This window comes from Choloepus didactylus, chromosome 8 (genome assembly GCF_015220235.1).
Source record: "Choloepus didactylus isolate mChoDid1 chromosome 8, mChoDid1.pri, whole genome shotgun sequence".
NCBI classification, from domain to species: domain Eukaryota; kingdom Metazoa; phylum Chordata; class Mammalia; order Pilosa; family Megalonychidae; genus Choloepus; species Choloepus didactylus.
The window spans coordinates 40,153,479-40,441,836 of record NC_051314.1 but is presented as its reverse complement, the minus strand read 5'-3'; the positions used below and the strand labels follow the sequence as shown (position 1 = coordinate 40,441,836).

Sequence of the window (288,358 nt, the reverse complement as noted above, 5' to 3'; positions counted from 1 at the left end):
AACTCTCTGTATATGACAGAACTGAGCCACTAGGTCCAAAGCAAGGCTGTAAGTTAAGTTTTCGTTGTTTGCTAGACTGAAGTTCCCCAAGGACTTATCTGCCTTATACAAAGTTATTTCCAGCATCCAGCATTTAATAGATATTCACTTAGTGTTTGTCGGATTGAATTAAACATTAGAAGATGGCTTTAATTTGGTACAATCATTTTAGGACCCTTAGTTCCACACTGTGTTAGCAGTTCTGGCAGACGAAGATATCTGGCAGAGAAAAAGAGGGTCGTAGTTGAAATATTTTAATAGTTAGAACATTGTATTCCATATCAGAAAAGGAAGGCATCATCTGGGATCCTACTGATGTAAGTCAGAAGAATTGGTCTTGACTCCAGCCTGGGTACTAGCCTTCCCGACTCACAGAGGAGGGGCTGAGGGCATAGCTCAGGCAGCTGGAGATCAATGAACCCTCTGTACTACATGGAGCAGGACGTGGTATCTTTTGAAAACATCAAGAGCGACCTGAGAACTTGCTTTAGCTTAGCTTGATTAGTTTTCAAGTTACCTCGGGAAAAGCAATGGTTATTGTAAGAATACACATGGATTTAAGCTGGAAGCAGACAACTCAGGAACTGAGGCAGCACCAGTGTGGACCAGCACTGTCTCAGCATATTTGCTGCTCAGCTATTTGTTTCATTTTCCTCTCTTCACCCACCATCTTCCTCAGTTAATATATCTGCTCCTGCTTCCACTACTGACAGGCAAATCTCTTCATATTTTTGAGTTCCAATGGGTTACGGAAACTTACTGGGCCGTAGTACTGTATCACAGCCTAAAAGCCAATGGATTGACTGCCCATGGTTCATAAACGCCTATAGGTGGGATCTCAGGGTACAAACATGGTCACAAAATGTCAGGGACTAGGGTTAGGGCAGTTCCCATTCACAGCAGGGTTTGAGGGAGCAGGAGCAGATGTTTTAAGTACAAGTTCCTCTGGGAGTTTGGGGCTGGTACTGATATTGCTTTGGTGACTCTCTTCTTCTTCATTTATATTTCACAGCAAGTGAAGGGGTCAGGAAAGGGCAGTGGCTCTCTGCAGGCTAGAAGGAAAAAGTTGCACAGAATGACCATAGCACATAGTGTGTGTTGTGGCCGGGCATGCTGAGGTTCCACACAGAGACAGAATGTTGACCTCCTGGTGTCTGAGGTGCCTTATGCTGTGCTATAGGTTGAATTATGTCCCCCCCAAAAGTTATGTGTGAGTCCTAACCCCCAGTCCCATGAATGTGACCCTATTCAGGAATAGGGCCTTCGAAGGTATGATCAGTTAAGACAAAACCAAACTGGCTCGGGGTGGGCCTTTAATCCAATATGATTGATGCCGTTCTAAGAAGGACAGAAGAGAAAGACACAGGGACATGGAAGGTGGGGGGCAGAATTTCATGTGGCAACACAGGCAGAGACTGAATTATTGCAGCTGCAAGCCAAAGGGCGCCAAGGATTGCCAGCCACCACCAGCAGCTAGAAGGAGACAAGGCAGGTTTCAGAGGGAGCATGGCCCTGCAGACACTCTGATTTCGGACATTTAGCCTCCCAAAGTAAGAGATGATACATTTCTATTGTTAAAACCGTAGGAAACTGACACATGCTGCTTGTGTTCTTTTGGGGACATGCATTGTGTGGTAGATAAAGGCACATATTTAAGGACTTCTTGGGTTCCAGTTCCTGCATGGCCACTTGCTCTGTGATCTTGAATAAATAACTTAGCCTCTCTGAGCTTCAGTTTTCTTAGTTATCAATTGGGGATAATATTCATCTCTTCGATGGTTTAAAACTACAGTTCGATCGTGTTACTCTTCTACCTAAAATTCTGCATGACCTCCTGTGGCTCAGAATAAAATCCTAAGTACTTGCAATGGCTGACAAAGCTCTGAACAACTTCTGTCTTTCATTTCCTGGCCCTTGCCACTGTCAGGCTTTGCTGTAGCACACTGGCCTCCTGGTTATTCTTTGAACACTGCAGACATGCTCCTGCCTCAGCATATTTGAAGTAGCTTAAGTTCTGCCTAGAAAAATTTTCCCCCAGATAGCTTCCAGATTCACTCCCTGATCACGTTCAAGTCTGTGCTAAAATGCCACTGTCTCAGGGAAGTCTGCCCTGCTATTCAGTTACAAATTATAATTACCCACCTCTTCCCTCATTCTGGATTCTCTTGCCCCACTCTACTTTTCCATAACACTCATCCCTTTCTACCACAGTACGTGATTAATTATTGATCTTGTTTATTTTCTTTAGCCCACAGTAGAATGCAAGCCCAGAGAGCAGAGATTTTGCCTGCTTTCCTCTTTGATGTGTCTCCAGGATCTTGCGCAGAGACTGGCATGGAGTAGATGCCCAGGAAATCATTTAGAATGAATGATTGAATGAATGAATGAATGTCAGTGCCCTTCCAGCTTCATTCCCTTCTTTTGCAACCTCAACTCTTGACAATTACCTGAATCACCTTCTCACCCTTCATTCATTCGTTTGTTCAACAATTATTTATGTGTCTATATTATACCAGACACTGGAGACAGAGCAATGAACAAAGCAGTCACTGCTTTCTTTCCTGCCAGCAAGGCAGGCAGTAAACACATAAATAGATAAAAATATACCATGATGCTAGATGCTATACATGTATGTGCTGATGAAAATATCCAGCAGGTTAAGACAGAGAGTGCTGCTTTAGGTAGGGAGCCCAGGAAGGCATCTCCTTAGAAGTGACATCTGAGCAGAAGCCTGAATGAAGTGAGGGGCTGAGCCATGTGGCTTTGGAGAAAGGGTGCATCTGGCAAGAGAAGAGCAAAGGCAAAGGCTCAGCAGCAGTGGCATGACTGGCACGTGGCAGCCATCACCCTGCAAAACAAAGGGTGGTACCACCAGCCATGGTCACACCTGGACCTGATCAGTAGAACTCTGTTGGGGGAACTCCCACCACCAGGCAGACCACGCACTGTAGATTTATTGTTTTACCTGATGGATACGTTCACAGCTCTTCTCCTCTTATTTTGACCTCCCTCTTCCATTTGCCTTGGCAATTATTCCAAACATTCAGTCTGTTCTCAAAGCAAAAATGTTTACAACAATAGCAACAGCTGACATTTATTCACACTTTCCATGGCCCAGGCAACATGCTAACCTTTTTTTCTCCCCACATTTATCTCATTTAACCCTCACCACAAATGTATAGGTTAGATACTGTTATTTTATGGATGAGAAAACGAAAGCTTAGAGAGGTTAAGCAACTTGATCAAGATCCCTCTGCTTATGACTGGTGGAGCTGAGGAGCAAACCAGAACCAGGGCTGTCCCCCTCCAATCCAAACTCTAGCCTGAGCCCCATTGGCAAACTCCCTCACCTCAGCTTCTACTTCACTTTTTCAGAAAACTGAGCACCCAGAAGTGGTCCAGCATGAAAGACCTCAGATCATTGACATGGTTACTGGCCAAATTTCACCAAATCCAAGAGACTGTTGATTATAAAAAACACTATTATTTCATGTAATGCTAAGGAAAAAAAATGCCAACCATTAAATTATAAAATAATAGTAAGACCATCCCTGAATAAGAGATGTTTCAAGGTGAAAATAAACTGTGTCCAAGAATTGATGATTTTAAGATACATTATGTATGCACCCATCAAAACCTCTTTCTTTGCTGTATCAAAAGGTGAGGTGTCCTTCCTCAAGACTAAAACTCTGCTCCTGTGTGTTTTTTTTAAAATTCAGTTTTATTGAGATATATTCACATATCATAAATCATCCATGGTGTACAATCAACTGTTCACTGTACCATCATATAGTTGTGCATTCATCACCCCAGTCTATTTTTTGAACACTTTCCTTATACCAGAAAAAGTAAAAATAAGAATAAAAATAAAAGTAAATCACCCCACCCCATTTTTCATTTAGTTTTTGTCTCCATTTTTCTACTCATCCATCCATACACCGGATAAAGGGAGTGTGATCCACAAGGTTTTCACAATCACACTGTCACCCCTTATAAGCTACATTGCTATACAATCGTCTTCAAGGGTTAAGGCTATTGGATTGCAGTTTGATAGTTTCAGGTTTTTACTTCTAGATATTCCAATACATTAAAACCTTAAAATGGTTTTAGAGCATAAACCATTTAGAGCATATAGAGCATAAGAATGTCCACCCAAGTGACCTTTCAACTCCATTTGGAATCTCTCAGCCACTGAGATGCTATTTTGTTTCATTTCGCTTTCCCCTTTTGGTCAAGAAGTTGTTCTCAATCCCACAATGTCAGGTCCAGATTCATCCCCGGGAGTTATATTCCACATTGCCAGGGAGATTTACACCCCTGAGAGTCAGATCCCCTGTAGGGGGAAGGACAGTAAGTTCACCTGCCAAGTTTGCTCCTGTATTTTTTATTCTTTCTCTTTCTTGTCCTTCTTCTATTGATTATTTCCTTTCTCTCCCGTGTTTTCAACTCTACCAGCCTCAGATTAAAAGTATTTTCAGATCACTCCATCCTGAAAATCATTTGCTTGACCCTATGTCATCCTCTATTATTTCATTTTTCTCTTTTCCTTCTTATTTCGTCTTCCTTCTTATCTTGCATTCATGTTAGGACCTATAAAGCCTATCACAAAGACATTAGATATTTTGGCCCTAATTATAAAGCCTAATATCTGTTTGTGTATTTTTGTTGTAGGCCTATATTGTTGTGGTTGTTCCCAGCCCAATAAACTTTCCATTGGGGGAACCCATCTTTCCCCACACCATCCCATAGAAAAACCGTTGAGAGTATATTGTTTGGAAGGACTGACCCCCCTAATTCCTTCTTCCAGGAGTGGTCACACAATCCAGGCCTGGCCAGAATACTACAAGGATCAGACTCCTGTCCTAAACTTTTCTCTTGGAGCTCTCAGGAAACATGTACTCCTTCTGCTGAGATTCTTCTTGCAATGCTGGTGGACATATTGTCCACCATGTGGAAAGACTCTGTCTAAGATTTGGAGAAAGTTACATAGCCCTCATGTCATTACTTGATGTCCTGGATCTAAAGATGCCTTAAACCAGGTTACTCCTGGACTTTCCAGATACATGAGCTAATGTATTCCCTTTTTGCTCATGCTACTTGATTTGTTTTTCTGTCACTTGCAATCAGGAGTCCTAATTTAGCCTTACAATTTTCAAAAAGATTTCACATTCAGTATTTTACTTGATCCTATGTTTCTTGGGGGCAGGTTTGTTTGTCTTGCTCATGACTACCTTTCTGGGACTCAGTGCAATGCTCTGTCCATAACAGGGGCTCAAAGAGATATCTGTTGAATGAGTGGGAAGCATGTATGTTATTATCCCCATTTTATAAAGCAGGATGCTGAGATCAGAGAGTTATTTAGGTGGCAGAATTGGGTTAGAGTGGATGGGGTTAAGAGTCTATGGCAAAAGCCTAAATTATGGGGAAGGCAGTATAAACAGGATGGACTTGAATTATAATATGGGTGTCCATTTTAGTCTTTCTTCTGGAATTCTGTAACAGCTCTTAATCATCTCTCCCATTCATTTTTTTTTTTTTTTTTTTAATCATCATTTTATTGAGATATATTCACATACCACGCAGTCATACAAAACAAATTGTACTTTCGATTGTTTACAGTACCATTACATAGTTGTACATTCATCACCTAAATCAATCCCTGACACCTTCATTAGCACACACACAAAAATAACAAGAATAATAATTAGAGTGAAAAAGAGCAATTGAAGTAAAAAAGAACACTAGGTACCTTTGTCTGTTTGTTTGCTTCCCCTACTTTTCTACACATCGATCCATAAACTAGACAAAGTGGAGTTTGGTCCTTATGGCATTCCCAATCCCACTGTCACCCCTCATAAGCTACATTTTTATACAACTGTCTTCGAGATTCATGGGTTCTGGGTTGTAGTTTAATAGTTTCAGGTATCCACCACCAGCTACCCCAATTCTTTAGAACCTAAAAAAGGTTGTCTAAAGTGTGCGTAAGAGTGCCCACCAGAGTGATCTCTCGGCTCGTTTTGGAATCTCTCTGCCACTGAAGCTTATTTCATTTCCTTTCACATCCCCCTTTTGGTCAAGAAGATGTTCTCCATCCCACGATGCCGGGTCTACATTCCTCCCCGGGAGTCATATTCCACGTTGCCAGGGAGATTCACTTCCCTGGGTGTCTGATCCCACGTAGGGGGGAGGGCAGTGATTTCACCTTTCAAGTTGGCTTAGCCAGAGAGAGAGGGCCACATCTGAGCAACAAAGAGGCATTCAGGAGGAGACTCTTAGGCACAAATACAGGGAGGCCTAGCCTCTCCTTTGCAGCAACCGTCTTCCCAAGGGTAAAACTTATGGTAGAGGGCTCAACCCATCAAACCACCAGTCCCCTATGTCTGTGGTCATGTTAGCAACCATGGAGGTGGGGTAGGCGAATACCCCTGCATTCTCCACAGGCTCCTCAAGGGGGCACTACATCGTTTTTTTTTTTGTTTGTTTTTTTTTTTATCCTTGTTTGTCTTTTTTCTTTTTTTTTTTTTTTTTTAAATTTCCCTTCTTTTTTCAAATCAACTGTATGAAAAAAAAAGTTAGAAAGAAAACAAACATACAATAAAAGAACATTTCAAAGAGACCATAGCAAGGGAGTAAGAAAAAGACAACTAACCTAAGATAACTGCTTAACTTCCAACATGTTCCTACTTTACCCCAAGAAAGTTACATACTATAGCAACATTTCAGTGAACTTGTTCCTACTACATCCATCAGAAATTAACAGACCATAGTCATTTCTGGGCATCCCCAGAACGTTAAATAGCTTATCTGTTCTTCTTGGATTATTGTTCCCCCTTCCTTAATTGCTCTCTACTGCTAGTTCCCCTACATTCTACATTATAAACCATTTGTTTTACATTTTTCAAAGTTCACATTAGTGGTAGCATATAATATTTCTCTTTTTGTGCCTGGCTTATTTCGCTCAGCATTATGTCTTCAAGGTTCATCCATGTTGTCATATGTTTCACCAGATCGTTCCTTCTTACTGCCGCGTAGTATTCCATCGTGTGTATATACCACATTTTATTTATCCACTCATCTGTTGATGGACATTTGGGTTGTTTCCATCTCTTGGCAATTGTGAATAATGCTGCTATGAACATTGGCGTGCAGATATCTGTTCGTGTCACTGCTTTCCGATCTTCCGGGTATATCCCGAGAAGTGCAATCGCTGGATCGAATGGTAGCTCTATATCTAGTTTTCTAAGGAACTGCCAGACTGACTTCCAGAGTGGCTGAACCATTACGCAGTCCCACCAACAATGAATAAGAGTTCCAATTTCTCCACATCCCCTCCAGCATTTGTAGTTTCCTGTTTGTTTAATGGCAGCCATTCTAACCGGTGTTAGATGGTATCTCATTGTGGTCTTAATTTGCATCTCTCTGATAGCTAGTGAAGCTGAACATTTTTTCATGTGTTTCTTGGCCATTTGTATTTCCTCTTCAGAGAACTGTCTTTTCATATCTTTTGCCCATTTTATAATTGGGCTGTCTGTGCTATTGTCATTGAGTTGTAGGATTTCTTTGTATATGCAAGATATCAGTCTTTTGTCAGATACATGGTTTCCAAAAATTTTTTCCCATTGAGTTGGCTGCCTCTTTACCTTTTTGAGAAATTCCTTTGAGGTGCAGAAACTTCTAAGCTTGAGGAGTTCCCATTTATCTATTTTCTCTTTTGTTGCTTGTGCTTTGGGTGTAAAGTCTAGGAAGTGGCCTCCTAATACAAGGTCTTGAAGATGTTTTCCTACATTATCTTCTAGGAGTTTAATGGTACTTTCTTTTATATTGAGATCTTTGGTCCATTTTGAGTTAATTTTTGTGTAGGGGGTGAGGTAGGGGTCCTCTTTCATTCTTTTGGATATGGATATCCAACTCTCCCAGCCCCATTTGTTGAAAAGACCATTATGGCTCAGTTCGGTGACTTTGGGGGCCTTATCAAAGATCAGTCGGCCATAGATCTGAGGGTCTATCTCTGAATTCTCAATTCGATTCCATTGATCTATATGTCTATCTTTGTGCCAGTACCATGCTGTTTTGGCAACTGTGGCTTTATAATAAGCTTCAAAGTCAGGGAGTGTAAGTCCTCCCACTTCGTTTTTCTTTTTTAAAGTGTCTTTAGCAATTCGAGGCATCTTCCCTTTCCAAATAAATTTGATAACTAGCTTTTCCAAGTCTGCAAAGTAGGTTGTTGGAATTTTGATTGGGATTGCATTGAATCTGTAGATGAGTTTGGGTAGAATTGACATCTTAATGACATTTAGCCTTCCTATTCATGAACATGGAATATTTTTCCATCTTTTAAGGTCCCCTTCTATTTCTTTTAGTAGAGTTATGTAGTTTTCTTTGTATAGGTCTTTTACATCTTTGGTTAAGTTTATTCCTAGGTACTTGATTTTTTTAGTTGCTATTGAAAATGGTATCTTTTTCTTGAGTGTCTCTTCAGTTTGTTCATTTCTAGCATATAGAAACATTACTGACTTATGTGCATTAATCTTGTATCCCGCTACTTTGCTAAATTTGTTTATTAGCTCTAGTAGGTGTATCGTTGATTTCTCAGGGTTTTCTAGATATAAGATCATATCATCTGCAAACAATGACAGTTTTACTTCTTCTTTTCCAATTTGGATGCCTTTTATTTCTTTGTCTTGCCGGATTGCCCTGGCTAGCACTTCCAGCACAATGTTGAATAACAGTGGTGACAGCGGGCATCCTTGTCTTGTTCCTGATCTTAGAGGGAAGGCTTTCAGTCTCTCACCATTGAGTACTATGCTGGCTGTGGGTTTTTCATATATGCTCTTTATCATGTTGAGGAAGTTTCCTTCAATTCCTACCTTTTGAAGTGTTTTTATCAAAAACGGATGTTGGATTTTGTCAAATGCTTTTTCAGCATCTATTGAGATGATCAATTGATTTTTCCCTTTCGAGTTTTTAATGTGTTGTAATACATTGATTGTTTTTCTTATGTTGAACCATCCTTGCATGCCTGGAATGAACCCCACTTGGTCATGGTGTATGATTTTTTTAATGTGTCTTTGGATTCGATTTGCAAGTATTTTGTTGAGGATTTTTGCATCTATATTCATTAGGGAGATTGGCCGGTAGTTTTCCTTTTTTGTAGCATCTTTGCCTGGTTTTGGTATTAGATTGATGTTAGCTTCATAAAATGAATTAGGTAGTGTTCCATTTTTTTCAATGTTTTGAAAGAGTTTGAGTAAGATTGGTGTCAGTTCTTTCTGGAAAGTTTGGTAGAATTCCCCTGTGAAGCCATCTGGCCCTGGGCATTTATTTGTGGGAAGATTTTTGATGACTGATTGGATCTCTTTGCTTGTGATGGGTTGGTTGAGGTCTTCTATTTCTTCTCTGGTCAGTCTAGGTTGTTCATATGTTTCCAGGAAATTGTCCATTTCTTCTACATTATCCAGTTTGTTGCCATACAGTTGTTCATAATATCCTCTTATAATTTTTTTAATTTCTTCAGGATCTGCAGTTATGTCACCTTTTTCATTCATTATTTTGTTTATATGGGTCTTCTCTCTTTTTGATTTTGTCAGTCTAGCTAGGGGCTTGTCAATCTTGTTGATCTTCTCAAAGAACCAACTTTTGGTGATATTTATCCTTTCTATTGTTTTTTTGTTCTCTATTTCATTTATTTCTGCTTTAATCCTTATTATTTCTTTTCTTGTACTTGGTTTAGGATTGGTTTGCTGTTCATTTTCTAGCTTCTTCAGTTGATCCATTAGTTCTTTGATTTTGGCTCTTTCTTCCTTTTTAATATATGCGTTTAGTGCTATAAATTTCCCCCTTAGCACTGCTTTTGCTGCATCCCATAGGTTTTGGTATGTTGTGTTCTCATTTTCATTCGTCTCTATATATTTAGCAATTTCTCTTGCTATTTCTTCTTTAACCCACTGATTGTTTAGGAGTGTGTTGTTTAACCTCCAGGTATTTGTGAATTTTCTAAGTCTCTGATGGTTATTGACTTCTAATTGTATTCCATTGTGGTCAGAGAATGTGCTTTGAATAATTTCAATCTTTTTAAATTTATTGAGGCTTGTTTTATGTCCCAGCATATGATCTATTCTGGAGAAAGTTCCGTGAGCACTAGAAAAGTATGTGTATCCTGTTGATTTGGGATGTAATGTCCTGTAGATGTCTGTTAAATCTAATTCATTTATCAGATTGTTTAGGTTTTCAATTTCCTTATTGGTCTTCTGTCTGGTTGATCTATCTATAGGAGAGAGTGATGTGTTGAAGTCTCCCACAATTATTGTGGAAACATCAATTGCTTCCTTTAGTTTTGCCAATGTTTCTCTCATGTATTTTGTGGCACCTTGATTGGGTGCATAGACGTTTACGATTGTTATTTCTTCTTGCTGAATTGCCCCTTTTATTAGTATGTAGTGGCCTTCTTTGTCTCTCAAAACATCCCTGCATTTAAAGTCTATTTTATCTGAGATTAATATTGCTACACCTGCTTTCTTTTGGCTGTAGCTTGCATGAAATATTTTTTTCCATCCTTTCACTTTCAGTTTCTTTGTGTCCCTGTGTCTAAGATGGGTCTCTTGTATGCAACATATTGATGGTTCATTTTTTTTGATCCATTCTGCGAATCTATATCTTTTAATTGGGGAGTTTAATCCATTTACATTCAACGTTAAAACCGTGAAGGCATTTCTTGAATCGGCCATCTTATCCTTTGGATTATGTTTGCCATATTTTTCCCTCTCTCTATTAATATCCTTTATTGTACCCATACCGAATCTCTTTAGTACTGAACCTTTCTCCAAGTCTCTCTGTCCTGTCTTTGTTTCTCTGTCTGTAGGGCTCCCTTTAGTATCTCCAGTAGGGCAGGTCTCTTGTTAGCAAATTCTCTCAGCATTTCTTTGTCTGTGAAAAATTTAAGCTCTCCCTCAAATTTGAAGGAGAGCTTTGCTGGATAAAGTATTCTTGGCTGGAAATTCCTCTCACTCAGAATTTTAAATATATCGTGCCACTGCCTTCTCGCCTCCATGGTGGCTGCTGAGTAGTCACTACTTAGTCTTATGCTGTTTCCTTTGTATGTGGTGAATTGCTTTTCTCTTGCTGCTTTCAGAACTTGCTCCTTCTCTTCTATGTTTGACAGTGTGATCAGTATATGTCTCGGAGTGGGTTTTTTTGGATTTATTCTATTTGGAGTTCGCTGAGCATTTATGATTTGTGTATTTATGTTGTTTAGAAGATTTGGGAAGTTTTCCCCAACAATTTCTTTGAATACTCTTCCTAGACCTTTACCCTTTTCTTCCCCTTCTGGGACACCAATGAGTCTTATATTCGGACGTTTCATATTATCTATCATATCCCTGAGGTCCATTTCGAGTTTTTCAATTTTTTTCCCCATTCTTTCTTTTATGTTTTCATTTTCCATTCTGTCATCTTCCAGGTCACTGATTCGTTGTTCAACTTCCTCTAGTCTTGTACTATGAGTGTCCAGAATCTTTTTAATTTGGTCAACAGTTTCTTTAATTTCCATAAGATCATCCATTTTTTTATTTAGTCTTGCAATGTCTTCTTTATGCTCTTCTAGGGTCTTCTTGATTTCCTTCATATCCCGTACTAGGGTCTCATTGTTCATCTTTAGTTCTTTGAGTAGCTGCTCTAGGTGTGTCTCTTCTGGTCTTTTGATTTGGGTGCTTGGGCTTGGGTTATCCATATCGTCTGGTTTTTTCATATGCTTTATAATTTTCTGTTGTTTTGGCCTCGTGGCATTTGCTGACCTTGATAGGGTTCTTTTAGGGTTTGTAGACCAGTTGAAGTCCTTATCTCTAATTTATCAGATCTACAGCTTCATGGAGTACACTTTCTCTAACTAACCAGCAGGTGGCGTCCACGAGCCACCTGTTCTCCACAAGCCAGATCTCCCCTGCTTAGCCTTTTTGGTGAGTGGGGGAGTGAGTCTTGTGGGGCCCAATTGGTGTCCCAAGCTTGCGTGTGTAGTTGGTGTTGCCTGCCCTGTATGTGGGGCGTGTTTCTGGGCAGTCGGGGAGGGGGGGTGGCCCTAACAATCAAATCTCCCTGATGATCCTAGAGTTTTAAAGCTACTGCAATAGTCTAATCCTTCAGTTCAGTCCTGCCACAGTTTGTCTCTGCCACTGACCCACAAGTCTTTGGTATTGGCGTATGGCTCCTGAGACTTGCAAGTGGGCCCCTCTTCCAGGCTGTGCACCCCGGGTCCTCTGTTGAGGGATGACTGTGCTATGTCGCAGGTGAGTGCCGTCCCCCCAGGGCGGTTCTGGGCTGCTGGGCTGTGTTGGGAGGCTCCCAGTCTGCTCAAATGATGGCTGAATGGGGCTCTGTTAATTCACACTGCTCCCCCTTCCCAGCTCTGGGACATTCAGCTGAGGTTGCAGGGAAGGCTAATGTCCACGCCCAGTTTTGTGGTGTGTGCCTGTTATTTGAAGCACTTCCGTCACACTGGGTTGTCTGGGGCAGCTCTGGGCTATGGGGCTGGCGATGGGCAGGAGTGTTTCCTGTTCACCAGGATGGTGGCTGTGAGCGGACACCCCCCTTTTCTTGGGAAGTTGTGTTGTTTAGTGAATTTTCTCAGCCACTGGATTATTGCCTTTTGTCTCAGAGCTCTCTTAGTTCTGCTCTTGACTTGATGTGCCCAAATTTCAATTCTTTGAAGCTTTCTGTATTGAGCTTCTTAGAGTAATTGTTTTAGAAAAAGCAAAAAGGATTTAAAAAAAAAAAAAAAAAAAAAAAACGGCCCTCCTCAGAGATCTAATGGGTTATTGAAATGCTAATAGACAAAGCATCCAGGGCCATTAAGGAAAAGTGCCCAGGGCAGAGAGATCAGCCTTGCTTCGGGATTTGCATATGCGCCTCAAGGCCTGATCTCCGCCCTTCCCCTTTCTGTGTTCACCAGAACTCCAAAAATCCTCTGCTTTTATTTTGGAGTTTTTCGTGTTGTTTTTTTTCTATGCCTGTCTCCTCTCTGCTGGGCTGGCTGCTCTCAGAGTCTCTGGTGTCTGGCCTCAGTCTATCTATGGTTGGAGTTTGAATCAGTAGAATGAGTTTCCGGTAAGAGCAGCCACTGCAATTCTCCCTTCTCCTTCCTGGAGCTGACAGCCCCTCCTCCCCCGGGACTGAGCCTGGCAGGGAGGGGCGCGGGTCCCCTGGCCGCAAAAACTTACAGATTTCGCTGATCTCAGCAGTTCCACGTTTTCATGAGTGTTGTATGAAGTATGCCCAAAGACAGATTGCTCTGTGGTGTCCAGTCCACGCAGTTCCTGGCTTTTTACCTACTTTCCTGGAGGAGTAACTAAAACATACAGCTCACCAGTCTGCCATCTTGCCCCGCCTCTCCCATTCATTTTTGCTGCTCTATGATCCACTCTCCAGTCAACAGCTAGGGAGATCTTGTTAAGATGTCAAACCTGATCTTATCACCCTTCTGCTTCAAACCTTCCAATGGTTTCTTTTCTTTCAGGGATAAAGCCCTAAATCCTTTATACATTTTATGTGGTGCTCCTTATCTGGCTGCCCCTAGCCTATCTCTTAGCTTCATTCCCTCCTACTTTCCTCAATATTCCTTCTTCTCCAGCCTTCTTTCCATTCTAGAAAACTATAGTTCCCTCTTGACTACCTCAAAGGCTTTTGTAAAGAACGCTCTTTTGCTCCAGGTTTTCACCTAGTTAGTTCTTCCTCAACATCGTTTCCTCTGGAGCCCTCCTTGAGTCTTCTTCACTCTCATTCTGTGTCTGGTCTCTTGCTTTCCACTCTTGTCCCTGTGCTTTTATTTCATAGCACTTTGTAAAGATTACTGATTCTCCAAAAGACCACCAGAATAAGCTGTTGATGGAGTAAAATTTACAAGGGTCTCAGAAGGGAGAAGTCAGGAGCCGATATTTATATGGTTTTGGGGTCTGAACTCAAATGGTTTAAGGGCCTCTGATTGGGACTGTGTAAAGGTTTTTATTTAACAATTTAGGATTGGTGAACCGAGTGAGGTGAGAGTCTTGAAGCAAATCTTGATAAGTAAACAGCTATTTGATGAGCGAGCAGTTTGCCCAGTTAAGTGATGATCTATAGTCCTGAGAAATTGGATGTTTGAGCAGCTAAAGTTCAGATAAATAGATTTTTAGGAAGTTCCTAAAGCAAACAATAAAGATACTTACTAGGATATAGCCTTAGCTCTCTGGGCAAGAATTCCTGGAACAAATAGTGAATTCACGTTGATGTAGGTGGCCTTAGTTCTTTGCCTTGAGTTAAGCCATGTGGAAATAGGCAGTCTTAGTTCTCATGATGTACCTGTGTTTATGTCTCTCCTCCCCCAATAGCATGTGTGGCAGTTTAACTATACATTTGATTAATGCCCATCTCTGCCACTAAACTGTGTGTTACATGACAGAAGAATCCATGTCTGTTTTGCCCTGCATCAGCCACAGAACCTGGTACCTGAAGGTATTGAATGATATTTGAACAATAGTCTGGGTGGAAGAATGGGGGAGATTTCTGAGATTACTTTGCCCTCAGTCTTGTGCTACAGTTGTTCCAGTATATCCGGCAAGGGTACTGGAAGAATGCATTTAGAAGGGGAAGATAAGTTCCATTTTGGGAAACTGAGTTTCATTTCCAATAAGAAACTCAAATCTGGAACTCAGAAGCATAGAAGCTAGGGAACTAGGTTCAAGTTTTGTGAATTTTCTTTATTCAGAATGGCTTAACATATTACAGCAATGTGGGGCTAGGGGATGGCTATTATTGCTACAATTCTAATTCTATCAGAGAAAAATTCTTCTCAAAATCCATCCAGATTTAGAGTCTTCCTTGTCTGGCTAGGGCAAGACTTATTAAAATGCAGTAGGTGGGAAAGATGATAATGCATACACACATACATACCACCTCCTATGTTCCAGGCACCATTCTAAGAGCTTTACCTCCATTAACTCATTAAACCTCATAATAACCCTATGAGGTAAGTGCTATAATCACCCCCATTGACAGATAAGTGACATATAGAATTGAGCAAAAACTGCTTGCAACTACATGAACTAAGACTGGCTACATTAACAGAAGTTTACTATCCTGGGTAATTCTTGCCTAAGGAGATAAAGTTGCAAAAATTGGTTTGTTTCAAGAATTGCCTGTTCGACCAGGCAAACCAGATTGCTTACTCAAGATTTACTTCCAAATCCTTGCCTTGCTGAGTTCACCAATCCTAAATTAGTATACCATAAACTTGACCCAGTCTCAATCAGACTCCCACATTGAAAATCTCATCTTAAATCTGGCCCCCAAACTTTATAAATAACTATCCTTCAACTAAGATTTTGTCCCTTACTGAAGTAGGCAATGAATTTGCCTGTGTTTGACTGATGTGTTACTTTGGTGTTCTTTTCAGGGAGTCAGCAGTTGGCAAAACCAAGAGATTAATATCTTGTGCCAGTAGTTTGCTAAGGTGTTCACTAATGATTGTGCAGAAAAGGAAGTAAGGCCTGAATTTACCATCCAAATGGACACCCATCTCACTTAGGTGAAGAAAGTCAAGTTTCAGGAAAATTAAAGGCAAGATTCTTTGTATCTATTGCAGAGCTCTGTGGAGCTCTGAACTGAACTGAATTGAATATGGTCCTAAACTATAAGAAGCGAGATATTTAAGAGAGAATAGCGAAAACATCATCAAAACTGGTCAGGTGCAAATAAAGGTCAGATGGGGAAGGTCCCCAGGTGCTGTCAGACACTTCTGGTTTGAATTCAGAAATAGACTTAAGTTCTAGCTTCCCCATTTACCAGAGGTTTGACTTTAGGTGATTAACTTCCTGGAACCTTAGTAGCTCACCTGTAAAATGAGAATAATATTAGCACATAAATCATAAAGTTAATATATGAACTGAATGAGACAGCATATGCCGAGACTTTGTCACAGTGTAATTGGTGATATTTATTGTTACCGTTTTAATTACTTGCAGGATTTTTGGGCTTGGAAAAAGGAAATCAGTGGTATATTAGAATGGATTTAGAGAATTCAAAAAGAAGAAACAATGTATTACAAGCTGGGAGTTCAGGATTGTACTTTTCTCTAGTAGTTTGGTGTTTTGGTATATTTCCAGGAAGACTGGTTACCAAGGCCAGAGGGGTAGTTTCTCCAGCTAAACTCTTTCCATTTGGATGTTAAAGCACTGTTTATTTCTCAAAAGAGCTGTCTAACAGGGTTTGGGACTGTAGCAGGAACTTGACCTTAAAAGATCAAGAACTTAGGATTCTGAGAGAGAGAGATGAAATCTGTCAATGAAGCAACACCCAAGCATTTTTGTGGGAATGTGTAGGAGGTAGGAACTGTTCTTTTCTAGATGCTATCACTTGTGATATCAAAGAACATGAGCTCACTGAGCCCCAGGTTGCTCCTTTACAAGCCTGCTTATTCACCAACCAAGCAAGTCCTGCTCAGACGTATGGAGAGGATGTGTTAAGTGAAGCCAGTGCTTGTTGCGTGCCTTACCGTTTTTATGTCTGGCCTCCAAAGATGAATACCCATGGGAGTGAGGCCACTTTTCTCATTATTTCTAGATTTACAGAGCTAATATTTATTTTGTGTTTACCATGAGCCAGTGGACACTATGTTTTGCACGCATTATCTTATTTAATCCTTCTCAAAAACCATCCCAGTATGATTATCCCCTTCATTGAACATTATTTACTTTTGGTTTCTTATTGATTATTCACAACTCTGTGAAAGAGCCCCGGGGTCAAGAAGAATTCAGTGGTGTGTGAGCAGACAGGAGAGATACGATGTTATGGAGTGAATCACACCCTCCACAAAGACATGTTCAAGTTCTAACCCCTGCTCCTGTGGGTGTGAACCCATTTGTAAATAGGATATTTGAATCTGTTACTAGTGAAGGTGAGGACAAACTGACTCAGGGTGAGTCTTAATCCAAAATGACTGGAGCCTTATAAGCAAAGGAAATTTGGACACAGTTGTAGGAGACGGAAGGAGACAAACAGTCATGTGACAGAGTTAGAGACTGAGTTGTGGATTGCAGGCAAGCTACCACCAGCATTCAAAAGATTTCAAAGAAAGAAAGCATGATCCTGCTAACACTTTGATTTTGGACTTCTAGTCTCTCAAACTGTGAGATAATAAATTTCTGTTGTTTAAGCCAATGAGTCTGTGGTACTTTGTTACAGCAGCTCTGGCAAACTATAACATTTTTTTAGTACTAAGGCATGGGATGCTGCTGTAACAGATACTAAAAATGTGGAAGTGGCTTTGGAATTGATTAATGGGTGGGGGTGGAAGAATTTTGAAGGTCTTGATAGAAAAAGCTTAGATTGCCTTGAAGAAACTGTTGGCAGAAATGTGGACATTGAAGGTGATTCTGGTGAGGCCCTAGAACGAAATGATAACTGTGTTTTGGGAACTGGAGGAAAGATGATCCTTGTTATAAAGTGGCAGAGAACTCGGTGAAATTGTGTTCAATATTGGATGGAAGGTGTGATGGTTAGGTTCATGTGTCAACTTGGCCAGATGATGGTGCCCAGGTGTCTGGTCAAGAAAACACTAGCCTAACTGTTTCTGCAAGGACATTTCATGGCTGGTTAATAAACCAAAAGTCTGGTTTATTAAATCATTGGTCAATTGATTATATCTACAATCAACTAAGGGAGTGTCTTCTGCAATGAGAGAATACAATCAGTTGGATTTAATCCAATCACTTGAAAACTTTTAAGGGAGAAGAGAGAACTTTCATTTCTTCTTGAGACAGCCAGCCTCTCCTGCAGAGTTCTTCGAGGACTTTCAAGGGAGTTGCCAGCTTGCGGCCTGCCCTGCAGAACTTGGACTCATGCATCCCCACAGTTACATGAGACATTTTTATAAAATCTCATATTTACAGATATCTCCTGTTGGTTCTGTTTCCCTAGAGAACCCTGACTAATACTGAAGGCAAAACTTGTAAGCAATGAATGTGGATATTTAGCTGAGGAAATTTCTAAGCAAAGTATGGAAGGTACAGCCTAGTTTCTCCTTGATGCTTATAGTGAAATGTAAGAGGAAAGAGATACATTGAGGACTGAATTGTTAATCAAAACAGAACAAGCACTTGATAATTTGGAAAATTCTCTGCCTATCCAGATAGCATGCTCTGAGACCAGGATAAGAAGCAGCTCTAAGACGGCCCTTCCTCAATTCCTAAGAGGTCAGCCCCCAGAGAACAGGGCTCTGTCTGAGGGTGTGGCTGAATCACTATTTGTTAAAAAGAGATTAGACATATGACTCATTGATCCATCTCAGAAGAAATCAGGAATAGAGATGCAATTATCCAGGAAAGATCTGTGGAAGATCATTTTGTCTGATAGCTTGGACCCCCGTGAATTGCACAGAAGACCAACAAGATTTTCAAGAATTTTGAATCAGCAGAAACACTGCCAGCCTGGACTAGAAGAGACAGAAGGGATGGAATGAAGGAATAATTCTAAGGGTGGAGCCATGGGTGTGAACATCTGGGCTGAAGGGAGCTCCTTGGGCAAAGAGAGAGGGGCTACCACCCTGGCATTTGGAGAGGGTGGAACCTCCACCCCGATGTTTGAGGACAAGGTGCTTGGAGAGGGTGGGGCTGCTGCCAGCAGCCTCAGAGGACAAAGTATCAAACCACAGATTACACTCAGGCCTTGAAATCTAATGGAATTTTCCCTCCTGGGTTTTGGACTTCCTTGGGACCCATGACACCTTTTTTCCTTTTAATTTATTCCTTTTGGAATGGGAATGTCTATCCTATGCCTGTCTCACTATTGTATTTTGGCAGCAGATAACTTGTTTTCTAGGTTTCAGAAGTCCACAGACGGAGAGCAATTTTGCCTGAGGATGGACCATTCTCAAAGCTGATTTAGAAGAGATTTTGGACTTAAAGCTATTACTGAAATGGCCTAAGAATTTTGGGATGTCAGAATGGGGTGAATGTCTTTTGGACATGCAAAAAACATGCCTTTTTTAGGGTCCAGAGAGCAGACTGTTATGGAGTGAATCATGTCCCCCAGAAAGACACGTTCAAGTTCTAACCTCCAGTCCTGTTGGTGTGAACTCATTTTCAAATAGGATCTTTGAAGATAGTAGTTGCAGTGAGGCCAAACTGAATCAGGGTGGGCCCTAATAAGCAGAGGAAATTTGGTCCTTTTGCAAAAGGAGCAAAAGGAGAGAGACAGCCATGTGATGGAGGCAGAGATTGAGTTATGGATTTCCAGCAAACCACCACCTGAACACTTCAGAGAAAGCCTGATCCTGCGACAACTTGATTTTGTACTTCTAGTCTCCCAAACTGTGAGATAATAAATTCCTGTAATTTAAGCCAATGAGTCTGTGGTACTTTGTTACAGTAACCCTGGAAAACTAAGGCAATTGGTGTAGTATTTGACTGAATGTACAAGAAAAGAAGCATATAGAGAATCAACAATAACGAGTACAAGTAAGAAGGAGTGACAGGATGGAAAGATGTCAGGTTGAACCAGGAACATCTATTAACTTCTGTTTTAATGGTGGGAACTTAAATAATAACTACATATCCAGTGAGGGTCCTGTTTCTAATGGTTCACCTGGAAAACTGGGCAGTTTTCCAGACTCCAAAAGAATTCTTAGAATAAAAAAGTTGTAAAGTAGACTACTGCCTGCATATTCTCACACTAACCTCCAATTTTACTTTTTTATGACTTGATTAAGTTAACACTGTCTTGAGATGTAATCTATATGGGTTTTTTTTTTAATAATTCAATTTTATTGAGATATATCCACATACCATGCAGTCATACAAAGCGTACAATCAATTGTTCACAGTACCACCATATAGTTGTGCGTTGAGCACCAAAATTAATTTTTGAACATTTTCATTACCACACACACAAAAGTAATAAGAATAAAAATTAAAGTGCAAAAGGACAATTAAAGTAAAAAAGAACACTGGGTGCCTTTTTTTTTTTTTTGCCCCCGTTTTTCTACTCATTCATCCATAAACTGGACAAAGGGGAGTGTGGTCCATATGGCTTTCCCAATCACATTGTCACCCCTTATAAGCTACATTCTTATACAATCATCTTCAAGATTCAAGGGTTCTGGGTTGTAGTTTGATAGTTTCAGGTATTAACAGCTAGCTATTCCAATTTCTTAACACCTAAAAAGGGTTGTCTATATTGTGCGTAAGAGTGCCCACCAGAGTGACCATTCAGCTCCTTTTGGAATCTCTCTGCCACTGAAACTTATTTCATTTCCTTTTACATCTCCCTTTTGGTCAAGAAGATCTTCTCCATCCCACGATGCCTGGTCCAGATTCCTCCCCAGGAGTCATATTCCACGTTGCCGGGGAGATTTACACCCCTGAGTGTCAGATCCCACGTAGTGGGGAGGGAAATAATTTTTATTCCATCTCTTATCTCTTTATAAGAGATAAAAGAGTGATTAATTTGTGTGCTATTTAATACCAACCCTTTCTCAGAAATAGTCAAACTATAAACAAAAGTTCTTCAAAAGTAACTCAAGGGCAACTGCTAAGCACTGCCAGTGTTGTGAGGTACATAAATCCTCTCACAAATGTTCTAACTTGTTGAACTGTGTGTGTTTCCAAATTTCCAACCTAAAGGATCCATTAAACAATCTTAATAGATGGAACACCACCTCAAAAGAAATGAGATTTGGCAAATTTTTCATAAGTCCTTTAACAACAATTTAGCCGACATTCCTGAGTGTCTTCTATGGGCAATGGTCTGTGCAAGTTTCCGTGGGGATACAGAGATGAGTGAACATGAACCTGGACAAAAATTACAAGTAGGAAATGAGTAAGTGCTGCAAATCACACAAAGTTTGAGGAAACCAGAGGAGAAAGAGATTGTTAGATGGAAGTCCTCAGGGATTAAGTGGGATTTGAATTGGTCTTGAATGTATAAGTGGGGTGGGATGGGGTAGGGATTTGGTTTAAGTAGATTGGGAGGTAGCCTAGTTTGACCGAAGTGGGGATTAAGGTTGTCGGGGTCCCGTGGTGGACACAATGCTTTCTAAAGAGAGGCTTTACTGATTGGGTAGAGGAGATATTTTCTTTGCTCTTACAGAATAATGTAAAGAGCATTGGTAGCACATAGGTCCCTCTGCCTTCCGGAAACACTTTCTACCTTTCTCTTCTTGCTTTCCTCCCTAGCAGGCAGCCCTGTTAGGGCTATATCCAGGGTCTTCCTTTCTTCCTTGCCCTCTGATTTGGCCAATGGGACAACCTGCAGGAAATCCAAGAAAAGGAGGTAGGTGAAGTGAGGGGGCTTATTTTCCAGGCTCCCTCTTGCAGAGTCACCTCGGGCTGCTGCAACCCACATGGACAGTTTACAAGTCCTCTCAGCCCTTGGGTTCTGAAAACCACTCCTTCTCCTCTTCCCATTAGGCCTATGGGCAGGAACAGCCCAGTTTGGGTATTGCCCTATTCCTGTTCCTTACACCCTGCCACACCTTTGTAAATGGTCCCTTTATTAAACCTTCTTCAAAAAATCCTACTTTGAGTGTGCTCCCTAATTCCTGCTGAGGTCTCTTTCAGGCCTTAGATAGAGAAGCATTGGGCATCTGTTCACTTCAGTCACAGGAGGGGCACCAAGGATCTATGTTTACTCTACAGGATCCCACACTCCAGGCCAAAGTTTATTGGAAGATTTTTTGGACACATGATCTAAGTTGAGCTGGTCAGGTATGCTTTTTGGAACTCTGAATTGAGAAATTCTGGAAAAACTTGAGAGGAGGTGGACTCAGGCATTGTAGTGTGCCACTTTTACCCACTAAGAAGACTGAGAAGGAGAGGATGTTAGTCTGTAGAGAGAGTCACTATCAAAGTTTTCCGAATTCTGGACGGTTTTTCATTCTTTGGTTCCTGCGCCTCCCGTGGGCTAATATATTCTTATCTTCAGGTCTCAAGGGATAGCTTTGTTTTCTTATGGTAAACACTTTCCATTCACACACATACACACATAGTTTTTTTCTTGTGGATTTAAGGATGCTCAAGTCATTTTCTGATATTTATACTCGAAGAGTCTTATTTAATAGGAGACCCAATACATATAACCCCAGTTACAATTTAGGGATTGCTTACTGGGTGCCAGACTTCACATGCCTTATCTCATTCAACCCTTTCAACTACCCTGCAAAGGAGTTTTCTTGTGACCCAGAACTTTCTTGGCTCAAAAATTCCCTCTAATAACTTCTCTAATTGTACCCCAATTATTTCTAGGTGTCCCCAAAGGGGTACCTCAAAGTTGCTCATAAATGAGTCTGTCAGCCACAGTCACCACACATAGTCTCTTCTGTTCTTCATTGATGACTTCACCTAGAGAAATTACTGCGCAGCCTGACATGACAATGCCTGCACCCCAGGTGCCAGCTCCAGAGGCTCCCAAAGGGTCTGGTCTCCAGGGTGCTAAGACATCTCTGAGATTGGTGAAGGGATGGGGGAATGTCTCCTCTCATACTCTGGTCAACAGAGCCCTTTGACAGCTCTTTATGTGGCCAGAGGTTCTTAATGTCTCCAAAAAGATAAATGAGTGAATGGGAGAGCTTCCCAAATACGCACCATGGCACACTGGCCTATCACTAATGGTTACAGGTGTGTCAGGACATTGATCCCCCTGGCTGTTGGAACAACTTGGTGGGGACTGGGTGCCTACAGCCCAAGCACTGTCACCTGGCCTTGAAGAGTCTTATTTCTTTAATCCCGGTGTGGCATAGAGATAATACCATTTTCTGTAAATACCATGCCATTAAAAAAAAGCTTGGGGTTCTCACCATCCACACCAACCCTCCACCCTGCACCACCCACAGAGGATACACATCCAATCTGGACCAGGTCAACAACAGACATTGTGCCTTTACTTGCATGCCTGCCTGTTTCTGGTTTCTCTTCTTTGTTGGAAAGTAAAGCTTGCATGCAGATGAGTGGAGGCTGACTGTTTCCGTATATTATTAGGAAAGAAGAAAGGTGTTGTCTATACTTTTATTAGCTGGCCCCAAATACCTTGTATTATATATCATCTGTCCTACCAATGAGGAGACAGTTTGAAAGAGTTAGCTCAGTCTGCCCAAGGGCATACACTAAATGACACAGCTGGGATTCCACTTAGGCCTGTCTAGCTCCAGAGCTATGTGCCTGTTTCCTCACTATTGCCCAATCCCTTCTTCTCAATGTTCCATTCATTAGAGTAAAAGCCTCAAACTCCCGTTTGGAAAATAAGCTCTGGGACAGACATGGAGGTGCACCTCTCATAATTCCATTCAGGAGAGAATCTGTCCCAAGGAGTGTGGTTAGCTGGCAGCCTCCAACTGTAACACCTTCAGGATCCAGTGCAGGGTTTGTGGCAAAGACATGCTCTCTCAGGTAGCTTCAGCCAGTAACTGAGCATGACAGGAGTACTAGGGCCTGGCCATTTCTGCTCAACATGGGATTCTTCTACAGACAACCTAGGAACTGGAGCTTCCATTGGGCTGGCCAGGATGGTCCTAGAGCTGAACTGTGGTTTGAGGCTCTTCTTACCCAATCCTCTATCCTTCTTCTTCTCACAGGTGTCAGAACTGCATCATGGTCTAAAGGTTCACCCTGCCAACTTCTGCTTCCTCAACCCTTTATCATTCATAGGCATTGCCCTCAATAAATTTTTTGCCCTCCTAACTCTGTCTTGGTGTCTGTTCCCTGGTATGTATTCCCTAACACATGCTTCTTGAGAGAAGGAGCTGTGCTACATAATGTTTTTATCCTCTACAGTACCTAGTCCAATACTTTGTACATATTAAGCTCCTTGATTTTATTTGAATGGACAAGCAGTTTTTTATGATGGCAAATTAACAGTTTCAATGTCTGCCTCTACCAGTTCTGGGGAAGATCTGGGCCCAAAGGTCCAGAATGATGCAGAGCCAGGATGGCTTTTAAAGCACCACAATCACCGACAGATTTGTTTAAATGACACTTCCTGGGATCCATGCTCAAAGATTCCAGTCCAGAAGGTAGGGGTTAGGATCAGGACATTCCATTACTAGTGATCACCCCTAGGAGATTCTGAGCCAATGATCCTCAGACCACACTTGAAAAGCACAGATTTTGAAAATGACTACACAGCTATAAAGTTCTCTCCTTTCTCCACCCCTTTCTTAGTCACTGGCTTGAGGTGTCCTTATGGATTTGGGAGAATCTTGGTGTATCCCAGCACCATACTTTATCTATCTCCTGGATATGTTCCAGTCTGGCTTTTAAAATGAATAGGGCTCCAAGAGTAGACTGTAAAGCCTACCTTGAACTTGGCAGAGACATAAATTGGTGGTACTACCAGCTGACCTCTGGACGTGGGTTGAAAGTATGGAAGGTAAACAGCCTCATTTCCAATGTGAATTGCTGCCATGTGAGTCACTGTGGATACAATGGTTTGGATGAGTCTAACACTTTCCTTTGTTATTCCAGCAGATTGTCTCTGTTCAACTCTTATTCCTCCTTCAAGAGTTATTTCAAACCTTGCTTTCTGACTTCTCCAAGTGTACACCATCCAAGATCCCATTACTCCTTGTTCTTACTTCTGTAGGGGTACATTATATTTACATTGCTTGCTTTATTTATCTTCTTCACCCATTAGCCTGCAAATTCTTTGGAAGTGAAGACCATCTGTTTTCATCTCTTTGTCCCTTTGCCTACCACATTGCCTAGAACATAGTAGGAGCTCAACTGATGGGATGGATGGATAAATGGAAAGATGGATGGAAAGAAAGTAGGATGGGAGGATGGAAGTAGGTGAACTAAAGATGACCAGGCACTTTCCTGGGACAGCTTCATTTACATTAATTCCCACACCCTTATCCAATGTCACATAAACTTAAAAGTAAATTATTATGTCTCAGAAATATATATTCATTTGTTTTGTGGTTTCAACTGAATTAAAATCTACTTTAAATGAATCTAAAGTATTTATGAAAACATTAAAAAAATACCTCAGTGAAAAATTTTGTTGTAGTCAAGCTGAATATTTAGATTGTAGGAAGCAGTGTGATGTAGTAGATTTTTGAATCAGTTACCCTAAGGTTAAAATCCCACTTTGTTACTGACTGATTGTGCAGGTTCAGCTTCCTCATCTGTAAAATGGGATCAAATAATATTAATATCACAACATTTATATAAGCCCTAGCCAAGTGCTTGGCACATTGTAAGGGCTCAACAAATATTAATTTGTTGGGGGAAAAAAGCTCGATAGAATTGTTGTATTTGGAGACCAAAACCATGCTGTCATTTTTAAAAATTTCCAAATGCAGAGACATTGATTAGATACTCGGTAAATACATGTTAGATGAATGAGAAAATTGTTTCATTGCTTTTGGCTTATCCAAATTCTAATTTTAGTTCCTTCAGTGTTAGGAAGTAAATTAAGAAGCATAGCAACATGACTCAAAAGATTAGGTCCTTTCTATCCAGAAATCTTGATTTAAATCTTGAGTGGTTGACTTTTGAGAAGAGTGCAAATGTTGGCATTATCTCCTTTATTAGCAATTTGTAAAGAACTGGGATCTCACACAGCTGCGTGCAGCTCAAAGATGTACCAAGCAAAGAATAAATTTCCTGCCCACGCAAACCCAGGCAAAAAATCACAAGCTGTCTTATGTTATGTTACTCTGACAGCCCAAGCAAGATTTCTTACTTTTCTTATAAAGAAATTTCACAAAATTAAATCAATTTTCCACTATGTGGAATTCCTACCTTATGGGATGGTTAAAGTATGTATTTTTAGTAAAGGCTAAAGACTCAAAGTTACAGAATTTGATAGCTCTCACCCTAGCAGGCTATCCAACAAAGAAAATGTCCTGTTTTAAAGCTCACGGTGACTAGAGATCTGATCTGGACTGGCCCCTCTCACGCGCCTCTTCAAGATGCGTTCTTATAGACACCAGTACTTTATACTCAACATTGTAACTGAGACCCAAGTCAAAGTGAGTCAAGCCTTTTCAAAACGCTGCTGGAGACTACCTCTCATTTAAAATGGAAAGCAATGGGAAAAGGGAGCCCATCAGTACAGAACACCAACAGAGGGCTGCAGAAATGTAGTATTCTCAGTAAGGCTGAATTCTAAGCAAAGACTGAGGAAACTCATCTAGTGGGTGTTAATTATGTGAGAGGCACTTAACATCATTATTTATGTACACATTTATTTTTTTATACCCTCTTTCCAAAAGGAACACAAAGATGCTTATAAGAAAACATATAGGATAAGTAGAGAAACTACAATAGGAAATAAAGAAGAAATCCGTGGAATGTAGTACCCATAGTGCCCACCATTGGTCTCAGTATACTTGCTAGAAGTGGGCTGCAAACTCAGCTTGAATTTTCCTACCAGCCAATGAAGAGTCACTTTACATGGTTCACAGTGTCCAAAAGATAAAAGCAAACTTGTTGCTCTGGAGATGCATAGCAATGCCTGGTACTGAGACCCAAGGGAGATATATTTATTTTTGCCATGAGTTTGTGAGGGGTGAGGACTTTTGGTTTATATTATGGGGGTCTTATATCTCAACTCAGGTGTGCTTGGATTAGGCCCTGCTAATCCAGCCTCAGAACTCATCCTTGAGGCCTCCATATACACAAAAAACACAAATAGCAAAATGGGAATCAAATCACTACTTAATTAATAGATGCTCAACATTCAATATTCCCCAAGCCAAGGCTTTCTGGTAAAAGCCAACCTTGGCCTGAAGCTAAGCCTTGAAGCAGAAGCAGGGTCTCTGTCTCCTCTTGGAAATGTACATGTAGGCATGCCTATAAAAGGGGGTCAGGTCCCCAAAAGTTTCTGAGTCTGCTTGCTTGCCAGATTACATGAATTAGGAGGTAAAGAACAGTGCACAGATAATCTGGGAAGTCGAGTGATGTTGGCTGTGGAACAAACCACCCCAAATTTAGTGGCATAAAACAATAATGACCTCTTATTATTATTATCCCTCTTAGTTCTGAGGGCTGACTGGGCTCAGCCAGGCAGTTCTCACTCAATCTCTTCCACAGTTACAGTCAGAAAGTGGCTCAGGATGGAATCTTCTCAAAGGATTCCTCATACACATCTGGTGGTTGATGCTGGCTGTCAGCTGGGGCCCCAGCTGGGACTGTCAGCTGGAGATCCTACACTGGGCCTCTCCATGTGGGCCGGGCTTCCTCATAGCATGCATCTGGGTTCCAAGAGCAAGTAGGGAGAAAGAGAAACAGAGAGCTGGAGGGTTGGGGCGGGGGAAGAAATGTGGACAAGGAGAGAGAGAAGAGAGGGAGGGAAGGAGGGAGACAGGTGGAAGCTGCATCACCTTTTTTTTTCATTTTGTAATAATTGTAGATTTACAGAAAAGTACAGAAAGTATGGGGAATTTCCTTATACCCTTCACACAGGTTCAGTTTCCCTTAATCTTACCATCTTTCATTACTGTAGTATAATTGTCAAACTAAGAAACCAACATTGGCACATTACTATTAATTAAATTCCAGACTTTATTTTGACTTCACTAGTTTTTCCATTGATGCCCTTTCTCTGCTCCATGATCCAATCCAGGATACTACATTGCATTTATTTTCATGTCTCCTTAGTCTCCTCCAGCCTGTGACAGTTTCTCAGCCTTGTTTTTCATGACCTTGACAGTTTTGAGGCGTTCTAGTCAGAATATTTTGTAAACTGTCCCTCGAATTGGATTTATCTGATGTTTTTCTTATGTTTAGACTGGGGTAAGGGGTTTTTGGAAAGAACAGTACAGGGAAGTGCCGTTCTCATCACACCACGTCAGGAGTAAATATATTCATGTAATTCCACTGATGACATTAACCTTTATCACTCTTTTAAGGTAGTGCTTGCTATGTTTCTCCACTGTAAAGCTGTTTTCCCTTTCCATACTCTACTCTTTGGAAGCAAGTCACTAAGTCTAACCCATACTGAAAAGGGGAGGTGGGGCTAAGTTTCTCCTGCTGGAGAAGAAAATATATCATGCATTATTCGGAAATCTTCTATATGGAAGATTTGTTTCTTCCTCTCCATTTTTTTATTTTTATTTTTTTACATCTATGTGGACTCATCTATGTTTATTTTACACTTTGGGTTATAATCCAGTATGACATTATTTATTTTGTTGCTCAAATTGTTCCAGATTTGGACATTGCAGGCCCCCATCTTTTCATTTTGTTGAGCAGTTCCTTAGTTTCTGGCACTACAAGATACTTCAGGCTCACTTGTATTTCCTCTGCCCCAGCCCTAAAACCCGCTGCTTCTACAATGAGCCCTTGTTGCTTTTGTTGCAGAATGATAGTTCATCACTTTTTAATGACCTAGCCTCACATCACATGGAGTCTCTCTGCTGGTTAGGAGAGTCACAAAGATTCACCCAGGTTTAAGGAAAAGAGACACAGGCTCCCCATATTCACGGGGGAGAGGAAATGTGACGTTGTAAGAAGAGTCTTGAGTAGGAGCTATTGCTGGGGCCATATTTGGAAAAGACAAGTTGCTATAGGTGGTCAAGTATTGCAATGAGAAGATGAAATCTGAGCAAAGATTAAAGGAGATGAGGAAGTCAGCTATGCTGACATCTGTGGGAAGAGTTCCCCAGACAGAGGTTAACAGTTAATGCCGTTATGGTGACATGATACCTGGTATATTTAAGCAACAGCAAGGGGGCCTCTGTAGCTAATGGAGAGGGAGTGATAAGGAAAGTCATAGAAGATGAGGGTGGAGAGGTAAGGGGAAGAGGATGGATTAAATAGGCCCAGAGGACATTGTGAGGATTCGGGTGAGCAGGCATTGCAGTGTACGGACAGAATCTGACTTCTACTGTAAAAGGATCATTATGGCCACTCTGTTGAGAGTTAATGTCAGGGAGTGTTTAGTTTCCTAGGGCTGCTGTAACAAAGTACCACAAACTGGATGGCTTAAAACAACAGAAATATATTCTTTCACTGTTCTGGAGACTAGAAGTCCAAAGTCAAGGTGTCAGCAGATCCGTGCTATCTCTGAAGGCTCCTTGCCTCTTCCAAGCTTTGGGCAGTTCCTGACCATCCTTGGTGCTCCCTGGCTTGTGACAACATAATTCCAGTGTCTGCCTCTGTCTTCACAGGGCCATCTGTGTCTCTTTGTTTCCAAGTCCAAATTTCTCTCTTCTAATAAGGATACCAGTCATTTGGATTAAAGGTCCACCCTCCTCCAGAATGACTATGTCTTAACTTAATTACATCTAATTAAGTTAAGACCCTCTTTCTAAATAAGGTCACATCTGAGGTTATGGGTGGACAAGAATTTTGGGAGGACACTATGCAACCCAGTACAGGGGGCAAGGAAAGGATGAAGGAAACTAGTTAGGATGCTATCTACACAAGAGGTAATGGTGGCTTTTACCAGGGTGATAGTAGGGGAAGTAGAACAGAAGTAGTTGGATTCCAGACACATCATGAAACTAGAGCTAATGAATTTCTTGCCGAATTGGATATAGAGTATGAAAGAAAGAGGAAAATCAAGGATGACTTCAAAGTTTTTGCCTGAGAAACTGGAAGGATGAAGGTGCCATCTAGTGAGATAGGGAAGACTATGAATGGGAGAGAAGATTGAGAGCTTATCTTTGGAAATGCTGATTTTCAGACACCTATTAAACATTCAAATGGAGAGATCAAGTATGTCTTGAATATACAAGTCTTGAGTTCAGGAAAGGAGTCTGGGCTGGAAGTAAAATACATTTGGATGTCATTGGCATATAGATTTGGACTTAAGGTCTTAATGAGATCACCAAAGATGTGAGTAAAGATAGAGAAGAAGATCAAAGGACTGATCCCTAGGGATGTTAAGAAGGAATTGGCAAAGGAGACTGAGGGGGAGTAACCAATAAATCAGTAAAATAAAAACCAAGAGAGTGTAGTGTTTTGGAGGCAAGTGATCAAAGTATGTCAAGGAGGAAGTTGACAAAACTGTCAAATAATGCAAGTAAGTCCAGTGAGATGAGGTCTGAGAATCTAATCATTAGGTTCAGCAATATGGAGGTGATTGATGATCTTGACAACGGAAGTTTACATGAAGACATTGGAGTGGCTTTAAGAAAACCTGAGGAGAGGAATTGGATACATTATAGACATATCTCTGAGGAATTTTGCTGCAAGGGGGAGTGAAAAAAATGGGAGTAATCGATGAAAGGAAATGGGTTCAAAAGATTTATATGCCCATGAGAATAAGTTAGCAAAAAGTAACAGGCTGAGTTGGGCAATATGGCGGCATAGAGAGGAGTGGAAGCTAAGTAGTCCCCCTGGAACAACTACAAAAAACCAGAAACAACTAGTAAATAATCCAGAATAACTGCAGGGGGACAAACAAGACCATCCACTCATCGTACACCAACCTGAATTGGGAGGAAAGCCTGAGAACACAGCATAAAATCTGTAAGTAAAACCTGCGGATCCAAGTCGTGAGACCGCCTCCCCCACAGCCCGAGCTGCAAAGCCTCATGGTGCCAGAGAGAAGCTCTCTCCCAGCTAGCGAATATAGCTCAGCTGAGCTCCAACTGGGGTTTTAAGTAGCGAGTGTGAACTGCTCACTACAGGTACGCATCCCCAAAAAACAGACAGAGGCTTTGGGTGACCACTGACCTTGGAGAGCCAGAGGGTTGCCTTGGACTGGGTCTGAAGGGGACTATCTGTTTCTTTTTTGGCTCAGTGGAGAAAGCCCCAGTCATTTTCAGTTTCCAGGGCTGTGACTCTGGGAAGGGTGGAGACAGCACAAGCAGAGAGAGAGAGACCATTGAAATGCTAATGACCTCCACCTGGGGGGTCTGTCTTCTCTAGGAGGAAAGGGGTGGGGCCCTTTCCATTCAGAACCAGACCCCAGAGCCTGGGGGAACACAGCCATACCTCCTCACACCAGTCAAGAATTATAGGCTAACAGGCATCACCTGCTGGGCAGAAAAGCACAGTGACCTGAGGCATCACAAGGTGGAGCAATTTTCTAAGACACACCCTCAGGGAAACCAGATACTGAATATTTCTTCCCTCTGGGACCTGAGCCTGTTCTGGTCTGGGAAAACCTGATTTGGATAACCAAGGAAACCATGCCTAGACAACAGAAAATTACAACCTACACTAAGAAAAACAAAGTTATGGCCCAGTCAAAGGAACAAATGTACACTTCAACTGAGATACAGGAATTTAAACAACTAATGCTAAATCAATTCAAAAAGTTTAGAGAAGACATTGCAAAAGAGATAGAGGCTGTAAAGAAAACACTGGGCATACATAAGGCAGAAATTGAAAGTTCAAAAAAACGACTAGCAGAATCTATGGAAATGAAAGGCACAACACAAGAGATGAAAGACACAATGGAAACATACAACAGCAGATCTCAAGAGGCAGAAGAAAACACTCAGGAACTGGAGAACAAAACACCTGAAAGCCTACACGCAAAGGAGCAGATGGAGAAAAGAATGAAAAAATATGAGCAACGTCTCTGGGAACTCAAGGATGAAACAAAGTACAATAATGTATGTATCATTGGTGTCCCAGACGGAGAAGAGAAGGGAAAAGGGGAAGAAGCAATAATAGAGGAAATAATTAATGACAATTTCCCATCTCTTATGAAAGACATAAAATTACAGATCCAAGAAGCGCAGCATACTCCAAACAGAAGAGATCTGAATAGGCCTACGCCAAGATACTTAATAATCAGATTATCAAATGTCAAAGACAAAGAGAGAATCCTGAAAGCAGCAAGAGAAAAGTGATCCATTACATACAAAGGAAGCTTAATAAGACTATGTGTGGATCTCTCAGCAGAAACCATGGAGGCAAGAAGGAAGTGGTGTGATATATTTAAGATACTGAAAAGAGAAAAACTGTCAACCAAGAATCCTATATCCAGCAAAGCTGTCCTTCAAATATGAGGGAGAGCTCAAAATATTTTCTGACAAACAGACAATGAGAGACTTTGTGAACAAGACACCCCCCCTACAGGAAATACTAAAGGGAGCACTACAGAGTGATAGGAGACAGGAGTGCATGGTTTGGAACACAATTTTGGGAGATGGTAGCACAACAATGTAAGTACACTGAACAAAGATAACTATGAGTACAGTTGAGAGAGGAAGGTGGGGAGCATGTGAGACACCAGAAGAAAGGAGGAAAGATAAAGACTGGGACTGTGTAACTTGGTGAAATCTAGAGTATTCAACAATTGTGATAAAATGTACAAATATGTTCTTTTATGAGGGAGAACAAGCAAATGTCAACCTTGCAAGGTGTTAAAAATGGGGAGGCATTGGGGGAGGGATGCAATCAGCATAAACTAGAGACTGTAACTAATAGAATCATTGTATTATGCTTCCTTTAATGTAACAAGGTGATATATCAAGGTAAATGCAGATAAGGGGGGGATAGGGGAGGCATGTTAGACACTTGACATTGGTGGTATTGTCTGATTCTTTATTCTAAGTTGATTTAAGGTTATTTTTCCTTTTGCTGCTTCCTAGCTGTCATTTTTTTTCCTCTTTCTTTTGCCTCTCTACCTTCTTTGACTCTCCCTCCTACCTTGTGGAAGAAATGTAGATGCCCTTATATAGATAGTGGTGAAGGTGGTGAGCACATAAATGTATGACCATGCAGAGAACCATCGATTATTTACTTGGGATGGAATGTATGGTGAGTGAACAAAACCATATTAAAAAAAAAAATGGGTTGATGACAAAACCTCGAGGGCAATATACTGAGTGAAATAAGCCAGACACATAAGGACAATTATTGCAGGGTCTCACTGATAGGAACTAATTATAATATATAAACCCATAGACATGAAATATAAGGTACCAAGATACAGGATGAGGCTTAAGAATGGGGAGTGGTTGCTTAGTAAGAGCAGAATGTTCAATTAGGATGAACTTAAATGTTTGGAAATGAACAGGGGTGTTGGTAGCAAGATGTGAGAATAACTAAGTGCTGAACGGTGTGTGAATGAGGTGGAAAGGGGAAGCTCAGAGTCATATATGTCACCAGAAGGAAAGTTGGAGGTCAAAAGATGGGAATGTATAAAACTGAATCCTACGGTGGGCAATGTCCATGATCAACTGTACAAATACTAGAAATCGCTTCCATGAACCAGAACAGATGTATGACAATACAATTAGAAGTTAATAATAGAGGGGCATATAGGGAAGAAATATATACCTATTGCAAACTATATACTACAGTTAGTAGTATTTCAACATTTTTTCATAAACAGTAACAAATGTACTACACCAATACTACGAGTCAACAATTGAGGGGGGTTGGTTAGGGATAGGGGAGGATTAGAGTTTCCTTTTCTTTTTTTCTTTTTTTCATCTTTCACTTTATTTCTTGTCTGGAGTAATGAAAAGTTTCTAAAAATTGAACAAAAATTAAGTGTGGTGATGGATGCACAGCTGTATGAGGGTACCCAGGGGCAAGTGAGTGTACACTTTGGATCTTTGGATAATTGTTTGGTATCTGAACAATCTCAATAAAAATGAAAAATAAAATAAAAAAAAAGTAACAGGCTGATGATTCAGAAGAGAGGGAGTGAACTGGTGAAGCAATGTTCTTGCATAGGTGAGGGGGCCTGGGATTTGGTGCACATGGTGCTTTAGATAGGAGCACAACATAATTCTTCTGATTCCTAGCAGGAAGACAGGGCATGTGGGTGCAGATGCCAGCAAGTTAATGTGGTGGTAGGAGTGAGTTGAAGTTCTCTTCTGATGTATTCAAGTTTTTCTGTGAAGTAGGAAGCAAGGTCATTAGCTGAGAGTGAGAATGTGGGAGGAGGTGTGGAAGGTTTGAGGAAAGAGGAAAAGGAATAAAATAGGCACCTTAAAGAATGAATGAGTGAATGGGTTAGGGACCTACAGTATGAATTCATGCCAGCATCATGGGGCCACCTGAGACTTGTTTGCATAAATTCAAAGTGAGATCAGTCAGCATCGTGTGTGTTTTTCTTCAACCATCTTCAATGGCAGGTGCTGAGTAGGCAGAAAGGTGGATCAACCAGAGTACAATGAAATGAAAGATGGGTAATGGAGATGAGGATGTAAACAAGCCAGTTGTTATAATAACTGACTATAGAATTTATGCTGAATAAGAGGGGTTAGTGAGGACACATAAAAGGGGCAAAGAATGGTGAAAAGCTTGTAGGATCATTAGGCAGAATGTTTTGATGGATGGCTTTGGTTTTTTTGTTGTTGGTGTTTGTGGTTAGGGGCTATGGTTGGAATGAGGTGAACTTCCCTGCTGGCTCAGCTGGCTCAAAGTGATGGAGAGCATGGGCTGTTTTACCAGCTTTCTTGGAATGTGGGACCAAAAGGAGAAGGGGGAGAGGTGGGGCTTGAAAGCTGTCAGTGGTCAAACATAAAAAATGGAGTCAGACTTTTTATTACAAATATATACCACAAATCTATTAGCCAACAGGTATAGTACAATGTTTAAAATATTAAGCTTTGGAGTCAGGTTGCAGTTTAGATCCTAACTTTTTAGCTGTGTGACCTTAACTATTTGATCTTAGGCAAATTATTTAGTTTCTCTGCTGCGTCTCAGTTTTCTCATGTGGAAAAGGGCAACAAAAGTAGTTAACTCCTGGGTTGTTGTGAGGCTAATATGTTGGTACACAGCTTAGCATAGCTTTGAATTTTAGCAAGCCACACACAAATTTCTGAAATCTCTGTGATTGATGTTTCCCTTTCAAGTATGTGTCATCTTCATAGCTGTGTTGCCAGTGGCTCCTAATATGGTATTTTCCAAATAATTTCTCTCTCCTAATTTTGAAAGCATTGTATGCTCACTGTACAAAAGCTAACTTTTAACTTTATATTCTTTTCTGTTTAAAGTCCTCTGATAGTTAATAGTTAGAAAACAAAACTTAACACTAGAAAAACCAGGGAAGGAATCTTGGGTGGATTAGTTTGTAAAGTAAAGGGTTCTTTTATATTAGGTATTATTATTAATTTATCTTTGAAGTTTAATTTTTCAGACAGTTGGACTCTCTTAAATTGTAGAATATGTTTAGTTCATTTAGAGAAGTGAAGGAATGACTTTCTGCTATTCCTCACTTAAGTGTTTATTGGCATCTCCTATCTGTTCAACATTCATTGGTTCATTCGTCAAATATTACCAGGCAATGACTATATTTGAAACACTGTACAGGACAATGGGATTATGCATTGTGAATAAGCAGATAGAGATTCTACTGTCCATGGGGTTTGGTAGTCTAGTGGGGGAAATGGACAATCAAACAATCCCCACTTCAACAGTCAGGGCCCTTGATTGCAAGAGACAGAAACCAACTCTGGTTACCAGAAGAGAAAAGGCAGATTTTGAATTATGTTGCATAGCCCACAGATACCACAGGAAACCTGGAGACTGATCATGCTTAGAAAAATAGACCATTATTAAGGGAGCCTGGGCCCCTACATCAGGTCAGAGCCTGGTCAGAGCATTCCTGCTGTCCCTGCTGAGCACTGTCACAGATTTTGCTGCTGCCGCTGCTGCCACCATCATTGCCATAATGAGCCCTAACTGCCTTTGCTTCTTGATGGCACTTGCTCTGTACTCAGCATCCAGCAGGGGCGTCCAGTTGGCTGAGCTTATGTCTTATGCACACAGTCTTGCTGTTGGAGTTGAGGAGATCAGGTGTCTGGCCTTTTGGTTTCTGCGATGGGAAGGAGGAAATGCTGGGCAAGCAACTAAATAAACACAACACCTGTAACAGTCTCAAAGAAAAAATTATCATGGTTAAGTGCTTTGAAAGGTTGCAATGATAAGGCACTACTAAGGCCAGAGAAATTCAGCACTTACGCAGTAAGGGCAAACAATAGCTTTGGCACCCTCAGCCTTCTCTAGGGCTTGAACTGTTGGTGTCCCCACCTCTTGGGAAGGTATCTTGGTCTAGAACAGTATTTCCCACACCTCAGTCATCCCCATGCCTCCGTATCCGTGCACCATCTAGACTCACCTTTACAGCCACTCCCTTTTTAACTTCAATACATCTACATTATGCATCAGGACTGTAAATTGACAGCCAGTAGCATTTGCCATAAATAGAAAATAACAGTAAGAATAAATACAAGGGGAGGAAACAAAGCTACGAAGACCTAGCTAGATAATTTGCCAAAGGTTCTGAGGCTGCAGCTACTTTCAGCAAGTGTTACGTATTAAAAACATGATGGCAACGATTAGAAATGCTATCCTTGACTTTATAAGAAAAATTAAAAGAGGCTAGAAAAGGAACAAATTTTCAAACTTTGTATTTCAGTATCTTAAAAATGCTCTCTGGGATCTATTTAAAATGAACTTGTTATACCACTAGTGGTACATGTTCCATGCTTTAGAAAGAGATAGGCTTAAAAATTGGCAAGATATGAGTTTGAATTTCAGCTCCCCCACTTATTAGTGCTGTGATTTTAGGCGTATTATACAACCTCTCTGAATCTCAGTATATCCTTCTGTAAAATGGGTGCAATAATATCAATCTTCCTGGTATGTTACTTGGACCAGTGCTTCCCAAACTATGTCATGCGTATGACATACCTGCAGATCTTGTAAAAATGTAGATTCCAATAAAGTAGGTCTTGGGTGAGGCCCAAGATTTCCATTTCTAATAAAATCTTAAGTAATGCTGATGTCACCGTTTTGTGGACCACACTTTAAGCAGCCAGATTATGGATTTGTGCTGTCGATATGGTAGTCACCAGCCACATGTGGCTATTGAGCTCTAGAAATGTGGCTAGTGCACCTAAGACATGGAATTTTTACTTTTATTTAACTTCAAAATTTTAAAAACTGGTAGCTCAACTACTGGAAAACTTTTTAGTATACTTGGAGCAACTTGTGAATTTATCTTTTCAACTGTTAATTTGAAATCTAAATATGAAACATAGATTTCCAATGAAATTTTAACATCTGAATTGAGATATGCTCTAAGTGTGAAATACACACTGGATTTTGAAAACAGTTACTGAACATAAAATATTTTGTGAATAAATTTTCTATTAATTTCATGTTGAAATTATATTTTGGGTACCTTGGGTTAAATAAAACATCTTATTAAAGTTAATTTCATCTGTTTCTTTTTACTTTTTTAAATGTGTGTCTTAGACTGCTATGATAAATACCAAAACAGGCTGGAAGAAATAACAAGAATTTATGGTATCACTGCTTCAGAGGCTAGAAAGGCGCTTCTGCCTGGGGTCAGCAGCATTCCGGTACTGGCTTGCTGGCAATTTGTGGGGTTTGTTGGCTTGCACCTCTGCCTCATGTTACCTGACAATGTCCTCTCCTTTCTCTACTGGGTTCCTGCTGACTTCCAGATTCTTAATCCTCCCTGTGGCTTTCTCTATGTCTGAATTTCTTGTTCATAAAGGATCCTCATTCAGCTGGGCCACACCTTAACTAAAATAACTTCGTCAAGAGATCCTACTTACAATGTCTCACACCCAGAGGAATGCAGATTTAGATTAAGAACATGTCTAAGTTGGAGTACATAATTCAATCTACCGCAATATGGCTTCTAGAAAATTTGTAGTTACATACGTGGTTCACATTATATTCCTGTTGGGCAGTGCAGGTGCTGATTAGTAAGCACAGAGCTGGGCTCTGTTGACTCCCTTCCACCTGGCTAAATTTGGTGGGTGATCTCTGGCTAGAAAGAGGAAGTGAGGTGGTGGAAAGAGACAAGGTTTCTTCTTTCCCTGCATGAGGCTGTGGCAAAAGCCAACACTTTAGCAAGTTCTTCAGCTCAAAGGCTACTTCCTCCATGTTGGGTTATTTCCACTGCATTCCAAAGCAGGCTCTGCTTTTTGGAGAGGTAAAAAAAGAAACGTGGCCAAGTGCATTCATTGCTCAAAGCTGGCTCTCATGAAAAGACGCTCGCATCAAGAGTTAAGGGTCACGGCAAAGGGCCCACTTGACCTGACCTCTTCCGTGACGTTAAGGGCAATTTGCATGCGCTCCTGCAAATGCACCCCATTTTCTCCTGGTTGACTCAGCAATTCCAAAGGAGGTTAAAAGTGTAATGAAGACATCTGCAAATTTGACAATAACCAAGAAATTAGCCAAAAGAAGTTTGTAGAAAAAAATTTACTTTTCTTATATCATACATTACATTATGGAAACTTCACTCTCCCCACTCCTGTAAATAAAATTTTTTTTTATTCAACTCTGGCAAATATTTACATGTATAATCAGACCTGGCAACAAGTCCAAAGCAAACTATTAAGACTGGCAAAATTTGCTTCTGTATCAGAGGCTTTGAGACTCTGAGTTTCAATGAACATTTCTAAATAGAAACTGACACCGTCGGTTGGAAAGTGTGGGGGTGACTCAAATGTTTCTGGAGAATGTTTGACTACAAAGTAAACAGCCTGAATAGAAAATATTAAATCAGATGCTGCCTTCATGTTCCATAAACCTGAGTACACAGTAAAATGTATTGTACAGTTAAAAGGCTTGGATAAAATAAATCATGAAACAATTTGGGTTTAAGTGATGATCCAAACTTCATGTAATGGTTGTGTTGGCATAAGACAGGATTTTTTTCTAATTATGTTTGCTCTTGACATGAAGTTGTGCAGTTAGCAGTAAAGGCATGATTTTAGAGACATTTCTCTCTAGGCCTTCTTGTCCTTTCTGTCTCCACATCAAACCATGGGAAAATATTTACTAGATATATTATTCACCTCAGAGTAGAATGCCCTTTTGGTAACCAAAATGTTATTTTTTGCACAAAACAGCACAGTAAATATTTATTTTTCCAATTCAGGATTTATTTCACTTTAGATGTAAGCAAAAGGAAATTGAGCTTAGCAAATTCATAGCATCAAGAGTGTAAGGGGAAAGATTTAAATACTAGAAGACAACATTCTGGAAGTACACATTTATAAGCCAGTGTTTCTGTCACTTCTCAAAAATCCTATTATCCAACACAGCTAATCATGTCTGGATGCTTTTACGTATTTAAAAGCAACACAGCCCCACATCTCAAAGAATCTAGTTAATCAAGACAAGCTGTTTCCCATCAGCCTATTTTAGAGACATATTTACTATATTTTACATATCTAAAATACAGTAAGTCTTAAAGGGTAGCGAAGCCGAAACTACTGCATACCTCATGAGCTTGCAGCACATCAAAAAAACATCTATCTACCCTGTTTCTTTGGACTAGCTGTTTTCTGTGTCTGGACTGTCTTTTCTCTCCTGGTTGGTAAAACCCCGTCCATCTCTTGATTCTTGCCCAGGGGATTTCTCTACCAAGCCTCCTTTAACCTTGGATTCCCCTCTTTGTTGAAGTAAATCACTCCTATACCATGTTCGGTATTCTTTTAACACTTATGGTGTTACTAAAATTGTTCATATATCGATCTCAGACGATGGGGATTGAGTCTTATCTTGGAACCCTCTCTGCCTAGAACAATCCCTGTACAGGATAGATGCTCAAGAAAAGTTTGTGGAATGGAATTAAAAGCATCATTTAGAGTTATCAGTGTAACAAGACTTTTTGCTGTAACACTGCTTTGCTTGGTCTGCTCTGCCGTTGCCCCTTAGCTTGGGTCTTCCAAGCATGTTCTTGCTCCCTAGGACTACGGCCATTTGAAGCTCTTGCCATAAGCTTACTTTCACCTCCCTCTGGAGGACTGATGGAGAAATGGCTTCTGTTTATGCCCTCCTATCAACTTAGGAAGGCCCCACCAAGGAGTGGGTTGGACTACAGTGTTACTGCTTTCAGGAGGGAGGTGGCCTTTACCACGCAGTTGTGGGACCATTAATCACATAGCTATTTTCACTTTCTTCTTTTTCTTTCTCAGGGAAAGCTCACATACCAAGATTTTCTACTCTCTTCCCCTCAGCTGACATGTTGCTAAGACTGATGGGCCATGACTTCCACCTTCAAATATACTGATTTTTTTTTTCTTTGAGGTGCCCTCTCATTCCTCTCCACAATTTGGATTGCATTGTGCCATTCCTAAATCCATCAAACTTGTTTGTATACATCTGAAACCCCCAATTGTGGACAGTTCAGAAGGTTTGGCTAGACATCAGTAGTAGTGTTAGGATATAGAACAAAAGCCTCTAATATACATACCAAAATTTTAAGTCAGGGTGATGGGGTTAAGGCAGTTTTGCTTGCCATTTGCTTATTTAAGAATCACCATGATTATTCTTATAATCTGAAATAATAACCAAAAGCTATTTAGGAATGTTTCATAATAAAAGTAATGCAAAATCTTCCATACAAAATGGTTTCCAATCCAATGACAAAAAGTAATGTCCCCAAAGGGAAAGTGTAGAAACCTAAAATGTTTTCCTAATCAAACTACTAACCATATTTCTTTTTAGTTGTGTCTTCAAACAAACTTAGTCACATGATGGATCTCAAAAGAGCTTTATATTTTTACACATACTAATAATATCTCACTTATTTAGTATAGAGCCAACTGTGAATTACCCATGTCATCTACTTTCCAACTCTTTTGGGCTATTTCCTTTTCCGAAAAGTGGAGAGGGGCAGAAAAAGAACACAAACATAAAATGACTTAATTCAGTCATTTGTTATTTGCAGTAAGTAATGTTTTGGAGAACAAGGTTGAAATTAATGGTTAAAAGAAATCACATATATAGGTGGATCTATTATTCGTACTAACAGGATCTTCCAGTTCCATAGGTAAGCTAAGAGCCACTGCCAACTCTTTTCCTGATCTACTAAACCAAATTTAAAACGTGTAACTCCAGAACTCCTCCAGATGCATGTTCAAGGTCATATGGCCTTTGATGAATAAGTTCTATCCAGGTTCTCCATTCTCGAAAAAAAGGAACGGCTATGGGTTCCACATAAATACCTGTGGGGACAGATGGGTAACACATGTGACTGAAACAGAGTGAGAAGTGAAGTGAATCCTTAGGAGCAATCTTTCATTTATTCTATATTTGATAGTAATAAGAAATATTTCACTTTTCTCTTAGTTCTGCCATGAAAGAAACAATAATAAATGGTCACTGACACTGACAGTGAGTGTGGAGACAACAGGGAGTGGCAGAGACTGTGGCAAACTAGAGAGGGCAGGAAATGCACCAAGTTATTTTTTCCATATGGAAATAAGAGCTAATGCCAAACATTTTGACATTTTTAGTGAAAACCAATTTTCAATGCAGGCAATCAATTGAAAACATTTTAAGAAACATCTTGTGGATCATTACCTTTCTGGCCAAATGAGACACATGTACAGATCAAACAGGGCTCACATGCTAGCAGTTTATAATACCTGGTCTATTTTGTCTCCTTCATTATAATGGGGTCAGCACACATGAAATAATTTGCTAACTAGAAGAGAAGGGAAAGGGATAATACCACTTCAGTGAAAGTTCTTACTATTATAACCATATGGGTATTTACCGAGTTCCTTCTATACGTTGTACTAAGACTTTCTGACTTTTCAGCTCTTTGATCACAATAACTCTGAGAAGTAGGTATATACACTGTTTTCCCCATTTAGCAGATGGATGAAGTAAGGCCCATGGAGACCAAATAACATGTCCTAAGGCACACAGCTAATTTTTTGCAAAGATGAGCCTAAAATACTGACATGGAAATATTAACAGTATTATGCTAAATGAAAAAGACAGACTATAAAAAGTATGTATGATTTTTAAACATTTTTTTACATTTTAATGTTTGCAAATTATTTCATCATGAAGATATGCCATAACACACTTAACAAGTCTCTTTCAGTAAACACTTGAGTTGTTAAAATCATGTAGGAATATTAAAAAAAAAAAAAAAAAAAAAAGCCGCCGGGCTACTTTGAACTGTAAGCAGGGATTCAGATCAGTCACAAGAATTTTTAAGGTATTTAAGCAAACATCTCTAAATCCATGGTCAAGTCTTTTGGCTGTTAGCCTGAAAAAGAAGGTATGTTCCCCCCAGGCTTGGAGAATTGCACAAGGGACTGCAGCAGCCTTCTCTACTAGCAACTTTTGGAAGCTTTATTGAGACTGAATGAACTAAGCCCTGAAATCTACCCCAATTAGCAGAATATACTTAGGAGTCCCCTTGTCACCTACACAGATGACAAAAAGTGGCTCAGTGTGTCTTTTCTCAATCTTCCACTTGTCATAACAGCACGTATACAAATCCCAAATTCCACAATTTCAAAATAACAGCTGTGAAGGCCGCAGACACATTGGAGGAAAGAGCTCACAATGACAACTCAACTTGAGAACAACTATAATTTTTATCATTCAAGCTAGGACACTGTTGAGAGTAAAAGAGGTGGGGGGGGGCACTCCTAATGACCACACTAGGATAACAAGTTGGTACACTGAGACTTTCCCTTGAAACTGGGGCATATGGTCACCCTATTATGAGGAACTGCTGTAGAAACTGGAGATGCTGAGCAATGAAAAAAGAAGACAGGAGTTTGGGGGATGAAGACATGCAAGCTGCCTTTAGGTATCTGAAAAATTCCAAGAAGAACTGGTTTGATATGATCCTAATTCTCTCACTTTGGAATAACTAGACAAAACCAAAGAGGCACTGAATGAGCTGCTCTGATGTAATGAAATGGTCATGCATTTGGTTGTGGAACAGTTTGGGACAAATTCAAGATATTAATTAGCTGTGTAATCATAAACATGTTTCTTAACTTTATTATGAAAGGGGAACAGAGTTGTTAAGACTTACTGAAGTAAAATGTGAAAAGCCAGTGACCCAGAAAAGGAGCTCAATAAATGTTGGGATGTGCACTATAATTATTGTTGGAAATATTTAAGTACAGTCAGGCGACCCATTAAGTAATGTTGTAGGATCATTTAGAAGTTAGTCAACTGAATGGATGGTTGCAGCCAACCTTTTCTGACTTATCAGCCACTTTCCCCCAGGAATACAGAAAACTCAATTAGTACTTTTAATCAGAGTATGGAGATAAGTAGATTGATTTTAGGTTAAAAAAACACTTATTTTAGAGAATTATACTATTAAATATTATATATATTTTAATGCATTATACATTCATCATTAAATTTGACATTTCCCTATAAAGTGATGTTTACTTTCAACTATAGAAGTATAATATGCTAGAAATAAATTCTAAAGACATACTGCTTGATTTTGAAACCCATATATAAATATAGACTAACATCAAAAATAAGAGAGCTTTCATGACCTGTTATTTGAAATCCTTTCATTTTGTTTTCAGAAAATCAACCAGTTTATTTTAAAATTTCAGATAATTTGTTTTTCAAATAATGAGATAGAGGTTTAAGACTGCTGTTGGTAAGAATGTTTCTGGGTTAGTTTTTAATTACAGTAAATTATTTAAAAATAAATTTAATTATTACCATCTATAAGCTTTTTAACATTGATTTTTGAAGTACTAGAGACCTGGTTTTCCTTAAAAGCATTTTGACCAAGTAAATGAAATTTGTCTTGATGGGTGAATCTATAAAATTATTATTTTTTAAGCTTTTTATTAACTTCTTGTATCTTAGCATTGTGGTTCTCAAAATTTCCCTCTTTTTAACCCAGTAGTTTCCAAACTTTGGCTGCATATTGCAATCATTTGGGAAGTGTTTGAAAATCCTAATGCTTAGGACACACTCAGACCATTAAATCCGAACACCTGGGGGTTGAGGCCTGGCACCAGCATTTTTTTAAAGTTCCCCAGGTGACTCCAATGTGTAGCCAAGTTTGGGAACCACTGAAAAGGATTTGACCATCAACAAAAAAGCAATTGTAACTGGGTAACAGTCAAAACCATCAGCGCACACAGTGGCATTCCACTAAGCGACACACAGTGAAAAGTAACTGAGGGATGGGGTCACTACCACACTCATCTGCTCTTCACCTTCCAGATGTGCAAGAGGCAAGAAAGCTGGTTCTTTTTAAAAGGGAAAACGATGTTTCTAATGATTAAAAATGCACAGGGAAAAAATGAAAATGGAGCAAACACAATTATTTTTGAGATGAATCTCTTGGGCAATCTTCAAAACGCCTTGGCTATTTATGAACCAGTTGGGACCTAAGGGCCCTTCCAATTGTGAAATTTTTACTTAAATCAAACCAACTGGGGTAAGCAGTTTGTTTTTGTTCCTATCGAGTCAGTAGTGCCACCTTCACTTGCCTTGCCCTTTATAGTTATCAAAATGCTTTCACATTTGCATGTTCATTTGAACAGCCAAAGAAGGAACTGCAATACTTTACCTGATAAGAAAAACGAGGGCTCAAAATATTAAGAGTTGGTACACAGCCGAGTTGGACCAGAACCCCTATGTGCCGACTCCTAGATAAAATCTCTTTTGACACAAGACTGACTTTCTGTACATAACGGAGATCTACTCTTCAAGCCTCAGCACCTTCCTCTGGAAAAGCACTTTTCTCATTCCTCCCTCACATGTCTGTTGTGTTGTTAAGGATGGAGGGCAGTAGGGCTGGTGAGAGCAATAGGGTGGTAGATGAACTGTGAAGAGATACAAAGTAAAAAAAAGGGCACAGCACACCAGGGTTCCATGTTGGGCCTAGATATCCTTAAATCATTACTCCCAACTAAAAGAACTACTGTTTTATGGTAAGGGAATGCTTCTAAAATTATTCTCATCCAAATTTGGAATTTTGGCTCAATTTGTGACATCTCCCTACCTGTCTATGGTGAACCCCAGAACCAGACCAAGACCTGTCTGTCAGATCTCTAGGAGCACTCAAGATAGACTCTCCATTAAACTATATTTGAGCTGCAGATTAAAGTGTGTCTTGCCTAGGTAACACACTCTGTAGCTAAAAAAAACAGCATTTCAACACTAATTGGTAAATTTTCTGGCTAAAGAGCATCTGTCTGGGAAGATGGAGTGTTTTACTTTCAGGATCTACAGTTAATGCAATCACAATCATACTTCATGTTTAGATGAGAATTTAAGACCTATGTCATTGTAAAAGATTTGTATTACTACTGAATAATAATCAGTTATACTAAAGTGTTGTTAAAGAGCAAACAGAGCACCATTCAAAGCTTTTTGGGGTATCTATGTACATATGTATTTTGGGGGGAGGAGAGATGATGTAGGCAAAGTGGTGATATACGAAGATTTTGGATTATGTGTTGAATACACTGGTGATGGGAGAGACTGAGGGTAGGGATACGGAAAGAACCATTAAGAAACATAAGTGTATGGGCCTGAGGTAAAAGAAGGAATAGACTGGGGTAATAACAGAGAAAATAGAGACTGACAAAAAAAAAAAAAAAAAAAAAATAAAATCTGGAAACAAACAATAAAGAGTACTTGAAATTAAGGAAAAATATTTGTGGCAAAACAGGAAATGTAGTCAATAGCATTTTAACAAGTCATCATCTACTTTGAGATTTGATGGCTTTGTGTGTAGGATAATAAAACATTTAATTAGATAGCCCCAAAACTGGTTAAACAGATTGGATTAATGAGCACTAACATTAGCTGACAGTGGTTTCTAAAAGTGACACAAAAGGCTGTTTGCAGATCTGTCTTGCTCACGTATTTTGGATTTGTTGTAAAATATTTGTTTCAATTTCAATAAAAAAATAGGAAAGTTTACTGTATGCGGCAGCATTAAGCTGAAAAAAGTTGAGAATAAACTAGATGACAAAATCAGTAATCAAAGTAACATGAATTGATTAAAACAACAATAGTTTTAATATGGATGGAAAATCCTTTCGTAGGGACTAAGAAACTTTTACAGAGGAGAACAAAGAGAGGCAGATGTCTATTAAAATAGATTTAAAAATCATAGGTTTGGTTGACAGTGAGAGGTAGAATGGAACCAGGTATGTTCTAAAGTCAGACAAGCTATGTCTCAAATCCTGGCTCTGAAGAAAATGTAATGATTTGGAATAAATGCAGTGAGAAATGACCCAGAAAACAATAAAAGACTAATTATTTATTTGATTATTTGAGCATGAGTTAGGAAAACCAGGAAATGACTGTGAATTTTGGTCACCAGCAAGAGGTAAGCATACTATAAAGCTAAGAAAAGGCATGAAGTTGAAGGTGATTCATGTTTATGCACCATGGTGGTGAAAAGTCAAGGAGGCAAAACCATCTGCATCAGTGACAGAGCAGGAGTGAGGCAGCCAACTAGACTGCCTTGGTTAGAATGGCGTCCACAAAGGTTAGAAGGCTTGGGGAAAAAAAAAAAGACTGGGGAAGATGGAGGAGTCTAGAGTGGCAGTTATACTTGGTATGAATAATTAAGTTTAGCAGGTGTGCAGAACTTTTATAAATCAAGAAAAAGGTAGTTTTAGAGGAGATGCTGACTATGATCTTGGAGATTGAACAGCTGAGAAATGGCCATTTTCTACTCAAGACCATGTCGCTGAATGTACCAGAGTAAAAACGAAGGCCATTGTAATCCATGTGGGAAATTCCATACAAGCTCATGTCAATGAGGAAAATACATATGTTCCTGTGAGGTGACCATACAGAAGATGACAAAGGATGGAATAAGTGGTCAGCCTTGTGTCATCCAGACGACAAATGGAAAGCACATTAGGTGAACAAGGGGTTCATGGGACTCTTTAGAAGGGTACTACAAAGAAGCAGAAAATGCTAAGCTGGAATGGAATGAGTGAAAATGGCAAGAACTTCCTGTCTGGTTTCCTAGCTTCCAGTCTAGTCACCTTCATAGAACAACCAAGAATCTTTTCAAAGTTCAGGTTAGTTTGCTCCTCTGCTCAAAATCTTCCCACAGCTTCTCAGCTCACATATCATAAGAGCCAAAGTCCTTGCCAAGTTTATAAACAGATGGGCAGGTAAAGTCTCCCATTTTATCTCTAAGCTTACTTTTCTACTGGTTTACTCCACTCCAGCTACAATGGCCTCTCTGTTTTTCTTCAAACTTGCCAAGCTTGCCAAGCTCCATCTACTGGAACCTCTGCCTGGAAGGCTCTTCTAGATAGTCCAGCAGCTGGCTTCCTCATTTCCTTCAGGTATCTGCTTGGGTATCACCTTATCTGAGAGGGCTTCTCTGACCACACCAGGTAACAATGAGCGTCACCACCTGACAGGTGTGTCTCTCCCAGCCATGAGAACATAAACTCCCTAAGAGGAAGGACCTTGTTTGGTTCTCTCCAGAGCCTTTAGAACAGTGTGAACTACGAGAAATGAGTATTTGTTGAGTGAATGGAAGGTGGCAGATATGGATAAACGACAGGAAAGGAGCATTTGGTTAGGTAATATTTTGGGCAGGAAAAGGGGGACACCAGGTAGTGTTACTAGAAGTTGAAAGAGTCCCAGACTCTAGAAAGTTGGTGAGACTTTACTGTTACAATCTACTCCCTCTTTCACCCCACTTCAGATGTTGAGTCCCACTACTGATCCTAAGTCAGCATCAATGAGAAGGGGAATTATAATGATTTTGGATACTACAGACTTACCCTTCTCAGAGTTTGAACATAACTCAAAGAGCAGCCTCACGGTTAAAAGATTTGGAATACTAGATAAAATAAAAGCATCCTAATTTGAATTTATAATCTCCAATAACATAGGCCTTCATGAGGTCCCAATCTTATTTTTTATATTCATTTTCAAGCTATTCATTAATGTATGCCTTAGACAAAATATTTGTGATTTCAAAGGCAGCTATATAGAAACTTTTTTTTAAACACTTTATCTTCACTAAGATATGTTACCTTGAAGTTTATAAAAATCAGCAAGCATCTCATTTTACAGATATGAAGAGGACCAAGTGCCTATTATATAAGAGTATTATATAAAATAATAATATAAAAATGGTACTAAAACAGTGGTGAAATAATGACTGAAATTTTCTAATTTTAAAAATCGATAATTTAAAATCAAATGTAGAATAGAGTCATTTCCTTGGGCTAAATATTAAAGCTTTAAGAATTTTCACCAAGGCAAGTATTGCTGAAGGAAAAATAATTCTTCATTAAATAAAAACCAAACTGTCTGAACGTAAAAACACCCTATTCTTTAAGTTTCACGAATTTCAAAAACAAAAATGCAGACTACCTCTTAATGTGATTGAATTTATTCTCATTCCAAATTAGGAAATAAAGCAATGACCTGTTAGGTTAAAAGCTTATCTATGAAGCTCAGAAACATACCCATCTTAAAAGCACTGAAACATTAAATTCTCTAATCAAAGTATGCTATTATTCTTCAGATAGAAGGTCTGATTATAAGGAAGGTTTAATCAGTGATTCTTTACCTCAGTCTCTTTAAGTTATCCTCCAGGAAGGCTATGAAAATTCTTAAGATTATCTCTGAAGCATTTGACATCAGTAAAGAAGAGCAACAAAGGGAAGGTTTAAGAGTTAAGCACCGAGTTTTAGGCACTGGGTGCTGATTCAGGTTAAGACCAATGGCTACAAGTTCTCAAGAGGGTCTTGCCTTTGAATCCCAGTTCTACTCCTTAGCCATGTGACCTACAGCAAATCATATAAATTCTCTAAGCCTCAGTTTCTCCATCTGCAAAATAGTAGTGGTAGTAGTTCATTGGGTTATTGACATGATCCATGTAAAGTGCTTAGCATATAGCAAGTACTCCATAAATTTTAATGTATGTTGTGACAATATACATTTAATAGCTAAGGAAAAGTATCAGTGCTTATACCCAATGATCTATAGTGTTTTGGAAAAAATGTGGTCCTTGTAAACATGATTTAAAATTAAGAGAATCTTAGGGATTTCCTGCAATGAGCCCAAATCCAGACTTGTGTGTTAATGATTTGGGAACCTAGTTTTCCTAGGATATAGTGCTGGTTAAGTAAATTGTGCCAGAGACTGATACCATATAAGCACATATGCACATTTTATCACTTTAGTCCCCCACTTTGAAGCCATTAATATTTTATTGCTCAATAATCACACCTTGAACTCAGAGAATACAGATTGAACATCCCCAGACTTGGCATATTCATCTGTAAGCTGAAGATTTTTTTTTTTTCTAATAGGGAAAATTTTAAAGAAATAGTTCTTAAGACAAAAAAACACAGAAGTAAACTCTCAATTGAGAGTCTAAGGGAATAATCAATATTTGAAAAGTAGATTATAAGGATAAAGACAATTTTCTTTTTGACACCCACTGATGAGTGAAATACAGGAACACAACCAGGACCTCCCTTACCACATAAAACATTCTTTTGGGTATTTTTAAGGCTTATTTTTAAAAAAAGGTAACATCTTTTCAAAGATTATTTTTAGTAAGGTGGTATAATTATGTTTTTTTTTCTGGTCTACAAAGGACTGAAACAGTAACTTAAAAAATAAAAACTTGATACGGTATGAGTGTAAGAATCTCAGAGTGGCAGAGATTAAATTAAAGACAGCTGCAATATGACAAGAATTCTCTGAAGATGTGAAGAAAATATATCAACAAACAAAGTCTTAAAGAAAGTAGCTTTTCTTATTTGGTTAACTTTACAAAGGGAACTTAATTCATAATTCAATTCTAATACATAATACAGTTAAAAAACTCAATTTGACAAAATGGAAAATATCTTTAAGGTCATAAATATGGTACGTACATATAATCAATAATTTATTAAATAATTTGCACTAATAGAAAAATATGGTACCATAATCCTTTAACATTTAATCAGTTTTTCAACAAAGTTGCTACTTTATATTATGTTAATTTACTGTAATAAACTATGGGTAATTTTATTAATTTTTATCATAGAGTTCAGATAATTGCTATTGACAAGTTTGGATTAAAGAAAAAATAAGCTCTTACAGTTAATGTGAAATACTCATCTGTTCTAAAACCAAAACATTATACTCCCATGGGCTGCAGAAATTATTATTGTGCTACAAGGGTTGAAAATGGGGATAGGGTAATAGGGAGAATGTGCCAACTTTCATTTTAGAGGCAAGACCATGCATATTAGAACCCTGATTCACTGTAACAAAACCATAACATTTCAAGGACATTATAGAATTTTCATCAATCAAGATTTTAAAAATTTCAAGTAGAAAAAAGTAATTTCAATATATGATGTTTAAATCAATTTCAATATTCAAAAAGTTCAGTCCCCATTCAGAAACAGATAAACAGTATATTTATTAAATGAGTTAAGACAAATAAACTTTACAAATAGACAAATAATAAAAGGCTCAGTGGCTAAAATAGATGGTAAGCATCATTTAAAGGAATCAACACCATCACGGTATTTCAGTTGGCTTACACGTGTAAAAAGAAATTTTCAAAGAGCGATTTCACAGAAATGAAGCCAGTTTTTTTTTTTTCTTATAAACAAATCACCATTTCTTGGTTCAAAACTGACATCTGTTATGAAAATTACCATATCACATATTTGTAAGATGACAAGGAATAACTCATCTTTAAAGTGCAAGTAAGTCTATTTACAACCACAAAAAAAGGCAATGATGAAGAGAAAAGGATTTTTAAAAAATATACAAATATTAAAAACATTTGGGATGCAAAATTAAACAATTTTTGGTTAGAGGATAAAAGAGAAAAGTGATTGAGTTACAGATGCTGATTTCAGCGATACATACTATATAATGGAATCCGAGATCTTTTAACAGCTTGCTTGCATTTTTTATACTTACATAATGCTCTGGAAATTTCTGGTAGAAATTACAGTGTCTCAAAGAGAGAAGTACACACTAAGCATGTCTTGCTACTACTTCATGGACGTCGTAAGACCCGTTTATGGATTAGAGTTGGTGTAAAAAGCCATTGCCTTGAGTTGAAAAATGAATACTGTAAAAGCTCAATACAAACCCCCCAAAGCACATGCACTTCTAAATCTTTTGGTAATTACATTCATATTTAAGCATAACCAAAATAAAAAATAAAACTGGAAACATTTCCCTTTTTCTCTATTCCCTATGCCTTGTAGGCTCTCCAGTTGATAGGGTTAATTTTTAGAGTTGAAAGGGTTCTTCAAGACAATCTAGTCCACCACCCTCATTCAGGGTAAATGATTTTCCCAAGGTCATGCAGCAAGTTAATGGCAAAACCAGAACTAGAAACCAAATCTTGACTCCTAGTCTAGTATGCTTTCCAGCATATCATGCTACCTTTTTTTACAGTATGATTCACTATAAATACCTGATGAATAAATGTACAGTTACAAATGCTGACAGAGCCAATATGTTTCTAACACTTGCAGAGGATTACTGCAAAGAACTGATGGCGAGAAAAAGATTTTCCCCCAGCCTCCAAAAATATCAAGCACCATCAACTAAACGGTTCTTTGCTGGGCCAGCACTCTCAGATGTTGTAGTAGTCCTCGTAAACTTTATGTCAGCCTGAGGATTGAATATCCGGTGAAGCCTGGTCCCTAACAAAAGGCCAGTTCCTAAAGGGTAAAGACATAGGCAAAAAAAGAAGGTAGACGCAAGAAATACAGAGCTAAAGAACCCAATTGGCTTAGAGATGGGCATTCCAGTCTATGGTTAATTTATTAAATCTAAATTTTTAGGACCTTTTCCACCTTTTCATAATCTCATTTTACCTAATCTGTTATTTTGGCCACTTAATAAAAACAAATGTACCAAAGACAGTGATAATCATTAATTTTTTTTTAAACTGTGAGACTATTTTAGACAAAACTAAATTCTATGGTTAACATGTCAAATGGTGTAATCCCAATAATTTTCTTTATCTGACTCTACTAGATTACCACTAAGTAATTAAAGTGGTACTTCATAGGGCTGTTACCATCTTGAAATTTTTTCCAATTGTGGTTAAAGAGACAGACTGATGTACCACATAGGCAGAACTGAGTAAAGAAGCTGAAATTTCTTTTAAAAAAACATTGCTGTGTATTTATTTAATAAAAGGGCATATTTATTTATGTTTACAAACAAGTTTCAAAACAAAAGGAAAACATGTATGCTTCTGCTTATTAACCTTTTTCAAAATGCCAACAGCCCTCATGCTGTATGAAGGTTTCTAAAGTTTTATTAGAAAAATCAACACTTCACTCACAGTTCACCAAGACATCACTGAACTAACATATTTAGACAAAAACAAAAAGGACTAAGGTTCTCTTGTAGCTTGATAGTTTGATTTAATTTGATTTGCCTGAAATAACAAAAGCATTTCAAGCATCTTTCATTGTGTAGTTGATGTCCTGCATTAAACAATCTACTAAATTCTGAACAAAAGGTTATTAGCAAGTTTTCCAAAATTTTTAAAAATTAAACAGTTGTTTCAAAACCATTAAGTAGTAAATGTATTTAAGAAACTAATTAGGACAGATGCCATACCTTCATTAGAACACCACTGCTCATGTTTTTTTGTTTTGTTTTGTTTTTGTTTTTTTTTTATTTAAACAAAGCATTAGTGTTATCTATTTGGCTATTAGTATTAGCAATTTATCTACAATATTTAACAAGGTAAATTGTAGGCAAAAATTTAGTACAGTTTCAATAGAAACACCCCTTTTTTTCCTGAAAATACAGCAGTATTTGAAGGACTAATTTTTCTCTGCATCAGTTATAAGGAAGCTTCCCATCTATGAACAGGAACAAAAAAAGTATCTACAAACCTTGTAAACAGATCTGTATCATTTATAAACATAAATAATCCAAATTATTAACAGCCAACAGCAGAAATTAAAGTTATCAATTCAATGATCCAGGGCTCTTTTGTCTTCCCCAGCTTTACTCCTCCCTCACTCCCATCAAGGATTAAGATATAATTAAAGCTCCACTAATATACTGTTCAGGACCATTCTTACATACTACTGATGATCCACAGGTCACTTATGCTGAGTTACTGTTATCTGTCAGTTCATTTCTCCCACCCCCCAAAAAGCACCCTCAGTCTGGCAGAAAGCTTTGCTTTTTTTTTAAAAAAATAAATCTACATTCGTACAAGTGTGTCTTCTGTTGAAGTCCACAGACAAGTATACGATCTTGTCCGTCACAATATGTGAAAAGACCCAGTTTCACTTTGTTTCTTTACAATGCAGCTAGAGTGTTAACATTCAGCTTACAATCAGAGTGATGTTTCCAAACTATGTAGTGGGCTTCCTGGGGACGAAGAGGTAGCAGACTTGTTCATTTCTATTGTAAGGTGAATTCCGCTGTCAACAGCATTGTTATTTTTGTTGGGAGAGGGTGGAGGACTGGAGTTACGTTTTGTAGGAGCATCATCTTCAGCATCAGTGTCATCAATAAGGGGTATATGAGGCTCTGAATCTTCTATCCTAAACTCAGGATGTGTCATAAAGTTGTGAATCGAGCTTCTTGATTCCGGTTTTTCTAACCCTTCATATAAAGAACTACGAAATGCATTCACCACTCGAATCTGTAAATATCAGAAAACACAGAAAGATGTCAGTACACTATTAAATTAACTTAAAAGTGGTTCATTTATGAGTTTGAATCCACAAACAGCTAGGTATGAGTGAATCATATTTGCATGTAATGCAGTGGAACTTGCAATACACTGTAAAAAAATGAATATTTTAGTAGGACACTACAGAACAACAAAACCACATACTCTAAGAATTAAGAGGTATAGAATTCAAAGTAATAAGAAAATCTCATTGTCACTGGCTAAAAATTTAATAGCCATTTTATAGGATTTTTTCTCTAAGAAAACAAAACAAAACAAAAACTTAACCATACACAAGCTTAGCTGATAAAAAAAATAAAAAATGTAATTTTAAAAACAATTAAAAAAAGTTAAACAAAGTCAGGCACAAAGGGTTACTATTTATCATGCTAGGAATTAGGGTGTCACCAACTATGAAAAAGCCAAGCAAATATAAGCTGAATGCCACAATGAACTGACATCTACCCCACTAGTCCCTTATTTAAAAAATAAAGACAAACCCAAATAAATATCTATAAAATGCCATTAAACAGCTATAAATATTTGAGTATATGCCATTTATCTATAAAATGTTAGTGATTTTCTCTATAATAAACAGATTAAACTTAAATCAATTTACATACCATAGATTACTGGGAAGAATAAACTTAAAAACCGAAACCTGAACCCAAAAAAAAAAAAATCTGGGATTTTTATGTGAGATATTTTCCAAGCAGAAGATATAAAATTTTCTGATATTTTCACCCCTAAACACATAACCCAACACAATTCCTGTTATCTTCCTTCCTGGAAGTTTGCTGTATGGTTGAAAATAAGTTAATGTGCAATCAAACTCAAAAACATTACCGCACACACCAATATTAGGTCTCATTCACCCAGTGAAGACTTAAAAAAATATAAGACAAATCCAAATAACTGAGCACCTACTATATATCAATTCAAACAGTGTTTGCTTTTGCTCTAATAAATCTTGTTTAATAATAAACATCATTTACTCATAATCTTAAGGGATGTAACTGGAATTCAAGAAAAAACATGTAGTCACTGAAATCATCTCACAAGACAATTATTTTTTCAAATGGGCATTTGAAAGCATTTTTTTTTTTTTTTTAAATGTAGAGTTTAGGGCTATATTCCCATTTCTGACTTAAAATTCATCTGTCCTTCAAAGACGTCTTTCCTATTTACCAAGCCCTGTTTGTAGGCTGCTTTTGTCCATGTTTACTTAGCCCACTATACTGAGAGAGAGAAGAGAGTATGGTGTCATCGTTGAGTGAGGATGATAGCATCTAGGGGTGATTTCCAGCTCTGCCATTTACTAGCTGAGGAACCTTGGATAAACTAATTAAGCCTCTCAGGTTTCCTCAACAGCAAAATGAGAAATAACAATGACATCTACCTTATGGGATTGTTAGGAGCTTTAGTTATATAGGCACAGACTTTGAACAGTGTTGGTTCACAAGTACTCTATATGTATCATCAATACCAGGGCATCTCAAACTAAAAATGCATACAAATCACATGGGGATCTTGCTAAAATGCAGATGTTGATTCAGTAGGGTCCGGAAGATCCTGCTTTCTAACTAGCTCCCAGGCGATGCTGACGCTGTTGGTCCACGAACCACACTTCGAGTAGCAAACATCTACTCTACATTATGCTACTTTATATATGCTATTTTATAATATCTTATTTATGTATTAATATGTAAGTTCCTTAATTTGACAGACCAACAGCAGTAAGTATATTTTCTATTTCGTTTATTGCTTTTATTCCTCCTTTACAAAGATGTAAAGTGTTTTACATATGGTATGTAAACAATGTTTGCTAAATATACCATTATAATTATTTGACTGTTTTTATTGTGAAATCCTGTTTGTAAGGATTTTACACATGTGGGCATTCAGCAAGTGTCCTGACTGCCCTAATATTTATTTAGACTCTAAAGTTTAAAAAGTAAAAAATAACCTCCTCAAAAAAGAAAATCTGTTGATGTCAGTGGCCAGCAGGAAAAGAGGAGAATACAAATTGGAGAGAGATTTAAGAAGTAGACCAGGTGGCAAACTTGAGGGTGATGAGTGTTGTTGAAGGTGACTCTTAAGCTGTTGCTTATTTGACTAAGTTGCTGGTAGTGACGCTAACAAAGCTAGAGAAACTGTTGTTTGCTGCTATTGTTTTTGTATTTGTTTTGTTTGTACCAGTCTGGGCCAAAGGAAGTGGTGAAAAAATCAAGAAGGAAAAATGCATTTTCTGTTACATGTTACATATGGAAAGTCCAAGTGAAAATATCTAGAGCTCAAGATACAGATTTGAAAGTATGCAAAGCTCTAAGGGCAGGGTGAAAGAGTGAGTAGGCAAGGATGGTAAATGTGTGCATACACACACACACACATACCTGTGGCTGGTGAAATCAGACTAAAACTTCTTTTTGTCAAAAATTTCCAATACTGGTAAGAATTTTTCCTATCAGAAAGAATTTATATTAAATTATTCTAGAACTTCAGAGCTTGAAAAGATAGTAAAGATATTTTATTCTAACCACTTTATATATAACGAAACTGAGCAACTAAGAATGCGTGACTGATTTGTCAAGGTCACTAATTAGACCAAGAGAGTCTCAGAACCAAGGTTTCTGGACTCCCAGTTTCAGGTTTCTTGGAAATCGATGAAAGAAGAGGACATATGAACATTTACTTTATAGATAACATTGTCAGAATAAAATATTTCATTAGATTAAAGCGAATACTTCCTTCCTCTGATTCCCCTCCTTAAGGTAAAGTACCTTAAAAGCTATCACTGGTGGTCAGAATCAGCACAGAAATGGGACAGTTTAGCGATGCTCCAAAACAATACAATTTTCACAGAACAGTTCTTGTATCATATTCATACAATACAGTCTAGATTAACTAGGTGTCACAAACCAGGTTTATTATTTTACTTTCTACTCAGAAAAACAGAAATAAGAAATCATCTTGATCTTAGGCAGTGAGCTAGGTTACACTCATTCTAATCTTCATTACCTTCTAGATATAATATTCTCATGGTACAGTGGTAACTCTGAGGATAAGAGTAAGTGTGTTAACAATATTTTAGATAGGTAGGAGACCGTATCAATACCACAGGAATTCTGCTTAAGTGAAACATAAGTGGTACCTCCACCCATTCTTGATAATCCAAGCCTTATTTACTCTTTATTTTATCCAGTCTTTTAACTCAATTCCTTTAATAGTTATCAAGAACCACTATGCACAAACCTAGTTATAACTCCTGAAATTATTAGAATTAGGAAAAAGTCAATAATTCCTGTATCAAGAAAAATTTTAAAGTGTAAATTTTTCAATACAAAACAAAAAAACAAAAAAACAAAAAACCCCAGAGGAAAACATAGCACAAAGCATATATGGTAAACAAAAAAAGTAATGATCATAATCCTAAAGCAATTTTAAGAAATTCAGCAAATGGTTATCCAGGTAAGCAATACATTAAATTTAAGAAACAAATCAAAACTAGGTCATGTACCCTGCAAACCACTCATTTTTCCTAAAATACAATCCTAACTTTTAACAGCACAAAATCACAACAATTAATTGCCCAAAATGTGGTATGAAAGGAGAAAGCTCTAACATACCAGATTATTTAATCACTAGATGACACATCTTTACCTACAGGATACAACAGATTACCTATTTCTGAAATTTATATTAATCATTACTTTCACTATGTGCACTAACTAAAAGAACTGTAATGGTAAAGGAAAAGATACTTTGCAACAAGAAAGAAAATTCTAGAATATTTTCCAAAGTTGGGCATTTTACATCTAATTTTCTCAAAGTGAGATCCACCTGTATAATGTATAATGTCTTAATTATCTCGAACGATTGGCAAATGTTTTCTGTAAAGGGCTAGATAAATATTTTAGGCTTTGTGAGCCATACATACGGTCTCTGCCACAACTACTTAACTCTGCCTTTGAAGTGTGAAAAATGCAATAGACAATGAATGAGCTGTATTCTAATAAAACTTAATTTTCAAAAACAAATGGTGGGCCATATTTGGCCTATCAGTCATAGTTTGCTTACCTCTCACCTAGAAGACAAAGCTTTCTTTCAATTTATCCTTTCCAGAAAAGCTTAGCTATTGATGCAGCAAAATGATTTACTAATGGCAAAAACTGATATAAGATATACTTTATAAACAAAGAAAAACCACAGAATGTATTCTCTGGGTATCCTGAATAGTTAAGATCTGACTAATATAGAGGGGGAAAAAAGATAGCTCCAGAGTTGTTTCAAGCATAGTAGCTGACAAAGTTGAAATGGATCATTATTTTTCCATTTAACAAGGACTCCAGCAAAGAAGTCTGATATCCGCTGATATTTCTAAGACTATTCTAAATTAAGGAAGGAAATCAGCAAGGAAATAAAACCTTTTATTAAACATATTACCACTATTCATTAATTCTACATATTGGCTAATGTTCTGTGCCATCTAAGACAATGTTACACCAGCAAAATTGAAAGACAATTACAGTAATGGCAATACTATTTTTGTAACTGGTAGTGTATGTATAATGGTAACTACCTCACATACACGATATACCTCAGTCCCTGAATACTTCTTTATGTTCCAAGAACTCAGAATAAAGAAATAGTAAACATCTCTTTGTACAGTTACAAGAAGTAAACACCTTGATGACGAAACCACTACAAATCTTCCTTTCCAACTTTCTGAAGTTTGCTTCAGGAATGTAGTGCTAGCTAGCCAGGGCAACAGATCTCTGGATGGTATCAGTCCAGCCTAAACCTACCTTTCCATCAGCATCTGCTATCACTCCCCCAGCCACAAAGACCCAGCACCAGAAGTTTTCATACATACCTGGGCACCAGAAAACAGCCTAGGGAGCAGTACACATGTGTGTGTCTTCAAAATAGAGTCTGTGATTAACTTGTAAGACTGAGAACACAATTAGGCTGAGAAATACTGTAAATATAGTATACCTATGGCCATATTGTGACACCCCTCAAAGAATGAGTCAATCATTTAAAATGTTGCTGAAATAAAAATGAACAGAATACATATCATCTATGAGATAACCTTGTCAAAAAAGTTTAACATGAAGTTAATCACGAGGAAATAATCAAAAAAGTTATTTCAAGCACAAGGACATTTTGTGGGCTGAGAAATCTGAATATGAACTATGTATCATATATTATGGTATCAATGCTAAATTTCTTGGATATCATGGTTTTATACACACACATATACGTAGTGTGGTTATACAGGAGACTTCTTATTCTTAGAATGTACATACTAAAGTATTTAGGGGTAAAATGTCATGTCTGCCACTTATTTTCAAATGGTTCAGCAAAAAAAAAAGTATATATTTAGATATAGAGACAGAGATAAGGCAGATAGCACAAAGTGTTAGTAAGTGGTAAACCTAGGTGAAGGGTATTCATGTATTAATCTTTCAACTTGTCTATATGTGGGTTTGAAATTTTTCAAATTAAAAATTTCAAGGCAAGGAGATTTTAAAGATAAAGTCTTAGTTTGGATCCTTTATGTGCTTATGAACAGAACGTACCTTCTCTCCAGCTTCATCAACCCCTCACATTTTTTCATTCTTTTAGTACTAAACTATGTCATTAAAGCCTGGAATGCAGCCCGTTTTCCTCAACTGACAAATTCCATCAAGGGTCATCTCAGGAGTTATTTCCTTCAGGAAATTTTTCCTGACTTTTCAAGTGGGTTAAGGACTAACCCCTGCTACAATATTCTGTGTTTCATAATTCTTAAGATATACAAATTTCCAACTACTTGTTCACTTCCTTCACTAGACTGCAAGTTCTAGAGGGTCTTGCACAGCCATGGCATATTGTAGGCATTCCATAAATGTCTGTGGAACAGAACGGAAGAAACACCAATAGTAGGGGATGAAGGGCCGGGTGGCAAGAAGCCCTAGAGAGGCCGGTATAGTGTAAAATCCACAGATCCAGGGAGGGAGGCAACTATCATGTACTATACCAGGCATAAGGCCGAGCAATTTACCCCTGCCATCTCATTCAGGTAGGTATGTATATGCTTATAAATTCAATACCTTGTCTAATATTACAGGGTCAGTTTGCTTCAAACACTTGTCTACTCTTGTACTATATCATGCTGCCTATACTTATTAGCCTTGTGACCAAAGACAAGTCATTTAAACTCCAAGTCAGTTTTCTGCACCTGTAAAATGGGGATAGTTCTTGTTCTGCAATACTGTTAAAAATATCAAATGAAATAACCGAGCCTTTTGAAAATTACAAAGCCATATGAAAATTACCAAATATAAGGACATATTTTCATTACAAAGGATTTGACTTCCTCTGACTTCCAGAAAGGCTTCTTAAAATTATTTAAGCAAACAATGAACAAACAGGCATTAAATAAATGTTCTTCCTTAAAACAGCACTGCTTTCTCTCTCAATTATCGTTTCTCCAGCTTCCCAAAGTTCCTCAGTCCTTAACTGGCTGGAGATCAAATGTGGAAAAGGTAGGTCTCTGCCTAACACAAGGTTAACCTTAGGTGCTGCAGCAGATTCCTTGGGTGGGATGGGTGTGGGTACGTTTATATCTTTAGTGCCTCCAATAGACTAAGAATCCTCCACGAAATCAGAAGACACTAACTCAGAGGAAGGATGAAATAGGTTTTAATGCTTTTAGGGAGCTTGCCATTTTCTAAAATTACAGACTTGTAACAGTTCAGTAATCAACGGCACAGTTTTATACTTCTTTTGAAAACTTAGATTTCGGAGCATTTCTTAACTGTGATATAATTTTAAATCAAATTGGTTATACAAATGAAAAAACACACAAAAACATGTAACTATTATAGAACTTTGCAGTTTATACAGGGAACCTATCAAAAATAAACAAACAAGCCCAAAGCAAGGCAAGTGAAGTTCAGGCTAAGGTGGCATAAATGGCTATTTGCTTAGACCTTTTCTTCTGGCTACTAACTTACTTTTCCAAACTGAACAAGATAAAAGTCAAAGTTCTAAATTCATTTTTTAGCTTCATAAATGCAATTTCCTAGTTCTGTTAGATCAGTTGCAAATCACATGCTTCTGGGAATCATGCAGTATGAACATGTTTAAAGGCATATACTCAAAAATTTATAGTAGTTTCACAAATTCTAAGCTACAATTTTATTCCCCATATTAACTAGGAGAGTTAGCACAGAGACAAGCTCACCGATTTCATATTTAATCTTTGGTTGCAATTGTTCCACCTGTTATCTAGCCCTCTAAGAAATAAAACAACAACAACGACAACACTTTGAGGTCTCAATCCACTTTACAAAAAGAAAGCTTTATGAAAAGCCTGAACAATGAACTTAAACATTAAGGAGAAAATGAGAAACGTTAGGTGTGTGAAGTAGGAAATGTTAATTTCATGCACTTAGGAACACACACTCACACCCCACAGTAGTAGAAGCAGTAGAAGAGGAAAACACTACATGTGTAGGGGTAGAAATATTTGTTACATCATGATGCTGGCTGGCGATGGAGGGTTGCCGCCTTAGAGCCCCCTGAATGGAACTTCCACTCTGGAAAGCATTCACTACATCCATCTGCAAGGAATCAAGAGATTGTGACAGCTTGCTCAGCAAGAGAAAGAGAGAGAACAAGAGAAAGGACCATTCCATCTATCAACATACAAAAAGTAAAGAAAAAGGCACTTTTTACAGAGCAGATAAATAGGCAAGAGTAGCATTTTGAGATGAAGGGGGAAAAAGCTAGGAAAAAAGGAGCTTAGGGGAGTACAGGCACATTCTTTCATGACCAGTTAAAACTTTCACTCATTCCAGTCAACGGTACTATTTTTCAAGAGTAAGTTTTGTGGGTTCGGGAAGGCTAGAAAGGAAGTTAAGGAGCACATTCAAACCTCCTCCCCAGGTCAAAAAGCCCCTGGTTCCCGTCATCTCTCCTACCTTTCTACCAGGCCCATACCTGCGTTTGGATTCTGTTCAGACCTCTAAACCATAAGATCTGGCCACGCCGCAACTCCCTTTCAGCGTGATCAATCTCTTCAACATCCTCTGCTAATTCCTCCTCAGGTATTTCTTCCTTTTGTGTTCCATGACCAGCTTCTTTAAGGAATTTTAAACGGCTAGTCGGAATTGTTGAAATAAGCTATAACACAGGGGAAAGAACTTAGAAATAAATCATACTGATGCAATTAAACGGATCAACTTTAATACAAATGGTATTAAAAAGCTGCAAGCATATCCAACTCTCTTTACCAATGAAGTATTGTGCTCCTGTTGATCAAGCTGTGTTTTCCAGAACAAAAAATATTCTTCTGTTAGCTACACAAATGATTTAAGTTTGAAGAGCAAAAAGTTTTCCTGAATGGAAATGAACCTGATTAAAGTTTTCATATTTAATTTAGGACACACAAGACAGTAAATTATACAACCATGCTTTGACACATTTACTTTACCTATTATTAATTATATTTATTTCAAATAAAATAAAAAAAAAAAAACCACAGGTGTTCTTATTGGATGAAAAATGAGTTTATATGTCATTAGTGCTATAACAGTTCAATGAGAAAAAACATACCAAAACTCAAAAACTCTTTTTTAGTTAAATTGAAAATAGTTTGTTTATTAAATGTACTTATTATTACAAAATACAACTATTTATAATGGGATCAATACTGATTTGATAATGACACCAAAGAGGAACAGTTGCTCCACAAAACATAAAGGGTACAAAACCCTAATAAGTAAGTGTTAGCTTAGCTTACAAGTAATAATGGCCATTCCCTAAGGAAGTTAGACTTATCAGGGGGAAGAAGTTCAGTAAGACACAAAACTGCTGGGAGAACTTCTAGTTGAAACCTCCTCACTTCACAGAAATGAAACAGGCTCAAAGTCATGTGAAATGACTGGTCCATGGAGTGACAAAATCTTAAGTCTCTCGACTACCAAAGTCAGTGCTCTTTCTGCCATGGCACACTTAAAAGCAACAGAAGACATCAACCAAAGAGGATAAACTGAAGCCTTTTGGGTACTCTGTATTGACAGGGGAATTACCTCTTCCTAAAGTCAGCTAGATATTTTTGGGAAGTTGTGGGGTTGTGATCTGTCTATAAGGAAACATTATGAAATAATTAAAAAATGATAATCAAACTAGAAAGGTAAACCAAGTATGGACCCAACTCAAAAGAAAATCTCTATTAATGAGCTTTTCAAAATGAATAAGAGAAACCTCAGAACCTAGAAACTACTTAAGAAAAACATGAAATAGAACACTCATAAAAACTGAGCTAAGTAAAACCTAGATTTGGTTTGACTGGTATGCAGAATAATAAATTAGCTCATATGAGTTATACACTGTAATACATGTTAACATTATTTACGGAAATGTTAGTATAAATTCTCTATTAGCTAGTTTTACAGTAAAGGTAATGGGTTTAAAACAAACTATGCATATACTATTATCACATCTCTTTAAAAAATGATGACATGCATTTGTGAGTCAGCTGCCTATACTAAAAGTGAGGTATATCTCACTTTTTAGGCATTGTATTATATTTTTATATATAGATGTATACATATACTCTTAAAGCCATTCTATCTAAATAATCTGAAATATCATGCAGCCCATTTATTCCAGATACCATCATTTTTATAGGAAAACATTTTCTAACTGTAGTTCAAGATTTTTCTTACATTATATTTTGAATTAAATTACATAACAATCATGAAAAGTCTTAAATACATTATTTTTATATTTTTGTAATAAAAAATTCTAAAAATATATCCTGCTCTAAAAAGCTAAAAAACTACATAAGAGATTAAAATACTCTTTTATAGGTACAGGCATACTCAAAATAAACACAATAAATACACTGGAACAAATACTACATTTTCAAAAAACATACCCTTTGAATATAATTTCTAGACCCACAACGGCAACTACTTAGAATCAAGTAACAGAACTGATTAAAGAAAATATATACTAGAAATATTGTTTAAAAAAATTCACTTTAGGAACAAATAATGATGAGATTTTTACCTGGCCCCAGAGCAATGTTCCCATTCCTAGGAATATTGACCAAAGCCACTGTTCTATTGAAAGTTCTGAACAACTGAAAGGTTTTCCACCAAACTGCACAATTATTATCTGGAGGAATAATTAAGAGTAAATACATGTAAATCTTTTAAGTTTTAAAATTAATACTTTAAAAACGCCTAAATTGTGCCCTTTAAAACTCAATCTGAGCAACTGCTATTCTGGTGAGGTGTACCATAATATTTACAAAAGAATATAAGAAAACTGACAAAAATAAATTCTCTTTATCCAAAATTTTAAGGGCATATTTCACATTTTAATTATGTTTACTAATTCTTACGATCAAGAGTAACTTTATACTGTTTCCAATCTACACCCCAAGTAACTACATTTTCCTGTATTTTTGAATATAGTGTAATTCTTTAAATAATTTATGACTTTCCACAAAAATAACATACTTTTATGAAAAAAGATCATATGTTATAGAACAGTGGACATGATATTCAATCCTTTTTGTTTTATGCGTTGTTCAATCCTAGGTATTATTTAGATGTGAGGATACATATAATGAACTATAAAAGAAGAAAAGCAACTTGCACAACTCTATGAAGTACTAAGAGGTGGTATTTTGACTTCCTTTTTAAAGAGGGTGAAATCCAATGATTGGCATAAATTAAATTCATAATATAGTACTTATGTTTCCTTCCCTATTTTAAAAGACCTAAAAAAAAAGGATATGGGAATACTGAGTTAAACAATATTCACCCTCTTGTGAGTCTGATAGACCTCTCCTTAATATGGCAGGTAGTAGCTGCCAAACATTGAAAGGAAAAAGAATGATTTTGGTAGTTAATGTTTTTAGACTTAAAAAATATATAAATATGAACTTCATTCTTTGCAACTGTACTTTATTCCAAATCAAGTAAAATGTATTATGACAATTCCACTGTACACTGTACATAGATAGCTTATCAACTGCTATGTTAGTAGCACAACTAGCCAGATAGACAATCTAACTTGGGTTTTAACAGAGTTATCAAAATGGAATCATTTTTTTTGGTAAACTAAATAAATAAGGGGCATGAAAAAGTTCAACATTTATTTGTATGAGTATCTCAATTTTTTTAAAAATTTAAAATTTATCTTTTTTTTTCATATAATGAGGGCTGTGAAAAGAAGGATATGCTAGGGAAATACACCAATGATTACTATGATTGGCAGATTCAGTTTCATAAGAAATACTAATTTTTGATTTTAAAGTTGGAAGAAATAAAATTGTCTAACTAGTTGTCCTTCAAAGGACAAGAGGCCAAATTTTCATATGCTTTAATAAATACTTCAGATCAACATTGTACTACAGAAATGTAGTCTCAACGTCTGTCATTTTATTTATAATTGAATACTAAACTAGGTTAATAAATCAGTAATGCGTACTTTTTACTGAATTTCGTTTAGTTAAGGAGACCGCTGAAGCATTTCCTAAATGTATGCTGAGAGAATAAGGAGTTTTCTCCTAAGTTTAGATTAACTGTAAGATTTCCAGGAGCCTTTGAAGCTGTTAAAAAAAGGTGGGGGGCAGCTGATATTTGAGTGTCTACTTAATACCAGGCACTAACCTCAGAATGTTACATACGTATTGTTTCCTTTAATGCCTAGTAATTCTACGATGTGACCTAATATAGTATCATCATTTCAAAGATGAAGAAATTGTACTTTGTTAAGGTCACACAACTAGTAAGAGACAGTGCCATAATTTGAACCCAGGCCTGATAAGCCCAAAGTTCATACTCATAAGCACTAAATTACACTGCTTTAAGAATCTCTAAGAGGTAGGTAGAACACACAACATTTCTTAAATTCATCTGATGGATTTAAGAGTATAGGACTATGTTACTCAGAAAAAGTTTTGAAAACACTGATTCTACATTAAATGCTGTAAAGTAGTAAAGAAACTGTAAGTATTTACTAAAAGCTAAGGATTATTATGTACTTCATGATCAAAAAAAGGGTAAAAATGAGAATCAGCTGATAAAAAATAGAAATTAGATTTAATACAATCTATAAAGTCAAATCCTCCCAGTAACTCAGCTCTATAATCAAGACTTTGGCTAGACTGTATTAGAAACAAACAAAATGAGTTATGTGTAAACCAAGGGTCACATTTTCCTACCCAGTTGACTTTCTACAACAGTGCTTTTCAAAGTGCTGGTCCATAACAGGATAAGTACACTAGAATGCATGAATGCACTGTTTCTGTCATCAAGAAAGTTTTACCACCACTACTTAAAAACAAACAAACAAACAACCTAGCAATAACAACAAAAAACCCTTGCGTGAAATGAACAACGTGGTGTCACTGATTTACATTCTGGCACAAACTCCTTATCTCACTGGGGGCTGGGAACAAACAGTAGACCAGCAGCTGGTCTGTGGCCACACTTTGAGGAGCACTAGTTTGTAAGGCATTGAAGAATGACTCTTCACGTTATCTGTTTTTGGTAGACCTTGACCTTTGTTGGTAATTACGTTAGCAGATTCACTTGATCCATAGATAGGAAGCTGAATTTTACAATCTTCAATATATTAAAAAAAAGATAAAATGAACCCAATTTCAAAGCAACTAAAAACTAAAATATTAACGTGTCATTAACAAGGATTTTTTATGAAATCGAAATAAAAGAATTCCAGAAAATACATGGCCAAGTAACAATTCCTTCAAAGCCTGCAGAATCTGAAAGCTAAAACAAAATAGGATTTTACAGAAATAATTAAAGTAGGATTTTGGGGGTTTTGATATTCACAGTACAAAATACAGCCTGAATAAACTGCTTAAAATTCTTAGATCTTAATATCTAAAAACACACAATCACTGTCTGATTTCATTATTGAAAAAGCTCACTTTTTAATTCTAAATCTTACTGTGTTCACTGACTTCCTGGTGTGATCACACACAATTTACTTATCTGTTTTGATTCCAGATTCTACTATTAATAATAATTTACCAGAAGAGTACCAGAGAACCAGAGATCAAATAAAGACATAGACCTAATACATAGTTATACAAAATCATTATATGCAAAATGATCCCTAGTTTTGTTCACAGAATGACCTCTATCAAAAAAGGTGAAATTTTTCAATCCTCCTTCCTATTTCATCACATCCCTCATATCCCATTCTTCATTCCTTTTTCGGCCTTGTTCTGACAATATTACAAAATGAAAAACAGATATATACCACACATTATGTAGACATTCAAAATCATACAGATTTTAAAAAATTTATTTCCAAATCTTTATTGTCTTATAATAAACTACTGCAGAAATACAACTGCTATTAATTGCAAGTGATCACTCTAGCTAAACTAGAAAAAGTAAAATATACTTCAAACTGTAAAATATACTTCAAATAACATCAAAATTATTATCTTAATGATGGAGAGTGAACAATTAGAACCACAGTGAGTATGAAGTGCCACAATCACAGAAACAATAGTACAATTAAAGTAATATAAGTTTAATATACTCCTCTCACATGTAGAATTTCACTTGTGTTATGATATAATAAAACTCTTTTTTAAACATCATTAAGGCACTATATAGAAGACCCTCACACAAAGCTGTCAGGAAATTTCTGCAACAAGCTATCTGTTTTTAAAGTTTCCTACATAATAATCACAATTCAAACTATGTTTTCCAGTTACCCACCTGTACCACAAAAGTGCCTAAAACAATTGTGCAGAAGATGGCATTATTAAAGATTCCTTCAAACACATTTCTTTCACCATGAATTTTCCGGGCATTTATTTCGTTGAAAAGTTGCATCAGCACAAAGGTATTAAAAACGATAGTATAATGTTCTGAAGGAGGAGCATGCAAAGGAGCATTTCTTCCACTATCAATATCAAAAAACTTTTCTCCTGAAAAAATGAAAAATTACTATTTTGTAATTATCGTACAAATTAATTTAACATTTCAAGGGAGTATGCAATAATAAAACTCAGGCAGACCCTTTATTTGATCTTGAATGAAACTAAGAGCTGGAAGGGACCAGTGACTATTTAGTACAACTCGCTTGTTTTATAGAAGAGGAAACTGAAGACCCCAGAACTATGGCAATGTACTCAAGATTACATATTTAAGTTAATAGCAAAGCCAGGACCAGAAATCAAGATTCTGTACACTTTCCCCTCATACTGCCTCCCCCAATTTCTAAACACCCACCGATGAAGTGGAGAAATGGGGGCTAAGGAAAGAACAACTTAGGTTCTTTGAAAATTTTGCAATATTGAAACATCTTGGATGACATTAGCTTAGAACAGAAATACCTGAAGCTTTGCTAGGAATGAAGTTCTTACCAGCAAACAAGAGCGTGAAGACTACCACAAGCTGATAGACTGCATGACCCAAAATATTCTTCATCATTGTGCGTGAGATGAGAGGCTTATTTCTACCATAAGGTTTCCGAAGCAAGAGAGACTCAGTGGGTGGTTCAGTTGCCAGAGCCAGGGAAGCAAGTGTATCCATTATGAGGTTTACCCACAGCATCTGCACAGCCTTAAGTGGTGAATCCTAAAAAAGACATGTTTCCTAATAGACATTCACAACTACCCAGGGACTTATAGTTCTTAGGCAGCCTTTAGTATTTTAAAACTTAAGGAACAGAACAGGGTCACATTTTTATTGTAATTAACCTAAAAATATTAAGCTTCAACTTATTTAAATATTTAAGTATTTTAAAAAGGCAGATTATGTCCAATTTTGCTTTAAGATAAATTAGTTTCAATAAACAAATTTTCACCTACTTGAGTGATACAGGCGCCCGTGAAAGCAACAATCACTGCTACTACATTAACAGTAAGCTGGAACTGAAGGAATTTTGAGATGCTGTCATAGACATTTCGTCCCCACATAACTGCTTTAACAATGCTTGTAAAGTTGTCATCTGTGAGAATAATATCAGATGCTTCTTTAGCTACATCAGTTCCAGCAATACCCTATTAAAAAAAATTCTGTGAATTAGACTAAATCTTTAAAATGTTTTAAATATTCAAAAGGATAATATAAAATTAAGACACAAAATTTACCATTATATTTAATAATTACTGGCTAAAATTTACTGTAAAAGAAGGTAACAGTTATTTTAAGATACCCCTCAGAAAGACATTCTATCTTAGTAGAAGTCAAACGTAAAGAATGAGTCATGAAAATAAAGTTCAAATTAGGTTAAAAATGCAGGAGCAAACAAAGGCATTACACAAGTTCCTTCCAAAAGTCCACTAAAAGGGACATTTCAGAAAAGAACAGAAAAGAAAAGAAAAGAAAACTCACAGATAGTGGGAAAAGAGATACTACAAGAAAATGGCAGAGGCTTGGAAAATAGATAACCAAACGGTAACTTAGCAGACCCAAGAAAGCTGCATCCTAAGCCAATGGAAGAAAAAGCAGAGATAACCTTTTGTGCACTATAGATCCCTTATACCACTCAGGATGTAAGCACTAGGTGACTCTGGAAGCAGGGGTGAAGGTGGGAATAAAAATAGGAGGATTTCTTGAAAGTCTACCAAAGACACTGAGGGCATGCTTAGAAGGCCCAAACTAAAAACAACCCAAATGTTTATCTTAACAGTATAATGAAATGGATTAATAAAAATAAAAGAACTACAGCTATATGCAGCAACACAGATTATTAATAACAAAGATGAATCTCACAAACATAATGCTGAACAGAAGCCAGCCTCAAGAAAAAAAAAATATATAGATAGTATGATTCTTTTCCACAGAGTTCAAAAACAGACAAAAGCAGTAATATTTATTGTTAAAAATCAGGATTTCGATTACCTTTTTAGAGAAAGAGAGAAGGTAGTAATTGGAAGTGAGTACGAATGGGGTTTCTAGGGATGAAGGTAATGTTCTATTTCTTGCCCTGCATAGAATAGGTTTGTTGACTTGTGATAATTCATTCGGTGTACACTTATGATTTATGCATGTTTCTGTATGTGTGTTATACAGAAATAACAAAGTTAAATTAGGGTCTCTTCCCAAATTCATGCAACCAGGCAATCTGCCACCCTCTGTGCCCTGGCAGAAGACTGCTTGCTTATTTACTATAAAGGGTATGACAGAGGATGTCTAGACTGCAGGACACCAGGCACTATGTGGAGGGGCACTATACTGAAAATTGAGAGTTAAGAGTAATTCTACTTATTAAATATTGAACTTTTTCCCTCTGTTTGAATCCTGGCAAGGCGATATCTAGGACTGCTCTCTGGGCAGCAGATTTGAAGATTCTTTTCTGGGGAATCTAATCAAGCCAGTAGAAAAGACCTAAAATTAATGCAATTAAAAGTTTCCTAAGGAAATGGACAAGCCAAATCACCTTACCAAGAAGTTTCCTGTTGACAAACACCACCTACAGGCACAGGGCTTACCAAGCTTTTCAGCTTCATACTGATAAATGTATACACAACCAAGAATCACCTGACATTAGAGGAAAGCACTAACCGGAAACAGACTAAACCAAAAGGCAATTGGGGGACATAGACTCTGCAGGGAGACAAAAGTTTACTTTAAAAAAAAAAAACACAAATCCTCAGAAAGGTAAAAGGTACATGAATGAAACAAGAACAGGATGCTAAAACAGGATGGAAAATTTTGAGATCAAAAAGTAACTCTTGGAAGGTAAATATATGACAACAGAAATGAAAAACAACAGAAGTTGAGGAAATATCCCTGAATATAAAAACGGCAAAGGTGGTAAAGAGGGAAAAAAGAGACAAGATAATAAGATCAGTCCAAGAGGCCCAAAACCAAGGAAGAAAGAGGAAGGGGGAGAAATTCCAGAAAGAAGAAACAGTAGAAAATGACTAATTTAAGAAAATTTTGCAAAATCAAAGAACCTGAGTTTTAACAGTAAAATGTTGCTCTAAGACAAACAATTGTAACATTTCAAAGGACTAGAAACAAAGGAAAGACCTACACACATCCAGAAAAGAAAACAGAGGTTTTATTTAGGCTCAAAATTTAAAATGGTATAAACGACAACAGAGAAATGAATTCAGAATTCTGAGTAAAAGGGATTTTTCAATCTAGATTTTTATACAAAATCAGATTACGAGTCAAGAGTGAGGCGAGGACAGAGATTTTCAGTAATTAAAAGTCATGAAAAAGTCCACCTCCCATGAACCCTTTTCTCAGGAAGTAGCTCTAATAGATGAGGGAATAAACCAAAAAAGATGATGACATCAAATCCAGGAAATAAGATCCAAAACAAGAAAGAGAAAACAGAAATCCTCAGATATGGAGATCAACATACAACCAGGCCTAGCAAACAGCCTGTCAGGTTAAAGCATGTCAGGAGATCTGGGAGAGGTATCTCCAAGGTGAAATTGGTGAGGGTACCAGATATCTCTGATGTACTGAAAGGAGAATGTGGGGATGAATTAGTGTTAAATACATAGTAAAACTAAGCAAGTGTGTGTATGGGGGGGGGTTGTGTATGGAGGGGATGGAAGCAAATGAAAAAAGATAATTTACAGAGAATACAAGAAGTTGGGAAGTTGGATAAGGAAAAATTATAGGCCACGTGGCTCAGCTTGGAGCAGTATTACAGTCATAAAGGATTGAATACTGATCTAACCAAAAGTATGACATAATTTTACTGAAAGAATGATGGGACAGGTAGTGAGTATGAACGTATAGTGGGAGTAAAAGAGGGGTGGGTGAGTGCCTGTGTGTGTGTGTTCACGTATGAAAGAGCTAAAGCTTCATTTTCCTTAATAGTAAGACATATTAAAAAAAAAAGTACTACATAATATCATTTAGAGATATGCAATTAATAAAAGAAAAAGAAATTAAAACAGTTGGTTTCCTTTGGGGAACCAAAATATGGGGTTGAAGAAATAGTATGCTATAGGGAACTTTGGCACTGTTGCATACAACTATTTAACTTCTCAAATGTGTATTTATTATTTTGATAAAAACAAAGTTCAAATAAAACTTCTCAAAATATTCAATGAAGAAACCACCTTAATTTATAATTTTAGTCTCTAGCTTCTACTGTGAATATTTTTAATTTGCCACATATTTAACACCTCTAAACCTATCAGGTTTTCCTGCCTCTAATCATTCCCCATCTTTACAGATGCTTATCTCACCACTCCCTTGGTTCAAAATTCTTATAAATTTAAAAGGTAAATTTAGATGTTAATTGGTGTCCAAATAAAAACTAGTTCCACAGTTAAACAGTCTGGGAAACTTTAGATTAAAGAAAAGTTAAATAGCCTTTCTGAGTTTCTCAGAGTTGCCTGCTAATGTGCAGTGTAAGTCTCCATAATTCTTACTACATCAGAACTCTGCTTGGGAAAACCTGATCTGCAGCATAAAAATACAAATTCCTTAGGCCCTTTTATCATGGCTCCCTACAATTCCCCCAGTCTGGTATCCAGTTACTCCAGTACCACTCCTTCTTAGGTTAAACTACTTGTAATTCATTGATGAATGAAAGTGTCCTGCCTGTACTTTCCTATCTGCTCTTCTCCTTCCGTCAGCTCAAATGGCACCTCTTCCAGAAAACCTTTCCCAGGATCTCTAGGCAGGGTCAAGGACTTCTTCCTGGAGGCTCTCAGTATACTGTATTTAGTGCTTTGTTGACTATCACTCAGCTGTGATTTTTTATTTGCATGTCTGCAGAACCTTTAGGAGGCAGAAAATGATTCCTACTCCCTCTACTGTTTCTGGACTGGATTATTAAAAACAATAACCTCTTACTGTTTGGAGAATAAACAAGTGAATCCTTTACTAATTAATCAAATAAAGTTTAAAAATACAGTATTTTAATTATGTTGGGAAAGGTGTTACTACTATATATGTATTTGGTTATAGGACTGTGCCATAGGCATTCAGTCTTTGATGATCAAAATATCTGTACATGTGATTCATTGATTTTTGGTAAGAATAATGTAATGTGATAACAATGTAATCATACTTTAAATTCACTATAGAAGCTTGCTATCTAAGGAATTCTATGGGATATCACTAAACAGGGGAAAACTCCAGAACTCTGTAAGCTAATAATGTACCCAAATTAGATTCCTTTTGTAAATCTTATTTGATTGTTGTAAATTTTATTTTAATACTGAATTTACTAAATATATAATCTTTAAAATGTTATTTCTGTGTGAAAAATAGGAGACATTTACTACTAAGAAGGACTAAAGACAGGGTATCTAATAAAATCCCTAAGATAAATAATTTTGATTTTCAGTTTTAAAATATGAAATGGAAGAAATGAGCAAATACACAACACATTCAAGCTTGAGCAAGAGTGCTTTCAAGTCCAAGTCAAAAAGCACTTATTCTTTATTTTTTAAATAAATTTAGATTCTTGATGAGCTATCATTAAAACATGTGATGGTCTAAGACTTTCTGAGCTTAAAAAAAGACAAAACACAAAAACAAAATAGCCACTGTAGTTTTGTTTGTAGTACCATGTCTACCTGGATTTATTTAAAGCCCTTGATATCCATCCTACACTCAAGTTTTGGGTAGGAAGCTTTTTTATTTTAAAATGTACTCTATATAACTGCCTTACTGGTCAGCTGTCCGGATGAAAGTAGCAACAAGAATCCTAATAAATGCTCAAGAGCAGAAGTGAGTGATCCTGTGTTCTGAAAGTGAATGATCCTGTTTGCCTAAAGCAAAAGGAAGAATGCTTGATTATTCTTATCCCTCATCTGCTCCTCTTCACAAGTCTTCAGAGGTTCATACCCTGCAGCTATCAACCAGCTGTCAACCCAAGTATGGGGTAGTGTGAGGATCTTAGGACTCATGGTTACAGGGAGTAATTTACCCACATAACTTCCTTTTCCCACTCCTCTGTTAACATACTGCCACCATGGTGGTTCTTCTTTTTAAAGTTCTATTTTAGCAGCAAAGTATCAGGGGACAAATTATGCAAATAAACATTAGAACAGATAAACATCCTCTTACCTGAAACCTTTAGGGCCAGATGTGTTTCAGAATTTAACATCTCCCATATTTTAGAAAAATAATGAAGCACATATCTTATATATCATGAAATACTCCCAGAAAGGATTAGCACCCCATAAAAACTTATTTTTATCTCTACAAGACTATGAATACTCACACCAAGTGGGATAAATAATAGCCTCACAATAGTTCAGCAATGAATGAGTATGCTGTCAATTTAGGGAAAAAATTTCAGTTTTTATAGATTTTTGGATTTAGGAATTATGACTGTTGACCTGTATTTTCCAAAAGAAAACAAACCGGAAGTATCAAGATTCATTCCAATGTTGGAAAAACTCCAGAAGAAACTGATTCAAAGATTTAACAACCTAAGTCCAAACATTTAACATTTATGGAGCATCTGTACAGTAAACATTTCATCAGTATCTTTGGCTATGGTATAAGAAAACAGTCATGAAATGCTGAAATTTTCTAACACTTTAACCAAATCTAAATTGAGAACTCGGGAGAAAACAATTAGATATTTTTCCATTTAAAAAGATTACATCCATATATTAAATGATGACATTCAATTGCTTTTGATATATTTTAGATTGAATGGAAGATTCTCAATTATATTTTCAAACATATACAACTGTTCTAAGCCTATCTTCTACTTAGGAGGATTGTTGTGTCATTCAGATGAGATGACAGACATTTAAATATCCCACAGAATACAAGGTACACTTATGATAATTATCTTTTGTTGAAAAGAAAGTCATTTTCTAGCCAGATTTCATTGCATCAAATAAAGGTAGTGTATAAACTAATTAGACTTACAGATTGATTTAGGCTTACTGATCATCTCTCAAATCAATTTTACAGGACAGTGTTTAAAATCAATAGCAATTAAGTTAAAACAACAACAACAACCGCCCCAGCCAATAAATTAAATCTAAATATGTGAATAGGTAAGTTCCTACCATTGCAAATCCAACATCTGCTTTCTTCAGTGCTGGGCCATCATTTGTACCATCACCAGTCACAGCTACAACCTGGCGTTGTTCTGAGACAGTGCTGTCAATTATACCTTAAATAAAAGTAAATATCTGGGCTGTAAGAACATTTTAAATAATAAGATGGTTTGGCAGAATATCCTGACTAGTCAGTTTTACAGATTCAAGGTCAAAAGTAAGTAAACAAACACAGAAATACAAGTCAAAAGTAAGTAAACAAACACAGAAATGCAAAATGCTGAGATGCTGGGCAAGGACCAACTCCAGAAACTAAGTTTACATTAGGAGCAATATCCTGTTTTAATCATTAAAGATTAAATACACTCACCTAAGGTATGAAAAGGAAATGTATTTAGATTTTACTGGAAAAATGATATCCACAACTCAATCTACTACTCAGTATCTTATTATTTTATTTTAGGAAGTAGAACATACTTCTGTATTAAGAAATTGTGAAATAATTGTAAAATCTGCTCACCTTTAACCAGTGTATGTTTGTCAGTAGGAGATGATCTTGCGAGTACTCGGAGTTTTGGCCAAATCTTGTCTATTCGCTCTTGCTCAATCTATAAATTTTTCAAAGTTAAAATGTGCCCAAACTTAGTTTCATAATTCCAAATTAGCTATCTATCATATGTATCAGTGATTCTCAATGTGTGGTCAAATAGTCTAGCAGCATTAGCTCCTGGGAGTTTGTCAGAAATTCAAATTCTTGAGTTTCTACCTAGGCCTTTCTATCTCATCAGAAATTTGGGTGGGTTCCAGCAATGTGTTTTAACAAGATCTCCAGATGATTCTGATACACACTCATGCAGAGTTTGGGTTCCTTAAAATATGTTCCGTATCAACCTTTCTAAACCCATCTCCCAATACTACCTTCTGCATTTTGTACTTCCGGAACTGACCCAGACTTCTTTCATAAAGCATTCCTAGCAAGACATGCTTGCTCCCTTCAGGGCAATTTCTTTGTCAATTGTCCCTTTTATCTCCTTGCATGTTAGTTTTTTGCTCCTTTGGTGTGGACTGCATTTATTCGTATATGGTGCCTAATTCATAGTACATACGCACTATGTATGTATTGAATGAAATTCTTAATATATTAAAAACCTTAACAAAAAAGTTTAAAAACCTTACCTCTCCTTTTTCATTTCGTATTCTTCTGTTGAAATCTTTACCTTCTAGGCATAGGAAATCTTCCCCAGGATGTAAAATACCACATTTTGTAGCAATAGCCCGGGCAGTATTAATGTTATCACCAGTGACCATGCGCACAGTAATTCCAGCCCTCTGGCATTTCTTTATTGCATCGGGTACCTGGTTTACATGGAAAAAAATCATATAACCATAAGAAAATTAGTATTTCCAGAGGAAAACAATTCCCACTAAATTACTACGCATTACCTCAGAGTTCCAGAAATAATTACAATATTAGTTTCATACCTAAATACTCCATATTTCTTGAATTATTCTCAATAATCTCTTCTTAACTCTTCCATTGCTATAGTCCTAGTTGAGGTTTTGTTTTCAGTTGTCATTGTACTTAATGTGTTTACACTACATATTTACCAAAGGCTTTTTAAAAAAGCACTCCCTGTCCTCTCCCAGTAACCATTAGGCTGTTCTTTTCTGGTTGGCTTTCTATCTTTCTGGTTTTATTGCCCAGATCAAACCAGAGTAAAATTTTGGATTCTGGCTGGCTCACTTTCCTTCTTACTTCATCCCCTTTAAGGGTTACTTCACCTACTCCCATTCCTTCAACTACCCTCTATGTGCTAATGACTTCCAAACCTATATCTTTCCCCCACCTCATTAGGAAAGCTAGATTCAAAGTTCCACCTGCAAAGTGGACATCAGAATTTAGATGTCTATAAGAGAGGCCCATGATTTCTAACCTACCTACCTATCTAATACAAACTTAAGGGTCTTCTGTAACTTTCATAACCCTTACTCCATATACCCTAAAGGCCAATGACTCCTGTGGATTCTACCTCAAAGTTTCCCTGCACCGTACGTCCCCATCGTTTTTTGCCTGAGTTATCATATTAACTTTTTATTGGGATCCCTGCCTTACATTTTTTTTTTTATCATCATTTTATTGAGATATATTCACATACCACGCAGTCATACAAAACAAACTGTACTTTCGATTGTTTACAGTACCATTACATAGTTGTACATTCATCACCTAAATCAATCCCTGACACCTTCATTAGCACACACACAAAAATAACAAGAATAATAATTAGAGTGAAAAAGAGCAATTGAAGTAAAAAAGAACACTGGGTACCTTTCTCTGTTTGTTTCCTTCCCCTACTTTTCTTTTTTTTTTTTTTTTTTTTTTAATCATCATTTTATTGAGATATATTCACATACCACGCAGTCATACAAAACAAATTGTACTTTCGATTGTTTACAGTACCATTACATAGTTGTACATTCATCACCTAAATCAATCCCTGACACCTTCATTAGCAGACACACAAAAATAACAAGAATAATAATTAGAGTGAAAAAGAGCAATTGAAGTAAAAAAGAACACTGGGTACCCCTGTCTGTTTGTTTGCTTCCCCTACTTTTCTACACATCCATCCATAAACTAGACAAAGTGGAGTTTGGTCCTTATGGCATTCCCAATCCCACTGTCACCCCTCATAAGCTACATTTTTATACAACTGTCTTCGAGATTCATGGGTTCTGGGTTGTAGTTTAATAGTTTCAGGTATCCACCACCAGCTACCCCAATTCTTTAGAACCTAAAAAAGGTTGTCTAAAGTGTGCGTAAGAGTGCCCACCAGAGTGATCTCTCGGCTGGTTTTGGAATCTCTCTGCCACTGAAGCTTATTTCATTTCCTTTCACATCCCCCTTTTGGTCAAGAAGATGTTCTCCATCCAACGATGCCGGGTCTACATTCCTCCCCGCCTGCCTTACATTTGTCCACCTTTAACACATCTTATATTCTTGATGGTAGAGTTCTTTTTCTAACACAACATACTTTCTTAAAAACATCTGAATATTTCTCAACTCATATTGTATAAACCATAAACCTGTCATAATTTGACCTTAGCTCAGTTTTCTAAGTTTATCTGAAACTACTCTCTATCTGCACACTTGATAGATGAACAGTCTATATATTACTTCTGTGTCTTTGCTTTTACAGTTTCTTCTACCTAGAAAATTCTTTCTGGCTCCTATCTAACCAGAAAACCTGTACTGATTTCCTATTAGCAGTAAATTCAAATGCCCACAGGGCCATGCAGATAACATAAAGGAGAAAATACTGAAAGTGACAAACCCAAAAAGAATGCTTAATGAAAGAGCTACTCAGCTCTAGCTTTATTTTTGCCATGGTAGAATTAAAGCCCAATGTTGACAGAACCTATGAGTTTAAGAGATAGCAGAAATCCAGATTTGTGTGTAATCTCCCAATACTTCACATTACTTACACAAACACACCCCTGTGGGCCACAGATAGCGTGACTGAAGGCTAAAATTTGGTCTGCAGGCTGCCTGTTTGTGACTTCTACTTTAAATCCAGTTTAAACCTAATTTTTTCTCTGAGATTTATTAGCCTATCAAGACAAGACTGTGCCTTCATCTTATACATACTCCATCACAGCTCATTACATCATGTTTTAGTTGTCTGCCTGAGTCCTTAGCACATTAATAAGCTTCTTAGCTTCTTGGAGGCTAGACCTTTATCTTCTTATCTTTGCATCACCAATGCCTAGTACAATGTCTTTCCTTCATTTAACAAGTAAGTGCCTAGTATATAACCAGAGCTTTGTATGTGTTGAACTGCTGAATTAAATATCTTAAGGAAAATGGTCACCCTGAGGTATTTTTCAAGGGAGGCACATTCCAGTCAGGGTAATGTGTATCTTAAAAAATGTGTGCTAGCAACTTAAATATGTATCTGTAAGTTTTAAGATTTAAATTGTACAATTATTTCCCTCCACCCAATCAACTTTCAGCCTTTCAAATCATGGGAGAGGTATATCAGAGCCATTCATTCAGGCTAATATTTACTCAATGCCAGGCACTGTGCTAGGTGCCAGTGACCCAGTGGTGAGCAAAAGGACAGAGTCTGCTTAGATTATCTAAAAAAAAACAAAACAGACAAAAACTCCATTAGATTTTGAAAATATTAGTCTACTTTATAAATTTAATGCATATTCAGCCATTCCTTAAGGATAAGAAAATTAATCTGTGAATATAAGCACTCACTGATTAGGTAGTATCCCAGGATCATTTGGATAGGGAAGCAATGAGTAAGAGGGAGAAACTGGCCTAGGATTATAACTGTGTCAAATAACATTCAAGAAAGGTAAACTAACATTATTGACTCCCTACTAACCACCAAATACTTCCACTTAAAATTCATAAAATACCTACCTCTACTTTTACAGATAAGAGGCCAAGTATTTTGTTCAAGTACCTATGAATATGCAATAAAGCTGCATTTGTTCTACATCTCTAACAACTCAGGATTCTCTATACCAGAAGTGTACAGTCTGGAATCTTCATTTAGAGAAAGACATTTCATATTACATCATCTCATTTTATAAAAGTACTCCTTTCATTTTGTGATACTGAAAAAATAAAGTTCAACTTTTTACATGTTTTGAAAAGAGAACTTGCCATCAGTCTCAATGCCAAGGACACTAAAATAGTAACATGCCTTTCAAAGGACAAAAGTTGTAGTCATCCTGATTTAATATTAGGTTTAGGTAACATTTAAGCCATAAGTCAATGTATAAAACTTTATATGGTTTTTGTTTGACCAAAGCTTGGTACATATCCACTGCATGTTTCATAAGCATTTTAAATTCCAATACCCACTGCTGAACTCATCCTAACCTCTGACAGGCTGCTTCTGCCAATTCTCTTATTACACTGCTAATACCAACTACTATCCACCCAGTCAAACAAGTGAAGAGAGTGGTTCCTCCTATTCTACAAAGCATCTAATTGTGGAGATATCTCAGTTCTAAGCCCTATTCTGTAGCTATCCAATGTCCCCAGGAGATCTCTTATATGCAAATTCTCTAGCCTAGACCACTTACAGCCTTCTAGGCCCAAATGCCCACTTGACATACACTTGGATGTCTCACACACCTCAACAATGTCAAAAACCAAACCTAACATATTTGATCTATTGGTTCTACATCCATTTACTTTGAAATCATCCCTTGCTTTTTATCTTTACTGCCACATCCACAGCCTAAAGCATAATCATCTCTTGCCCATATCGCTGTAAATAATCTTATAGGGTTCCCTGCTTCCACCCTTCCTTCCTTCTAGTCCATTTCTTACACAGTACCTGAAATAGTATTTTAACAACATAAATCATGTCACTTCCCAACTGAATTTCAGAATAAAATTCCAAGTTCTTATGGCCTAGTAAGTCCAAAACAAAATGTTATCTCCCTCTTCTCCACAATCATACCCACAGTACATTGTAGTGGATAGTGTTTCAGATATAGTTCTTTTTTTGTTTCTTTCTTTCTTTTTCTTTTTTCTAGATATAGTTCTTGAAATGTGGCTAGTATGACTGAGAAACTGAATTTTTAAATTAATTTAATTTTAATACACACATGTGACTATTGGCTATCATACTAGACAGTGTGCTGCTCCAGACTTTGCTTTTCTTTTAATTTTTAAAAAATCATTTACTTTTTAAAAGTTTACTGAGTAACTACTATGTGCTGGTCACTACTAGAGGCAGCAGGGATATAGGATTTTTGAGATCTGGTCTTGGACGTCAAAGAAGTCAGTGCCTTGAGTGAGGACAGGCAAACACATGTTTATTTCAACATAGGATGTTAGTAGATCGTTAGATAGATTCAGAGCATGATATAGGAGCCCCGAACCTAGACTAAAAGGATAGATATTATTGTGTCCTCACTGTGTCCCAGGTGCTATGCCACGTGCTTTATATGTATTATCTCATTTGATGTTCAACTCTGTGAGGTATGAGTACTATCACACTCTTGATAAAAAAATTGAGATGTATATAGCTCTAGACCAGAGAGTTGCTGTGTTCAGATCTTATCTCTGTCTAAAATGCATGTGCTTAAAACACTACTATACTATATTAATCACCTGAGGGGCCTGGTAAGGCTTCCAAGAGGTTCATTACCTGATCAGAGTCTTAAAGGATGAGAAGAGTTAACTAGACCAAAAGAGATACCGATGAGCACATTCTGATCAAAGAAGACAAGGCATGAAGACATATACACAAAATAGCTTTTGTTCAAAGACTTTATCAACTAATTGCTTCAACACATAATGGGTAGTTTCAGGCACTATTCTAGTCACTGGAAATACAGCAGTGAACAAAATAATTAGGTTTATATTCTAAAAAGAGAGGACAGACAAACAGATAGAATAATAGATACGTGGCCAGTATGCCAAGTGAAAAAAAATGTTGTGAAGAGTTAAGACTTAGCCCCAACCCTCCTAAATTTTCCATTCTGATGACATGGGGGGTGGAGTGGGGTGGTGGGGTGTTGGTGGGAGGGAGTGGGGAGGTGACATTAAATAAGACATTACAAGTGTGATAATGATGAGGGGAATGCACAGGGATATGAAATAAGTAACTGAGGAAAACCACATTAAGAGTCCCTAAGGAGATGACATTTGAGGTACAATCTGATGGCTAAAACTGTAAAGAGCTGTAACAACAGCACTGCTGGCAAAGGGAATAAGAAAGCAGAGGCCTGAAGGTGAGAATTATTTTGCTATTCCAAAGACGTGAACACACCAACTCTCTGAGGCCCAAGACCAGATCTCAAAAATACTACGTCCCTGCTGCCTCTTATAGAGGCCAGCACACAACAGTCACTCAGTAAACTTTAAAAAAAAAAAATAGATGACAAAAAAAATTAAAAGAAAAGCTAAGTCTGGAGCTGCACACTGTCCAATATGATAGCCAACAGTCACATGTGGCTATTTATATTAAAATTAAATTAACTTAAAAATTCAGTTTTTCAGTCATACTAGCCACACTTCAAGGACAGTATCTGAAAAAACTACCCTGTACAAGGTACTGTGCTGGTTATGATGCTATAAACTCACAGGTTACCCAAGAGAAGTTGTGTAAAAACCCTAGAAAGATAGCATGTGCATCATAAGCACTGTTATTTCACTTTTATCTTTATTTCACAAAGAAAAAACTAACATCATAAACACCAAGAATTTTACTAGAAAACTGATTACAGTTAGTGCCTAGATACTCTACAGTTGAAAGAGTCTGCACATGCAGAACACAGAATATTTCACCACCTCAGGTCTCACAGGATCTTCAATCCCCACAACAGCAATGCACGTAAGTCCGGTGACAATATCATTTTCATTATCCCACTCTGGTTCTGGTTCTCCTGCTGGGAAATCTCTGAATGCAAGACATATGGTCCGCAAGCCTTCTGATGCCATCGGTTCAATCACAGTTTTTACAATATCATCACGGTCCCTTGGTCTGAATACTTTTGCCTCACCATTAGCACTCAAGATTTTGAAGCACCTAAAAGGAAATGTTGAATCCAAATGTCAATAATTAACAATAATATGGTTAATACCACTTAAGTGAACTGGGATGGTAGAAATCATGGGATCTGACATCTGGAATTTAGAGACTTACATGTGTTGCATTTTTATAGACTTAAATTATATCCACTTTTTACCTTCCTCTTTACAAAAATGAGTGTGTTCTACTCTTTATGGTACTCATTTGATAGTTCTCCATTCTATCAGTCACTTTAGATATTCTCTAAACCTTCTCTATTTGGAAATGCAGTGCTTTTTAACCACTCCCCCACCCCCCACAAAAACCCTAACAGCAGAGAATAAACAATACACAGACCATTTTGGTATAGAATTAAGCCATTAATTTTAATTAACACAAAGTTCACAAACATTTTCTTTTAATGTAAAAGGCCCATGTTCAATAAGATCCTTACTTGAGGCATTATTTCATCACCTACTTTGTCTTAACCATTAAAAAAACATGACTTATTGTTAAAACAAACATTCTATCAGAATGTGAGAAGTAATGCCAAAATAGTTTTGTTTTCAGTGAAACTACAACCTTTTCTTTAATTATGTAAATAAGAATTATACTATATATGTCCCTATTTAAAGTTTAATTTTCACACTGCCTCTCTTTACTCCTCCTCCCTTGAAGATGCCCTCTCCTCCCTCTTTTAAGGAAGTGATTCCCAAATCCTCATCTGATTTTGACATTTTTCTAAAGCATTCCATTACTGCTGAAGAGCTCCACCCAGATGTTTCACCAGTACCTTAAACTCAACCCATCCAAGACTGAAAGCCAACCTTCTCATTTCCCATGTAATGGGCATCAACGTTACTACAATCACTTCAATACAACTCTAAAGTTTTACCTGAATACTTACTTTTTCCTCATTAACTATACTCTATTACCTCCTAAACCCTATATATTTCTCCTCTGAACAGTCTTCTGAATGCATCCTTTCTTTTCTATTCCCCTCCACTACTACCTCATCTTATTTCAAGCTAAACCTATTATAATAGACTTTTAACTCATTTCTATCTCTAGAACATCCTTTTTCTTCCAATCCACCTTATTTCCTGATGCAAGAATTATTTTCAGTTTTGATCATTCAACAACCTGAGGAAAAAAAAAATAATTCAGTTGCATTATCTGGCCTACTTAAGTTTTAACAGCTCAGCCTAACATTTAAGAGCCTCGCCAACAAAATGTGAATTTTACTGTGGGAACACTTACTGTATATTTACTAAATATCAGGTTCCATGCTGGATATTTGATATGTATTATTTTATTAACTGTCACAGAGTTGGTGGTCATCACCCCCTTTTTCAGTGGAGGAAAATGGAAGCTAAGGAAGAACCTGCCCAAGATCCCACAGCTAGTTAGTTGCAGAAGAGTCAAAGCTTGATCTGTTTTGCCTCAAATATCTCCCTAGTCATTCCACTATATCATCTATCTGCTACCCATCTAATCACGGATGGGTCTGATTTCTAACTTTTCACAGTGAAATGAAATAAACAGATATACTACAGGGCGAGGAAAGATGTATATGTAGCCTCTGGGCCACAAAAAGCCCAAGACTACTGAGCTGAGCTACATGACTAGCTATTCCCCTAAAATGACCTCTTTTGCTTTATGTACTTCCTTCACCTTGATATTCTTACTTCACACTAAAACCTATCTTAAAGGCCACACCTCTCATAGTGTGGTTTCTCATCTTAAAACTTTGCATCCATTTATCAGCTGCTACCTTTTCAGTTATTTACGTACTTGTTTTAAACCTGTTAGTTTAAAATCTATTAAGCATTCATTAAAATAGCTCTAGATTATAATCCACATATAAGCAACTGAAAGTATAAATATTTTATATTAACAGTAGAAATGTATTCTATGGTTCAATTTCAGTAAGTTTCAACTTTTCCAAAATTGCTCTTAATTTTTTTTAAACAGTTCTCTGCTACCATTAAAGAAACCAAAATAACTTCAACACTTGTAGTAACAGAAACATTAAGAAAATTACATATAAACATATAAGGTCAAAATGGATGTCTGTTAAAGGAAAGTAAGAAAAATTACTATTCAAAAAAGAGATATTTAAATATGACACTGCAGCAGCATAAAATGATAAACCTCAATCTGATATAAAAGAAGAATTCTCAAGATCCAGTTTTACTGGTTTGCTATTCTAGAAACTAATCTATAATTCATTCATCACATTTTTGAATCTACTATCTACAATGCATTGTTGAAGAAGTTTTCTTCTCAGGAGGCTTTTAATTTTAACAATACTATATAACAAGGGAATCAATGTGTCTAAAAACAAACACCAAAGTTTACATCAATAAATCTACCAGACTAATTACAATGGTTTTATTCTCCCTCTGTCAAAATACTAAGAAATAAGAGGAGCCAGGGTGTGTAATGGTAGAATAACATGGGCAAATGTCTGGATACCATAAAATATAGCCCCAAAGCTCTGAGGACCTAACAAATGCCAGATGTTCACACACAAAAAAACAATAACATAGCAGATATTCCATAAAGTAACTAGAGTCAGCAATTTATTCATCTAAACATATTACTCTTACTTTTTCAGAATTATCTCAGATGCACCCTTGCTGAATATTCGATAACTTCCATCTGAATTTTTCAGGACAGTACTCATGGATTTCCTAACAGAATTGAAGGTGTAGACTTTGTACAGTGCTTCTTCTGGTATTTCATTTCTAACATCCTGATAATCCCGTTTTAAATCCAAAAGAAGTCCCAACAAGGCACATTCAGTTTTATTACCAACATGACGAGGCAATCCACCCTCTTTCTCTGGTGGCTGTAAGAAAAAAAGGTTTAGAAGCTAGTATCATCTTGTTTATCTATGAAAGTTTAACTTATAAAGTAAAACAGCATACTACATTCCAAAACAAAATTATATAGGAAACTACTAATAAAAGCATTTCAAAGAGGTACACAGAAAGGTAAGATAGAAAGAAGCTCTGGGGTGAGAAATCAGCCCTGTCAGTTACTAGCAGTATCAACTTCCGGGCAAGTTTACCCAACTGCTGTGATCCTCGGCTTCAGCATCTGTAAAACAGGAGCACTTATGACCCAGGAATTAAACGAGAAAAAAAGTGTAAGTTTACAGTTGGCTCCCAACACATGGTGGAACTTAATAAATTTTAATTCCTTTCCTTTTCTCTTTCTATTTTCACTGAACATTTACTTACATATTTGTAAATAATTCAAAATTAAAGCTACTCAAAAACACTTTAATGGATTAAAATAAAAGCAAATGCAGTAAATACTATTTCTTTAAATGTATAGAAAAGCTTTATTTCTTTCATAGTATCTTCACAAGTATCACCTTACACGATCACCCCAAGGGTATTAAGGACAAACAGGATCATCTTTACTTAAGGACTGAAGAACGTAAAGCTTAGACTTTCAGGTAGTAAAAGGCAAAAGTAAATCTAGAACCAAGATCCCATAACTTTCCAGGCCAAGAATCCAATTCATGTAAATTTTCACTAACTAAACAACTTGCAATATTAATTTTGTTCATGGTATTCAAACATAAATCACTAGAACATATATCAACTCAAACATATCATGCTCTAAATTATAAATAAGATTTAAAAAACTTGTAAAGTTAAAAATATTTTTTCCTAAGGTAGCACAAATATAGAATTATTTTATGTTAGTCACAAAAAAGTTTAAGAACTATCTTATAGGTAGGAACTACCAAGAAACCAAGACAAACAGCACATAAAACAAGTATATAAAACATAGTATTTTGAGTTGAAAACGGAACACTGACATTCTACAATAAGATAGCCTGGGCTTTCACAAAATGAGCTTAATAAGAATTTACTAAAACCTTTTTCTGATTTTAATGCTTCCAAGTTTTTGAACACAGGAAATTCAAAATTTAAGAGAAAAATACACGTAAGTAGAATGTACATTTTAATCAATAATCCTTAATCATGACATATCAAAAGAAACTTATATACATTACATGATATATGCCTTTTAAAAACCTAAGACAATACAAGTCTTCAACTTATTTAGTAATGGTAGGTCTGAAGAAATATATATAGTTCACTCATTACAAATTTGAAAACTGGATTTGGTACATACAGTAGTTATTAAAGAAACCTTACCAATATTTTTGATGTATAAGCACAATTCACAGAAATTCCTGTTACAAGATAGGACAAAATATTTGGTGGAATATCTTCCGGTTCAGGAATCTTTTTATAATGTTTTTCATTTATGTAAGCTTGGACAACAGTCATTCTGTTCATTGTCAATGTTCCTGTTTTATCTGAACAAATGGCTGTAGCATTTCCCATGGTTTCACAAGCATCCAGATGCCTTACTAGGTTATTATCTTTCATCATTTTCTACAGTAACAAAAAAAATCTAGTTATTTTTACAACCAATCACCTCATTATATTAAAATTACTATAAATTGCTTTAAAATCATTACTAAAATCCCCAGCTATACACAGATGCACAGCACAAAGTACCAATTTAAGGCTGGAAGAATTTTGGTATATTTGACTTATTCAAATATGCTAAAATGCAAAAACCTTCCCGTAGTTTCGATCACTTTTTTTCAATCACTTTACCAAATGCATAACAATCTAGTAAATGAATGCAGATACTTGCACCCATATGCAAATCACATAGACTATATGCCTCCAACAGCTCCTGCAAAAGTGTCCTTGCATTACAAGAGCAATGACAATCTGTACTCTAACTACAATGGTACTTATAATAGTGTAAGTATTAAATTACATTTAATTATTAAGTCTGCTTATTAAGTGGAAAATGAGATTCTTCTATCAATCACCAGGGGAAAAAGTAGCTATTATCAGGTAAAGCAGAGGACATGTAGTTGCCCATTTTTTTTTTTTTTTTTTTTTTTTCATTCTTACAGACTGAGTTAACTTATCAAAACCAGAATGGATCATTTTCATTTATTCTGTATGCTGGTGGACTGCAATTCTCATCCTAAGCATCAGAATGTGTGTCACTTCTTTTTCTCACCGAATAACAAAAAAAGATAGTTTCTAAAAAACCAAGAGTTTAGAGTTGTCCCAAAGAGCATTTAAGTTAAAATGCTTTATAATTAATTCTTGATACATATATGGAATGGCTTAAAAAACACATAGCTATTTTACAGCGTGTTCTGTGACTACTATTACACAAGATGCTGCAAAGAACTGGTTCCTTAAAGAAATAAATATGTGGAAAACAGATGTGTACTTCCTGAATTACTTGTGCATTAAATATTAAAAGAGTGAAGTTTTGCAGTGAAGAAACTTGCAAAACACCAACAGGATCCATAAAGACTACAATTCAGTGAAAAGACCTGTACTTAATAATGCAAGGGTTAAATACCCATTTAATAAAATCTTAAAAAATAGTAGTTAAAACGCTCTTATTAACTTTCTATTAACAGAACACAAATCAATCCTGCCAATATCTTTCTGATAAACCGAAAAATTAATATCACCGATCACTCAAAATGAACTAATCTTAGTGTAAGTAAAATGACTGATCAATGCATCTAAAATTTGTATTTCCTCCAATTATTCCTGATTGTTTTAAACATCAATAAAAAGATAAACAAATGAATACACTATTTCATTATCACCTTGATACATTAACCATTTTATTTTTAAACAAAAAGACGTTAAATGCCTGGAATGAATATAAATCAAACAGTAGGCAAAAAATATTCTTTTCATGATAGGTCTGGTGAAAAACACTTTGGGATACTAAAGAGTGTTTGTGAGCAGAAACTAATTAATTACTTTATATTGCAGTTAGCAATGATACTTAAGGAGAATTGTTAATTAATATTAGAAAATTTACAAGAGCAGCATTCTTCCAATAAGTATAAATATTTTTCACTTGCAAATTTATTTTGAAAGAAGGATCAAAATTATTAAAGCTAAACTTTTTTTCAATTCATCTTTTCTACATAATATATAAAACTGATAAAAATAAACTAATAATCTTCAAACTGATGATTATGTAAATGTCAGTAAGCAAAGCCATCTAAGCTCATTTTTTAGTATTCTTGGAAAACAAGTACTGAGCTTTTGTAAATTGAGTGGTCAGAGAAAGTTACATTTGAAGAGACCTGAACAAAGTGAGAGTGGTTATTATTCAAAGGAAGGAACAAGTGGGTCCTGAAGTGAGAACATGGTTGGGATACTTGAAAAATAACAGGAAAGCTGATAAGGCTAGAGCAGAGAGAGAGGGAATGAGTGGCAGAAGATGAGCACTGAGAGGCAAGCAGGCCAGCCAGATGAGGCAGAGCCTGGCAGGTATGGTGAGGAGTTTGGGTCTTATCTTACGTGTTATAAGAAGTCACTGGAGGGTTTTAAGCAAGGAAATAGTATGATCTGAATTACTGTTTTTAGAAGCACGAGTGTGGCAACAGCGTGGAGACAAGATTGTTGGGGGGGCTAGGTAGTAGAGGGAGGGACAGAAGAATAGAAGTAATGAGACCTTAGAAGAATGGACTAAAGTGAACCCTCTTTGCTCTTGTACCACAGGTAAACGACAAACATTCTTACTTTAATTTATAGATGGGAAGATGGAAATGATGTGACTTGACAACGTAACTACCATACAATAATTAGGCTAGAACCTTGTCCAGCAGAGTTGTGCTTAAGTTTTGTGTCAAAGGTGCCCTCCAAGAAATGCAGAGGGCTCGAAGTATAGTCATTCAACAGGTGGGAGGGAGAAGGAATTAAAGACAGCATTTCTAAAGAAAATTTAATGTAAATTTATAGAAACCCTCTATTTTCAGAATTGGAAAAGAAAGTATCCAGATTTGTATTTCTATTCCAGATGAGGCTTTAACTATGATACATCTACTTAACTATTTTCTCCTTACCTTAACTGAATACGCCAGTGAGATAGTGACTGCAAGTGGAAGACCTTCTGGCACTGCTACCACTAAAACTGTAACTCCGATAATGAAGAACTTCACAAAATATTGTATGTAAATTGGTGTGCACTCAGCAAGCCATGGTCTCTTCTGAATCCAGAATGTATCAATTACAAAATATAGTACTAGGATGATTACTGTGATGGCAGACATCAAAAGACCTTTCAGTATTTAAAAAAAAAGAAAAATGCAATTACTTTAATATTCCAGATACTACCAGTTACATATCAGACCCTGGAAGCATTATAATTAGTTTGGCAATATTTATTTTAATTTCTCTGAGAAACTGTTACCCTCTTTTTGCACCTAACTCATCACTTGACCATGTCAGAGTTAAGAATCTCATCAAGGGGGAGGCCTGGAATTAAATATTCAACCCTACATTTAAATAAAAACCACACAAAATTATCCAAATTATTATTAATATAAACATTTTTGGTCTATCCTTACTGCTCCAGTAACTTAGAAAATTAATTAACCATAAACTAAAAAGATTTAACTTTCTTCTCTGTGAGATATTTAGTCCTTTATAAATGAGTAGTAAAAGATAAGGAAGGCTCACCAGTCGATCTCATAAACCAATCCAATGTCTACTAAATACCATTACCATATCAAATGCACCTTTTCCCCTAACACTATATAAATCAGTACTACCGTTTCATTACATATTACAAAAAGCAAATATTTGCTATTAGAAAACAAGTTTATTGAGGATAGAAGCAAAAACTTCAATTTCTTCAACATACTCCTATGAACTAATAGAATGATACAACTGACGTGATTTTAATAATATATGCTGACTTAACCACACAATGTTCTTTGATAAAGATAATACTGCTGGAGGACATGCTCTGCCTTTGTCATTATTTTCTAATAAGTAGCTCTATTAACAGGTGCTTTCTAAGGAAAGCAGCAAGTTAGCAACTTTGGCTTTAGTAGGGTAATGCTCTATTCCATTCAGTTTAACTAAACAATAACTTTCAAAAAACCACATACCTAAGTTGTTGCACAGATAACCAGTAAAAAGATGAGCAAACTGTGTGGTGAAATTTTTTAAAAATTTAATTACTGTCAGGTTATCTGCACTGAATAACCTCACCGCTAGCACCAAGAGATTCAGGGCAGAGACTTGTGAATTGGTCAGACTCAGGAGCTAATCCTAGCCTGACCATTTACTAGCTTATTGACAGTGGATAATTCCCTTAATGCTAAGATGGAGATAACAGACCCTAAGTTGAAATGATATTATGAGACCTGCAGTAACTCAAAGGGCCAGGCATATTGTGGATAAAATTGAAATTTTTTAAAACTCCCTTCCCACTCGCTAAACAACAAAGTGTGTCAAAAGACAGTTTCTAAGCAGAAAGCATATTTTAAAATAAAACACCCTCATTATTTTCATACCTGCTTTGCCAATCTGAACAGCCAGTTTTGTAAGTTTCCCTTGTAAAACGGATTTTTCTTTTTTTGGCAAATTTGCTTTCTTTTTGTCTTTTTCATCACCATCTCCACCTTCTTCACTCTTCAATGGCTGCATTTCCATGGCCGCACCATCCTGGGCTTTTGCTACATTTAAGAGCAAATCTTATTTGACTACTTTTTAAAGGCACACTCACTGGTAATATATCAAAACCAATTAAAAAAAATCAGTTTCTTATTATAGAAAGTAAAAAACGTTTAGGCATTCAGCCTTGTATGTGGGTCTACAGAGTGAAAACAAGGTAATAGCTACATTAGGTTGTGAAATTTTATACACAATTTGAGAATGTTGTGCTAGGTAGTAGGGATGAGGCAAAGAAATGAAACACAGATCCCTTAAACTAAGAACTAAAGGATACTAAACCGTTTCTCCTCTGGTGTATTGTGTTAGGTAGCAAGACTTATCCCAAACAGCAAAAATACCTCCCATAATGTACGCTCATATATATAAGACAAATGTGTACATATAAGACTCCTAAATAAATGCAATAATCATTTACATTAACTACGGTGCATATTTTGTTTCTTATAAATTTTTGCTAGTAATAAAGCACACAGTAACATATTAAAATGCCTAAAATGTTCAAATTGGAAGTTACCTACATCTGGAGTTTTCTAAGCTCACTACCACAAATCATAATTATAATCTTATTAACACTATATAGGCAGCATGCATACAGCACTGGCAGGAAGAGAGGTTAACCCATGTTAATATATATTGTTAGTTTCACCTGCTACACATCATCTACTTCTAGACGAAATTATTACACAGCTGATATATTTTTGGGTATAATGAAAACAATCTAACTGTGCATTTATGCTCCTGAATTTACCTTTGTTGCGATTCTCAATAGCTCCATCTTGTTTCTTATCTGTTGGAACAAAATGGGAATTAAAGCTTCCAAAAGAAATGAATACAGCTATACTAAATTATGCAGAGGTAGTTCACATTTCTATAACAGAATTGTTTCACAATGGTGTGTGTGTGCCTACAGATTTGACAGCACTTGGTTTGTAATAACCTGCATGGTCAATTATTCCCTAGATCTTATCCACAGGAGAATACTACAAAACAATTTGTTGTATCTATACTTGTTTGATTTCTCCATAAGACTTTACCCTTAAAAATGCTATAAAAAAGCCAAATATGTTACTAGAAGTTTCCAAACTAAATAGACATTTGACACTAAGAAAGCAGACTAGGGGAGAGGGGGAAATGGAAGGAGGAATATCATAGAAAGACACCAGGCACACAGTAGAACTTTGAAGGGAGTGTGAACAAAAGTGGTATGCATACAAGATAGGAGGGGAAAATAAAGTAAAACCACAATATGAATGTACAGAATAAGCAATAGCGTTATTAGTTAAGGTAATGCGCCAACTTAGGTTAGATTTAGAGAAGGAAGAAACATGAAAATGTAACAATAAAGTGATTAAGGAGAGCATGGGTCTACTGTTCGGGGTAGGCAGTATGTTAAAAAAACAACAAAAAGGAAGCAGAACCATTCAAACTATTTTTTTCTTCCAGCTTCTCTATCAAGGAGAACTATCTTCAAACTGGAAAAGATGGAACAAGTATGGTCAAGAAGGACCTGAAGCTCCAGACAGATGAGGAGATAGTAAGAGAATACTTAGTTACTATCAGTGAGCTCAAATCTGGAGAGAGACCAGACAGCCACCTTCCAGGCTACTGAGGAAACCAAGGCAAACTACCCTGGACTGCCTCTGAGAACCTCTCATGCATCAAGGAAATGGGAGATGGGCTGAAAGTCCATGAATGGAAAAATGTTGTACTGTAGTGTTAAAAAAAAAAAAAAAAAAAAAAGACAAACCGTAGACAGTGAGCTAGATGTTAATTCCTGGGATTATACTGGACTGGATTAATAAGAACAGGTACAGAGAACTTAGTAAGAGTGTTTATTGGAAAGGACACTGTGTGGTCAATAAGAATAATGTCATGATGAAAACCTCCCTTCAATTTTTGATAGGGTTCTTTAACTTTAAACCTTAGATATTAGGATGTAGCACAGTGTATAGTTAAGAGCATAGGTTCTTGAGCCAGAGAGAAGATGGTTTGTTCTGCTACTTACTAGCTCTTTGCCAGGAACAAGTTACAAAACCACCATAAAGTCTTAGTTTAATCATGATTAAAAAAGATGAACAGTCTTTACTTCATATATATGTAAAGACTAATGAGCTAATGCATGTAAAACACTCAGTAAATAATATTGTTACTATTGGTTTTCAAATTACATTCCACACAGCCTTAAGAAGCCTATGGAGGCACATTAAGAGCCCCCATGAGGAAAAGGATAGGGCAAACCTTGGATGTGTGACTTCCCACCCTCACCTGCAGCCAGAACTTTTCAAATACCGTTGTCTGAAATGGGGATTTCATAACTAAAGATAAAATCCAAAGAACAAAATAAACACTCAAATATTAAAAACACTGACATATATACTGGATATCAATTAAAAAAAAAAACAACCCTTGATATCTTAATGAAGGGCAGAATATTTAGCAAGACAAACATAATAGGTGTCAAAGTGAAGTCTTCTTATGTCCAAAAAAACCAACTGCATAAGAACAGAAGAGGAAATATAGTTAGCAAACCTGAAAAAGATTAAAAGCTCAAGGAGACCAAAGTGTTATCGGCTGACAAACAAGGCTATTACTGAAGTAGCAGGAAAAAATACGCAATTAGGAAGTAATGGTTCAGTTCATTTTGCTGGTCAGATGACAGGGGAGATTCTAAAACTAAAGAATAAACACAATAAACCAATGGATGTGTTTAAGCAGAGGCTGAATTTGTCTGGTTATTGCAAAGTGTAATGATATTTTCACTTGAAGTCCCTTCACGGACTAGTAAATATAAAAGAAAAACTTTTCCTCAATTAACTCTACAACTTGAAAGTACAGTATTGGGTAAAATTCTTTTTTAAAGAATTTTTAAGATTTAAATTCTTTAATTTAAATTTAAAATTTAAGATTTTTCATATCAAAATTTCATGAGTGAAGTCTGCTTTCTGTACCAGTTCTTACATTCTAGTTGACATACTGATTTCCAAATATCAATTCTTAAAACAAAGTGACAGACTTACTTTTCTTTTCCTTTTTCTTCTCATCTTTCTTCTCTTCCTCTTCACCTCCAGATCCAAGTAAAGTAAAGATAATTCCAGTTTGAGAATTTACACCAACAGCAGTAACTACCATTCTTCCAGAGCCTTCCATTACATGAGTACCTACAGGAGAAACATTTTTGTTTTCTAAAATCATAACAGATTTTAACCTCCTACCATCAGATCTCAAACTTTAGCAATACTGTCTTTAATATCCTCTAACATCCTTCAGCATTTAATAAAAATAAATTTAAGAAGACATTAACCAAAACTTAAATTATTGTGCTGTAAACCAGTCATATTCAATTCAAAATCTCATTCTACCACTCATTTACATGTGATATTGGCAAATTATAAACTCTCAATTCCTCATCTATAAAATACAGAACCTACACTTCAAAGAAACATAGTAAGTATCAAATAAGCCTACACATGTAAAATGCTTAGCACACTCTGGAATTTGTATTGGTCAACTAATGTCCATTATTATTGTTAATTATGACTTAAGGTATTGGGGACATTTCCTCTGAGATGTGCATTGCTTATGAAGAAATGTGCTCATAACCAACAGGATTTCATAGCCACAAATGTCGTATTTCCCACCCCAACCCCGCAACTTTTACCTGATCAGGCTTTCATCCTAATCTGCCTGCTTACTGTGATAGCCTCCTAGCTAGTCTCTCTGCCTTTCCAGTTCATCCTGAGATCAGTTTCTATCTTCCTAAAATACTGATTTTATCACATGCCTTTCCTGGCTCCAAAAAATTTCTTCACCTTGAGACCAACCAACCTTTCAAACCTTTTTGCCTACTACTCTAACATAAAATTCCATTACATAAAGCTAGGTAGCAGTGATGGGAACATTTATTGAATTCTGACTATGCCCCTCACAACAATCTTGCAAGTTGGCAGGCATTATTCTTATTTTTCTAGAAACTTGTCCGAGGTTATATATACACTATTAAATGGCAAAGCAAAGATTCCACCCAGCTCTATCAGAGAACAAGGTCATATTCCTCTGACAATATAATGCTGATAGGTTTACTTACAGTTTTCCACCTTGTACATCCATATCTTGGCATCTTTTCTCACCCTTTACAAAGCTTCCTGACCTTCTATTCTAATCTTTTTGTGAATTTAAGTAGTCTTCCAAGCTTAATTTTTTCTTTCTTTTCCTTTTTTTTTTTTTTAACTCAATGATGTCTTCTTTACAGTTATTGCTTATTTGTATTTGTCCTCCTTGGTCACAATCTTCTGGAGGGCCGGGTCTGAGCACCTAGCACCATCCTACAGATGCTCAAAGGTTATTTGCTAAGTAAGAGGATAAGGCATATATACATACTCTAATACTTAAGAATTTATTTTTAGTGATTAATCACTGAGTAACTTATCCAATATGACTTTTTTAGGTCTTTGGTTTTCATGCTTTAAAAAAAATCTATATTCTGAATAGTTCACTAATTATTTGCTTCTTTGCCAATGAAAATGCATGGGTAACAAGAAGAAATGAACTTTATGATAGAGAACCGACGTGTACTAAGTACTAACTGTAAAAGATGATTTGTTTCTTTTAATAATTCTAGCTTTCTGCAAATTTCAATTTTTAATGTTTTATTCTTCCTTACCACAGGTAATGAGATACTGGCAGTTAAAGTGCTCAAGCAAAGTAAACAGTTTTTGTTCTGTTCATATCCCCACTGCTAACTGAATAAGTGCTTTCAAAATTCTAAATTTAAGAAGCCAAGAACAGCAGTGAGAGATGGCATCAGAAAAGTAAATTTAAAAATAAACACATTTCATGTTTTTCAGTACATTTTTGGAACAGGGAAATAAATGCAGAAAAACTTTCCCACCCATATCATGATAAGGGACCACAAAGTTATTTCAGTCTTTTCTTAAACATGGAAAATTTACAGTGCTCTCCTAGTATGCACAGTGTGTTAGAAGCCTGAGTCTACATAAAGCTTACCAGTCATCTCTGCTAAAACAGAAAGAAACCAAAGTTCAGTTAAAGGAAGTTGGCCTGAAAAACTAAGTACTATATAAATAAATCTAGGTGTATATATGAAGACCATGAAGTATATATAGCAAAAAAAGCATTAGGAGACTCAGTACCCCAAATATCAGGGCCCAGTTAATTTGTGATGGTAAAGCACAATTAGATAGCTGTTTTCTCCTTTGGAAAGGCTACACTTTGAATTTAGCTAAAATTAACTACAGTTTCTTAGAAGCTTAGCAAAGAATAAGTGGAACAAGTATACATTATATTGCTTGTTTGTATTTGTATTAATACATAATACTTAAATATCCAAGATATTTCCATCCATTTTGTATGAATTACAGGACATCATTATAAAGAAACAATCCAAACAGAGTATGAATGTACTTCATGGTATAGAACATTGAAGGTATACAAATCTCAAGATGTCATTAAAGGAACATGCATCTATATCAAATGCATCTACATAATAATGGTGCCACACACATTTAATAATTACTTTGATTTTTTTAGTGTGGGGATGTGTGCTGGTTTGAATGTATTACGTCCCCCAAAACGCCATTATTGTTGATGTAATCTTGTGTGGGCAGATCAGTGTTAATTAGACTGTAATTCTTTGAGTGTTTCCATGGAGATGCAACCCACCCAACTGTGGGTGATGACTCTGATTGGATAGTTTCCATGGAGGTGTAGCCCCACCCATTCAGCATGGGCCTTGATTAGTTTACTAGAGCATTACATAAGCTCAGACAGAAGGAGAGAGCTTAGTACAGCCAAGAGGGACACTTTGAAGAATGCACAGAAGCTGAGAGAGTAGCTGCAGATGAGAGACAGTTTGAAGACGGCCGCTGAAAGCAGACTCTTGCTCTGGAGAAGCTAAGAGAGGACAACACCCCAAGAGCAACCAAGAGTGTCATTTTTTGAGGAACTGCAGCCTAGAGAGCAACATCCTGGGAGAAAGCCATTTTGAAACCAGAACTAAGGAGCAGATGCCAGCCATGTGCCTTCCCAGCTAACAAAGGTTTTCCGGACACCATTGGCCATACTCCAGTGAAGGTACCCGATTGCTGATGTGTTACCGTGGACATTTTATGGCCTTAAGACTGTAATTGTGTAACCAAATAAACCCCCTTTATAAAAGCCAATCCATTTTTGGTGTCTTGCATTCCGGCAGCATTAGCAAACTGGAACAGGATGATTTGCAATAAGCTTTTTCAGCACACATTTTCAAACCTTAAAAAGGTAATAGTTAAACTGAGGTATGTGCTCCAAAGTTGTGATTCTAATTTAATTGACCCTTGTAAGGATATCACAGGTTTGATTTTAGTCTGAGTAAAATCATATTCAACCAATTAAAGTATAAAGTTCACATAGGAGGTCTGAAAAATTATAGCTGCAAAGTTATTAAATAGCTAAATAAGCAGGAATCTTCTGATAATGTATAAAATGTTAATAATCCATTAACATCTAATAACATATTAGAAGAAAAATAAAGCATCATTTTAATTCTCCAAAACTCTAGTATAAATTCAATTTAACAAATATAGTCCTTATAGACAATATTATAAACTCTATAAAGAATACTAGAAAGACAACTAAGAGTAAGAACCTGGAAACTGAAAGACAAAGAACTGGTATGCTTTTAAGTCATGAAATTTTGGTTTCTTCTACATTCAGTACTTTAGAAGAAAGCTTGTAACTTTTCCCCTCATTCTTTCCATTTATTTCCAATTAATCTTAACTCAAGCTTCCTTGATTAGGTTGTTACAAAAGCCTCACAAGTAGGTATCCATCTCTTCCTCTTAAACAGTACCCTCATCTACCACAGATCTTTCCATTCTCCATTACCAAACATGTCTTACCCATTAACAAATTAAATACTGACTGCTAAATGTGGGTGCTACTCCTGGACCTATTGCTGATCAGTTATATAATCTCAGACAGTTATGTCTGACTCATTCCTCAGCATGTAAATGAGGAAGTCAGATTAATCTTTAAGGATTTCATCAGCATGTTTCATCAGACTGTTTCATCATTAACATTCTTTAATTTCATATTTCAACAGGTCTTAAGAATAAACATGATACAGAAAAATTCAATAAATATCATTAGGCCTACACTTTAGTTTTATCATTACACTAACCCACTGTTTAACTCTCAGATCTCTTAATTTCATGGACTCGGATTCTTCATTTGTAAAATACAGTTCTGGATTAAAAGATCTCTAATGCCTCTGCCAGCTTATGAAAAAAAACAAACTCTAAGAATTAAGACAGAAGACAGCATAAAACACAGAATACTTTTCTCAGTATGGGCTCTTAGGGGAAATATGTTTGCTGACAAAGGTATATAGTTGTGGGGGGAAAAGGTTAAAATTTATAAAAGAAATTCATACCTGATAGAAGTAAGGGGTCCTTATCTAAAGATTTCTTAACATGATCAGATTCACCAGTCAATGAACTTTCATCAATTTTAAGATCATTGCCTTGAATAAGTATGCCGTCAGCTGGAAGAAGATCACCTAAAACAAAAAGCAATGACGTGCTAAACTATTAACAAGATCACAATAATTTTACATGCAGTTTAAGATGCATTGCTTTTTTTTTACTTACCGTATTTCACTTGAGCAATATCCCCAACAGTAATGTCAGCTACAGGTAGCTGAATGACCTGACCACCCCTGATGACTGTGAACTTCTGTTCTTGTTCAATTCGACTCTGCAAACCTCTAAACTGTTTTTCCTTACTCCAGTCATTGAAAGCTGTTACTAATACCACACACACTACTGACAAGAGGATTGCAGCTCCTTCAATCCAACCAGTTTCACCTTCACCTTCTTCCTCCCCAACAGAAACTTCTCCGCAAACTATTTGGAAAGAAAGAAAATGTTTATCAAAAAAGATTCTGAATTGATGGCAGTGGACATGTAATTAAGTCCAAATCATATTTTGGTTAATTATGATCATGTTTGTTTACTTAATGAATTTTACTTATAACTCAAGACACTTTATTGAACTCAAAGCATTCCACAATAAAAATGCTTCCTCTGTCAATTCCAGGTTCCTGGCCTCTGAGAATCTCAACCTCAGGACAGGGAGGCAGTTAAATAAGGACACTAGGGAAGACTGATTCTAGGCCCTAAGACAAAGTTACTTATTTTGGGGAGTCAGTTTCCTCATGTCAGAAGAGGATACCAGTCACCCTGGTGCTACTGTGAGGACTGAATGAGAGGACAGCTGTAAAATAGGTAGAGTAGTGGCTAGGACATCCTTGGTGCTCAATTAATGTTTACTACTATTAATTATTATATACGGTAGACAAAACATACATGAAATGTTAAGTATTATGAGCTACTTGTCAATCATGCTTATTTTCTATGTCAATTTTACTGGGTTTTCCTAACACAGAAAGCTAAGCAAAGTGTTATTCATTAATTCCACTATGTGAGTACCTGCTAGGTGACAGGTACTATTTTGGTTGCTAGTTATACAGCAGTTAATATGACACACAGGCTCCCCATCCTCATGGAAAATATATTCAGATTGTAGGTTGGAATGGTATATGAAGATTCAGACAATTTCAGATATTGATTAGTGCCACGAAGAAAATAAAACAGGGCAATGTGCTACAAAATGAAGAAAGAGGGCTAATTGTGGGTGGGTGAACAGAGAAGGCCTTTTTGAGGTATCACTATTTGGGCTAGAAGCCAAATGTTAAAAAGAAACCAGCCATATAGATCTAAGGGAAGAGCACTCCAGGGCATTCCAGGGAGAGAAGAAAGTCAGCACAAATGTGCTATGGCAGAAAAGAGATCAGAAAAAACCCAGGGGGTGGGAAAGGATGATTATAGGGGACAAGGATGGTGAAGAAAGTTTGATGGAAGAGTGCTTTTTTGGACACCGGGCTATAATGTATTTGTGAGTCCTAAAATCAATTCAGTGGCTCATGACCAGTATTAAAAAAAAAATAAACAGAGCAAAATAGAAAGGATATATAAGTAGTAAGAATAAGTATCGTTTCTAGAAACTACTTTGGTTATTTATAAATTCACTTGAAGGAATATGCTCTTCTAGGTTGCTATATAAATTTATCTCTTACTGAGTTCATTTGGGTTGAGTTCAAATGTCTGAAAGCCACTGGTTCTCTTAGGTCAGGCAAAGCAGGAGAATTATTCAGGCTAGAAGAAAAGAATGTGCAAATGAATTACACTAGAAATGATTAAAGTGAAGAAAGGATCTGAGGTGTGTGGGTGCTAACTGAAGATTAATATGAGAGAAGGGAGAGAAGACAGACTTGAGTAAGATCTACTGGGGATGAAATGGAAGAGATGAGGTGAAGAAAACCCTAAGACAATCAGCAGAATTCAGCCATTACTATGGTCTCCAAATTGAGATAAAGGCAGGATGATACATTTAGAATGTTGCCTGTCTCTTACCCAAATACTAGAAGATCTATTTTAATTATCTTCTAACTAAAGAAAATGACCATGTATCATCATGTATGTGACCAGTTGAATCCATGCATTATATTCTTTTCAACAGTAGAAGCTGTAAGGACAGCTCCCCCCTCAACCCTCCCCCGCCCCCATCTACAAGGCAGAAGATTAACTCTCCACATTAGATAGAACAAGCCTGGACTCAGGAACAGAGGAGGGTGGTAGTACAGTGTTGACCACTTTCTCCAACTTGGAAATGCAGCTAAAACATTATCTTATTTTAGTGGGTTTTGCTCTTATTTGTCAAAAATATAAAAATACAATGCTTTATATAGTGTGCAAGAACAACAGACTGACATCAGAAGACAGAATTAAAAAACAAAAACTTTTACCTAACTGGTAAATGGGATTGAAAATGAATATCCAGATTATACATCTCCCAATTGGATTTAAATAACTTTCGTGAGTTTCTTTCAGCAATGAGAGACATTAAAAAACCAATTTTGAAGTAAACTAAATACATACCCAAATCAGATTAAACAAGATAATAAAAATAAAGTATTGTACATTCTATCAATAATGATGTTAAAAGGCTTTTTATTAGTCACTAAAGAAAATCAAAATTTTAAACCTTATTTCTTCTTTTAATCCTCTCAATTTCTATTTTTGTATCTGTTTCAAAGTGTACATTTTATATACAGTTATAAATACATACAATTCACAAATGCATCATTTGGAGGTATGTGCTCAAATTTTTCCGTTGGGTTTCATAACCAAAACAGTTGGAAGACCAACACGACAGAGGTTAAGGGAAATAGAAGTGTGAGACAATTATATATAATGTTAAGCTTTAAATTTCACATGCATATTCATAACTAAATACTGAGCATTTCAAGAAAATTTTAAACAAGTTAATGACAAAACTATCCCAACATCTCATTTCATAGTTCTCTATATGATACAGATAAAAATAGAATGATTGTGAAATAGATAACAATAAAATATTTCTAGAAATTGAATCATTTACCAACTGATGACCATTACAAACTTTTAGATGAGCTGCAGGGAAAAAAAGAAATTAATCCCAAGAAAAAAGTCAGAAAAGGACTCTAGTTTACCAGTTATAAAAAAATATGAAAACTTAAAGTTTTCAGTAAAGTCCAAACATAAATACAATAAAAATCTATTTTACCAAAGGTTCTCTTGTAAATATGTGCAATCTAAATTTAGTCTATACTTTCCATCACAAGGCAATTGTTTCATTTTAAAACCCCATACTTGAGCTATTCCTTGCATGGTGTTTCAATGTGTACATTTATAATAGTACAAAGAAGCCATTGTTATCTAAGTGTTGTCTAGGAACCTGTGGGGGATCCCTGAAGTCAAAACTATTGTCATAATAATACTAAAATATTGGTTGCCTCTCATTCTCTCATTTATAGCAGAATTTTCCAAAGACATTACACGTAATAATGCAAAACAGCGAACAAAAAAAGCAAATATCAGTATCCAGCTATCTTCAAGTCACTCAGATAATAAAGAGACAGGGTAACATGAAAAACACCACTCCCCCCATTAATTTTTTGGGAAAAGTTACTTTTCATCAAAATGTTATTCATATTAACATGTAAAGGTTTTATTATTATTTTAAACATCTTGATAAACATTTTTAACTTCTCTGTTTTAATTTCAAATACTTCAATCTATAGACATAATCCACATGATCAAAAGCTCTTTGGAGGCCTTGACAATTTAAGACTGTAAATGGACTCTGAGACCAAAGAGTTTGAGAACTACTGGTATACAGATATGAATGACTATAGATTTATTTATGGTGTAGGCTATAATGTATATTTTCATACTAAAGAGTATCAATAAAAAATTCTGATAATTTAGATTTCTATGACTGGAGATTTACAAATAATGGATATCCTTTAAGCAGGTAACTGCTTTTTAGTGTTAAGATATAACATGATGAAAAGATGAAGTATACTAATAAATGTTTTAAAAAGTGCAAACACTAACTTTTCATCATGTGGCAAATTTCTTTTTCCTATTTCATTAGCACTTTCTAGATTTTAAAACAATTTATTGTGGTAACATATATACACAGATATGTAACAAAGATTCCCATTTTAACCACTTTCATGAAAATGTACAATTCAGTGATATTAACTGCATTCACAATATTGTGCTACCATCACCACCAGCTGTTACCAAAACTTTTTTATTATCCCAAAGTGAAACTCTGTACCCATTGAGCAATGGTCTCCCATCTCCCTGTTCCTCAGGCCTCTCATAACTTGTAATCTACTTTGTCTCTATGGATTTGCATATTCTAGGTATTTCCATATAACTGGAATCACAAAATATTTGTCCTTTTGTGTTTGATTTAACCCAACATGATGTCTTCAAGGTTCATCCATGTTGTCATCTGCATCAGAACTTCATCCTTTTTTATGGCTCAATAATATTCCATTGTATGTATATACTATATTTTGTTTATCCATTCAACTCTTGATGAACACTTGGGTTGCTTCCACCTTTTGGCTATTGTGAATAATGCTTCAATGAGCACAGATGTAAAAATATTTGTTTGATCCCTGGGTTTTAGTTCTTGACTGGCAAAAAATCCCGATTCTCTGCATCGCAAGCATTAGACATTAGGTCCTTTTTTATATTTAGCACTCACTTTAAAAAAAAATATGCTCAAATAGAAAATGTTGCCATACCCCCATGTCATTAATTTCCGAACAAAGGAAATAATGTCTAGTAAGACATCAAAATATACAGTCTAAGAAATTACGCCTACATTTAATCCCTAGAGATATAAACTCATTTATTAAATTCTGACAAGAACTTTCCTCTTGTTAATGTAGTGAGCTTAGCCTACTAATGGCTTATATAGCTGTATCAGTAACAATCAGGTAGCAAATTCAGACTTATAGCTGGCTACCAATTCTAACACAGAAGTACTTTCCAATGGAAAGTCAAATGGTATATAATCTACATGAGTTTTCTTCAAAGCTATAGTATTTAAATTCCTGAAACCAGAGGTTCAACCAGTAAAAGGGAAATAACCAAAGGTAGGGTGGTATATCCTTCTCTTTACTCGTCTTGTACTTTCAAAGACCAACAATGAAACTGCTAAGAAAACAAAATCTTTAATAGGGAATCATTTATAAGTGGGGTATATCCCCATAGATATATCCACTGCTTTGATTGTATCTGAGTAAACAGAGATGATCTGAATTCATCTAAGCTATCCTTTACCCCAGCACCCGTCATTTACTGTTCAATTTATTAAAGTTATAAGCAGCTTTGAATAATATCAAAAGAACATAGGGAAAAATTAGGGAAACTGTAAAAATATATTTTCCCAAATTTATGATTAATTAAAAATCTTGGTAAACCATTATTTTAGTGCTGATAATTTTCATTTTAAAGAACCAGGGGATGAATAAATCTGCCATTTGAAATTTACCGAAAATAATCTGCCTTTCTTGTGTCTTTTTGAGTGTCATCTCAGAGCTATTATGTGCTTTGTTCCTTCTCCTAGCCATTCCACAGTGGTCTGCTTTGAGCACAGTACTGTGGATTTTGAAAGTTTTATAGCCTTGTTCCAGCTGTAATATTACTCCCTGTCCCTCTGATGACAACTTTTAATTAACATTAACCACCCCAGCCTTTTTCTTAAGAAAAAGACTTGTTTTGCTTTGAGTGTAAGACAAAAAGCTACTAAAAAAACCAATGATTTTCATATTTTCCCCTTTTCAAACCACTTATTCTCTTGAGAAATAATGTAACTAGATGATTAAACAGCAAAAGTAGGAAAGATCCCTGGAAAACCAAACTTTTAACTTCAAATTAGGTAAATATTCAGATTTAAGAGTGTAAGGCTTCAGGCAGAGCTAAGCTGTGACATAACACCCCATCAGAATTTTACTAAGCAGGTTGGATTTTAAATACTTCAAGTTTATTAGCACAGAAGTGAGCAAAGTTTATAATTTTACCTTGGAAAGGTTAACTGAAACAAACAAAACACAAGATTTTAAAAATCTAAATATGCATAAAGTAATACATTAAAAGTTTACTGTTCAGAAAATTTTAAAGTGGCATTAAATTGTGTAAACAGCCAAAAAAAAAAAAAAAAAAAAGGATAAAGTAAAAAGTCTCTTTCAAATGCCCGCCTCCTTGGCCCTTCAAGAATCTTTTTAAAGGGTTAATTACCAACATGTTGAAATCATAAGGATTCGAGATTACTTGGCACAGAAGACAGTGACGTCTCTTTTTAAAAGGCCTTTGGCATTGACAACTCTAGATTATCATAGCTAAATTACAATACCAGTATCTCCTTAAGCAAGTTTGGGAAAGGACCGGTCATTATAACTTACAATGAAGTCATGTGAATTCCAAAAAGTTTGTCCCAGATCTTGTTTTTTTGGAAAATAATATTAAAAGTAAAAAGTAAAGTTTTTAATAATAGAACTCACTCAAACTCAGAATACCAATTCCCAAAATAAATAAAAGTCAGTACACTGAAAACTACAGAATTTAGCTGAATGTGGCTAAACAATATAATATGATCGTATCAGTGATTCTCACCCAGGGACAATTTTGCTCCATATGGGAAACTTAGCAATGTCTGGAGACATTTTTGGTTGCCTCAACTTGGGGGGATGACACTAGTATCTAGTAGACAGAGACGAGGGATGCTAATAAACACCCTAGAGTAAACAGGGCAGCCTCTCCATAAAAAAGAATTTTATAGTGCAAAATGTCAATAATGCTGCTGCTAACAAACTGATCTCAGATAACTGGCTTATTCTATGACCAACTTTCTCAAAAATAAAATAAAAAAAAGTTCTCACAGGAGTCCTAGGCAAACCTGTAAAGGAATTGCTTTAAAGGGTTACCTAAACCAACTTTTAGAGTTAGCAAATATTTATTAAATTATTTATAACTTGAAAAGGCTTAAGACTGCAGCTTCAAAAACAATATTTTGGTGAATCACTCTTCTGATATATGACACAAAAACTACGGTTCACTCTCTAACTTCTTAAATCTAGTAACCAAAACCCAAGCTAGATTTCCTAGCAGTAACAGAACATATTGGCAGGAATATTCATTTTAAATTAAAAAAAAAACAACAAACAAAACAAAAAAGTGAAGACGACATCGAGAAATGAAGGATATAGAAAGTTAGGAGAAAAACAAAAACACTTTTAGCTACAAATTAAAGCAGACCTACTATTCTATAATGTATTTCTCCATTGGTCAGGATAATGTGTATTATAAACACTTCCAGATGCAAGAAAATTACCCAAATAATGTATATAACAAAATATCTGAAGGGCTTGAAAAACAATGCATTTGGAAAGAGAACAGAATTTTGTTTTCATATCCATTTTTTCCAAATGTATTAATTCATTACACTTTAGATTTCAATTTATAAGATGCTATCAAAACGGTTTATTTTCAAGCATCAAGTTAAGGGTATACATTTTAAATCGCTAACACCAACCAAAAGAAGCCAGAAATTAAAAACTGAGATTGTTTCATAATAGAAAAGTGTTCTAAAAATCTCAAAAACCTTGATGACACAGACCACATTGTATATATGACTTAGCTCTGTGCGATCCACATAGCACTCATATATGGGCAGGCTGCTTAACCTCTGTGTTTCCCTGTAAAATGGAGATAATACGACCACTTCAGAGAGTTATTGTGAAAATTATCTGAGGTGATTTTATTAAAACATGCCAAGTTAAGGAGTCAAGTCAATAAATGTTGGTCTGCTATTATTATGTAGTAAAAAAACTAAAAATCTGAACATATTAGTTTTAATAATATGAAAGTTATTTGTATTTACTTACGTGCATTATCCCCTTCTGGAGGTTGATAAAAAGAAAGGCCCAATGAGACTATGGCTGCAATTTCTAATATAATTAAAGTCACATCTTGTAATGCTTCCCATACTAACTGAAGAAAAGTTTTTGGCTTTTTAGGAGGTATAAAATTCTTTCCAAACACTGTTTCTCTTCTTTCTATATCTGCAGGGCTTCCACTCAAGCCTAATAAAAAAGAAACACATTTTGGTGAATGAAGTTTTAGTATTTATAAATGAAAATATCCATTTTTTCCAAACGTATTAATTCATTACACTTTAGATTTCAATTTATAAGATGCCACCAAAATGGTTTATTTTCAAGCATCAAGTTAAGGGTATAGATTTTAAATCACTAACAAACAATGGTATTGCTTTAAAAGAACATTTTAAGTAGATAACTCGAGACTGGATTAAGGATTTTCACTTTTTCAAACTTTCTTTTTTTTTTTTAATTTTATTTTGAAATAAATTCAAACTTACAGGAACATTTGGAAAAACAATACAAAACCCATACACAGAACTCCAGCATACCCCGACCCCCCTCCCGATACCCCAATCCACCAACTTTAACATCCTGTCACACCATTTCTTTCTTTCCTTCCCTCCTTCCCTCCTTCCCTATCATCCATCATCTATTGCTCTGTCTTCTGAACATGAGAGCAAGCTGCACACATCCTTGAACAAACAATATAATTCACATATACAATTCCCATGAACAAGAACATTCGTTTATGCAATCCCGTTAAGCGCAGCTAAGAAGTTCAAGAAATTCAACATTGATACAAAGCTTACATTCTATATTTCCTTTTTTTTTTTCCTTATGTCCCAACTGTGTCCCTTTGGGCCTCCTCTCCTCCATCCTCAGATCCCATCCAGGATCATTCTTGGCATTTAATTGTCATTGCCTATTTAGATTGTCTTTTCCTTTCCTTTTTTTTTTTCTTCAATTGTGGAAACATATACACAGCCTAAATCTTCCCATTCCACCATGTCCCTAGCATTCCATTAGTGGGATTAATCACATTTAGAATATTGTAATGCTATCACCTTTCCACCATCCATTACTAGAAATTTCCCTTCACCTCAAACAGCAACCCTACACTCATTTCTTAACTCCCCATTGCCCCTTCCCCCATTTCTCTTAACCCATACTCTACTTTTCATCTCTATGGTCATATTCTCTGATAATTTCTTTATGTTTACCATGGAGCTTAAATTTAACCTCTTAAATCTATAACAATCTTGTTTTTCTTTGATACCAACTTAACTTCAATAGGACAAGTAAACTATGTTCCTATACTCCTCCATTCCCCCACCTTTATGTAGTTCTTGTCAAAAATTACATATTTTACACTGAGCCCAAAACCACTGATTTGTCATTAGAGTGTCTGTATTTTATATCCTGTAGGAAGTAAATAGTGGAGTTACAAATCAAAAATTATTGACTTCTATTTGTATTCCATTGCAGTCAGAGAATGTGCTTTGAATATACTCAACTGCCTTTTTTTTTTTTTTTTTTTTTTTTTTAATTTATTGAGGCTTGTTTTATGTCCCAGCATATGGTCTATTCTGCAGAAAGATCCATAATCACTAGAGAAGAATGTGTGTCCTGGTGATTTGGGATGTAAGGTTCTATATATGTCTGTTAAAATTCTCTATATCTCTCCTTTCATTGTTTCTCTGTTGGTAGGGCTCCCTTTAGTATCTGAAGTAGGGCAGGTCTTTCATTAGCAAAATCTCTCAGCATTTGTCTGTCTGTGAAAAATTTAAGCTCTCCCTCAAATCTGAAGGAGAGTTTTGCTGGGTAAAGTATTCTTGGTTGGAAATTTTTCTCTCTCAGAATTATAAATACGGCATGCCACTGCCTTCTCGCCTCCATGGTGGCTGCTGAGTAGTCACTACTTAGTCTTATGTTGTTTCCTTTGTATGTGGTGAACTGCTTTTCTCTTGCCTGCTTTCAGAACTTGCTCCTTCTCTTCAGTATTTGACAGTCTGATCAGAATATGTCTTGGAGTGGGTTTATTTGGATTAATTCTGTTTGGAGTTCGCTGGGCATTTATGCTTTGTGTATTCATATGGTGTAGAAGGTTGGGGCAGTTTTCCCCAACAATTTCTTTGAATACTCTTTCTAGACCTTTACCCTTCTCGTCCCCTTCTGGGACACCAATGAGTCTTAAGTTTGGACATTTTATCTATCATATCCCTGAGATCCATTTAGATTTTTTTGATTCTTTTCTCCATTCTTTCTTTTGTTCTTTCATTTTCTGTTCTGTGGACTTCTAGGACACTGAGTCATTGTTCAACTTCCTCTAATCTTGTATTATGAGTATCCAGAATCTTTTTAATTTGGCCAACAGTTTCTTTTATTTCCATAAGATCTTCTATTTTTTTTTATTTACTCTTGCAATTTCTTCTTTATGCTCTTCTAGGGTCTTCTTTATGTCCTTTATATCCTGTGCCATGCTCTTCTTCATGTCCTTTATGTCCTGTGCCATGCTCTCACTGTCTGATTTTAGGTCTTTGATTAATTGTGCCATGTACTGTGTCTCTTCTGATCTTTTGATTTGGGTGTTTGGGTTTGGGTTCTCCATATCGTCTGGTTTTATCATATGCTTTAAGATATTCTGTTGTTTTTGGCCTCTTCACATTTGCTTTATTTGATAAGGTTCTTTCTGGATATAAAAAATACTGATCCCTAATTTGTCAGATCTACAGCTTGGTGGTGCACACTTTCTCTAACTAGCCAGCAGATGGCATCCCCGAGTCACCTATTCCCCTCAAGTCAGTTCTCCCCAACTTTGTCTTCATGGTGTGTGGGGATCTGATTCTTGTGGGGTTAAATTGGTGCACTATTTTTGGGTGTGTTGTTGGTGCTGTCTGCCCTGAATGTGGGGCCTGTGTCTGGGTGGTTAGGGAGGCAGGACAGCTTTAATAATCAAACTGTTCCTGGAGATTTAACGCTGTTGCAAGAGTCTAAGCTTTCATTTCAGTCTTGCCACAGATTGTCCCCCTTCCCAGCCGTGCTCTTCTAGGACCTCTGCTGAGGGAAGGCTGTGCCATGTCACAAGCGCATGCTAGCCCGCCAGGGAAGCCCTGGGCCGCTGGGCCGTGCATGGGCGTTCCCAGCCTGCTGTAAAGATGGCTGAATGGGGTGTGTTAATTTCCCCCTTTTCGCACAGCTCCGCCTTCCCAGCTCCAGGACAGTTAGCTGTGCGTGCACTAAAGGCCACTGTCCACGGCCGATATTGTGGCGTGTACACGATGCTGTGGGAAACACTCTTGGCGCGGCTCTGGGCTATGGCTCTGTCCCTGGGCAGGAGTGTCTCCAGCCTGCCGGGAGATGGCTGCAAGGGGTGCAGTTTCTTTCTCCTTTTGGCTCCCCTCCTTCCCCTGGGCCCCGAGACAATCAGCAGCGGGTGTGGGAAGAGCTATCCTTCATACCAGACACTGAGGCGTTGGCTACAGCCTGCTTCTGCCGTGCTTCACTGAGTGGTTCTCACTGCCGTATCTGCAGCCACTCCTGGGTTTTTTTAAAAAGAACTAGTCCGTCTCCAAATGCCAACCCGTGGTTTTCCCACACTGCAGCACGGCCGCCAGACTTTCAGCCGGCTTACTCACTCGTTTCAGAATGCAGACTCCCGGTTTCACCAAGTGCACAGTCCCTGTGGATGTAGCGGACCTTGTCCAGCTTGTGCATCGCTGGAACTGGTGTTCTGGGTCACTTTCTGGATTTTATCTAGTATTTTTCACAGAGGTGTTTTTTTTGCCCTGTCTCACCTAGCCGCCATCTTAGGTTCTCCCAAACTGCTGATTTTTTACCATACTATTTGTGGATTACTAGAGACTAGAACTGATATGTGAGTTTGATGGGTTTTGTAGGTAGTGTAATTAAACATGTTCCTAACCATTATTCAGGATGTTTTTTCTCAATAAATGGGGAAGTTTATAAAGTTATAGATTTAATTTATTTATTATACCTTGGGCAACTTCAATCAGTAAAAGTCTTGATTTTCACTTTTATTTTCTGAAGAACAATGAAAAGTTAAAAGCATCTTTATTAAAATACCTTTGCTATATTTGGATTGATAAAAGACTTGCAAGTCACTAAAAGAACAGAATTAGGATGACCTTTTTTTAAAGTTTTACTTTTAGGATTTACTTGTAATTGAAGAAATAAGTAGCTATCGATTTCCCTCACATTACTTTCAACATAGGGAAAAGGTACACTGCAAAGATATAATATCTACTGTCTAGAGTGCAGAACTGAAAGATATGAAGGAAGAGGTTAAGAGTGAGAGGAACAGGAATATTGCCTTTTCTTCCTTCAATCAAGTTCTTTAATTTAACTCTCTGTTGATCCTCCCAACTCTAGATAAAGCCCAATTAACTAATGCAGTGTATGCACATGCATATGTTAGCATAGGAACATAAAGACAGGAAGCAGTGACAAATGCCATTTTTCCTTAACTTAAGAATGTTGGGGAGGGGTACAAAGATACAGAAAGACTTGACTTTTAATTATTCTTATTAAATCTAACTCCAACTCATTTTTTGGCAAGAGCCCATCTGAAGAGAACCGCAAAGGAGGAGGACAGGAAAATGTAGTAAATTATTGGGAGGTTCCCAGCTTTAAATCTTTTCGCTATTAATCTCCATGCTGAGGCCAGCAGAGAATAGATGAGAGAGAACAAAAAGAGTACACTGTCAGAATAAACAATGAGAAACGAATATGTAGATTTAAAATAATTTTTTATTTGGTTGAAGGTACAAACTAGATTGTTTTCACTAGTAACCACAACAGGGTCCATACTGGGTGATTCAGAAAACATTTTAGATTTCTGATGAGGAAAGTTTCCACAGAGCTCTAAGCTTTGAGAGAGTAACTAGTAAGAAAGTCAGTAAAGGACTGTAATAACTCATCATGGAGAAAGACAATGAGATGAAATTTGAAAATTATAATTTAGAATGTACACACTGTACCTTCAGACTAGATCAGTGCAACTCAATTACAACTGGCTGTAATTGGTCCAGAGTACAACTGGAGGAGAGAATAATCAATGCAGTGAGGTTTTCCACAAAACAAAATTTACTCGTTTTACAGATTTATGAGGTGAGCTGAGACTGTTTTTCCTGCTTTCAGATTCAATGAAATCAGAAGCCTGGAAACAGATATTAACTAGATCTGTCTATTCCTCAATCTCTAAAACATACATGTCTTGAATTCAAAGAACCCTCCTATAGCAAGACTTGTGTCCAAAATGCTTATTTAAGTGTATATAATAAATGTTCTGTGCCTTCTAAGAAATCTGTTTGAAGATACTGATCATATCAGTTTAACTCACACTTAACAGGGCCTGCCAGATAATACATACATATAACATCCGGTAATTTTAAACATCACCTCTATAACTACAAAATGAATTGATCACATTTTTACTTACATTAGTTATGACAGGGATGAATAATTTATGTTTTTTGCAGAAGAAAACACCCACAGAGTGAAAAATAGTTTAAAAATATGTCTTGGGGAAATTTGGGAAGAAACAAAAAGCAGCTGTTCCTAAGGTTATTATAATTCTTTGAAACCTCTACTGAACACATAAGCATGCATCCAGGACCACCACACCAAGATATGTCTAGTTTAGAAATCAGCAGTCCTAGGTTCTAGTTCACATACTGAAATCTTGTACAAGTCACTTAACCTCTTTAGGGAGTATTCCGGTTTGCTAATGCTGCCACATGCAAAATACCAGAAATGGATTAGCTTTCATAAAGGGGATTTATCAGGTTACAAATTTACAATTCTAAAGCCATAGAAGTGTCCAGACTAAGGCATCAACAGGGTGATACCTTCACTGAAGAACAGCAGAAGGTGTCTGGAACACCTCTGCCAGCTGGGAAGGCACATGGCTGGCGTCTGCTTGTCCTTTGCTCCCAGGTTGTGTTTCAAAATGTCTTTCTCCAAAATGTCTCTGGGCTTCTGTCTTTGCTCCTGTCTCTCAGCTCCTGTGCATCTTTGCTTCTTTCTCCCAGAGCATTTCTCTCTAAGCATGTGGGGGTCCTCCCTTAGCTTCTCCGGGCCAAACTCGGGGCTTCACCTCTTAGCTTAGTATCTTCAAACATCTTTCTGTCTGCATCTCCAACCACCTCTAAGCATCTAGGTCCGTGTTGGCTCTTGAACTCTTAAGTACTCTAGTAAACTAATCGAGATCCACCCTGAATGGGCGGGGTTCACACCTCCACGGAAATAATTTAATTGGAGTTCTCACCCACAGTTGAGTGGGTCACATTTCCATGGCAACACTCAATAAAAAGTTCCACCCAACAAGATTGGGTTAAAAGATCATGGCTCTTCTGGGCTCCATAACAGTTTCAAACTGGCACAGGGAGCAAAGTGGAGGGAGTGGGGGGCCATTAACATTTGTTTGTCTTACAAGGTCTTTGAAGGACCAAAGGAGAAGGTAAATGAACAGTGTGTAAATCATAAATTACAGGGGAGCTGTTATTAAAGTAAGTAAGGGGAAAGGCAAATTACAAGCTGACTGAACATTATAGGCTTTAATTCCATTTTGGGAGCACTTAATTTGTATTGTAATAATACATTTACATAATCTAAATATAATGAAGTTAAGAGCTTTGTAACAATAGTCTGTTCACTGACAGGTATTTACTGAATGGGTACTTACTTCCAGGGACTGTTCTATGGGCTGAGTCATCAGTGTGAACAGGACAGTTCCTACTTTCAACAAGATTATATTATACTGGAAGGAGACCAACAGACAACTAAAATAATTACAGGTACAAATAAGTGTAACAAAGTAGATTAAAGAAGGTAACAATAAAAATAGAGTTCTCATGACTGTGTTGGCATTCCCAAGGAGGCTGCATCTGACTTCAGTTCTGAATGATGAGGAGTCAGCAGCAAGACCTTACAGCAGAGCATTCCGAGAACAAAACCAAGGACAAAAGCCTTAAGACCAAAACAAGGTTAGAAGAGTCAAGGGTCAGAAATAAATCCACTGTGGCTAAGGGGTTAAAAGAGAGGGTTAAAATGGATAAAGCAGCCAGACAGAAGATCATAGAGAAAAAAGGAGCATGGTTTGGCATTTATTCTAAGAGCAATGGAAGAAAACCACCAGAAGGTTTTAAAGCATGGCAGTGATAATTAACCTGCATTTTAGAAACATAATTTCAATTGTTGTGTGAAAAATCAACTGAAGGGTTAAGGAGTGGAGGAGAAAGACGGGTTGAGAGGCTGTTGCAGTACAGTCCTGGCAGCTTGACAATGAACTTTAGAAGAGATGTGTCAGGTATCTTAGACAGATATTGGACAGAACTTGCTGAAGGACTGGATGTGGGTGAGAAGCAAAGAGAGGAATGAAGAATGATTTTCAGATGTTTTTGCCCAAGTACCTGAGTGGATGGACAACAGTGTCATTTACCATGATAAAGCAGGCTTTGGGAATTGCAGAACTGGGGGCAAGGAGGGAGACAAGAATTAATGGCTCTGTTTTATAGATTTAAATATGAGATGCCCATTAAACAAACAAGCCAAATTTTCTAGTAAGTAGCTGGTTATCCATGTTCAGAACTCAGGGAGCAGTTTGAGCCAGAGTCATTTATATATAGGTGATTCTGGAACCATGGGCCTGATGAGAGCTTCCAGAGAGAGAGAGTAAGTAGACAAGACGAGAGCAGGGCTGAGGTTAGAGCTTTCGGCACTCACCAACATTTGATGGTTAAAGGTAGAGAAAGACAAGCCAAAGGCAACTGAGAAGAAACAGCCAGCAAGGGGGAGTGAAAACACAACAGATGCACGCAGTACTACAGGAGCCTAGAAACAAGGACAGAGAACGGATCACTGAACCACTGGCTTTTCACTAGATGGAGCATGACCTTGATAAGGGACCTTCCAGTGAAGTGATGTGGAAGAAAGTCTGATTAGAAAAAGTTGAACAAAGAATGGGAACGAGTAAGTGGAAACAATGAGTATGTAACTTTTTCCAGAAGAGTGATGCAGAGGAGGAAGAAATAAAAGCAGTGTGGTGAATTCAAATGGGTTTTATATGTATTTTATTTTTTAAAGATGGGTGAGATATCAAAGCAAGTTATTTTCCAATGGAAATGATCAAGTAGACAAGAGGAAACTGATGATACAGCAAAGAAAGCAAGGCAAAAGGGAAAAGAATCCAAAGTGGAGGTGTTAGCCTAACACAAGCGCAGGAAGAAGCTTCCACTTTAAAGGAGAAGAAAGCCAAGTTTGTGGGGAGAGATACAAATAAACCAGTGGAACTGGTAATGGGACATGATATAGTTTTTGTTTTTTTTTTTTTTAATTAAAATAAATTTTTATTGGAGAAGTTGTGGGTTTACAATCATGCATAAAATACAGGATTTCCATAACCTCCCCCACCAACACTTGCATTGGTGAGGAAAATTTGTTACAATTGATGATAGCACTTTTTTGCAATTCTACTTTTTTAAACATTTGTTACAACTGATGAGAGATTATTATAGTAGTATGTTCTAGTTTGCTAATGCTGCCAGAATGCAAAACACCAGAGATGGATTGGCTTTTATTAAAGGGGTTTATATGGTTACAAAGTTACAGTCTTAAGGCCATAAAGTGTCCAAAGTAACACATCAGCAATTGGGTACCTTCACTGGAGGATGGCCACTGGTGTCTGGAAAACCTCTGTTAGCTGGGAAGGCACGTGGCTGGTGTCTGCTCCAAAGTTCGGTTTCAAAATGGCTTTCTCCCAGGACGTTCCTCTCTAGGCTGCAGTTCCTCAAAAATGTCACTCTTAGTTGCACTTGGGGTATTTATCCTCTCTTAGCTTCTCCAGAGCAAGAGTCTGCTTTCAATGGCCGTCTTCAAACTCTCTCATCTGCAGCCCCTGTGCTTTCTTCAAAGTATCCCTCTTGGCTGTAGCTCCTCTTCAAAATGTCACTCTCAGTTGCTCTTCAACATGTCACTCACAGCTGCACTGAGTTCCTTCTATTTGTCAGCTCATTTATATGGCTCCAGTGATTCAACTTAGACCCACCCTGAATGAGTGGGGTAACACCTCCATGGAAATTATCCAATCAGAGTCATCAACCACAGTTGGGTGGGGCGCATCTCCATGGAAACACTCAAAGAATTACAATCTAATCAACACTGATACCTCTGCCCACACAAAATTACATCAAAGACAATGGATTTTGGGGGACATAATACATTCAAACCAGCACATAGTACTATTAACTATTGTCCATAGTTTATGTAGGGGTATTTTATCCCATATTCCCAACTTATTTTTTTTTATGCATGTCTTTATTTTATTACTTATCTACCCATACACTGGATAAAGTGGGTGTTAGTCACAGGTTTTTACAATCACATGGTCACAAGATGAAAACTATACAGTTATACAATCATTATCAAAGATCAAGGCTACCAGATTATAGTTCAACAGATATTTCCTTCTGGTTATTCTAATACACTAGAAACTAAAAAAGAAGTATCTATATAATGAGTCAGTATCGTGATCATTTGTTAACTCCTAACTTTTTAGCTACAACTCCTCCCTCTCATTTCATCATTCTTTCAATCTTCTGTGATATCTGGACAATAAGTATTCTAATCTTATTATGCTGAAAAGAGGTGTCAGTATTATGGGGTAGAGGAATGAAACTAGTTGACGTTCTTGGAGAGACTGGTACATCTGCGTTTCAGTGCTCATCTGGCATAGGATCCATCTGGAGGCTTTAAGTTTCTGAAAAAATAAACTTCATAGCTAAAATGTTTATAGAGTCTTAGGTAGAGCCCAGGGTATTCTTTGGGGTTTTCAGGAATACTGTTCGTTGGGGCTTGGCATACTGTGGCATTTGCACGACCTGGCTGAAGTTTGCATTAAGAGTAACCTCCAGTATGATGTCTCAACTCTGTTTGAAATTTCTCAGCCACTGAAACTTTATTTTATTTCACTTCTCTTCCCCCTTTTGGTCAGGAAGGCATTGGTCAATCTCACAATGCGGGGGCCAGGTTCATGCCTGGGAGTCACGTCCCATGCTGGGGGAGGGTAGGGAGTTTATTTGTGTTGGGGACAATTAAGGTAGCATATATAATATTCACCTTCAGCGATACCAGTAACATGCAACATGGCCGCCAGGGCTGATGCAAAAACAGCTTAAGCTATAATTAGCCTTCTTCAAGGAAGTAACAGTAGTTCCCGCCTAAGCAGTAGCTAGTTCGCGCCTAAACAGTAGCCGCCCATTGGCCATCCACCCTAGCAACAGCAATCACCAATCCCAGACCGCTATCTGTCCTTATTAGCCACCCCCTCTCCCTCCAGGGCATATATACCCTGCCTCTTCAATAAAGTTTTGCAGCTTGATCAGAAACCTGTCTTGCTGTCATTCCTTGTGTCTCTTGTCCCATACCATTCTTCCTTCACAGGACTTGGAGCTTCCATTGATCGTCCCGCGGGCCGGGACAACTGGCGCCCAACGTGATTCCCCCTACAGGGGCAAAATGGCTGTGCTCTTCCACGGGGCTTACTCCTTGCGTATCAGCAAAAGCCCTCACTGAAACTAAGGAAATGTGCCTCTTGGTGGCTGTGCTACCCCGTGTCCTCTTCCATGAAGAAAAAGACCTTTATCAACACTGGGACGAGCAATCTCCAACCATGCTGTCTTGCTGTCATTCCTCGTGTCTCTTGTCCCATACCATTCTTCCTTCACAGGACTTGGAGCTTCCGTTGATCGTCCCGCGGGCCGGGACATATTTGCAGAGTTTGCCTTGATGATGATGGCGGAGTGAGAGGCTTCAGGGCTCCATCCTCCAGCAGAAGCTTTGAACAATCAGCAAGAATTGGTAGAAACATCTTTCTCAACACTCCATAAAACAGCTAAAAGACTGCAGTAACAGGGTGAGTGCTGGATTAAGGAAAAGTCTACTTAAAGCAGATCGGAAAGGAGGCCGGGAGCACGTCCCCCAGGTACTGCGTCACCCCACACGGCCTCTGCTCAGCGCCTGGCATGATATAGTTTTAAAAATATAGAAGACAAGATATCAAGTCACTAGGAATAACTTAGGAGTAAGAGAATGTGAAATCTTTTGTCTAGTCCTGTTGGCTCAGTTTTAGTGTAGTGGCAATAAAACCAAAATACACGGGCTTGATCTCCTTATGGCCTACTTAGCTTCAAGAGAAAATATATTCCAATGATGGCAAAAGCAGGCTCAGAATTATATGATTCTGGGATCTGGATCCACCAGTGGGAGGAGTTAGAAAAACCTATATTCATTCTATTAAGATATTATGGCTCAATAGCATTGTCTTTATATTTGAAAAGAACATGACATATTATGGAATAAAATGCAAACATATACCTTGATGTTCTGTAGGAAAATGTGGCATCCCAACTGTTGGTACTAATAAAATCATATTCTAATTTAGAAAACAGGAATGGGTGGGTACCGGAATATAGGAAACAAGTAGTTTTAACTGAATATCATGGCTAATACACAACACATACTACAGTCTATCAAACTCTGTACTTTAAATTGTGTGTGTGTATGTGTGAGTAATGATGGTAGTGGTGGCATTAGTCAACCTGGCTTCTACAACAGGGCCATGGGAAAACATGCAGGCTAAGAAAGTATGTGAAAAATGTGTGTATGTGCATTCTTCTGGGGAAACAGTCTAACACTCTCACCATATTCTCAATTTCAAAAGAGTAGGTGATCCCCAAAAGTTAAGAGCTACTGGCCTAAAGTCAAATTCATTCATTCATTCCTGTGTACCTATCATGTGCCAGCCATGGTGACAGGCACTAAGCATACAAAGGAAAATAAGTCAGATAGGATTCCTTTCCCTGGTTCTTGCCCTCAAAGAATTCATAGTTTGGTGGGAGACTGACCCAGAGTGTTAAGTATTTTGATGAATTTGCTGAGGATGTTATGGGAGTACACAAAGGGAAATGGAACCCAAATTTAGGGGTTTGGCAGAGATCAGGGAATGCCAAGATGTCTAATGTGAGATCTTGAGAATGATTAGAAGATAAAACATTCATGTGAAGGATGAGATAAACTGTTTTAGGTGGAGAGATCAGTAACTAAGAAGCCCAGAAATAAGGCTGGACTTGGGTATAATAGTATTTATGAAAATCGAAGAAACTGCTATGGCTCAAATATTGAGAAGAGGTGGAGAGGGGAGAAGAGATGAGATTAGAGATGTACGCAGGGGCCAGATCCCAAGAAGCTTCATAAACATCAGTGTGAAGTCTGAACTTCATTCTAAAAGAAACGCAAAACCACTGCCAGCTCTAACTAGGGAAGTGACAAGCAATGTGAAGGGATAGAGGAACAGACACCAGAATTGCAGACACCTGAATTACTCCAAGAGCAGACAGTGGCCTCAAACAGGTCAGTGGAAGTACGGAGGTATAGGAGAGGACACCCTTGAGTTAAGAGTTAAGATAAAGTTGGGAGCGAAAATTTCCAAGACTTAGTAACCAACCGAGTAGCAACAGGAGAAAAATTCATCTCAAAGTCAAGAAGCCCACCTCTTGTTCTAGCTTAGGTAACAAGGTGCTAGAGAGGGGAACAAGAAAAAGTATGTTCCCAGACAAGAAAGTCTGGAATGAGTCTTTTTAAGGCCCAAAGTTTGGGAGAACCTGGACTGGAGATACAGACTTGGGAGGCACAAGTAAATGAATGATAAATGAAATCGTAAGAGGGGATGGCATCATCTAGGGAGAGAACATAAACGAAAAGGGTTTAGAACACAAAATGAGGACCACCAACATTTAAAGGAAGAGTAGGAGTCTGATGAGATTTGCCAGATAGGAAGAAAGAAAACCCTAAGGGTACAGTGTTATAAAAGCCAAGGGAGAATGTCCTGAGAAGGACATGTATTTATTGTACTCAGAAAACTGAACTTCAATGAACTCTTAAGAGTCATGCTACTTCAGGCTCTATCAAGTAAGACTTTAAAAAATAATATATATGCTACAGAGTTATAGGAGAAGCACCCAGTGTTACAACCATCTTTAAAAAGTTCGCAAGTGATAAAAATTAGTGACTTGAGCAAGTATTAAATTAAATGTAAAATTCTCTATAACAGCAGCAATAAATTTCTAGGATAAGGTCATGCAAGACTATCAATATAAAATTCTCACTGACAACTCTAAATAAGTATTAAAACATATATGCCTGGCACATAATGGTCATGCAAATACTTGCTGAATGCCTGAGAAGGCTGTGCCAACCTGTATAACCAAGCATACTCATCAGGGCATTAGAGCTTTCTTGTACTTGCATAAAGTCAATAATGATTTATCCTGGGCAAAGGAAGGGCTGATTTTTTTTTTTTATCTTCATTTTATTGAGATATATTCACATACCATGTAGTCATACAAAACAAATCGTACTTTCGATTGTTTACAGTACCATTACATAGTTGTACATTCATCACCTAAATCAATCCCTGACACCTTCATTAGCACACACACAAAAATAACAAGAATAATAATTAGAGTGAAAAAGAGCAGTTGAAGTAAAAAAGAACACTGGGTACCTTTGTCTGTTTGTTTCCTTCCCCTATTTTTCTACTCATCCATCCATAAACTAGACAAAGTGAAGTATGGTCCTTATGGCTTTCCCAATCCCATTGTCACCCCTCATAAGCTACATTTTTATACAACTGTCTTCGAGATTCATGGGTTCTGGGTTGTAGTTTGATAGTTTCAGGTATCCACCACCAGCTACCCCAATTCTTTGGAACATAAAAAGGGTTGTCTAAAGTGTGCGTAAGAGTGCCCACCAGAGTGACCTCTCGGCTCCTTTTGAAATCTCTCTGCCACTGAAGCTTATTTCATTTCCTTTCACATCCCCCTTTTGGTCAAGAAGATGTTCTCCGTCCCACGATGCCGGGTCTACATAGGGCTGATTTTTTAAAAAAGTTAAAATACATTTCCAAATGTGACTGTAAGTTTATACCATAAAGATATCACATATCATAAAGATGTAGTCAAAGCACACCATTATTAGCTGTCTTACTTCTAGTGGCTGCAAGTATAAACTGCCATCTGAAAAATTATAGAACATTAGGCAGCACGGGACAATTGCTATTGATCTTACCCTGCTTCCTTCCACAATACCTCTTTTGTTTTTCTCTCTACCACTGTCACCTTTTCTGATTTCCATTACTTTTTTCCTTTTCCTTTTTCTCTCCCACTCCACTTAAATAGCTAAGTGTCTCATATGCTTCACTGCAAGCTCATGGAGTTATGCCTCTTATAAAATACCACACAGCACCTGTCTTTAATTTTTATGAATTCATTTTTATTCTTAGATTAACACAGTACTGTTGAATGAAAAGCATGATATCAGTGTTAGCGGCTTACATTCCAGTAATCTTATTATTAGAGTCTACTTCACCATTCAATATAAAATATAATATAGATAACATAGGAACACATAAAAATGGAAAAGATACCAAAAGCTAGCATCAAAATAAAAGGTCTAAGAAATGTGGTTCAGAACTGAATAAGAAACAGTCATATACATATAGGCACATAGAAGAAAAAACTGAAAAGGAAATTTAGTGAAGTTAGGATGTCATAAGAAGTCTATTCTGGTATAAAATGGCACTCTTGGATTGTGAGGACTATGAGACAGGTACTTACTCTAACAGAAAAATCTAATAATATGAAATTAAAAGTTTCAATTCCAGTTAACCCTGAAATTCATAGTTCCAGCTCCTTTAAAAGCGAAGATGGTTAATCTGAATACTGAAAAGTTTTTACTATGAAAATCACATTTGATTCAAAAAACTTCCTATTGATCACTACACAAATGATATTCTCCAAAAGAAGTTAAAAAACTACTCTGCCAGAAAACAAGTGATAAACTGATAGGCCAAATGAGGAAGAAACACAAATACAGATTCCTATATATATAGCACATATTTTAAAACCAGATTTATAAATTGAACCTTATACCAAAAATTTTTTGCCATTAACTTCTGCTGTCGAAAAATACTGAGAAGTAGAAATGCAGATACTTCTTTCTGAATATCCCAACTCTTTTGTTTTATTCATAGATGTATGTCCAGGTCCTAGAAAGTGGCTGCCACATAGGAGATAACCAATAAACACTGTATTTCAACAATTTTAAGCTGCAGATATGTGTATACTTTATTAACATCTCTGGTACTGGGATGTGATTTTAAATTGATGGTATCTTACAATTATAACTAATATTTTTCCTTAATGGAATATATAAAATATTACAAAATATTTTCAAAGACTTAATATTTTCAATATTTTGAAAGAGTTTAATATTTTCAATATTACAAAATGTTGAAAGACTGTATATGCTAATGAATGAATTAATGAATAAAAGAAAAGATAAAATGGACTAAAGGAATAAGTAAACACTTCAGTTTTACCTAATTGAAATTCACGTACTTTGAAGAATCATTCTAATTCTCTTTTTTCCTGATACAAACGGGTTATTCTAACAAAAAAGTACTTGCTGTCTAAACCATTTCCTCAGGCATACAAAACACTAGCTACTCATTCCTGATCATGCTTCATTTATTGTCATTTACCTAGCCGATAAGTGACAAAATGTTCACAAGCTTTCTGTATGAATATTTTCTAAATTAAACTAAAACTATGAAGATTCCTTTGAAAATAACGTTCCTGTGAAGGCTGTAGCTATTTTTACTTATACTTCCAACAACCAAAAACACAATATAATGCTGTAAATGCCTTGTTTCACATTCTTTAAAAGAACATTTTAAAATGGCAAACTTTATATATAAACAATTAAGATAGTATTTGTACCAATTTTAGCAAAAATTAAATTCAAAATACTGGAACAGAGTAAGAACTTTCTAAGAACAAAAGAGGGAAAAATAATAAAGCAAAAAGGGAACAGACTATTACATAATAAAAAATCCTTGGACATATCAAACTTGATAGGCAATAAGAAAAGGAAAAAAGGAAAGAAATAGAAACACAGGAAACAAAGGCAAGAAATAGAAACAGAGAAATGAACCAGTGGTCAGACAGTAACTAGCACATATAATCTGTGACCACTTATGGTCCATAAATGAAAAAAAATAATCAAAACCCCTTGGTATATGAAGAAATCAAATTTCTTACCTATCAAATTAGGAAGTTTAAAAATATAGTAACTTAATGCTGATAAAGATTTGTCAAAAAACAGCTTTCTTATACATTGCTTGTGGTGTGCAAACAGGTGATGTTTCTCGAAAGCAATTTGGGAATATGAATCACCCACACACTCTGACCTGGGGGAAAGAGCTGCTAAGAAAATAATCTGATATTTAAGTAGATTATGTCCACTGAAACAACCTAAGTCTAACTGTAGAGTGACTGCATCATAGTACATACACAATAAAATCTTTTACAGAACACTTCATGAGCATTTTTAAGAACATGGAAAAATGCCTGTAAAAGCCAAATAGCTTCTGTTATTGTTCATTATATATGAAGTGCTTTATATGCATTCTCATTCAATCCTCAGAGATGATTACTAATATTTTCCCTACCTTAAAGATGAGGAATTTCAATAATCTGCATACAAAACTACTTATATAAGAAGCTGTGTAATAACATGCAATGTTTAGCCCAAACCACAGAAGTCTTTGCTCTAAACCACCATCATACACTGCCTCACTAAATTTCAAATGACACTGAATTTTTCTGGAAATTATCCATAGCTTTCCAATTTTTGAAAACCAAAAAAAAACACAAAAATCTCTAGTGCTAAGTTATGAGAAATCATGTCTGTGAAAATGAGAATGCATCATGGAGGGGTATTCAGTTATTAGGAGACCAGAATTCTGATTAACCGATAGCAGAGAAATACAAAGACATGGTTGGGGAAAGTTTGAAACTAAAGTTCAATATTGCTTTATGACCAAACTACACTGTAATACTGAGGGCTTGTTAATATTAACATCTCCTATCAATGATGGTGATCAAGAAACATCCAGGAAATAGGTTTTAGATTAAATGTATTAAGTACATATGGTTAAGCTGAATTAATGAATCTACCCATTGAGAACAGCATATTTACAAACCTCTAAAGTGATATAAATTTAGCTAATAATTCAAAGTGGTGTTCATGCTGAACAAGCTCCAACTTTCGTCAAATTATTATCATGGATAATAAATTCATGGATTTTTTCCCAATTTCTTGAATGTACATGAACAGCAATCCCAGCTACCTTAAAATGAAATAGCATATCTAAGGGATAAATATGGAATCCATGCTTCTAATGGTTCCAACTTGAGGAAAAGATTCAGAAAATCTTGAAGAATTAGCAGGCCTTGCAGAAAAAGAGCATACTCCAAGAGGTCTGAAGAAGCCCCTTTAAAGTATGAATGGAATACTGATACCAGCTTCCTCAAGATCATGCTTGAGAAAACAAAGTTAACTACCTGTGATTAAAATGATTAGCTGTGTACAATCAATTACATAAAGGTTTTGAAGAATTTTTTTGGTATGATCTGAAAGTTTTTAGCAATTTTATACATAACTTTTTGCTATCACTTTAAATTTTATCATAAGTAGCACGGTATAAGATATTTCAGAAAAAATGTTAAAAACATCTCTGCCTAATTTCTCTAGAACAGGCTTTGGAATATAAACTAATACACTTTACATTTTAAGCATTAATAATTTCCCACCCTTACTAAAATAAATTGTCATCACACAACATTCCTTTTTCTCTAAGTGACACTCTTTATCCTCATGTGTTCCTCCTCCTCTACAACTTGGAATACCTTCCTGAACCTTTCTACCCTTAATTTTATGTTCATTATAATCAATGCAAAAAGGCCCATCCCTCTCCAACCACTTCAAAGACCATAATGCAGTGAAGTTATAATGAATTTTCCTTGCTTGATCCTCAAAAACATGCCACAAATAAAGAATTATGAAACCAAAGGCTTCTCTGAGCATAGGGAAATTCAACATAATTCAAAGACTGATGAAATATTTTTAATCAAAGGAAATATTTGCTGAATCATCACAAACTCACCTAACCATTCCATTTGCCTTAGGACTTCCTGAAATAATTATTAAAGTTCAGGTTAAGCCCCATAAGCAAAAAACAACTCAGTTAGCTACTGGCAGTGGTAACTATTTTAAGCCATCTGGCAAAATGAAGGATAGTGAGCACAGTTTATTTCCACTGAATTCCCTTGGGTTACCAGTAGCCTGGTTCCACCCACTCTAGCTTGAGCAGAAAGACAATCAACCTTGTTATCATAAACAGGTATCAACAATATGCACCATAGTACGATATGTTTCATCTCACCAATCTAAAACATTATTTCTTGGTCTAAACTTACTGTAACCACACCGATCTGTTAACTACCCAACTTTAACACCACAAAAAGTATGGCATAATCATATAACAGCCAAGAAAATATAAGTATGTTTATTTATGAGCCAAATTAGCAATACTCAACACAAAGGACTAAAAACAAACATCATAAAACTTACCTTCGTTAGGAGATGTTTTCAACTTGGAGCAAATTCCATAGACGTCTCCATAGCTTTCCTGTATTTTACGTAATGCATCTGTGGACCTGAGCTCCATGAGAGCCCGCAGCTCCGTGAGTGTAACTCCAAAGTCTCCACCATGATTAGCTTCCTTCAAAGAGTTTTTCACACCACTATACACAACTGAGTTGTTTGCCATATCGCCCATTACAAGAATAACTTACTAAGAGGAAAATGTTTCCCAAAAGAATCTGATTTTCACTTGATAAACTTCCAAGATGAAAATCTTTTAAATATGAAAATCTCCCTTAAACCAAACACTCCTTGTATGACTTGATAGAGCAGCATCAGCAGCAAGATTTCTCAGCAAAGTGTCTTGACCTTTGGCCCATGACTAGTTTCTTCATATCAATCATGAGATGTACATATCTGTAGAAAGAAAATATTTAAAGATTAGTAACATTTACCTTACATATTATGCATATATGAGTATGCACTCTAAATGTCATCAGGTAGCTAACTGAAGCATATCATTTACTTACAAAAATATTTGTTAACATTTTTAATAGCAATTTCATACCTTTAACATTTTTTGCATGACAAAAGATCAAAGTATAACTGCTAAATGAAATTGCATAATAAATGAAACATTTCATGACTGAATTTTATATTCCATTCAATACATTTTTTTTTATTTTGAAATAAATTCCAAGTTATAGGAAAAGTTGCAAAAACAATACAAACTCCATACATGGAACTCCAGCATACCCCAATCCCCCTCCCGATACCGCAATCCATCAACTTTAATATGCTGTCACACAGCTATTTCTTTCCCTACCTCCTTCCCTCCCTCCCTATCTATCATCCATCATCTATTGCTCTGTCTTCTGAACATATGAGAGCAAGCTGCACACATCCTTGAACAAACACTATAATTCACATATACAATTCCCATGAACAAGAACATTCTTTTATGCAATCCCATTAAACGCAGCTAAGAAATACAAGAGATTCAACATTGATACAAAGCTTATACATTCTATATATATATATATATATATTTTTTTTTTTTCATGTCTCAACTGTGTCCCTTTGAGCCTCCTGTCCTCCATTCTCAGATCCCATCCAGGATCATCCTTGGCATTTAATTGTCATCTATTTAGACTGCCTTTTTTTTTTCTTTCTCAATTGTGGAAACATATATACAGCCTAAATCTTCCCATTTCACCCCCTCCTTAGTATTCCATTAGTGGGATTAATCACATTTAGAATGTTGTAATGCTATCTCTTTCCCACCATCCATTACTAGAAATTTCCCTTCACCTCAAACAGCAACCCTACACCCATTTCTTAACTCCCCATTGCCCCTTTCCCCATTTCTCTTAACCCATACTCTACTTTTCATCTCCATGGTCATATTCTCTGATAATCTGTGTTTACTGTGGGGCTTAAATTTAGCCTCTTAAATCCATAACAATCTTGTTTTTCTTTGATACCAACTTAACTTCAATAGGACACATAAACTATGTTCCTATATTCCTCCATTCCCCCACCTTTATATAGTTCTTGTCAAAAATTACGTATTTTACATTGAGTTCAAAACCACTGATCTGTCATTAGAGTTTGTGAATTTTATATCATGTAGGAAGTAAACAGTGGAGTTACAGTTCAAAAATTATTGACTTCTATTTGTATTCCATTGTGGTCAGAGAATGTGCTTTGAATACATTCATTTTTTTTTTTTTTTTTACATTTATTGAGGCTTGTTTTATGTCCCAGCATATGGTCCCTTCCAGAGAAAGATCTGTGATCACTAGAGAAAAATGAGTGTCCTGGTGATTTGGGATGTAAGGTTCTATATATGTCTGTTAAAATTCTCTATATCTCTTTCTACTTTCTTTCTTTCTCTGTCGGTAGGGCTCCCTTTAGTATCTGAAGTAGGGCAGGTCTTTTATTGGCAAACTCTCTCAGCATTTGTTTGTCTGTGAAAAATTTAAGCTCTCCCTCAAATTTGAAGGAGAGTTTTGCTGGATAAAATATTCTTGGTTGGAAATTTCTCTCTCTCAGAATTTTCAATGTCATGCCACTGCCTTCTCACCTCCATGGTGGCCACTGAGTAGTCTTACGTTGTTTCCTTTGTATGTGGGGAGTTGCTTTTTTCTTGCTGCTTTCAGAACTTGCTCCTTCTCTTCAGTATTTGAGTCTGATAAGAATATGTCTTGGAGTGGGTTTATTTGGATTTATTCTATTTGGAGTTCACTGGGCATTTATGCTTTGTGTATTTATATGGTGTAGAAGGTTTGGGAAGTTTTCCCCAACAATTTCTTTGAATACTCTTTCTAGACCTTTACCATTCTCTTCTCCTTCTGGGACACCAATGAGTCTTAAGTTTGGACGTTTTATTTTATATATCATATCCCTGAGATCTATTTAGATTTTTTCGATTCTTTTCTCCATTCTTTCTTTTGTTTTTTCATTTTCTGTTCTGTGGACTTCTAGGACACTGAGTCATTGTTCACCTTCCTCTAATCTTGTATTATGAGTATCCAAAGTCTTTTTAATTTGGCCAACAGTTTCTCTTATTTCCAAAAGATCTTCTATTTTTTTATTTACTCTTGCAATTCTAGGGTCTTCTTCATGTCCCTTATATCCTGTGCCATGGTCTTCTTCATGTCCTTTATATCCTTTGCCATATTTTTGTTCCTCGATTGTAGTTCTTTGATTAATTGTGCCAAGTACTGTGTCTCTTCTGATAATTTGACTTCGGTGTTTGGGATTGGGTTCTCCATATCATCTGGTTTTATTATATGCATTAAGATTTTCTGTTGTTTTCGGCCTCTTGTCATTTGCTTTGCTTAATAGGGTTCTTTCAAGTTGTAAAAAAAAAAATACCAATCTAATTTTTCAGAAATACAAGTTGGTGGCGTACACTTTCTCTAACTAACCAGCAGTTGGTGTCTGCGAGTCACCTATACCCCTCAAGTCAGTTCTCCTCAATTTTGTCTTTGTGGTGTGTGGGGAAATGACTCTTGTGGGGTTCAGTTGTTGAACTCAGTTTGGGTGTGTTGCTGGAGTCGTCCACCCTGAATGTGGGGCGTGTGTCTGGGTGGCTAGGGAGGCAGAGCAGCTTTAATATTCAAACCCCCCAGGTGTTCCCAGAGATTCAAGGCCACTGCAAGAGTCTAAGCCTTCATTTCAGTTCTGCCCCAGACCCTCTCTGTTGTTGACCCACAAACCACCGGCACTGACGTAGCGTCCCTGGGTTTTCCGAGTGGGCCCCCCTTCTCAGCTGTGATCTTCCAGGACCTCTGCTGAGGGAAGGCTGTGCTACGTCACAAGTGTGTGCCATCCCTCAAGGGAAGCCCTGGGCTGTCAGGCCATGCAAGGGCGCTCTCAGCCTGATGCAAAGATGGCTGAACGGGGCGTCTCAACCCATGTCCCCCTCGCACAGTTCCTCCTTCCCAGCTCCAGGACAACTGGTGCGGCTCTGGGCTGTGGGCACGGCCCTGGGCAGGAGTGTCTCCAGCCCTCCGGGGGGCCAGCTGCAAGCAGTGGGGTTTCCTCCTCCTTCCGGCTCTCCCCTCCGCTCCCCTGGCCCTGAGGGAATCTGCAGCGGGCTATCCTCCATGCCAGACACCGAGAGGCCAGCTCAGCCCGCTTCTGCCATGCTTCACTGTGCGGTTCCCACCGTCGCAACTCCAGCTGCTCCTGTGTTCCCCCCACCTTTTTTTTTTTTTTTTAAAAGAACCAGTCCGTCTCCAAATGCCAACCCCCAGCTTCCCCACACCGCAGCATGGCTGCGGGTCTTTCAGCCAGCTTACTCACTCGTTTCAGAATGCAGACTCCCGGTTTCACCAAGTGTACGGCCTCTGTGGTTCTAGTAGACCTTGTCCAGCTGGAGCATCGCTGAAACCGGTATTCTGGGTCACCTTCCGGTTTTTATCTAGTATTTTTCATGGAGGTATTTTTTTGCTGTCTCACCTAGCCGCCATCTTGATTCTCTCCCTCAATATTTCTATCAATAGTTACCACTTAAGCACTTTAAATCATTCTCTCATTTAGTCAACACAATTTAACCCTATGACGTGCTACTAGTTTATTCTATTGAGAAGAGTAAGGATCAGAAAAATTAAGGAGCTTGTGTTTAGCTAATAAATGGTTGAGATAGGCTGCCTCTAATACATGTATCTATCCCTCTGAACCTTTCATATCAAACAGCTTCTGAAAGTGCAAAAAGCACAACAAATCCACTAAGAGGTCTTTCTGCAATTCTCCTTGGCCTCTCTGTGACTCCACCATCTTTTGGCTCTCTAAAACTATCTTTTACCACGATTTCTTCATATGACTGCTGGTCTTTCCTTGGCCACCTATCTCTAAAAAAGTTCCCCACCACTTAATCACTCTATATTGTTACCCTATTTTATGTTCTTCACAGTCAATGTTTGAGAAATTAATGGATGCATTACTTTTTTTTTTTTTCTTTTTTAAATCAACTGTATGGGGAAAAAAAATTAAAAAAAAAAATACAATAAAAGAACATTTCAGAGAGACCATAACAAGGGAGTAAGAAAAAGACAACTAACCTAAGATAACTGCTTTACTTCCAACCTGTTCCTACTTTACCCCAAGAAAGTTACCTAATATAGCAACATTTCTGTGAACTTGTACCTACTATATCCATCAGAAATTAACAGACCATAGTCACTCCTGGTGGATACATTACTTTAAATTCTCCTCACAATACTGTCATCTCTTTCTCTTTCTCCAATCTCCCTAAAGAAGAGTTCTCAACTCTTCTTTCTCCATATATATATGTCCTTTATAAAACTCATCCAACTAGTTCACAGTGTAAAAAATGACTTCTCTTCAACTACTTCATAGTCTGATAACACCTAGTTCTGCATCTTTAGTCACCCTTCACCCTCCAAGTTAACATGCCCAACATTGGACTCATCTCATTCTCTGTCAAACATCTCCCTTCCCCTGTCTGTCTGAGGCATCACCATTATCCTAATCACCTGGGCATGAAATCTTTAGTCAGTCTTTGACTCTCCTCTCCAGCTTTGGTCAGTTAAATTTTCCTTTGAAAGCTTCTTCTACATAACTTTTCTTCTTCCTGATCTTGAAGTCTCCTTACACTAATTATAATCACTACCCCCAGACTGTCCCTCATTCTAATATCTCCCACATCCAATCCCTTGTGCATTTTGCTGCTACATTTAAATTTTTTAAATAGGCATAATTTTAAACCCATAGAATGAAAAATGAAAATGCAGTCTTATTGTTTGTGACTGTCTGACACTTGAGGCCAAGTCCCATTTTACCTATTCAACCTCTCCCCCTCCCCCAAAACACCTTTCCCCAACAGTTAATAAATAAAATGTTTAATGATTAGAAACTAGAAAAGATTACTGGCAAATGTAGCTACTCTTCAGTTAGCCAACTGTTATGAGGATGGTTGTAAATGATTGTAGGTGGTCTCAAACTTCAGGATGAATAAAAATTACCTAGAGGGCTTGTTAAAATATAGATTGTTAGGCCCTACATCCAGAGTTTCAGATTAGGTAGGAAGAAATTTGGGCTCCATAATTTGCATTTTTAACAAGTTCCCAAGTGATATTGATAATATTGCTTCAAGAGTACACTGTGAGAACCACTGGACTAGAGAAAGGGTTAAACCTTTTAATTCATACCACCTGGTTGAGGTTCGCTGGTTGGGGAAAGTTTGCTTGCCCTAGTTTGAATCTTCAAGGACATGTTAGTCTTGAGATAGTTACGGATTCTGAAAGACATTTATTTTCTTTTCATTGCTTGCTTCCTCCCACTTCACAAATCCTTATGCACGCCTAATCATTACTGATTTTACTCATCTCCTAAGCAAAGTGGGTTCCCTCCTACTAACACATCAATTGCTGTAGCAACTCAACTTCAAAGAAATGGGGAGGCAGTTATTTGATAATCTCCCTTAAGTTTCCATGCCCAACATTTGTGGTCATTTGTACATCATATCAATCCTAAAAGAGAGTATTATTATTATTTATTTAAACAGATAAAATAATTAAAATTCATAAAGTCTGTGTGTTGGGAGCATCCTGTACTCATCATTCCTCTGGTTTCCATGAGGAGGAATTTTCCTCAACTGATTTTCCTAGTCCCCAACTATCACTTGCTAGGTGCCTGGCCAGAAGTTTTCCAAGAGGAACTACATATATGGGAGCCACATGTCTGAGTTTTTAGGAAAAAACCCTCAGATACAAAGCCTAATATTGTTCAAAGTGCCTGGACAGGGGAAGTAGATAACTGTTTAGTTCTGGATTCAATATTAGACCCCACTGTTGTCACAAAAACCAAGTCCATTTCAGCTTTTATCAATAATAAAACTGGTATTTTTATTCCTATGTGCCAATCTTTGTCTTTTCTCTCTAGAGAACTCCAACAGGAGAAAAATGGTGTTGTTTATTGGGTCCTTGAATTCTTCACCAATACGGATAATACCTAACACAGCTAGGATTTGAATCCAGGTTTGTGACTCCAAATGCCACGCTCTTTTCACTATACTGCCTTTGCTTTAAGCCTTCATATTTATTAGGTTGAAACTGAAGTTTCTGTAGGTGAAAAAAAAAAGTCAAATAATACCAAAACAAAGCAGTAATGTGCCAAATTATGTAATATATTTAGAATGTAGGGGTATTATAATGAATATTTGTTATTTGCCACCTTAGCATCCTTTGTCCCGATATTCGTTTAGGGATCTGCCCTTCCCAACTCTCAATATAGTCTGAGTGGGGCTCCATCTCTGCATTCAGACATTTCACTGACAATGGCTGGTTCAGGAATGTCCACGTAACTCAACAAGGGCCAATGGGCTGTAATGAGACTTCTGCTATGACTCGGGCATAGACTTACTTCCTCTAAATAAAACTAAGCTTGAATCTGAGAGGATATGTGGGGAGCTACTGTGGTCATCTAGTACAAAAGAGGGAAAACCTCTCTGAGAATAGATCCATAGAGAGAAAGTGGAGCAGATGGAAAGCATGCTCCAGTCAGTCCTGGGACATCATGTGAGCCCCTGGGTCAATCAGTACCCAAAGTCTGTCTTACCCGTGGTCTTTTCATTAATGTAAGCCAACAAATTCCCCTTAGAGTTGAGTTTTCTATAACTTTGCACCAACAGAGCTGTCATAAGCACAGGATTTTCAATCATGCTCACTTCCCCCACTCTTTAAAGAAATGAAGTCCAAGCAAAAGCACCAACTGCAAATCAGTCACTTTCCAAAGAGTGAACTATTTGAATTACTGATTACCTAAAAAATTGTGTATCAGGCTGTTGTCTATTGCTAGACTGTCTATAGACTCTCCTGCCACCACCTCCCCCCCAAACCATGCTCCCATATACTTAACTAGCTGATAAACAAAAATGCTAAGGACAACAATACAGTTTTGTATTCAACTTGTTAGCTACAATATGATGATCAAGGGAGACAAAGAGACACTATTTGGTATTGAACACAACAGAGAGCAGACATCTATTCTTCTTTGTTCTCTAAAAAGACTTTTATCTTCTACTTGAAAAGATTAATAACAAAAGTTGGCACATGGAAGCTGAGGCACCCAGAAGAGGGTCGTTTCAAAGAAAACACATAAGTAGGCTTCTTGGTCTTATCTTAGAATTGCAAGAGGATCTCTCTGATCAAATTATTGTTCATGGTCTTTGAGGGATTACGGAAAAAGACAGAGGTAGGTGAAGACTAGAGTTGGGCAAAAATAGTCACAATTTTTAAAAAGGAGAATAAGATGGATTCCTAATAAAAACAGCTTTACTGTGAATGGGCAGGACCCCAAAAAGATGACAAAAGGATGACTGGGAAGTCCTAGTAATAAGCAGAGTTCATCAGAAACAGCTTTGTTAAAAATAAAATTGTAATTCCTTCTTTCTCAAAGTCTTACAGACCATGGAAAAGTTGTATAAAAAGTTATCTGGGCTTAACAACAACAACAAAATCACATATTAGAAAAACTAAAAGAAATAGAGGGGAATGGTAAAGCAAATTATGGGATGAACATGGAGCTCTAAAAAATAATTATTATAGAGCAATGTGAGAGTCTCGCAGGCCAGATAAAAATATAGGCTAGCATATTAGGTGTATTAGTGATAAGAACAAGAACATGGAAAGAGGTGGTTTTTTAAAGGGATTTTTGGTTTCTCATAAACTTTTCTACACTTCTGTTAGCAATGTGAAGACACAGAAGTTATGTTTATCCAATCTGTAGATGACATGAACCTGGGTAAGTCAGCAAATATGTTAGATACAGAATCAGAATTCAAACAGACAGGTGGTAATAAAAGGTTAAATTGAATTGGTACAAAAGCATTATCTCCTATATTTAATTCCAAAAACATAACTGTACAAATGAAATATATAGAATATGTAACTGCACATATTCAAAGACAAGGGTTCAGTTTACTCAAAGCTCAATATGCATTAACTGCATGATGTTCTTCTCCCTCCAACCCCAAAGCGAATATGTTCTTAAGCAGGAATGACAGGAGCCTAACAACTAACAAAGGGAGGCGAGAGTCCTATTTTACTTTGCCTTGGACAAACACACCTGTTACATACAGGGGATCATTTGTAAAATAAAGATACAATCACAGTACCCCCTTCATTGCATGTGTTAATCCATGTAAAGCACTTTGAAATTAAACTGGCACACAGTAAGTAGTTAATGGTTAATACATGTTAGCATTTACAGTTATTTATGAAGTATATGTACCAACAAATGCATCTGGAAGAGGATAACAAGATGAAGATGATGCCAAAACCATTTCAGAGAAGTATGTTTAAAGAAACAGGATTATTATAAAACCTAGAGGAAAAGAATCATAAGCAATGTCTTTAATATAAATGAAGGTGATAAAGATAAAACTTACCATCAGTTGAGAGACAACAAGTTACATTTGCATTATAGACGACAGGCCCACAGGACTTTGCACTGATAAGGTATGAATTACTACATCCAAATGTAGAACAGATACTAATAAAGAGAATGCTGAAGAGTCAGGAAACCAATTCATTCAAGAACTGTGAAAAAATTAGCCCAGAAGAATGACTCATGATAATCACTGTCAAACACCTGTAATTACAATCTATAATGCAGGAATATGATTATATACAGTCTGTGTAATACTGGAGTCAAATAACTAATACTATTCTTTAATCAGAGCCATTACTAACTTTTTGGAGTGTCTAAGTACTAATTCTTTTTTTAAGTTACTAAATCTAAATAAAAATAAAACACTAACCATAACATTAAAAAAAAAAAATCCTTCTGTGAAATACGGCTAGCTACAAAGGAAAAAATCACAGAATTTAAGTGTTGAAAGGGATGTTGGAGATCAAATCCAATTGCTCATTTTCTAGCCATGGAAATCACTCATAATCACCTACTTCCAAAAAGGAAAACATGCTTACAAATTAAGAAAGTAAGCATTAAACACTCACAAAAGTAATTAAAAGACCAAAATTCAAATCATGGAATAAATCATAACAATGTAGAGGTTTTAAGAATGCTACTATAAGGGAACATAAATAATTGGCATTGTACTTCAAAATGGGTTCTGACACCCTAAACACTGGATACACTATTTGACTGACAATAAGCTAAAAGAGATTTTGACTACAGCCTTTCAATAAAGAACACTCAAGAGACCTGCATTTTCTTAGTTTTCTTTTTTACATAAAAATCAATTCAGTTTCCTTTGCACGTAGACAGATAGTTGTGGGAAGAGGGATAACTAGACTTTAAAGCTGTTTTTCACTAGGATTGCTACTGGCATTTCTGGTGGACAGTTCTATAGCAGTAAGCACTACCTCAAAAATTAGGAAATCCAGTCCTGTTCAACTCCACCCTTCTAGACACCAGCAGTGACAAGTGCCATTGTGACAACCCAAAACCTGCCACATTAAATGTCCCCTGAGGGGGATGGACTGTATAATTACTACATAACTAAGCCTAAATTTAAGGTCCATTATATTGAAAATTTACCCTGAGGAAAAAACATGCCTTATTCGTCTTTGATTTCCACATCTTAGCAAGAAGTACAATGATCTATCAATTTTCTTATATAGTCACTTTCTGTAGACGCCAAAAAAACTTTTTACTTGATTCAAACCCCCAAAATTTGAAATCTCCCAGCAGTAACTTTCAAAGAGCACAATTTTTAACAAGAAACAGTAATTTATTGTCAATTACTTAGTACACAAGTACTGATGTGTGTGATAGTGCACTCTAATGGGGGAAAAAGTAGATGGTCTAGTACTATATCAGAGTAGACACCTGAAGATCACAAATGACAGATTTTCTTTTAGGAAGGTTGGTATGTTCACAATATTTTAGTAAAACACTCCAAAGAACCAAGGGAAGACTCAATTTTAATATTACTGTAAACTCACAATTTTCACTTTTTAGATGCCTAAAAGAAAACATACACACTTGCATTAAAAAGCATAAAACCTATAAGATTTGTTTAGAAAAGTAATTCCTCAGGTGAGTAAACATGATATATACAAAGAAGAGTAAATTCACCAAACAGGATTAGAGTTTTATAGAACTGATAAAAGCAGAAAATAAGCACTGTCTACAATTATTAGACAAAGGAGATTGACAGATACCACTCCTGTGTCTGTGGTGGGAAAAAGAGTCTCAGCCCTCAATATTTATTTATCTACTAGAGTCTTCCAGAGGCAGAGACTAAGTATAGTATTTTGAAGAGCAAGTTTAAGCTGCTGACAGTTATAAAATCAGCATGACCACTTTAGCAAATCTCTCAGGGAGGGAACAAGTAGATTTGAAGAGTAGAAGCACTACTTTGTTCTTACTTCTATGATAGCTCTTATCACACAGCTGGAATGATTTGTTTACTTGCCTGTCTTCCCTAATGAACTGTGTACTCAAGGCAGGATTTGTGCCTTTTTTTTTCTCTCTCTCTTTCAATTTGTTGAATTTATTGAAGTGAAATTCACATAACATAAATCTAACCATTTTAAAGAACAATTCAGTGGCACTTAGTACATTCACAATGTCTTGCAACCACCACCTCTATCTAATTCCAAAGCATTACCATCACTCCAAAATAAAACCTTATGATTAAGGTTTAAGCAGTTTCTTCCCATTCTGTACCCCCTTCCCCCTCTGCCCTGTCCCTAGCACCCACCAATCTGTGTTCTGTCACTATGGATTTACCTATTCTGGATATTGCATATAAATGGAATCATAGAATATGTGAGTGTTTGGGTCTTGCTCTTTCACCTAGCAAAATGATTTTAAGATTGACCCACCTTTTAGCATGTATCAGAACTTCATTTCTTTTCATGGCTGAATAATTTTTCACTGTATGGATATTCTGCAATTTGTTTATCCATTCATCTGGTGACAGGCATTTGGGCTGTTTCTGCAGTTAAGCTATTGTGAATCAAGATCCTATGAAAATGTGTGAACATATATTTGAGTACCCATTTTCAATTCTTTTGGGTGTATATCTGGGGGAACTGTTGGGTCATATAGTAATTCTGTTGAATGATTTGGGGAACCACCAAATTGTTTCCACAACAGTTGAACCATTTTACATTTCCATCAGCAATGCATGAGGGTTCCAATTTCTTCACAACCTTGCCAAAACTTGTTATTTTCCATTCTTAAAATGATAGCCATCTACAGAGTATAAAGGGGTACCTCACTTCACTGTGGTTTCGATTTGCATCTCCTTAATGACTAATGATGCTGCACATCTTTTTATTTGCTTTTTGGCCTTCTGTTTAACTTCTTTGGAGAAATGTCTATTCAAGCTCTTTGCTGGGCTATTCATTTTTAACCCCCAGTATCTACCACTGCCTGGCTCATGGTAGGTGCACAAAGATTACTGAGTAAAAATGTTCCTGTTTGAAACTTAAATAGAAAATCAACTCGAAAAACAAGTTATGAAATAATAGATGAATGCAATTCATACAGCAGAACAAAACATCATAAGCATTTTTAAAACAATATGCTACATGTGTAGGTGGGTTAAGAGAAAGTCATAGCATTTAAGAAGTTTTCAAACCACTTGGTAGTAAAATATATAAAGTTAACTTTATTTAAATCCTTCTAGACAATAGACATAAAATGTCATTTCAGATTGTCAGATGCAATATAAAATGAAGACTGCTACATGACAGTTTTGGGGGGATATGTAAAGTTTAAAGTTCAAAATAATACTGAGTTTCAGTAGTTCATAAAGCCAGGAGAAAATGATACATTTATTTGGGAAATAATTTTTTAGGGTTTCCCATGCTAAAAAAAAAAAATCATATCAAATTGATAGTGAAATAAAGTTAGAAGCTAGGTCTAACCAAATGCAATTTGGTTCAAAAATCCTGATCCCCACCATTTAGCTATCATCCTCTCTGAATGAAATCTGCTGTTCTACTTTATCACTCACAGTTCAATCTATTGCAATCTACTTTCTTCTCCCTTGCTGCACTGAAATTACTCTTCAATGTGACCACTGTCTCCTCTTGTTGCTAAATCTAGTGGACACATTTTGTCCCTCTTATCTGACCTACTGGCAAACTTTGCTACTGCTAACCACTCCCTCACTCTTGAAATGTTTTGTTGCCTTACGCTCCACTGTTCTCAGCACCTCTTCCCTCCCAATGCCTCTCTGGCTACTGGTTCTCACTTTTCTACTGCTGGTTCCAGGTCTTTAATCAGTAATTGTCAAGGGAGTCAATGGGAAGGGGTTGGGTGGCAGGTGGCATTATAATCTTAAAAAACACATTAAATACCATAATTGTTTTAATTTGTTTTTATTCAGAAGAGAAAGAGATCAGTTTATAGATAATAGTAAAATTTACCTGCATAGGAGTTTTCATTTGCTTTAGTCAGAGAATAAGATCAGTTTATAGATAACAGTAAAATTTACTTGCATAGGAATTTATAAGGGTTATTTATGGGTCTTTTTCCCTCTCATTTCAGAATTTCACAATTCAATTAAAATAATGAAACCACAGTATGGCAGTCTGGCTCAGTGGAAGTGTGAAAAAAACCACCCAGTTTCCTTATCCTAGTCCCAAATACAACTGCTATTCACCATAGCCTTTGCTTTATAAAGAAATATGCCAGTCCAAAGCAGAACAGGTTTTATTAAGTGGTGACTTAACCCCCTCCCTGTGGCTATAAAACAATTACTCTCATTTTGGATAATGCCACCTGGCTCAGATTATTTATCTGAAATTATATTATTTATCTCAGATTATATTATCTGCTTACTTAGGCAGAGTATGTGATAAAAATTTAATGTGAATGATTCCAAATACAGATATCTTTAAGTTCACTACAGAGATTTCTGCTTTATGATGGAGTCAGCTGGAACCACCCTATCCCAAACATTGATGACACTTCTATTTCTTGGAGAATTGGCCTAATTTTTTGCAAAGTTGTATTTACACTTGTGTTTTTTTATACAATCCCTCCAAATTTGCCACAAGCAGAATAAATTTAAAAGTGCTGGGTCTCATACTAGATTACCAAAATCATTTATATACCATCATATATATTGCAGATCAGTGCCTTCTCCAAATTCACCATGCATGAAGCCCAGATTGCTAGGCCCCACTCCCAGAGTTTTAACTCAGTAGGTCTGGGGTAGGGTCTGAGAATTTATATTTCTAGCAATTTCCCAGGCGATGGGAATGCTGATGCTACTGGTCTGGCAAGCCACTATTATAGATAATAAATGTGCCCTGAACTGTGACTAGGGAACAAAACTGTTAGATCATCACCTTAATCTAAGTTTCCTGCTGACAATATAAGCACATTACTCATGGCTCTTTATCATGCTATTTATAATTTGCATGGATAATTGAAAGCACACCATATTCTGCAATTATTCTATGAGCTGTTATTTCAAATACTTTTGATTTTTAAAACCAAATATATTTATATTGTACTATTACATAAATATTGCCAATAATCTCCTTCATTCAAAGTAAAAACGAGGAGACTCACATTGCTACATTTTGAACCTATGTAAAACCACTTTAAATACCTAAACGTATTAATTTTAACAAATTTAATAGAGCACTATAATTTAAATACCTTCTGCTCTGCCCCAAATAAACTATACTTCGTTTTCTCCTATTCTATTATTCTAATTAGGCATTTTAGGACATTTGTATCTTTACAGTAACAGTTTCCTAGTACAAGATAAGCCTTTAAATGCTCAAAAACAAGGGATGTTAAGTTTTATATAATCCTGTGCAGTTTACCAGTAAATATAAGAGCATACTATATCTCCAGTTAAATATGAGAACCAAATGTTCTATCATTTTCTAGTCTCACTGGTGTTGAGATCTTCAGCTATACCCAAGGACAAGAGTTCCTAAATTAAACTGTTTTCTTCCTTCTGTTCAGGAGCTAGAAGGCAATATGAACATTTGAATGTCACACCAGCTGCTCCGTCAGCCTACTCAGTTCTTAAGAGCTTCTATCTTGTCAGTTCACAAGAACCTACACTTAAATGCTTAAGGAAACAGGATGCTCATTAAGTGACCGAACAAGCTCACAAAAAAAAGTTGGCAATATTTAGGGAAGTATAACTCTTATCTGTAAATTTAACATGAGCTCTCTGCTTTGTTAATTAAAAACTCTGGGTTTCAAGGATGATTTATTCAAGTATTTGAACATCTGAATAGAGAACTAAGGGCAGAAGACATTTTTCCATTTCTTTATCTCCTTTTTCTGTATTTATATAGTTTGATAGTTGACGGTCTTTTGCAATTTCCAACTGGAGTTATTAAAGAACATCTTAATAAATCAATACTTAATTTTGCAAAGAATCTGCCTGAAAAGTAAGGTAAGCTTTCTTTTACTTGTTTGCTGGCCTTCTGCATAACTTAAGAGAATATTAGGCAAAAATCTGATGCATGGTTCACTCACCAAAGTACAAAGAAAATGGACATTAGGGATGTGCTGAACCTTAACCACTTCATCACATCATGCTGATGATCCCTCAAACTCTCTGGTTTCACACGATTCCTGAACCTTCATTCCAAGACTTTGCTTTGTATTCTGTGACTGCTATTCAAAGGTAGAGTCACACATCAAGAAGCCATCATCTCTTGGAATTGTTCTGTTTTCAAGATTTCCTCTCCAGATACAACTTACCTCCTTTTATTTCTTCCTCATTTACACTGAATCTTGGTTATACATTCTGACCTCCTGGCTCAAAGGCAGGCAAGACCCTTTTAATCACACTTGCCTTGCTAAAAAAGCTAACTTCCCAATGGTCAGCAACTCTTAATTTTGCTCTTATTAGCTCTCCCTTGTTCTTTTAACCTCCTACTTTACTCACCTGGTTAATTAACTATCCCTGAATAGACATACCATCTGGTTGAGCAATGCTGGTAAACTGTCAAAACTGAGTTTTTCTCATATACAAAACTTACTTTTCTCATATACAATCCCTGGATGCATCTCTGACTCCCTAGAGTGTTCTTTCTACTTCAAGTCTTTCCTAAATTACTCCAGCCTCTCAAGTCTGCTCCCAGACCTTACTTCCTTGATTGCCACTGCTTCAATACCCCCTTTTCTACTGGTTTCTTCACTTATCCAATCAACCACATAATATACCTCTCCCATCCTTTGGTGGTTTGAAGCCATGCGTACCACAGAAAAACACGTTCTTAAATCTAATCCATCCTTGTGGGTGTAAAGTCTTTGTAAGTAGGATCTTTTGGTATGGAACATTTGTTACAACTGATGATAGCACTTTACTGTAATTGGACTTTTTTTTTTTTTTTTAACAGTAGTTACCTTTGTCACAACTGGTGAAAAATAATGAAAAGGCTCTTTTGATGAGGCTATTTCAGTTAAGATGTGACCCACTTCATTCAGGATGGGACTCAACACTTCTAGAGTCCTTTATAAATGGAATGAATAGAGATGGAGAAAAAGGAAAGCCATGGAAGTAAGAAGCAGAAAGCAACGAAACCTGGAAGAGAAGGGAGAGACTGACAAGACACAGCCATGTGCCTTGCCGATGCAGAGGAGCGAAGGACTGCAGGCAGCCAGTCAAGAAGAAAGCACCACCTTGATGATGCCTCCATATGGACATTTTCTCAGCCTCAAAACCGTAAGCTAATAAATTCCCATCGTTCAAGCCAAACCATTTCATGGTATCTGCTTCCAGCAGCCTAGGAAACTAAAGCCCCACCCTCCTTTTCCCACAAAAAAAAACAAAAACAAAAACAAAGCTTCTTCTGGATTGTTAACCTCTCAAGTTATCATTCGTTTCTATTTTCTTTTACTACACCTCTTAAAAAGATCTATTCTCAATGCTTCTTCCTGATCATCCACCTTCACCTTGACTCCTAGCATACCTGATCCATCATTACACTACTAAGACTGCTCTCTGCAGTCATTAATGATCTCAGGCTTTTCTCAGTCTTCATCCTCCTCCTCTATATTTCTGCATCTATGACAGTTCTAGGTCTCTAACCAATCCTCCTCTGCCTGCCTTCACTGGCTTTTAAAAACTTTACCATATCCTACACAAGGGTACTACACAGGGAACTACCCACAGGCCTCCCTTCCCTACATCCTGCTCTCTTGGCAACTTATAACATATCATGACCTATATCTAGAGCCTTGATCAAGCTCCAGGCCTGTGTTTTCAACTGTTACTGGACATTTCCATTTGAAACATCTTGCAGTACTCCATACACAATCTGCAATACTGAACTGTTCCTCCAAAACCTGTTGTTGTTCTTCGAAGTTCCTATCAGTCCCTAACACATCTGAGTAAACCTTACGTCTGTCCAAGGCTCTGACTTCAAGAAGCTTATAGTCTAAATGAGGGAGAAAGACAAATTTACAAGTAAGGGTTGCAAAGAGCATCACAAAAAGTATGTGGAACACACAAAGGAATAAGTGGTAAAACAGGTATGTGGCTTCAAGAAAGGCTTCACTGTCTGTGACACACCCTAAGGGGTGAGAAGGGGCCCAAAGCACAGAACTCTGAGTGATAGCCTGATTAGCTGAACACAGGGGAAATAAGGAGGACTAGGAAAAAGCTGATACTATGATGAAAACACATCTATTTGTATCTCTGGAGGGTTTCTTAAAAGTTTCTATTTTCTCAACTACTACTTAAGCTCCCTGTGGACAGCGGCCACAACTTGTATTCCTTTTACAGACCTGTGACTGCTTAACTATTCACTAGAACACAAATAGGTTAAATTGTTAAAGATTAACGCTATCAAAATTCTTAAAGTTCCCTAACAGAAAACTGAAATAAGATAAAACAGGAACACATACAAATAACCAAAATATCAGGTTAATATAACTGAGAAGACATGCAGTTTCCAAAATGCTCCTGACTTTCTAATTCTTTTCTATTCATTATTTTTATTGAAATATATCCATATACCATATAATCATCCAAAATGTAAAACAGTTGTTCACAGTATCATCATATAGTTGTACACTCATCACCACAATCAATTTTGAACACTTTCATTACTTCAAAAAATAAGAAAAACAAAAGTAAAAAGAATACCTAAAACATTCTTACCCCTCCACCCCATATTATTCATTTACTTTTTGTCCCTATTTTTCTACTCATTTGTCCATATAATGGATAAAGGGAGCGTGAGCTGTAAGTTTTCACAATCACATGGTCACACTATGTGAGCTATCTAGTTATACACTCACCTTCAAGAATCAAGGATATGGATTACAATTCAACAATTTCAGATATTTCCTTCTAACTATTTTAGTAAACTAAAAACTAAACAGGGATATCTAGATAATGCATAAGAGTTACCTCCAGAATGACCTCTTGACTGCATCTGAAATCTCTCAGCCACTGCAACTACGTTTTGTTTCATTTCTCTTCCCCCTTTTGGTCAAGAAGACTTTCTCAATCCCATGATGCCGGGTCCAGGCTCATCCCCAGGAGCAATGTCCCATGTTGCAGGGAGATTTATACCCATGGGAGTCATGTCCCATGTAGGGGAGAGGGCAGTGAGTTTACCTGCTGAGTTGGCTTAGAGAGAGAGGCCACATATGAGCAACAAAAGAGGTTGTCTGGGTGTGACTCTTAGGCACAACTGTAAGTAGGCTTAGCCTCTCCTTTGCAGTAACAAGCTTCATAAGGGCAAGCCCCAAGATTGAGGTCTCAGCCTACTAAGCTAGTGGTCCTCAATGCTTGCGAGAATATCAGGAATTCCCCATTTCCACATTTTCCCCCAGTCCCTGAAGGGGGCTTTGCAAATACTTTTTATTCTCTGCCCAAATTACTGTGGGTTGTACTGGGGCTTCATGCTTCATGCTAACCTGTATAAACCAACAAGATCTCACTCGCTAGACAAGGTTCCATGGAACTACAGTATTTGAGTAAACTGACCATACAAGTTAAATTATATAGTGTGCTACAGAAAATATAGATTTAGCACCAAATAAAACGTCTCTTCCTTTGGTCCCATACAAAAACCAAAGTTTTAAAACACAGTTAATATCATCCTCTATCCTTCAGTCTGATCTGTTAGTTTTTAAAATATGGATGGCTCAAAACATTTTATAAAACTAAAAGGAGACTTGCATCATCTTTGAAGAAGACTAGAAAGTATCTAATTTCCATTCTTAGCAATTGCAGAAAGTAAAATGAATTAACCAGGGAGGAAGAAGGATTATTTTCAACATGATGATGGCAACTCGGCAGCATCTAATCTGCAAGAATCTCCCTTTTGTGGAGGTCTTCATTAGAAGAAAATTGTGGATACTGATGTTTCAGCATGGTTCCATATAGTAAACTGGCATCCCTCCTCTCATCCACTGGCACCAGTAAAGTTCTCAGGCTACCCACCTTTTTCCCTTTTTTTTGGCCAAGTTTCAAATAACAGTCTCTTACTGTCATTCTAAAAAATTTCCCTAATGAAAACTGCTCTCCTTTAAGGAACAGTTAAAATGCCCCCTCTCCTCTGATTCTATGCCTTACTATTCATCTATTTCTCTTGGCCTTTAGTTTTTTTGAGCCTTTATAATACACATTCAATATTTACAAAATTACTTGGGTACACAGCTTTCTTCCTTATTAAATTGTAAGCATCAATGGCAGGATGGCTTTGTTCATCTTGGTATCTCCTAATGACCACAACCACAAAAGCACCTTGTCCATGGAAACTATTCAATAAAGAGTACCTGAACTGAATTGGTGAACATGAGGCAATGCTTGTGAAGTCAAACAGTGGTCCTTTAGTAAGCTCCATCTCAAGTGCCAGCAAAATAAACTGTCAATCCCAGAGAATCAAGGACTCTTTCAGCACTCAAGAGGATGTCTGGTTCACCACTGAACCTTAGCTAGGATAATGCAGGTCATAACTTCTTAGACTTCATTCCAACACTTTCTCATATTAGCTGAGTCACCTTGAGCAATGTACTCAGTACTTCAGCTTCTTCATTGGTAAAATGAGGATAGTATCATATAATTTTTGAGAAGATTAATCAAATTAAAACATGAAGTATCTTAAAACAATCCCAATGTCTTGGAACCAATGCCCAGCACTTGATAAGCACTCAGTAAACTATTATAATTGCTTTATATAATCACACAAATATATAATTATAATTACAAGTAACATTTTTAATTAGTTTCCAATAAACTGTCATATTCAGTATACATTATATAACGCTTAAATTAGCCTAGTTACATACAAGGCATGTAATATATTTATTAAATAAATGAAATTTAATTCAGTATTTGAATGTAATTTTCTAAAATGTATGACACCTAAGTGTATTTAAGAATTAAAAAAACAAGAGGGCTGTATCACTCATCTAGAATTTGATTAATAGCTGATCTCTAAACTAGAATAGTCTACTTTAAAAAGAACAGTGGAGTGACACTCCAGAGGGAATAAGGTTTTTTCCTTCCCAAAATTAAATTTAGATATTAACTGTTTAATATTCTTAGAGATTTAAAAATATGATTAGGAAAACTAAATATTAACCTGGAAAACTATTTGTGACACGATATGTATCTACTCAATGATTACAATGATGTAGGATCTATATACTGTCTATGGATGGACAAGAACCAGAAAACGAGGGGAAAATGAGCTAATCTGTCAGAGGAGAAGTTCTATGGATTACTTTCTTCCTTAAATACTTTGTACATTATTTGCTCAAAATGAAACAGAAGTTTTTCTTTTCAATTGTCAGAATTTGAATTTTGATCTATCATCATGACAATGAAAGGATATTTCCTTACTAAAACTGTGAACATTATGAAGTGAATGCCTATGATCTAGGATGCATACTGAACAGCAAACACTGGTTTAGTAATCAGATTTTTTAGTTAATAAATGCATAGTTTAAATTACCAGTCAAGGAAATAACAACTTATCAATCATATGTTCAACACTGGCCTGAGTAACAGAGGTTAAATGTAAAAAGAAAGGAAAAAAAGATATATTACACAGAAAATGCATGCATACATACACTAGAGGAACATTCTCAGAACTTAGAGGGAAAGAGAAGTAAAATGGTGCAGCCCTTTCTTTGAATTTAAAGGAAAGCCTTCATAACTCGCTATCAGACTTAGCCTTTCTTAATAGGAACTGCTGGGGCCTTCTGGGAAGAATTAAACTTTAAAATCAGTATATTAAATTAAACCACATGACACTGTCATTTTTATGGGTCAAAAGCCAGTAAAAATATCCGCAATTTCCTGTGGTTCAACCTAATATAATGGATGGAGAAGAGCACCCAAAAGTCACCTAAAAAGGGCATAAGGGAACCTAGGACTCAAGACTCGACATTACCTAGACTGAATAAATCAATTTAACAGAAGAAACAAACATATAACAGAATTGGGCTGGTCAACCATGAAAGCACAACCCCAGGAAAATCTGGCCTTTCTCAATCAAGCAGCATTCAGGAAAGTGAGTACTGTAAGGCCACAGATGCATGTGGGGTTCCAGTAGTATTTATGTCCTAACTGAAGAGAATTATAATGTTCATAGCAGTTACCAGTTAAGAGTAGGACACCTGTGCCAGATACTGTGCTAAACAATTTACAATACACTCTACCTACATGGATCATTTTACCTAATCCTACCAACACCCTATAAGGAAAGTACTATTATCACCCCCAATTGTTAAATCAGGTAACTGGTCTTTGAGAGGTTAAGAAAAGTCTGATTGCATTACACATTCCAAACACATTATACCACTTGTTCTGCCTACATACTCACTAAGCAATCTCCTAATTATAATGTGGTTTCCCATGTGGCAAATACATAGGAAAGAGAATGTGCTAGCCAGGAACTGAGTCTGTTTCCCAGAGGAGTTGTATTTTTTACTAAAAATTCATAAAGCAACATTCTGATTTTCACATCAATCTCATGAGCTTTGTTACAATGAGCCTGACCCAAAAGTTGATTATTGCAGCATGGATGAACTGGGTATCAAAGCCTGCAAGTTTCAAACTCTTTACCATAGTAAAATCCCTATGGTCATAAATTCCCTATCCGGTGAAGCTCCTTGGGGGACAATGTAGTACCCTCTCCCCTAGGGGAAGAGACACTTCAACATCACCAGTAATATGTAGTCTCTTCCTTTTCTGAACCCTTCGAGTACATAAAAGCCAATAATAAAGGGACAAAATTCTAATCCTAACTCTGCAATGCTAAAATTTAATCAAGAGCAAATCACCATCTCCTTCCGTCTCATTTTTTCCTCACATATAAAATAAAGAGCTTAGGCTCAATGATCTTAATATTCCTTTCTCATCCTGCACCCATGGATGTTTATCTTGTGAAACACTCTTCTCTTGGCTCCCTTCGCAATTTCTAGTTTCATATCCACTTTTCTGAGCATTTCTCCTCTGTGTCTCTGAATGGCTCCCCCATGTACTTTCTGCCTCTCTCCCACCCAACTAACGTTCATTCTGGGTTCCTCTACTCTCATCTCACCAGTACCCATAGTTACGATGCTAGATTTTTATTTACAGACACTAACTGGTACCCCTTATTACCTGACTACTGGGAGTCCAGTATGACATCTGTATACCCCTGAGGTCTTGTAAAGCTGTGCCTAATATATGAAAGACCCACATGAAACTCAATAGTCTTGGGTTCAGGATTACAACCAATGTTAGTGTTTTCCTTTCCAAGTTCTGTCTCTTGCTTCCTCTTAGTTGACCTACTTAGAGATACCTACATCATTTCTCTCATCTCCAAAATCTCCAAAACCTTGATAATTTCTAGTCCTAACCTCAAGTTCAAAGCCAAAAACTCCATTCCTACTCCCAGTCCCCAAATTCCTGTCCAGCCTTTTCCAAACTTGTGTTCTACGGAAGACTAATTCATGGTATGTTAAGTTATGCTATGAGAAAGGTGTTTTATGCTCAGCAGAATTAAACAGGTTTCTTCAGCCAGGAACTTTTCAGTCTTGCACATTTGTGAATCTACAAGAGAGGAATATAATATGTAGCATTTCCTGAACTTATTTGAACTACTCTCTTTTTCCAAAGAGCACCTATTAATATCTCCTGGAACCAGTGTTTCAGAGAATACTTTAGGAAACACTACTCTAGTCTTTCCTTTTTCAGTCAAAGTATCCATCCTGTAAGCTTAAAAACTCAGATTTCTCTCTCTCCAATACTCAATCAGTATCTGTGCTGGTTTAGATGTATTATGTCCCTCAAAATGCCATGTTCTTTAAAGCAATCTTGGGGGAGGGGTCAGATGCATTAGTATTGATTAAGTTGGAATCCTTTGACTGAGTGTTTTCATGGAGGTGTGACTCAATCAACTGTGAGTGAAGCATTTGATTGGATTATTTCCATGGAGCTATGGACCCTGTCCATTCAGGGTGGGTCTTGATTTAATCACTGGAGTCCTATAAAAGCTCACATAGAGAAGGACCTCAGAGTAGCTGTGAGTGACATTTTGCAGAGCAACTGAGAGAGACATTTTGAAGGCAACCATTGAAAGCAGACTTTTACTGACACTTTGGAAATGCTAGCCCAGAGTTTGCTCCAGAGAAGCTAAGAGAGGACAGAACGCCCCTAGAGCAACATTTTGAAGAATGCATAAGAGCTGGAACACAACCTAGGATCAGCAGACACCAGCCACATGCCTTTCCAGCTAACAGAGGTTACATGCTTTGTATGTAACTAGGCTAACTTAAGCGTTATATAATGTATGGCCTTCCTTCGGTGAAGGTATACTCGTATTTATGCCCTAGTGTGGACACTTTTACAGCTGTAGAACTGTAAATTTGTAACCAAATAAAACCCCTTTAAGAAAGCCAATCCATTTCTGCTATTTTGCATAACAGCAGCATTAGCAAACAGGAACAGTATCCAATCAGTATTCCTCCTCCTTCTCAACCTTATCACATCATCTTTTCTTTCTAGTCCATGTAAACCACACTTAATTTCAGAACCTATCATATTTAAGACTTACCCTGTTTATAAAATAAAATATTAGCTATGTTGCTGTCAATCCCGTCTTAGGTTTGCCAGGGCTGCTATAACAAATACAGCCTTGTATTTGTTGAATTTGGCTAAAATGACAGGAATTTATTGTCTCATAGTTTCAGAGGCTAGAAGTCTAAAATCAAGGCCATGTTTTTTTCCTAGTCTGTAGCATTCTGGTGGTGGAGTTTGCTGACAGTCCATAACTCAATCTTTGCCTCTACCATGTATCAATCTGTGTCTCCTCTGTCTTCCCCTATTCCTCCTCTGTGTCTAAATTTCCTTTGCTTATAAGGACTTCAGTCACATTGGATTAAGGCCCACCATCATTCAGCTTGGCCTCATCTTAAAAGAATCTTCGAAGATCCCATTTACAAATGAGTTCACACCCATAAAACAAAGTGTTAGGACTTGAACATGGCTCTGTGGGGGACATGATTCAATCCCTCAAAGTTTCATGAAGATTAAGATAAAATGAATGTGGCATCTTGGAGAATGTCTTTCATAGCATCTAACATTTATCCCTCAGAAGTAATTGGAATTTGTTCTTTATTATGCAAAATTTTAATTCAAAGATTAAGGATTCCCTTCTTCTTGATAAGGGCATATAGCCAGCATTGGGCTTAAGCCATGACTGGTTACTTTTAAATTAGATAAATAAGAAATACAGATTATATGAATATGGCATAAGTGTATAGTGGGTATCATAGTTAGCACTAGCTCACCGTCTTCTCCAAATATAATCAGGAGGTATGGAATAGGTAACAGCTTTGAGCTAGTTACTCATTTATTCAGGCATTTAAAATTGGGTTTTTCTAACTCTTCGTATCTGTGTACTGTTTATCTCCCTCAATAGCCTGTGTTTCTGAAGAGATGAAATCATTATCATTCATGTATGTTTCTTTTTAGTCCCCTAGCATGAAAAGAGAGGCAATCAAACATTATTTCTTCATTCAAGGAGTATTGAGCACAAGGTATTGAAAACACAAGACAGAATCACCCCGGTCCCCACAGAGCTTATATTTATACTCCTGGAGGATACACACACATACAAAGCTATTAATTATATTGCAATTTAATTACAATTGTGAAAAGTATACGTCAGTTGATTCTTTTTTTTGATTATTCATTGTTCAGTTAAGAGGGAAAATGAAGAGTAGGTATTAAGCTCACATAGGGTTCAAAACAGTGTGACTTATTACAACATTCTGGAATTAGCCTTAAGAGACAGTTTTTGAACACCAGGGTATTTGGGGGAAGACAGGGATGGGTAAGTGGGGAACCTTTGGCCGTAAGGTAACATTAGAAGAAAATTCTTTGAAATTGTTCCTACAACAACAAACACAACTAAGAGTTCTACACCTCTTTGGCTTGTTGGCAAATATGAATGAAAAATCACCCAATTCCGAACGCTTACTATATAAACAGTACTGTACTGTCAATTTTACATAAAGTGAATGCATCATGATGATGATGGTAACAATGATAACAGCTAACATTTACACAGTGTGTACTATGGCCCTATGAGATTGATACTATTACTTTCCCCTTTACAGCTGAGGAAACTGCGGCAAACTAAGGTGACACAGCTATTAAAGGAGTAGAGCTGGGATTCACACCTCGGTAGTGTGGTCTCTCCCCACTACCCCCCCTTAACTGTCTTTGCGTGTATGTACATGGAGGTATGGCAACTGAACCCTTTGAGATGATCATCTATTTGGAAAAGTAGCACAAAGAATTAAAACATAATTCATAAAGAAGTCTACCAAGTAAATGTGAAATAAAACATGTAACTGGAAACATAACTGGAAAGACTTGCCATTATAGAAAGTGTACTTACTTGAATCAGGTATTTTGAGTTCTTGAGATTGTCAAAATCTGTAGGGCATGCAGGTAGCCCAGAATCTCTGGGTGAGGAGGGCAGAAAGGTTGTTAAGCATTAGGAAACTGTACACTAAAATCTTGGCAATTTTAATTCTGAAGGACCTATGTTTATGAGATCAGGAAATTTCATTATCATTTACTGAAGCCTATTAGGTGAAAAGATATGAGATTAAAGAAATACAAAGAGGTGAAAAAATGGAAAAGGTTCTGTCCAGTTTACAATCCAAGAACAGAATTGTTCATTAAAAATGGGCTAGAAATTAAGCTTATGTCCATGATTTTCATAAGACATATATAACAGTACAAAGGGAATCATACTACCTAAACGTCAATCTCTTTCTGTCAAAATATTCAAGAGAGGTTAATTCAACTATTCTTAAGGCAGCGCTGCTGGTTACACATTCTTTAAAAAACATTATCCTGAACTCTGAGGACATCTGTGTTATTTCTATATTAACAATCAGTCTAAAGAAGTCCTTTTTTCTTTTTTTAAATCCCCGGAGTGGACTATGTGGTCTGGCACTTAAATATTTGCTAAATGAACAAAGGTACTGTCTTATTACAATGCTAAAAAAAGCATGCAAGTATAATATTTGCACACACCCCAATATTGCTATTATATAACTTACAACCAAAGCAACAAAATGACTATTATTGGAGGAAATCCTGGGGGTGTGAACTCATCTATAAATGGGTTTGAAGATGTTATTAAAGTTATGCCCAAATTGAATGAGGGTGGGCCTTTATCCAATATGGCTAAAGTCCTTATAAGCAAAAGAAATTGCACTCAGAAAGAGAAGCAATGGGGAGCAGCCATAAGCTGGAAGTTAATGGAACTTGGAAAAAAAAACAAGTAGATGCTGCCACATGCACTGTCATGTGACAGAAAAGCCAAGAAACCCCAAGGACTGCCAACTAGCCAGAGATACCCACCCCCGGGGGGGAACAAGCCTTCTAGTCTCTGAAACCATGAGCCAAAAATTTCCTGTTGTTAAACCAATCCATTATATGGAATTTGTTTTAGTAGCTAGGAAACTAAAACAACTACATTCCAAAAAGCGACCCCCACAACTGAAGTTCACAACTATCAAAACTTTTCACACAATTCAATCACCAGTTACCACTCTGATAAAACAGGAAAAAAATTTCAGAAGTCTCTAACAACTAAAGAAACCAATCATAGGGCTACTCTGAAAAGCATTTCACAATTTTAAAGATTAACAACTACTTCATATATCATCTAGTACCAAGACAGTAATACAAGGACCAGCAGATAGATGCTTCCTTTATCATTGCCAATTGATAGTGAATATGGACCCTGTAGGATATTAAACATCTAGTATTTTACATGGATCCAGGGCCCAGATTTTGAAGCACACCTATGCAGAGCCCAGCTGTTTTGAGTGATTTATCCACAGGAGTTTAATTTCAATTGTGTGCTGGGAAGTAGGAGGCAGTGATTATACCTTTCCCAAATCTTTCTACTAGCACACTAATGAGCATCTTAAGGAATAGTTTCCAACTGAGATTAATTTGTCGTTCAAGTATTCTCCTCTTAACTCACTGATGGCAATACCTGATTCACTTTATTTTAAATGGAAGAACACAAGACCACAAGACAGGTTATAAATGAAACTTATGCTTTCCTAATTTTAATACTGCAAATGCCACAGAAAAAATACACTCACTGCATCCTCCTCTACTATCTTTAAATGAAAACTGTACTTTGGGAAGTAATAGCCTCACTGAAATTACTTACATGAACATTTCTTCAACTCTTTTCTCTCTTGCTTATTCCTCCTAGTAACAAAGCTTACACTATTCATTTATTCTCCTTTACAAACCAGGAAATTAGGTGTGACTATTGAGAATTTCACCAGTAGTAGAATATCAAATTAAATTATTTGCTCATCCCATTCATTGTTTTTAACAAGCAACTAAATGAAGACATAAAAGACATAATTTTCAAATACCCCAATTAGGGAGAGCTCATATACCCAGATGGCAGACTACATGTTCAAAAAGTGGGCCAAAAAAAGAACAAGATGAAATTTTACAAATACAAAATGCTGTACTTAGATTTCTTAAGGGGAAAAAAGTCGAAGTAGAGAATGGAAAGATGACTTAAAACAAAAAAAATTTTTTTAAATCCTAGGGGTTCTTTAGTTCACTATAAGCTCAACCTAACCCTGCCTAGAGAACATTACCTCAAGTAACTAGAGAAAGCAGCAGTACATCTTTAAAGTTTCCTGAAGTTAATTAAAGATAAGCATTATTTGCCTCAACAGGTCTTTGATGCTGAGGAAACATGACCAATTTTAGAAGCATATGTGGTTATATATTCTTGGGGGAGGGAATATGGGTGCAAGACTTTAAAGCACCAAAAGAAAAGCTCCATTTTTATATGTGTCAATGCTTAAGGTTCTTTCAGGGTGAAGAGACTTCTACAGAGATCTAAATTCAGATGCTTATGTGGGAAAGCACAAAAAATATCTTCCTTTCCTTTTTTTTCTGGAAATAAAACAAAAACACAGGCAAATGCAACTCTTCATTAACTAATTCATGGAATGAAATCTCAATTTTTTAAAAAAGGAACTGATTATAGACAACTCTCCTAGTTATAGAGCCATTATTATACACTGATCCTTACTGTTGAAATCTTCCTCCTTAAACAAAACTTTACTCCTACAGTCTAGGATGAGGGACAGTCAAAGAAGTAATATGTAGCACCAGATACATTTCCAAGCTCAGGCTAACTAGCCCTTAAAGTCCACTGGAAGAAGTGGAGAGGAAGTGGAGGAACTATACCATTTTTTGTATTTTACAAATAATGTAAGAGATTATAGTTGAAATAAAAGTCATACAACTAGCAAAAACTTCCAATCATTCCTCAAAATGAGTACCTACTGTGTGCCAGGCACAATTTTAAGAATCAAGGTGGACTCAGTGGTGAACATGGCAGTGTCCTTAAGGAATCTTGAATTCTAATAACTCTGTTTCCCCTATCTAATCTACTTTCTAAGAGTGATAAATACCTGAAAGAGGAATAGTGTACAAGGAAGGGACGCTATTTTAGCGAGGATGATTCAGGAACTCGAGCATATGAATGTCTCATATCTACCAGATGACATATATCTGAGGTGACTTTAAGCAGAGTCTCCTGAACAGTGACAAGTAGGCAGCTTCAAGAAGACATGGAGGAAGAGCATCCTGGTAAAATAAGCTTGAAATGTTTAAATGGGACAAAAAGAAGGCCCATGTGGCTGGTACATGATAAAGGTAGAGAACAGTAGGCCATGAGTTGGAGAGTTGAACAGGAAGCCAGCTATTGAGGGCCTTGTAGGCCATGGCAAGTAATTTGGATATTATTGTAACTACAATGCGATAGTCTGATTTATGCTTTAAGATCACTCTGGCTTCTGTGAAAAATGGACCACGGTGGGAGGGTTTGAGAGAATTGTGATGGTTAGGTTCATGTGTCAACTTGGCCAGGGGATGGTGTCCAGGTGTCTGGTCAAGCAAGCACTGGCCTAACCATTACTGCAAGAACATTTGTGGCTGGTTAATAAACCAGAAGGCTGGTTGTTTAAATCATCAATTATCTGTACCCATGATGGATTAAGTTGACAAAGGGCATGTCTTCTGCAATGAGAGAATTCAATCAGCTGGATTTAATCCAATCAGTTAAATACTTTTAAGGGGGAAAAAGAGGGAACCTTCCCTTCTTCTTCAGCTAGCCAGTATCTCCTGAGAAGTTCACTGAACACCTTCATTGGAGTTGCCAGTTCACCGCCTGCCCTATGGAATTTTGACCCCTGCATCCTGTCCTATGGAATTTGGACTCGTGCATCCCCACAGTTGCATGAGACACTTTTATAAAATCTTATATTTACGGATATCTCTTGTTGGTTCTGTTTCCCTAGAGGACCCTAACTAATACAGGAATGAAGCTGTAACTGTGTTTGTCCATTTTTCTTTTTTGGCAAGGAAATGAAGATCATAACATCTCCAAAACAACACAGGAGGATTCAAAGACACTGCATCAACAACAACAACAAAAAACAAAAACAAAAAACCAAGGTGATAACTGACCCGATTACAACACATAAAAAGAGTCTGTGAGTAAAAAGACTATTAAATGCTGACTGCATCAGTGAATGATGAAGATAAACAGGATATGTGGCCAAAAATAAAGGTGATTAACATGTTGCCCTGCTTTAAACCACAGTGATTCAATAATGGAAATCAATTCTTTCACTGAAATACTTCAAAGAAGACTTGAGTGACATGACTGTAAAGAAGTTTAAAAGGGCCATTTGACCTTCATTTCATGTTTTCTTCTAGTGGGTAGAGAAAGAAGGGCCTGTCAGGCAGCACCATTCAGAGATGCTGATTGACTAATCAGCCTTCTAAATCTTATTCATTCTCACCTCCATAATGTTATTCATGCTATTTATCTTCCCAAGAATGGTCTCTCTGCTCCTTAAGTGAGTATTTTGCCTATAAAGCCTGTTTAATACCACTGCTCAGGAATCAGAACTGGTAAAGATGGTCAGGTCATTCAAACAGAATAATTTCACTCATCTTCTACAATCCATTTAGACAATACAGCTTTAAGACTAAAAAACATGCTCTCAGGTCATCTGATATAGGAAAATATTTTATGTCTGTCATTAACAAACTAGGAGTTGCCTTAAGAAGCAACTGAACCTGTATACTGCCAGAAAAGCTCAATCTTAGCCAGGCAAAAGTTAAATAATTTTGCTATAAATTCTTTAACATTTAAATAATTCTGAAGGAATATCGGTAATTTATTTATTTTTCAAAAACCCCTCATTAATATATATAAATGCATACTATGTGCTAAGCACTGTTTTGTGAAATCAGGTGTTTTAAAGGAACTACATAAAGTTATTTCGGTGTTGAAGTATCTAACTGGTAATACCTACATTTACATTTCTCATTTCATATTGCCATTTTCATGTTTTTGGCTTTGTACCTCAACCCATGTTTTGGTTACCTTTGAACAGATCCAAAGCAGCTTAAGGAATTAAATACATTCCTTGTTTCAGGCTCTCAAAAAAAAAGGGCAAACATTACACTAACGTTCCATCAAACTGAAAAACATAATATTTGAAGTTACATGGTTGGCTAATCATCGCCCACAGCATGCTTTTGCATGGCCTCAGGCTAAGAATGATTTTTTAAATTTTTAACGGTTTTGGGAGTAGGGGTGGAGGGAAAAGAAGAATATGCAACAAAGCCTGAAATACTTAATATCTAGCCCATTATAGAAAAAGTTTGCTGAACCCTGTCCTAAAACAAATCCCAAATTTGGCTCTGTAACCAAATAATCTAAAGCACTTAAAAAAAAAATACATACATAGTCCTAGGCCCCCCTGCATATCAATAGAATCAGAGTCTCCAGGGCTAGAGCTTAAAGAATCTTATTTTTAAAAGCTCTTCGGGAAGTTCTGAGTCAGGAGGATAATTCCAGCAGCTTCAATCCCAATCTCTCCCCACATTCTCCTAAAAGAGCATAAAATCACAAGGAGTGCAAATAAAACCACAACAATGGTTTCAGCATTACTAGGAGACAAAATACCACAAACTTCAAATTACCTGTAAGTAGAGAAATAAGCAACACCAAAACCCAACAAAGCTCCTACTGCTTCTGCAAGCCTGTGGGTGCAAAGCACAGTAGAGGGGAGGTTTAAGAGACTTTATGGAAAAATAGAGAAAGAACCAGAGAACACAGACAAAATCACCCACAGAAAAAAGAAAGGTCAACACGAAATGCCAAAATATTGAACACTTAAAATTGGTAGTTTACAACAGAAACTACAGAGAAGGAAATTGGAAGGGAAAAGCAAGAAAAGTGGCAAGTTCAAACACTGCTTCTGAGAGTGAAGTGGATGAATAGAGAAGGGGTATGTCCCATGATGATATGGCAGGAAAATTAAGGACCCTACAGAAACCAAAGAGAAAAAGACACAAATCTCTGCCTAGTTCTCACTTCCACCATTATCCATTAAAAAACACACATCACTATCTTAGCAGAAGGAGGTGTTCTTGAACTAGGAAATCTATCTACAAAATGCCTAGAAATTGGGGGGTGGGGTAGGTGGGGAGGTAGATATGATGGGCAGATGATTAAATCAACTCTAAACAAAGCTACTGGAAGAAGAAAACAGAAAATGCAAATCATAACATATTAGCTGATAAACACTCTTTCTACAAAACAATAAAGCCATGAAACAGAAGAAAATTGATGTGAAGTAACACATCAAATTGAATTAAATATCTTCAAACAACTATTTGGAGATATTAAAAAAAGTAAGTGAAGATATTGAAAACAAAAACAAAGATAACCTAGAATGAAAAATTAAAAAACTAAAAACAGAAAAGAACAAAAATCCAGAAAGAAATGTGACAAGGAAGAAAAAATGGAAAGAAAAAAAAAGACAAAAACCATCACAGAAATTTTTAAGATTACAAAACACCCAAGGGAGAATGGATATAACTGAAAATCTAGTAAGACACACTGAAGAAAGGCAAGAAAATAAGAAAATGAAAATGAGATAAAGCAGTAAAAAGGGTCAAAAGAAAATGGCCAAAATATCAAGAGAACCAACATATGTTTAATTGGAGTCTTGAAAAAGAACACAAAACAATGGAACAGAATTGTTTGAAAGCACAGTTCAAGAAATCTTTCCAGAAATAAGAAAAAACCTAAACCAGCATACTGAAGAAATACACCATATACCTAGGAAATCTGACCTGAAACGGTCTACTTTGAGACAAATCCTAATAAAGCTACTAGAATTTAAAGGCAAAGAAAACATCTCCAGAACCTCATGGAGAAAAGTCAAGTTACTATAAAAAGAAAATTATACTTCAAAAGCAAAATACAAAGAAAGCATTTAAGAAATGTAAGGAGGTGAAAAAGACTACATAAAGGGCAGAAAGCACTCCAGAACAGCAGTTCCAGGGTGTCACCAGCTAGGCAGGGACTTCTACACCACACAGTGGGGACTTAGCTGGAGGCAGAGAGACTGTTCGAAAGGACAGGGTGTGTACGCAGCATGGACCACTGCTGTGGATGAAAGGGTGAAGCCGGCTGACGAATACGGGAGGGAGAAGATTTCCACACCCTGTGCACCCTTTTCAGCAGTTGGTTGGGGAGACAACCCTTCACAGCCCTGCAGCCAACAGCTCCTGTGCTGGGGACTGGCAGTTGCTGCAAGTTCCTGGCATGGGAGGGAGCAGCTTTCCATGCCCTGTGCATCCTTCTCAGCAGTTGGCAGGGGAGATAACCTTTCACATCCCCGTGGTTGAGAACTCCCATGAGGGGACTGGCAACTTGAGCTGACCAACGAGCAACGGAGGGAGCAGCTTTCCACATCCCATGCCCCCTTCTTAGCAGGTGGCTGGAGAGATAACCCTTCACAGTACTGCAGATGAGAGCTCCCATGAGGGAAACTGGGGTACATCAGACTTGTGGTGATAGCACTCTTCCTCCAACCAAGAGGCAAGGGCGCCTCAGAAGCAACAGGATCCCCTCCCCAACCCCAAGGACTCACAGGTGCGTGGGAACATGGACTGCAGTGCATTTGACATGGAGGGTGAGATGTGCAGCTTGACAGTCTCAGAGAGGTCCACTCGCAGGCCCAGGAACTGCTGGGACCACTATACCATGGAGTGGACTCCCTGCAAAACTGTGCAGGGCCCACTCCCACCCACCCATCCACAGGGCTGACGGTCCCAAGTGCACACGGAGAACTGGTATGCTGAGTGGATTTCCATCAGGGTCAGACACTGCCTGGTACACAGGTGAAGTTCAGGGAGAGCTGGCCTGAGAGAAAGAGGTGGCTCAAGAGCACCATCTGCTTGTAGTACAGGGAAAGGGCACTCGACCAAGCTGAAGCTCTGCCAAATTATAGATAAATGTTCAAACAACCCTGCATATCCTAAAAGAACCTCATCAAGATAAGCAAATGCCCCAAGGTCAACAACAGAAAATCATAAAGTACATGAAGAAACAAGAAGACATGGACAACCCAAATGATCAAATTAAAAGCTGCAGGAGACACAGAACTTGGAGAAATTAATCAAAGAAGTATAAACAAATCTCCAAAACAACTTCAATGAATTGGCCAAAGACATAAAGGGCATCAAGAAGACTCTAAAGAAGAATCCTAAAGAGTAAATTTAAAAATAGCATATCTTATGAAAATAAAAGATACTGTTAAGCAAATTAAAAATATACTAGAGACACACAACAGCAGATTTGAAGAGGCAGAAGAAAGAATAAGTGAACTAGAGGACAACAATTTCATGCGACTGCACAAAAGAACAAATGATGAAAAAAATGGAAAATTTTAAATGAATCTCAGGGAAATGATGGACAACAGGATGTGCACAAACATAAGAATCACTGGTGTCCCAGAAGGTGAAGAGAAAGAGGCTAGGAAAAGAATCTGAAGACATAGTTGGGGAAAACTTCCCAACCCTTCTAAATGACGAACATACAAATCAAAATGCCCAACGAACTCCAAAGAGAATAAATCCAAATAAACCCACTCCGAGACATATACTAATCAGATTGTCAAATGCTGAAGAGGAGAAACTCACAAAGGCAGCAAGAGAGAAATGATTCACCACATACAAGGGAAACCACATAAGACTAAATGCTGACTAGTCAGGGGGCACCATGGAGGTGAGAAGGCAGTGGTATGACATATTTAGGATTCTGAAAGAGAATAGCTGCCAGCCAAAACTGTTTATCCAGCAAAGCTCTCCTTCAAACTCGAGGGAGAGTTTAAAATTTTCACAGACAAACAAATGCCGAGAGAATTTGTTAACAAGAGACCTGCCCTACAAGAGATACCAAAGGGAGTTCTACTGGCTGAGGAAAGGAAAAAAAAAAAAAAAAAAGAAACAAAGGAGAGAGAAGTCTGGAGAAGGGCACAGAACTGAAGAGTATTAGTAAGAAAAACTTAAAGGGGGGGGCAGAGAGAGGGAGGGAGAGAGGGGAAAAAAACAGATCTGACAAACAAAAAACCAAAGGATAAGATGGTTGATTCAAGAAGAGCCTTCACAGTAATAACACTGAATGTAAATGGATTAAACTCCCCCAATTAAAAGATACAGATTGGCAGAATGGATTAAAAACTATGAACCATCAATATGCTGTTCATAAGAGACTCATCTTAGACCCAGCGAAACCAAGAAATTGAAAGTAAAAGGATGGGAATAAAATATTCCATGCAAGCTACAGCCAAAAGAAAAAAAGGGGGAGCAATACTAGCATCGGACAAAATAGACTTTAAATGAAAGATGTCATAAGAGACAAAGAAAGACACTATATATTAATAAAAGGGACAATTCACCAAGAAGAAATAATCATAAATGTCTATGCACCCAATCAAGGTGCTCCAAAGTACATGAGACAAACATTAGCAAAACTGAAGAAAGCAACTGATACTTCCACAATAAGAGTGGGAGACTTCAATACACCACTCTCTTCTATAAATATAACAACCAGACAGAGGACCAATAAGGAAACTGAGAACCTAAACAACGTGATAAATGAATTAGACTTAACAGACATATATAGAGCATTACATTCCAAATAACCAGGATATACATTCTTCTCTAGCACTCGTGTAACATTCTTCAGGATAGATCATATGCTGAGGCATAAAACAACCCTCATCTTTGGTTGCACAAATGTGAAAATAAAAAAAAAAAAGCCTCAATAAATTAAAAAGATCGAAATTATTCAAAACACATTCTCTGACCATAATGGAATGCAACTGGAAGTCAATAACCATCAAAGAATAAGAACACTCACAAATTTATGGAGGTTACACAACACACTCCTAAACAATCAGTGGGTCAAAGAAGAAACTGCACAAGAAACTGCTAAATATCAAGAGATGAATGATGAGAACACAACATATCAAAACCTATGGGATGCAGCAAAGGTAGTGCTGAGAGGGAAATTTATAGCTCTAAATGCATACATTAAAAAGGAAGAAAGAGCTCAAATCAAAGAACTAATGGAACAACTGAATAAGCTGGAGAATAATCAGCAAACTAACCCTAAAGAAAGTAGAAGAAAAGAAATAGCAGGGAATAAAGTAGAAATAAATGATATGGAGAACAAAAATACAGAATAAAAACCAAAAGTTGCTTCTCTGAGGAATCAACAAGATTGAGAAATCCTTAGCTAGACTGACAAAGTCAAAAAGAGAGATGATCCAGCAAAGGAGAGGCTAGGCCTCCCTATAACTGTGCCTAAGAGCCTCCTCCCGAATGCCTCTTTGTTGCTCAGATGTGGCCCTCTCTAGCTAAGCCAACTTGAAAGGTGAAATCACTGCCCTCCCCCCTACGTGGGATCAGACACCCAGGGGAGTGAATCTCCCTGGTAACGTGGAATATGACTCCCGGGGAGGAATGCAGACCCGCCATCGTGGGATGGACAACATCTTCTTGACCAAAAGGGGGAAATGAAAAGAAATGAAATAAGTTTCAGTGGCAGAGAGATTCCAAAAGAAGCCGACGGGTCACTCTGGTGGGCACTCTCACACACAATACAGGCAACCCTTTTTAGGTTCTAATGAATTGGGGTAGCTGGTGGTAGATACCTGAAACTATCAAACTACAACCCAGAACCCATGAATCTCAAAGATGGTTGTATAAAAATGTAGCTTATGAGGGGTGACAATGGGATTGGGAAAGCCATAAGGACCGCACTCCCCTTTGTCTAGTTTATGGATGCATGAACAGAAAAATGGGGAAAGGAAACAAACAAACAAACAGACAAAGGCACCCAGTGTTCTTTTTTACTTTAATTGCTCTTTTCCACTTTAATTATTATTCTTGTTATTTTTGTGTGTGTGATAATGAAAGTGCCAGGGATTGATTTTGGTGATGAATGTACAACTATGTAATGGTACTGTGAACAATCGAATGTACGATTTGTTTTGTATGACTGCACGATATGTGAATATACCTCAATAAAATGAATATTTAAAAAAAAAAAAGAGAGAGATGATCCAAATAAATATAATCATAAATGAGAGGGGGTGGAATTACTGTGGATCACAAAGAAATTTTAAAAATCATAAGAGGATACGATGAACAACTGTATGCCAATGAACTAGACAATTTAGATGAAATGGATAATTTCCTGGAAATACATGAACAGCATAGATTGACCCAAGAAGAAACAGAAGACTTTAACAAATCAATCACAAGTAAAGAGATCCACTCAGTCATAAAAATCTTCCTAGAAAGAAAAGCCTGGGGCCAGATGGCTTCACAGGGGAATTTTACCAATCCTTCCAAAAATAACTGACAGAATTCCTGCTCAAACTCTCTCAAAAAAAAAAAAAAAAAAAAAAAAAAAACAGAAGAAAAAGGAACACTTCTTACCTCATTTTATGACATTAACATCATTCTAATACCAAAACCTGATAAAAGATACTGCAAGAAAGGAAAACTATGGGCCAAAACCCCTAGTGAATAGAGATGCAAAAATTCTCAACAAAATACCTGCAATTTGAATCAAGGGACATTAAAAGAATTATACATGACAACCAAGTGGGGTTCATTCCAGGCATGCAAGCGTGGCTCAACATAAGAAAATCAATCAATGTAATACAACACATCAGCAACTGAAAGGAAAAAATCAAATGATCTCAATAGACGGCCGAAAAAATATTAGACAAAATTCAGCATCCTTTTTTGATAAAATCAGTTCAAAGGCAGGAATTGAAGGAAACTTCCTTAATATGATAAAGGGCATATATGAAAAACCCACAGCCAGCATAGTACTTAACAATGAGACTGAAAGCCTTCTCCCTAAGATGAGAAATGAGACAAGAATGCCCACTGTCACCACTGTTATTCAACATTGTGCTAGAAGTTCTAGCCACAGCAATCTGGCAAGACAAAGAAATAAAAGGCATCCAAATTGGAAAGGAAGAAGTAAAACTGTCATTATTTGCAGATGATATAATCATATATTTGGAAAATCCTGAGAAATCACTGACGCTGCTACTTGAGCTAATAAACAAATTCAGCAAAGTGGCAGAATACAAGATTAATGCACAAAAGTCAGTAATGTGCCTATAGACTAGAAATGACCTAACTGGAGACACTCTAGAAAAAAATTCCATTCACAATAGCAACTAAAAAAAAAAAAATCAAGTACCTAGGAATAAACTTAACCAAGGATGTAAAAGACCCATACATAGAAAAGTACGTAACTTTACTAAAAGAAATAGAAGGGGATCTAAAAAGATGGAAAAATATTGTGTTCATGGATAGGAAGGCTAGATGTCCATTAAGATGTCAGTTCTACCCAAACTGATCTATAGATTCAACGTAATTCCAATCAAAATTCCAACATACTTTGCAGACTTGGAAAAGCTAGTTATCACATTTTTTTTTTGCAAGGGAAAAGGGACTCAAATTGCTAAAAACATTCTAAAAAAGAATGAAGTGGGAGGAGTTATACTTCCTGACTTTGAAGCCTATTATAAAGCCATAGTAGTCAAAACAGCATTGTACTGGCATAAAGACGGACAATGTTCAATGGAATCGAATCAAGAGTTCGGAAACAGACCTCCAGATCCACGGCTGACTGATTTTTGATAAGGCCTCCAAATCCACTGAGCTGAGCCGGGACAGAATAATCTCTTCAACAAGTGGGGCTGGCAGAACTGGATATCCATATCCAAAAGAATGAAAAAGGAACCCTACCTCACATCCTACACAAAAATTAACTCAAAGTGCATCAAAGACCTCAGTGTAAGAGACAGTACCATAAAACACCTAGAAGATAATGTAGAGAAACATTTTCAAGACCTAGTATTAGAAGGTAGCTTCTTAGACCTTACACCCAAAGCACAAGCAACAACAACAAAAAATAGGTAAATGATGTGCCAGTTTTGATGTATTATGTCCCCCAAAACAACATGTTCTTTGATGCAGTCTTGTGGGTGCAGACGTGTTAGTGTTGATTAGACTGGAACCGTTTGATTGAGTGTTCCCATGGAGATGTGACTCAATTAACTGTGGGCAAGACCTTTGATTGGATCACTTCCATGGAGGTGTTACCCTACCCATTCAGGGTGGGTTTGAATTAAATCACTGGAGCCATATAAAGAGCTGACAAACAGAAGGAACTCAGAGCAGCTGAGAGTGACATTTTGGAGATAGCCGCTGAAAGCAGACTTTTGCTCTGGAGAAGCTAAGAGAGGACAAACACCCCAAGAGCAACATTTTGAAGAACCCACAGGAACTGAGAGAGGAGCTAGAACACAACCAAGGATCAGCAGATGCCAGCCACGTGTCTTCTAAGCTTAGAGAGGTTTTCCTGGATGCCACTGGCCTTCCTTCAATGAAGGTACCCAACTGTTGATGCCTTACCTTGGACACTTTATGGCCTTAAGACTGTAACTGTGTAACCAAATAAATCCCCTTTATAAAAGCCAATACATTCCTGGTATTTTGCTTAACAGCAGCATTAGCAAACCGAAACAAACGGTAACTCCTCAAAATCAAAAGCTTGTATACCTCAAAGAAATTTGTAAAAAAGGTGAACAGGCAGCCAATGCAATGGGAGAAAATATATGGAAACCATATATCTGATAAGAAGCTGATATCCTGCATATATAAAGAAATCCTACAACTTCAACAGCAATGGTACAAACAGCCTAATTATAAAATGGGCAAAAGATATGAAAAGTCACTTTTCCAAAGAGAAAATACAAATTGCTAAAAAACATATGGAAGTGTTCATATTCACTAGCATTTAGGAAATGCAAATCAAAACCACAATGAGGTATCATCTCACACCATTAAGAGTTGCTGTGATTAAACAAACAGGAAACTACAAATGCTGGAGAGGATATGGAGAAATTCAAACTCTTAATTCATTGCTGGTGGGAATATATAATGGTACAGCTCCTATGCAAGACAGTTTGGCAGTTCCTCAGAAAACTAGTTATTGAGTTACCCTATTAATCTGGCAATTTCACTTCTCAGTATATTCCCAGAAGATGTGAAAGCAGTGACAAGAACAGATATTTGCACACCAATGTTCACAGCAGCATTTCACAATTGCCAAGAGATGGAAACAATTCAAGTGTCCTTCAACAGACAAACAGATAAACAAAATGTGGTATATACATACAATGGAATACTATGCAACAGTAAGAAGGAATGAGGTCCTGAAACACCTGACAACATGGATGAAGCCTGAAGACATAATGTTGAGTGAAATGAGCCAGACACAAAAGAAAAGATATTGTATCTTACCTCTAATGTGAACTACCAGAACTACGTAAAATCAGTGTCTTATAATGTAGAATATAGGGGTACCTAGAGATAAACAGAAGCTAGTCAGGGGGGAATGATAACCTAATATGTACAGCCATGATAATAAGGGTGAACTTAAGGTATGGGAATGGAGATGGTTCATTAATGGGATTAAAAGTATCAGTGCCACAATGAAGGCAAATATGATCAAAAGTGGTTGTTTAAAGACATGTAACCCACAGAGTAGCACCAGAAATATAAATAAGTATTTGCATGATATACTTCTAAGGTATTATTACACTGGTACAAAGACTTAAAAACACAGGGGTATATGGAAAAACTACCCATTACATTTTACAGACTATATTTAATAGGAATACGTTACCAGCACCACACTAATACCAGGAATGAATAATTAGTGTCTGATAAGAGCTCTGGGATGTTCTGTGCTAAGATAACTGTTTAAAATTGAGAGTAATGATGATTGTACAACAAAATGAAGATAATGTGAGACACTGATTGTTGATCTTGGACAGAATATATGCTATGTGAAATTAGGAACACCCTACTTACTTAATAAGTCAAGCCCTCAATCTTGATGGTTGCTGTTGTGAAACTTAGAGCTGTAAATGGGAGGCTAAGCCTTCCTATAATTATGCCTAAGAGGCACTTCCAGAGAACCTCTTTTGTTGCTCAGATGTGGCCTTTCTCTCTCTAAGCCCAACTCGGCAAATAAATTCATTAACCTCCCCCAATGTGGGACATGACTCCCAGGAAAGTGAATCTCCCTGGTGACGTGGTACATGACTCCCAGGAGTGAGTCTGGCCCTGGCATCGAGGAATTGAGAATGTCTTCTTGACCAAAAGGGGGAAAAGAAAGGTAAAAAATAAGGTTACCATGGCTAAGAGATTTCAAATAGAGTCAAGAGGCTGTCCTGGAGGTTACTCTTATGCAAGCTCCAGCTAGATATCCCAAATCGCCACAGTATGCCATGCCCTAAACATTTCAGTAGTCCTGAAATACCGAGGTCCCTATCCGAGATTCTATAAAAGCTTCACTCAGTAAGTTTATCTCTCAGAAACTTAAATCCACCAGAGCGTTCCTATGCCAGACAAGTCCTAAAACCCAGAGGCAACAGACTTTTTAAGAACAACAACTAGATGCCCCCTTCCCCATAATGTCAACACCCCTTTTCAATATGAACAAGTTAGGGTGGTCACTGCCTAGAGAACCCTGAAGATCAAGAAAGTGATTAAATGAGAGGAAGAGGTAAGCAACAGACAAGACAGGATTTAACAAAGGATTACAAATACTGAATCTTTATATAAATAAATTTTTAGATGCTAGAGTATTAGAATAGCAGAATAGCTAGAAGGAAATAACTGAAATAGTGTGTACCCATAACATTCTTTGAAATTTGCTCTACGGCTACTTGTTAAGTTGTATTTTGAAAGCTATCACCTTTCTGTATATATCATATTTCATAAGGAAATAACGGGAAGTGTGGAACTGTAACCCATAACAGTCTTTGAAATTACCTATATAACTACTTGTTAAATTCTACTTTGAAAGTTATCACCTACAGTATATATGCTGTATTTCACAATAAGGAAATAACCAAAATTGTGTAACTGTAACCAGTAACATTCTTTGAATTTGCTCTACTTGTTAAATTGTACTTTGAAAGTTATCACTGTTATGTATATATGTTAAAGTTCAAAATTAAAAAGAAAGAAAGAAAAAACAGAACAACACCACCAAAAAACAACTGTAAGGATAGAATGTGGGAGGCCAAGCTGTCCTTCAAGTCTTAAGATGACAGAAGGAAAAAAAAAAAACAAAAACTCATGAATATACAAGCATTCAGGGAAAATTATATACATTGTGCCCTTCCTGGGGAATTTACTAGAGAATGGTCTTCTTCCAACCAAGAGATAACTGGGAAAACTTTAGCAAAAGGTGTAACAGCGAGAATTTAATATACTTAACTATAGAGCTAAGACAAAGGTGGGCACAAGGGTAAAAGAACAGAATGTAAATGCTGACAAAATAGAAAGAAAATACAAATATACAAAATAAAACGACAAAGGAAAAAATATCTATTTACACAGAAAAAAATTTTTGAAAAAAGAGATCACACATTTCCACACAAATTTAAAAACCTAGCTGAAACAGATTATTTCTTAAGAAAATACAACCTGTAAAATGGCATTATTTATAACTGCATAATACCAGAAACTACATATAGAAGTTTCATAAATAAAGACACATACAGAATACTGTACAGTTATAAAAAAAAAAATGAGAAAGATCTCTTTTAGCCACTATGGAGTGATTTCTAGGACATTTCAAATGGAACATACACATACCTTTTATGTAAGAAAGAGGAAATAAGAAAATATATAGAAAGCTGTTTGTTTGGGATGGGGGAGAGGAACACATTAAGAAGTTATAAAATACCAAAAAAAAAACCAAGAAAATTGTAAGGGAAAAAGAAAGGACTGACAATTTTGAGCATACCTTTACTGTATGTATAGTTTTGACTTATGAATGCATATTTATGTTTTACATATTCAAAATATAAAATTGAAACAAAAAAGATGATGGAGGGGTCTAAAATTGTATTCAAAGATATGTGAATCAACCCAACTGTATTTCAAATGAATAAAATGGTGGGGGGGGGCAGATATGATCTAATGAAGGTAACTTCTGGATACAGTATTATTTTAACTATATACCCTAGTGAAAAAAGGAGTGCAAACAAATCTTGAGCTTCTCTCCTATGATTTTCACAGTGGCATGGGTGTCAGCAATTTTCAAACTATATCATTTGTATCAAAAGACTGAGCAAAGAAGTAACCTTGTAAACATAGGGAGCAAGGGTTCTCATTGTGGAAGAGAGATACAAAAATGGAATTGGTCCAACCCCCTCTTTTCTATTTGTGTGCAGATGTTTCAGTCTGTTTCCATTCTGAGGACTGCAGCCTACAGAAGATTTTAGGTCTAATGAAAAGCCCCTACTATTAAACCCAGAAGTTAAATTGGGGAAAAAAAAAAAAACAGCCCAAGTTGCTTATCAGGGCAGAAACTCTCTGTGGCAGCACCTCCCACCCCAGGCTGTATAAATACTCAACACTGAAACAGCAGAGGGTCTCTCCTCTCCATCACAAAGTGGGGCGTGCAGAGTAGCCATCCATCGACCCTATCTGAGCAACTGGCCTCCCCAGAAGACTGGCCACGATGGGATCTTTCCCTGCTCTTTTAGACTCTGTGCTGTGTAAATACTAAAGCAGTCATTTGCTCTAAGGTTCTGTTGTGCCTGAGCCTGTTCCCACAATGCACCATATAGCAACTGGCTCCATAGTATGTACACACACATACTTGTGTCCAATACAGTACAAATTCATGATTTCATATCTAATTATATATAATTACACACATACACAGGTAACAAATTTTAACACTTCTCAAAATTTCCAAGAATCTTTAAAGATCAGGGAAATATTGGTTATTTACATGATTATGACATGAATTACTACTGTTTCAATACCCAGCTGAAATCAGCCTCACCAAGAGAAGAGTAGTTTTTAAAAGAAAAGTTAGATATTTTAGAGCTCCCAATGCAGAGCCTTATATTTGCCATCTAAAACTTAACTTCTGTTTTGGTTCATTCAAGATGGGACTGGGGAAGGGGAACTTGGTTTTTCTTCCTCTCTCTCCTCCTTATCTGCCCCCCTCTTTCCTCCCCCATATTAATCTAATCACAGACTCCCAGATATTGGGCTAGTATTACTAGCAATTTAGCTTCATTTAGATTCTTCATTCATTTAGATTCTTCAGGTCAATCTTTCACCCTTTCCAGATGATCAAGAAAGGACTATTTTAAACTCTACTCCCTGAGAAGATAAACCAGCAGCATACCTAACTTAAGCTTAGAAGCCTATTTCCACACACAAAATGGACAGCTTCCTGGATCAACCAACAATCCACCCTAATTTGACTTTGGTCCATTCTTCAATCTGTCTAAGCAAAGACAAAAACCCTTTCTCAAATTTTCTCCCGTTCTCCCCTAGTACATGGATGTCAGAAAATTATGGTGCTTTTGAGCACGCACTTTCATTTCAGTTAGTAGTTAAGGATTTTAAAACCGTTAACTATGTTCCCCTTTTATCCAATTTAATGGAAAACATCATTAAACCTTCCAAATAGCCTTTCAGAAAGAAACTTTAGCAAAAATGTTGCCACATTGAGTACAGACTTGAAGAGATATTAATATGTAATAAATGAACGTTAGCCCACTAATCATATTCATAACCTGACCAGTCTAAGCGTACTGTCAGGACAGAGGTCATTTCCGTATTCTTCACTATGCCTCTATCAGTGCAAGGCATAGTTACATCCAATCTCGACATGAAACTACGCAGCTGGGAAGGGTTTCATATTTCAAGTGTATGAAAAGGGTAAATATATGCATAGAATTACTTAGTCAATTTACATTAGCCAAACTGACAATAAGTGCCACTATGGTGGCCACACATACATTAACAGTATTAATCTAGATGAAAATATGATCCTACTCAACCATATATCCAAAATTAATTTAATATAATACCCTTTTTGAGTTACTCATGTTTTCTACAAACACAAATGATTAGCTTCTATCAACTTATTACTCAGTAAGGCCAAGAAGTGGCCAATCTAATCACCCGCTAAAGACACCAGCATGAACAGCCTTCTAAAAAATGGATAAAAGTTTAATTAATTTGAATCTAACAAGAGTATTTAATTAGAAAAATTTTGCTCCTATTTAAAGAGCCAGTCAAGTTTATAAATAAGATTTGTTTTAAAAAAGCATTCCAAACATTCTTGTAAGAGTACAAATTTAGCTTATTCTTCTTAATGTATTATCAATTGATAAAGAATTGATGTAGTGAATTATAAAATTTGGGCACCTGAGTAAAAGAAATAAGTTTTATCTCATATACTCTAAGTTACTAAGGAAAAGACTAATATAACTAGTGATAAGCTCAATGAGGGACTGAAATAAATGTTACACCTAGTAATTTAAATAATAGGTTTTATAAGTTACAATAATATTTGCCTTTTCAGTATTTAAATCAAACTAAATACGTTTTATGTATCTATCTGGAAACTACTGAATGATGTCCTAGAATACATTAGACTATCAAAATAAGGGGGCAAAGTCTACAGTACATCCAAGATCAGCCTCTCCACCCATTTAGTAATAAGTGGAATGCTAAGTCAGATGGGTTATTAAAATACACACACATACACACATACACAAAATGCCCAAGAACATATGAACACCCTCCTCCAAACAGAGAGAGGAAAACTAGGACTGTAATGCTGACCATTCCAGAGCATCCATCTTCTTATAAATGAAACATCATTCCCACATCAATATCCTTGGAAGGAATCTAACCCAAGTAGAAGATGAGGCTTTCAACCAGGGTCAGATTTTTGTCTGTTCACTGTACTAGTTAATCATTATTAAGATTAAATGAGTGAACTATAAATAAAGGAACAACCATTTAAAAACATTAATTGCATAAATTCTTTAGGTTAAAAAAATATCTGGAGGTCCATGTGAATTTTTGCACAATCACCACAAACTGCAAAAACAGAAGGTTGAGTGACAGTGATCAGGAGTCAGAGTTCCAGCTTTGGACACTTCGATGAAGCCACTTTTATTCTAAGTCTTGCTCATTTAGCATCAACTATTCATGATAAATAAATGAAAAGAATAATATATTTCCATTTATTCAGGACAGAGACTACTAGCTCTTATAAAGCTAGCATAGTGCCTGGGACATAGCTGGCACTCAAATACTTTGTTGAATGAATCATCTTTCTGTCAAAGTTTAGGAAAGCTAACCACTGAAGGGTAGAATAAGCACTAAAAGGGGAGTCAGATCTGGGTTTTCATCCTCATTCCATGATATTGGGCAAGGTGGAGCGTCCCTGGGTCTCAGTTTTGACATCTATAAAGGAGACAACTGGATCAGGTTTCTTAAGATCTTTTCTAGCTCTAAAGTCTTTGGCTACTCTTAAAATTTTGCCCCTCACTACCTCTCCCAGTTCAATTGCAAAAACATCAGTGTTCCCCAAAACATCAGTGTTACCATCCATGAAGGCACTCTCACCTTTTGGTTAATATCTCCTCTACCAGAAAATACACAAGCAGCCTCAAGGTCCCAATTTAATTTGTGATCAAGTTCACCTTAATGGTTCAGAATCTTGGTTCACTGTACTGACCTTAGTTTTTCCATTTCGACTCTAAAAAACCCCCTGTCCACTACGATCAGCAATAACCAGATGCTCTTCAAATTTTGTGTCCACTATTGGCATCCTTTTTAAAAGTGTTTGAATCATCTGTCTAAACATCATCTTCCTGTTTTCTACCTTTAGACAAAAGATTCACTCCCTATTACACTGCCTGTCTTGTCAGGTCCTACCTAATAGGGCTGCCAGAAAAACACAAGACACTGCCCAGTTAAATTTAAATCTCAGAAAAAGAAAATATGACTTTTTAAGTGTAAGTCTGCCCATAAAAACAATTGTTTAGCATAAATATGCTCCATGAACTACTGGGGAGATACTTATACTAAAAAAGTTATTCACTTTTTATCTGAAATTCAATGTAACTAGGTGCCCTATATTTTATTTCTTAAATCTGGCAACCCTAGTCTTTGATATGATGAAAATGATTGCGTTTCCAAAGGAATAAAACTTTAAAGGAAAAGCTAAACACTAAATATAATCTTTTTTGATTCAGAAGGAAATTGGGTCTTCCAGTGGCTGAGCTTCACTTCCCTCTACTCCTCCAATCTACTACACTTACAACACATTGGATATGGATTTCAACGAGCCACTTCCACCTGGCCTGCTAATAACCATCATGCCTCTGAGACAGAACTTAAAACATCAAATTCCCAAATCGAATTCGTAGCTCTGAGGCTTCCTTATTTCACATTCAATCCATATGCAATATGGTTCCTTAATCTTCACCTCTTCTTTAATTTACTAGATTAGTAGTTTTATCTAGCCTACCTAACACATATATCATAAAACAGGGAGCTTTGTTTTTTTTGTTTTTGTTCTTTTTTTTGCATTCTCACCATCACCACCTACCCTTCCCCAATACACAGAGTGTTAGGCATACAAAAGTGTTTTCTAAATCTTAATTGTCTCTGTAGAGTGTTATAAATACAGAGGTTGTGATGGTCTGCACCAAATTTGTACTAAATCTGAATTGGTACTAAATACACGACAAACATGGAAATCACTTTTAAGATGAATTCATAAAATCAACTGTATATAGAAATTCCAGTTATTACGTTTCTGGTTGCTTCAGTTCTTTCCAGTAAACAGTTACTAAGCATCTAACATATTCTAGACTCTGTGTTAGATTCTATTTACTCTGCCGTATGATTACAAAGTAATAATGGTATTTTAAATTAAGTATATCAGAACATATACAGCCTGATAAATGTTAATTTTTCCACAAAGAATTACCTTAGATTATCCTAATAATGATCCCATTGCTTAAAACATGTCAAACACTCCTTTTCTGAAAATCCCTTTAGAGCCTAGGGCACTTTTAAAAGAAAAGATCCTCAATGACAGGAAATCTTCACATTTTTTAAGATGTTTCATCAAGAGTAATTTTGTAAATAAGTCTCAATATGGTGGGTGGCTCACATCTTGTACATTATAGAGATATCTGCAAAAAATTACATCACAGAACTGTTGTTTCAATAGAGGAGAGTCTCTATGACAGGCAGTATTTTACAATACAGAATCTGAATCAATTTAGAATGTCAACATCCTAAGCCCAAATGAGTATTTGAGCTCGTGGGATGAATTCAACAGAATTATACTTTTTCTATTAATAAACATATTTGTCATTTGTAGTTTTATCTGACTGCTGTCTTGCACCTTGAATACTTGCTTTTTCTACTATAGGCCTTAACTTTTTTCCCCAGGTATCATCAAAAATACCAAATTTCATCCACAATTCTGATGTTCTTTTAAAATACGTTGGTATAAACTAACCCTTTAAGATCAAGATAGTATCAAGTCTTCACTGCTTGTTTATTGCTTTACAGGAGTAACACAATCTTCACAACCTATGCAGAACTAGATGTAAATTTGGCTTTGGGGGCATATTTAGAGTGCCTAAGGATAAACCAAATCCCTAACAACTTCCACATTTTTGAACAATCCCTGGGTGAAAGGACAAGAACTTTAAGAAGTACATAAGAATATTTTAATTCCAAAAAAAGAAAATGAAAAACACTAGCTCTCAACATTATTTAAAACTTCTGGAAAACATCAGAGGCTCAAGAGTATACAGCAGAAAGAGCAGTGCATTTGGGAGTTAAGAGACCTGGGTCCACATGCATTTTTGCCACTCAGCATTTGGGCAGGTAAAATCAGTCACCTCTCTATAGAGAATGAAGCCATCACCTCAGCTGAAGGGTTGTCATACAGATTAAATGATACCAATTATCACATGCAACATGCTTCTGACACAGTCTTCTTCTAACTAAAAGAAAATCAGACTCTTTATCCTCATGACCTCAACTATTAAAACCAATAAGCCAAATTCATGTTCTAAAAGTAAAGCAGAGAGGCAGGGCAAGATGGTAGCATAGGAAGGTGTGGAATTTAGTTAGTCCTCTGGAACAACTAGCTTATAGCCAGGAACAACTAGTAAATAGCCTGGAGTAACTGTTGGGGGACATCTGTGATTGGACAAACATCATACACCAGTCTGGAATGAGTGAAAGGGCTGAGACAGCAGCACAAGAACTTAAGTAAAGCTCCCCAAACTACAGAGCTAGTGCCACTCCCCCAGTGGCACAGCAGGCTGAGTTGGAAGACTTCCCTGTGAGAAAAAGCAGTCGACTAGGAGGAAGGGAGGATAGCTCAACTAAGCTCCAATTGCGGTCTTAATTAACAAATTTGACTACTGAATACAAGCTACAAGCAAAGAGAAACCCAGAGCAAGCAGGAAAGCAAGCCGGAGGCTCTTCCTGGCAGAGAGGAGGACGGGCTGACAGAAAAAAAAAAATACATAAATAAATAAAAACTGAGCCTTTTGGAATCAGCTGGGCTCAAAATACTGGAAAAGGGCTGTGTCCCAAGAAAAGGGGCACAAAGAAACGGGCACCAACTCCGTTCCTGACTGGTAACTGGGGGGATGGGAACTAGCTCTTAAACGGTGATCTCTCTTTTTTCTTTTTTTTCTCTCTCAGTCTAAGTAGCTCATTAGAGAAAAACCCCAGGCATTTTCAATTTTCAGTACTCACCTAGGCAAGGGTGGAGTTAAAGATGGTTATGCTGGTTTGTATACATTACGTCCCCCAGAAAAAGCCCTGTTCTTTGATGCAATCTTGTGGGAGCAGATGTATTAGTGTTGTTTAGATTGGAACCTTTTGATTGCTCCATGGAGATGTGACTTGTAACACCTTTGATTAGGGTGTGACCTGTTGATGGGATTGTTTCCATGGAGGTGTGACCCCGCCCATTCAGTTTGGGTCTTGATTTAACTACTGGAGCACTATAAAAGCTCATAAACAGAAGGACTTCAGAGAAGCTGCAGCCGAGACAGACATTTTGAAGACGGCCACTGAAAGCTGAAGCTGACATTTTGGAGAACTCCATTTTGAAATGCAACCTGGGAGCAAGTGGACACCAGACATGTGCCTTCCCAGCTAACAGAGGTTTTCTGGACGCCAATGACCTTTCTCCAGTTAAGGTACCCTATTGTTGATGTCTTACCTTGGACATTTTATGTCCTTAAGACTGTAACTTTGAAACCAAATAAACCCCCTTTATAAAAGCCAATCCATTTCTGGTATTTTGTGTAATGGCAGCATTAGCAAACCGGAACAGTAGTCAAAGGAAGAAATCAAGTGTGAGAGATAAATCCCTAAAGGGCTTGTCTTCCCTCAGAAAAGGGGGAAGTGTGGCCCAGTTCAAGTGGCAGGCCTCCCTCAGAGAACTCAAACCCTAAGGCCTGGAGGGAAAAAAAAAAAAAAAAAAAAACACAAACAGCTTAAGCTTGTTTTCTGTCACTCTCAGCCCTGGACAGGGTCTACTGAGAATTAAAGGCAGCACACCTCTTTACACCGGTGGGGAGCTGCAGGCTGACAGCGCCACCTGCTGGGCAGGATAGGAAAAGCATAGCGTCCAGAGACCTCAAAGGAAAGTCTGACAACTTGCTGGGTCTCATCCTCAGGGAAACCTCACATCGATTACACCCTCTTTCTGAGACATGGGCCTCTCTAGTCTGGGAAACTGTGATTGGGGTGATCAAGGAAACCAGATGCCTAAACTACAAAAAATTATGAGTTGCACTAGAAAAAATGAAGATATGGCCAAACGAACAAACTTACACTTCAGATGAGATACAGGAGTTGAAACAACTAATTAAAGATCTTCAAACAAATAGGCTAAATCAATTTAAAAATCAAATCAATGAGTTGAGGGAAGATATGGCAAAAGAGATGAAAGATATAAAGACGACACTGGGCAAACATAGGGAAGAACTTGAAAGTTTGAAAAAACAACTGGCAGAACTTACAAGAATGGAAGGCACAATAGAAGAGAGGAAAAAAACAATGGAGACATAAAACAGCAGATCTGAGGAGGCAGAAGAAAGGATTCAGGAACTAGAGGACAGAACATCTGAAATCCTACACAAAAAAGAACAGACAGGAAAAAGAATGGAAAAATATGAGCAGGGTCTCAGGGAAATGAATGACAACATGAAGTGAATAAATATACACGTCATGATTGTCCCAGAAGGACAAGAGAAGGGAGAAGGAGCAGAAACAATAATGGAGGAAATAATCCCTAAAAACTTCACATTTCTTATCAAAGACATAAAATTGCAAATCCAGGAAGCACAGCATACCCCAAACAGAAAAGATCCAAATAGACCTACTTCAAAACACATAGTAATCAGATTACTAAATGTCAAAGACAAAGAGAGAATTCTGAAAGTAGCAAGAGAAAAGCGATCCATCACATACAAAGGAAGCTTGATAAAATTACGTGTGGATTTCTCAGAAGAAACCATGGTGGTGAGAAGGCAGAGGCATGATATATGTAAGATACTGAAAAAGAAAACTGCCAACCAAGAATTCTATATCTGGCAAAACTGTCCTTCAAAAATGAGGGCGAGTTTAAAATATTTTCAGACAAACAGACACTGAGAGAGTTTGTGAACAAGAGACCTACTCTATAAGAAATAGTAAAGGGAGTACTACAGGCAGATAGGAAAAGACAGGAGAGAGAGATTTGGAGAAGACAGCAGAAATGAAGACTATTTGTAAGAGTAAATAGAGAGTGAGAAAAAAAATAAAAATAAGGTATGACATATAAAATCCAAAAGACAAAACAGTAGGCAGCAGACATTACATCGAGCGAAATTAGCCAGAAACAAAAGGACGGATACTCTATGGGCTCTCTAATATGAACTAACACTGATGAGCAAAATTTGAGAATTCAAGTTGAGAACGCAGGCTGTCATAAGATAAAAAGAGCACACAAGGTTCAACAGGATTGACTGTATAGAATGGAAAGTGTTCTGGTTTGCTAATGCTGCCATTTTGCAAAACACCAGAAATGGACTGGCTTTTAGAAAGGGGGTTTATTTGATAACAAAATTACAGTCTTAAGGCCACAAAGTGCTCAAAGTAAGGCATCAAAAACAGGGTACCTTCACTGGAGAATGGCCGATGGTGTCCAAAAACCTGTTAGCTGGGAAGGCACACAGCTGGCATCTGCTTGCTCCCAGGTTGCAATTCAAAATGGCATTCTCCAAAATGTCACTGTCAGCTTCCAACGGCGGTCTTCAAAATGTGTCTCTCAGCTGCAGCTAGCAGTGAGCTCCTTCTCTCCAAGTTTTTATAGGGCTCCAGTGAACTAATCAAGGCCCATGTTGAATGGGCAAGGCCACACCTCCATGGAAACATTCAATCAGAGATCACACCCTAACTTCAAAGCTGTCACTCACAGTTCAGTGGGTCACATCTCCACGGAAACAACCCAATTCCAATATCCCATGAGATTGGATTGAAAGATTATGGCTTTTTCTGGAGGACATAATATATCCAAACCGGCACAGATAGCATAATACTTTGTGATGGAAGCACAATCTGTAAGTACTATGAACAAAGATGAGTGCTGAGTATTGTTGAAAGTGGAAGGCTAGGGGCATGTACTACACCAGAGGATAGACAGAAGATAAAGACTGGGATTGTATAACTTAGTGAAACCTAGAGTGGTCCATGATGGTGATCAAATGTACAAATATATGAATAATTCTACATGAGGGAGAACAAATGAATGTTAACATTGCAAGGTATTCAAAATTGGATGGTATTGGGGGAAAAATATAATCAATGGAAGCTAGAGTCTATAGTTAATGGCAACATTGTAAGATGCTTCCATTAATTGTAACAAAGGCAATATACCAAAGCTAAATGTCTATAAGAGGGGGATATAAGGGAGTAATATGGGATTCTCGATGGTGTAGCTGTCTGACGTTTTCATTGTATTTTATTTTTATTTCTCTTCTATCTTTCATATTTTTATTCTTCATTTACCCCCTTTTCCTCTCTCTTTGCGGAGGAAATGGAAATGTCCTCATATCGATGGTGTTGGTGAATGCATAATTATGTGATTATACCGGGAATCACTGATTGTTTACTTAGAATGGATTGTATGGTATGTGAAAAAAACTGTTTAAAAAATAAATAGAGGGATACAAGTGCTGGAGAAAATGTGGAGAAAGGGATGTACCTATTCACTGTTGGGAGGGAAGTAGAATGGGGCAGCCCATCTGGAGGGCAATAGGAGGCTAACTATGGGTTGCCATATGGTCCTACAACCCTGTTATTGGGTTTATACTTGGAAGAACTGAGAGCAAGGACATGAAGGGACGCTGCACACTGGTGTTTATGGTGGCAGTATTCATGATTCGCAATCGATAGAGGTGACCTAAGGGCACACAACTGATAAATGGAATGATGAACTGTGGTGTATACATACAATGGAATACAAGCAGGAAGAAATGAATTTGTGAGGTATGCAACTAGGTGAATGGACCTTGACAACAGTATGTTGAGCGAAATAAGCGTAATTGAAAAGACAAACATCATAACGCCTCACTAATACAGACTAACTGTAATGTGCAAATTCTGAGAATTGAATCTGAGAGCATAGGTTATCAAGAAAGGCTTAAGGTAAAGGTTCCTACATTGTAAGATCTTACAGCAGTCACATGTATTCATGAGTTTTAACAAGTTATTGCTAAATTCTGAGATGATGAGCTGTTTCTATATAACCTGGTTGGTCCCTGGAACTTCAGTTACCTGTATGACACCTGAGAATCAGAGCCAGAGTTCAGTAGCTCTGAATGTCAGCATTAACCCATACAGCAAATGTTAAAGAAGCTGAAAAAGAGATCAGACTTTATTTAGAGGAACAAAATGGACTTTGTTAGGACTAAAGTAAACCAGACTAAAGGGAAAAGGATGATACTGACTGTGTTTTAAAACTTCAACTTCTGTGTGAAACCAAAGGAAGAGACGTTTATTTGGTAGAAAACCTGTATTTTCTGTAGCATGCTATATAATGTAACTCATATGGTCAGTTTACTCAAACACCATAATTACATGGAAACTTGAATAGTGATTGAGATCTGGTTGGTTTGTAGAGGTTAGTATGAAACCCTGACACATCCCAGAGTAAACTGGGCAGAGAATAAAAAGTATTTGCAAAGCCCCCTTGAGGGACTGGAGAAAAATTGGAATTATTAAACTTCCCCACCTGGGGAATTCCTGATATTCTCGCAAGCACTGGGGACTACCACTGTGGTAGGCCAATCCCTCGACCTTGGGGCCTGCCCTTATGAAGCTTGTTACTACAAAGGAGAGGCTAAGCCTACTTATAATTGTGCCCAGGAGTCACACCCAGACAACCTCTTTTGTTGCTCAGATGTGGCCTCGCTCTCTAAGTCAACTCAGCAGGTAAAGTCACTACCCGCCCCCTCCATGTGGGACATGACTCCCATGGGCATAAATCTCCCTGGTAATGCGGGAGTGACTCCGGGGGATGAGCCTGGACCCGGCATTGTGAGATTGGGAAAGCCTTCTGGACCAAAAGGGGAAGAGAAATGAAACAAAGTAAAGTTTCAGTGGCTGAGAGATTTCAAAACATGATTTTGGACAATTCTTAAATGTCAAACATAATTAAACCAGCAAGTGATGACTCAAGACTACTATTTATTTATTTTTAAGACAGACTATGCACTAGGTACTTTACTAGATCCTGGGATATAAACTCCCACCAACATAGACTTAGCCCTTGGAAAACTCAGTCTGCCTAGGAAGATGGACTTGCAAACAGATAAAAATAAGAAGATAAATGATATTTTAGCAATATCATATTTCTCTGTCTCAAATATATATTGTGAATCATTCTTTCCACTTACCAGCATCCTCAGCCCATAGAATGGAAAATTTCACCCTTTTTCCATCCTGAGTACATGGGAATTTGGAGTGTGTGGGGGTGGGGGGTGGGGTGGAAGGAAACTCAATGCTTAATGGGTGCAGAAGTTCTGTTCAGAGTGATGGAAAAGTTTTGATAGTGGATGGTGATGATGGCAGCTATTGGGGATTGAATCACGCCCCCCACAAGACATGTTCAAGACCTAATCCTGGGTCCTGTGGATGTGGACTTATTTGTAAAGACACCTTCAAAGATACTATATTAAGATGAGACTGAATTGAATAAGATGGGCCTTAATCCAATAATACTTAAGTCCTTGGGAACAGAGGAAATTTGGACATAGTTAAGTCAGGAAAAGTCAGAGGAGGAAACAGTAAGAGATAGGATTGCCATGTTACAGAGGCAGAGATGACTGCCAGCAAGCCAGCACCAGAAACTACAGACTTCAGAGAGAATGGCCTACCAACACCTTGATTCTGGACTTCCAGCCTCCAAAATGGAAAGACAACAAATTTCTGTTGTTTAAACAAATTTCTGTTGTTTAAGCCAACCAATTCATGGTATCTGCTATAGCAGCCCTGGCAAACTAAGACAAGTAGCACAATTGTGAATGAAAATCAATGCCACTGAATTCCGTCTGAAGTGGTTAATATGGGAATCTTTTGTTACCACAATTTTTTTTAGAAAAAAGATAAGTCCAGATGAGGATATTCTAGTTAGGAGAGCAGCACAGAGTCACGGTTTCTGAATGAAATTGTCCATGACTGTTACATTTTATGAACTCTTATTTTTGATTTTCACAAACCCCTCCTTTCCACCACCAAAAGCCAGCTTCATCTCTTCCTTGTAATATTTGTGCTTGCCTCTAAACAGTCTTTTCCAGTTTTTCTTCAAATTTTCTCTCATCTGTGGTGTGCTTGAGAAACCAGTTTACCAAATGTTTAGCAATATACTATAATATGAGTAAACACACTAATATAAACACCTAAAGTTGAGTGAGGCATGAGTTCTAATGCATGGGCATGAGAGTTTTAATACTCTGGCTTCTTAGAGGGCCTTTTTTGCCAATTTCCTGGTTCTCTACTTTGTTTTACATGATTCAGAAAGTTAGATAAATAGCCTCAGGCTAGCAGAGAAATTACTGCACACCTCTCCCCATTCTTTTTCTAGTTTCCTTCTTCTCTCATTCCTTTCCATAACAGAGGCATTCCAGATAGCAATCAGTCCACTAAGTTGTATTTTAGTATGAGACATTATTCATTGACTTCAACAATATCAGATTAATACCACGGTACAATCAATTTGGCACATTTCATCCTTTTACACCTATAACTTTTCTAAGTAATTATGAGGTATTACCTGAGAGAAAAAACATACCTGCTTTGAATGTTCAAATACATATCTACTAACTAAATATAAAAAAGTTACATTCAACCAGCTATATAACCTGTCCTGTTCTCCCTTCCCTTAACATGGCCCACTTTTCCTGCTGCTGTCATCTTAAAGTTCCTAGCACTATTATCATCCAGAAACTTTCAATGATGATCCCAAACTGTGGGTGTGTATTTACAGCTGTATCTCTAGGCCCAACTGTAATCTCCCAACCCCCCCCCCCCAAACCACTCAAAATTTCTTCCTTTCAACTCTTGGAGGCATCCAACTTTTGGAGCTACCTGGTACTGAAGATACTGGAGGGGCAAGGCCAAATGATCTCCTCTGGGGTTTTTATCTCATTAAGGGATTTCCCTCCTTTAAGAACAAAGGCTTTCACCATACAGCCCCTACTTGAGGAAATATTTAATTTGAACCTAGGGCTACAGGAATACCTATATCAGGAAGGGAAAGAATAGGAGCAAGTCCAAGATTATGATTCAAGTCAGACTAATAACTTGGCTCTCTACTTTGGCTGTGTGTGGAAATAAAAACAGAGTTCAGTGCAACTTAGAAAACGCTTCCAAAGTATTAGTAACAGAAGGGCAAATGTCACCATCAAGAGTTCTAAGAATAGGATACAATGGTAGCAGAATCACTGAGGTCTGAAGATTTGATAGCAGATTCCAGAATGTCTGTCTTCTTTATTTGTAAAAGAATACCATATATCCCTAATTCATGATAGAAAGCAATCAAAGACCAGGAAAGGGACGTGCACTCACATAGGTTGACTGGAAGCATACAGCACCTGATGAATCACTGCACAAAAAAGGAAACTGAGAAAGAACACTGGACACATTCAGTGAGGCAGACTTATGCAGAACAGTGCCTCTTCCCTGCAGGTCACAGTTGTTACTGTCTAGCACAGTGATCACACAAATATTTTTGATGGAAAATTCAAAATCTTAAGTTTTCCACTCAAAGTCAGGTACTTTTTTAAAAAAAGGAGGAGGAAGCACATAAAATGCCATTCATGAAAAGCCTGCTAGGACACCATTCTAAAACTTCTCTTAAGTTTTCTTTCATGTATTAACACAGAACCTTCACTTTTTAAAAAATTAGCTCAATTTACACTTTCATTTTAAATTAAGGGTTAAAATGTAAATTTAAAAAATCTGTAAAGAAACATTCAGAAAAACAGTTGAACTATTCATTACTGTTTCGAAATAAAAATAACTTTCCTTTTTTGTAAGCTGCTTCTTAGTATTCTTTTCCATTTAGCAAAGTTTACCCTGTTCTTTAGAAACAGGGAAGGGAGAATTTTTGTGTCAGAAAGAATTTATAAAGCATTGTTATAAAAAATATTTCTTTTTTCCAATAATGTCATTCAGCTGATACATCATTCACTGAAGTTAAAAGAACAGTGCCTTGTGATACATCCTTATTCCAAGCATATTACAATATCTGAGGAGAGACAAAACAAGCATTTTACAGGAGTCAAATGTCAGTGGACTCAGGCTGATAACTATGCTAAGGGTGAGTGATAGAAAGATAAACATTAATAGTCTCTGCCCTCAAACTAAACATCTCATGGAGCTGTCAAACATGTAAATAACAACAAAATATAAATTCTGCTAAGTGCTATTGGAATTTGGAAAGTAAAGCAGGGACCTAGGAGTGAATGGCACAGACTGTAAACACAGAAAGAAGAGACAAAGAATCCCCAAAACCTGAGTCTCACAGAAAGGTTGGACGAAAATTTTAATCAAAATATCACAAACTACCCTAACCTTTTAAACCCTTTACAAAAGAAATAATGAGAAATGAAGATAAGCATCTACAAATAAAGATGTTCAATGAAGGATTATTTAACATAGAGACTAACTCAAAACCAAAACATCCAGTAACAAGGGAACAGTCATGGCATGGAATATTACACTCATTAAAATGATGCTAATGAAAAAATTTCAATGTCATGAGAAAATATATAAAGTTTTTTTTAAAAAAGCATACAATTATATCTACATAATCTCAAGCATGTTAATAAGTATACAAATAAAAGCCGATCAAAAATAAAATCTACATGCTAAAGCAGGTTATTTCCCAGAGATAGGATTATGAGTAACTGTGCTTTTATTTTTACACTGTTCTATATTTTTCAAACATTATACAATCAGTGTTATGTTCTTAATTGGTAAAAGAGTAATTAAGTCACCATACTTTAGGATTTCTCTTTAAAATTATTAATTGCCCTCTTCATTTTCTGTAGAGAATCTCTATCCATAAATTCCACAGAACCCACTCATTTAAATGAGTAATATTTGCAAACTGCTTACAACAGTACCTGGTAGGTAGAAAGCAGCTGCACGAGTATTCAATTTTATTCAACAATTTTAAATTCCCTTTATCTAGATAAAGACCTGTTTTGTTTTAGAAGTGGCCTCTTTTTCATAGCACTTCACAAAAGAATATTAGGTTTTGTCCCCTCTGAATTCTAATACCTCTTAAAAGACAACTGCTTTCCCCCTTAGAGATTCTATTTCTTTGGAAAGAAAAAACAAGGAAGAAATTGAATAAAAAATCAAGTTCCATGAAGAGAAGAAAGGGAATTAATGAGGGTGGAATTTTAGAATATGATCGACAGTTAAGACATACCTACAAAAATGTACTCCTTAACACATTTATTAAAGAACCTTTCTCAACACTTCATTGGATTAAACTCTAAAAAGAATAAATAATTTCCAGATGAGGAAATGGAGAGATCATACATCAGATTCTTAACAGTAAGAGAACTATAAGTAATTATTGGGAAGAAATATCTGAGTAGCTGGTGTGTGTGTGTGCCACCGGGGGAGAAGGGTGGAAGTGAGTTGCTCAAGAAAACAAAGGGAAGCCAACTGTTCTACACAGCAAACAGATGAATAATTTAAACTTGGAAAGCAGAAAAAGACTTGACAGAGAAATCTTTGGAAGGAAAGAGGACTTTAGGTTGTTTGCTGAAGATTGTCTTAGCTAAGGACATTTTCCATAAAATCTGCATTGCTCACTTACGCTTTTGTAAAAATGGATTATTTTACCCAAAGTAATAGTGAGTTCTGCATCTAAGTTTTACAACTTTGCACACAGACACAGGAATTGAATGACAGGTGACCTATCTGGGTTATCCACACATTTAAACTTATTCCATTCCATATACATATTCATTCTTAGTTTTGACAAACTTATGCATGCATAAAGTCTGTTTAGAGAAAGAGATTTACAAGGCTTCTCTTCACATGATACCACATGAGTAGTTTTTTTAGCTCCCCACTGCCATTTCCCAGTCAGCAGCAACCAGGAACAGTACTTTCAAATCTTTTAGCTATTTGTTTTAGTACCTACCTCCATCTCTACAAATACCACCGAAGTGCTTCTACTTCCTTTTTTTGGTTTTAGGCATCATATATATCTTTTATCACCATTCTTCCTCCCACACCCAGCACAAACATAAATCTCTGCCATAGTACCTTTATCTAGAATATACAAAGAAATCATAATTTAATAAACAAAACAACCCATTTAAAAATGGACAAAGATTTGAACAGATATTTCACCACAGAAGATATAACTTACTGGAACCTAATATGCCCCTCATCAGGTGACTGGATAAACAAATTTCACTGTATCTGTACAATGAAATACTAATGAGCAATAACAAACAATGAACTATTAATATATGCAACATGGATAAATCTGCATGAAGGAAGCCAGACCAAAAAAGAGCTCATACTATATGATTCCACATACATGTAATTCTAGATAATTCAAACTAATCTCATAGGGACAGAAAACAGATCAATGGTTGCTTGGGGATAGGAGATGGTAGAGGTGGAAGGGAAGGAAGGAAGGAGATTACAAAGCAGCACAAGGAAATTTTTAGGGGGATGATTTTAACTTAACTGTGGAGGTAGTTTCACTGGTATATACAGCAGGACTTCGTTTTATGCAACCAATACTTTCCAAGACTCTTTGTGTAAGCTGAAAATCATGCATTAACAGCAAACCCCATTATTTAGTATTTCTTCTACGAGCATACCTATCACACATTTTTTCATAAATAAGGCAAATGAACACTAGTAACAATAAGTAAACAAAATTAATCATAATTTTTAAAAATTTTAATCTCTGCTCTTTTTTTGGTTGCCAATCACATATACCTGAATTTGTTGTGTTGTCTGTGTAAAACAAGGTTCTACCGTACATACATCAAAATTCAAGTTTTTCACTTTAAATACATGCAGTTTTACATCATGTTGATGATACCTTAATAAAGCTTTTTTTTTTAAATTCTAAGAGAAAAGAATGGGGCATGAATAAGCTAGTTAGAAGTTCTGCACTGACAAGTGGGGCTTTCTGACTTCACAGTTCATTGTAGGGTGATTTGACTGGGACATTTTCTTGGACAACTCCTCACAGCACACCCCAGCCCTGCAATGCCAGAATCTTTAGGTATTTTTCCTTGAGCTGGTTAAAGTCAAAAGAAAATACTTTCACTCTGGTTGCCAGCTTTCTGAAAGCTAAGTGAGGGAAGGCTAGGGGTCTTAGCCAGTATGTAAACTCTTAGTTTGCAGTCTGTGTTACCCTGGTTTTTAACTGTGCCTGGTGTTCCCAGTGTGTTTAGACTTCTCCAGAAAATAAGCTTCCAGTGTTCTCCAAGGGTAAAAGAAGAGGGTTCACAGAGCTGCACAGAATGGGGAAAGGGAACTGGGTAGCAAATTCTTCAATTTTCAACCAGTCCTCCAGTTTCTGCCCCACTGTTGCCTCTTTACCAGAGATACCAGAGATACCTTGTTTCCCCAACTCTAAGCCTCTGGAAGATTCTGTAATGTAAACTGAACTGCTTCTGGACTTTTCCACTAATGATTTAGGATTGACCTTTCTGTGCCTACTAAGCCAGGTACCACAGAGCTAGCTCTTTCCAAATTTTACTGATTTTCTCTTTTCCCTTGTGGATTTGTGATTTTTTAAGAATTCCATTCCTCTCATTTTAATATACTTTTGGCAAAGAATAGAGTTAAATGCCACTTATATGCCACTTCTTTAAGTGGAAATTTTAGGTAATTTAGTTTTTTAATACATGTATTTATCTTCATGAATTAAATACAGTGTACCACAAATAAGTCATTACATGATAATAAGCTAGTGTAAAAAACAAAATTACAATTAAAAGAATTAAAAAAACCTAAATAGCTAAAAATTTGGGATGAAATCTGTTATGTCCACATAAATTAAAAAAAAAAACCCAAAACTTCAAGGAGAGAAAATTAATAATCACTTGACATTATTTGCATAATACTTTGTACACGGGGCAGGGGCTGAATAAAGAAACAAGTGATTTACCCAAGGTCACTGTCACTGGCTTTTTAGTGGTGAAGATAAAACTCAACCTTAGGTCTAGAGAGACCATCAGAGAGCAAAAACCAAACCAAAAATTTTACATCAAGTTACAGATAGGAATACCACATAGATATGTAATGCTCTGATAACGGTGGGCATTTTTAGTGAAAAACATGCTGTTACTATGAAGTCCCAAAGGTAAAAGAGAATCAGGTAGGTTCTGGTGTCCAAAAACATAAACAAAAACAGTAGAGTTTAAGTGCAAAGGCACTCTGCCCATGGACTGACTGATCTTTTTTTTTTCTGACACCCAACATTCAGAAGATTTTATGATAGAGGATCTCCTTTTCCTAGACTTTGCCATCATCTCCTTCCCATTTTACTGATACTCCTTGCTTTCAGTTCTCTATTTTCACTGGTGCCTTTTAACTCAGCACCTCTACAATTAATTGTTGTCCGGAGTGTCAAAAGTAAAGTATCTGAAGTTTGAGAGTTACTTTTTAAAAACAAATACTGTAAATAAACACAAAAAAAGCAGTTATCCTTAAAGAACCACTCACTTGATTTTGGGAATCGTTTCTTGAGAGAAGAAAAAGACTGAATCATAGCAAAGGAACTGAAAATCACACATAATCCTAGGTATTAACAAGGCAGCATGTAATATATGCCAATGTTATCCATGCGTGTCCCAAAAGAAAAACAGACTTACTGCTCTAACCCATTTAACTTTTACTGATTCTATTTATCTCTGCCTTTACAGATTTCTTTTTATTCTTTCACCATCCAAACCACTCTATACTCATCTTTTGATATATAATTTTATTATGATTAGTACTGCAATGTTAAAACAGAGGCAAGTCCTAGAATTCCCACTATAATACCTTAACAACAATTAGGTCTATAAAATTTAAAAGGGTTTGAGAGAACAATGAATAGTAGTGCACCTTGTGGTTTCAGTTGTGCTAATCACTGGAATACGGATAACATGCAGAGAGCAAATTTTATTTTTTTCAACCATTTTTTAACATAAAGGTTTATGTACTAAATCTATTAAATCATTAATTAATTACATGTTTAAAATTGCTCCTTCATGTATTAAATAAGCATTCAATAGAAATGATAAAGTCAAGTACAGGATTTCCTTCTTGATCTAAGGAAGGCAGCTGGAAGAATTACTACATTACTATGCCTTAAACTTTATCAGAGTTTGTATACCTACACTTCTTCCTCAAGTCTATAGTGATTCTGTGTCAGATTATGCGCTAAACAATTCTCTCAGTTCAGGGAAAATAACTCTGCTGGAAAAATTAGAACTTGTAGCAAATAGATGTTTCAAAACTTAGATCCAACAGTAACCTATCAATAAATAGCAACCACAAGTTTAGATTTTAAACCATATATATGCTTCAAATTATGACACTTTCCATCAGAAATGTGCTAATGGACTCCAGACGCAACAAACACATCTTAATAACATCAATCATCAAGGAAAAGATGCCACAAGCTAAAGGAAAGTGAAATTTGTTCTTTCAAAATATAAATTTTAACTGCTATGATTTATTAGAATCAGAATAAAATCTAAAATGAGCAAATTAAAAACCACATTGAAATTCAGAAATGGAAAAGATCTTCCTATACAGAAGCTAAATTCTACTGTCCTAGTAATGTTCTATGAAATGTAGCTGTCCACCAGAAGTAAAACAAGTCGTTCTATGAACCCATCTGAGCAAGGTTAGAATTTCAAAAGTAAAAAGGCTTTAGAAATTCTCCAACAAGAATTTCCTAAACCATATCAGCTTTGCCTTAATAATGTAAGATATACAGTGTCTCAATCCTAAATCAAGTTGCCAAAAAGTACGGACTGAGTATCTGCTGGAAAAAATTCTTTATGTCTTATCTCCTTAACTCTCCTACATTATCTCCAAGTGGAATTAGCAAATAAAACAAAAGGAGATATAATTAGATGGGAGGTGTGTGATCCAGACTACAAACGTAGAGAAATTCAGGCAAGAAAATTAATGAAGCATGACTAGAAAAGGTAGACTAATGCTGAACTCTGAAGGGTGGGAAGATTTAGATAGACAAGAAGATTGAGGGTCCTATCAGGTGAGAGGAAAAACATATATGAAGGCACAAAAAGGCAGAGGAGAAGAGTGTATGTAGGAGATTGCCAGATACTATGATTGTCATTTAGTGGGCAATTACAGTACAATACTGCAGCACTGCTTAATTCCATGAAGCATAATCCATATCGTGTTACAGGCAAACAGCACCCCCTGGAGGTGTGCAAAGTAGGGATTCTGATTAAGTAGTATAGAAAAGTTACAGGTGACATAAACGACAAAAGATTCTGTGAAGTAAGGAAGCAAAACTGTACACACATTTGGGCAGATTAAGTCCATGTTAACATATTAAAGGACCAGAAAAATCCCAATGAGAAAACTGCATAAACCAGTACATCCTGGATTTTGGTCTTGCTCCCTTTTCCTATGAAACCCCTATTAGACATTTTCTTTAGGAAACACTGAGCTACCTTATACAAGGCTTTCCTAGTCAAGTTACATTTTAATAGAAAGACACAATGAAGCACTGAATGTTTTAAATGAAGACATAACATCAGGAAAGCTTTAAAAACAAAAAAAAATTTGGCACAAATAAGAAAGGTAGATTAAAGTAGCAGATCTGAGAATTCTGAGAGTAAAAGATTGTTTTAAATCTTCCTCCTGGGAACAAACTAACTCATTGAATTAATATTAATTAACAACAGATCCATATTGCTATATTTAAAAAGTACCTTTCAAATTAAACAGGCAAATTCTTTTTAAGGTCTATTTTTCAGAAAGCATAAATTTTACTCCTAAATGTATCAGGTCTTTACAGTAGACACTAGTTTACAGTTAGGCAGTGTAATCTCAGATTTCACAGTGTAAGCAAACATTGGTCCATTCAAAATGATCCTTATTCTTTCCACCAGAAGCCCAGGTGACTGTAATATTAATTCAAAGCACATATGCCAGATTAAACCATATAGAAATACCAAATAATATTCTTGCTGAAGAGATAACTAAAAACACCACATAGTATTTAGAATAATTGAACTGTCTAAGGAAAATCTTATAGAAAATAGCTTTAAATAAATGTGGAGAAAAGTTTACCCATAGTTTATCTGGATCTCTCTGCAGAAATCTCTATTAATTTAGATTCCCACAATCATCAGTAAATTATAATCTATGATTCCTAAAAACACCCCAAGGCACAACCAACAACTCTTAGTTTTTGGAACAAACAACCAACCAAAAAATATGTTTAGCACAGTCTTGAGATGGATCAGCTTTGAAATGAACTTTGTTATAAACGTATTTTAAATGCAAGTCCAGACCATTTAACACATTATTACAAATTATGAAAAAATGCATTTAAAAACTAGTCTTAAATTTAAAAAAAAAAATCATGAAAGGAGGATAATCCGTAAGTTGTACACAGTATTAGACAAAACAGTTCAAAAAGATCAGTTCAAATCCAATGGATCTTACAGTAGTCTGCTGAGCTACACACACTGTTAACATTTAAATGAAATACTACTAACGACTGTTTTAATTTCACAGAATAGTAAATTATCAATGAGTCTGATTATCATTAATGTTCTTGTAAAGGATCATTCTGCACTAATCTGCTGTTTTTGAAGGAGTAGCTGCTTGTTAACTGAAAGTAATAAAGACTACTACTTAGTCACCGATTTATGTCCTTTAAAGTTGAAAGGACATCCAAAATCTTTCCTCCTAACAAAAAATAAGAGCTAGACTAAACTGTAAAAATACAATAACATACTAAAACAGCATGCAATATTTTTATGAAAAATAAGCCCAGTGTCAAGCCATTTGGAAATGGCAGATAATGAGATGAAGAAAACAAAAAGTGAAGAAAAAGTGTATAGAAATATTTTAAATTTATCAGTTTTACAACAGTCACAAAACCCACCAACAAAAACAAAATAAACTTTACTACAATAGTCCCTATGTTCAGAGTGAAATAAATCAATGATGTCCTTCTGGTTAATAAGGCACTTCTACTCCATAGTACAATTATAACATTATAAATTTGATATCAGTGTTTCTTAAAATGCAGACTACTGGGGCCCCACCCCAAATCTGCTGAATCAGGACAGCAGGGGCAATGCCAAGGAATTTGCACGTTCAATAACTTCCCCAGGTGACTCTCATACATGCTAATGCTGGAGAACCACTACTTTCCCTTGTGAGATTTACAACACAGTTTTGGACTTCAGGAATTAAAATCTCCTCGTTTGGATCCTTTCTAAACTAAGTTTCATTACATAAAAGTTAATATTTCAAAAATATTTAGGTAATAAACATGTTATGGTAAGAAAAACCAGTGCATTAAAAAAATTAAAGCAGAAATTAAAAGAAGAAACTTTTATTATAGCACACTTTATTTTTAACTAGAGATTTAAGACACCCCTAGTCATTTCAAAGACTACCAGGTATTTGAAAGCAAAAATCCTAACTTTAAAAAATCCAGTCTATAATATTAAAAATAATACTATTTCAAATATGTTTAAATTCATTTAATCAGCTGCAAAGTAAATCAATGTATGAACAGTTTTTAATTATACCAAATATAAGCAATGATTAAATTTATAAAACTAAACCCAAACAAATCTGTTTATGTTCCACTATAAATTTACTCTGGTCAGAAAGTGATTTTCATAAACTTACGTAACTGTCAAAAACTTACATAAACACTTATAATGGAAAGAGTAACGGAGCAAAAGTTAGAAGCCACTTAGTTTCTAATTCCGGCTAAAGTATCTGCTAGTTCTGTGAACTTAGGGCCTAGGCAAATTATTTTGTCTACCTGAAAAAATAAAAAGGTACAAATCTCTACTTTTCTCACAGGGTTAATTATTATGAGACTCAAATGATATAGTATGTAAATACATTCTGGAAAACTATAGAGCACTTCATAAATCAAAGGCATTCTTAGTAAGATAGGAAAATTTGTGAGACACTATAAAATAGACTGCTGTAAAATAAGACTAACTCCAGACTAACGCCATATAAACAGTGACTATAAAAACTGACTTTTCAGGTTCAATTAGATAATGGACAATATTGTGTATATTCCGTAAATTATAAACATGAAAGAACTAGTTTCGGTTACCTTTTCTATGTCTACAATTACAGAAGATCGATTTCTTGTGTAAAGATATAAATGCAACTAGTGGGCCATGAGTTGATAATTGTCAAAACTGGTCAATGAGTATATCATTCTCTCTACTTTTTCCACGATAAAAAATTTTAACAAGACAACGTGTATACGTATGTAAATACAACATTAGCAAACGTGGAAAAAAATAAGTTATTTTATTGATTATATCTTTTTAAAAATTATCTCAGAACTACTGTATATCATTTTCCTTGCAATGTACCCCAGATTCTATATATTCTAAAATAAACTACTATTAGTACTCCCCTATGTGTCATGACATCTACTAGAAAATAACCATTCCTTCCAACTGGTCAAGTAAATATTTTCACCAGTGTTGTTAAAAATGTAATTCTTCAGTTTCTGCTTCATCTTTACTCCTTTTCTTGGTTTTTGCTCATTCATTCTACTATTGCAGAATTAAATAAAAATGACCAGTTTTAGCTGTATGTATTAGAAAAAGCTAAGAATAAAAAGGCAAATATTCTTTTATTTAATATTGTAAAAGACAATGATAGTTATAATTGGCCATTGGTTCTAAAATTTGTTCACGTATACAACCTACTTCCTTCAGAGGGTAAGAGACTGTTTCTATCCAAGATAAAGTTAACCTGTCAGTCAAAGGATTAGTAAAAATAACTCCCAAATAAGGATTCTCCATGCACTGCAACATAGAACTACACTGCATACATCAACCTAACTGCTCAAATAACATTCTTTAACCTGGGGACATATTCCACTGCAAATAGATTTTTTGTTCAATTTTAACTTAATAAAGATGCTTAAAAAAAATGCTTTACAGCAGTGTGTGAAGGAATTCCAAGTGTTGAATTAAAACAAATGCGGACAGGACAATAATATTTTGTGGTTTGCAATTAAAACTATATTTGGTAATATCCACATGTTAATTTATTCACTACTTGAGAACTAAACTTTTTTCCTTCCTGTTATATGTGCAGTCACAAATAACCAACAAGTACCCTGTGCCTAAAGAAACAGTGTACCTTAAATATTTGATGGGGGGGGCATGGATAGGAAACAAGTGGGCAGGAAAGGACATCTCACCAGTTCAGCTGCCAGTACAGCATTTGTTTTCTAAGCATTAAAAACTCCCTTTATTTTTATATGAGATGCATCTGAGGGGAGCCATACATAAAAACTACTTTTTCCAACATGAGTTTTAATCACTTTGGATATAAGTAGTCCTGCTGGAAATCCTCATTTGTATTATTCAGAAAGAAGTAACAGTTAAACCTCAAGAAAACCATAAAAAGCATGTTGTTGGAAGATGGCAAACAAACTCTTCAAGCAAGGTTAATAATCTTACCAATTTTGCTTGTTTATTTTAGAATATGTTAATAACAGCTAAAAAAATTGTAAAACCGCTATCATCCTGGTAGGTACCCTTATTTGGTGGAAATGGCTAAATTTCAACGTCTATTTACAATGCAGCTATTACTTTCCATATTTCTTTCCCTAAGTATATCCAATCAATAACTCCATATTTTATCATAAACAGGAATCAAAACTAGTTTCTCATATCTCAGAATCCTACATTAAATCTCAATCTTCAAACAAAAAACCCTAATTTCTCATATAACTGCAGAAATTCCCCCCAAAAGGAGGGTGAGGAATTAAGGAATACAGAAAAATGAAGACAATTTCCCCTTATAAGTCTAAATGGGGATGCCAGTAATGAAACCAAGATAAAAATCAAGAAGGCATACTCTGAATTTTCACCCTTTTAATAAAAGAAAATCACGAAATTTTAAAGGTGGCGCTCTGTCCTCAACTCACCCGAACATGACTCACTTTTGCAGACTATATGGTAGGAAATAACAGTTACTTTTCAAAGATCCTTGCAGTTACACCCAAGCCAAAATCAGGACAGAGATCCACCCTTAATTACAGCAATTTACTGTCTCATACAAAGCAAGGTAGAAACTAAAACGTCCCCCTGAAATCATGGCTAAATAAGCTCATTTCATATATTAGCTTTCAAAGACTCCCTATAAGATAAATGTTTCTATTTACTTCAAATTCCAACTCACCAGAAGAAGAAAAAGAAAAAAAGAGGGGGAGGGGAGCCCAAATGAACGCCCAAGTACAAAAAGCAGATTCTCCAATCAATCCCTCCTAATTTCCCCAATCCGCCCCTGCCACACACAAGGACAGGGAGTCTCGGGAAGGCTGGCAGCACCGCGAGTGGTGAAGGTCTTCCATTCACTCACATGGGCCATCCGCCAACGAGTTACACACCCTCTGACAGATGAGAACCTCACACAAAACAGGCCTTTTTACAAGTAGTTTTTATTACAAAATACCCCCACGCTGAATAAGAGCCTTATTTTAAAAAAATGTCTGTCCCCAGGTGGAGGAGGTTAAACACAACAAAGGCTTCCATGAAAAGCAGACAGTCCAGATATTGCATATACCTACACCTATATTTAAAAATCCATATAACTAATTTATCATGAATAGCAATCCATACCAATACTAGCTATTAGATTATTAATACACCAAGGAAAGCAGCGCGCACAGCAGTCAAAGGTGGTTGTCAGCAGCCCCCAGAGAAAAGTAAAAATACGCCTAAGGAGTCCAGCCCTCCGCGAATTTACAGACTCCCCTCCCCCAGTCCATCTTTTCCACCTTCTGCCCTCGCCTGGGCGCCAAGCACCGCTATACTGCACAGGGTGCGAGCGCTCCCAGCGCTGCCAGTCCGGCAGAAAACTGGTGAATGAAATGCGCACACAGACAAATCTGGCTAGTGACGGAGGCGCAGAACCAGGGGTCGCTAACTAGCTTAGCCCAGTACTCTCCTGCAGAATGAAACAGAGCACCACCACCACCACTCCCCCGCAACTGGAATGCGGTCTTCTTTCATATTGACTCTTTCCAAAATGGACAGGGAGGAGGGCACATTTTTCTTTTTCATTCCATAAACAACGAATCGGAAGCAGCTGCGAACATCCTGGGGGACCTGACAAGAGACGCTGGCAGGAAGGCGAAGCGAAGAGGCTCTCCAAGTCCCGGGGAATCACCATCCTGTCCGACATGCATCAATTAATCAGCCCCGGCCGGGGACCCGCCAGGCGCCTCCAGCTCCCCGCCCGCTGCGCGCCAGGGGGGCCGAAGCCGGGGATTAGAGGGGTGACCCTACCGGGGCGCGGGGAGAGCGAGCGCCGGGCACCGCTGCCCTCAAGGTCACCACGCGCCGGGGCGGGGGCGGCCAGGGGCAGGATGGGCTGCGGCGCGGCCGAGGCGGCTGCGAGAAGACGAAGAGCTGAGGGTGTAGACACCAAGCCCCACCGAGCCCTGTCCCTCAGGCTCAGGGCGGGGACACCTAGCCAAACCCGGGGCTAGGGCACTCGGCGAGAAACCCGCTCACCTTTACTATCTCTAGGGGTGGGCAAAGGAAAAAAACTGAGAGCGGCCCCCTGAACGCCCCAACCAACTTCTCCCGAATCCGCCGCAGTCGGCCGAGCGCCCCAGAGGTCAGGACCCCCGCCGCGACGCCCCGACCCCCGTGTCCCGCCCGGCCTCTCCGGCAGGTGACCTGCCCCGCCGTCCTCCGACGCGGGCAGGCGGCGGCCGCCACTCACCTCGCCCAGCAGTAGGAACCATTTTCCGAGGGGGGAAGGAAGGGAAGGCTGCAGAAGGGTCGGGGGGGTGGGGGAGATGAAAGGCAGCGGGAGGCACAGAAAATGGGGTCTCGGTTCTCCGCGCGTCTGCAGCCGGCTTGGGGGCTCTCCGGGCGCCACGAGGAGGTGCAGCTGCACCTCGGGGATGAGGCGGCCGCGGCACCAGCCGGGGCTCCCTACTCACGCTGCACTGCGAGGCGGCCGCGGAGGAGGAGGAGGCGGCGCCCGGCCCGGCCCGGCCCCCGCCCAGAGCCCGGCAGCCGCGGAGTGGCCGCCCGCGTCCCCGCAGAACCCGCCTCCTCGGCTCCGCAGAGCCGCACACAGAGCGCGCCGCGCTCGGCACGGACAGCTCCGTCGGCCTCACGCCGCCGTCCGCAGCAGCAGCGGCGGGCGGGGTGCAGCGCCCTCTCACAGCGTCGCAGCCCGGCCCGCTCGGGGCGGGGCCCAGAGCCACCCGGGAGCCGGTGGCTGAGCACGAGGGAGCTACACGCAGCTCCAGGGAGGGGCCCGGTAGCACTGGGTCGCCCGCAGGATTGCCGGGGTAGGCGGGGGATGGGGGGGAACTCTCACCCGTTACGGTCCGGCGCTCCCCTCTCCACACCCACTCGCCTCCCGCTCCACGCTGGCGGCGCAGCTTCTCCCGCTGCCACTGCCGCCGCCACAGCCACCGCCAAAGCTCGCGCCGTCGCTGCTGCCGCCTTGGCTGGGCGCGGTCACGTGACGCGGCCCGCGGGGAACCTGGGGGCGGGAGGGTGGGGGCGCGCGCGCGTGTGCGCGAAGGAAGCGCGGCTGGAACCGAGACTAAAAGCGGAGCGGAGCTGCACGGAGGAAGCGTTTGAAGGGAGGACTCAGTGAGCGCGCCTCCAGTTGGCGAGCGCGCGCTCGGCGATTAGAACTTGCCGCGCGGTCAGGAAAGGGTGGCCTGAGCGAGGGGTGGGGGGGTACTCGAGTCTGCGCGCCCCTCCCTCTCTTCCTTCTCTGAGCGCCTCGGCTCGCCGCTGCCCCCGCCCCCTCTCGCTCGCCCTTTCGTTCCTGCCAATGCCTGTGATTGGCTGAGACGCTCTGACGCCTGTGTTTCCATGACGTGTTGGGGCTGGGGGAGCGGCGGGGGAGGAGGGGGTGGCTGAAGCGCGCGGGGCGGTGACTCAGTCAGTCACAGCTGCTGCTCCGGCGCAGGGTCGGTTCGCTCCTGCGACGTGTGGAGGCAGGAGAGTGATGACTACGGCAGGAAGAGCTCGGACGCCCTTCACCTGGAGCCCCTCCCGAGACGCCCCCGGGCCTGGGCCCCTCCAGGGGCTTGGAATTAGACGAGGGGTGAGGGCGAGCGCTGCTGGCGAGGACAGGTTAAAGCGGAGTCGGCCTCAGCGAACACTTGAGCGGCTCTTCGCCCCGTCTTTGCCCCCACCCCATACCCGACTCGATGCCCCTCCCGGGCGGAGACGCACGCGACGGACGACCAAAGTGCCTCTCGGTTCACTCCCTCCTTGAGGAGGAGAGTCCATCGCCCCTGCTGGCGCTGGGCGTCCCGCAGCTGTTCCCGCCGGCCGGGTCCGCGGACACTGAGCAAGCACGCCGGGCTCCCGCGCCTGCGGCCACTGCAGCGCCCCATGGGTTAACGAAAGCGAGCGGCCGGTGCAAACAGGCCCCGCAGGATCCGCGCCTAAAATCCCTGTATTTTCGTTTGGGGTTTGCATTCTACCCAGGCCAAGCCGTTGATTCTTTTAGTTCACTTATAGCATCTCAACCCAGCACCTTTCTTTCGTGAGAGGAAAAGAAAATGGAAAAGTACGGGTAGTGTGCAGGATTTAGATGCTAAAAGGTAATCTACCTTGCCCCAACCTTCAGGAGATTTCGGAAGTTAATAAAATAGAAAATAACCACTCTTCGTGACATATACTTTTAAAATGTTTTTTTTTTTTCTTTATACACACACACACACAGATATTTGAAGAAATGTATCTTTCCTAAGTTACCGTGCTCCGTCTTCATCTATTCGTCTGTATTTGTATTTGCTAGTCCCTTAGACCTTGTCACTGTTATTTTCACTATTACTTAATCAGAACGTAAGGATGAAATCTGCAGTCCTTCCTTTCTCTGAACTCCAGGACTGGCAAAATCAATGTTTGTAATGTCTTCTCAAAGCATCCAGGTGTTGCGAAATGTTTTCTTATGTATGTTCACTCTGGTGGCATTTATTTTAAAATATATTTTTAAGGGTTAGTAATAAATTAGATGAAAGAAGCTTAAAAAGTGAAAATTTCCAAGTTAATCCTGTTGAAAAGAATTTTTGAAATCAATTTAAGCATTTTATCAGGTTAGACATTGCTGCCTTTTGAGCTGTGCCCTTGACATGCAAAATTAGCACTGAGTAGAATGATAACTGCTTTTCCTTAATTGGTTGGTGTAGTATAGAAACCCTTCCTGACATTATTTCAAATCTTCTTAACAAAAGAACAGATTAGCTAAATTTCACTTAGGTAAATTTCAGTGTTCTTTCCTCCTGAAATATTTTTCAAAATGGCCCAGGGACATTTAAGAACATTGGCTTTTTTCCAACTTTTCCTCCAAGGAAGTCACAATAGAAAATTGAATTGTGCATTCTATTTTAATTAACAATTTGACATTCAAGTTATGTATGAATCACTGCTATAGTACACTAGCAAAATGGATAATAGAGTAAATTAAAACCTTTTCACTTTATGGATTTGTTGCACTTTCAAATAATAAAATATATGCTCTTAAAGGGTTAGGATCATGAAAAAATTATTCAGCATCTTCATTTTGGAGCATGATTTCAATAAAATTTTCAATAAAATACCCCAGAATGTGTTTATATGCATTTTAATGAAATGTAAGTCACATACAATTATACACTTATACTGCCATAGCCATGATAATTGTGCTGTGTACTTTAGTTTTTATATACCCATTCTTCAAATAGCATATAAAGGCTAAAAGCAATATAGAAATAGCTGTGCACATTACATTGAGAAATGTAAATATAGTTTTTCTCCCATATACTCAGTACTGAAACCTCCTTAATGGCCTATTGAACTAACTGAATTCAAAGATACCAATGTGTATGATATAGCCATATCCTCTTAATCTGATATAACACTTATCCAATGGATTTAATTTGATCTGGATATATATTAGTGCAGAGTAAGGAACCATATAATACAATTTAGTGTTGAAATGCTTAATCTCAAAAAGTTTTTAAATTTGCTTTGATTACCTTTTTATTTACAATGCAATGTTTTTAAAGGTATTTAAAGCCTGTATCAAGTTACTATTTGGGATGTTAACTTTATTTGAAAAAAGGCCACATTCAATATTATGTATTTGGCAAATTAAAAAAATATGTTCCTTTTAATGGAGTAAATCTAAACTACTGACATCTTTGCTGAAAGTTGATCAATTCAAAGTGAACTATTTGTGTGTAACTCAGGGACAGCTTTCTAAAATCTTCAATATAATGAAATGTAAAGGCTATCAACATTAGGATATTCATCCCCTCAAGAATTCTGTTACATGTATCTAGCAATAGGATAAAATAAAGATACCAAGTGGCAATGCACTTTTTAAACTACCCTTTCCTGGAATAAACACTTCTACCTATATGTATGTTTCAGTCCTGATCATTGCAAAATGCTAAAGAGGATTGACAGGTGTGAGGAGGAGGGGGAAGAGGGATATTCCATGCTTTGTAGAAAGAAGTTGTATTAGTTCTCAAATTTCCATTGACCTGGATCATCAGGAAGAAATATTAAGAGAAACATTACTTAGCTTTTGAAAAAGAGAACTGTTAATCTATTATTTACAAATTAATTACATTGCTGAATTAAATGTAGTATAATAAAGGTAAACCTAAAAAATAAAGAATTTTCAAGTCATATAATGGAAAGTTTTTATAGGTCAAAATACAAAATGATTAGATCTCATCATTTGACAGGAATTACTTAGTACCAACTTTAACACCGTATACTCTTCTAGGTATAAGGCATTTTTGCAGCCCCAAGTGTTGTATAATCTAGGTCATATATGTATGGTTCTAAATCTGAATTCAGAGGCTCAAAAATGGGAAAGCTCATTCTGAAATGTAATTGAGGAAAGGTTTCCTAAGGAAGATTTGGACTTGACTTGGGCCACAGAAGATCATATAGGGTTTATATTAATGCAAAAGAAGATGTGCAATGAAAATGCTAGGAAAAGCACCTGGGAATTATGTTTACCACTTTCATTTGCTTATCTTTTCATTATTCGTAAAACATTGTACTACCTTTTTTGATATATCTAGATAATAAAGATGTCTCTCACCTCAGTAAGTAGAACTCATTAATTTCCCCATTACAATGGTGAATTTTAGTGTTGGTATATCAAAGCATAGTGAAATTTTAATGAGATATTTATGTAAAGCCCCTAGCATAGTGCTTGGTGTGTAGTAAATGCTCAGTAAGTGTTGTCATTATACATAAGCATTCTTTCTTTATCCCTTATTACCAAGTAAACATACTGCAAACAAGGCTGTACATTTTTGCTATTTGGTCAAATAGATTATTATCTTAGAACAGATTTGTTTGTTCCTATGAGACACTTTGAGATCCTGTTAAAACACACCAAGTTTAACCACTAATCACCTCTTAATTTAACTAATTTAGTCTCAGCCTCCTCCCAGCAAATAAATTCTTAAATATACTGAATTAGTTAGACATACTTTAGGCAGCATGTAACCAAAAACTAGACAAACAGTGGCTTTAGTGAAAAAGAGTTGATTATCCTTACATAAGAAATTTAGAGGTAGGTGATGGTGTGGTTGATGCAGCTGCTCAACAAGGTCACTGAGATCACCAAGATCCAGGGTCCAAGCTTTCTGCCCCTCCATCCCTGGTGTATGCTTACATCAATATCTTTTTATGCTAACAATAGAAAAACCAGCAGGATTTCTCACATTTGGGGCAACTGCAAGGTTGAAAGCAATATAGAAATAACCTACATTTTTTCAGATTTTTTAGTGCTTAAATTTTTATATAATTTTCCTTTGTTGCCTAACTTTTCTTTGAAACTCTTCTGTTTTTCATGACATTTTCTTGTACAGAAATCACCTGTGTGAGCTTAATAATGCAGATTCCTGGGCCACACACCTGGACCTTCTGATTGTGTTAGTTTGGAGTGGAGACAGCAGATCTGCATTATAAGTCTTTTTTAGGTGATTCTTAAGCCCACATGTCTCTAATTCCTTCCTCTATCAGCACATTCTTTTGCTGCAGCCTTTACAAGTTCTCCATTGTGTATTTATGATACTAAGCTCTTATACTGGAGCATTTTCTCTATCATAACTTCTGTAAACTTTACTCATTTTCATGACTTATCCCCTTAAGGACAAGGATAATGCTATTCATGCATTTATTTATCATTTATTGATCCTGACAAATGTCCTCTCAGCTTATTAGGTTGAGAAATCAAGGCAAATTTCTATTTAGGAGCCATGGGCATCAAGGTGATAGTTCATCTATTCATTTGTACCAAGAAGCTTTTGTTAAGCATTTATTACGTGTCAGGCCTAACAGGGCCTTGCACATAAAAGGTGCTTAAAATAAAAATTGGTTGAAATGAATGAATGAACAAATAAGCTATCAGATGATGAATTCTAAATTTATGTCCACAGCCTTGTTCTTTTATTCTGGTGACCTGAAGGAACTTCTTTCTGGGTCAGTATTTTTTTTTCCCCTTTAGATAGATAGCGATGATGAAAGCAAGCCAATCCACCAGTCCTCAAAAACAAAGTCTCTGAAAGCCAGTTTGTTGACTATTTTTTTTAATGGTAGAGGGGAAGGGTCCAAGAGAGGAGAATTGAAAATGCTGGGGACTGGAGGAGAGGTGAGGGAGGAATCAGATCCACAACATATAGAAGTGATTCACCTTGGAAAGAAAAAGGAACATCTCTTTCTCTGAAAGGTGGTAGAGAAAAGCAAAAAAAAAAAAAAAAAAAGTTTGAAGGCAGAGTAGAACTTGAAGTTTAGAAGGATGATGACATAGGACATAAATGCCAATCTTAACATTCCTTTTATACTAAGTAGTAGATCCATCAGCCAGAATGGAGTTAGGCGAAATATTAGGATGGGAGGATAAAGAAAGTGTTCTCCAAGGCCCAGGTAAACTCAGAGTATAATTTTATAGTAATATGAGTTTGCATGATATTCTCTGATGACTCAGACTAAGGGATTTCCCATTGTGGTTACAGTTGTTAAGAGTTCAAGAGAGTCTGGAGCATCACTTCAGAGAGATTGGCCTAGGCCCTGCTAAGCAGACACATCTGCTAAGCATTTCTCAGACTTCACACTATCACAGCCCCTCTTCAGTTCTACTGGATCAGAGTTCCTGCATCACACAACCCCACCCACTAAAAGTCTGTGTATGGAGGCTGGGAGGGTTGTGTATATAATGTTGGGGAAAAAAAATAAGAAAAATGATACATATACAGCTGAGCACAAAGGAAGAGAAATCTGAGGTACTTGAAATAGAGAACTTGAAGGTAGAGCAGCAAGTATACAGTAAGCAGATATCAGCCCAACAAATTACTTGGAAATAAGTCATAAATGTATAAGGGTGGGGTTTTAATGAGAGGAGAGCTGGCTGGACCTGAGTGACTCAGGAGCTGGAATTGAACCCCCTGTAAAGTCAACAATCATCTCCAGTGTGTGCTAGTCCTACTGACTTAACTAGCCTAGGAAGTGCCAAGGAAGTATCAAGGACATTTGTCTTCTGCCAGGACTTTGGGGGAGAGGTACTAAGCAGGAAAGATAGAAAAGGAATTCATCCTAGATACAACCCTGAGAAAATGCATAACACCAAAGACAAAAGGAAGTTTTAGCAGCAACCAAAAGGAAAAAACAGGAAAAAAAAAAAAAAAAAAAAAAAAACAACTGATAGCAGACCTCATATTAGCAATAACAGTGGCCAAGAGATAAACAAATAACATCTCCAAAGTTCTAAGGGAAAATAACTCATACAATTCCATACCTAAATGAAATATCACACAAGAGTGAAAGTGAATTAAACATTTTCAGAAAAACATTAAGAGAACATACTTCTCACAGATTCTTGCTGAATGAATGATCAAAGGGCATATTTCAAAAAGAAGAGAATTAATTTCAGAAGGACTGACAGGCAAAGAAACTGGTGAATCTATATAAATTGTGATTATATAAAACAATGATAATAATAACAGACAAAAGACAGGGACTTAAAAATAAAGTGGAATGAAAATACTGGACATCATTAACATGGACATTTATTGTTAAGTTTTTAAGTTTTTAAGTGTAGTAGGTTTAAATAATTATCCATGTATATTTTTGAATATTTTGAACTATTTTGGGAAAACTCTGGAAAAATTATAGCAATGTTTTATTCCGGCTAAGCTGGGTGTGAGTACAGAGATCGTTTACATTTTACATTGTACATTTCTGTTGTTTGAATTAGAAAAAAATAATGATACATTAAAAACCTAGAGCATATGCCTATATAATTTTCAACAATGAAATTTTTGAATGATTGATTTGTTTCCCTCTTTGCCCACAAGTACTTAGGGAAATCTTCCATGGACTGACACAGAGGGTGGCAAAATTTAGCTTGTCTGAATGAGAGATGGAGTGTTTATTTTTCTCTCAGGCTTTGATGGTTGGATGATATTGCCTCACAGAGATGGAAGTGAAGAATGGGCTCATTAATTTTAGTGAATTTATATCTAAAGAACCTCAAAGATAACTTTCCCTCCTCTGATTTTTCTTCTACTTCAAATTATATTACATTGGTGCTAACTTTCCTCACTCCCCCAGGACTCAAATATTTTCCTGTTTTACTTGTCCTTGTATCATCCACTTCTGGATATGGGGAAGCAGTCTAAGTAACATACTGAGATATGTTCATGCAATTTTGTTTGATAATTTTTAGGTTACATTTAGAAACAGTCTAAATAAGACTGTATCTTTCCATCTGCTTTAAGCAGTTAATCAAAAGAAGTTTCAATTATAGTGAAAAATGTCCTAACTAATAAATACATTTATTAATTATTCTGTTTGTACTATAATTGTCAAAGGTATTTCTTTGCCTAACTACAAGACTTGTTTGCAGGTTACTAATGTCTATCAGTAAATACAATCAGATTCCTTGGGGAGGAGCCTCACCTGGTTGATGCCTTCATTTTGGACTTCTAACCTCAAAACTGTTAACCAATGAATTCCTGTTGTTTAAACCAAACCATTGTGTATTTGTCTTAGCAGCTGGGAAACTAGGACAACAGTTTAATTTCAACCTCCTCATTCACCTCTCACAAAATAAAACCAATAAAATTATCCTGGAATAATTAACTTATGAATTTCCAATATCAGTGACACCACCAGCAATATGTAGCTCAGTGGCTGTAAGTTCAGATTCTTGAACCTGAATTTTGGTTCTGTCACTTAACTATTTGTGTGACCTTGGCTAAGTTAACTTCTTTGTGCCTCAGTTTTTTTTTTCTTGTGTAAGCTTCTAGCACGTTGTTCAGAATAAATGAGTTCGTATACATCAAGTGTTTTAAAAGCACTTGTCATATCATAACTGTAAGCTGTTACAGTTAGGATCTCTGAAAATCCCTGGGAAGAGAACCTAAAATAATGTAGCTTAGTGAACTGTTGTATTGACTAAATTTTTCAAGCAAGCTTTTAGAAAAGTCATTAAATTGAATGTTTATTAAATATATTCTTCATGCCTAGTATTGTACATAGTAAGGATAAGAAAAACTTTTTAAAAACCAGGAACATACAGACTTATTGGACAGAAAAATTAGCAGATAAAAAATGCTGGACATGTAAAAAAACAAGATAAAGCTATTTAGTTGATGCATATAACATGTAGAATATGACAAAATAGAAGAATTCGTGTAATTTGGAGTATTTAATGGAGGTTTCTCTAAAATATAAAGCTTGTACTGGGAGTTGCTGAATGAGCATGATTTGCACCTTCAAAAAAGAGGAAGTAGCCATTCCATTCCAGAGAGGCAAACTTAGAGGACATGAAGCTTGATTAGTATGGCGAGTATTGTGTTAAATAAATAGCAGTAGGGAGTGCTTAAGAATAAACCTAAGGCTTTTTATAAAATATCTGGTCGATACATACAATATAATTGCATATCATAAGAGCATAAAAGGAATTAGAGTACATAGTGTCTGGATTTTGGAATATACATATCTAGTAACATTGTCAAGCCATGAAACAGCAGGAAAAATAGTTCCAAAGAAAATAAATAGATTATGTTGTGCTATATTACACATTGCATAAATTTGTGCTGATGGAATTAAAATTAATTAGGAAATCCTAGAAAAGATTCATCTTAAACTTGGCCTTGAGGAGGAGGCAACATGACATTTAGAAAGAGCCTGAGCTTTGAAGTAAAGCAGGCCTGGAGTAGAACTCTAGTTCTGAAATTCACCAGTTGTGTTATCTTGGGCAAGTTCTCTGCTTGGAGCCTTCAGTTTCTGCCTATCTAAAATGGGGTCAATAATACCTACCTTCTAAAGTTGTTGTGAGGATGAAATTAGATAATATATTTTTTCATAATAGACACTTAACGAATAGAAGTTTATTTTCTTCATTTTCCCACTTGATCGTCCACATTATATTGTCATCATATTCTCTACTGTATGTAAAAATTATACAATTTTCTGGGAAATGTATAAAGTACAGTTAAAATTTATGTAGTTTCAAAATGAATTTTTAAATTTTATAAATCATGTTTAACATTACTTTTGAAATAGTAAAGAAGTTGATATTTAAGTTATTTCTGTTTGATATATATAATAGTTCAATGATTAATTCCAATGATTTTTGATCATATAGCATCCTTCCATGTCTAGAAGATTACTAAGTAACTGATTGAAAATTTCTGGTTGGTCATGATAAAGCCAAATCAATGTCTACGCAGACGTGGCAAGAAAACTAACAAGTGTCTCTGAGTAATGATTAAGCAAGAGAGCATGAGATCCTCTCGGAAAACAAAGACAAGTAATTCTTTAAGAAAGTTTAAAATGGCCACTGAACTCTGAACCAGAGCCCAAATAATGAATACCAAGTTACCTCCTCAACAAGAAATGTTATCCCAGCAATGCAGCTGTGAACTAATTAAACAACCCAGATAGCTGAGCTGAACTGCAGTACCGCAGTTACAGAATTAATTCAGAGGACATGTTATTCAAGTTTGGTGTTTATCAGAAGAAGGCAGCCTTTGTTTTTTGAGCAGCATTTAAAAAATTAATGTGCCGGATAAGCTGCTTATTATAGATAAGATCTATGAGATCCTTTACATAGTTGCAAAAATTAAGTAATGAATTTCTAAGCAAAATAATGAGGTTATTGAACTCTGACACTAAAATCAAAAATAGTATTTTAGATACCTTGAGAGCACTTTTAGAAAATAAATTTATATTCTATATGCTTATTTCTAAGATTCTAAAAGACATATTGATGACCTCTAATATGCTAAAATCTAGTAGCTAGATATATATGTGTAATATGCAACAATTCTGTACTTAATTAGCTGAGGAATAAATCAAGAATAATTGGAATGTGTAAGGTATGAATATTACTGTGAAGCATAATGCTTTCTATCTTAATCTTTATAACTGGCTTTAAAATTCACATCTAGAAAGAAATCTAAGTAGCAAACAAAAATTTGACTTTATCAATAAATGATGAAAGCTGTCATCATTTGTTACTACACATGGGCAGTAAGGGTAGAATTAAGGAGACATTTAATAACTGGAAACCTTTTTTTGAGACCAAAAAATATATTATATCATTTCAAGCACCTTGAAGTAGTGTATTTAGAAACCACGGAGCATGTTAGTGAATTCTTTACACTACTATCCACTCATCTCTAAATTGGGATAATCACACATCCTACATTCCTTTCAGTACAGTAACTAAATGAGATGATATACCAAGTTAAATAGTTTTGATGTTTATAATATTAACAGGTAAAAATAATTAAAAAAAAAACAAAAAAACAAAAACAATAAGAGCCTAGACAGACAAACAAATAAACCTCCCACATGAGATATGCTCCTTCTATTTATAAATTTAATCGATGCATAAGAATTAAGTAAAGCAGAGGTGTAATGTGAATGGAATTTTCTACGAATCTTTTAAAAGTTATTTTTAGTTTTCATTTTGAATTATGAAAAATTTAGACATATAGATAAGTCTAGAAATTAACATCACACGTACCTATGTACCATACCTGCCTTTGAACTAGGTAGGCAAGGAAAATTGGATAGTTGACTCAGCTGTTTTTTTAAGCAGGTATACATATCTACTGTTATAATGCCACATGAGTTCTACTAGAAGATTAATTTCCAGATTGAAGAACAAGTCTATCTCCAATATAGGAGCCCTATACTTTGGTCAAGGAGTTGATTTCCTTTCTGGATCCTCCATACACCTTCTTAAATAATTGTAAGTATGAATGACAGACTTTCTCAAGGACAGGTCTTTCAAAGGTAATCAAATGAAAACAAAGAGAAAGCTTATTAGCTTGGTAGATATTCCAGCAGATTTAACATTTTGAGCCAAGTCATAAAATTTTACAAATATCCTCTCCAGCTTATCCAAACCAGACACTCCCTTGTTAAGACAATAGGGTAAGCACCTGCCCTTGGCCCCAGCCACTGCTGTAGCTGTGTGGTCAGCGGTTGTAATGCTGTATTTAGGGGGTAGTTTGGGAGAAGGCTCTGAGGCGAGAACTAGATGATTTGATTAAACAAAGCATCAGAAAATTTTCTTGGGGGGATAGCTTTAGTAGTAACAGATAATAGAAGAGATGAGATAGTCAGAAGATGTCTAGTGTTAGGATTCAGGATAAGGATAGAAAATTTCTGGGTATACCATTACAGGGTTCAGGTAATACTGTTAAATTTACAAATTAGATCAATTTCAGGTGGTAATATTAAGATTTTTTTGAAGTGAGAGGATCAGAAAGCAAGATGGAATTAGAGTAGGAAATCTAGTAAAAAAAAAAAAAAAAGAAAACAAAAAACTTGTGGCCACTAAGACAAAGATGACCAGGTTCTGTACAATGGGAATTGAAAAGGATGAGAAGAGTATGGAGATGTTGAGAACCACAAATGCTGAATTTTTTTTAGTGGACTGACCTCTACCTAGTTTCCTGCTGGATTGCTGGAGATGTTGGGCATAAGAAGATAAATTTAGACATAATAGCTATCTTCAAATAATAAGGCTATTATCTGGAAAAGGTAGTAAACCTATGGGAGAAAATTATGCTGAGGTAATTTTTTTTATTAATAGAAAGAATCACTCATGATCATTCAACATCGAATATCTGGCTATATTTCAGGCACTGTGATCATATCTGGAAATATAAAGCTCAAAGTCTAGTGGAAAAAACAAAGAACAATTATATTTCACTATGATGAGTGCCAGGTGGAAGGTGTGCATGTGTACTGTGGGAGCTTTGCAGAGGAAGTGATACCTAAATTGAATTTTTAAAAATGAGTAGCCATTACCTATGTAGAGGGTGGGAAGAGGAGGGGGCTTTTCAGGTACAGGGTACAACATACACAAAGATAGCAAGTATTAGGAAATGCCAGTTCTTTATAAATTTCAAGTTATTCACTAAGGCTGGAGCATAGAATGTTTCCGAAAGTTGAATATAAAATTGAGATTGGCGAGGTTAGCTAGGACCAGAGTCTTGGATATGATGCCAAGGCATCTGGACTTTTTCTTGAAGGCAATGTTAAGCTGTCAGGGGGTTTTAAGCAGGGAGCAACAGGATCAGATTAGTATTTTTAAAAATTAGTGTTTAAAACTCTGGAAGCATTATGAATTAATGGCGGCAGGGAGTGAAGGACAATTCTCTGGGAAGACTGGGCTATTTCACTAAAGCAAGTGGAATTGATGAGGACACAAACTAAGGAAGAGGTGATGGGGATGGAGATGAGGGAAAATATTAAGAAGTAGGGCTCCAAAGGAACTCTGAGATCAACTGAATCAAAGGGATGGACGGGTAACAAAGAGGAAGGACTCAAACTGATTCCTGCTCTACGCTTGAAATGCTATCCTTAGAAACTAATTATTTCCCCATCTCTAGAACTAGAAACTTTCAAGCAGAATCTGCATGATTATATGTCAGAGACTTTTGCAATGAGGAGATGCCTGGACTTATGTGATCTCCAAGTTCTCTCTAACTCTAAGAAAGTCTGCATTACTAAAAAGTTAAGAGACTATAGGGGAATTGTGTTAAAAGGAAAAATTTCTCTAGAGATGAATCTATTGATTTCTCCATAATTCTTCAGTAATTTATACAGGTCCATAGGGATTTTCCAGTAAGCATGTTGATATAATTCCTCATCTAGACATTAGTAAACATATAGACAAATTAAATTTCTTAACTTCTTGAGTTTAAAGTATGTGTATAATATAAAGTTCTCTCTACATAAAATTTTTAATAGTTTATGCATATAGTTCCTATAATAACTATCTCTGAAACAAACTTCAGAGATTTAGGTAAAAATATATTTTAGATCTGATATAAATCTCTCTATACTAAGACATTTAGTCCATCTGAAGCTGAAAATTGTCACAGTAAATCAATAGCCATTAATGATGATTAGAAAGGAATCGATCTGGAAAGCAGCCAAATGGCAAAATCACTTTCCAAAAAGAAACAAAGCCTTCGTAATAAATACACAAAACACAACTCAGTAAGCAACAAAATAATTGAGGCCAAATGACCAGTTCAGTGAGTAAGATAAAAATGATAGAAAATATCAACTCATTCCCTTTGGGCCAAATTCTGGGACAGTGTTAGGAAGAGCTATTTCTGGTGACTTTCCATTTCTCCCTTGCTTCCCTTTCTGTGGTGTCATCTTCTGAACAGCAAGCACTCTCAGGCTGCCCAGCCCCCCTGTTCCTGGTGCTTCACCCCGTCCTCATTCTCCCAACAGACTTAGGGTCTTCCTTTCCGCTCCCTGGTCTAGAATATTATTCAGTCAAATGTGCTGATGAGCAAAAATTTTGGAATTCAACATATTTCTATTTTCCTATGCTGTAAACCTAAGGTGATAAGTGAGGGTGTGAATTTCAATCACTTCAATCTGTGGGAGACATATTTTTTGGATAGAGAGCAGGCAGCCCTTTGGGTGGGTCTTGAATCATAGAACCTATAGGCAGCAGCTTATATTTATATGTTTAGCACTTTCCTTCCAAAATATCCAGTATAATATTATACCTGAGATATCATTCAATTAACAAACATGGATCACACTACTTGATCCTTAAAAAAAAAAAAAAGGATGTGTAGCAATCTTCCGGGTCACATTCTTGCCAAAGTCGTGACTCAGGGCATTCATGGGCTTGTGACCTATAGACTTTGCTCAGTGTGATTTTTCCACTGTATCTCTTTCATTGTGTATTTGCTAATCACAAAATCTTAAACGGGATAAATTCGTAAAATTTTCCATGACTGTAGCGAGGCATAGCATTTTAATACACTCTAGGAACAAAAGTCCATTTTCTTTTGTTTGTTGTTCCTTTGGCTGCTAAACTTGCTGATGGTAACTTAATGGGCAAAGGGTAAACTATTATCCTTTTAATTACTCTCCACTGGATAATTCATAGGAGGTTTTTTAAATATACTTATATAATTAACAGAGATTTGTGACTTTTTAGTAAGTTGTTGTCTATAAAAGGTTTTATTTAATAGTCATCATCACCTATCCTGTTGCTCTGTGCCAATAGCACATTCTCACCCTCAGAGATTGCTTTCTCAAAGACTAAGCTATCTCTTTGGACTTTGATGTTTTTCTTTAAGTTCTCTCTGAAATCTGTGTTATTTGCAAGATCCTACCATGTCTGCTGTTCTCTTCATTTGTAGAAAGTAGACTTGTTATTTTCAAGAAGATTGGAATCATCAAACTTTGTCTCCCCACCCATTTCTCTCATATTTCAGGAATTATCGTATCCTATTGCTTTAGAGTAGTCCTCCTATTCTAAGATTCAAAACTCTCATTTGTAATGTAGGCAGTTAGAAAATGTATGCCAGTAAACAATTATGGTCTTGAAACATGGTATTTGTAAATATGGCATTATTAGAATTCAAGGATGTTTCTGTCTTTTGTATTTGTCACATATTTGTCTAAGTCTCTATGCTAACTTATTCTGCACTTGACCTCTAACTATTTTTTCTTCTTCTTTTTCTTCTACTAGCTCCAAAGTTTTTCTTTATGTCACCACAAGCTTTCCTACTTCTTCTGTAGTCCAGTGGTACACTTCTGTTCTGTGTTTATTTTCCATCTATTTCAGAGAGGACAGAATTTGCATATGGTAATGCAATTGATAATCTTTGTGATTTGGTAGGCAAGTGTAATGATTTGAAGTTGTATGTACCCCAGAAAAGATCATGTTCTTAAAGCTAATCCATTCCTGTGGGTGTGGACCCCTCATAAGTAGGATCTTTTGGTGTGTAGGATCTTAAATTGAGATGTGACCTACCTCATTCAGGGTAGGTCTTAATCCTGTTACTGGAGTCCTTTATAAGACGATGAAAGACAGAGAAAAGACACAGAAAAAAGCCTCAGAGAAGCTCAGAGAGAAAAGCAAGGGAAGCTGAGAGAGGACACACAGAAAACAGAAGCCACTGAAGCCAAAAACTGGAAGCAAAGAAACTAGTAGAGAATGGAGAGACCAGCAGCTGTGGCCATGCACCTTCCCACGGAACAGAGGAGCCCCAGATTGCCAGCAGCCTTTCTTCAGGAAGACGGTATCGTCCTGTTGATGCCTTGATTTGGACATTATCATGGCCTCAGAACTGTAAGTTAATAAATCCCCATTGTAAAAGCCAACCCATTTCTAGGATATTGCATTTGGTCAGCTTTAGCAAACCAAAACAGCAAGTAATTAACTTAAGACTTAAAATAGTGGTGTAAATTATTAAACATAATAGTTATTAGTGACTGAGTGACAATCTTGTACTTTTAGCTGTAGAAAAGGAAAGGATTTTCTTACAAAACCTGGACTGTATACTACTGGTAATAAAATATTCATGCTTATCATAGTGGTAAGATTGTGAGAGTTAGAAATGCTGTATCTTACTATAACCATTTCTTCCCTTATGATAGTAGAACATGGAACTAGATACTAAATCTATAACAACTTTCTTACGTATTATTTTATAGGTCATTATAATTTGAATTTTAATTTAAAAGTAAGCATTTCCTAGCACAATTTCTATTACCAATGAAAAATTGTGTTGGCAGTCCCTACTATTTTGTCAGTGGTATTCTTGCTTCTTGCTTTTCTTAGAATTAATTTTCATTGTCCAAACTAGATAGGGCAGAAACTTAACATGCTAAGGAGATAAAAAAATCTGAATTTCTGGGGCATCTTTTTCTCTCTCAGTATAAATATTTAATTATGCCAGGAGAAATTCTTCTGAAAAATTGTGACACACAATAGGATTCATTCTCCCTATAAGTAGGGCACTAGTTATGTGTCTGAGAAAAGAGTAACACTTTTTAAATCTTTTTAAGTGATGGCTCTATTCTAGACACTTTAAAATATTCTCTTTAATCCTCACTATATCCAACAAACTAGTTATCAGCATCTGTATTGCACAGATGAGTAATTGAGATTAAATAACTTTTCCATTGTTGCACAGTTAGGATGAGGAATGGCTAGATTAAAAACACAGGGCTGATTCTAAAGCTCATGCTCTTTTCAATTTCTTAATATAGTCCCCTCTTGCAATATATTATAAAGCCTCCCTTGAGAGCCTTATGGTTTCGTATATAAGAGTGTGGGATCTGAGGTTGAATTATTTGGTTTAGAGCTCAGCCCTATCATTAATTGTGCAATGTTGGGCAATTAATGTCTCTGTGCCTCAGTTTCTTCTGTGTAAAAGGAGTTGATTATAGTAATAGTCACTCTATAGTGTACTTAGTGTTGAGAGAGTACATATAAACTACTGAGTAGAGTGGTTGATACATAGTAAGTGTTTAAAAGATATTGTTTTTAAGGAAATTGTCCTCTCTAAAAGTTAGTCTTTTTGTGGGTAGGGAATAGATATCCCGGTTGTAAGCTATTTTCCTCATGGCTACTTACATCTGGCCCATTTAGTAAACGAAGTCCTGTTTTAGGGCATTGTCCAGTTTTACACATTCTTTTTCTTTTTCCTTCATGCATTATAGAAGATAAAAACATGGGCATGAATTCTTTGCTAATCTTCTGTTTGAGAGGCAAAGCCTAATTCTCCTTCCCTTGAATATGGGCTCGACTTAGTGTCTTGTTTGATGAAGAGAACATGACAGAGTGAAGTTCAGGAACTTTGAAGCTAAGTAATAGGAAGCCTCTCAGCTTCTGCCCACACCTCTTGGAAGGCTCCCCCGGGAGCTCTCAGCCACCATGTAAGAAGTCTGACAGCCCCGAGACCTCCATGTTGGATGGGCCACAGGTAGCTCTCTGATCAGCAGGCCCAGCTAAGCCCAGCCTGCCAGTCATCCATACCAGGGTGCCAAATGAAGGCAAAGCTGTCTGGGACCCTCCAGAAGAGTCTACCCATGAGGTGATTATCCTTGAGGAACTTAGTTGACAGAAGAATCTCCCAGCTGTTCCCTATCTGAATTCTTGACTCACAAAATCATGAGATATAGCAAAATGATTGTTATTTTAGGCCACTAGGTTTGGGGGCAATTTATCACATAGAAAAGCCTCTCTGAGGATGCCTCATTTGAGAAGGAATCTAATGGAAGCTTTAAAATTAAGAATTTACTCATTCTTTCACTCATTAATTCAATCATCCATTCACTGAGCAATCGTTTATTAACCACCGCTCTGTTTCAGGCACTGTGCTAAGGGCTAAGTAAGATAGTCGTTAATATCTTCTGAGGTGAACAGACATGTAGAGATAACAGCGTCATATGAATGTGCTATCAAGAAGATATGTGCATGGAGTTTTGGGGACACAATAAAGGGACATCTGGCCCGATCACGTGAAAGCCAGGTAGAATGATACCTCTTTAAGTAATACTTCTTTCAAAAGAGTGAGCTTGGGAGACTGAATACTCACCCAAATGATACTGCTTTAGCTCAGAATACATCTGGAGCTTCTCTTTTGCTTTTATGCACATAAGAGCACAGTGCATGGCCCACGGATATTGTGAAAATAGTTTTTGAATTGAAATTGTTTTAAGATTCAGTTTATAAATCATACAAGAAAATTTTTTTTTCTACTTGCTACTCCTTCCCTTTGAATCCAAACCATCTTATATAATATGATCATTCATTCCTCTTATTCATCAGACTTGGCCTTGATTTTTGTTTTTTTCTTCCTCCCTCAACTCAAATTCATCCTGAAAGATTGAAAATTTGCCACTATTTAGAATATTCAAAAGAATATTGGGTTCACTTTAAAGGATGATCCAAAAAGGAAGTGTTAAAAGTATTTTTAGCAGTAGTAGCAGCAGAGCCAGCATGAGTGCAGGGCCTCCTGAGGTGACTCATTTGAAGGAAGCATCATTCGTTTGGATGTTTAGGAGATGTAATGTTTTTTTGAAGATGCAATTACATTACTTTTCGGTCATGCCATGTTTTTGCGGGCGCTCACTGTGGTGAGCTTGATGTCATTTGTGCCCATGTTTTCAACTATCTTGTATGCTCCCATGAATCCCTCAAATATGTCTTCCAGTTCAAACCTCTGTCTGGTTTGGTATCATCCATGCCCCCAAAGTTTCCCCAAACCCTAAAATTCTGTTTGTCCTAAGCTTAGATAATTTTATCCTGATCCCAAACATTATTTCTCCTTTTCCATCTACTCAATGAATAGTACTACCACCCAGCTAACTGTCTAAGGTGAAAATATAGAAGTCATCTTGGACACTTTCTGCTTCTTCATCTCTCACTACTGATCTCTCAACAAATCTTGCTGATTCTACTTTCAAAATATATCCTGACTTTCCTCCAATCACCTTCCCCCATTACAGTTGCTCCAATTCAAGATTTCATCAGCGCTTTGCTACCTGATTACCTCTTCTGCCCGGAATGTCTTTACCCACCTTGACCAAGCAGTGGTGACACCTTATTCAAAACTCAGCTTAAACTCATGTCTTTTGTATTCCATAGCATCTTGCTCCTTCCTCTATAGTAGCCCTAAACACATTGTAGTATGGTTCATTTATTTTTAGGTCTTTCAACTTTTTCTTTTCACAGCTTAGTACAATGCATGGCATTTCAATCATTCATTCATTCACTCACTCCATTCATTTATTCAACAGATATGTATTCATCATGGGCTAGCAGTCTGATAGATACTGCTTATAAAATAGACATGCTCTCAGACGTTATGGGCAAACAATATAGTGAGGAAGATGGACAATTAAACAGGTAATTACATTAAAGTGAAATAAGCATAATAATAGGTGGATAGCAGGCAGTCATAGGTAGATATAATGTAATTATATGGGATAGACAAAAGTGTTCCTAAGGCAATGGCATTTATTCTGAAATGTGAAAAATGTGTTTGAGTCAGCCGGATTTAAGAACAGGGAAGTAGGACTAAGAGGATGAATATTCCATTAAGATGAAATAGCAGGTGCAAAGACCCGGAGGTCAGAGTGAAATATCATTGAGGGGATTAAAAAGATACTATATGGCTACCAATAAACATTGATTGAATGAATAAGTTCTGGGGACATGAGTCCATCTGTAATACTGAATTTTTTGAAGCAAATAAAACTTTTGGCTTGATTGTACAAAAATTTTTGTGGACTTCCCCGCATTCTTAAACAGAGACCACCTGATTTCACTTTTGTTTGACAATTCAAGCTAACCAGTCATAACTTCAGTGATTGTATTGATGTGACAGTTGCTGTTAGTTGCCTATATGTAATACCCAGTCTTTTCTTTTCCTTTGCTTAACAAAGCCTGATTTGATTGGATGGCAAAGTACTCTGCCCTACTTTGATTGCTCTAGAGCTGTACTATCCAACATGGTAACCACATGTGTCTTCTGAGCATGTAAATAGGCTAGTCTTAATTGAGATGTGCTGTAATGTAAGATATACACCATACTTGAAAGACTAAGTATAAAAAAATGTGAAATATTAATAATTCTGATACTGATTATGTATTGAGATGATACCATTTCGGCGATGTTATCAGACAGCGCTGATCACGACCCTTTAGAACAATCCTGTTTTTCTCTTTCTTTCCCAGCCCCCCCTTAAAGATAAGGATGACCTTGTGACCAGATTCTGTCTTATGAAACCAGAGTGGAATTCTGCTAAGTGTTTGCTGAGGGAGATTTTCTTTGTTTTTGTTTTTGTTTTGTTTTTAAAGCTCCTGTTAAGAAGGGGCTGGAACTCTACTGCCCTTTTTCTTTCCAACTTCTTTCTCTCTTAAATTGTGGAATTGATGGTTACATCTACTGCAGTCATTTTTTTTTATCTTCATTTTATTGAGATATATTCACATACCACGCAGTCATACAAAACAAATCGTACTTTCGATTGTTCACAGTACCATTACATAGTTGTACATTCATCACCTAAATCAATCCCTGACACCTTCATTAGCACACACACAAAAATAACAAGAATAATAATTAAAGTGAAAAAGAGCAATTGAAGTAAAAAAGAACACTGGGTACCTTTGTCTGTTTGTTTCCTTCCCCTATTTTTCTACTCATCCATCCATAAACTAGACAAAGTGGAGTGTGGTCCTTATGGCTTTCCCAATCCCATTGTCACCCCTCATAAGCTACATTTTTATACAACTGTCTTCGAGATTCATGGGTTCTGGGTTGCAGTTTGATAGTTTCAGGTATCCACCACCAGCTACCCCAATTCTTTAGAACCTAAAAAGGGTTGTCTAAATTGTGCATAAGAGTGCCCACCAGAGTGACCTCTCGGCTCCTTTTGGAATCTCTCTGCCACTGAAGCTTATTTCATTTCCTTTCACATCCCCCTTTTGGTCAAGAAGATGTTCTCCGTCCCACGATGCCGGGTCTACATTCTTCCCCGGGAGTCATAGTCCACGTTGCCAGGGAGATTCACTCCCCTGGGTGTCTGATCCCACGTAGGGGGGAGGGCAGTGATTTCACCTTTCAAGTTGGCTTAGCCAGAGAGAGAGGGCCACATCTGAGCAACAAAGAGGCATTCAGGAGGAGGCTCTTAGGCACAACCATAGGGAGGCCTAGCCTCTCCTTTGCAGCAACCGTCTTCCCAAGGGTAAAACTTATGGTAGAGGGCTCAACCCATCAAACCACCAGTCCCCTATGTCTGTGGTCATGTTAGCAACCATCGAGGTGGGGTAGGCGAATACCCTACTGCAGTCATTTTAAAAACCATTTTAAGCCATTTTAAACGGTTCAACATGCATGGGAGGAAAGGCCAAGAGAATTGCTGAGGTTTTGTTTTTGGAAATGTTGATTCATTTCCACTATCTAAGAAATAAGACACCCTATTTATTTAAACTGTTATTGTTTCCACTTCCTGCTCCTTTTAGGCAGATGAATTATTAACTGTTACGTTTGTATCTAGTGCTGTCCTCAGGGTGGATTGGAGTGTGTGTCACCATTATTCCTATTGTCAGGATCCTCTGACTGCTACATGCCTGTGCTTGTTTTTAAAAAACAAAATTTTCCTGTTTATCTTTTGTTGGGTGGAGTTCTCGAAATGTCAATTAGGTCAAGTTGAATAAAAATGTTCAATTCTTCTCTTTACGCACTGATATTTTGCCTATTTTATCAATTATTCGTAAAGGGGTGTTGAAATCTCCAACTATAATTATGGGTTCACTTTCGAGTCTATCAGTGTTTTAGCCATGTATATTTTGAAGTTTTGTTATTAGTTACATAAATTATTAGGATGGTTAAGTCTTCTTGATGAATTGATCCCTTTGTCATTATGAATTGACCCTCTATATCCCTGATAATATTTTAAATCTAAAAATCTACTTTGTCTGATATTGATATCACCACTCCAGGTGGTGTCTCTTTTTCCATCTTTTAACTCTTAACTTATTTGTGTTTTTATATTAAAAGGTGTGGTGTGTCTTATAGGCAGCCTATGACTGGGTCCTACTTTCTTATCCAATCTGACTAAATTGCCTATTAATTTGGGGATGTTTAGGCACTTTACATTTAATGTGTTAATTGGTATGGTTGGATGTAAATCTACAATCTTACTGATTGTTTTCTGTTTGCCCTATGTGATTTTTGTTCCCTTTTACCTTGTTTCCCACTTTTTTGGGGGCCACATATTATTTAATGATTTCATTTTATCCTCTTGGTTGTATCCATCTCCTCAACTTAGAGACCACAAGCTTCCACCTGGTTCTTTCCTCCTGTGTCATGTCCTGGAAACACTCTAGGCAGCAAGCTGGGACAATCAAAGGGGTCAGCTTGTTTGTCTCCTGACTCTCAGTGATCACTGTCTTTCAGGCCTGATGTCCAATGTCTTGAAAATTATTGTCCCATATATTTTGTGTGGATTTTTAGCTGTTTCAGGGGGAAGATAAATCTGGTTTCTGTTACTCCATCTCGGTTGAAAGCAGAAATCTCTTTCATCATCTTTTTGATATAAGATTTGATACATATATACTTCACATATAAACTATAAAATATAACATAATGAATACTCTGCTTTTTATAGTTTTTCTGTCACCTCTCTTCTTATCAGGTTGTGAGCTTTCAATTAGAATAACACAATCCTTGTTTCCTCTCTTTCTCTCATATCCTGTAATCAGCTGTCCTGTAGTTACATCTTTAAAATATTTATTCCAATCTGATCACATCTGTGCTTCCCCAGGCTAAGTCACCATCATCTCTGGAGACTTCTACAATGTGCTCTTAACTTGTTCCCCTGTTTCACCTTCTTAACCCTAACACTTCCAATTCTGTTTTCTGAACAGCAGCTAGAATGACTTTTTTCGTTTTTAAAATTTAAGTCTAATTTACATACAGTGACATGCACAGATCTTAAGTAAACAGTTCTATAAGTCTTAACAAATACAGATACAGAACATTGTCATCACTGCAGAGAGTTCTCTAATAGGCTTTCTCAATTTCCACCCCTCTCCATAGAAGCATCCACTGTTCTGATCTCTGTTAAACTAGTTTTGTGCTTTCTGGAATCACAAAATATGCATTCTTTGGTATCTGGCTTCTTTCACTCAAAATTCTGTTTTTCAGATTTATTCATGTTGTTGTATGCAGCAATAGTTTATTCCTTTTTATTTCTGAATACTGATTCATTTTATGAGCATACCACAATTTGTTTACCCATCTCCTACTAATGAGCATCTATCTAGGTTGTTTTCAGGTTCTGCCTATTTCAAATAAAGTTGCTATGAATATTTGTGTAAAAGTGATTTTGTGGACATATGCTTTAATTTCTCATGGGCAAATATCTCTTGAGTAGAAATTCTAGATCATTGAGTGGTATATGTTAACTTAAAAAGATAATTCGCAACCATTTTCTAAAGTGCTTGCACCATTTTTACTCTTCCATCAGTGATGTATGGGGATTCAGGCCACTTCACATCCTTGATAGATAACATTTGGTATTATCAGTATCTTTAATTTTAGCCATTTTAATTGGTATTTAGTGGAATCTAATATCAGTTTCAATTTTCATTTGCTGATAATTAATGATGTTGTACACTTTTTCAAGTACTTATTGGCCATTCGTATGTCTTCCATAGTGAAGTCTCTTACCAAAACTTTTGCCTATTAAAAAAAATGGTTGCTTGTCTTTTTATTATTGAGCTGTAGGAATTCCTTATATATTCTGGATACTATGTTGTCAAATATGTTTTTCAAAAATTTTCTCCCAGTTTGCACTTTGTCTTATTTCTAATGATGTCCTTTGATTAGCTGAAGTTTTTAATTTTGATCAAGTCCAATTTATCAATTTTATATTTTATGGTTTATATTTTTTGGTTCTGTTACAAACTCTTTGCTTGACCCTAGACTGCAAAGATTTTATGCTATGATTACTTCTATAAGCCTCGTAGTTTTAGTTTTTGCATATAGGTCTTGACCCATCTTGAATTAAATTTTATGTATCATGTGAGGTAAGGTTTAAGGATCATTGAATTTCCATAGAGATATCCAGTTTTTCCAGCACCATTTGTTGAAAAGATTTTTGCTTTCTGATTGTATTGTATTTGATCAAAAATCAATTGGTCAAAAATCAGTTATTCAAAAATCAATTGACTTGTAAGTCTAGATCTAGTTCTGAACTCTCTATTCTGTTCCATTGATATACTTGTCTGTCTTTACACTAATACCACACTGTTTTGATCACTGTAGCTTTATGGTAAATCTTGGAATCAGGTAACATCATTCTTCCAATTTTGTTTTTCTTTTTCAAGGTTGTTTTAGTTACTCCAGGTCATTTGCATTTTCCTATAAATTTTTGAATCAGCTTGTCAATCTCTTAAAAAACAAAACAAAACAAAACAAAACAAAACTCCCTGGAATTTGGATTGGGATTATATTGAATCTACAGATCAATTTGAGGAGAATTGACATCTTAACTGTATTGAGTTTTCCAACTCATGAGCATGGCTTATTTCTCCACTTATTAGGTGTTCTTTAATTTCTCTTAGTGATGTTTTGTGGTTTTCAGTGTGGAGTCTTAGATATCTAATACTGAAGTTATTCTTAATATTTTGTGTTTTTTTGTACTGTTTTAAATGGTATATTTTAACGTGTTTTATTATCTAATGTTCATTGCTAGTATATTAACATGCAATTGGTTTTTGAATATTGACTTCTATCTTGTGATCATTCTAAAGTCACCTCTTACTTCTAGTAAGTTGTGTTTTTTTTGTTTTTTTTTTACAGTTTCCTTAGGATTTTTTATATGCACAATCATGTTGCTGCAAATAAAGACAGTTTTACTTCTTCCTTTCCAAAATATATGCTTTTATTTCTTTTTCTTGCTGTACTGCACTGGCTAGAATCTGTAGTACATTATTGAGTAGTGGCAAGAATAGCTTCCTTGTCTTGTTTCTTCACAAACAACATTAGTCTGTGGTTTTATTTTCTTGTAAAACTCTTGTCCAGTTTTGAATTCAGGGTTTTTCTGGCTTCATAAAATGAGCTGGGAAGTGCTTTCTTCTCCTTTCTGAAAGTTTGTGTCACATTGGTGTTATTTCTTCCATAAATGTTTAATGGAATTTACCAGTGAAACCCCTCAAATTTCATTCACCTGAGTAGCTTCAAACTTTGATCTTTTTTTTCTCTCATCTAGCAAAGTACACTTGCTCTATGTTTGGGCTTCATTTTCCTGTGCTCAGTTAGAAAGTGCCCTTAGGCAGACAGCTAAGATGAATGAGGAACTCACTTGGTGTGTTTCCCTGCTCTCAGGGATCACAGTCCTGCAGGGTTGGTTGTCCAGTTCCTGAAAACTGTTGCTTCATGTATTTTATCCAGTTTGATAGTTGTTTATGGCTGGAGAGTCAGGCCAATAGCCATTGTTTCCATCATAGTCAGAACAGGAGGTTTGGATGATCCTTTTCGAATGAAAATTACATTGTGCCAGTCCTTGAGTCAAAACTCTCCACCCAAATGGAATGCCACCCTACTCAAAGCAAAATCCAAATTATTTTCCGTGGCCAACAAGGCCCCACATGAGCTGGACCCTGCAGCCTATGTGATCTCCCTTCCTGCCCCCACCCCTACCCCACATTCTTTCCTCTGGCCATGCCATTCTTTCTGTTCTTCAACATGTCCAGCTTTTCCACTTGCTGTTTCTTCTATGTGTAAAGCACTTTCCTCAGGTATTCACATGACTTACTCTCTCACTTCATTCACGTCTCAGTTCAGTTGTTACTTCCACAAAGTAGTCTGCCCTGACCACTGTGGCAGAACACCTCCATCTCCTAATTGTGCTTTACATATGTTCACAACACTTATCACTTTTTGAACTGTTTTATTCATTGTATAATGTCTTTCTGGTCTTGGATATAATTTCCATGAAGGCAGGAATCTCTTTATCTTATAATTGAAGAATCTCCAGTACCTACAACAGTACCTGACACATAATGGGTGCTCAATAAATATTTTCTAGAGTAAATGTGTAAAATTTTAAAACAAGAGGATCTTAGGATTTATCCACATTAGTGGGTCTTAAATTATTTCTTGTGAAACTCAATTTCTCCTTAAGTTAATAGACAGTTGTTCTTAAAAATCAAAATGTGTATTTCATCATTAAATAACTTTGGGAAACACATTTGCTAAAAAAATTTTAACTTTCGTTATGCTAATGTGCATTATGAATTTCTAATGTGGCAATATTGTACAAAGTTACGTGGCATTTTTGAAATTCATTTACTCTAGTTTTGTTTTGTGAAACACCTCTGTTAATAATCTCACAAACCCACTGTTTCATTAGAAGTTAATATGGCAAACATTTGGTCTAGTCTAGTTCCCTAATTTTACAGATTACAACAGTGAAGTTTAGGGAAATTTCCTGACTTGCCCAAGGTCTAAAAGTTAGTTAGCCACTTAATGGCATCTGAGATCCAGGTCTCTGCCCATTTAACTAATGCTCTTTCCACTGAATCACTCTTTTACTTCTGTCTGTGTGCTTTCCCGTAGCCTTTCCCTTCTTCACCTTTAATTTTCTGCTTTTCTTCTTCTGTCAGATCATAAGCCAAATAATTCTGCCTAAAATAATAGTTAATAGACCCTGACTAAGGTCTTTAGGTGTTCTTTTCTGATTAAAGTACTTGAACTCAAGTGCATGCATTTTGTGACACTTAGAAATCCTTTTTTTTCCTCCCTATTACTTCTAAGTTTCTGAGTCTGTTCTATACAGTTAAGTTGGCTGGATTCTGAGGTCCAACCAGGGGATTTTTTATTGGAGAGAGAAATGTTGTGAATGAAAAATAAAAAAGGTAAAGACTGAACATGGGTCAGTATACATAACAGAAATTATATTACTTCCATTTTGAAGAATAAGCACTTGGTAATTAAAATGAAACTTTATGTAGCAATTACTGACTATGATGGTGCAGTCTGAGTCTTTTTAAAGAAATGTAATCCTGGGAAGTTACAATATATTTTTACACAGATACAAGCCATCTATAATCAAGAAAATCTGACTTATAGCATTAATGATTATTCTTTAAGACAATGCATAATGAGTCTCAGTTCCCTTAATTATTCGTGTCACCTTGAGCAAGCCACTTAAATTTTCAGGGCCTTTATTTCTTCGTCTGTAATACGAAGAGACTGAACTAAATAATCTCTAAATCTGCGGACTAGAGTAGAGGTGAGGAAAATCGTGGTTGAGGTGAGGAAAATCGTGGTCTAGATGAGGGATCAGCAAACGTTTTCTATAAAGGGCCAAATAGTAATTATTTGAAATTTCACAGGCCATATGGTCTCTGTAGCAACTGTTCCACTCAGCGTTTGTTTGGATTTTCTTTCCTGGCAGGGCATGGTGGTTCTGGCTGGTGTTTTCTCCAAGGTCTATGCTGCTCTCCTTGGAGTAGAGAGAGAATCACTGGGAAAAAAGTGTTCCACAGAGATATTGGTGAGCAATTGGAAGATATGCTACCAATTTCCAAGTAAGATATGTCAACGTTTCAGGAAGTTTGAAGCAGATAGAATGGGGAATCTGGAGGAATTTTCTGAGCTGTATGGAGTTCAGGTTCTATGACTTGGAGTGTGCTTGTGAGTTTGTGCAGTGTTGCTGTGAAGGAGCCTACAACACTAGAAACATTTTCTATTACCACATAATTTCCTACTCCTTTACCCTGCCAAATCCTACAGCTTGTCATCTAGGTGTAACAATGTAGCTTTTAAAATGAAGAAAAGGGCTCTGGGGTGTGATGGAGACTGTGTCTTTGTTCAACAGCCATTAGAAGTTACTTTGGATCCAATCTTACGAAGAGGTTTAACCTACGGTTCTATGAAAAATTAAAAACAGCGTGAAATTTTGGAATATGGAATATCTGTGAGTTAGGATACACAGACCTTCTATGACCCATTTTGTGGCTGAAACTTCAATTCAATGATGAGACAACTCAATTACGTTGATCTAATGCGCCTCCTTTTCCTTTGGAATAATAGCTCTGTAAGGCAGGGATGATAAATACGGGCTTCAGGGTTTAACTAAAAAAGAATCCACCTATTTAAGTCCTTGGGACCCTCCCACATCCCTTGCTTTCCCCTGCTCATGCCATCATTGCAGTAGCCATTAAAGATTTGTTCCTGTTGCAGCTGTTACTCTCCACTCCCCTTCCCCTGCCCAGTTGGCTCTGATTCAGCCACCCCTCCCCTCATGGCAGCTGCTACACCTTCCGTTCTCCCAGAGGTGTGGAGAGGTTTCCTCCTCACCACTGCTTACATCTCTGCTTTAGGATCGTAGTGTTAGCCTGGCTCTTAGTTTACAGGCGGTGCTGCCAAAGAATCTGGAACATTTTCCAGGGGCTGGGCAGAAGTGAATTTGAGTGACAGAATCACATGTCATCCTAAAAAGTTTTCTTCCTCACTACCAATAAAGCCTCACAGGATGGATTCTAGACATCTTAACCTCAGGTGGGTGGTGCGTCTTCCCGTTTCTTTTTGGATGGGACAGTGCCAGTTATAGTTTCCTAGACTTTCAATCTCAAGATTTCTCTCAAGAGGACTAGCAGCTCCTTGAGCAAATAGAACTGCCAGAAGCCTGTTGTTCTACCTCCAGTACCCAATGTGGATATACTGATTAGATTTTTCCTTGCTTTCCATCTTTTCTCATCCCTTGGCCCTCAAGACACTAGAATCTTAACATAAGGCCATTATATCTTGTTAAATCTATTTTTTTTCTGGTGTCAAACGGTTCTGTGCATTTTCAAATTGACCACCTATTCCCTTCATGTATAGAACATGTCAGCTTCAACACTTGATGGCCAATTAGGGACCACATAGGAGGTACTAAAACATGTGGGGTTGGATTTTGAGGTAGGGGGAGACCCAACACTCATGGCTCTGGTAGTCAGTGATTTATTCACTTATTAGACTTTTATTATGCATTTGCTGGATCTAAGATAATGTGTTCATGATTCTATGCAAGAGGCACAGTCCATGTTTCAAATAGTTAGTAGTACAGAAAGGAGTTTAATTTTCTGCAAGTGTTAGTAGACAGAACTGGGGAAATTTGAAATAGAATCTGTGTAGTCAAGTTGTAAATTTGGCAGTTATCCCTGAAGAGATGATATTTGATGTTGCAAGAAGTGTTCACTCAGACAACAGAAATTTATCAAGCACCTACTATATGGTAGACACTGCTCTAGTTGCTTGAAAAATATGAGAAAACAAAACAGAGATCTTTGCCTCTATGGAGCTGATAATCTAGCATGAAGAGATAGACAAATTATTCATATGTTAGAAGGCAATAAATGCTACAGACATAAAAATAGAAAAAGGTAAGGGGTATTTGGAGTCCTGAGGCAGTTGCTTTTTAAAATAAGATTGTCAGGGTAGGTTTCACTACGGAAATGACTTGAGCAAAAACTTAGATGATGGAATTAGCTACATGAATATCTGGGGAGAAAGCCTTCCATGTTAGTGGGAACAGCCAGTGCAAAAGTCCTAAGGTGGGAGCATGCCTGCCATGGTCAGGGGCCAGCAAGGAAACCCGTATGGCTGGGGCAGAGTGAGAGTGGGGGTGGGATGGGGTAGAAGTAGAGTGGTAGGACTTGAGGTTAGAGGACTAATGGGAGATCAGATATATAGGTTCTTGAAATCCTTTCTAAGGACTTGATTTCTACTCTTAGGGAAATGGGAAACTTTGCAGGTTTTAAAGAGAGGAGTGATATGATTTTTTAAAGGATAACTCTAGATGTAGAGAATAGACTCGAGAGGCAAGGTAGAAGCAGGGAGACTTGTCAGGAGGCAGTTGCTTTAGTCTCTGGGGGAGAGATAGTGGTGGACTGGACCAGAGTAGTAGCAGTAGAGGTGGTGTAAGTGGTTAGATTTTTATATATATTAAAGGTAGAGTCAACAGGATTTCCTATTGTATGGAGAACCAACATGGGAGAGGCTTTGCCTCAGTTCAGTTTTGAACACATTGAGTTGGCTATGTTATCATCATGATTCATTTTTTAAGTTGCACGATGGAAATCATGAGTCAGTGACATAGTTATCGGTCACATAGTATTGGCCCAGAGTAGGTGTGTCCTTTAGATGTAGAAGGGGAAAAAAGGATGCAGGACTGTAAGAGTTCCACCAATGACTCATGCTTTTCGCAGCCCCCTATTTGTGCAACTTAAAAAAAAATTAACTGTAATGACAGCAGAGATAACATTTATTGAGCTCTTACTTTGTACCAGATACATGATGTGTTAACTCACGTCTACATTTGAAGGAAATGCTAATTTTCAATTAGATGCTAGTGAAGGCAAAGTTGTAATGTTTTCCCCATCCAAGTTCATGGAAACCTGTCCTTTCTCTGTGAACTCCAGGTTGAGAACTCTGGAGTGATGTCTACAAACATCTCTTCATGTGCATTATTTGCCCTCCATCAATCTTATGGAGTAGGTCAGTGGGGTTATCCTTTTCATGCTCAGCGGACTACAATAGTTTTCTCAAGATAAAAACACCAGTTCAAAGTTCCAGGATCTCTGATTTCAAGGTCAACAATTTCCCAATATCTCTGCCATTCAACTTTTTCTTTAGAACATTTCAAACCTAGAAAATGTTAGAATGGTACAGTGAACATTTATATTCCTTCTCCTAGTTCACCAATTGTTATTTTGCCACTTTTGATTTATGTCTTTATATGCACATACACACATAGAGTTTTTTGTGAATTATTTGAAAGTAAGTTGTAGATATCCTGTCATTTCCAAGTACATTTAAGGATATTCTCTGACCTAATGAATCTTTTTACACCTAAGAAAATGAGTAATAACTCAATAATATCATTGAATATACCATCTTTATTTACATATCTATAACTTCCACAAATGTGTTTTACATCTGTTTTTTTTCCCTGATTAGGAACCAATTCAGGCTGATGTTCTAGGTTCAATTCCTCATATAATAAAATACGTAAATTCTAGAAGATACTAAGTTCAAAGTACACTACAATATATTCTCAACGAACCATGATGGACTTAATTGTCTCAATAGTACCCTGGTTATTTTAAAATACATTGTTGTGTTAACCACACCCTTTCTACTTCTATAATGCTGAAAAAAAAGGAAGGTTTTTTTTTTCTTTCATTTTTTTCTCAGTAGTTTCTAACCACATTTTTGCACTGTGGTTTCATGTAATCAGTTGTGATAATAAATTAAGTTGTTGTTATGTACAGAAATAATGTTTCTGAGATATGGAAAGAACATTTGAGAAAAATGTTTATTTAACTCTCCAAAACATCAAGTTCCTATGGCAATAAGAGCAAATGGATTTTTCCTAATGTCCTTACCTGTCCCCCAAACAGCCCTTTGGTTGTTCAAAGATAACTGTCATGATCTAATGGAAAACACACACACACACACACACACCAAAAACCTGAAAGGCTCTAACATCTTTCTTGAATAATTTACAATTCAAATTAATAATAACAATATAATAGTATGACAGTTTCAAATTGAAAATTGTAATTTGATTGACTGGTATGATTTTAAATTCAATTCTCTGAACCAAAGCTCATGCACAACAATGGGAGGTCTTCTGTACTGGTAGTTTATGAAACCGCTTATGGATGACTTTCAGCGGTTTGGATGAGATGTACTTAAGGAGACTTTTGCTGTCCCCTGGCAGGGACATCGTTAACCCTGTATCAGCCATGCTCAGTTTTTCCAGGCAAGGACTGCCATTATCTTCCAAATGTTAACCCAATCCCTACATAAACCTTCTGAGACTAGAAATTAGGGCAAATTGTACAGGATAAATTACATTTCAGAAGAATAGATTATTTGTGGATGGTCAGTTTTCAAGCCTATGTAAGGTTAGCCCAGGGTTTCCCAAACTTAGCTGACTCTGGAAATTATCCTTCTTAACAAATAAAACAACACAGCATAAAATACATATTAAAAAAAAAAAAAAACGAACAAAAAATGGTGGCACTTGTGTTGTGGGGAATTCATTTTGGAGGTAAAAATTCAGTGACTCTATACTAGAAGTTAAGGCCTAAACCAGATAGCTTTCAAAGACTCTTTTAATCTTTATAAAAATTAAATTCCAGCACAATGTGTTAATGAGATCTCATTTTCAACATTGTTAACAAAATACTATAGATACACTTCTGCTGTAAAGTATAAAAAATTTGTTATCTGTTTACTATTGTAAATGCAATTTTAAGAGGAATTAAAGGATGAGTTTTAGTTACATGAATTTTGTTGGATGGTTAAAAATGACATTGTTTAAAATTAAAGGACAATATTCTAATATTTTATAATCTAAAATTTGGGGGGGGTGTTATGACTCAGAAGTTTTAATTATACATTTTTTAAATCTTTGGCAATCAGAAACCAAGGAAAGGCCAAAACCTGCCATTGCAGATTTCTGATGCCTGGGTCTGCATCTTTGAAACTTGTGGTGATGTTCAGATGCAACCTTAAGAAATGTAATTGTGAGGTTTTTTTTGTGTGTGATGAAATGCTAAAATGGTTTCATTATACAATCAAAATATGTGAGAAACTGGTAAGACCACAAATGCTAAAGAACAATCAAAATATATAAAAAATTTATTTCACTATTTCTTCTTAGAAAAATATTAGTTTTTTTTCATTAACCCTTGTTTCCTGAGTTAAACCAACCCTAAGACAAGAATAAGAGGACAATAACAGTCACAAAACAGAAACCCTCTTGTACTCTGCTATGTAAGAAGTTCAGTCCCCAAATAGTTCTTGGAATCCCTAGGAGGCAGTCTAAAGTGGGACTGAGAACTAGTCCTTTTGACTATCCTGTGGGGTTCTCCATATTCTTCCTCTTGGGTTCATGTGGTGACAATACTAAAAGTGGCAATTATGTCACCACTACTCAAAGTCACTACTATTGAAAGCTTATCATCTTGTTGTGGTTTATTCAGTGTTGTTGTTGTTTCACAATGTGGGTAACTGATATCTTCATTATCCTGCTTTTGCCAAAGCCACCAGTGGTGAGGATCCAGTTGACCAGCACTCTCAACGACCCACGGAGACTTTGGTGGATACAGTGCCCTTTTATTTTAGCATTTACTCTTCACAGTATTTGTGAGTCCTTAAAGATGAGCTGGAGGGAAACTGTGATTCTCTTTGCCCTTGGGATGAATTTTTCTCCTGAAAGCTTCTCACCTCTTGAATAAATAAGCTCTGTAATTCCTGTCCCACAAGGTCTCCTGATATGCCTAGACATGTTTGAATCCTAATATGGAGCCACTTTAGTTTTCAGCCTGGACCCCTACTACAATATACTGTCACAATATAAATGTTTCCAAGTTGAGAACAAGAATTTTCACATACAAAACCTCTCCTCCCCTCCCCTCCCCTCCCTTGTTTTCCTCTCCTCTCCCCTCCCCTGTCCTCCTCTGTCCTCCTCTAACCCCTCTTTTTCTCTCCTTTCCCCTTCCCTCCCCTCCCCCCTTTCTATACACATAGACATGAGTATATAAATACAGTATCTAAGTGTGCACACACTGGATTGTGTAAGTAAAGCTAAGTCTTACTCAATTTTGTGGTCACTTTGTTTTGGTATAGTTCCTGGTATATTCAATGAATATTTGCCAAATATCAAACCCATGGAAAGACAAGACACATTCAGAAAAGAACAGTTAAAGGAGAGAAATGAACTGATTCCACAAGGCCAATAAATTAATTTGTGTTGTATGCCAAACTATAATGGCCTCTATTTAATCATCAAAGTCCTTATGTAAATTGTTTTCTATATTTTTAATACTCTTAATGTCTCAATGACTTTTCATCTAAGGGACTAGAATGTATTTTTATTTAATAACATGTTATGTGTGTTATAACTCTATTTTTGGTGGAATGTATTTCTGTAATAATTCCCAGCACTATGAAGCATTCTCTATTATCTTGTCTTGCCATGGGATCTCTTAAGCAAGACTTGAACAAAGCAAGGTAGCCAGCCAGGGCAGAGAACAGATACTTCAAGAATAATTGTAAGAGAGATTAAAATATCAATACCCTTGCTTGAAAGTTACAGAAGACTATGGAAATGGAAGGAAGGCTTGAATGGGCAGAAGGGTTTGCAGCTAGGGTATACACACAGCTGGAACCAGAGACTCAAATGCCTTTACAACTTGCTCTGTCATCTCTGCATCTTGTGCATACCTTCAGCATTTTAGCTTTCTTTTGTTGCTGCTGAGCTTTCTCTGTATAGTGGAAAACACGCTTGGCCAATAGCTCTTAAGTTTTGTAGATGACTTTTTCAGCCACCTGGGCTTTCTCAGTTCTTGTTTTAAAATTTCCTAGTAATGGCTCTTATTGATCTGACTTGGGAGAACTTGGAACCAGTTAATGGTGGCTTAGGGGTGAGATAATTTAGTATCATGGGAACTGTGTAGCTGGGTGGAGGTTGATTCCCAGAAATTGGTGCTGGGAAGACAATCTCATAGATTGTCACTACAGACCCCAAGTATGACTTATCATGATTTGAAACTCAACTTAGATCAATAAACTTGAAAATTTTGGTTATGAATAATTTCTGTTGAATGAATTAGTTGGGTAAGGTATTGGGTGAATAATGTGAAATGACTTAAAAAGTAATTTGCAGATAGTAAGATCTAATTTATGCTTTCTATTCTTACTTATTGAAATTACTCTGAAAGAGGGGGCTTTCTCGTGAGAACTCTGTATGTGCTGTTGGAGAAATCCTAGTGTCTGGGTAATTCCTCATTTAGGGATGAAGGTAGGAAGGTCAGGGGGAAAAATAGAATTTTTAGAGCTTTTTTATTGGCATCAATGCCTTAGCATACAAGTCAAAATACTTGTGGGGAAAGTAAAAATCTGCTTTGCTCTAGGGCAGGAATATTTCAATAGCAAATTGAAGTTTTTTTTTGTTTTTTTTGTTTTTTTTTTTAATGATAGGCCAGGGTAGAGATAGAATCTTGTAGCTAGTGCTACCTTTCACCCTTTCTCAACCTATTCTTCACTATAAATACTAGTGTTTTACCAAGTTAGACTTCATCAGTAAGTAATTTGGGTTAGAATGAGTAAAGACTATGTCTTTCTCTGCTCATGTTTTCTAATCTAGGAATATAGATTTAAGAGTACGGTTGGGGCCCTGGTCAACTACCATCCTCAGGCCAAATCTAGTCCACTACTTGGTTTTGTAAATAAAGATTTATTGGAACACAGACATGTCCATTCATTTACTTCCTGTCTATGGCTGCTTTCACACTACAGTAGCAGAGTTAAATAGTTGGGACAGAGACTACATGGCCTGCAAAGTCTAAAATATTTACTATCTGAAGCTTTTATAGAAAAATTTGCAATCCCTGATTTAGATGACTTTGAGAGAGAAAAAAATGTTTTGTTTGTTTGTTTTTTTAAATTAAGTCTACCAGGGGCAGACTTTTTAGTGTTTAGATTAATATACCATTCCCATGTTACTAACAACATGGACTCCACTTTTCTGAAATGGTTCACGTGGTTTAAAATGTTTCATTGAACTCAGTTAAAACAGTTGCTTATAATTAATAGTTATTTTGCTGTTATAATTACTTTTTATACTGCAAGTAACTGGATATAGAACTGAAAAATGTCTTTTTCCATAGGAAGGGTGGTCCAAAGATGTTACATTTTGACCTAAAACTTTCTGAAAGCAGGAAGATCTCTGTGCACATCATCCGTGGTTTCTCTTCCTTAGAGGAAATCACCTAGAACAGATAATAGCACGCCCAGTGCATACTTGGTGCTTAATCAATTAGTTGATTGATTTTAAAGAACAGAAATAATGAAGAAAGGAAGGTATTTCTAATTGGAGAATGAATTAAAAAACATTTATAATGATATGACCTTAAAAAGTTACTTAATCTTTCTGAGCTTTAGTGACCTTCTCTGTAAAATGGAGATAATAAAAGCATCTGTCTTATAGGACTGTGAGGATTAAATGATTATAATTATAATAATAACTTTAACTCTCATTATTATTGATATCTCTTTAGCTTCATATTCTAATTCCCTTAGCATATTTTAGCTATACAGAATGTCATTTATTTATCCATTTATTCAGTAAATAACATCTATTGATTGCTTACTATGTGCCAGACACATGGGTATATAGTAGTGAACATGAGAAACACAGTTCTTGCCCTCATGGAGCTTATATTCTGGTGGCAGAAACAGATGATAAAGAAGTCCCATGAGTCCTATGAAGAAAAGTAAAACAGAGTTAGGAGACAAGAGCAAGTGAGGATGGGGCTCTCTTAGATAGAGTGGTCAGGGAAAGCCTCTTTAAGAAGTTGACATTTAAGCAAGATTTGAATAAAGCAAGGTAGGAAGCCATGTGAAGATAAGAGGAAAAACCATGCTTGGTATAAGGAGCAGCAAGGGCACAGGCCCTGGGATGGGAATGAGTTCATTTGGGATTAGTGATCAGAAATGTCAAGTGGGACAAGTTGGCATGTGCTGGTGTTTTTCTCCAGCCATGTTCAACTGCTTGTGTTAGGCATGGAGTAGATAGAGATTTGGGTTCAATTAGTGCTTTTATCATTTGAGGAGGAGAGAGGCAAATGAGAATATATGCAAGTAAGTAACTGATGTAAGGAGGGAAATGAAGTGATGTACGCAGATAGTGAAGTGATAGGGCCTGTCAGTTGATGGGGATCCCAGAAGGGTTGAAGAAATTTTGCAGTGAGGGCATCTAAAACAAAAGTGCTGTCAAGGCATGAGATAGTGTTTAGAGAATCAAGTGGTTGAAATCTTAAAAGTGAGATTTTGAAGGTGCTAACAGTTATTGTAATGACAAGGATAGGATGGTGGGAGCGGGAGGTTGGGAAGATTGAGGAAATGGTTGTTGGAAGTTAGGAACCTAGTAGAGGCCAGAGAATTGGATGAACATGTCTGTTTAAGTTATCAAGAATGATGAGGGTCGGTGAGCCTTGGGCTAAATAGACCATGAAGTGCTCACTTTTCCCTGAATGTGCCATGGTTTTCTTGTCTGTGAGACTTGAACATACTATCTCTGTTTGGAATGTTCTTTTCTTCTTCTCTGCTGGGAAAATTCCCCTCATCCTTCTAGTTTAGATGTCACTTTCTCTGAAAGACCTGCACTGACCCCTTCTGTATAAGTTGCTCTTTCCTGGACGACCCCATGGCACTTTGTTACTGCCTCTCTTACAACACTTATCTAACTGTGAAGGAAATTTGTTTATAAATTTGTCTTTCCTTATAGACTGAAGTCCCAGAATGTGGAGTACAACTTCTGCATCTTTGCATCCATTAAACAATCATTTTTCAAATGAATGCTTTCCTGTCAGAATGTGACAAGTTAAGGGCATGATTGTACCCCTAGAACAGCTCACAGTGTCTAGCAATAATAGTGTCCTAATAAATATTTATTAAATAAGTTCCATTATCAGTTTCTAAAGAAAAAAGCTAACATTCATTAACAGTGATTACGCTCAAATGTCTATAGTAGCCAAATACTTGGTAAGATGAACAGTCCAGTTAATATCTGATTATAATAAAATTTATATTATATCTGAGCTTTTCTACCTATAAATGTTTAAACCACACCAGTTGACAAGGCAAGTGGAAAGTTGAACCGAAGTGTGCATTTACAGTTAAACTTTAGGAGAGACTTGGAGAGATTTAGATTCAAAGTTGGGTTGGTTTACATTGGAAATATGCTTGGAATTTACTGCAGCTGCTGCAAGTGGGATAGCCTGGAGGTGTACAGACTGTGAAACCACAGCTTTTCTGTGGAGCAATGAAGTTGGGGGTAGCTTTTCTTAGTGGTCAAATTGTTATCAGGGAGCATTTTTTTTTTAAGTTTGTGTGGCAGTATGCTAGCTAATCCCTCTTAGAGAAGGCTCACCAAAAACTATTTATGAATTGCTTATATTAGAAGTCTCAATCCTACTTGTGCATCAGAATTATTTGAGGAGCTTTTTGTAGACCAAGAAACCCAGACTCCACCTTTAGAGGCTATGATTCAGCAGGAACTTTTATAAAAATTTGTTGGTGATTCTGATGCATGGCCAAGGTTGCGGGGCACTGAAATATAGTCACATTCCAAAGAAGGACTTTATTGTAAATTCTTTTCCAAAGTCCAATATGACTGAAATCTTTTGTGCTTATTAAATTATTTTTAAATTGCACATTAAAAAGGAGTTGAACTCTTTTGTGGGAAGGTTACTATATGTCATGATTCATCCATTGGAAAGAAGCATTTTGTTTTCTCTGATGCTGTACAGGTCAAACATGTTCATTTATATGAATAATTAATTGAGTTAAAGTTCTTGAACTTTCTGACTAAATTGTGAGATGATGATGGGTCTTATACTTGGGTAATGGTGAGAACAACATTTTTACCAAGGTTTACTGAGGTAGACAGGCAAACCACAGGTACTTGGCACTCTTAGATGAAAGTGGTCATACCTAATTTCTAAATAATATGGAACATGTTAAATTTTCAGGTTTTAAAAATTTTATCACTTATTTCCCAGTTTTCCTTGTTGAAGATAATAATAATGTATTTTCTTCCTTCTTTCCTGTCTTGTTCCTTTTCCTCATTTTCTCTTCTTTTATAAAGATGCTTTATGGTAAGTCCTTTTCCTTTTTCTTACATATTTAGAGAAGAACAATTCCCTTTTGGAAAATACCAAATTAAAGCAGAAAACCTAGGTTTGAATTCACAGCGCACCATCTATACTGGGACCTCAGTCAGCCTCTTTGAGGTACCCTGTCCACACCACAAACAACATCTCTATTGATGGTAATAATAATAAGGATTGCCAAGGGTTGTGGGTCGATGAATGGAGAAGGTACTCAAAGGTGTCCAGCATACATAATGCCTGACACATATTAGGTCCTTGGTCTGTGTGAGATTCTTTCCTTTGTAAATAATCTTTAGAAATAAAGTTTTGCTCAGGGCAATGGGATGCTTGGTCTTATGCCTATAGCTTCCAAAGAATTGCCATTTGCAATTTTTTAAAGTCTCAAATAGGCCTCGGGGTTGCATCTTAATGATATAGCAGAAAGTAAGACATTTTATAAAAGATTCAAACTGACCACAGCTCAATCATCCATGGTTTGCAATTTAAAGAAACCACCTTGAATTAGGGCACAGGCTGTTTTCAGTAAAGGGGACACCATTTTACAAACATTATCAACTGTACTCCCTTCTACACCCTAAAACACACTCAGAGTCACATCAACTAGTTTCTATCATCATACCAGGTAGCAGCTAATCCTTGGGATCATTTTTGGTCTTCTTCTTTGCATTGATCAGCATGTATGATATAGTCTTTGGTGTCTTTCTTATTGTTTTAGTGCTATCCCTACTGTAGATCTTCACCATGCCTCGATTATTTTGATGAGCTCTCCTTCCCTTCTAATTTATTTTATAGCCTGATGCTGGAATATCTTTTCCTTTACTCCAATTCTGTGTGGTTTCTGAATGCTTGCCAAATTGTGAGGCCAAATTTCTTGCCTGACATTAAAGCCCTCCACCATTTATTCCCTTCTGCTTTGTCTATCACTATCACCTGCTTCTCTTCAATGTGGCCCTCCCATCCCCATGGCAAGATCAGTGTCTAACCAACCTCGGGCAGATGCCTGGCTCCACGGTTTGACTATGCTGGTCATGTGTGGAATCCAGGCTTTCATCTGCTCCTACACATTTTAGGAGCACTTGAAGTTCCATTTTACATTCCAACTCATCTAAGAAGGTTTTCCTTTCCCACTGTTGTAGTTTGTCAGGGCTGCTATAACAAATACCACAGTGGTTGGCTTAACAGAACTTTATTGTCTCATAGTTTTGGAGGCTAGAAGTCCAAAATCAAAGTTAGCTAGGCCATGATTTCTCCAAATTCTGTAGGATTCTGGTGACGGCTTTCCAGCAAACTCCATCACATGGTAATCTGTCTTTTCCTGTCTCCTCCTCTGGTTCCTACTGACATCTCCCCACTGACTGCCATCTGAACTTCTGCTTATAAAGACTTCAGCCATGTTGGATTAAGGCTCACCCTAATTCAATTTGGCCTCATCCAAGCAGGATCCTAGATGTTCCTATTTACAAATGTGTTCATACCCTCAGGACTGGGAGTTAGGACTTGAACATGCCTTGGGTGTGTGTGTGGAGGGGGTGGGGATGACTCAACCCACCAGACCCACAAAGAAATGCCACGAAGCTCTTCCTTGCTTTCTAACTTAATCAATGTCTGTTGTCTTCTCTCTTCATTTGGGCACCTATATCTTATTTATTATATGCCTTGTTTCAAGAGCAACATTTCTGTAAACTTCTTGTCACATTAATGAATCTGTAGACCATTTAAGAGCAGAAAACATGTTTTTTGAGACAGACCAATGTTTGGGACTCAGTTCTGCAACTTACTTGCTGTGATTCTTAGCAAGTTACTTAAACCCTATTTTATTTTTTAAAATTTGTTTTGTTTTGATTTTAATCCCTACAAATAGGGCAATAATATTGTCTTTATCCAAACTACCACACAGGACTGTTATGCATAACAAATAAACTTTCTAATTAAAGTTGCTTTGTAAATGGTGATAACTTATACACATTAACAATATATTAGTTTTATTTCTTTGTATCTTCCAAAGTGCCTAGGACAATGGAAACCACTGGGTAGGGTTTACTATAAACTCAAAGAATTAAAGTAGTATTAGTTGGTGTCTTTGTTATACTAATACACATACAATTATAGCATAATCATTCTTAGTATACAGGTTTGTTTTATTGCGGAGAGGCAAAAGCAGTGAATATTAGAAACTATTAAAAATTTATTGAAGCATAATAATATGGTGTATTCCCATTGGTTCCGTGTTGTGAAGTAGGCATTCATACTCTTATTACTGTAATATAAAAGTTGCTTATTTGGACTGGTGTTTGAAATTCCTCTAACTGTGAAACAATTGCAGGAGCAAGGGTATAATGGAGTCATCTTCACTGTGATGATTCTGTAATTTTCCTGAATCTCACTCCCTTCCTCTGCATAATAGGATTCTTTATGTAAGGAATCATTGCAAACTAATAAACTTTATTATGTTTCCAACTAGCATCTGCAGGGAGTCAGATTATATCAGAGGTGAATTCTCACTGGAATCCTAGCCTTTGATCATGCCACCAATGCTTTAATTTTAGAAGTGTGACCAGATGATCAGAGTGTTTTAAGTCCTGGTACCAGGCACAATACAAAGTTGAAAACTGCCATGCATTCTACTTAGGCTGGATACCATCCTCTGAGGTACTAATTGACAAAGAAGTAGAATGTTAAATAAAGGAGTTGAAAGTCAAATTAAGAAGACTAAGGCATTTTTGGAATGCTGTCAGGCATACTGTGGAATTTATTAGGCACCAGATCTTGACCTAAATTAGGAAATAGTGAAATATTTAAGGGCTAGATTAAATAGAGGTCCCATATGTAACTCCAAGTGGCTTTATAATTGTTCCCCCACATGCCATATTTAATGTTAAATAGAAATGAATAATAATGATTCAAAATCCCATTTATGCCTGAGTTAAAGATATATATATATATGTATATATTTTTTACTGAATATGCATCCTGGATCAACACAAAAACAGTCCTTATTACTTAAATAGGGGGACCAAAATGATGCCATAAGGTAAAAACAACAACGAAATAGCAGAATACAATGAGGGCTGATTTTCAGCAAAACTTTAAAGCAGAGGCTGTGTGTTTTCTTCTTGTTGGTTACACCCCTTCCCAGGCTTCTGGTGTCCCTTGGTAACCAATGTTTGTCCACTGTAGTGCTTCTCCATCTCCTTTATCCAACAGTCAGACACACTTGCTCAGTGTTTCCATTTCTCTGGTCTGCTACATAACTAGCTGCCAATTTTTGGACTCTAAAATAGGTTATTGAATTAGTGTGTTACTGCCCTCTCCCAGCTTTTATTTGCTTTTTCACTAGGATCTTTTCATTGTATGATAAGAAATATAATCATAACAATAGTTAATTTAATGAATTTACTACATGGTTAATATCCTTCTAAACATTTACACGTATTAATACATTTAATTCTTATACCAACTCTCTGAGTTATATACCATTATTATGTCCATTATACAGATGATGGAACTGAAGTACAAAGATGCTAAATAGATCATAAACCAGGAAGTGACAGAGCAAGTGTTTTGCAACCAGTTTAACTCCGGGGTTCCTCCTCTGACCCCTACGCTATCCTACTTAAACAAGGGGTAGATCCAGTGTATAGTGGGAAAAGCCTGCACTTTGGAGTCACAAATCCCTGTCCAAAACCTGTCTCTGCCCCATATGGGCTGTGCAGCTTGAGCAAGATATTTAATTTGCTTATATGTAAAATAGTAACAATAATACTTATATCAAGTTTATTGGAGAATTAAATAAGTTAATGCACATAAAGTAACTACCAAAGTATAAAGTATGTTGAATGTATGATTGGGTGGAAACAGGGCGGATAATTTTGTGCAAAGGGACTTGGCTGAACCACTCAGCTGTCCTTCTGAGCTGTATATAGAGCAGTTCCCGTGTGGAGCAGCAGATGGGTCAGCCCAGGGCTTGCCAGCCAGAAGTAGAAGAAGGTCAGGAGGAGTAGGAATCCAAGAGGCAGAGGTGACAGCCACCATATCCACAAAACACAGCATACTTGAATTACAGTGTACATGAGACCTGCACATGGACATGCATTTGCTCATAATCAAATTTCAGAAGGAAAGGATTAAGTTGTTAAGCAGAGGCTCATAAAAGGAGGTTGTATCCTAAAGCACAAATATATATGATATAATTACCTTCTATGTAGGTATATATATAGACTTATATAGACTTATACAGACTTATAGAAGACTATAGAAACAACACAAATGTTTTCAACTGTCTTTATGTTTGACATATCATGTACAAAGTGAATTATAATTTTTTATACTTCTTCCTTGTGCTCCTTAAAATACAAAATTTGAGCTTTTTTTTATCTTTGTATGGATAATTCCGTTTAATGTTACATGCAAAAAAGATATAACCCTTAAGTATCACCATTCATTTTTCCTTCTAATTTTATAAACTTCTGGAAAGATCTCACATGTAACAGGTTGTCACATTCAAGGAGCAATGTCAAGAAATTCACATCTGCCAATGTTGTCATGAAGACCACATTTAGGAGAAAAGAGTCACTTCCCAAATACTAATTACTAAACTAACAATACTTAAAATGTTTACTTTTCAAAATCAAACTCCAGCAGACAAAGTGAATCTTGTTATTTTAAAGTTTATTCAGAAAGAGCATTAAGAACATTTTGCACCTGAACCATGTCATTAATAGTTTACATTAGCTTCCCAAGAAAGGGAAGATATTATCCTACCTTATAACTAGGTCTCCTGGGAAAATTGATTCTTCCTTTAGTTTAAATAATCATATATACATTTTTTAACATAGAGATAGTTTAAGGAAATTTGAAAGCTAACTCATGCGAGGTTGTAACATGCCAAATCCTCCAAATAACAACTTCCCTGTGCGTGGTGTTTTAAACGTTCATTAAATTTGATCTTCATAGTTTCTAGAAGATATAGAGAAGCTAGAAAATGTACTAGTAAGACTAAAGAAAATTATGCATGAGTAAATAACAGGCATTAGGTAAGGGAATAAATGATCCTATAGGAGAGAATATATGGCTATAAATAAATAATTCTAATAAAGTTAACCATATGATAGATTATAAGAAGCAGGTGGCAGTGATTACCAGCTCCTTTCCTAATTCATTAAGGATGGAAAAGGAAGTGGTTTGAAATTGCAGTAGGAGAGATTTAGGTTAGATAGCAGAAAGAACTTCCTAACTGTGAGGGTTGCTGATCACTGAACAAAGAAAATATCACATTCTTAAAGAGCTCCTTGGAAACAGTTAAGAAATGGGTATAAATTTTTCACAGGGATAGTTTAAAAGCAATCCCACCCAATCATCATGACATTTATAAAACTGTATTCTGAGGTCTTATTTAGACTCATCAGTCAAGTCTCTGTGTGTGTGTGTGTGTGTGGGAGTGAGTGTGTTTTCAAAGATGAATGGATGTAACTCATGATCACAAAATAAAGCCGAGGCACAAAACTAGGTGGCATCGTAAAGCTCGGATGTCTTGAGAAGATGCAGAGTGATAGAAAGAAGTCAGAAATCCTGTTTATGGAAAGTAAGAACTGACCTTGAGGTCAGTGAGGTAAGTGGAGCAGTGTATTGGTAGAACCTTCTGTTTTTATGAAAATCAGAAAAAAACAATCCATATGAATCCACTACCCATTTGCCTTACCTTGAAAGTATCATTTAAAAAATTTCAAATTTAAAAATTTGAAATAAAACAGAACAATGAAATAATTCTTGGAATAAAAAGCCAGAGTGTGAGATATGTCAGTTAGAATGCAGCTATTTCACTTCCCTTTCACCAGGTAACCAAAGCTTAGGAAGGCTGAGCGGATTGCTTATGTAACTTCTTAGCGGCAAAACCTGGGTTAGAGGCGGTAGAGGCTGCTGTGATCACTGCCCAGTGGCTCCTCCCTTTTATGTCTGAGACACTCATTCTGTGAACAGCTGGGAGTGTTGGGTGCTGACACAAACAGCTGATTTCCTCTTTTGAATTACCCTCCTTCTCTGGCATTGCCCTCTGTCAAGAGCTGCCTTGAACTAAGTCTATTCCTCCTCCCTAGGCACAGCCTGCCTTCAGTGACAAATCAATATTGGGCCTGTAAAAAATACAAGGCACCAGCCCCTTTGCCTCGATTCAGGATAATGCTGAAGGGCCATTCCAGCTTTAGAGTTACCCTAGGCATCTGCGGAGAACTTTGCTTCCCTTGCATCACCGTTCAGTTTCTCCATCTGTTCTATCTTGATTCCCTTACTCCCTCACAGGTGTTCATCCTGAGAGCACTCTGGAAAAATTTTCCTGCATGCAGATGCACATCTGAGTCTATTTCCCAAGGAGCCAGATCTAAGGTGGTCAGTGCCAGGGGTAGTTTGAGGAAGAAGACTCTACAAGAGGAGTTTGGAGCTGGAGCACTCATTGGCCAGCTGATAATGAGAACCTCATCACTGGTAGTAAGTAGAGTACTGGAAGCCTCTGATGTGCTTTATTGGTGCAATTAGTAAAACTTTCACTGGTGGTGACTAGGAAAGGCAATGTCCTAGGAGTTTGGGAGAAGTAATCATCATATGGTCAATAAATGCAGATTTTCTTACTCAGTGTTATCAATACATTGGAGAAAGACAATGAAGACTGAAGTTTGTTAAATTATCAATTTATGGCAAACTGTGGAAGGTAGAGTATCTCTTTGACTCTCATGACTTATATATAACTCAAAAAATGTTGAGTTTCAGACCCAGGGTTTAATTATAAGGCTAGTAAAATTTCAGAGAAGGTTGAAATTGTCAACTCTGGCAAATTTGCTATGCCAAGATGAGGGCCCAGGTTGAGAAGGAGTAGGGCCCTGAGACTTAGGATGGGCACCTGGATCGATATACCTTAAAACCCAAGATCATTTTAAGTCTTCTAGGCCTGCAGAAGTGGGCCACTGCTCCACATTAAAGACTAGCAGACTTCCCTTGCTTAAAGAGGATGAGGAAGGTTTTTCCTTATAATACTCACCCCCTCCCCCCAGTATCTACCCCCATCTCACTTCCGAAGATGAATGGTCAAGAGACTGAGGGTAGCCACCCCAATAATAAGTCATTCTCTGGTTCTGGATCATAGCCAGAATCTGAACCCATTGACTAAAGAAGGGTTTAGGTTCCCATGTGGAAGAAACCTGCAAAACTATGGAAAGTACATACAGTTATTCCCCAGAGGAACCTGTGGTTATTTTCCTTGTTAACATACACTAGGGAAAGGGAAACATTCAGGTGTACCAAGTACTGTTGAACACAGGATCTTAGGTGACATTGATACCTGAAGTGTATCAGGCCCCAACCCCACCCCATGAAAGGGTCAGGTAAAAAATGGAGACCAGGTCCAGGTCTGACTTTTAGTGAGTTTACTGAGTCTAGAGACCTACTTGTTGGTCATATACCTTTCTCTGAGTGTATAATTAGAATGGACATACTTGGAAGTTGGCAGAATTCCCACACTGTTTCCTTGGCTTGTGGTGTAAGGGCTGTTGTAGAGGGGAAGTCCAAGTGGAAGACTCTGAAATGCTCACCTGGTCAAAGTAGTAAAACAAAAACAATATTGCATCCTTAGGGGAACAGTGGAAATTAGTGTCACCATTGGAGATATAAAGAATGAGGAATTGTGATTCTTATCCTATTTGCATTTAATTCTTTAGTCTGGTTCCTACAAGAAAACAAAAATATATCCTGGAAAACTCAACCAAGTAGTAGCCCCAGTTGTAGCTGCTGTGTCAATGCAGTATTTTTGCTAGAATAGATTAACAAAATCTCAAATACATTGTATGTGGCCATTGAATTGGTGAATGCATTCTTTCTATCCCTATCATGAGAAGGATCAAAAATAGTTTGCCTTCACATTGGGTGGGAATCAATACACAGTGCTGAACAGTCACATGTGGCTAGTATCTACCATCTTGGACAAAACAGATGTAGACTATTTGTAAAGTTCTTTTGGATAGCACAGCTCTAGGAGGTGGGAAAAATAACACATGAAGATTTAGGGGTCTTCCATATCATGTTGGGGAGTCCAGTAATCTAGGGTCTGCAAGGACATCCCCTCCAAGGTAAAAGGCAAATTATTGCACCTTTCAATCTCCCACCATCAAGAAGAAATACAATGCTTGTTAGACCCCTTTGGGTTCTGGAGGCAGCATATTTCATACTTGGGAATACTGAAACTGCCCCATGGTAAATGGATAAGTGAAGCTCTGATCTGAGAATGGCTTGGTTCCAGGGTCTTAGACTCCTCAGAGACTAGGGTGTGGGTTACCCAAACAGATAGGGCACCTAGATCAGTAGAGATGCTAGCTGTTGAACATCATTTATGGCCTCCAAGTGGCAGGACTGTTTCTTTACAATAACCTTTATCTTAAGTTTCCCTCAGGAAAAGTGACCAACCAGAAGCCTGGGGGAGCTATTCCCAGATGGGATGAACTCACTATATAAACAAGTAGATCAAACAGTGGAATCCATGTTATGGCATACCACCCTAATCCCTCCTTCAGGACCAAGACATTCATTCTCCCAGCTGTAGGGAATGTTGGCTACTGTGAGTTCCTGGTAATTTCTCTTGGACAAAGAGATCTGCCTCACCCAATATTATGCCCCTCCCCCTGCTATAACCCACACCCAGTGACTAGTAGATGTAGGGTAAAAGACCCAGCCCCCTTACTTCATTGCAGACAATTCTAAAGGGTCAGCCCAGCTTCAGAGCTCTTCATGGGATCTACTGAAGGCCTTGTTATGACTCTGTCAAAATTCAGATTCTCCCTTTGCCTAATTCTGCTTAAATGTCTATCTCACATGTGTTGTTGCCAAGTGCGCCCACCAGCAAGAATGCCCTCCTGGAGTTCCTACATGTAAATCTCCACCTCAGCATCTCTTTTCCAGAGAATCTGACTTAACAGAAATCAACTGACCTCCAGTCTAGGGGTCAATTATAGCATATCAATCTACATTCATATTTGCATGTAAAATATGTATGTATCATGCACTCTTTATGCATGTGTGATGGTTAAGTTCATGTGTCAACTTGGCTATGTTTTGGTGTCCAGTTTGGTCAAACATGACTAGCATGATAGTTCCTGTGAGGATATTTCATGGACTTAAATCATCAGTAAGTTGACTGCATCTATGACTGATTACATCTATAATCAACTGAGGAGTTGCCTTTAACAATGAGAGAAGTCTTATCCAATCAGTTGAAGGCTTGAAAAGGAGAAGTGATTAGTTCAGCAGTCAGAAGAGAGAATTCCCACCTCCACTTCAGCCAGCCAGTTCTCCTGTGAAATTCATCAGAAACCTTCATCAGAGCTCCCAGCTTGGGGCCTGTCCTGTGAAATTTGGACTCGCCCATCCCCACAGTCATGTTCCATAAGTCTTAAAAAATTCTCATAATATTTACAGAGATCTCCAGTTGGTTCTTTTTCCTAGAGAGCTCTGACTAACACAGTTTGGAATGAATTATTTATTTATAAGCTGGGTAACTCTAGTTACTAACAGGATAGAAAAATACCAGTATTACCATTTTAACTCCTCTTACTTCCAACCAGAAAACCCTGATCCCATGTCTTGTTTTCATACTGCTCATCTCTGGGGTGGCCTACAGGGTACTTAACAGTTGCATTGGTCATCATTGTAGTCAATCTCTTTTGAAGACTTTGTAGGATATAACATATAATCATCAATAAAATGTTTTCTTTGCCTATTTTGGAAACAGCAAATATGATAGGTGAATTAGCGACAAATAGAGAAGATCAAAATAAATGTACTATTAAATATTCTTATACTGACAGATAAAATCTATTTTCAAGCTCTTCCCCCATCTTGATTCTCAGAAAGATCCTAGCAAATAGATACATGGACTGTTTACCTTGGAAATACTGGCCTGATGTGGGTGGGAGCAGAATCTTGATATGGGAAACTGTTGAAGTAATTACTACCCTGCAGTACTATGATCCTGAGCTCTTTAGTCATTTGGGAGATGAAGAAATGTGATATGGTGGAAATGGCATTGGATGGAAGCTCTATCACTGACTACTTTTATGAGTCTGAGTAGACAACTTGATTTTTCCATGCTTCATTACCTTGTCTGTAAAAAACTTAACTGGGAAAAACAATCTCTAAGAACTTTTCTTAGTTCTAGAATTATATGTTTAGTTTATTTTTAGATCAGTATATTATCTCTTATTTTAGAGAATTGTCTTTTGCATGCCACAAATCATCAAAAGATTACTCTTATTTTTAGTAACCTAAAATCATTAATGTTATAAAAAACATATACACTTTTCTTTAGTTTCCCTGATAAAGAATTGTACAATGAAATGTTTTGTGTAAGGAAAATTCTAAAAGTTATTAAACATTTTGTTTTTACCCAAAGAGAGTCAGATAAGACTGTATATTGGGCATTTCCATTAACAAAAGCATATTAAAACTTGTGAGTTCTTGAGGAACTGTGAGTCTTTGTTTAGCTAGAGTTTAAGGTGGTTTTAGATATCTGGCAAGAAATGAGACTAGAAAGCAGCCACAGGCCAGATTATAAAAGGCAGAAAGCAGTTTTCCAGGATGCTCATGGCTCTTTCTCTGCTTCCACTTCTATGGAAGTAGATAGGGGAGGGAAGCAGGTATTCAAAGGGTTAAAAGTGGAAGTAGAAGAACAGAGAAGAAGGGAAAAAGGAGGAAGTGAAACACAAGTATTTCCTTCATCTTAAGCTCCATTTGTACAAGGACGGAGAGGAGCAGTGGGACCCAAACCTCTTCCTGACTGGAAGATAATCTTTTGTCTTCAACCAAGTGTCTCCCATATAGTTTCTTATCTCCTAACTGATTGTCCTTTCTCTACCCATCTTTCAAATATCTTTAAACTGTTAGACATTATGCACATGTTCAATAGTTAGCTTTGAAATGTAAATTGGAGAGTTGGACTTTCTAGCTCTAAGAGGATCATGACCTCAGCTTTTCTTCTAATCTACTCCTACTTTCAGCAAGTTCCTATGAGCACATCCTCAGTACTCAGTCATCAGCCAGCAATACGCAGTGCATATGATATATTCCATACCCTGAACACGGACTGTCTCAGATAGTTCTGCAGTGTGCTCTCCAGGAAGATACGCACTAGCCATAGGAGGCTGTTTAAATTTAATTACAGTTAAATACAGTAAAAAATTCAGTGCCACTGTTGCCCTAGTCACACTTCAGTGGTTCAACAGCCTCTTGGCTATTGGCTACTATACAGAACAGCACAAGAAGAGAACATTTCCTTTACTACAGAAAGTTCTGTTGGACAATTAATGCTAAATCTAGAGCCTTTGGAATTATGGTCCTGACCAAAGTAGGCCCTTTTCAGACAGAACTGACTTAGAGTGACACACTGGGAGTCCAGGTCTAGATTCAGCCAGTGTTCAGGCTCTACCATCTTCCTCAGCAATTCACCTTCTGTGAGAAATTCTGAATTCACTTACTATATCCTAATCATTTTGCCTTTAAAATGACTTTCGTCCCATCTGTTTCCAATTCTACTGCTACCATTCTTAATAATCATGATAACAGTTAAAATCAGAGTGTTTTCTATGTACCAGGTATTATGTGCTTCTTATGTAGCATCTCATTTAATTCACCCAACAATTTCATGACATGAATAATATTATTGCCACCATTATGAAAGTAAGAAAATTGAGGCTTAGAAACTAAGGCCAAATAGCTGGTGACTGGCACTGCCAGGATTTAAGCCAATGCTTGTATGGTCCAGAGTCAACCAATGTCTACATTACACTGCCTTCATCATCAGAGGCTTACTGGCTGGAGAGCACCTGACTGTTCAACTATTCTTACCTTCTCTCACAGTTCAGATTATCTGTTGTCAGACTAATTTTCTTAAATTTCACTTTCTTCTTCAGAAATCTTAATATCTCTATTTTCTGCATCTACTTAAAATTCTGTGGTCTGGCTTTATTTTTTAAATGAGTTTTCTGGATTTTATTTTGTAATTCATAAAAGTGTATAATTTATTTTAAAATGCTTAAGCTGATATATTTACTCTTTCAGGGTTTCTTTTGATAAAACCATTCATTTTATTATTCTCATATATGAATTGTGTCCAGGCTTTGAGAGTCTTCTATGATCACTGCATTCAACCTACTTGAACTTATTTCCCACTTTTCTTTAATGAACACCTTCTGCTTCTAATCAGAACAGTCTCCTTATATCTCAGGAGCATAATTATTTTCATCATAAATTCTGGACCCTACAATTTGTCATCTGATCACACATTTCCTTGAATTGCTGAGTGACATTTCATATTTATTAGTGGTTAACTGAATAAATACCTACTGGTTAACTGAAATCATAATAAAATAAATTAAATTATCCTTCTGAATTCCACTGGCAAGAAAAGAGATTAAAAATATTATATTTTCTAGGAAACACAAAGTGACCCATTTTATCTCAAATTAATATTAAGCACTTTGGTATACAATTGCTAAGTACGTCTTTAGGGAAATATTGTTTAGTGACATAACTTTATGTGTACCATGATATGGACTTCCTTTAGACTCAACCCATCATGAAATATATTTTCTTGCTCTACAATTGTCTAGTTGCTGGCAATTAATATTTCCACCAGAGTGAGCCTTGGAAGAAATTACAACAAAATCAGCAATGCAACTAAACTTTGGCTTTGCCATGGAAACTTTGGAAAATGTGTTATTTCCTGAAGAACACCAGCCTTAATGGAAGTATGGGTTTACATGTGGGTGGGGAAAATGTGGAGGGGAGGAAGCAGGAGAATGAATGCTGGGTTGACTTTCAGTTAAAAGATAGCCTATGAAAAGAGCACTGTCTTGGGAGTCAGACAATTTGGGGATTTGGGTCCATCCTTTGCTCCTTACTGTGTGTCCTTTGCAAGTCTCTTTTCCTGTTTTGAACTTCATTCTTTTCATCTGTAAAATATGGGTGATGGTTAATTATGGGAGGCAGATTAAGGGGAATAATGGCACCTCCGAAGATGTCCATGTCATAATCCCTGGATCTTGTGAATAAATTACACTACATGATAAACAGGATTTTCCCAATACGATTAAGAGTATAAATCTTGAGATGGGGAGATTATCCTGTATTATCCAGATGGGTCCAATCAAATTACATGATTCTTTAAAAGTGAGTATTTCCTGGCTAGTATCTGGGAGATCCTTTAATGAATGAAGCTGGAGAGATGTGAAGTGTGGTAGGTCCTAATGTGCTGGCTTTGAAGATGGAGGAAGGGTGCATGAGCCAAGGAATGCAGCAGCATTTGGAAGCTGCAATGGCCCTCAGATGAGAGGACCAGGGACCTTAGTCCTAAAACTGCAAGAAAAGGAATTCTTCCATCAACCTGGGTGAGTGAGGTAAAGGATTCTCTATTAGAACCTCCAGCAAGGAACACAGTTTATAACAACTTGATTTTAGCCTGGTAAGTCCCTGCTGGACTTCTGACCTATAGAACTGTTAAAAAAAAAAAATGTGTTGTATAATCTGCTAAGTTTGTGGTAAACTGTTACTGCAGCAATAGAAAATGAATACAATAATATTATTCCATCTACCTCACAGGGTTTGTTGTATGATAACGTATATGAAAATGCACTGTAAAATGTAAGACACTATACATAGACTAGTTATTATCATTGATGTTCTCAGCATCATCAGGCTCTATCCTGCCTTCAAATTTGCCAACCCTTTAAATGCCAGTCTTAGAAAATAATAACTACTGTTAATTGAGCATCTACTATGTGCAAGATACTCAACATATATTACATACTTTAACTTGATCTTATGACATAGAAATTATCGTGCCATTTGTATGTGGAACTTGACAAGAAATTTGACCCTGCCAGATAATAAAAGATTTATATTTCTAAGGGTTTATCTGCTTTCAGAAAAACAGTCCATGTGGAAAAAGTTTAGAAATGTCATACCAGTGGTAAATCATTTTGTTTTCTTTGTTCTTTTAAATAAAATAGAATTTGTCAGTGAAAACAGATGCAGTGCTTGAAGTGACTATTATCCAGAATGGGGTTCATGAAAATATGCACCATTTACCTTCAGATCTTGGCTTGGAAGTTCCCTCCTGCTGAACTGTGGACTGTGATCAGACACGGCTCCAGAGAGCCATCTACTATGTGTACATTCTGTGTGGTGAGGAAAATTAAAGAATAATGCTCGGTTTGAAAATGAGGCTTAAGGTATAATGTTTCAAGTCCAGAAATTCTACACATACCTCCATGGGAGAAAATATTCTTTGAAAATTAATTTAAGATGTTCAGGCTCACGCTTGGAGATACTCTTCTAAACAGCTGCATGACTTTGGTGATGCTCTTTGATGTAGTCAGAACAAACTTGGTTTTGGCAGACAGAGAATGCTAGAAATGGATGGTCATAGGAAGATAAGCAAATAGGGAAGGTAAGCAAATAAGTGGATTATGTAATGATTTTGATACTATTTTTTACATTTAAAGGATGATGTCAGTGGGGCATGTGCCCTGAAACTTTCAGTAATTAGTTTGAATATCTGCACTCCTGTTCCTCAGCTCTCCTTCCAATGCAATGTGTCTGAGTTTGGGGATGTAGGATGTGGGCCTTGGAAGTAAATGCCTTGAATGGACAAAGTTAAAGAAAACACACCCATTCACCCATGACCTTTTCAAAGCTGGCCCTAGTCAAAGAGGCAAAGTAGGCAGATTTTTTTCACCCCAGGGCTTTTCACTTCCTTTTTCTGTGCCCTTTCCTCCATTTCAAAATCTGCCACTCCCAGGCACCAAAATACTCTTTTGCTACCCTTGTCTTTCACAACATCTGATAAACTGGTTTACCCTTCCTTATTATGGTCTGATAATGTTTTCTCGTACCTGAGGGTATTTGCATTTTAACGAAGATTTAATAGTTGTGATTATTTCAAAGAAAGGCGTTTCTAACCATAACTCTGCAGTAGAATTTATGGGAAAGGCAACTTCTTGGAGCCTCTCAGAATGGATATGAATTGGTAACCAGTTGTCTATTTTTCTTCAATACCTTTCTCTTCTCAGCTCAGTAGGTGCAGGTACAGCTAAGCTTCCTGGGCACTAGGTGCTGGTCGTTCAATAGAATCACCAATATTTAGGTATTTTAGTTATAACCAACATCTTACTAAGGCTGTAAAGTAATAAAGAAGATTAGAATATGTACAGTACATTAAAAGTATTTCTTTTATGAGTTATAACTTATAATTCTTATAACTCTTAAATTCTTATATTCATTAAGAATTTAAATGCACATTCACAATCAGTTCCAAGAATCTTACACTATTATAAAACTAGCAGAAATGCTACCTTAGTGCCCTTAAGTCACTCTTTCCTGCAAAGGGTGGGCTGTACCTGCTCATAAATCTGACATTGTTAAGTGTTAAGCAAATGTTTGTTGATTAGCCATGCCTTAAACAACTGGGTTTGCACCATGGTATTCCATGGACATATGGGAAGGTCAGGGCAATGATGCTAATATCTTATATATCATTAATGTGTTATATCAATGACAACGACTATCAGCAATTGATAGAAGTGTATGAGACAAATTATTTTCTTTGTGCTGGAAAAAATAAGTGTGTTACACAAGGGTAGAAGAGTTTGGAATGCTCTTCCACAACTTACTCTCCCCATCATTTCCAGATAATCACTCTTTTACAGGTCAACTTTACTTTTGGTTCCTTAATGTTCTTAGACTACTTTGAACAATTTCTAACTAACTCTGCATCCCAGGGAAGACTGGAGAAGATGGACTACCTTGGCTAGGGGCATTCTTTCCCTTCATGCTTGGGTAAACCCACAATTGCCTGCTTTTCCTGGTGAAAGAATTAAGCACTTATTACCATCGATGTCATAGAAATTTAGGCTCTTGTTTTGGATCTGTTAATATTTAATTGTGTCACTCCAGTGTCAATGCAACAAAGACTTTGGATTCTTTGGCAAGGACACATTTAAAAAATTACCCAGAAACTTAGCAATTCATGCTCAGAGTGATGGAAGTGATGACATCTCCACTACATGGTGGCCCAAGATTTATGTCTGATGGTCATTGTAGACCCTCTCATATAATCCATCACTTAAATTTTGCCCATTTTACCACCCACATAGTTTTTTGTATATGTCCCTTTCTCTCTAGCCCTATTGCTATTGCTCCAGTCCAAAATCTCATCATTTTTATGTTTACTTTTAGTTTTGGCATAATTTCAGACTTAGAGAAAAGTTGTGAAAACAGGAAAAGAATCCCCATAGTCTCTTCACCCAAATTCCCCAAATGTTAATGTTTATGACATTTTCCCCCTTTTCTTTCTCTCTGTTTTTTTTTCCTGAACTGTTTGAAAGCAGGCATGATGCCCCTTTACCCTCAAATACCTCATTGTATAATTTCTAAAAACAAATGATTTGTATTGCATAAGTGCAGTACAATCATCAAAATCAGGAAATCAATACTGACATAATACTAGTATCTAATTCACAGACCTTATTCATATGTCATTAATTAGTCCCATAATATCCTTGTAGCAAAAGAAAATCCCTTGTTGTGCATTGCTTTCTGTTGTCATATCTCTTTAGTCTCTTTTCTCTTGGAACACTTCTTCAGTCTTTGTCTTTCATGACATTGACATTTTTGAAGTATACAGGCCAATTAGTTTGTAGACTGTCCCTCCATTTTTGTTTGTCAGATGATACTTCAAGTTTAGATTCAGGTATGCATTTTAGGCAGGAAAACCAGGGATATGATGTTGTGTTCTTCTCAGTGACTTAATAGGAAGGCACATGATGTTGATTTGCCCCATTACTCCTGCTGCTAATTTTGATCACTTAGTCAAGATGGTGTCGGCTAATTTCTCAACAGTAAAATTACTATTTTCCCCTTGTAATTAATAAATATCTCATGAGGAGGACCTCATGATTTTCCTCCAGGATTACATGATAGCTTCTATGCTGCATATCTTCCATTTGCCCTACCGGATTCCCTTCCCATCCTTCTCTACCATGCTTTGTGGACTATAATATTGACTTGCATGGACCATGTCAACCTTGCCCTCTGGTTTCTGGTTATGTTTGGCTAGTGGAGAGTTCAGCAGGAAAGGGAGGAGAGTGAGGCCTAGTGTTGTGTTTTCTTGGTTTCCTTCCTGAAGGGTTTGCTAGGGCTGGCTATGTTCCTCAAATGATGGTCAGAGCATCTGTCCTGGTTTTGTAACTGTCCTCTCCCCTTATTGCTTCAAGCCTAAGGGTGGAGCACACATCTCTCAAGGTTTCCCTACATTCTTCCCACAGTGTTGTAAATAGTCCCTTTATTAAATACTACTCCTATAGCTCAGTTTGAGTGTGCCAGCCATTTCCTGCCAGGACATTTTTGATACAGTCCCCTATTACATTATTAGCTCCCATCTTTCCCACGTTCTCTGAGTTGCTGATTTGGCTGGTCTTCAGTATAGGCTCACTCCTGTCCTGTTCCTATGTGAATCCTGATCCAGGCAGATCAGGCATCAGTGAACTGGGTCTAGAATGAGCTGTTCTCTGCAGTTAGTGCTCCGGCATGCCTGGGGACTTTTTCTTATTCCCACATCACTGGCATAACTTGTACCAGCACACTTCTGCCTTGGTTTTCTACTTAGAATTCTGGATTCCTGTGTGTGTGTGTGTGTGGGGGGGGGGAAGTCCTCCTCTGGACCCAGTTTTGTTTGACTCCAATATCATTCTTATTTATCTCTGCCCGTCCCTTCCCCCAGGATGCTAGACACTCATTCCCAGATCTCATTTATATTCTGGGATCATGCTTGGAATGGAATGTTCTCCTGGGTGTGCCATCTTTCTTGTTTGTCTTTCCAGGTCCCCTCTCTACCCTTTTCTGTGTGCTTCTCCCCCTCACCATCATCCTAACCTAAATGGACTAATCAACCCTTCTGGATTCCAGCTGGGTTTGGTCAATGGCTAGTGCTGGCAGGAGATTCTAGGGAGTGTCTGAGTGAAGTAGGGATATTTGTATCACCAGCTCCTTCCCTTTGGGTTACCTTGCACTTTCCGCTCCCTCCCACTGAAGGTCAGAGCTCCTCCCAGTCAGTCCTCTGCTTCCGGATTTCAGGAACCACTCCCACTGTTTACTTCTGGCCCAAGGATGGTTATAGCCCAGCTGTTACTATCTAGGGGTATTGTATTCTGTCTTATAGTCTAGTCCTACATCTTTAGAAATAATCTCTTTGTCAAACTTCCTTGAATTATCTTAACCTGAGTATGGCAGAAGCGTCTTTCCGGGACCCTAGTTGATATGCCCAGGTCTACAGTGACAGCCCCATCTGTATTGGTATATTGCCTGAAACCTCATTTTGCCAGGCTTTACCTGCTCAGTGGACCTCGGATACTGATGAGGCTGCAACTAAGCTCAAGGATCATGGTGCCTATTTAGACTGTTCATTGTACTATAGACTACCTCCTTGGGCACTGGTCCTATAGCAGGGTCAGTTTCTTCCAGCCTTGTCCCTGCCCAGTCCTGTCCTCATTCCCCTCATCACTGACACATTTTATTGAAGTATCAGCATGCCTTGTAGCAGAAGTAATACTTGGCCAAGTGCAAACATGAGTCTCCCTGTCTAAGAGCAACACAAGAGGGACTTTTTAGTCTGGGCCTGTCCCTTATGATGTTAAGATAGAGTCCAGAGAAGTAGTCTTCTTATCCAATTCTACCATGAATGCAAAGATGCATCCAAAATATTCAAACATAAACAACCAAGGACATGCTTTTCAATTTTTTTACAATATAATTTGCTAATTCAAATTTGCGGTTGTTTTTGATATTGAATAACCAGCAGAAATGAACTCCATCTGATAGGTCTTACTTTTAAGAAAATCCTGGACATACTTAATGACTGTATAAATCTCACCATCCATGGGGATATTTGAAAAGTGTTTAAAAAATTGAATCAAGAGACTCATGTCATGCTTTTAATATTTTTAGCTTATTATTTTTAGGTTAAGAAAAGTTTCAAATAACTCAGAGAGTTTTTGTTTTTTTTTTTTTTTGGTATCTTAAACTGTGCCAGGTACAAAGTGTAATTCATAATGAAATGTCCTAAATTACAATATTTTACCTTGAAGCATTTTTGGTTCTGCTTGCATGATGATATCATTACCTTTGGAGTTTTCTAATATATTAACTTGGCTTATTGGTAATGTTTTAATTCTACACTTTTTAATGGTGTATTACCTACTGTCATGTTTTGAAATTGCTATTTGTACTCATTTTTGAGTTGGTAGGGCCATGGTTTGACAGGGTTTACTCTTTTTCTTACATTAAATGACTGATTGTCTCTGTCCAATTCCTAATGGTCTTGTGTTTATTTCTGTTGAGGTTGGCATTAATAGGTCTTCTCAGCAAAGATGCCAAGGACTGACCCAGAATAGACTCTAAATCAATTTTCAGCCTTGAAGATGTTCCTTCTAGGTCAGGACTGAGGTCAACAAGTAGCACAGTGTGCTGGAGCAGCGTTGTCACTGACCACCTTTCCCTATTTTATAAATTGGAGAGACCATTAAACTAGTTAGTCAAAGATATTAAAAAACACATTACTTAGAAGGCAAGTAACATCTAGGCTCTCTCTTGGAATATTTTAAAGGCACATACACTTAAAGAAAACACAGGCAGTAGAGGAAATTTGAATACATTTCATAAGTAATTGTGTGGATTCCTGAATATAGGTAGTGCTTTTGTATATATGAGAAGCTAGCTATATTGATTATTTGCTATTCATTTGTCTATGCCATCCTTTTGATTCTTCTTTGTTTATTGGTACAGTTACCAAATAATAAATAGGAACAAGAGTAAACACCTAGGAGAAGAGAACAAAATAAATGCATAAAATAGCACTGTCAGTTACTTTATATTAAGTATAGTAATTTTGCCCCAGTTCATTTAAGAGCTGTCTGCATCTCTTTGCTATTTGAAATAGAAGTAGAAGCATAGAATATTAGTGCTTGGAAGGACGCTAGAAATGCTGGTTCAGCTATTTCATTTGTAGATTAAGAGAGTGCTTGGACAAGTCACAGATTCTCCAAGCCTCGATTTGCTAATATTATCCTGTTTTTTTTTTTTTTTATGGCTATGATAAGATGATATAATAATTCTGCTTGCAGATAGGGTTTTTAACATTACTAGGAGGGGCAGTCTAATGTTTCATGACTTGTTATTTTACTTAAGCTCATGGTTTGGGATAATTATACAAATGTCAGGAGACTGAAAGAATTAGAGTTAATTAAATGATAAGGTTTCCTACTCCTGCTCTCTCATTTTTATTAAAATTTCTGTTTCTCCACGGCTTGACTTCTTGTAGGCTTGGTCTAGATTATTGCTAGCCTTCGACCTGGGAATCTATGCTATTTAACTTTCTTGTGTTATACAATATAGAAGGCAAGTGGAAAAATAAAAAGGAGCCTCATAGTAAGTGAGATTTGGATTCCCCCAGACATCTTTATCTAGTGGTGCAAACCATCCTGCCAATGGAAACACCAAAAGTCCTGTGCCCATATCTAAGCTTCCAGAGATAGTGTAGCCCTAAAGTGGCAGTGGCAGGGAAAAGTATCTGCTCATTTGTAGAAAGCCTTCTTGCTCTTTGGAAAGCTGAAATTTTAACCACTGGCAATGAAAATGCTGTCATGATGCTAATGTTCAAGCAAGTCCCTTTCTATCAGATATGTTCTTGTAGACAGCTGTACCCTTTATCCACTGAAGATTGGACAAGCGTAAGATGATGCTAGTGCGCCTCCTGAAAAATAACTTCTTTTCGAATTGTATACCTTGGTGACAAAGTGAAGATATATTTGTTCATAGTCAAGTTACCTACTGGGACTTTCGATTACTGAATTGAGAGACTATATTGCAATTCTATGTTGGGTCCTCCTAAAATATGCTAATACTTTATCTTATAGGTAAAGTTAATTTAAATAAAGAGATTGGCTGCAAATCTCTCAGGACTCCTACCAGTGATCTAACCTGACTAAAGTAGATGAGCCCCAGGTGTTTGCATCCCACCTCATTTATCTTATCCATCAGTCTCCCAAGGCTTTTAACATGTGACAGTTGAAACATTGATATTGAGGTCAGAGGAAAGAAAACTGGTTCAGGGTTAAAACTGAATATTATTAGCATGCTGGTTGCTACCATACCGAGGTACCAACTTTAGAAAAGAAAGATGATAGAATTATGATCCCACCTTTAGAAAAAATGAGTAATTAATCAGGCCTAAGGACAGGACACATGGTTTGGGCTTTTGAACTTGATGACTTTGTGTCAGATTTAGTCCGGGATACATTGAACTACCGTAACTAATTGCCTTAGTTTCTAGAAATGTGGCTTTCAAGGGGGAAAATATCAATTACTAGGTAAGTAAAATTACGATAATAATGACTTGCATTTGCAAAATGTTTTCACATGCATTGCCTCCTTTCTTTCTCCCAATAATCCAGCAAGGCAGGCAGAAAGTTATTTTTATCCTATTTTACAGATGAAAAAAACCAAGAGTTTTACAGGCTAAGAGATTTTCCCAGGGACACAGTGTAGAGCTGATATCTGATCTTCTGGCTCCAAGTTCAGTGCCCTCTCCACTGTGCTACACTGACAGAGAGATAGCTCTTCAATCAGTCAGCTAGCCAGCCAACCAATCAGCTAAAATGGACTCTACTCATAGGGTATCCAGAGCAATATACTAGTAACTGAATCCACCCGTCCATATATATCTTCTCTTTTCAAATATAAAGTGACTGGGTAAATAATTTCATTTATTTTGTAATCCTGTTGATGAAAGAGTACTCATTGTGGCACATGCATAAATTCATTGTTCTGAAAAAATTAGATAAAAAAATACATTCCATATTGAGCAGGGGTTTATTATAATTTAAAAATAGCAATTGTTAAGATTTTCATTGGGATTATTATTTTAATTGTTTTTATAAGAGTGAAACAACTCATTTGCTTTGGATTCCCTGAAAGACTGTGAGTATATTTATCTATATATTTATATAAATATTTGTATATACTCAATGTCATGTGATCTGTTTCTGGATTCATAAAAAAGGTTTTCATTTAGTGACCAGAAAGCATTTGGTACCTACAAAGTCAAGGAAGGGGAAACAGGAACAGATCTAGAATGAGTAAGGTCAAATAAGGCATTATCTAATCCTATATAAGGAAGGAAAGAAGAAAGGTAGGAAGGAAGAAAGGGGAAAGAAAGGAAGAAACTGAAATGAAAACTGAAAAAATAACAAAAGTCTGAAATCAAGAGTTATCTCAAGTATTTATTTTATAATTTCACATTTTTCTGATAATATGCAGTTCAGGGATATTATCAGTTAATTAAATTTTTGTGGGATGCTGCAAGGACCTAAATGTCAGGTAAAGTATGGATAAATCACAAAGGGGAATGTTGGCAGTTTCTCATGGATTGCATGCTGATAAAAGCTCAATGATGGAGCCATTGAAGGAGTGAAAAAACTATCTGGAATTTAAATGAAAGTCAGCTTTGATCAGAGGGGAGGAGGTAGAGATAAAGCTTAGGCTTAAATCCTAAATTTCAGGATAGGACAGGGGCTGGGGAAACATACTTGGATTCTAAGCTTAGCTGCAGAGTGCCCAAGAAAAAGATGCCTTTTGGCCAAAATTTCAGAAATAACAGGCATCAGTATTCCAATCAATTGAGTAGGGGCACATTGGCAGATATTACGGTGATCAAAACTCTTCCCCTGTTTATTTGATTGCTTGCTTATTTAATTTTTGTAGCTACAGATTTTAGGATCCTGGGCTACTTAAAGCAATGTATGGAGGCTGTCTGTCTGGGAGATTTTGTTAACCACATGACATTCATCATGCTGTGGGAGTCAGATAAGGCCCTAGTTCAAGGTAACATACACATTTTACAAAGAATTTTTAAGTTTTAACATTATAGCTGTCCCCATCCTTCTTATAATTTTATCCTTCTCCTGATTAATAAGGCAGCCCACATAACAAATGGAGCAATCTTGTCCAGAGACTTTGAATTGTTCTTTGTTACTTATAGACTTTTAATGTCATGGATAAGTTCAATGCTGTGTTTTGAGGATCCTCAGTCATCTGAAGTTTACATGATGATTCTAGCAGAGACAGCTGAAAATAGCAGAGGTGTCCGAAAGTGACTAGTTGAACAACAGAAACAACAAATTGAACACCAGGGAAACAAATATCTGGCCATTCTAAGCTCTTTTCTTTGGGAAGAAAGCAAACTCCTAGCAGAGAAGTTGGGAAGGGAAGTTGGTTCTCCACTTGATTTGAATATTAGAAATTAATCCTCTATAAACTCAGACCTATACAACCCTAATTTAACAATATCATACAACATTGGGAATGCCCCGAGTCAATATATGGACAGACAGTCTTAGGCATCTGGTCTGGATTATAGCCTCAAAATATGTGGCTCCAATACAGGACTCAATTTGAGGCATGATAAACAATAATGAATATATATACGCTTTGGAGGATTGTGGAAAGATGGCAGAGTAGGAAGCTCCAAAAATCAGTGCCTCCACCAGAACAACTATTAAATAGGCAGGAACTGTCCAAGTCAACTATTTTGAAATTCAGGAGACCAGCAGAACACTGTACAGCATCCAGAGAAGAGTGGGATGAAGAGGCTGGTAAATTAAGGTAAAAACCAGTAAATTGCTCTCTCCCAATCCCATTGCCCAACCCCCACTCTCACAGCAGGCTGCAGTGGGCTCCAGCCCCTAATGCTGGTGCCAAAAAGGGACATAAAAATCCACTCCCCCAAGATCCAGGGTGAGCATGGCCTGATTGCTGATCATGGCTTTTGATGAGCTACTTTGGATTGCTGGGGGCCCCATCTCTGAGGATGGCCATTTGTTCTGACCCTCCCCAGATGAAGGTGGTAGAATTAAAGATGGTAAGCTTACTCAGAGCAGTAGAGGACCGTGGAAAGGCTGCACTTGCTCTAGGCATTCTTCCTGGCCCTTATCCCCTTTACAGGGCAATTTGGAGGCACAGTTGCTCCCTTTGTGGCTCCCTGGCTTTGTTCCTACTCAGAAAGACTACTTGGGAAAGGCCTCTCCAGTGTGACCCACCTCCCAAATTTTGCCCTCCAGGCAAAAGCAGCTTGAGGCATGGAAAGCAGTGTAAGAAACAATTACGGTGGACTGCCTGGGGCAAAGGCTTACCTGCTATTGGTCCAGGTCTAATTCAAATGCCTGTAAACAGGGAAATTCCTAAACTATTAGCAAGCACTAGCCCAGGAGCAGAAAAGACTGGGTGGACCCTGCTGATAAGAAGGCTGACACTCAAAAAAATCTCTTATCATGTCACCAGCTGTTTACAAGCTCAAGAAATAGACACCTCAGGGAATAAATCCCAGAGTTAACATTTTAAAATATTCAAATGTACAGTGTGTGACAAAAGATTACAAGATGAAGAAACAGAAATAACGACCCATACAAAGGAAGAGGATAAAAATCCAGAACACATCAACAGAGAAGACTAGACTGTGGACATACTGGACAAAGACTTCAAAAAAATGATTTCAACATGCTCAAGGAGATAAAGGAAAATACAGAGAAAGAACTACAGGATATCAGGAAAACAATGAATAAACAATATAAGAATCTCAATAAAGAGATAGAAATTTTAAAAAGGAACTAAACATTACTACTGGAACTGAAGACCTCAATAACTGAAATGAAAAACTCCCAGGAGGGTTTCAACAGCAGATCAGAGTGGGGAGAAGAAAGAATCAGAGAACTTGAAGACAAGACAATTGAAATGAGTCAGGCTGAGGGGCAAAAAGAAAAAAAGAAGTATAAAAAGTGAAAATTGTCTAAGAGACTCTTGGACACCACCAGGCATACTGGTATATATGTTACGGGGGTCTCCGAAGGAAATGTTTGCTTTGGAGATTGATACAGTAACTGCCATTACCTAGAAGCTGATGAGAATTCACTGAAGTGGGTCTGTGATGGCAAGAAGTGATAATGTCTGATGCGAGTGTTTAAAGGACTCTGCTTCTATCTCACCTCTTAAGACTTGGAGCATATCAATGTTTTTTGACTAAAACACCTTTCAAAGAAGTGTATAATCCTTCAAAGTACCTTAAAACTAAAAAGCATTATTTAAAATTTTTTTTATGTAGTATATGATAAAGAAATGATTTTAAGGAAGCAAAAATTTCAGATCAATGTAATTAAAGATTACTGCATACATTTCTATTTCTCAAAATTATTTTTATATTCATTGTGCAATAGTCACTATATATTTAAATATAACTTTTGGCTTTAGAAAATGATGTATGCTGTCTAATTTTCCTGAATTTTACTGAATGAGAAAAAGCATGATTTGTTGGCAAATCAATTACAGATAATGTTGTATCATGTTTCATTTGGGACTGAATAGATATTAAAACATATACTAAAATTTGGTATGTTATGCATTAAACATTGACAAAAAGCTGCTTTTGTACCTATATTTAGAATTCTATTTTGCTTTATAAAAGAACTAGCTTATTTTTGTAATTTTCGTCTTTTATTTATAAATGGTGAGATCAAAAAGGTTTCATGCTGCTATTTCTAAGCACTTATCCACAAATAACACATTGTGGGTTTGGATAGTTTTTATTCCTAATAAATTAAATAAAGTCAAGTTGGATAAAATGTTATCATATTTTCCATTTTCAATATTGGTTTTTAAAGTACTAGTGGTGTGTGGATATGCCATCTAAGAATTTTTTACCAGATGCATGTGATTTATGGATTCAGTGTTGATGATTCTGAAGAAATATTTCATAATTATCCTTTTATGCTTCTTGTCAGGATTATTGGTTGCAAACAATAGAAACCTACTCTGGAAAACACAAGCTGAAAGAGAATTGACTAGGGAGTTATGGGGTGACTCATGTCACAGGAAGTTCAAGGACCAAGTTTGAGAAAGAGCAAGAACCTGGGCTTGTGAGCAGTAACTGATTAACAATTCTTATCAAGGTGTTTCTACTGAGATGAATCAGCTCCAGTCATTTTTTCCTGTTGTTGGCCACCAAGGTCAGGATTCAAAGTCCCAGGAGAGGGAACTGGATTGCCCTATTCTGGGTCATATGCTCACTGCTTGGCTGTGGGAGAGTGGGGCACCTCAATTGACAGTCCCACTTACGTTGTACAAAGTAGGGTAGAGCTACTGTTACTGTCCCATCAGGAAACTATGGTTCTATAATCAGAAGATTCTGGATGAATATGAACAATATGTGTTAACATGTATGACTTCCTGTCTTCAATCAGTAGTTCCTTATGAGCATAAATTATAGATGACCAAGAATAAAAGTGAAATAAACCTGAAGAACAAGTAAAAATTTCAACTAGTGGTATTTACCTGGGTAATAAACTGACTGAATGATCAAGTCATGAGAACATCTGTTGATCTCCATTGGCTGCCATGAATGCTCATTTGATATTGATATATACTTGGAGGCTCTAAAACTGTTCTAATTTAAGGGAAAACATCTAGACAATTATTTTATCGCCCCCTGCCCCATAGTGGACGTTTAACATTTAAGTCTGCTTAGCTTTCATGCATTTTCCCAAGGAACAGTATTCCAGTTTTCCATTTGCTGTAGGGGAAATCAGCTGCGTTCCTAGCTCCAGGGGTGGATCCTGACTGTATCAAACATTATCTGCTCATTTTCCTGATCACAATGATTAGGTACCATGAACCAACCTGGGTCAAAGAAAAACCAGAAGATATTTTCCAAGAACTTCCGAGAAAGAAGAATCCTTGTCCCTCCCCAGGATTTAGCTGGAGAGACACTTTCTTTTTCTCTAGATGGTGTGGGATGCATATATGAGCCCTATACTGCTGCGGTGATTTTGCTACAATGCGAGATGTCAAGTCTGAAGTCAGAGTTGCCAGAAGGAGAGTAAACCCAAGAGAATGGCAGAGAAATGGAATTGGGGTTCACAGTATCAAACTGTGCCTGAAACTGTCACAACTTGTGGGCTTTAAATGAACCTTCAATATTTTTGATTTTTTATGCTAGTTTGAATTGGAGTTCCTGTTATTTGTATCTGAAAGCATCCTAACTGCTACACAGCCAGAAAACCTTTGTGTATCCTGGGGTCCATGTGTCACTGGTTGCAAAATGCTGGATTTTACAATATCTAAGGTAATCTCTAACAATAAACATTTTTTGCAATATTACTCTGTAATTGAGGATGTAACTGAAGACAAGTGGGAGAAATGCATGTTAGATAATTGGACATGCATTCTGCGATAGATCTCAGCCTTGTTGAAGTACATTTACTACATAGTTTTAGCTAGATTTGATTCTGAAAGAGGACCTTTTTTTTTTCTTTTTGTTCTGTGTGGTTGATTTTTTGTGACTTTTACAATTTTATTTTTCTTTTAATGCACCATCTTTCAACATATTTTCAGTTTTATTAATGATCTCAATTTTTGTCTTTTATTGGGCAATAGGAAATTCCAGAACATAGTAGGAATTTAATAAATGCATATTGAATTTACGTTATAATTTTATGGGGAGTCCATCCCCTAAACCAGTAGTTCTCAAACTTGGCTGCATATTAGAATCACTAGGTAGTTTTAAAATAGTGGTTCTTAAACTTTAGCATGCATCAAATCCCCTGGTAGGCTTGTTTAAACACAGATTTCTGGGCCCCACCCCGAGTTTCTGATTCTGTAGTTGTAGAGTGAGCCCCCAAATTTTGCATTTCTAGGTAGTTGCTAGGTAATGCTGCTGCTGCTGTGGGGATGGCATTTTGAGAAACACTGCATTAAAATCATTCACACCAGCCCATTTAAATCAGAATCCCATGTGTGGAATAATTTATAAGGGTCTCCAGGTGAGTCTAATGGATAGCCAGGGTGAAAATCACTGACCAAAACAGAGGGGATGTTCGGCTTCAACCTCCTGATTAAACACTTCAGAGACCCTTTTATTATCGTAGTAAAAAATACCCTTTCACAGCTCAAATTAACTCCTTTACCCACATACAGTATCTCACTAAGAAAGGTCAATAAACTTTGAATTAAAAAAAAAAAAATCACTGAAGTTGATTTCTCAGGGGAATTGCAGAGCAAGCTTCAACTATCTCTTGCCCCAAGAACTATAGAACAACTCACATGAATTTCAGTAATGATTTTATCAGTCAGGATCCAATTAGATAAACAGAATAATTCAATGCAGGGAATTGGTTCAATAGGTGATGCAAGAAATTTAATTTAACTATTGATTTGGGAAGTATCCATGGAGAGATACATATTAAATATGCTCCTAATAGGCTGTCTGAAAAAGGAATATCTCCCATCTTCAAACAATTTCAAAAATAAGTTTGTTGTTGGAGGCTGTGTAAATAAAATAAATAATAATTAAAATTTGAAAATTGCACAGCTCCTCTGAGGAAATTAAGGGCTCCTCACCTCTCTCTGTTCAGTTCAGCAGTTGTTTAATGTGTCTGTTACGTGCTAGGTGTGGGCTGGGGACTGGGAACCCAAAGTTCGCTCATCAGACAGGTATTGCCCACAGGAGGAGTTTCTTGTTCTGTGGGAAAAGAATGAATGAATGAATGAATGAATAAATAAATAAATAAATAGTTAAAGATCTTAGAGAGATTAGTAACAACTGTTAGGAAGGAGGGGTGGGAAGGAGGTAATGTTATCAGAGCTCAGAGGCCTGGGTTACCTGAAGGAAGATAGACCCAAGGAGAAGTTCCTCAGGCCAGAGAGGGAAAAGTACTCTACCTTCTCCCTTTCTTCTGCTCACTGGTCTTCTATTAGCACCTCCCACTGTCTAAACCCAGCAGAATAGCAGCTGGCACAGCAGTATGGGAAAACAGCCTGTGGGTCAACCCCTCTGGCTTACAGAACAGAGCAGAACAGAACAGGGTCAAGATGAGGAATGAATCTAGGGCAAACACAGGATTTATGTTAACATAGGACCAGCACCATGTTATTTCCCCCATATTTCTGGGACAATTTCATTCTCCTATTAATGAAATCATTGGAATGAACATCCATGCATGTCACTTCACTACTGATAACATTTGGAATATTTAGCTAACTATATTGGAATTTTAATCTAACCTGAAAAATGTGTGTTTGTAGGGTGTTATATATGGGGAAAAATACAATTAATGTAAACTAAGGTCTAAGGTCTATAGCTAATAGTAACATTGTAATATTCTTTCACTGATTTTAACAGAAGCACTATACCAAAGCTGTATGTCAACAATAGGGGGACATAAGGGGTATGGGATTTTTTTCTTCAGAAGAAATGAGAATGTTCTCATATTGACTGTAATGGTGAATGCATAACTATGATTATTCCAAGAGCCATTGATTGTATGCTTAGGATGGACTGTACGGTGTGTGAATAAAACTGTTAAAAAAATCAATTGGCCATAGATATGAGGGTCTATTTCTGAGCTCTCAGTTCAATTTCTTTGGTCAGTATGTCTATCCTTGTGCCAGTACCATCTTATTTTGACTGCAGTAGATTTGTAATAAGTTTTAAAGTCAGAAAGTGTGAGTCTTCCTGCTTCATTCTCTTTCAGGATGTATTTGGCTATTTGGGGCCCCTTACCCTTCCAAATAAATTTGATAATTGGAAAAAAATGTGTGTTTGTATATATGATATGTGCTTTTGTTGTATACATGTGTAGTCTCTTCTGGCCAATATACAACCTACTCCAAACATATAGTCACCTATTTTTAAAGTAAAACCTCAAACTGATTCTCCTAGTGACTGGTATACCAGCTTTTCCAACCCCACCCATTTATCATGGGCAGTAAGGAAATGTCTGTGCTTGGGATAATCCCTATCATGGGCTTTAGGACACAGGAAGTAATTTTCTTTATTGATCTTTTAAAAAAATCATTATTTTTAGATGGAGTGAACTTATACGCTGTTGGATTTAAACCCCCAGACTTCCCACAAGCAGGAATCTTGCTTCACATGTTGATACATATTTGGGTGTGCTGGGATCCAGTCAAAGACAATGTACTAAATTCCCTTGCAACCTTTCTTAATGAGAAGTAAAAATTCATTGAGTTGGCATGAACCTATAATTTGAATGGTATACAGGGTTACATTTTCTGTTAATTTGCCTTTCTGTCCATCTCCATAATCTCATTAGTGGGTCTTTCCTATATAGCTTCATTGTCTGATACTCTTTTGTCTATGAATTGTCATGGCCCTCAATCTCCAGAATAACAATCATAATATTATAATATATGTCATTATACATATAATAATATTATTAACCAATACTAACCATTGCCAATTGACTTCACCACATTTTAGCTCTTCTGACAGGGTCAGTTTTAGGAGTACTCCCAATACCTTAAGAAATTAATAACTGTACTGGCCCTAGTCCAGACCTCATCTGGGGGTGATAGTGAATGAGCAGCTATAGCATTATATACTCTTTTTAAGAATACTGGGCTCTGGTTCATTCAACTCCATTCCAACATTTGGGTCAAGCCTTACTGAGGATAGCTATTATGAACTCCCTGGGTGTTGAGAGACAGGGCATGGGGTACCCATTTTTCTGCTGTGGATTTTGGCAGGGCTGGTGTGCTCCTGCAATGAGCAATTGCATTTTCCCTATTCTCCAGATTTATGACGGTGGCACAAGTAGCAGCTCCATGTAAGTTTACTGTTATGTCTGGGAATCATTTTTGGAAACTAAGACTAGATCTTGCCCCTCCAGGCCATCCACTGATTTGCAAGTACCTGTTTCTCTTTATTAAATACTTTTCTGATTAAACAAGCTGGAGTGGTTCTGGATCTTCAACAAAATCCTAATAGACTAAAAAAAATTCTATAAAAGGCAAAGGGTAAAAGTGCTGGAGAAAACATGGAGAGAGGGATGTACCTATGTACTATTGAGGAGGCAGAATGGTTTTGCCTTTCTGGAGATCAGTGTGGTGGTTCCACAAAAAGCTAAGTATGTGGGGACCATAAGGTCCTGCAACCTCATTATGGGGTATGTAATTGGAAGATCTGAGAGCAGAGATATGAATGGACATTTGCACACTGGTGTTTATGGAGGCAGTATTCATGATTTGCAATGGGTGAAGGTGGCCTAAGGGTACACTGACTGAGGAACAGAATGGTGAACTGTGATGTAAGCATACAATGGAGTATTGAGCAACTATTTGAAGGAGTGAGACTGTGTGACACACAACGAGGTGAATGGATCCTGTAGACAGCATGTTGAGTGAAGCACCAAGGCAAACACTATAATGCCTCACCAATATGGACTAACTACAATATGTAAACTCAGAACTGAATCTTACAGCACTGCCTAACAGGAAAATGATTATTGTAATGGTCCCTAGATTGTAAGCTCTTACAGCAGTCAAATTCATTCCTGAATTGTAATGGCTATCTCCAAACTCTGAGATGTTGATCCCTTAATGTGTAATGTGATTGGTCTCTGGAACATTGGGTATCTGTGTCACACCTGAAACTCAGAGCTAGAGCTCAGCAGATATGAATATCAGTATTAATGCATACAGCAACTGTTAAGAAAAAAACAACAACAAAAAAATAGCTGAAATAGAGCCCAGACTTCAATTAGAGATATGAATAAAGCAGATCTGGTTAAGACTAGAGCAAATCGGGCCAAAGGGCAAAGGTTGAAACTGATTGTGTTCAAACATCAACTTCCATGTGAGACCAAGGGAAGAGATGTTTATTTGCTGTGGGATCCATATTTTCTAAACAATATAATTTCTACAGTCAGTTTGTTCAAACACTGCAATTACATGGAACTTTGAACAGGAAGTGAGCTATGGTAGGTCTGTATAGATTAGATTGAAATAGCAACACATCCTAAAGTAATTTGGGTGGAGAATGAAAATATATATTTGGGGCACCCCTGAAGAACTAGGGGAGAATGCAGAGGTGTTGGACTTCCTCACCTGGATTGTTGCTGATGTTCTCACAAACACTGGGGACTGACAGTTTGATGTGCTGAGCCCTCTGTCTTGGTGCTGGCCCCTATGAAGCTTGTTGCTGCAAGGAGAGGCTTAACCCACTTATAATTGTGCCTAAGAGTCTCCCCCTGAGTGCCTCTTTGTTGCTCAGATGTGGCCCTCTCTCTCTAACTAAGCCACCTTGGCAGGTGATCTTGCAGCCATCCCCCCTATATGGGACCTGACTCCCAGGGGTGTAATCTCCCTGGAAACACAGGATATGACTCCTGGGGATGAATCTGGACCCGGCATCGTGGGATTGAGAACATCTTCCTTGACCAAAGGGGGATGCTAAAGGAAACGAAATAAAGCTTCAGTGGCTGAGAGATTTCAAATGGAGCCGAGAGGTCACTCTGGTGGACATACTTATGCATTATATAGATAACACTTTTTAGGTTTAATATATTGGAATAGCTAGAAGTAAATACATGAAACTACCAAACTCCAACCCAGTAGGCTTGACTCTTGAAGATAATTGTATAGCAATGTAGCTTACAAGGGGAGACAGTGTGATTGTGAAAACCCTGTGGAACGCACTCCCTTTATCCAGTGTATGGATGGATGAGTGGAAAAATGGGGATAAAACCTAAATGAAAAATAGGGTGGGATGGCGGGGGGAGTTGATTTGGGTGTTCTTTTTTAATTTTTATTTTTTATTCTTATTCTGATTCTTTCTGATGTAAGGAAAATGTTCAGGAATGGATTGGGGTGATGAAAGCACAACTGTGGTATGGTACTGTGAACAGTTGATTGTACACCATGGATGATTGTATGGTATGTGAATATATCTCAGTAAAAATGAATTAAATGAATTAAAAAAAAAAGGCAAAGGGCAATATTTCCCATGACTTCCAGAAATATACTTCACACTTATTAAAATCTCTATCCTAGAAGGTGATTGAAAAAATGAACTAGAGTCAAAGATTCTAGCCTATTAAATTTGTTCTTGGGTTTAAGTTCATTTTATTTTTAAGTTTAATTTTAATTCTCTGTTTATTTTCACCAGTGCAATACACATACACACACAGTTTAAAGTAACTTTTTTTTTACTAGATGTGACACAAAAACAGCAGTTACCGGTGCCTACATTTCTGCACCCCAGATGCCTATTCCTCATAGAATTTTTTAGCAATTTGTTCTGGAACTTATTTTAAACTTCTAAATAGCATGCATATGTTGCTATTTCTTGAGTTCCACTTTTATTTATTATCTTTTGACTTTTTTCTGTGGAATATAAACACTTACCTCCATTTTTTCCTCACCGTAAGCCCAGGACACCTTCACAAATTTCCTTTCTCACCATTTTCCTATCAAATTTTAGGTAAGATAGCTAGATACAAACTTTTCATTAGAAAGAGTCTAATGTAAATATATGACTGTGAATATTTTTTTACAGTTGGACCATGTAATATATAAGGATCACATTTTCTTTCTCAGACATTAAAATTTTTTTTTCCTGAAGTAATAATTATCTTACTCTTTCATTTGCTTAGTTTACTATGTACCTTTATTGCCAGTTTACCCACAAATTCTCTGCCAAAAGTATCTCCCTCAGGATAGGGTATTCAAACACATCAAATCACTTAAAAGAATTTTTTTAATTAAATTCAGTTTTATTGAAATATATTCACATACCATACAATCATCCATAGTGTACAATCAGCTATTCACAGTACCATCATATAGTCATGCATTCATCACCCCAATCTATTCCTGAACATTTTCCTTACATCAGAAAGAATCAGAATAAGAATAAAAAATAAAAGTAAAAAAGAACACCCAAATCAACCCCCATATCCCACCCTATTTTTCATTTAGGTTTTGTCCCCATTTTTCTACTCATCCATGCATACACTAGATAAAAGTAGTGTGATCCAGAGGGTTTTCACAATCACACTGTCACCCCTTGTAAGCTACATTGTTGTACAATCATCTTCAAGAGTCAAGCCTACTGGGTTGGAGTTTGGTAGTGTCATGTATTTACTTCTAGCTTTCCAATATATTAAAACCTAAAAAATGTTATCTATATAACGCATAAGAATGTCCACAGAGTGACCTCTCAACTCCATTTGAAATCTCTCAGCCACTGAAGATTTATTTCATTTCATTTCGCATCCCTCTTTGGTCCTGGGCTTGTGGTGAGGAAAAAATGGGGAAGAGGTAAGTGTTTATATTCCACAGAAAAAAGTCAAAAGATAATAAATAAAAGTGGAACTCAAGAAATAGCAACATATGCATGCTATTTAGAAGTTTAAAATAAGTTCCAGAACAAATTGCTAAAAAATTCTATGAGGGATGCCTCACCAATATGGACTAACTACAATGTGTAAACTCAGAATTGAATCTTAGAACATAGCCTAACGTGGACACAATAATTGTAATAGTCCCTAGATTGTAAGCTCTTACAGCAGTTAACTCTATCCCTGAAGTGTAAGGCCTATCTCTAAACTTTGAGATGCCGATCCCCTAGAATATGTTGTCACAAACATTGGGACTGGCGGTTTGATGTGCTGAGCCCTCGAGCATGGGACTAGCCCTTATGAAGCTCATTACCACAAAGGAGAGTCTAAAATTGTATGTAATGGTGCCTAAGAGTCTCCCCCTGAGTACCTCTTTGTTGCTCAGATGTGGCCCTCTCTCTCTCTAACTGAGCCATCTCGACAGGTGAACTCGCTGCCCTCCCGCCTACGTGGGACCCGACTCCCAGGGGTGTAAATCTCCCTGGCAACGCAGAGTATGACTCCCGGGGATGAATGTGGACCCAGCATCGTGGGACTGAGAGTATCTTCTTGACCAAAAGGGGGATGCAAAATGAGACGAAATAGTTTCAGTGGCTGAGAGATTCCAAATGGAGTCGAGAGGTCACTCTGGTGGACATTCTTATGCACTATATAGATAACACCTCTTAGGTTTTAATGTATTGGAATAGCTAGAAGTAAATACCTGAAACTACCAAACTCCAACCCAGCAGTCTGGACTCCTGAAGACAATTATAGAATAATGTAGATTACAAGGGGTGACAGTGTGATTGTGAAGACCTTGTGGATCACACCCCCTTTATCTAGTGTATGGATGAGTAGCAAAATGGGGATAAAAACTAAAGGACAAATGGGGTGGGATGGGGGGATGATTTGGGTGTTTTTTTTTCACTTTTATTTTTTATTCTTGTTCTGGTTCTTTCTGATGTAAGGAAAATGTTCAGAGACACATTGTGGTGATGAACACATAACTATGTTATCATACTGTGGACAGTGATTATATATCATGGATGATTGTATGGTGTGTGAATGTATTTCAATAAAACTGAATTTAATAAAAAAAAAGAAATTAACAAAAAAAAAAAAAAAATTCTATGAGGAATAGGCATCTGGGGTGCAGAAATGTAGGCACCGGTAACTGCTGTTTTTGTGTCACATCTAGTAAAAAAAAAGTTACTTTAAACTGTGTGTGTATGTGTATAGCACTGGTGAAAATAAACAGAGAATTAAAATTAAACTTAAAAATAAAATGAACTTAAACCCAAGAACAAATTTAATAGGCTAGAATCTTTGACTCTAGTTCATTTTTCAATCACCTTCTAGGGTAGAGATTTTAGTAAGTATGAAGTACATTTCTGGAAGTCATGGGAAATATTGCCCTTTGCCTTTTTTTTAATTCATTTAATTCATTTTTACTGAGATATATTCACATACCATACAATCATCCATGGTGTACAATCAACTGTTCACAGTACCATACCACAGTTGTGCTTTCATCACCCCAATCCATTCCTGAACATTTTCCTTACATCAGAAAGAATCAGAATAAGAATAAAAAATAAAAATTAAAAAAGAACACCCAAATCAACTCCCCCCGCCATCCCACCCTATTTTTCATTTAGGTTTTATCCCCATTTTTCCACTCATCCATCCATACACTGGATAAAGGGAGTGCGTTCCACAGGGTTTTCACAATCACACTGTCTCCCCTTGTAAGCTACATTGCTATACAATTATCTTCAAGAGTCAAGCCTACTGGGTTGGAGTTTGGTAGTTTCATGTATTTACTTCTAGCTATTCCAATATATTAAACCTAAAAAGTGTTATCTATATAATGCATAAGTATGTCCACCAGAGTGACCTCTCGGCTCCATTTGAAATCTCTCAGCCACTGAAGCTTTATTTCGTTTCCTTTAGCATCCCCCTTTGGTCAAGGAAGATGTTCTCAATCCCACGATGCCGGGTCCAGATTCATCCCCAGGAGTCATATCCTGTGTTTCCAGGGAGATTACACCCCTGGGAGTCAGGTCCCATATAGGGGGGATGGCTGCAAGATCACCTGCCAAGGTGGCTTAGTTAGAGAGAGAGGGCCACATCTGAGCAACAAAGAGGCACTCAGGGGGAGACTCTTAGGCACAATTATAAGTGGGTTAAGCCTCTCCTTGCAGCAACAAGCTTCATAGGGGCCAGCACCAAGACAGAGGGCTCAGCACATCAAACTGTCAGTCCCCAGTGTTTGTGAGAACATCAGCAACAATCCAGGTGAGGAAGTCCAACACCTCTGCATTCTCCCCTAGTTCTTCAGGGGTGCCCCAAATATATATTTTCATTCTCCACCCAAATTACTTTAGGATGTGTTGCTATTTCAATCTAATCTATACAGACCTACCATAGCTCACTTCCTGTTCAAAGTTCCATGTAATTGCAGTGTTTGAACAAACTGACTGTAGAAATTATATTGTTTAGAAAATATGGATCCCACAGCAAATAAACATCTCTTCCCTTGGTCTCACATGGAAGTTGATGTTTGAACACAATCAGTTTCAACCTTTGCCCTTTGGCCCGATTTGCTCTAGTCTTAACCAGATCTGCTTTATTCATATCTCTAATTGAAGTCTGGGCTCTATTTCAGCTATTTTTTTGTTGTTGTTTTTTGTTTAACAGTTGCTGTATGCATTAATACTGATATTCATATCTGCTGAGCTCTAGCTCTGAGTTTCAGGTGTGACACAGATACCCAGTGTTCCAGAGACCAATCACGTTATACATTAAGGGATCAACATCTCAGAGTTTGGAGATAGCCATTACAATTCAGGAATGAATTTGACTGCTGTAAGAGCTTACAATCTAGGGACCATTACAATAATCATTTTCCTGTTAGGCAGTGCTGTAAGATTCAGTTCTGAGTTTATATATTGTAGTTAGTCCATATTGGTGAGGCATTATAGTGTTTGCCTTGATTTCTGGTGTACTTCACTCAACATGCTGTCTACAGGATCCATTCACCTCGTTGTGTGTCACACAGTTTCACTCCTCAAATAGTTGCTCAATACGCCATTGTATGCATACATCACAGTTCACCATTCTGTTCCTCAGTCAGTGTATTCTTAGGCCATCTTCACCCATTGCAAATCATGAATACTGCCTCCATAAACACCAGTGTGCAAATGTCCATTCATATCTCTGCTCTCAGATCTTCCAATTACATACCCCATAATGAGGTTGCAGGACCTTATGGTCCCCACATGCTTAGCTTTTTGTGGAACCACCACACTGATCTCCAGAAAGGCTAAACCGTTCTGCCTCCTCAATAGTATATAGGTACATCCCTCTCTCCAAGTTTTCTCCAGCACTTTTACCCCTATTTATATTTTTCCCAACAATTTTATAGAGATATATTCACATACAATACATTTGTTCACAGTGTACAGTCAGCTATTTGTGGTATCATCATAAAGTTGTACATTTATCACCACAGTCAGCACTTGAACATATTGATCACTAGAAAAAAAGGTTGTTTTTATTTAGTGAATAATAAAAAAGATAATAAAAAGAAAAATAAAATGTCATATGATACAATATATTAGTAAGGACAGAAAGCAACGTAACTACCAAGAATCCCATATCCCTCCCTTATATCCCCCTCTCATACACATTTAGCTTTGGTATATTGCCTTTGTTACATTTAATGGAAGCCTATTACAATGTTGCTATTGACCAAAGACTTCAGTTTGCTTTGATTATGTTTTTTCCCCAATACCATCCATTTTTCAACACTGTGCATGGTTGATATTCATTTGTTCTCCCACATGTAGAAACATTTTTATATTTGTAAATTTAGTAACAGTCGTTGTTCACTCTAGTTTTTGCCAAGTTATACAGTCTCAGTCTTTATCATCTATCTTTACCTCTGGTGTCATACATTCCCCTGTCCCACCTTTTTCAGCTTTACTCACAGACATCTTTGTTCAGTTTACTTACAATACTGTGCTACCATCACACAGTATTATGCTATCTATTTCTGGATATATACAATCAATCCTGCTGAACATTCTGTAGTCCTTCAGCATCAAATGCCTGATCGCTATCATCTTCTATCTCCTAGTAGCCTGCGCTGTCAGCTTTTAACTCTCAAAGTTTGCTCATTAATGTTAGTTCATATTAGTGAGACCACACAGTATCTGTCCTTTTGTTTCTGGTTAACTTCACTCAACATAATGTCCTCAAGGTTCATCCACATTATTACATGTTCCATGTCTTTGTTCTGTCTTATAGCTGCATAATATTCCATCATGTGTATATAACCCAGTTTGTTTATCCACTTGTCTGTCGATGGACATTTGGGCTGTTTCCATTTCTTGGCAATTGTGAATAATGCCACAATAAACATCAGTTTACAAATGTCCATTTGTGTCTTAACTTTCAGTTCCTCTGAGTATAAACCTAGCAGTGGAATAGCTGGGTCATATGGCAAATCTATACTTAGCTTCCTGAGGAACTTTCACACTGTCTTCCAGAGTGGTTGCACCATTCTACATTCCCACTAACAATGAGTAAGTGTGCCTGATATTCCACATCCTCTCCAGCATTTGTAATTTTCTGTTTTTTGGATAATGGCCATTCTGGTAGGTGTGAGATGATATCTCATTGTGGTTTTGATTTGCATTTCCCTAATATCCAGTGAAGTTGTATATTTTTTCATACATTTTTGAGCATTTATATTTCCTCTTCAGAAAAGTGTCTGTCCATGTCTTTTGTCCACTTTTTAATTGGATTGTTTGCCTTTCTGTTGTTGTGTTGTAGGATCCCTTTATATATTCAGGATATTAAACCCTTATCTGATATGTGGTTTCCAAATATCATCTTCCATTGCGTAGGCTGCCTTTTTACTTTTCTGACAAAGTCCTTTGATGTACAAAAGTGTTTATTTTTGAGGTGATCTCATTTGTCTATCTGTTCTTTGTTTGCTCACGCCTTGGGTGTGAGGTCTAGGAAACCACCTCCTATCACAAGATCTTTAAGACATTGCCCTACATTTTCTTCTAAGAGTCTTATGGTCTTAGCACCAATGTTTAGGTCTTTGATCCATTTCAAGTTAATTTTTGTATAAGGTGTGAGATAGGAGCCCTCTTTCATTCTTTTGGGAATGGATATCCAGTTCTCCAAACACCATTTACTGAAGAGGCTGCTCTGTCCCAGTTGCTTTGGCTTGACTGCCTTATCGAAGAGCAATTGTCCCTAGATGCGAAGGTCTATTTCTGAGTACTCAATTCAATTCCATTGGTCAGTATATCTGTCTTTATGCCAGTACCATGCTGTTTTGACCACTGTAGCTTTGTAATATGTTTCAAAGTCAGGTAATGTGAGACCTCCCATTTCGTTCCTCTTTCTCAAGATATTTTTGGCTATTTAGGGCACCTTGCCTTTCCAAATAAATTTGATTACTTTTTCTATTTCTGTAAAGTAAGCTGTTGGGATTTTAGTTGGTATTGCATTGAATCTATAAATCAGTTTAGGTAAAATTGCCATCTTAATTATATTTAGTCTTCCAAACCATGAATATGGTATATTCTTCCATTTTTTTTAGGTCCTGTTCAATGTCTTTTAGCAGTTTCTTTTAGCTTTCTGTGTAAAGGTCTTTTGTGTCCTTGGTTAAGTTTATTCCTAAATACTTGATTCTTTTGGTTGCTATTCTAAATGGAATATTTTTCTTGATTTCTTCCTCTCGTTGCACATTACTTGTGTATAGGGATACTACGGATTTTTGCATGTTCATCTTGTAGCCTGCCACCTTTTTTGTATTCATTGACTTGTTCTAGTAGCTTTGCTATAGATTTTTCTGGATTTTCTACATACAGAATCATGTCATCTGCAAACAGTGGAAGTTTTACTTCTTCCTCTCCAATTTGGATGCCTTTTATTTCTTTTTTCTTGCTTAATTGTTCTAGCTAGCACTTCCAGCACAATGTTGAATAACAATGGTGACAGTGGGCATCCCTGTTCCAGATCTTAGAGGGAAAGCTTTCAGTCTCTCCCACTGAATATGATGTTAGCCGTGCATTTTTCATATATTGCCTTTATCATGTTGAGAAAGTTCCCTTCTATTCCTATCCTTTGAAGTATTTTCATCAAGAAAGGATGTTGAATTTTCTCAAATGTTTTTTCTGCATTGATCTAGATGATCATGTGGTTCTTTTGCTTTGATTGATTGATGTGGTGTATTACATTAATTGATTTTCTTGTGTTGAACCAGCCTTGCATAACTGGAATAAATCCCACCTGGTTGTGGGGTATAATTCTTTTAATGTGCTGCTGGATTTGACTTGTGAGCATTTTGTTGAGGATTTTTGCATGTGTATTCATTAAAGAGATTGGTCTATAATTTTTTTTTTTAATAGTATCTTTGTCTGATTTTGGTATTAGGGTGTTGTTAGCTTCATAGAATGAGTTAGGTAGCTTTCCCTCTTTTTCAATTTTTTTGAAGAGTTTGAGCAGAATTGGTACTAATTCTTTCTTGAATGCTTGTTAGAATTCACATATGAAGCCATCTGGTCCTGGGCTTTTCCTTTTTGGGAGCTTTTCGATGACTGACTCAATCTCTTTACTTGTGATTGGTTAGTTGAGGTCATCTATTTCTTCTGGAGTCAATGTTGGTTGTTTATGCTTTGCTAGAAATTTGTCCATTTCATCTAAGTTTTCTAGTTTATTAGAATATAGTTGCTCTTAGTATCTTCTCATTATCACCTTTATTTCTGCAGGGTCAGTAGTTATGTCTCCTTTCCCATTTCTGATTTTATTTATTTTCATCTGTGCTTTCTCTGTCTCTTTCTTTCTCTCTCTCTCTTTTTGTTAGCCTAGCTAGGGGTCCATCAATTTTTTTTTTAATTTTTTTTAATTTTTATTTTATGATAATATTTTATTGAGAGCAAACATTGTAGAAGAAGCTATGTGTTCAGCAGACCAGGATAAACAGTCATCTCCTGAGTCTTCTTGGAGACCACAACTCATTCACAGTCATTTACATAATGTAGAACACAGACAAAATGGCTGGAGATCCACACAGCACACACCCAGCTGCTTCTACAGAGATGAGCATATACTGAAGGATACAGACTAAGTCATAGAGCCCAAGTTACACGACGTGCTTGCATTGACGGTGGTTTGACATCTTCCTTTGTATCTATGGAGTGTGCACGGACAATGCTATGTGGCATGATAGCGGGGTTTATTGTTGAAATAACTTGGATAGAAGACCCAGGTGGCAGTTCACAGCTACATTCTGTGACAGATTCATGGATGGTGTTGAGGCAGGCTAAGCTTTTTTTTTTCTTTCTTTTTCTTATTTTGAAATAAATTCAAAGTTATAGGAACAGTTGCAAAAGCAATACTAACCCCATACAAAGAATTCCATCATACCCTGACCCCCCTCCCCCGATAGCTCAATCCACCAACTTTAACATGCTGTCACATCGCTATTTCTTTCCCTCCCTATCAATCATCCATCATCTATTGCTCTGTCTTCTGAACATATGAGAGCTAGCTGCACACATCCTTGAACATACACCATAATCCACATATACACTTCCCATGAACAAGAACATTCTTTTATGCAACCCCGTTAAGTGCAGCTAAGAAGTACAAGAGATTCAACAATGACACAAAGCTTACATTCTATATTTCCTTTACCTTATGTCTCAACTGTGTCCCTTTGAGCCATGTGTCCTCTATCCTCCAATCCCATCCAAGTTCATCCTTGGATTTTCTCAAAGAATCAACTTCTGGTTTTGTTGATTGTCTCTATTGTTTTCCTGTTCTCAATTTCATTTATTTCTTCTCTAATCTTTGTTGTTTCTTCCCTTCTGTTTGCTTTAGGTTAGTTTGGTGTTCTTTTTCAAATTCCTCCAAGTGACGAGTTAATTCCTCAATTTTTGCTCTTGCTTCTCTTTTAATATGGGCATTTAGGGCAATAAATTTCCCTCTCAGCATTGCCTTTGCTGCATCTCATAAGTTTTGATAGGTCATGTTTTCATTATCATTTGCCTCAAGGTATTTACTAATTTCTCGTGTGATTTCTTCTTTAACCCACTTGTTTTCTAAGAGGTTGTTGTTTAGCCTCCAGATATTTGTGAGTTTTATGATCTTCTGTCTGCTATTTATTTCCAACTTCATTCCATTGTGGTCCAAGAAAGTGTTTTGTATAATATCAATATTTTTAAATTTGCTGAGACTTGCTTTGTGATCCAAAATGTGGTCTATCCTAGAGACTGTTCCATGAGCACTTGAGAAAAAATTGTATCCTGCTGTTGTTGGATGTAGTGTTCTATAAATGCCTGTCAAATCTAGTTCATTTAGCATACAATTCAACATCTCTGTTTCTTTATTAATCCTCTGTTTAGATGTTCTGTCCATTGATGAGAACAGTGTATTGAAGTCTGCAACTATTATTGTAGAGGTATCTTCTTTCCTTTCAGTGTTCTCAGTGTTTGCATTATGAATTTTGTGGCATGCTGGCTTGGTGCATAAATATTTATGATATGTTCTCTTGATGAATTGACCCTTATATTAATATATAGTGTCCTTCTTCATCTCTTTTAATTGTTTTATTTTTGAAGTCTACTTTGTCTGATGTTAATATAGCTACTCTCACTTTTTTCTGGTTGTTGTTTATGTGAAATATCTTTTTCCAAACTTTCACTTTCAGTCTATTTTGTCCTTATGTCTGAAGTGAGTTTCTTGTAGACAGCATATAGATGGGTCCTGTTTTTTAATCCATTCTGCCAGTCTGTGTCTTTTTATTGGGGAGTTTAATCCATTAACATTTAGTGTTATTACTGTAAAGGCAGTACTTTATCTAACATTTTGTCTTTTGGATTTTATATGTCATATCTTATTTTTTCCTCTCTCTCCTTTTACCTTTCCTGATAATCTTCATTTCTGCACTCTCCTCCAACTCTTTCTCTCCTGTCTTTTCCTATCAGCCTGTAGCACTCCCTTTAGTATTTTTTTGTAGTGCTGATCTCTTATTCACAAACTCTCTCAATGTCTTTTTGTCTGAAAATATTTTAATCTCTCCCTCATTTTTGAAGGACAGTTTTGCTGGATATAGAATTCTTGGTTGACAGTTTTTCTCTTTTAATATCTTAAATATATCATGCCACTGTCTTCTTCCTTCCATGGTTTCTATGGAGAAATCTATACATAGTTTTATGGAGCTTCCCTTGTATGTGATGAATTGTTTTTCTCTTGCTGCTTTCAGAATTCTCTCTTTGTCTTTGACATTGGACAATCTGACTAGTAAGTGTCTTGGAGTATGTCTATTGGGATCTATTCTGTTTGGGGTATGCTGTAGTTCTTGAATGTGTAATTTTCAGTCTTTCATAAAAGTTAGGAAGTTTCAGTGAATATTTCTTCTATTATTCTTTCTGCCTTTTTTCCCCTCTCTTCTCCTTCTGGGATACCCATAACATGTATATTTATACATTTCATGTTGTCATTCAGCCCCCTAAGACCCTGCTCATATTTTTCCATTTTTTTTCATCACCTATTCTTTTGTGTATATGAATTCAAATGTCTTGCCTTCAGTTCACTAATCCTTTATTCTGCCTGTTCAAGTCTACTCTTGTGCTCCTCCATTGTGTTTTTCATCTCCTCCATTGTGGTCTTCATTCCCATAAGTTCTGCCATTTGTTTTTTCAAGTTTATGAATTCTTCTTTATGGTCATCCAGTGTCTTCTTTATATCCTTCATCTCTTTTGCCATATCTTCCCTCAGTTCATTGAATTGATTTAGCATTAGTTGCATCAACTCCTGTATCTTGGTTGAACTGTTAGTTTGTTCCTTTGGCTGATCCATATTTTTGTGTTTCCTAGTATGGCTCATTAACTTAAGTTGTCTAGGCATCTGATTTTCTTGATTAGTTTATTCTAGAGCTCATTTTCACTCTTTTGGCTTTTTTGGTTGGCTTTGTTCTCTAACCTTTGGTGTTCAGTACAACCTATTCTAGACCTCTGACTTAGGTTCTATTTAGTTGATCAGAATTTTTCACCTCTTGTTTTTCTGTTTCTTGCCCTGCCTCTGTGTAGCCTTTTTGTGAGAGGGTCTCCTCAGATATGGTCAACCCCAGTCAGGTTTTCCAAGTCTAGAGAGGCCCAGATCTCCTGAGAAGGATATGGAATTTCCCTGAGAATGAGACCCTCCTGTGAGGCCTCTAGAATTGGTGCTTTTCCTATCCTGTCTAGCAGATGGTACTTGACAGCACACAGCTCCCCCACCAGCATAAGGAGTTATGGAGTCTTTAGTTCTCCTGGTGACTCTGATCCTGTTGGGGATGTGGCTGCCTGAAGCTGGAATCTGAATTCCAGCCCCTGGGGTCTGGGTTCCCAGAAGGAGGGCTGCCAGTTGAGCTGGACCTCCCTCCACTCTCCCAATCCTAGGAAATCCAGTTGTCTCCCAGGGGCACTATTCCCTTCTCTCCTTTCCTCTTTGGGGCAACTCCAGCTTAATTTCTTGGTCAGCCTGAGTTACAAATTAAAGACTGGGGTGAAGACCTTCTTCAGAAGTGAATCTGGAATTCAAAGAAGTTCTGGGTACTCTGTCTCCCCCGAAGACTAACCTAGACCTTCAACTTGGGCTGTCTGATAGAAAATAACCACATATGTTACTTTTAAATTAAAAAAATGAAAAAGAAAAAAAAAGAAGAAAAAAAATAAGGAAAAAAATGAAGTCCCTTTTAAAAGCCTTTCCCCATCCTGGACATTTTGTCAGTGTCAGTCTAGAGCATTTAAAGATGTGCTTTGGGCTATTGTCTGATAATTACTCTCCAAAAGCTTCAATTCCACCCTTGCTGGGAGCTATTGAAGTGCAAAAAGTAAGGAGTCAGTGAGAAAGGAGAAGGGACAAAATGTAGGGAGAAAAAAAAGGCTTTTTTGGAGCTAGAGAATGGGTGCCTGCTTTTATGTGTCCCCCTTCCCCACCCCACTGCTTCTCAGAGTCCTGCCCTTCTTAAGCACCATTTCCAAAAATTAATTAATTTGTTAATTAATTATGCAGTTGAGGCTGGGTTGAGTCCCCCTTCTTGCCCTTCAGCAGATTGTTGTTTCTTTTTTCCATTTCAGGGAGCCAACTGCAAGACAGTCTGTGAGGTGTGGGTGGGGAGGGGTGCCAGACCCCTGGTTGGGGGAACTTTCAATGTTTGCTGTGATCTCAGCTTTTCCTCAGGTTCTAAACTCATCTACAGTGTGTGACTGGTCACCGGAGATCCCAAAAACACTATTTCATACAGTTCTTGGGTAAATACCAGCTGCTCTAGAGGAGAGACTAAATTCCATGCCTCATCACTCTGCCATCTTGCCTTGCCCTTCCATCAAATCACTTTTAATTTATTTTCTTCTTTTATTCTCCCTTTGAAGACATTCCTTCTGTAGCCTACTGTCCTTCTACTCTAGTCTAGGCTATGTCTGTTGCATAAGTGCCACCTATAGCTCTCTCCTGTGATAGAGTTCCTGTTTCTTGGATCTTATGTTTTCATTTTTCTTTGTTTATTCCTCCATTTTTGTGGTAATATACTCCAGTAACTTTCTGAGGTAAACTCTTTTTGGGTAACCTTGCATTTCTTTGTTCTATATTTTCATCTGAATGATAGTTTGGCTTGGTGTTGAAGTCTAAACTCACATTTAAGAAGTAGATTTTTACTTAATCCCTTGTACTAAGTATGTTATCCTTCTGCTCAGATGTTCCTGATACTACTCCCTACTCCCAAGGTAGAGATCTTCTAGTTAAACACCCTAGTGAGTAAAACTCTAGTTCTTCCCTAGAACCAGGGTGGGTAGTTCTATGAATGCTTGATGTTGAAGAGATGTGCTTCTTTACATACATTTTCAACCAATTCTCTTTTCAACCCCGCCTATACCCTCTCTTTCAGGACTATGGGTGTCTCTAGTTCTTTAGTCCTTTTGGGGTCCTGCAGTGTGTACTGCTAGATTTTTCTGGTCTGCTAAGTCAATAGTCAATTATCCATCTGCTTTTAAAATTTTGTTGCTGTTACCCTGATCACTTTGTTCTTGTAGGTTTATGCCTTTTAATGTCTTCATTGTTAGGTTTGGGGAGTGGGGGGTAGAGGTAAATTACAAGTATATAATTTGCTATATTTAATAGGAAGTTCTTTAATCATTGCATTTAACTTCTATTTACAGATGCTCTGAATTGGGAAGAATTGATTCCTTCTGATTCATGATTTCAGAACCTTTTAACAAGTCCAGAAACTTAATAAAATAATTTTATTAGATGCCAAAACAGATCAGTTTCATAAAATTCAATTAACTTCATGAGGATGTTTTTTTGGCTTACCTGGAATGTCTTAAAAGAAATAGTTCCTCTTAATTTTAATTCAGCTAACTAGTAAGACTAGCCTGTGTCATAATGTGCTTATTTACTCTCTATTCTTTTGATATTGTGCGTGCATAGTCTCTGGATGATGGATCCTATTTTTTTGGTCTCTTAGTATTTATATTTTAGGTGCCTATCAACTCGAATAGATATTGTAGGACATTTTTATGCTAGAATTAGCAATGCTTTTGTTAACCTCTCATCTAGGAAACATCTGAACTTGGAAGGTGGTTTTCCTCTAAGTAATAACTTCAGGAATAGCCAACAGAGTCTAAGAAGAAAAATATAACTCCTCATAATGTAATATCATTAAATGGCAGACAATGGGATACCTGAGTGTGTAGTAGGGACTTGACTGACTTCATTAATCAAGAGGCCAACATATAGTTTTTGAGTACCTGCTTTTTGTACTTATAGAAGTAACTTGTGATATTTGTAGAAAATTAAAGTGTAGAGAAGCATAAAGAAGGAACTAAAATTCACCACTAATTCTGCAACTTGGAAATATCGTCTACTGTTAAACATTATTCATATTTTTTGGTTTATTTTATCCAATCTTGTTTCATGTATATATGTTCATTAAAAAAGCTTTTTAATATAGAAAATTTTGAACATATATAAAAGGAGATAGAAAAATATTATGAACTTCTATGTGCCATTGTTTATCTTTCACAATTATCAGCATTTTGGCAGCCATATTTCATTTATCCCTCCTTACTATTTATTTATCCCATACCTATACTTGTTTTTGTCTACAGTACTTTAAAACAAATTCCAAATATCATATAATTTTACCCAGAATACTTCAGCATACACCTTTAAAATACTAGGGGTTTTTGTTTTCAATTCAACCACAATGCCATTATCAAAATGCAAACAGCAATTTTTGAGCTCATATATTATCAATTCATGTTTAAATATTCCTAATTATCTCAAAGTTTTTTTTATAGTAAGTTTGTTAATCAGGACCTAAACTGCGTGTACACATTGCATTTAGTTGATATGTCTTTTAAATCTCTTTTAATCCATAAGTGTTTCCCCTCCTCCTTTTTATAAAATGCCATTTCTTTATGTAAATACCTGTCATTTGTTTTGCAGACTATTCCACAATCTGGTTTTGACTGATGGCTTCCTCATGATGTCATTTGACCTGTTCTTTTATTTCTTGTATTTTCTGAATATTGGCAGATACATCTAGAGACTTGATTAGATTCAGTTACAATTTTATTTATTATTATGTATTTTTTGGAAGGAATACTTCATAGGTGGGACTGTGTAATTCCTATTGCATCATTTCATGAGGCACACATATGGTGGTCCCACCCTCAATGACGCTGAGCTTGATCGGTGATCCTGGTGGTGTAAGCCTGATCCTCCCATTATAAAGTTTCCCTGATGATCTCATCATCCACTGAGCTTCTTTTTTATTTTTTTAAGTAGTTGCAAAGTGGTGATTTTCTGGTGCTATTATTCCTTTTGCATTTATTAGCTAGAATTCTCTATGAAGAACTTTCTTTCATCAACTATTTGGTCACAGAGAAATACAGTTAGTATAACTTCTTGGCTGATACAAGCTTTCCCTCTCAAAACCTTATAAATTTCACAGTTTTGCTCTCTCAGATATTTAACATTGCAGAGAATTCTAAGGCTAGAATGAATTTATTCCATTGTTATAAACCTGGTTCTTTTTACAAAAACACTTATAGGACCTTATTTATCTTTATAATAAAAAAATTTCTGAGTGTGTCTTTTATGGATCTCTTTCAACATTTTATAGTGAATGGTAAATCCTTTAAATCTGAAGATTCAGGTGTTCTTTTCAGTCAGTGAAGTTTTCTTCTATTTTGTTTTCAATTTTGCTTTTGCTTTATGATTCAAGATTCTTCTTCAATAATACCAGTTATCCATTTATTGAATTTCTGTTCTCTGAACTTTTTATGTATTGCCTTTGTTTTTATTTTCAACTTTAGAATTTTTTCTATGCATTTTTGGGAAAAGCTTCTAAATTTTGAATTTCAAGTCACAGAGCCAGTTTCTATTGGTGGCAGTTTTACAATGATTGCATTTTATTACAGCGTTCCCTTTTAAGTCTGCTTTGTCATTTCTAGTGTCATTTTGTTTGTATCTTATTCCAACCCTAATTTCAATCTTACTATGTCTCCCCTTTTGCATTCTACATCTAGTTCAAAGGTTTCTTATCTTTTGCTATCCTGTTGAAAACGTGTAGAAGTTTTCTATTTTTTTTTTTATTTTATTGTGGTAAGAATTTTTCAGATATATGTTCTTCCTTGGATTCTTCCAAATAGAATTTCCTTTCCCTTGAGCCACAGAATTTACCATAAGCCCCCATACGTGCTTGTTTGTTTATGTTCTGCTTACTCATCCTTTTACTAGGTGTTTGCCAACAGACAGGATCTAAGGTTGGCTTCCCAACTGATTTATGGCTTATTGAATGAGTGCATAGTTGCTTTTTTAGATTTCCAGTGGGGAAGCAGATCAATGTTTCCAAGTCTTCCTATTTATTGATGCAGGTTGCCTGGATTGAGATGGATTCTGTGCTATCCACAATGTCTGGTGTCTGATACTTTGAACCAAGGGAGTAAAAGCAAAAACTAGAGTACCCAGGATGATCACCTAACAGAATTGTCCTTATTTTCATTTCAGTCCTTGGTACTTTACTTGCTGAAGTTTTGTCTCCAAGTTTGCAGTATATCCATTGTCATCCATTGTCATCCATTTCCTCCTCTTCCTACACACACACACACACTTTTTGTGTTTTGGGAGTCTCATTCTCCAAAGAAAAGAAGACACTGATGAAGGCCTCCTCAGATGGGATCCATTGCCTGATTTTCTGTTTAGTCCTGATCTTGGTCTTTGATCTGCATAATAGACAGTGAGGGATGAAAGAAAGTTCTCTCTATATTCTTTCATGTTGGCACTTTCTCTATTTCAAGTTGCTGCGGATTATGATTTACAGTTCACCTCCCTAGTTCCTGAGTTAATGGAATTTTTCTCAGTTTCTGGTGGTAGGGTGATTGTTAGTTTTAGTTTTTAGTGTCATCAATTTTTGTCTTTGCTCTGCCTTCCTAGGTATTTTAGCAAGCAGTTGGGGCAGTCTGCACCCTGGACTGCTAGCCAAGTGCCAATTTCTAAAATATTCTCTTGGATTCCAATTTTAAACATTGTCATACAGGTCATATCCAAATATCTTAATCCCTTCGTCGCCTATCCAAATAGTGTTATGATGAACTGAGTACATATTTCCCTGCCTTAGCAAACAGGAAGAATATCATCCTCCTGTATTTCAATGATATAGTTTTATTATTATCCAAGACAAAGAGTAAGAACCAATTGAAATTAGTGGCTAATTACTGTCTGAAAGTGCATTTTCATATCAACTGTGACAAAATTAGAATAAATGGCTTTTGATAGCCACTTTTCAGGATTCAGATTGGCCAGGCCAATTAACTCTATTCAACAGATCAGTTCTTATAGTTATCAGAGGTATGTTTTGTAGCTAATTCATTTTTCCAGTACAAAAAGGATTTAAATATCACTCAAATTTGTATGTGACAAGAAGGAATATACTCACTAACATTCAGTTCAGCTGTTTGCCTATACCCACTGTTCCGGTTTGCTAATGCTGCCCATTACGCAAAACACCAGAAATGGATTGGCATTTATAAAGGGGGTTTATTTGGTTACAAAGTTACAGTCTTACAGCCATAAAAGTGTGCAAGCTATGGTGTCAACAAATATACCTTCACCAAAGGGAGGCCAATGGCGTCCAGAAAACTGCTGTTGGCTGGGAAGGCACGTGGCTGGGGTCTGCTGATCCCAGGTTGTGTTCTAGCTTCTCTCTCAGCTCCTGTGCATTCTCCAAAGTCTGAAGCATTTATAGGGCTCCAGTGATTTAATTAAGACTCATGCTGAATGGGCGGGGCCACACCTCCATGGAAATAATCTAATCAAAGGTATTACCCACAGTTGGGTGGGTCACAGCTCCATTGAAACACTCACTCAAAGAGTTTAACCCAGTCAACACTAATACATCTGCCCTACAAGAATGCACCAAAGAATGGCATTTTGTGGGACATAATACATCCAAACTGGCACACACCTACTTTCAAATTCTTCTGGCTCGTATTATCTCTACTGTGATAATATGATGAAGAGTCGGCATCAACCAAGTACCCAATGGGACACTCATTCTGATGACACACTGCTTCTTCAGGAAAATATTAGCTCTGTAGACATTCTAGAAGTATAGGGAGTAGTTGGAGCTGCCCCCATGTGAGACCATAACCTTTCTTTCCTTCCATCTCTGATATTGTATGGGAGTTGAAGGAACAAGCTCTATAGAGATATATTATCTATTGCTGTATAACAACCTATCCCAACACGTAGTAGATTTAAACAGCAACCATTTATTGAGATTATAATTTATAATTCAGCAATTTGGGCTAGGTTAAACTAAGCAGTTCTTTTGGCCTTGGCAGAGATTATAATTTGTCGGAATCAGCTGCTGGTCATCTGGCAGTTCAACTCGGGGTTAGCTTGTCTAAGATGGCCTCACTCATGTGTCTGACAAATGGTTCATTGTTAGGTGGGGCAGTGGGAACACCTGGGCTACTTGTCTCTTACCATCAACCAAGCTAGACTGGGCTTACTTACACGGCAGCTCGGCAGCTCCAGGTGAGAAGAGGGAAGCATGCAAGGCCTCCTGAGGCCTAGACGAGGAGCTGGCGAAATGTTGCTCCTATGGAATTCTATTAGCTAAAGCAAGTCACAAGGCCAGCCTGGAGTCAAGGTGTGGGAATACTGACTATACCTCTTAATGAGAGGAGCTGGTAATTCAAATTGTAAAGGGACAGGGATACAAAAAGGGGTGGCTATTTTTGCAAGCTACCACAGAGATATATCTAATATGGATGAATTGGTAAGTGTACTTGTTTCCTATGGCTGTAGTAACAAATTGTCACAAACTTGGTGGCTTAAAACAGCACAAATTTATTCTCTTATGGTTCTGGAGGTCAGAAATCCAAAGTGAGTTTTTCTGTACCTAAACTGAGGCATGGTAGGGCTGTACTCCCTCTGGATGTTCTAGTGGAGAAACCCTTTCCTGCCTCTTCCAACTTCTGGTGGCTGTAGGCATTCTCTGCCTGGTGTCTTCTCCTCTTCAGTGGTCAAATCTCCCTTTGCCTACCAGGTTAATCTCCCCATCTCAAGATCCTTAATCATATCTGCAATTTTTTTTTCCCCATAAGGTAACATTCACAGGTTGCAGGGATCAGGACATTGGATATATTTTGGGAGCCCATTATTCTGCCTACCATAATCAGGTGATAAAGTGGCCAATGACCTAGCACTGCATATCTGTTTCCTTGACCAAAAAAGTCAAATGGTGAGTAAAGTTGATCTGATACCCCTAAAATTATATAAGAAAATGTCACCTTTGCCCCTTGCAAATCTGACACCTGTAGAATATAGATCATCTTTCAACCTAAGACAGAGAATACTTCTATCCTACATATTCAACATTCATTCATTCATCTCACAAATTTGCTACGCACACAAAGATGCAGGGACTGTTCTACTATTATATTGTATCTAGTGCAAAACCCTAATGTGGAGAATAGGTTTTGTGCGTTAAAAGCGTATAAAGAAATGCAGTGAGCAAGGAGGATCATAGCATGTGACGGCATTGCAGAGGCGAGTCAACTCATTTTAAGGTCAACAGGGAGCTCAAACTCAAATTTATTCCTACTCAATTTCTTTAAAACCCTGAATGGGATAATTGATAATTGAGAGAGAATAATTTAAGGGGAATGTTAATAATGTAGCTGTGTGAACTTGGGCAAGTTATTAACTTCTTTGCCTCAGTTTGCTCATGTGCCAAATGGAGGTGGTAATAATCATACTAACTTTACAGGGTCAAGAAGATTAAATGAGATAAAACATATATACACATTCTAAGTGATATGTGCTGGCTATTACTAGTCTTAATTCCAAATCAGGTTAGAGAAATAGAGAGATAGGTATACATTACATTCATAGGAATATAATAAAATATGCTCTCAGTTCATCAATGGTTACTCTTATAATGGGTCATATGAATTATATTTCTGTTTTTTCTACTAAAACATCTATGCCCACAACATTATTAAGAATTCCTGTATAAGATTCCATGTAAAAATTTCTTCTTAGAATATAGTGTAAAGAAAATGTGTTTCTTGATGAATAGTACATATTATTTTATTAGACAATGAGAAATAAATAACATTATTTTCTTCCTTTTACATTATAATGCTTGACAAGAGTCTTGAGTTAAATCTCAGCTTGGTTTTAGGTTAGTGTAGGTTTATGGGGTTTATGATATAATTACTTTCCATACACCATATATTGCTCTAAACCTTCATTTCATTATTTTAAAGGCCTAAGACATATGTATTCTATTACATACTACTTTAAATCATTTTTAAAATAGATGAAGCCTAAATTAAATTAAATATATAAAACATTGTTTCAATGACAAAATGCTTTCCAAGTTTCACAGAATCAAGTTATGAAAGAATTTTTGGAACAAAGCCCAGTAACTAGTTGGAGGAATTACTCATATATTGAGGGGTGGGGGATTACTCTTAAATGTTTGATTAAATGTTCTCCTGAGAGAACACATTTCCTAAAAAGTGAAGCAAAATTTAAGACCCTGTTTTCTGGATGACACAGTTTAAGCTTCAGAATAAAGGTGCTGTGTGAATTGATCTTTATATAGAATTTTTTACTGAAGATGAATAGGAGCCAGATAGCACTTCTTTTCTTATCTAAGGACACCTTGCTCAGAATCCTTTCATTTGATCATTTATTCATGTGTTCATCTAATAAATGCCTGTTGAAGGCCTATTTTGTCCTAGGACTGTAAACACAGAGCTCAGCTGAAGTGTATGTGAGATGAGACAGAAGTGTTCTGGGGCCAGATGTGGCAGACATGCAGCAGACTTAGAATTTCATCCTGAAGGCAACTTGGAGCCACCGAAGCATTCTAAGCACACAAATGATGAGATCAGATTTGCTCTTTAGGACAACCTTTGGCAGCTGTTTGGGAAATGAATTTATGGTGGTGATAGGGAGATGGGGACAGGTGAGTAGGTGGGACTGTACTACTCACAGATCTAGACGAGCTTTATCATAGGAGAAATATTTTGGTAGTGGCACTGAGCATGGGAAAAATGCCCCAAATACCTGAAACTTTAGTGGGTAGAATTGGAATAATTTGGCAGAATCGTGTGCGATGACTTAGGTTTCTGATGTGGGCAGTGAGGTAGATAAAACTGTAATTGACAAGGTTGGGGAGGAAGTAATGTGATGGGATTTAATTCAATGGGTATGGTTTGGGGCCTGTTGAAATTGAAATGCCTGTGGGCCAGCTGGAATGTTCCTAGATTTATTGGTCTAAAGTTTAGGAATGGAGATAAAGATTTGGGAGACATTAAATCATTGATAATCATTGAAGGCCAAGGTATAGATAACAGTTCCTAAGAGTGTGTGGATATAAAAGATAGTTAACAATGGAAACTTGGGGGAATCATAACATTTAAGAGAAAGCATGGCACATAGGGAGATGGTTTAAGTGAGAATGAATAAACAGGGGATAATCCAGAGAATGTGATCTTGGCAGGAGAGAGTTTTAAGGAAGGAGCAGTTTATGGTGTCAAATGCCAAAGAGAGGTGAGGAATAAGAAGACAACTTTGGAAATTGAAGTTAAGATGGTATAGGAAACCACAGCAGGAACAATTTTAGTAGAATCAAAGGGTGTGAAAACCAGGTTATAGGGAAAAATGAATGAAGGGCAGCAACTTGGAGACAATGAGTTTAGACTTTGGATTCTGAAGGGAAGGAAAGAGAGCAGTAGTTACAGAGGGACACGGGGAAGAGGCAGGGTGGTTTAAATGTTGGGAGTGATTGACTATGAGTGGATATTTGATGGTAAAAGTTCCCAATAAGGGAGGGAGGACAGGATGCAGAGTAAAGATGGTGGGAGCAAAACCTTTCCATTTTAATTCTGTTGAAACTTTATACAGCTCCATCACAATAGGGTAACATGTATGTCCTTCATCAATTAGTAATCTTCATTTATAACCAATGGGACTTTAAAAAATGATTAATTTTCATTATACTCTCAGAATAATATCTATAGTCATGGCCCTGATAAAACCTCCAGAGTTCCATTTTTCCTCTACTTATTCTTAAGATTTTATGACTCATTAGGGTTTGTTCTCCACTAATTCAACCAAAAATATGCTTAGTGTCATGGATGTGATGATGAACAAAACACAGTGCCTGCTCCAATTGCACTTTTCTCTATTGCAAAGAATATGCAAGAAAAGTATAGGATCATATTTGACTTGAGAACATAAAGACACATTTCAGAAATTGGAAGTTCCGTGAGCGGGTTGGAAATGCGTCTCTTTAGTTGGGGCTACACAGGACCTAGCCGGTTAGTAATATATTGATGACATGATATGATCCTTGGTTCATTTGCCCAGTTAGTATGATAGTGATAAAAATGTATCATCTTCT

At 37.1% G+C, this 288,358-nt stretch overlaps 1 protein-coding gene across 3 annotated transcripts; it reads right to left on the bottom strand.

Moving 5' to 3' along the window:
* Nucleotides 1–50,099: 50,099 nt before the first annotated feature.
* On the bottom strand, nt 50,100–195,097 carry ATP2B1 (ATPase plasma membrane Ca2+ transporting 1). Of its 3 annotated transcripts, none has more exons than XM_037847107.1 (22): nt 194,846–195,093; nt 124,375–124,803; nt 105,829–106,026; nt 98,129–98,383; nt 97,912–98,037; nt 93,500–93,640; nt 91,231–91,269; nt 90,323–90,484; nt 88,865–89,079; nt 86,109–86,351; nt 84,540–84,781; nt 81,708–81,945; nt 75,557–75,736; nt 74,901–74,988; nt 74,390–74,496; nt 68,243–68,434; nt 67,796–68,009; nt 67,146–67,357; nt 63,445–63,552; nt 61,369–61,551; nt 60,903–60,989; nt 50,100–53,349 (listed from the first exon to the last, which is right to left on the bottom strand). In XM_037847107.1, exons 2-22 carry the CDS (start codon nt 124,580–124,582, stop codon nt 53,038–53,040), a joined length of 3,750 nt encoding a protein of 1,249 aa, XP_037703035.1. In that variant the 5' UTR covers nt 124,583–124,803; nt 194,846–195,093; the 3' UTR covers nt 50,100–53,037. The 3 variants fall into 3 exon arrangements, with proteins under 3 accessions (XP_037703035.1, XP_037703036.1, XP_037703037.1); XM_037847109.1 differs by having other exon boundaries at nt 53,199–53,349; nt 60,838–60,989; nt 194,846–195,097; XM_037847108.1 differs by lacking the exon at nt 60,903–60,989 and having other exon boundaries at nt 194,846–195,090.
* Nucleotides 195,098–288,358: the final 93,261 nt, after the last annotated feature.

Excerpts from the sequence above, each read along its gene's own strand:
- ATP2B1 (XM_037847107.1), bottom strand. The coding sequence starts at position 124,582 with ATGGGCGATATGGCAAACAACTCAGTTGTGTATAGTGGTGTGAAAAAC. Across the intron at positions 67,358-67,795 it reads CTTCACGCTCTTGTTTGCTG|GAGAAAAGTTTTTTGATATT; the intron begins GTAAGAACTTCA and ends TCATTTTTTCAG. Across the intron at positions 60,990-61,368 it reads TGAACAGAATCCAAACGCAG|ATGGATGTAGTGAATGCTTT; the intron begins GTATGGGCCTGG and ends GATTCCTTGCAG.